The sequence below is a fragment of the Microtus oregoni genome, unplaced genomic scaffold (genome assembly GCF_018167655.1).
Source record: "Microtus oregoni isolate MIOR12 unplaced genomic scaffold, Mior012 000021F_ref0000039, whole genome shotgun sequence".
NCBI lineage: Eukaryota > Metazoa > Chordata > Mammalia > Rodentia > Cricetidae > Microtus > Microtus oregoni.
Genome location: NW_024543080.1, coordinates 9124025 through 9412382, shown reverse-complemented (window position 1 = coordinate 9412382; position 288358 = coordinate 9124025). Strand labels below are relative to the sequence as shown.

Genomic DNA, 288358 nt, shown 5'->3' with positions numbered 1-288358 from the left:
TCACCACAGTACCCACCCCTGTGACCATGAGAAATAACCATTTAACCATTTTAGGGTATAACAAGAAAGGATGAAAACATTAACCCTGACTCTTGGACTTTGGCTTCTGAGTCCTGGCTTCCTGGTAAGTCCTGTCAATCACAATCAGTGATTCTTATTCTCCTCAGATTATTGTCTAACCTATTTGTCATCTATGACCTTACTGAATGTCAGAAAATTTTACCAGCCGACATGGCAGCCCATGTATTGAGCCAGCACTCTGCAGTCTGATATTGCTGTTTTCATAACATTTTAATGTCTCTCCTCAAGAAACAAATTCACTGATGCTCAAAAGATGTTAACCTTTCTTTGAGACAGCCTAATACTATTCCATGACTCTTTTGTTTCTGGAATCAAATACCATGCAACCCTAGACGATTTTAGATGACAAAAAGGCCAGAGACACTCAGAGTTCTCTCGGGGTTCAGATTAAGGCAGAGAGCTGTAAGTAAGGAAGCTCTGATCCACACTGTGATTGTTTTTTTAATGAAACTTGCACTGCCAATTTTATTTTCTTTGACCTTACTTATTCAAGAGTTTTGGGATAGTGACTTTCTCTTTAATTTTCAATCTATTTGTAGATTTCAGTATCCACAGATAATCATATTGATTTACTCTGAGTCTGGGCAGGATTTCCACAATGCATAATACCCAGTGGGTTAGAAACTTCATGTCATCTGCGTGTGTCATCCTAACATCTCCTCTTTCTAGGAACTGCATCCTCACTGTTAACACAAATTAGTAAAGCTTCTTTCATCAGTCAATTGTTTGTTGTAAATAATTTTATTTTTGTTTATTTTCCATATACACAAGGAGCAAATGTTTAAGTCAAGCTACCCTAAGAATGTGAGGCACTATGGGATGTTTGTGAAGCCACTATCAGCGGGACCAGGATTTATCCCCAGTACATGAACTGGCTTTTTGGAGCCCATTCCTGTGGCGGGTACCTTGTTCAATCTAGGTGCGGGGGGGGGGGGAGGCTTTGGTGATGTGACAGACTTTGTTGACTTCCCATGGGAGGCCTTGCCTTGTCTGAGGAGTAGATGGGAGGCTTGTATAGAAGAAGCAGAAGGAGGGGAGAGAGAGGGAACTGTGGTTGATATATGTAAAATGGAAAAAAAACTTCTAAATAAAAAAATAAAAAAGAATGTGAGTCACTGTACATTAGTAAATTATGCACATTTTCATAAAACATTTTTAGAATTAAAGAAAACAAGCAAATCAAAATAAATGGCTTTTTGACCCTAAATAAAATGTTACCAACATGTTAAGAAGGCCAAAAGGAACCCAAAAGATTCTAAAACTATATAATAATTGAAGTTGTGAGAATTCTACAACTTAACCAAAATTCACAGTGAATAATTCTATAGTGAATAGATGTTGCTAGAAAAATGTCTACATTGAGCAATAAATATATGTATATATTAAATATTTATGTTATAATAAATAATATAATTAAATAAAAATATAAATAACTATAATGTGTATAATATGAAGCAAAGAAATAAGGATTCTGATGAAAATAGGGAAGGGGAACAGAGGAAGGGAAACAAAAGCTGAAAAACTTGGCAATTTATTGATTTCACAATAGGAGGAATCCAAATACCACAGAGGTAAATGTCTATTGATTGAAACCTGTATTCTGCTTTGGATGTCCTTATTACATCTCACCAAACATAAAATATGCCCAAGTTCAGATGCTTGGTTTTATTTAAATATCAATAAGTACTTTTTAACAATTTTTTTTTCTTTTATATAGACAAGTGCAATGAGAAAATGGTACATTCAAAGAAAGCCTGGGACAGCTGCTTTTCTCCCTTTCTGGAAACCGTCTGTTCACCAAACCAAGACTGTCTCTCTGTGGGTTCTGCCACACAAAACACAAAGTTATGATATCAAAATACCTAATTTACCAAAACAAGAATATAGGCCAGAACAATTTTATCAATCTATAAATTACTACAAAAAATTATTTCTAGCACCATTTTCATATCATGTAATGATTCTGTTATGATATCAAAATACCTAATTTACCAAAACAAGAATATAGGCCAGAACAATTTTATCAATCTATAAATTACTACAAAAAATTATTTCTAGCACCATTTTCATATCATGTAATGATTCTGCCACAATCAGTCTTTCAAAATCAATTTTTTAAAATCCCTCAAAAAAAACTTCAGAAACAACGCCTGCCTCTTTGCTGACTGATCAAGTCACTACCAGCCCCTGGAAGAAACCAACCAGCATTCCACTTACCAGTAAAACTGCTGCAGAAGTTTCTTCAGGCATCACTAGACCTCAGACATCTTCTGCGCCACTGAGAGTTTATACAACGAACACCAAAGCAGAAACTACCCAGACGATGACATTGGAACATCGTCCAACTACAGCAACAGCCTGTGAGCAGAACTTAAAGCTACATCAACAAGAGCCACAGTATCTGAGGCCATCCCAGCAATTGCCAAAGGTCAAGCGTCTCCAGATACGACTGCCCAACCAGGAAATGCCACTGCTGGACTGGAAGTAACCACACTCCCAAATCACGAATCCGAGTAGGGTCAAACTGAACCCAACTGCTTCTCTCTGCACATTCCCTTCTGCTCCAAGAGACACAACCCTGCCTCTGCCAGCTTCAGCAGCTTCACACAGGCACAGAGCATCACACCTTAGCTGTGAACATCGGCTTCTGAAGTGCTTGTTTGTGAGTTAAAGCCTTATTTTCTTTTCCACACTAAAGTGCTACTACTAAACCTACTAGATTATAGTGTGCCTTCAGTAGGAATTATCTAGAACTACAGGGGACAAACTGCAGTTTCTTCTACCACCTGTAGAAGATCCAATCATAAAGAACAGAATGGACCCCCATTTGCTTGCTATCAGTCCTGTTTTACAAACAATGTCAGGGCAATCAAAATTGAGTAACTGTTTTCCAGAAAACCACATATAAATCTGATAAAAAGCTGTTGAGCTAAATTTCAGAACTAAAATTATAATGTTATTATTTAAGAATGTGGTTAAGATCTTTGATGTGGAATTCCCCTCTATGTGCTGTGAATACCACTGGTGAATAAAGAAACTGCCTTGGCCTGCTGATAGGGCAGAACTTAGCTAAGTGGGGAAAACTAAACTGAATGCTGGGAGAAAGGGGGCAGAGTTGGAGAGAAGCCATGTAGCCCCTCCAGAGACAGATAGAACTTTACCCAGTAAGCCACAGCCACGTGGCAATACACAAATTACTAGAAATGGGTTAAATTGATATGTAAGAGTTAGCCAATACGAAGCTAGAGCTAATGGGTCAAGCAGTGATTTAATTAATACAGTTTCTGTGTGATTATTTCAGGGCTAAGCAGTAGGAAAACAACAAGCCGCCTATTACAACAACTAAATCCATCTAAAAACCTGAGAGAGCTTGAAAAGGAATTCTAGACACAAAAATACAAAGTTTAACACAGCTTCTTGCTATTTGCTGGTGGTGTGCTGCAGCTCCTTTAAGAATGGTTTTCCTGATTCACTGATAGCATAAAAAAAAAAAGCCATGCCATTTTGAAATGCCGGATTTCGGGCCATGTGGCCAGCACGCCCTTGGCTCTTTCAAGAGACCGAGTATTTAAATGGAGTTTGTAAGCAACGTGTTACAACATGCTTAATGGCTCAACATAGGCCTCGCTGCATACCTGGAACTGGGTCGATGTGCACCACTGAGAGGCAGTAAATGGACCTCTTCACCATGTTGGAGCAAGCAGGCAAGGCCGTACTTGACCTAGCTATGCCGCAGCTTAAGTTTTTAAGAACCACTTAGCATTTTAAGAAGTGTTCCTAGATAGTAAAATATTACAGATACACAATAAAGACAAGTTGAGATGGAAAAGACCTCTAAATGGGTCCCAATGTTGGATAAATGTATGTAGGCTTAGGAGAGAGAAGAAAAAGAGTATAGAGAGTTATAAAAAGAAGTGAATGGTTTTAAAAGAAAGGTAAAGTCTTTAAAGAGACAGAATACAATCATAGATTAAAGGAGTAAAGATAATAAAATAAATATTAAAAAATAATAGAGTAAAAACAATCCACATAAAGATGGACAATATACAGAAAGTCTGGATTGTGTGTATTATTGTGTTTTCTTTTAATTTTTTGACTGTGAAGGAGCTAAGTAATCAACATATATATACTTTAAAGGTATCTTGACTTCAAAATTTGAGCCTAAGGATATATTGCTTTGAAAAAGAGGTTCTTCTTTTGTTTCCACAGAAAATGAGAACCTGTGGATTCATTCCAGTCTAATATGGTTTGAGGCACCAAGATCCCCCCCAAAAGGCTGCCATGAACACCCCCAAAAATTACTTTGTACAAACAAAAAAGCAGGAACCAGTTTGGAGAGAGCTACTCCCATATTTCCAAAAATTGTTTATAAATGTTTCTTTACATTTAAAGGGAAATATGCTATAGAAATTTGTATGGGTATGTATCTTGGTTTACTGATACAAATTTAAGGTCAATTTTGTTATAATGTGTATATGTATTTCTGATCTTGCTTAAGGTATTGTGTTTGTCCAGCTCATTTAAAAATGTAATGTATAATTAAGAAATATAGGTTAATAGATAATCATCTATAATAGTCAATCTTGTAGTCATGTTAGTTAGATTTTCTAGATGTACAGAGGTGTATTTCAGATGGATAGGCATTCTTCAAACATTTCAAAGACTTTCAGAATATGGCATTTAAAACATTTAAGAACTTAGGACTTTTCATGACAATGAGACACATCTGTTCCTAGCAGCACCAATTACTTCAAGAGAAGATAGGCATCAAAGAGGATCCTTATGTAGTTTGCTAGCCATTTGGGCAAGAAACTGCTTTTGCCTAGACTGATTGATGAACTGGACATGTAGGATCAGCAGAGAAATGAACTTGCCTAAATGTGAGACAGTTCTTTGGGGTTCCTGCTTCATAAACGAGTCTGACAGGCATTCTACAGGACACAGAAGAAAATGACTGACAAACTGCCAATATAGGCGGAATTATCTTTGAAATTTCCTGCTTCATGGAAAAGTCTGCTGGGTACTATGGGCCTGTAGGCTGAAGATGGATGCCCTAATAGTACAGAAGAACTTTGGTTGACTGTCCAGGTAACAAGATGTCTCTGTCAGTTCTAGAATTTTGGAAGTTGCTTACAATGCACTTCCTGTTTACTTAGGTAATATTATATCTTTCTAAAGCCGGAGTTGAAGAGTAGATAGTAATAATACATTTTTCATTAGTTATGATAAAAGATAAAGTAGATATAAACGTTGTAACTATAATTCTTGCTTGACACCTGTTTTGTTATATGTAATTTTATTAAATATAAAGCCTTCTTTTTTTTTATTTAAACAGAAGAGAGGAGGTGATGTGAGATGCCCCTCTGTATGTTGTGAATACCATTGGTAAATAAAGAAACTGCCTTGGCCTGCTGATAGGTCAGAACTTAGCTAAGTGGGGAAAACTAAACTGAATGCTGGGAGAAAGGGGGCAGAGTCAGAGAGAAGCCATGTAGCCCCATCAGAGACAGATGGAATTTTAGCCGGTAAGCCACAGCCATGTGACAATACACAGATTAATAAAAATGGGTTAAGTTAAAATGTAAGAGTTAGCCAATAAGAAGCTAGAGCTAATGGGCCAAGCAGTGATTTAATTAATACAGTTTCTGTGTGATTATTTTGGGGCTAAGCAACAAGAAACCAAAAAGTGGCCTATTACAACAGATCCTGACAAAGGAACCTCTGGGCATGAAGCACCCTGTCCTGTATTTCTGTAATTATCTATTTGGCTTGAACTTTAAATAGTCATTAAAAATCTAAGTTTTCTTGAGCATATTTTATATTTTTCTTTTATAAACTCGTTGCTAAGTACTCAAAACTTCTGTCAAACCACTAATAAGGCAGAAGTTTTCTGTTAAAACTATTTAAAAGTTTAATTTTTTATTTTTGTTTGGAGTGTGTGTGTATGTGTGCACATGTGGTTTTTGTTTTGTTCTGTTTTGAGAAATAGATGGGATATGAAGTGAATATCTTGGGGTAATTTGAGGAAAGGGAAAAGCATGATAAAAATATTTTAAAAATTAAAATAAAAAATAGCTGATTCAAAGTCAGTTGCCCATTCACTGGTACTGAATTCTCAGAATGATGCTCATATGATACCATGAGATGTGAGTGATTGGTGTCCTCTTCCCTTTAGAGACTGACATTGTTGCCAAGTCAAAAGGAGTCTTTGTCTACTCCCAAGCATCAATGGATATAGTTTGTACTCTATTCAGACAGAGGTCAAGTTCATCTTAAATTGTCATATATGTGAATTTTTTAATACAGATTAGAATATTCTTATCCACATTAATCCCTAACCTTACTTTCACATCATGTTCCTGGTGTAGTATATCATTTAGTTTGCTATCTTATTTTATTATTGCATATCTGTATAAACTCTTTGGATACAGAGATCCTCCATGTTTGGTGCAGACTGGCCTCCATCCATGATCCTACTGCCGCAGTGTTATGAGTACAAACGTGTTACACACTCAGCTCCAAACAGGAAAGCTTATCAGTACCAGAGTATATCATAAGCATATCACAAACCCTTGAACAGGAGATATTTATTAAATACTTGACAAGTAAATTAACAACCCACCCAAAGAAAAGGTTAATGACGAGAAGTAGAGGCAGATTCAACAAACTTGCCACATTGTTTGATTTCCTCTTCATTTACTTGACAAACACTTGTCTCACTTCTTAATTACCTATTATATAAATAACATTTTATCTTACACAGATTAATTTTTTTAGTAGTTACTGAAAAGTTACAAAAGATGTTGGAGACTGTAAAAGACAGTAACCTTTTTCTAAATGTAACTTAAACTCCTTTCATTTGTCATCACTCTGACATGGTTTTTAATGAGCTAGCAAAGGTATATGTTGACTGAGGTCTTCTGTCCTGCCTGGTCCTGAAGTCATTCAGTCCCAAAGAATCACATGGAGGTCTACATCGATTATAAACTGATTGGCCCAGTATCTCAGGCTCTTCTTATTAACTAATTCTTATAACTTATATTAGCCCATAATTCTTGTCCATGTTGGCCACGTGGCTTGGTACCTTTTTCAGCGAGACAGTCACATCTTGCTTCCTCTACATCTGGGTGATGACTGCAGACTGTGCTTCCCTCTTCCCAGCATTCTCGTTGCCCCACCTCTACTTTTTACCCGGTCGCCCCATCTATACTTCCTGCCTGGCTACTGGCCAATCATCATTTTATTAAAAATAATACAAGTGAGAGGATAAAAGAGCATTGTTCCACAACACTTAAGCGACACCATTACTATGATATATACAGTACCACCTGCTCGTTCAGCACAGTCCAGCATGGTGGAACTGCTCACTGCCTCTGAGAGATATGCACAGTGCCTCCACACAGCTGGTCCATACTGCCATTAAGCAAGCTGCAACAGTCTGCTCACAAACCCCATTAAAATTTTCCATATTGAAAAAGAGACAGAGGTCACACTGGCAGCACAGCCCAGAATGCTGGCATTTTAAAACGGCCATGGATTTTTTCCTGTTACTGCTGAATCAGGAAAATCTCTCTTAAAGAGCTTCAGCACGCTGCTAGCAAACAGCAAGAAACTATGTTAAACTCTGTGGGGGTTTTTGTCTAGAATTCCTTTTCAAGACCTCTCAGGTTTTATGTGAATTTAGTTGGCCACATGCATGCCAACTGTTTCAGAGAACCAGCCACCCAGAACGGAAATAATCACACAGAAACTATATTAATTAAATCACTGCTTAGACCATTAGTTCTAGCTTTTTATTTGCTAACTCTTACATATTAATTTAACCCATTTCTATCAATCTGTGTATTGACATGTGGCTGTGGCTTACTGGCTAAAGTTCCAACCAGCATCTGTCTCCAGTGGCTCCATGTTGTCTCTCTGACTCCACCCTTCTTTCTCCCAGCATTCAGTCCAGTCCTCACTGCCTACCTAAGTTCTGCCCTATCAACAGGCCAAGGCAGTTTCTGTAATCATTAATAGTAATCACAGCACACAGAGTGGACTCCCACATCAGGTATATACATATATCAATTCTTAACAAAAAAAAATCCAGTCTTGAACCTATGTTCATCAAATGTTTAACATTTTATTTTCAGCACAATATTTTGGCAGCGCATTGTTCTTCTTCATACTCTGTCTCACTAAAAAGAAGAGCCAGAACATATGACCTTAACATGTGCCTTATCATTGAGTTTATATGAGGGTTTGAAAGTTACTAATGGAGACTTGTGGATGGCTACAGCAAATTATATGTGAGTTTCTTTAAGATGTAAATGATAGATCTAGAGATGGTTGAGTGTTTAAGAGTCCATACTGAACTGGAAGAGGGCCAGAGCTCAGATCCCAGCACCCACATCAGAGGACTCACAACAACTAACATCCTCTTCTGGGTTATATAAGAATGTGTATTCATACATATCCCAAAGCTCATGTGTGTATGTGTGTACATGCATGCACATGTGCGCGCACACACACACACACACTTAAAAACAAAGTAAATCTTTTAAAAAGATTCAAATGTAAGACTTATTAAAAAATATTTTAATGTGTTATTTTAAGTAAAATAATTAAGCTTCCGTTTCAGTAAAGGAAAATATAACTTAAGACTTAAGCTATTAGGGAATAATGCATACCAAAGTTATACTAAGGGGCATAATCACTGTTGTGCCCAGATTACAACCCCCAGAGAGAGACCACCAGAGAGGACCAGACTGAAATAAGCAAAGTTTAATCAGCATAATACAAACATGTTTGGAACTCATCTCCATCCCCGTTACAACAAGGTAGAGAGGAGATGTATCTCCTCGGTGGGGTAAGCTTTTAAAGACATAACTACAAAGAGAATCTTTGAAGATGCTTTGGACGGGTACAAGGACTTTTGCTCCCTCCCATTCTGTTAAGTCGGCTTTTTCCTTGTTTTTAGAGCAAGGCCACTGTTCTTGAGTTAGGCCATCTTTATCAGCCTGTACCAGGTGGCTGGTGTGGCTAAGCTAAGTGACCTTGTGCTTAGAATCTCCTAGGTGGGAGAGGGGAAGGCCACTATCTTCCTGGGAAAACATTCTGCTGGGAAATTTCTTCTTGCTCCTTTGAGAATAAGAAGTGAGGGTCCCACATGGACTAGGATATTTTATCCTTTGGGATTTTTTTTAAACTTTTTGATTTGAACTTTTAGGGTGAAGACTACAGGAGTCCCACAGAAAAGTTTAAAGGTGTCAGTAACATGGTCAGAAGAAAATGAGTTGTGTCAACCCCATCTCCCTTCACTATTAACTCACTAAACTGTGCCTGACAGACATAATGAGCTTGATAAATACATAGATCAATTATTGAATGTAATGGGGTACCATTTACCGAGATAGACCCTTCATGAGTTAGGAACCCATGGTTCCAACTAGAAAACCTATAACTTTAGCAGAAGCACCCTCTAGTGTTCGTGGTTGTGAATTGCAAGATGTATCTGGTTGGTTTGGGTTTGCTTGGTAGGGTTGCTTTAGTTTTTGCCAGCTGCTCAATAAGCAATATGTGAGCTTCTTATTGGAAGGGACCACCATAAGGAAATGAGCAGAGTGGCATGATAGAAAGTGACAAAGCCCAATCCATGGCACTGGAGTGTTCTGGAAAGGCCTTCCAGAAGAATGCCTGCTGTAAGAGTGCAAGGCAAACAGCCAGGAAAACTAGAAGCCAGGGATTTCAGACAGAGGGAAAACCAGGGTCAATGGCTCTGCTGTGTTTGAAGGAACAGGGAAAGATGGACACCAGGGACAGTGTAAGCCTGTACAGTGAACTATAGGACACCAGTGTGCACTCAGTTGGGTTAAATGCAGTGTAAGCTGTACAGTGAACTATAGGACACCAGTGTGCACTCAGTTGGGTTAAATGCAATGTAAGCTGTACAGTGAACTATAGGACACTGGTGTGCACTCAGTTGGGTTAAATGCAATGTAAGCTGTACAGTGAACTATAGGACACTGGTGTGCACTCAGTCGGGTTAAATGAAGGTGGATTATGTCAAGATTTTATAGACCCTAATGAGTTCAAATTTTGCTCAAAATGAGATGAAAGCTATTTGTCATTCTAAGTAATGTGATCCATGTAATTGACAGTTTTATGCTGTAATCAGATTGAGAATGAATTGCAAAGGAAATCTGAGTGGAAGCAGGGCATTAGTTTAATGACTATTACAAGTGTCACGGCACAGATAACGGGATGTATTACCAGGACGCAGGAGAAATAGTCAGGAGATTAATCTGAATGCCATTATAGCAATCTTCATTGGAATTAGCAGTGTCTGAGATTATTCAATCAGTAGTGAATAATGAGGGACAATGTTGTTACCTTCCTGTAGACACAGATGGCATTGTCTGGAGACATTTTTAATGTCACTCCTTGGAGGCAAGCTACTGGCCTCTAGTGGAGACTTAAGGTTGATGCTAAAGATCTCACAACATACAAGGGTATTCCCTGCAATAAAGAAAAGAAGGAAAGGAGAAGAGAGGAAAGAGAGTAAGATAAGAAATAAAAGGGAGAAACAAAAAGAGAGGTAAATAGAGGTGAAGGGAAGGAAGGAGAAGAAAAAAGAGAGGTAATACAAGGAAAAAGGGGGGAGAGAGGAGGAGAGGAAGAAAAGAGGGGAGAAGAAGAGGGGATGGAAAGAGTGAGAGGTAGAGAGGGGATTCAAAAACTCAATAGCTAAATGAAACTTCGGGAAAAATAATCAAAACAAACTTTGGGGTGAGAGATTTGGGATGTATTTTAGAAGTAGTGCTGACAGGACAGGATGACAGCTGTAAGATGAATTGGTAAAGGAGAACTGAGATGTCTAACTTTAGACATCTGAGAGATAGTAAAACCTCCCAAGATAGTGAAACTTTGAAGGGAAATAAAGATGAAGGAAAATGGATTGCAATCAAGAATTGGGTTTGAATATCAGGTTGAAGATGACTGTTAGATGCTCAAGTAGTGATGTCAAGTAGAGCATTATGTGTGAATAGTTTTAACTGATAGGATCTACCTAGGCAAGAATTTAAATTTTATGTACATAGTGGAATTTGTTGAGATCACAGAGGGAGAGATCCTGGAAAAGAGATGATAAGAAATGACAAGGGATGGGGAATGAAAAAGATAACAATGAAATAAAGGGCAAAAGATGAAACAGTGCTGAGCTGGAGGTACACAACACAGAAAAAAAAGGTCAGTTAGAGGAATAAGTGGAAAGGAGAGAGTAGTAACATGATTGCCACGAGAGAAGAGGACTGTACTTCAAGAATGAAACAGCAGTTGATGTTAAAAATGGCTGTCAAAACTGGAGGGTTTTCCAGATGTCCAAGGAGATGTCCCCAGCTTGTTCCTTGGGCAGCAGAGGAGAGGGTGCCTGAACTGGCCTTATCCTATAGCCACAATGATGAATATCTTGCATATCACCATAGAACCTTCATCTGGCGATGGATTAAGATAGAGACAGAGACCCATATTGGAGCACTGGACTGAGCTTCTCATATAGATTAGATCTATGTAAGTCTCTCGTAGTGTCCTCATTGTTGTCTAAGTTCTCTGGGATTGTGGTTTGTAGGCTGGTTTTCTTTTACTTTATGTTTAAAACCCACCTATGAGTGAGTACATGTGATAATTGTCTTTCTGTGTCTGGGTTACCTCACTCAAAATAATGTTTTCTAGCTCCATCCATTTTTCTGCAAAATTCAAGGTGTCATTTTTTTTCTGCTGTGTCTAAATAACATATAATCCAATAAAAAATGGAGTACAGACCTAAACAGAGAATTCTCAACAGAGGAATCAAAAATGGCTGAAAGACACTTAAGGAAATGTTCAACATCATTAGTCATCAGAGAAATGCACATGAAAACAATTCTTACACCTGTAAGAATGGCCAAGATCAAAAACACTGATGACAACTTAAGCTGGAGAGGTTGTGGGGTAAAGGGTACTCTCCTGCATTGCTGATGGGAGTGCAACCTGGTACAGCTGCTTTGGATATCAGTATGGCGATTTCTCAGAAAATTAGGAAACAACCTTCCTCAAAACTCAACAACACCACTTTTGAGTATATATCCAAAGGATGCTCAGTCGTGCCACAAGGACATGTGCTCAACTATGTTTTAAAACTATCTGATGACCTGAAACATACAATTCTACAAATCAACAAACACATGAACAAATTCCAGAATATCTTTCTCTTTATATCTCCTCTTTACAAACCCACATCTGTATTAAATATTTTGATTCCTAAGTTCTCATTCTGAAATGTAAACCCGAGATCCGTAGTAGAGAACTGTATAAGCTCTCAAAGTCCAACTGAAGAGTGGGAGGAATGAGAATATGAGCAAAGAGGTCCAGACCATTATGGGGACACCCACTGAAACAGTCTACCTGAGCTAATGGGAGCACACCAACTCCAGCACGGCAGGGAAGGAACCAGCATAGGACTGAACCAGACCCTCTGAATGTAGGTGACAGTTATACGGCTGGGGCAGATTGCAGGGCCACTGGCAGTGGCACCAGGATTTATCCCTATTGCTTTACTGGCTTTTTGGGAACCCATTCTCTTTGGATGGATACCTTGCCCAGCCTAGATAAAGTAAGGTGGGCCTTGGACCTTCCCCAAAGCAATGTGCCTTACCCTCTCTCTCTGAGGAGTGGATGTGGGGTAGGATGGGAAGGTAGATGGAGGGAAGGGAGGAGGGGAGGGAGTGGAAACTGAGATTGGTATGTAAAATGGAAAAAGATAGTTTGTTTTCTTTTTAAAATAAAAAGAAATACAAACCACTGCTATGGCTTTCATTGCTCTCCACCACTATTTCAAACCACTTTCTACACCTCCACAACTGCAGCTTTGATATAACTAGGAGCTCCACACAGTAACATTCTAGGACCTGACAACCACATCTCTGAAATGAAAGAATCTTCCCAGAGTTAGATAGTTCTGCATCTGTCTTTGAAATCACATAATCTCCTTATGCCACAAAGAACCTCATCCTGACCTTCCCTTTGACTCTGAAACTAGGTATTTTTCTTATTAATTTCACAAAACTGGAAGTCACGTCTGTGACTGTCCACTGTTTCCTCACACTAGTAAAACATCCTTTATCCTTTCCTTCAGTGTCTTTATTTGTCTCCTCCTTGCAAGACATTTCTTTCTGTTTTGAAAATCATTTTTTATTTTGTTTTTATTTTGTTCACAATGGAACATCTGCTACTGAGTTGAAATTTTTACATTAACAGAGTTTAACATTACTATATGCTCTATCAAGTTGAAGGCCACTGCATGAGAAAATGTCATAAAAACATATTCGAAATTCTAATAACAACACATTACCTATAACCAAGGGCTAACTTCCTCTGCCAGGAAATCTGAACACATTTTCTCAATATACACTCTGAACAAAACACCAAGTAGTTATAAACATATACACAGTTTTCTTCCACTAGGTAGAACTTCAGACAAACAATTCAATTACTAGTCTACCCTCCACTCACCTACCTCATAAAAGACTAACTCTACTTCACCACATTTCTAAGCAAATCCGCTATTTGATTCTTGGGTACTACAAATTGGTCAAGAATTCTTTCCTATTTTTACAAATGTAGAAACAGAAACAAATATACATTTATTAAGTTCAATCCATTAATTGATCAATCATATACAAAACTCTGTCTGGAACTAGAGAGACTATAATAGTTGATAAAGACTTGGAGTGATCCCAAAAATTCTAAGGAACTTCTACAACTCATAAACACTTTCAGTAATGTAGCAGGGTACAAGATTAACTTAAAAAAATCAGTAGCTCTCCTTTACACAGATGATAAATGGGCTGAGAAAGAAATCAGAGAAACATCACCTTTCACAATAACCACAAATAGCATAAAACATCTCAGAGTAACTCTAACCAAACAAGTGGTAGACTTGTATAATAAGAACTTGAAATCTTAGAAGAAAGAAATTGAAGAAGACACCAGAAAATGGAAAAATCTCCCATGCTCTTGGGTAGGTAGAATTAACATAGTAAAAATGGCAATCTCACCAAAAGCAATCTACAGATTCAATGCAATGCCCATGAAAATCCCAGCAAAACTCTTCACAGACCTCAACTTCATATTGAAAAGCAAAAAACACAGGATAGCCAAACAATCCTGTACAATAAAAGAGCCTCTGGAAGCATCACCATCCCTCACTTCAAATTCTACTACAGAGTTACAGTACTGAAAACAGCCTGGTATTGGCATAAAAACATACAGGAGGACCAATGGAATTGAATCGAAGACCCGAAAATTAATCCACACACCTACAAACACCTGATTTTTGATAAAGAAGCAAAAAAATATGAAATGGAAAAAGAAAGCATATTTAACAAATGGTGCTGGCATAACTGGATATCAAAATGTAGAAGAATGAAAATAGATCCATATCTATCACCATGCACAAAACTCAAGTCCAAATGGATCAAAGACCTCAACATAAAGCCAGCAACACTGAACCTCATAGATGAGAAAGTAGGAAGTACACTTAAACGCATTGGCACAGGAGACCACTTCCTAAATATAACCCCAGTAGCACAGACACTGAGAGAAACAATTAATAAATGGGACTTCCTGAAACTGAAAAGCTTCTGTAAAGCAAAAGACATGGTCAACAAGACAAACGACAGCCTACAGAATGGGAAAAAAATCTTCACTAACTCCACATCAGACAGAGGTCTGATCTCCAAAATATACAAAGAATTCAAGAAATTGATCATCAAAAGAACAAATAATCCAATAAAAAATGAAGTACAGACCTAAACAGAGAACGCTCAACACAGGAATCTAAAATGGCTGAAAGACACTTAATGAAATGCTCAACATTCTTAGTCATCAGAGAAATGCAAATCAAAACAATTCTAAAATTCCATCTTACACCTGTAAGAATGGCCAAGATCAAAAACACTTATGACAGCTTATGCTGGAGAGAATGTGGGGTAAAGGGAACATTTCTGCATGGCTGTTGGGAGTGCAAACTGGTACAGCTGCTTTAGATATCAGTATAGTGATTTCACAGAAAATTAGGAAACAACCTTCCTCAAGACCCAGTAATACCACTTTTGGGTATATATCCAAAGGATGCTCAATCATGCCACTAGGACATGTGTTCATAGCAGCATTGTTTCTCATAGCCAGAACCTGGAAACAACCTAAATGCCCCTCGACCGAAGAATGGATAAAGAAAATGTGGTACATTTACACAATAGAGTACTACACAGCAGGGGGAAAAGTGACATCTTGAAATTTGCAGGCAAATGGATGGATCTAGAAAACATCATTTTGAGTGAGGTAACCCAGACCCAGAAAGACAATTATCACATGTACTCAGTCATAAGTGGTTTTAAACATAAAGCAAAGAAAACCAGCCTACAAATCACAATCCCAGAGAACCTAGACAACACTGAGGACCCTAAGAGAAACATAATGGATCTATTTTACATGGAAAGTAGAAAAAGACAAGATCTCCTGAGTAAATTGGGAGCATGGGGACCATGGGAGAGGGCTGAAGGGGAGGGGTGAGGCAGGAAGGGGAGCAGAGAAAAATGTATCACTCAATAAAATTAATAAAAAAAAGAATAAATATTCAGAATGGAAATTGAAGCTTCACACTAAAATTGACACTTTTGGTATTAAAAAAGAGTTTTAAGTGTTAATTTATTATTACTGTGTGGGGTCACGCACACGCCATGGCATGTTGTCAGAGGACAACCCTATAGAGTTGGTTCTCCTTCTACGTGTGTGGATTCCAGGGCTTGAGCTCGGGTCATCAGGCTTGCAGAGCTTCACCCTCTGTGCTATTCCAGTGGACCTCTTTTTGTTCGTTGACACAAGGTCTGTGCTGGTTAATTTACTGCCAACTTGACACAAACCAGAGTCACCTGGGAAGAAGGAAGCTCAACTGAGGAACTGCCTCCATCAGATTGGCCCATGGACAGATCTGTAAGATATTTCCTTTTCTCTTCTTTTTTTTTGATATTTTCTTGATTAATGATTGATGTGGGTGATGTACAAACAGAACAAGATAAGCAAGCTATAGAACTCAATCCAGTAGGCAGCATTCCTCCGTGGTTTCTGCCTGGCTGCAGGCTTCTGTCCTAAGCTCTGGTTTGGTTTCTCTTGAAGATGGACTGCAACCCATAATATGAACTAAACCCTTTTCTTTCTGAAGAAAAAGGACTTGGAGTGTTCCTTGAAATCTAATATCTCAAAAGATAAAAAATTAGTATCTATGAAAGTAGAATAACATAAGAAAGTCATATATTTCTGTAGGACCTAAGAAAAGAAAGACATTGACTCCAAATAAGGACAACAAAGAATGCCTTTATGAAGGTGCTAGAATCAAGGAGGATATTTGGTGACAAGCAAAAGGAATGGGGAGGAGGACTCCAAGTAGAGGGGAACATAAACAAATGCAGAAATATAAGATTAATGTGCACTCCAGATATTTGCTGATCTTTTGTGGTACATACATTTTATGGTTCTTGGATATTTGCTGGGTTTCATACAAAAATGTAAAGATGAATTTTCTCCCAATAATTTGGTACCTAGGACATGTGCAATTTGTTTCCTGTTTAATAAATGTCACCCTACTTATAATATATTAACAAATGCTGGTCATAATTTCCAATTATTAATATACTTAACTTGTTCAATCATCATAATCGATAGCAATCATGAGTCTGGCATACTTGTGATGTTGATGAAAGGATTTCCAGTCTACCTTTCCTCTCACTGCTGAACAGCTCCTTTTGGACTGGTCTTTCTCGACCATATCTTGGATAATTCCAGGTTTTCCTGTATGCAGTGAGTATGGTGGAGTTGGAGAGAGAAGATATTTCACGACTGAAAACTGCTATAAAGTTCAGGGATTGCACAAGCCACACCAGAATTCCATCAAGTTTTCTTTAAATCAGAACTTATGTCTTCATTGTTATGCTCTTAGATCTATGAAACCCTTGTCACTGTTTGGTATGCATTATGTTCATTGTCATATATGTATTTCTGTAATAAAGTGGGACACAGACTAAATGGGTTTCAAAGGGCCCATAACCCAAAAAAACATAAAACTAAAATTAATTTAAAAAAAAGAATCATGAAATGCCTAGACCTTTAAGGCTAAACGCTGTCACTTGTAGTTCATAAAACCCTTTAATGAATCCTGATATCTAAGCAATTTCAGACGCAAGAGTATCTGTTTTCACTGATGTACCTTGCTTGGGTACAATTTAGAAATTCTCCCCTTTCATAGTATGTACTTCTTGATACCAAAATTCCATAATTACATTGTTGAAAGTTATCTGCTTTCAGACTTAAATTTTCTGGTCTAAGAAATTCCTCAGCCCTCATAATGTTGCCTGCGTGTTTTAGTCTAATCCCATGACTATCCAGTCTCCTGGCTAGAGCATGTCTCGTTTCAACTTAGGGTTGGAGGTATGTCTGAAATAAGTAATGCACTCACTGTGAGGTCCCTGAATCACCTGCACCCCAGACAGAGGCAGTGATTCAACTGAATTTACTGTTCACTGGGGCCATACTCTAGACAGGAAATAGGACACAGGTTTCCCCACATAACCCCTGAGACAGCAATGACATGAAACTCAATTACTCCTCTGAACAAACAAAAACAGTTAAGGAAAGATCTGCAAATTCACCTAAAATAAAGCCTGGGAGTGGTAGAATACGTAGTGCCAGGGGGTCTATCACATACTATGAAGCTGCTTGAAAATCTAGTGATCCTACCAACAAAATGCAAGCTCAAGCAAGTTGGGGATTTTTATACCCAGATACTAAAATAGTATTCATAAATATAGAGTGAATATGTTGCATGATGTGTTAGAAAAGTAAATTAACTATGGCTGAAGAGTCGCCTCAGTGGTTAAGGGCACTGACTTCTCTTCCAGAAAACCCAGGTTCAATTCCCAACCCATACACGTGGTGCCTCACAATCATCTGTAAATCTAGTTCCAGGGGATCTAATTCCCTCTTCTGTCCTCTGTTGGCACCAGGCATACATATGACACACACACACACATATATGCAAAATACCCATACACAATTTTTAGAAATTTTATATAAACAAATTTACTCAAAAACAAAAAGATAAACTTGGGAAGGAAAGGACATAAGAACAAGAACTTATTTCAAGAGCCAGTTCAGTGGCTTATTCAACTGTGCATTGGTAACAAGTGCACACAGGCATACCACACACATACACACACGAATAATTTGCTTCCCTTCAAATCCTGAAGCATTTATGTTTCATTAGTCCTCTCAGTATTAACTTTTTCCATGCCGTGTCTTGCTCATATTTATTCTCCAAATCCACCTATTGTATTCTATCTCTTTCCTTCTGTGGGCATGTGCACGTGTGTGTGCCTCTGTGTGTGTTCATATGGGGTGTGCACACATGCATGTAGATATGCATGCACATGTGTGCATTCACGTCAAGGTCAGAAGTCAGTGTGGGATGTCATTCTCCATCACACTCCACCTTATTTTTCAAGACAGGATTTCTCACTGAACCTGGAGCTGACCCACTCGCTAGACTGTAGACTAACAAGCTCCAGAGATCTTGCCCAACAGCCTCTGGGGGTACAGACAAAAGAAACTGTGCCCAGCTTTTCTGGGAGGGCTGGTGATTCAAACTCAAGTCCTCATGCTTTCATGCCAGGCACTTTACCAGCTGAACCATCTCCCCACACTCTTCTTACTTTTTAATGAATTTCTTTCCATCCTTCAAAACTCTCTCAAGGGTGACCTCCTCCATAAAGCCTTCCCTGCCCCCTGTCAAAAGCTTTCCTTCACACTTGCACACACTCCTATTGCTATACTTACCACACATGCTGTTACTGTTAGCCACTTATGCATGTTCCTCCATTCCTAACATTATCTGACAGTCATCAGTAAGTGAGTAAAGTTCTTTGTTTGATGAAAACCTTAGGCCAATACCTCATCACCTCAGCCAATTTTCCATCGATAGACCCTCTGTACTGAAGAAAAATTGACACTGGATGTCATGTGTTCTTCAGTATAAAATTACATCAAATGAATTTGTTATTGATTTCATTTCAGATATTAGTGAGTAGATCTGGCCTGGTCTGAAAGCCAAGGCCTGGAAGCCTGCAGGTAGGTGTGAACTGTATGTCTTGTGAAAGAAACCTCAGCAGAGTCCTATCTTTGGCTAATATCACATCAACTTTTTAATTATTTGAAATCATGAAAATTACTCGATAATTCTTAGAGGCAATTTTTCCATATTCATTGAAATTGTAGATGCTTGTACAATTTTTTTAATATTTATAGCAGTAACACCTACAGAAATACTGCTATATATACAAGATATATGTTATGAGGATATTCATTGTAACACGGTTATAATTTTAAAAATTAAGTAATAATAAATTATCTATACATCAAGAAAAATGTTTAATACAATTTAACCTTCAATAAATAAAACTGATCTATGTGCACTGACTGACACATAATGTTAATCAAGGAAACAAATTAGGTTATAAAGAAATACATGTAATAGACTTTATTTCTGTACAACACAGCAAGAGCTCCATATAGTTTGGTGCTTGAGATATTTACTCACTCTTACATGACAAAACCAGTAAATTCGTGAAATGTTTTGCAAAACATCTGGAAGTGAAGACAATTGTCTTTTATGTTGTTGTTGTTGTCTGCACTTTTGAAAATTATACAGGCATGTCTTCCACAATACCCTCTAGTCAAATCACAGACATTGGGTAACACAATGTCTGCAGCTAATAACCCACCTAATGAAGTGTTGGGAAGTGAAACCAAATGATTTCATAGATACTTTTAGCCCTGATTGGTCTCTCGAGTTGCCTGTTTCCTGTAGCTGAGCTTAAATTCCTTCTACAAACACAAATCAGCAAAAGATAAATATTGCACCAGAGTAAAGTGGAGAAGTCATCTGGATTTTGAATATCATTTTGCCTGGTAGCATAAAGGTAACATTACTTGACCAGATTGCAAGTAGAACGATCATTTTTTTAGCATCATCTTCTCTCAGAGGTTTAAAAAAAAAAGAGTAACACAATTTTGTTCTTATAGGTAGCAAATCGAAACATGAAGACTACGATTCTACTGTTTTGTCTTCTAGGATCAACTCAGTCATTACCAGTAAGTGCAATGTGTTTACTTTATGTACTGACCAGGCTCAGCCATGTCTCCTTTACAGACATTTATCACTTCCTGCTTTTCAACAAAACCACTCTGATCTGTGACCCACTTTTTAAGTTTTCTGATTTTATTATACAAAGCAAAAGATGGTAAACTAATAATGTGTTCATGCAAATTTCAATGTTTTCATTTTTTAAATGCATCCATTTTATCACAGAAGAATTTCAATTGTTTGGGTAAAGTAATAGAGTTAACATGACAGACAGAGTGAGTGACTATTTTATTTTCCAAAACAAAATGAAGATTTCTTTGGTGACTAGTTATTTGTTCATGACTAAAAGGGTAAACAACACTTTCTGATTTTTCTATGTGATAAGCAAAACATCTAAATTGGATAAACTCTTAGCTATAAAATTATATGATGTACATTATAAAATATCGAACAGTTTTTACTTAACATGTATCATTACAAAACATGTTGGCATATAATAGATTTTTTAATTGGGGGTGGAGAACTGGTGTTCTATTATTACTTCAGTTGTTCTAAGTTATTTTATAGGTATAGAGATAGGCTATTTGATCACCAAGTAGATTTCTCTTTGATCAGGAAGCTTAAGATATACAGGGAAAATGCAACAGATTTTCTATGAAAGAAGAAAACACTTGAGCTCATTTGGCACTTCCATACTCATCTGTACGACCAACAGACTACTTGGAAACACTCCAGATTGCATACTTGTCCTGGTTGCTAAAATGCAGCGATGAGAACAAAGCTAGGGAGTATGATCCCCTAGAATTCACAATGGCTACACATATCAAATCATTGTTTAGCAAAAAACTTAGATTGTAAAGCTTTCCATGAAAAAAAAATGAATAGAGAGGATGAAACAAAATATGAAAGACCAACGCATTATTAAGAAGTTCTCGGTGCAGACTTAATGTTTGAAACAAGGTCAAAAATATGGTCCAAAAGTTGGCATCACTGGAAGACCACCCATCCTTCCCTCTGAGATGCATCCAGCAACAAAAGCATTCTGGGACCAGACCCGAGAGAAGGGTTTATTGTATTCAGGAACTAGATCACTGCAGTGGTCCCAGTACTGACTCTGATACTCACCAGGTGACTTTGCACAGTGCAAAACTGACATGTCGCATGCAAGGCAAACATGGGAAGGTTCAAAAAACTGCACTTTAATTCAAATGTTTCAAGAAAAATAAAAACAGATGTATCCAGAACTAAGACTCAGAGTATAACACAAGTCCTAGCAGAGGAGAGAAACAGTAAATAAACAGGAGCCAGAGACAAGCACTGGAATCCCACATGCCCAACTTTTTCACTTGTCTTCCAGTCTCTGATTCCAAATCCAGCCAAACAAAAAATATTTGAGGACTTAAAACTGCTCAAAAGACAAGGAGCTTAAATTTACATAGCTCTTTAAGGGACAATCTGTTAGCTTCCTGACATAAAAGGATTCAAAACCTCAAACACATCCCTTCTGCTTTAACAAATATTTATATTCACAGAAGCAGATTAACCCTGCTTTGGGACTTCCTCCAACAAAAACTCCAGATCAGGTGGCATTGTTAAGTCAACAGCAACCAAATCAGGTAAGCACCCAAAAATAGCAACAACTTACAAACCAAGACAGGAAGCATGTTAAGACTGGTAATTTTTTTTTATTATTGTGTTTCTTTAATTTTTTTGACTACAATTTTTTTTATTGAGAAAAGGAAAAAAAAGTTTCCCCCTCCTCCCAGCTTCCCATTTCCCTCCCCCTCCTCCTACCCTTCTCCTCCTCCCTCCACTCCTCTCCCCCTCCCTCTCCAGTCAAAAGAACAGTCAGGGTTCCCCGCCCTGTGGAAAGTCCAAAGTCCTCCCCCCTCCGTCCATGTCTAGGAAGGTGAACATCCAAACTGGCTAGGCTCCCACAAAGCCAGAACATGAAGTAGGATCAAAACCCCGTGCCATTGTCCTTGGCTTCTCATCAGCCCTCATTGTTCGCCATGTTCAGACAGTCCGGTTTTATCCCATGCTTTTTCAGTCATAGTCCAGCTGGCCTTGGTGAGCTCCCAATAGATCAGCCCCACTGTCTCAGTGGGTGGGTGCACCCCTCGTGGTCCTGACTTCCTTGCTCATCTTCTCCCTCCTTCCGCTCCTCATTGGGACCTTGGGAGCTCAGTAAGATTGGTAAATTTTTACAAATCAAGATTTGACAGTCTCAGTCCTCAAAAGAATTGCGCCCCCCCCCCTTTGGAATAAGTAAGAAAAGAAAGCCAGTGTACTTGCTTTGATGTTTAAATGAAGAAAGCAAAGCAGCCTCATTCTTTTTCCTTTTATTCATGTGAATTACATGAGCAAACTTTGTTTTAATCTAGAAATCTAAACTAAATGTAGAAAGCTTTGAAAGTGGGTGGTATTGCCTATTTACAAAACTGTGTCCTTGAGATTCTATGACACTCTGATTTGCTGAAAATGACAGAAGAGGTGTACAGAAAAATAACTACAACTTATCTCTAGGCTCTCTCAATCTCTTTTGCTCCTCTCCCTGTTCCCCACCCCCGCCATATGTGTGGTGTGTGTGTGTGTGTGTGTGTGTGTGTGTGTGTGTGTGAGAGAGAGAGAGAGAGAGAGAGAGAGAGAGAGAGAGCGTGTGTGTGCGTGCACATGTGTGGAGATAAGAGGCTGACCTCAGGAGGCCTTCCTCTGTTATTCTCCTCCTCTATTGACTAGACTGGCAGGCCAGCGCAGCCATGGGATACCTCTTTTCCACCTCCAGCCCTGGAATCACACATGTGGCTGTTTACATGAGCGCTAGGAATCTGAATTCAGGTCCTCGTGTTTGCCCAGCAAGTGCTTTATTCACTGAGACCTCCCCTGTGCCCTCTCAAAATTTTCTTTAGTTTCATCACTACCAATGAACTGATTGTTGCTATAAAGCCTGTTTTCTCGAGACATTTAAATAACCTTGAAAACTGTTTTGGCTCCTATGTTCCCTGCCACTCCAGCTCTCACTCATCCGTGCCTTGCCTTCATGTAGATTATGAAATACGAGTCAAAAGTATTAGAAGTTCAAGCTGTCTCTTTAGTTATTGAACACTGTAGATCATTCAAGTGGAATCAATCTAACTGCTGAAAGAACCTGTATCTTATACTATTAGAGACATTCTTTAGGGAAAAGAATGTAAACCTTTATGTGCGGAATTGAGTGAGTACTAAGACAAAAATATAACTAAATAATAATCATAAATAAATCAGTTGATAAATAGCATAAACTTGGCATACTACTAGGCCATCCAGAACCACACAGGAGACAATGAGGCCTCATGCAGACCATTGGTGAGCAGTGAGAGAGCTGATGGTGACTGTACCTTGGGGAGCAGTATAAACTACCTGAGACTATCTATCTACCATTGATGCTGCAGTACAAAGAGATATTCTCTTGTCTAATGCCCAGTTTCGATGCCCCGCAGATCTTTCCTTCCATAAGTCTAATCCCACTAGCACAGCTGCTCACCTGGGGTTCAGACCTGCAATTGGTAAGTACTCTCTTACATCACCGCACTACCTTTGGTTTAATTAATCTGGCACCTGATACTGAGCATGGAGGAGAGTCAAGAACATATGGAAATGTCTGTCCACAAGTGCATATGCACACACATTCACTGCACATGGGCTGGAAGAGGAGCAGGAGGATATTCAGAGAGTCAGGCGCCACTCAATAAACCTTCGAAAGCTTTTCTCACAAGCCCCTCTGTAGCACTGACCTCATTCTCATTTTTAATCTCCAGATCCTGATACCTCTTCTCTAAGATCCTGCCCCAGCTTCTGCACCAGACCTTCCTTGACAGCCCCTATTATATCCACATCCCACATAAACACTATGATTGCTATTGTGACCCTCTAGGGTGACAACAGGACAGTAACATCTTTGCTCACAGAACATCTTTAAAGAGTCATCTGTTTGGGGAAGAAAAGCATTTCCCTCATGACTTTTCCAGTGTTCATATTGAAATACAGCATTAACCCATGCTCCAGACTCGGTATGTTTTTCTGTATCTCATAACTTTGTCTGGAAATACCTATGAAATAATTCACTTCTTAAGGAAAAATGCAATCAGAAAATGTCCAATAACCATTATTGCATACAGAAGGGGGTAAATTACCTAAATGGTCTCAGAGATGACAAGAAAGAATTCTAATTCCTGGGGAAGCAGAGACAAGCAGCTCAGTTTGTAAAAGCAAAAGGCCAACAATCTGAGTTTGAAGCCCAGGAACCAAATAAATAGGGAAGAAAAAAACAGACACAGCGAAGTTGCCCTCTGACTTCGACAAACACATGCTTAGCATGAACATGTACATACTAATTTTTTCTTTCTTTATAGTTTAGTGTAGGAATTTGATAGGTGGCTCAGTAGTTAAGAGCACTTGCAGAGGACTTGTAGCATGGCAGAAGACCCCACACCGCTCTTGTAGAAGACCAGAGACTTGGTTCCCTGCACTTGTGTACATCAGCTCACAAATTCCTGGAACTCCAGCTCCAGGTGGCCCAATGCCCTCATCTGCCCTACTTAGGCACCTGCACTCATATACATACTTACATACAGGCAAACATACATACACACATGCTGACACACATGCATACACATAAAAAACAAATCTGTGCTAGAAAATTAAACATCTGAATTTTATCTCTGTGATTAATTACACACACAATAAAATAGTATGAACTTATGTAAGAAATTCTTCCTTTAAATCTATATTTTATCTTTAATAGACATATTTTAGGGTCCCAGATGTTCAAACTGAAAGAAATATAATGAAAATCTTCTCTGATGCCCCACAGCTCAACCCTACCACTGGATTGGCACATGGTGCACAGACACTCCCTTTTACCCTGGGTCCGCTGAGCAGACCACAACAGCTGCAACCCCAGGTAAGCGGAGGGAAGGGCTTCCTGAACTCAGGACATTTTCCCTCAGCTGAAGCTATGGGATCAAACAGTCTTCTTCAAGGGTCTTATAAACTGTAAGCAGATGGTTTGCAGGTGTTTGTTCTATGAACACAAAATGGCATGAATTGTTTCGACACCTTCAAATGCTTGCGTACAGTGTTATTTTCACTAACCGCATAGTATGCTGCTATATACATAATTTCTTAATGCAGAAAATAAGAAAATTATTACCACACCCTAGCAAGAAAACATGAAGGTCAAATGCCATGCTAGTATCTACTAGATCACAGGATGGTGACTTAAAAATTAATATATTTGAAAAGAAACAGACTGGTAGTCCCTCTAGGTCCAAGTCTCTTCCCAACCCTAAGATGGCTCCCTTAATTAAGATATGTGCTTCCCTGCTCCCCTATCCAACCTTCCTTTATCCCAATCATCCCGTTGCCCCAAGTTCTCCCCATCCTACCCTTCTCACTTTTCTCTCCCCATCTCCCCTTACCCCCCTCCCCCCCCACCCTTAAGATCCCGATTTATGCCTGGCAATCTTGTCTACTTCCCCTACCCAAGAGGATAGCTAAATGTTTTTCTTTGGGTTCACCTTCTTATTTAGCTTCTTTAGGATATCCAATTATAGACTCACTGACCTTTATTTAAGGCTAGAAACCAATTCATGTTCTGGCTGTGTGGGAGCCTAGCCAGTTTGGACGTTCACCTTCCTAGACCAGGATGGGGGTGGGGAGGACTTTGGACTTTCCACAGGGCAAGGAACCCTGACTGCTCTTCAGACTTGAGAGGGAGGGGGAGAGGAGTGGGGGGAGAGGGAGAGGAGTGGGGGGATGGGGAGAGGAGGGGGGGGGGAGGAGTGGGAGGCTGGGAGGAGGTGGAAATTGTTTTTTTTCTCAATAAAACAAAAAGAAAGTTAAAAAAAAAAGAAAAGAAAAGAAACAGACTCAGCCCAGCATCTTATTCCTCAGAGTCAGAGGCATTAGTGAGCATATTATAAAAGGTTTGTACAGAAGATCGGACATTGCACATTTCCCAACGTGCAGCAATGTTAAATCATTGATTCCTCAGTCTTGCTGGGAATTCCCCAATGTCTCTGGGCCAGGCCTAGCTCCAGTCCCTCTAACCTGCCTCTTCCTATGTAGAGTGGATAATTTTTTGGAAGAACTTTAGAAGCATATATTTTACATAATAATGGGTCCCATTATGACATTCCCATACATGCCTATGAAGTATTTCTATCATAATTACCTCCCATTTCTTTCCATGTCCCTCTTCTCGTCCTCCTCCCAGTGGTTGGCCTTCCTCTTTCTATCTAATCTCCCTTCTTCTTGCACATCCTTTATTGTGTGCAATCGATGAGCTTGATTAGGTTAACGTACAAAAGCACAGGTGAAGTATCACTTAAAGAAACATGAATGACTTACCCATAGCTATGTACTAAAGAAGATGTCTCTCTGCTACCCCAGCAAGTATTAACTCTGAATCCTCAGAGAGGGGTGGGGCCTCGTGGGTCCCTCCCCTGTCCATGACAGAATTTTCACAGTTCCCATCTTATGCAGGGCTTGCACAGGTAGTCACAGCAGCTAAGAGTTCAAGAGTGTGACAGCCCAGCCCTCCCACAGGACAGCACCGCACAACACTCTGTCCCTTCCTCCAGCTCTCCCATTCTGTTTGCCACAACTCTGCTTCCCTCTGAGCCTCTGACACTGTGGTAGAGATGTCCCTCCTAGGGCTAAGCACTCGGTGGTCTTTCTAGTCTCAGCATTTAGATCAGTTTTGAGTCTTTGCCATACCTGTGACCCATCACCTAAATAAATAAATAAATAAGACATAAAGAGGTTTCTCAAAAAATAAATAAATAAATAAATAAAGAGGTTTCTCTGACCAAAGATGATGACAGACAGAAGTACTAATTTACAGGCCGAAACGTAAATGTTTGAAAAGCAATATAAAGTTGGATCACTTTCTCTGACACAAACCTACATTTGTAGCCTTTAACTACCAAAGCCAACCTTGGGAAGAAAGGATGCAGAACCACAAAGCTAGTCAAAACCAGCTCTCTGTGTAAACAGCTGGCGCCGTGTGGGCGAGTTATTTCAGCCAGGTAGGACTCACCTTCCTCAAAATGTAGAAGAGGCATTAAAGTAGAGGCTTCCTCTGACTGTTGCAAAAATTAAAAAAATAAGTGTCTAGAACAGTTTGTGCAACGCAGTAAATACACTCATGTTCGCTGTCATTACTTCAGACAACTTCCAAGCAATAGCTGAGACAAGGTATCTCCTTTGTAATTACACTGCTGAACAATTAGGTTAAATTTCGTTATCATGGTCACTTATGTACCCACCCAGTTCCCCTTTTTATTTATTTATTTTTGTTCCCTCCGCTCCAGTTTTCCATTAAAAGGAGATTTTAATTTGGTTTTCTTCACAACACCCACCCTGACAGTTGTTTGGATTCGTTGTTCCTCTGCTGTCATATTTTGCTGCCGGGAGACAAGGAGCTGACTACTACTATAGAAAGATGTGTGCCTGTCACTGTTGGCCTGACAGGCACTGCTGTGCCAGCTGAATGGGAAAATGGCAAGAGCAGGAGCCGGTCAGACTCAAATCCTTCAGGGTGGTACATACTAAGTCAAAAGTCAATTTTGATGACTTTTTCTGACACTGGATTTCCTGTGGAAATCAAAATAAAAGCTTAAGACTTGAGTTTCTTTTTTGTAAAGTTAGGCTAGCTTGCTTTTTTTTTTTTTTTTTGGAGCAGCAGAAAATACACAGCATGCCAACTCCTCATCCATTTCAGCAAGCAAGCAACTCGTACCCAGTTATCAGTACTTCTCATCTACCTTCCAGACCTCGACTGTGGGTGTGGGCGGCTGAGCAAGTGGGACCCCTAACCCATCCCCTAGTATTCAACTTTAACAGTGATTTTTGTCCCTTTATTTTTTAGATGTTACCCATTATTGTGGCGCAACTTGGAGCTCAGGTAAGACTGTTGTGATTTTCAATTGCCCATGTGCAGAGTATTTCTCTTGTCTCAATTCACCAATCAAGCACCAGGATTCTAACTCACTTTGCACTGTTTGAGCACTGAAAATAGCAAGATATAGCACTTACCTAGCCCTGGCAGGCTGGCAGGTGCACTTCTCTGTCCTTCATGGTACCGTTTCCGTTAACAACGACACAATCTCTTGTAAACATCATCACTGCATCTCTGAAAATAAATGAGATACGGTTACCCCTCTAGCCACACCCTTAGTAAACAAAGCAGCCAGTCACCCCTGAACCACACTGTCAAAAAAGAAATAACTTAGTGGGATTAATATGATGACCCATGATGTGGGGGGTTATTTTTAATAGCAAATCTATTTTAACCATATGTGTTTATCCCACAAGGCTCAACCTCTTTTTTCTTTCTTGTCAGTCCTCAACACTTTCTTCTATTCCTATTAGTTTTTACAAAAGTTACTCTTTAGCTCACTGATAAAATTATCAAGGACCAAAAGCAGTATCAGCATTAACATCAGATGGCAGCTCCATTCCTAAAAGGAGAGGTGAATATTAATACGAAATCCCAATCAACCTTTTGTGTTTAAGCAGGCATCTGTATAGCTTATTAGGATGTCCTTGAGTTTGTGATCCTCCTGCCTCAACCTCTCCAGTGCTGGAATTACAGGAGTGTGTCATTCACTACACCCACTCCTATTGGCTCTTTATGCGCCTGAGACTACATCTCAAGAAAAGAAATTCTGAAGTGCAGCAAAGATTTAGGTACCACATACTCATTAAATAATATTTGTGGTGTATAAAATACAGCTAAAACTTAAATTTAAGACCAAATCAAAACAGAAAAATTCAGTGAACTACAACATAGCCATAAATAAATATTACATAGCTATTTAAATTGCATTTATCACAATTTGGCAATAACACAGATAAGGGTTGTTACAAAATACTAAGAAAAATAACTATATAAATGAGTTTCTATTACATGAAGAATAAATTTGTAAAATAACACCTGGAAAGACCCATCATATGTAAATCATAGGATTATTTTTTCTGTTGCTTTCCGTATTCTCCAGATTCTTTCCAATGTAGATCTATAACCTAATTATATATATGTATGTATGTATGTATGTATGATTTTCAAAGCTAAGTCACATTATTCAATAATAAACATGAGCAGTCTCAAACCACATGCTGACATGAGTTTTGTGATACAGATACCAGATCATCCAATTTCTTTATAATACTGAGAAGTATTTGAAGGTTTTGAGTTATATTATATACATTGCATTGAATATATTGAAAGTTCTCTAATTGCTTCTATTTGTCATTTTGCTTTTAGGGTACTCTCCTAAGCTCAGAAGAACTGGTAAGAAGAAAATCTCTTAAGTCACTACCATTTTAAATTCTTCTCATTTCTCCTAGTGTCCTCTGCCCTTCCAGCTCTTTCGATTACATCCCCTCCCCCACCTTCTCCTACCATGGGCTGTGCATTTTTACAGCTCCTTGGAGTTGATTATTCTTTCTCAGTTAAAGATTTTGTCATCTTTCTCCTACTAGTTTCCATTAATTTAACTTTGCATTAGCTTTCTATATATTGCCATCAGACTCAGTATTAACCCAGAGGGCCACTGCACACGTTTAAACTTTATTTTGATTAACTTAAATTTTATATTGAAGATTATACATTATTCTACAGATGTAGACACAAAGTAATATAAATACTGACTCTTTAGGAAGGATTAAATCTGTTGAACTTTCCATTTTATGAGAGGGTTTTTTTCTATATTCTGATAGTAATGAGTTAATTCCTTCTTATAGACACAAATAACTGAAGAATAAGAATTAAAATTTTTATTATCCTCACTCATAATTTCTATGCAAGTATGCACAGATCGTGTTTATAGACATGTATTTGGACTACTGTGGTATCTAAACATGACAACAGAAATAAGTAATTGAGGTAGCATCATAGTGTAATGAATTAAGTAAAATGCTGCAGACCCCCGAGTAGCTACAGCAGCAGAAACGCTGCAGGTCCTCAAGCAGCGGCAGTGGGCAGCAGGTCTTTGACTTTAGCCTCTCCCTTCGGCCATCCCTATCCCAACCGGCTGTCCTCCCTCTAAACAAAAAAGATTAGTTAACCTGGTTAAAATGAGTTCTTTTCTTCTGTTTCCTTCCCTATAACAGCCATTAGCCTCACAAATCTTCACAGGCCTCCTTATCCACCCCTTGTTTCCCGGAGGCATTCTGCCCTCCAGTCAGACCGGGGCTAAACCAGATGCACAAAATGGAGTCCTTCCTACGAGACAGGCAGGAACAAGCCCTGCTATACAAGGAACCACCCAGGGCCAAGTCACAACTCCTGCGGTCACCGATGATGACGACTATGAAATGAGCACCCCTGCAGGCATGCGCAGGGGCACACACACCACGGAGGGAACCACGACAGACCCACCGAATAGTAAGTTGTCCCTACTTACACCTTGCTCATCACCATGAGGGGCAACAGCAGAATGGCCGGGAGGGGTTCTTTGCACTGACAAACACAGACCTCAGGCAAGGAAAGGAGCCTTCTCGATGCGCGTGGGCATCAAGACACATGAAGCAATAGTTTTACTAGGCTACTAATCCTAGTATTAACCCAAGAAGAAAACAATCAGTTGTTGATATAACTTCCACAACACACATACTCGCACACGCGCGCACACACACACACACACACACGCATGCGCATGGGGCCTATAACCAACTTGGAATGAGCCTTAGGATCACCACAATATTGCAAGGAGCCACTGGTAATAGTCTGAAATTCACCAGGGGTACACCGCCCATCTGCATTCCCGCATCGTGTGTAAGCACGGGATGTTTTTACCTGCCTCTAAAATCAATCACCTTGTTTCTTCTAGGAACTCACAAAGCTGCTTCAGATCTCTTTGACTAGCCCACACCACATTTGGAGGTTTGTGAATCGTCTTCATTAATCACATGATGGAAAATACTAAGACACCGTGAAAGGTTTCGGGAGGCATGAATTCTTAGTTTACCTGAGATTTTCTTTGAAATTTCAGGAGATAAATTGAATGAAGGGAATGTCAAGTTCAAAAACATCATTAAATAGATCAATCTGTCTTTGAAATTCTTGGTATGCTACATCAAACCTGGAAGATATGTATATTAAAATATATTTTGAAAACTGACTTTTTCTCCTTTGGGGCTGGAAGAAAGTTGGATGCCTTCAGAAATTACCTCAGCATGTCTTCATGACTTTAAGCCTAGAACTTCCTTTGGAAGTGGGAAGTATTTCTGCCAAGAGAGAGGATAATTTGTGATGTGGGGATAAATTCTGGCCTACACATAATCACCTCACAACACACTCCGAGAAGAAACAGAAATTTAATTTTCAATAAGCAAGTTATTTGTGATAATTCATGGCAAACAATAGCAACGAACAAGCGTCAGCCCAGGAGTGGCCCTAGAGTCAAAGCTGTGGAACTGAGGCATTTGTTTCTCACATCTTACAGCTCAGAACAGGAAACATCACAAACAAAAGCACTCAATCAGACCAGTGTGATACTCTCTGCCCTGTCCACATAAAAGGCAGAACTTAATCTGCTTAAATTTATAACTCAGACAACTGCTTTCATCCGGGTTGAAATTGAACCAGACCCAGTGTTGTGGGATGTACCGATCACACCTTGCTCTCATCCGGGGTTGAAACTGAACCAGCCCCCAGTGTTGTGGGGTATACCGATCACACCTTGACAATCCTGAGACTGCCAATAAAGTTCTCTTTGAATCAGACAGTAGAGCTAGCTAGTAGGTGAGCAGAATTAGCCGTAGAGGCACAGGAAGCAGTAGGGAGGGGCTTAGAAAGATTCATTGGCTTTCTGGATTGAGGAAGGAGAGAGAGAGGAAGTCACTGGTTGTTTCTCCACCACTACTCAGATCAATAAGGTTTTTACCCGGATATCTGACTCCTGAGTTTTATTTAATAATCAAACAATATAAGTAATCACTTAACCCTAATCACCCCCCATCAAGTTAATAATGCTTCTCGGGATGTGTACCTGGGACCATCAGTATATAATAGACCTAAGTATGCATCATGAAATTCATTCCGTCCCAAGTCCTTCAGTGGTTAAAGACTTATCACCAGTGTATCTACAGATGCTCAAATATGCATATAAATTGACATTTTTGTGTTTCAACTTCAAAAAAATCTTCAGCAAGAAAATGGTTTTAGTCTTGAAATCTCATGTTTGATATAGCAGAAGATACTATGATTCTTTCATCTGCTTCTGCATTGAATGTTAAAAATTTTTGCAGTATACGACTCAGACAGGTAGAATTAAAAATTAAAATAATATTTGACTGTTACTATGAAAATAGAGTTACTTTGCCAATACATCCAAAGGATCACAGAGATCTTCCAGTGATCAAATGTTGAGAACAGCTTTGAGCAAAGTCACATCTGTTTATCTTTGCCCTCTTCGGGTTACATATATTGATCTTCACACATAGAAATTCCCACTGTTTGTTTTACTATTACATGACCACCTAACACAGTAATTCTGATGAAATCAACTTGATTCAGTCCCCACCCAAAAATTAGAAATTGAAATAAACTTAGTTATAAGTGCCGCATAACAAATATACCCCTGAGTGGGATGACTGTCCTGGTAAATGAGGCATCGGTGAAAACCGAAACTGGTGTTACCAATTTACCAACTGATAACCGGTAGCATTTTCTTAGACTAGTCCCTGGCTTCAAATGCTTAGACATTTTTCCCTTTTGTTAATGGCATAAACGCCCACTTTTACCATACACATAAAACATAGTCCCTTAGTGACACCAACTGTGACCTTTCACTTGGGAAAACCCTGAGTGACAAATGAAGCATTCCAAGTCATTTCTGAATGGAACTACCAGAAATAACTATTCACAAACCACATAAATATTCTCCCCTAAGCCTAAACTAATGTATCCCTAATTTAATTTTCCTTAGGCACATTCAAAAAATACCTATGACCACACCAATGCCATCTGACACAAGTTCTAGTAAGACAAAGGAAACTCCGAGGGGATAGAAGTCACAACTAGCTGTGGCTAAACTATCTTAACAGTATGCTGGTGGCACAACCTATAACCCCAGCTACTAAGGAGGATGAGGCAGGAGGATCACAAGCTCAAACGCTGTCACTGCTCTAGAGGAAGTTCAAGGCCAGCCTGGCCAACTTAGTTAAGCCTTCTCACAATAAAAACATAAAAAGGTCCAGGGGGCTAGGAGAGATGTCACAGAAGTCAAAGTGCTTGACATGCATCTACAGTACCAGTTTACTCCCAGAATCCAGTATAAAATGCTGCTGGGCATGGTGGCCTCCTGTAATTCCAGTCTCAGAAAGTGGAGACAGGTATGATGGCTACCAAAACAAACCCGATGGGAAAGCTCTGGGTTTAATTGAGAGCCCCTGCCCAATTAGATAATATGGAAAATCAATTAATAGCAATGATTTCAACAACTTCAAGTTTCCACAAGCAACACACACACACACACACACACACACACACACAAATGGGGAAACTGGCTGGGTACTTAATTCAATGGTGGAAGGTGCTTGTCTAGCACATGAGAGGTCCAGGTTCAATCCTCAGAAATGAATAAAACAAAGATGGCTTACTGTTGCAAAAGCTACAAAATATAGCATCTTGTGAGTCAATTCCTAGCATCATCTCAAGGCCTTGAGGGGCTGAGCACCAAACAAAGGGAAATGGTGTACGCTGAGGGTGTGGGAAATATAAAGCATCTGTAGAACTTGAGTCTTAATTTACTTCTAATTATAATTTAGCCATCAAAGCTTGAATAAGGTAGCAGATATAGAAGTCCAAAAGATAGCTATTAATAAAATACAACTCCAGCCTCCTACAGAATTTAAAATTTTCTAGTAGCCACATGGAAAAGGTAAAAACAAGCAGATGAAATTTCATGCCACTAAAAATCTTTTTATTCAAGATAACCAAAATACAATTTGATAAAATTCAACATAAAGTTTTTGATGGTTCATTTACCTTTTTTGATGCTACTAAGTCTCTGAAATCTAATATATATTCTAATATATGTTCCCATTTAAGCCATATTTCAAGTTCTTAATAGCAACATGCAGATGGGGAGTGCTATATTTAAAAAACTAAAAGATTTTCAACATTTGTGAATTTACAGAAAAGTGGAAGAGAATGTAGACATTTTTCAGTTCCTTTTTTCCTCTTCTTACACAGTTAATCCTATCATCAGCCTCTTAATGTGGTCCCTTTTTTGCAACTGATGATCCAGTACTGATACATTGCTACTAGCTGGATCAGATATTTTACATTAGGGCTCACACCTAGTGTTGTATGTTATATATATTGATTTTTAGGTTGATGTAAAGAATATTTTGCTGGGTTCTAGATGAGATGGAATTGAATTTGCAGATCAGATTGGGGAAAACTGACATCTTGACATGATGAGCTCTACCCACAGACATAAAATATCTTGTTAGTGATTCATGATTTTTAAATTTATCCTATTAAAGTTTAATGGTTTTCACAAATGTGTTTAAGTTGAAGTTTAACCCCTGGTTATTTTTTCCTTAAATTTAGACCTGTGTTCTCCAGGATTGTTATGTTTAAAACACATACAAAACCAACAATGGTTAGTATTTTAAAAATAATTGCCTCACATTTGCAAATGCTATGATTTGCTAGGAATCTCCGCCCTCTGGTGGTGTAGGCAGCAAAACTACAAGCGGTTCATTAAGTAGAGCTAAGAGACCAAGCAATACCTGCAAAGAATTAAGTCTCAAATCCGACAGCCATTCATACAGCAAGTGGAGACGAAAGGTGATTAAGGGTGACGTGTGGGAGAAGCCAGTGCCCCAGCAACAACATGCAGGTTTTCTCTCAGGGACACACTGGCAGACTTGGCCAAAGAGATCAACCTAAGGTGTAGGGAGCCATGTTCAGAAGACTGTGCTTATCCATTACTCCTATTTTTCTCATCATTTTATTAGCATTTTTTTATTCTAAAGATTTTATATTACTCCTGTTGCAATGTGCTATGCCAAATTTATAGCTTACGGTTTTCAACCATATTTTTTAAGGTTTGCTTTCAATTTCTTGAATGTATTCTCAGTTGTTTAGAGTAAAATATAATTTACTTATCTTTACTTCATACAGATTTTTATACGGATCAGTTTCTGTTCTCATTTTTCTTCATGGAATTTTGCCTTCCTATTGATAGAGTGGGTATATGGTGCTCAGTGAGATTGCTGGTCCCAATACCTGATTGTTCTCTGAAACTCAACTTCTACTGTCCTATCTGAGAGTTGGTGACGAATTCTGATAAAGAACCTCCCCACGTGGTACTTGACTCCACCCTATGACAAATAAGAAGTGATTATTTCATAAAAATAAATACTAATCACAGATTGAGTATTAACAGTCCCATCCTAGCCTAAAGGAAACAAATAAGAATTGGAGGGGCTGCTGGGAAGGCTCAGCTGCCAGTCTTGACGGCATGAGTTCAGTCCCTGGGTCATACATGGTGGAAGGAAAACAGACTCCAGAAACTGTTCTATGGTTTCCACATACATGCCATGGTATGTGTGGGCTCACACGTGTATGTACACACAGAGAAAAATAAAATGTAGTAAAAAAAAATTCATATGGAAAAACTTGTTAAGTGTGGTGTGCTTGTGTGTGCACACATGTGTATATAGACTAGATGCCAAAACGTTATATTATTCTTTCTTTATATTATGCTTATATGTGGACTATCCACACACACACACACACACACACACACACACACACACACACACGTGAATACTTACTCCCCAGCTAGTGGTGCTGTTTTGGGAGGTCTAGACATAAGACCCATAGAGGATGCTGGGCCCTGTGTGTGCTGGTCCAGAGAATGCTGGGCCATCTCTGCTGCCAGTCTAATCCTGTTTCCTAAGCTATTCAAGTGTGACCAGCTCCACGTTCCTACTTCAGCAGCCATGAGAAACTGCACCGCTTTGAACCACGATCAAAACAAGCTTCTCCTGTCCGCTGCTTCTGTAGGTAACTGCCACGGCAATGAGAAAGTAACTGATACGATCTGCACTTGTGTGAGTTTCCATCCGGAAACTAAAATGTCATAGCGCTGCTATAAAGCATATGCACTAAATTTTTAAATCTTTCTTGATTATTCTGTTTCTGTATATGCAGGTGAGGTGTATGCTTATCATGTATCCACAAGATAGCCAGAGAAGAGCATCGGGTACCCTGCTCTATCCCTCTCCACACATTCCCTGAAAAGGGCTTTCTCACGGCACAGGGCTACACTAAAGCTGCCTCTGCCTCCCCAGGGCTACATTAAAGGCAGGTGCGTTTTGCCTGGCTGCTGAAATTTCATCTTTCTGCCAACGTCTCCGCAAGCCCTCCTGGAGCCTGCAATGCTTTCTAAGCTGTTGCCGCACAGCAAACGCTGAACCCTAGAGCTACGGGTTAATTATCGTGACTGTTTCATAAAGCAGGAGTAAATAAAAATCAGCTCTTAAAAGTACAAGAAATAGAATTAGTGATCCAAACCCCATGGCTTATCTGCTACTGCTCTGTACTCTTGGATGACTATTTTCTCAAACAACTTTAGTAATTACATTTTAAAACACTTTGTTGATTACCTACACTTATTCGTCAATTTCCTGACATAGCTAAAGAAATTTTATATTTGAAATCTTTACCTGTGTGGACATAAGGTAAATTTGGAGTTTCCTATTACTTTGTTTTGGGTTGTTTCAGTTTGGTTTGGTTTGGTTTGGTTTTTCTCCTTCTCCCAGCCCCGAAACTGGAATTGGTGCAAAGATTTTACTTTTTTCCCTGTATCCTTCTCCAGTGCTCCAACATAAGCACCTATGGTGACAGAAGCAGGGTGCTTGGTAAGAAAAGAAAGTGCTAGTGTTTCAGAATGACGTTCACCCATGTGAAATATCTGACCGACTTACAAGCCCTCCCCTTACAGGACAATTCCAGTTTAATCAGTCCTTGCCCGTGGGATATCAGATGGAAGTAACAAACATGATCTGGGCTTCTAAGGTAAAGGAATTCAGCAAACACGGAAAAGACTTGCGTCCAAAGGGAACTTTACTTCCTCCCACCCATATGAAGTGAAATGTATAGACAAGCACTCTTGTCTTGATGAAGGATGGACCAATGCTTGATGCTTATCTGCGAGTGGGAACGATGAGGATGTGTGACTGCAGCAATGCCCTCAGGACTCCCGGCAGGAGTTTTGTGTGTTCTGGGAGCACTGTGCATGTCTGACCAGCTATGTGAGACTGTTTAATAATTCCGTCTCTTCTCACCCGCTTCCACTTGTGCAGTGTCCACCAAGGAAACCCCCTATACTATAATAAGTACCAGACACGTCTGTATCACCACTCAAATCAGACTTTGTGTCAGCAAGCTTCACCCAGTTAATTACCAACCATTTTGCCAAGTCCACGCCCCGTCTTCCCCACACACTATAACTGCCTTATTTACTCTTCAAAGGAATGTCTCACCAGACCATCTGAAACTGGTTATTCTGTCTGAAAAAAAGAAATGCTCGCGAACCTTCACTATTCTCAGCAAGTGCTACCACAAAACCTGATGAGCATTGCCAACTTACACTCTCATGGGGATCAAATCTCAGTCTTTATAACATTCAATGTCTTTGCCTTTCAACAAATCATGTTTCTTTAGTAAACCAAAGAAAACACTATGGTACACACATGACCCATTCAGAAATGTAATCGCCTCCCTCATACTCCTTCTGCAGTTTCTATTTCTTTTCATTTTCTCCCCCAGTTCTGATCTCTTCCCCACACTATCACGAGCAGTCGAGTGTAAACACTATGTCTACTTCAACTTCCCGACAAAACTGTAAAGAACATTGACATTGGGCTGGAGAGATGGCTCTGTGGTTAAGAGCATTGCCTGCTCTTCCAAAGGTCCTGAGTTCAATTCCCAGCAACCACATGGTGGCTCACAACCATCTGTAATGAGGTCTGGTGCCCCCTTCTGGCCTTCAAGCATACACACAGACAGAATATTGTATGCATAATAAATAAATAAATATTTTAAAAAAAAGAACATTGGCATTGGCTATATGTAGACTACTTAACCTTTCTGACACACATTAGCAATGTAATAATCTTGGCTATTATAATTTATTGCACTGCAAATATACTCTATTTTCTTGCCTATATGAGCAAGAGAATTTGATTTCTTTCCCCTATCCCCATCTTTTTTTGAGATAGAGTTTCATTATGTAGACGTGTTGCGGGAGGTCCTCCCACTCCTCCAGCCTATCACCGCTGAGGTACCAGCCCACTGGGGCGTGGTTTTTCTCCCTTTAAAAAAGCGGCCACTTCCCTCTTCTCTCTCTCTTCACTTCCTGCTCCACCTGCGACTAGACTCCTTTCCTGGTTGCGAAGAGGGCTGTTGCCTGGGACAGTGATCTGTAAGTTTTTTCCCCTTTAAATAAATACCACCCTAATAATCATAACCCCGAATTGGTGACCTCCCGCAACACAGACCTGGCTGGCATCAAACTTGTGGAAATCCCCCTGCCTCTGCCTTGCCAGCGTGAGAGTTATGAGTATGGGTCGCCATGCCTTGGTGATTATCTACTTTTTACTTTCTGCAAACGTAAGGAAATTGCAGGGAGACATCTTACAGGCTGCATATAGAAATATGTACATTGCAGCAAATAGATGGATCTAGAAAACATCATTTTGAGTGAGGTAACCGAGACCCAGAAAGACAACTATCAAATGTACTCACTCATAAGTGGCTTTTAAACATAAAGCAAAGAAAACCAGCCTATAAATCACAATCCCAGAGAACCTAGACAACAGTGAGGACCCTAAGAGAGACATAAATGGATCTAATCTACATGGGAAGTAGAAAAAGACAAGATCTCCTGAGTAAATTGGGCAAAGAAGCTTAATTAAACTTCTTATTTCATAATATGATTTTACATTTTATTTGGAAATAATTTTAGGTTTATATAATCAGAATAGTGAGATGTCTTAGAAAGCAAGGGTGTTTGCCACCAAGTCTGATGACCTGAGTTAAATCCTCAAAACCCACATGGAAGAAAGTAACAATTCCCACAGGTTTTCCAGAGAGAGAGAGAGAGAGAGAGAGAGAGAGAGAGAGAGAGAGAGAGAATTCAAAATTTAAGGTTTATAGAATCATTGGAAAAATAATAGGTTAGGTTGCTACATATTGACCAATCATTTCCCATAATATTAGAAATTTGTATAGCCATAGTATTAAGAACTGAACATTCAGGCTGGAGACATGACTCAGCTTAAGAGCTCTTGCTGCTATTACAGAGAACCAGCACTCAAATCCCAGCACCCACATCAGGTGGCTCACAACTTCCTGTAACTCTAGCTCTAGGGGCTCAAGAGGGTCTGATGTCCTCCTTTTGGCCATTACAGATACCTGCATACATGTGTGCATGCATACATAATACAGATAATAAAATAATAAAATCTTTTAAAAGAAAGAATGAAGCTAACATTAGTAACACATTATTTGCTAAACTACAGGTTCTATTTTACAATATAATAATTTTATTGATTATTGCTGTGGGAAATCCTTCAGCTAATAGCATTTAAGATACCAGCCCACTCTGGGCATGGTCTCGTGTATTATGAATGCAGATGAAAAGCATGTGTGGGTCTCTTAGCTGCTGAATTCAGTTCCAGTCCCCAGCACATGCAGAGGACTGCAGATATCTATTCTTTCTGTGAGTTTATCCCCAGATAAATAAACCTTTGTTTTACTCCATTTGGGGAGTAAAAAGTTTCCATTATTGTGGAACCTTTTGTATGCCAACAGATTACTTGGTAATTTCACATCATGTACCCCAATCACACTTACTTCTTAGTCCTTGCACACACACACACACACACACACACACACACACACAATTTTGTTACCTCTGACCCCTTAAAAAAAAAGGAGGTGTAAAAATTCCAATTAGTGTTGCTCATATACTCACTGGAGCATGGTCAAACTTTAAGTGGCCAGCACCTTAAAGAAAACTGAGTCTTTCCCTACATGCACTTCCTCCAGAAGCCATCAACTGTGGATAGCTACACTTCAGCACCCTTATCACAAATTTTAAGAAATCTCTTTGATAGTTTCCCATCTAAGCTGTTAGCATTACCAGTATTCTACCATTCTTTTATCTTTTTTTTTTTTTTTGGGTTTTCGAGACAGGGTTTCTCTGTAGCTTTTTGGTTCCTGTCCTGGAACTAGCTCTGTAGACCAGGCTGGCCTCGAACTCACAGAGATCCGCCTGCCTCTGCCTCCTGAGTGCTGAGATTAAAGGCGTGCGCCACCACCGCCCGGCTCCATTCTTTTATCTTGATTCTGTCTAGATACCACATTTTATTTGGGTGTCACATTTTTTTAATCCCCTCTGGTTTAAAAACCTTTTTCTTGTCAGTGTTTATTTGTGTCTGTGTGTGTGTATTTAGGTATGATAGTGTCTGTGTGTTTATATGTATGCATAGTGAATGTGTATGTTTACATGTATGATTGTGTCTATGTATATAGATAGATAGATAGATAGATAGATAGATAGATAGATAGATAGATATGCATAGTGGCTGTGTGTTTATATGTATGCATAGTGAGTTTGTGTTTATATGTATGAATAGTTTCTGTGTGTTTATATGTATGTATAGTAAGTGTGTGTTTATATGTATGATAGTGTCTGTGTGTTTATATGTATGCTAGTTTGTGTAGGCCAAATATTAATGTCATGAATCATCATCAACCATGTTCTACCTTATCTTATTTTTACTAATTAAAGTTGCTCTTTGAGGACCTTCTGAAGAGAACTCCATTTGCCCAGTAATCAAGCACAACAATGAACAAATAGGACTTCATAAAACTTAAAAGCTTTGGTACAGCTAAGGAAATAATCACTTGAGTGAAGAGGTGATCTATAGAGGACGAGAGAACCTTTGCCAGTTACACATCTGACAGTAGATTAATATCCAGAATATCTGAAATACACAAAAAACAAAACTCAAGAAAATAAATGAAGGACTAGTGGAGCACTTGCTCTTCCAGAAGATTCAGATACAATTCTCAGCACCCATATGGTAGTTCACAGCCACACAATAGGGGAAAAATTTGTCTGTTATTGTAAACCTAGGCAACTACTCCTGGCCAGTAAACCACGGATCTTAGAGAAGAACATACTACTGACACTCTCCTAAACAGAATAATACCTAACTTCGTTCTAAACATTTACCTTTGTAGCCACCAATAAGTGTAGCTCTCACACCTCATCAAAGATGTTTCTTTATGTAGCAGATGGAAATCATTATAAAATTATTATTAAAAAATTATTTTAAAAGCTGGTCACAATGCAGAGAAATAACTATGAATGTTCAGCCCCAATTTGATAACAAAATCCCTACCCCTAAAGCTCAGGGAACATCAGTGAAGTGGTGTGGGGGAGGCTGTAAGAGTAAGAAGACCATAAAGTTTGCTTCAAGATCATGTCTTCTAGATATGAAAAGGAAGCTACTCCCATGAAATCCCAACAATATAGTTATATGCCTAACAAAACTCACACAACAGCAGCAATATCTGGCATCCCAATGTGCACGGAAGAAATGTCATGGGGCCCCATACCTAGATAAAGAACTGCAGGGAATTCTCAACAGCTGAAAGGAGGAGAATCAGTCTTCCCCAAGAGAGGAGCCCTCTAATTAGTTATCCAATACCATATGGTCATCCCTAAAAGCATATATACACAAGCAACACTAAAGTGACTCAGCAAGTTACATTATGCATTCACATTTATGTATTCATAATTATATATGTATAGGGATCTATATTTTATAATTAGATAGAAACATACATACATAACTAGATGATGAGAATGATAGATAGATAGATAGATAGATAGATAGATAGATAGGTAGACCTGTGTGTCTCCACCCCCACTATATGGATAGAAATGCGTACAATCATCCCTGCTATTTTTGTTGTAGTTTTGTTTTGTTTTGTTCTTTATGTAGGTGCCGGGTCCTCCCTCTTATGTAAGAGGCACTTGACTGACTGAGCCATCATCTCAGCATCAACATCTTTTAATGATCTTTATAACCTGGAAGAATATTGAGTAGGTATTTTGAAGACTACCTCTCAATTTAGGTTTTTCTGATGATTTCACATGGCTAACCTGTGGCTCTAGATTTTGAGGGAAACAGACAGCAGTAACGAGCCTTGATGTTCATTTAGGAGTAAATAGAGCCCGTGTGTCGTATTGCAGGTGCTGCTGAAATGGTGTCCTCTGGATTTCTCTTGCATAGATTTGCTATTTTTCCATTTTTCCTTTGTAATAAATATTTGGATGATACAAGAACACTTGAGCAAGAATGCTCATAGCAGCATTATTCATAATAGCCAGAACCTGAAAACAACCTAGATGCCCCTCAACCAAAGAATGGATAAAGAAAATGTGATACATTTACACAATGGTGTATTACTCAGCAGGAAGAAAAAAAAAACGACATCATGAAATTTGTAGGCAAGTGGATGGAACTAGAAAAAGTCATCCTGAGTGAAGTAACCCAGACCCAGAAAGACAAGTATGGCATGTACTCACTCATAAGTGGATATTAGGTGTAAAGCAAAGAGTAACTAGACTACATTCCACAGCCCCAGAGAAGCTAGGTAACAAGAAGGACCCTAAGAGGAACACATGGATTTTCCTGGGTAAACTGGGGCAAGGGATAGGGTTGATCCAGTTGGAGGCAGGAGATAGTAGGAGAGCAATGAAAGAGATATATTGATAGAAGGGGACCATTTGGAAGTTAGGAAGAAACCTGGTACCAGGGAAACTCCCAGGAATCCATAAGGATGACCCCAGCTAAGACTACTAGCAATAGCAGAGAGGGTGTCTGAACTGGCCCTCCCCTGTAATCAGACTGGTAACTACCTTAATTGTCATCATAGAGCCTTCATTCAGTAACTGATAGAAGCAGATGCAGAAAGCCACAGCCAAGTACTGGGCCAAGCTCTAGGAGTCCAGTTGAAGAAAGGGAGGAGGGATTGTATGAGCAAGAGGGGCCAAGAGCATGACAGGGGAACCCACAGACAGCTGACCAGAACTAGTGGAAGCTTACGACACTGGACCGACAGCTAGGGAGCCTGCATGGGACTTATGTAGGCCCTCTGCATGTGAGTGACGGGTGTGTAGCTTGGTCCATTTGTGGGGCCACTATCAGTGAGATCAGGACCTGTCTCTGGCACAGGAGCTGGCTTTTTGCAACCTATTCACAGCTAGGATGCGGGGGAAGGAGCTTAGCCCTGCCTCAACTTGATATGCCATTCTTTGTTGACTACCACAGAAGGCCTGCCCCTTTCTGAATGGAGGAGTAGTGGATATAAGAAGAGAATGAGAAAAGAGGAGGGAGGGGAAACTGTGGTTGGAACGTAAGATAAATGGAAAAATATAACAAAATATTTAGGTGATGATAATGAGCTATCTCCTGTTTACCCATGAAATTTTGACACCTAGTTTTAGCATTCAGTCATGGACCTTGAAAGCTTTAATATTCTAATTGTGATGTCCTATAGTTCTCATCTACTCAACATGTATTTATTGAAATTCTTCTATAAGGAAAAGCTGTCCTTTTTCCCACAAAAAAATAACCTTGAATTGTCACTAATAGCAATCATTATTAATTCTTCTCATGGTTTAATGACCCAAAAATCCCAACCACCTTACAAGAGATCAAACATATCAACAGATAAGAGTTCTATTTCTTCCATTATGCATTCTCTAATACTGAAAGGCCTTGTCTGAGTCATCAGTAAGCAGTCAACCAACGACAATCAATAAAATTTACATACAAATTGCATGCTTTTAAGATGAGCAAAAATTATTCAGAGCATTAATGCAGAACAATAAACAGGAAATGCATCAAGTGAAAAGACACCTGGGAGCTAAACGAGACTATGAGGATAGACTCTGATATCTAGCACTCTAAATAATGTCAGCCTAAATGTCCTCTCTTGATTCCAGAAAGTTCTTCTCCAGCGTTGTTATCATTTCTAGAAATAGTTGTATTTCCAGGTGACTTCATCTCTATAGCATAGCTTATTCATATCCCATTCTAAGCCCCTCCTTTCACATCTTTCAGCAGCTAAAATATTGTCTTTATCTTTAAATGAGCAAAAGACAGCAATGGACATTTTTATTGTTTTTATTTTTATATATTTTTCTTCACTCCCCTCCCTTCCTCCCCTCTCCCCTTCTACCCTTTCCCATGATCCCCATGCTCCCAATTTACTCAGGAGATCATGTCTTCTTCTACTTCCCATATAGATTAGATCCATGTATGTTACTCTTAGGGTCCTCTTTGTTGTCTAGGTTCTCTGGGGTTGTGAATTGTAGGCTAGTTTTCTTTGCTCTGTATCTAAAAACCACTTATGAGTGAGTACATATTACATTTATCTTTCTGGGTCTTTGTTACCTCACTTAATATGATGTTTTCTAGATCCATTAACTTGCCAGCAAATTTCAAGATGTCATTATTTTTTCCACTGTGTAGTACTCCATTGTGTAAATGCGCCACATTTTCTTTATCCATCCTTCAGTTGAGGGCATTTAGTTTGTTTCCAGGTTCTGGCTATTACAAATAATACTGCTATGAACATAGTTGAGCACATGTCTTATGGTATGATTGAGCATCCTTTGGGTATACACCCAAAAGTGGTATTGCTGGGTCTTGAGGTAGGTTGTTTCCTAATTTTCTGAGAAATCACCATACTGATTTCCAAAGTGGCTTTACCAGTTTTCACTCCCACCAGCAATGGAAGATTATTTCCTTTACCCCATCTCCTCTCCAGCATAAGCTGTCACTGGTGTTTTTGATCTTGGCCATTCTGACAGGTGTAAGATGAAATCTCAGAGTTGTTTGGATTTGCATTTCTCTAATGGCTAAAAATGTTGAGCATTACCTTAAGTGTCTTTCAGCCATTTTAGCTTCCTATGTTAAAAGTTCTCTGTTTAGGTCTATACCCCTTTTTTTATTTGTTCTTTTGATGACAGATTTCTTGAGTTCTTTGTATATTTTGGAGATCAGCCCTTTGTCCAATGTGGGTATGGCAAAGATCTTTTCCCATTCTGTAGGTTGCTGTTTTGTCTTGTTTTACAGAAGCTTCTCAGTTTCAGGGGGTCCCATTTATTAACTATTGCTCTCAGTGTCTGTGCTACTGGGGTTATATTTCAGAAGTGGTCTCCTGTGCCAATGTGTTCAAGTATACTTCCCAATAAATATGGAACTATTTTCATTCTTCTACATGTTGATATCCAGTTAAGCCAGCACCAGTTAAATATGCTTTCCTTTTTCATTTGATATTTTTTACTTCTTTGTCAAAAATCAGGTGTTGGAATGTGTGTGGAATAATATCTGGCTGGGTCTTCAATTCAGTTCCATTAGTCCTCCTGTCAGTTTTTATGCCAATACCAGGCTGTTTTCAGCACTGTAGTTCTGTAGTAGAATTTGAAGAAGGGGATGGTAATGCCTCCAGAAGTTCCTTTATTGTACAGGATTGTTTTGGCTATCCTGGGTTTTTTGTTTTTCTGTATGAAGTTAAGTATTGTTCTTTTGAGGTCTGTAAAGAATTTTTCTGGGATTTGATGGGCATTGCATTAAATCTGCAGATTGCTTTTGGTAAGATTGTCATTTTTACTATGTTAATTCTACCTACACAAGAGCATGGAAGATCTTTCCATTTTCTGGTCTCTTTTTCAATTTTTTTCTTCAAAGATTTAAAGTTCTTGTAATATAGGTCTTCCACTTGTTTGGTTAGAGTTTGCAATCTCCACCAGATCAGGCCTAAGTGAGCAACCTCCGAGGGAGCAGTCCCAAGCCAGTGACCTCCACAGGACCAGGCCAGAGCCAGCAACCTCCGCAGGAGGAGACCTGAGCCAGCAACCTCCTTAGGAGCAGGCCCAAACAAGCAACCTCCATGGGAGAAGGCCCAAACAACTTCCGGGATTGCAGAGCGACCTCTGGGGGCAATAGACATTTTTAAAGAACTAGAAATGAGCAATAGATGTGAGTGGGGACTAAAGTGAAAAAAATAAGTGCGTCCTTGCCTTTACCATGTGTTCACACTGCCAGAGAGCCTTATTAAAAGCTAGATCCTGGTTGAGAGAGAAATGAGAGCTCCTGCATTGTTCATGTCCCCTTGTGATGACAGTGCTGCTGAACCTGGATACTGAGCCTGTATTCTGAACACTCAGACTAATTGTACCCAGAGTGATATGTGGTAGTAAAAATGGCAGTATTGTGTGTAATAAATTCTGTTCTGAGTCAGTATGACCTTTGTGGGAAATAGTTTGGCTGTACAACTTGGAACAGTGCTTCCTAGTCCTAGATGAGCATTAAAGGATCCTAAGGAACTCTGCAAACTACCAATGTTCCACGGTGCCAAACTACCTTCCAAAGATAAATACCTAAAATAGGCAGGTGCTGTGGGACATTTAGACACTTTGTGAAGATGTGTTGCTGTGATTGGTGTAATGAAAAGCTGAACAGTCACTAGTTAGGCAGCAGACTATAGGCAGGACTTCTGGACAGAGAGAGAACTCTAGGAAGAGGAAAGGTAGAGTTACCAGTCAGAGGCAGAGGAAGCAGGATGGGCAGTACAGAGAGGAAACAATGCCACATGGCAGAACCTAGATTAGTATGAATGGGTTAATTTAAGTTATAAGAGCTAGTTGAGAATAAGCCTAAGCTAAGACCAAGCTTTCATTATTAATATTAAGTCTCCATGTCGTTATTTGCAGGCTGGCAGTCCAAGAAAGTTTGATGAGAGTGTACTACTATAGACAAATGCTACCTGCAACCTTAAATAGAACAGCCTAGAATGCATAGATTCTTGACTGTCCATGGCACTGAAAAGAGATGATTGAATGACTGGCCTAAAAAGGACATATGCCACTCTCTGTGGCTCAGGGACTGACATAGAAGGGAAAAAAAATAATTCAAAGGCTGAAAGGTAGGAGAAAGACAGCACAATGCACTGAGCCTACCCAAGAACTGACTGTCAGAAATGGATGGGGGTTGGGGGTCGGGGCTCTGGAAACCATCCCCCTCCCTGTTGAAGGACTGACTAGTGATGGAGACTAGGGTGTGGGGATCAGTATCTTCAAATGTCTACCTTCTAATAAGCTCACTGGTCTTCACTGGATAGTTTCATACCCATGGTCACACAGATACTTAAACTGTTAAACTCAATGGATCACAAACAAAACAGAAGAACATCAATGTGAGAAACAGACCTGTGGGAAGGAGGGAGAACTGGTAAGAGTAAGAGGGGATAGAAGAGGTTGGGGGTAAAAGTAGAAGGATGAGTTACACACTTGCATGAAATTGTCAAAGAACAAATTTGATTAATAAAAAATAAATGTATAAATATCATTCCAGAGTAATTAATCAAAAATTTTCAGGGTGAAATCCACTAATAACTACTTGAAACCAAAATATATGATGAATATTTTGTTGAATAAAGCTTATTGAATAACTAATGAACTATGTAGATATTAAAAATGTAACAAAAAATATGATATAATACTAATCTTAAGTAGTCATAAAACTCTTAGATTTAGTATAATTTTTATTATTGCATCATTAATTCAACAAATTATTTATTGCCGGTATGTACTGGGTACTAGACTAACAGATTCATGATATAATTCAGTAAATAATTGTTAATTACATTCTCTGAGAAACTTACATTCCATATATTATGTATCTAAAAGTAAAAATATATATAATCCAAATTTGAGTCTAAGTTGGTTCTGGGTAATTTTTATTTTCTCCTCTAAACATTTCTGGGGTTCTTTATTTCAACAACAAATAAAAAATAGGCATTTTCCTCTCATATATTACTCACATGGGTATTAAAATTATCACCATAAAAATCAACATTTTATTTAAAGGCATAAAGCAAGCCCTCTTGCCAAGTTCAAATTTTCCTTTCTGACAACTGCTTTGATTCAAAGGTAGACCTTGGCCTCCCCCTGCTGGACAGAAATATCTGCAGCTGAGATCTGAACAGTGAGAAGCCAGGGAGTCTCAGCACAGCAGCCACTCCCCTACAAATTAATTTGTCTCTCCACCAATCAAAAGACGCTTGTCCTGGCATAGTATATGGCAGACAATAGGTGCAGATTGTGCAGAAGAAAAAATGTGATCCTTTTTCTTGAGATGCTCTACATCTCATGAAAAATAAATTTCTTGGCACTATACATCAACAAAAAGAAACAACTCTCTACCAAGAAAGGGCACATGAATGATAAGCACAAAATATATCTTCACGAACAGCAAGGAACACTTTCTACAACTCTCTCATGGAAATACTAAAATAGTTGAACTTCAAGTTTGCATAAAACCACTGCAATCTGTTACAGTAAAAGACCTGACACCAAAGGAGAAACTGATCAAAAAAAGTAGTCACAGATAAAACGTGATCATTTGTCCCAAGAAAAAACAGGTATATTCATACTTTTATCTTAGACATGGCTACAAGATGTCCCTGGACAGAAATCCTAGCAGAGTCTCTAGTTCTTAGCTTGCTCATTCTATTAATGACCAGTGGTGACCTATTCGATTCAAATAAGCTTGTGTTTCGGGAAAGACATCCCTAAGCAGAATGCTCACTGCAATGATGCTATAACCACAATCCATGGAGACAGTTGAGTCCAAACTACACCTCTCTTGCAGTCATGGGAAGACTACACTGGTTTTCATTCAGACTCCCAGGAGCTGCTCTCTGTTGTGAAAACAATGATAAGAAAGTGTTGCCAGGGCACCTGAGCTATAAACAGCACACACTTTCATCACTACATTTGTGCTCGGGGCATATATATTTTAGCAAAAATTAGAGACACTATTAGTGGAACTTACATTCACAAAAATCTTATTGTATTGATAATTCTACTGACTTCAACTTGTGACATAGAAAATAGTTGTCAAAATTAAAATGTGAAGTTACTTACAACTGCCTTTTTCTCAGTCTCATGTTTTCTACCTTTTCTATTCTATAATTTCCAAATCTAACACTAAATTTCTCTTCATTGCTCTTTCCTTGTCCATAGCTCTCCAACTTCCTGCTGACTGCTAGAGAGTCAGCAGGAAAAGTGGATCTCAGACGTACTCAGAGTGGTTCTAGAAGGTCAAAATGTTGCACCTCAACATGAAGTTTCACGGCAAAAGTTTTCTGGAATACCCTGTCTCATCTCTATCCCACGGAACACAGAATTATCTAAACACGTACTCACAAAACAAGACCCAGCTCTTTGCAAGAATTCCTTACTTCCTCATTTTCTCACTCCAACAATCTATAATTTGTCTAGACATGATACCTTACAGTAAGGTCATTCTCCTCTCTCATCATTCAGAGACTGTTCTAGCCTGCCATTATTTACTCCAGCAACATTTGTTGGGCGGCTTTTTTTCCTACTTTCTGCTGCACCTCTGATCTTTCAGCACAGCTTGCAATTTTGCTCCCTGATTCCATCTAACTTGGTTCAGTGAAAACATCTGACTATAACTTGGGCTACGTGCTGCTCAAGCATTATAGATTGAAATATGCTTTTATAACACTTTTCATTCTCTTCTAAACTGTATAAGGGACCTCACATCTTCATGAAATATAATTTAGCTTTGCAATATATGTACAGGTATATTATCCCAGAGTTGAGTTTCAGGAAAGAAAACATGTTATGAAAAGAGTGACTTGGGGTCTAAAAAGGGACAAATTTTTTTTCACTTTTTCCCCCACCTTTCTTTTTTTTATTTATTAAAAATTTCCACCTCCTCCCATTTCCCTCCCACTCCCCCCACTCCCCCCACTCCCCCTTCCCCTTCCTCTCCAGTCCTAAGAGCAGTCAGAGTTCCCTGCCCTGTGGGAAGTCCAAGGTCCTCCCTCCTCCACCCAGGTCTAGGAAGGTGAGCATCCAAACAAACCAGGCTCCCACAAAGCCAGTCCATGCAGTAGAATCAAAACCCAGTGCCATTGTCCTTGGCTTCTCAGTCAGCCCTCACTGACAGCCACATTCAGAGAGTCCGGTTTGATCACATGCTTCATCAGTCCCAGTCCAGCTGGCCTTGGTGAGCTCCCATTAGAACAGTCCCACCATCTCAGTGGGTGGACGCACCCCTTGCGGTCCTGACTTCCTTGCTCATGTTCTCCCTCCTTCTGCTCCTCATTTGGACCTTGGGAGCTCAGTCCTGTTAAGGCTTTGAAGAAAGAAACTGAAGAGGATTCCCCCACCTTTCTTTAGCACCAAACCTTCTCCATCCCATCCTCTCTGATCTGTGGTCCAATCTTTGCCTCAATGTTTATTCAAGATGTTTCGCAAATGGGTTTTACATTCAGTCCTATAAAGATTTGCTCTCTGACAGACCCTGAAAGGGTCTCTAAGAAACATGGCTCTACTCGCTGTAGTAATGGACACGTAATTTCATACTGCTTTGAACTACCGCCTCTGATTATGGGTGAGCATGTGTGTGTGTGCATAATTATCTCATCCACTGTGCTGTATATTTCTGGAAGCAAAATTATGTGTCATGATCTTATACTACACTTTACATAAAACTAGTTCTCAATAAATTCCGGTTGAGCAAATTAACTTTGAAACTTTATGTAGCAGTTTAGTCCTTGGCACATCTATCTACTATAACACCTAACAGCCCAAACCTAAAATATTTTTACATGCATGATTCTCTCAAACACTGGTAGCTCCTTGAGAAAGGGATCATGCTCATTCATGTTTATAATGGCAGCATCTGAGCAGATGTCATGTCAATAGAAATCATCCAAGGAGTGTTACAAATGAATAGGTAAACGCTTTAAATCCACGGGAGAGAGTCTCACCTAACTATGATTGCTATGAATCTACTTACTGGTAATGAATGCAATTAAATTCACCGCAATATGGGAAACCATAGGATAGCAGTTTCAAGAATTTTCCCATCAGAATCACACCATTTTTTTATTCTGACCTCACGCTGGCGTTTAATCTTCTCTGTAGAAAAGTCTTCCACAGTAGAATTCTTTTAAAGAGGTCTAAAAGAAAACAAAGATTTAAGAAAAGATTGAGTTCACTCTGAGAGTAACAGGATTTTATTTTATTAAAGTTATTTATTCTGTGTGCATGTAGTATGGGTATGTGGGTGTCCCCAAGACACAAAGTGGGAGTCAAGGTCGGACGACAGCCTGAGGGGAAGCATCCTCTCCTTCTACCACGTGGGTCCTAGAAATGAAACTCAGGTTGTCGGGCTTGTCCTTCGGCACCTTCACCCGCTGAGGCATCTCACCAGCCAGAGATTTTATTTTTCTTTGAAATAGGAGGAATTATAAATTCAAGGGCTATAAATTGTACAATTGAAAATATTTCTAAATATCTAAAGGCGTTTATTCTAATTCATTTTACCATATAAACATTACCAAAAAAATCAGCACATATTATGTTTTAAATTATATCTAATGTATCTATTTTAAAAATAATTAAGTACTTAAAGAACTTTTTAAAAATCCAATAAGGCATTAAATACAATGTAATAGATTACACATAAAATATGGTACTAAAAACAAAAAGCATAAACAATGAAATACATAAGACAATGCCACCATTGCTTCATATTCTAACTTGATATTCTAATTGATAAAACAAAATTTGGACAAAAGGAAAAAAACAAATATGTTCAAATTATAAATCATTCATAATCCTAACAAAGATTTGGCACAGTTTCTGGGTATTTATTTTCAATCCCTTTGTATTCATCTATAAATCTATGATTTCTACAGAATCAGAATGATATAACAACAGTACATATTTTCCCAATTTTCAAGTTTTATCAATGATTTTAAAAGTCAATGATAAAAGTTCACAAATGTCAGTCAGGATGGTTGGGATATAGGAAGGTTGGATAGGGGAGCATGGAAGCACAATTCTTAGTTAAGGGAGCCACCTTAGGGTTGGCAAGAGACTTGAACCTAGAGTGGCTCTCAGGAGCCCAAGGCGATGTCCCCAGTTAGTTCCTTGGGCAGCTGAGGATAGAGAACCTGAAATGACCCTATCCTATAGCAATACTGACGAATATCTTGCATATCACCATAGAACCTTCATCTGGTGATGGATGGAGATAGAGACAGAGACCCACACTGGAGCACTGGACTGAGCTCCCAAGATCCCAATGAGGAGCGGAAGGAGGGAGAAGATGAGCAAGGAAGTCAGGACCACGAGGGTTGCACCCACCGAGACAGTGGGGCTGATCTATTGGGAGCTCACCAAGGCCATCTGGACTATGACTGAAAAAGCATGGGATAAAACCGGACTCTCTGAACATGGCGGACAATGAGGGCTGATGAGAAGCCAAGGACAATGGCACGGGGTTTTGATCCTACTTCATGTTCTGGCTTTGTGGGAGCCTAGCCAGTTTGGATGCTCACCTTCCTAGACATGGACAGAGGGGGGAGGACCTTGGACTTTCCACAGGGCGGGGAACCCTGACTGCTCTTTGGACTGGAGAGGGAGGGGGAGAGGAGTGGGGGGAGGGGAAAAAGGGTTGGAGGAGGGGGGGGAAATGGGAGGCTGGGAGGAGGCTGAAACTTTTTTTTCTTTTTCTCAATAAAAAAATAAAAATAAAAATAAAAAAAAAGGTAATAGATAAGGAAACTTGCAACATTTGGAAAAAAAAAGTGTTTCTGGATAGGATAAGATTAACTTTTAAGAGGGCTTACTGAGTAAACCCAAGTACACTACCCTTCCTGCATGGGTCTTATCCGATCAATAGAAGTCCTAAATTGAACAGAAGAGTCAGTCATCTGAAACGTCTCTTGCCTGTTATGAGCTGTAGCGCTGGGTTTTCCCCACCTTCAGATTACACTGAAACATCAGCTCTGCTGGGTTCCAAGTTTGCCTGCATAATAATTAGAACTAACTACACCATTGGTTCTCCAGGTCCACAGTAGACCAAATTCGTATCTACATATTTGGAGGCCTCCTTTAGGATGTAAGACAGTTCTTTACAATAAATCTTGCTATATATCTATCTATATATCCTGTTTGCTTGACTATTTGTTTGCCTTGACTGAGAAGGCAAGTTATAGAGACCAACACTGGCAGTGTCTAGACAAGTATCAACCCTTGAAGGAGCTTTTCCAAGTGAGCCAAACCATTTTAAGGATATTTCCCAATGTAAAAATATACAGAAGTTCGAAGTAAAAAAATCTTATGTATTCCAGGCCTAATGTAAATCCCAATCCTATCATGAACTGTGTATGACCCTATTGTAAGCCACATACTGATCTTTGCAATCTAATCAATCTGTGTTCACAGAGAACTATGAGGTTATTGTCAGGACCAGCCAACCTGTCAAACAACACCTGAATAGGTGAGGATTAAGAAGAGACAAGATACATAATAAAATCGAAAGGACTGTTGATGAATATTGCAGCCCTAAATTTATTTCTCATGACCTATATATACAGAAAGCAGGGAGGCAAAAAGATCTTCCTATCTTAAGGACACCATGATTCAAGGACCAGACAAATTAACCTACTTAATTCTCAGGATATCTGGTGACCACGGCCTTTAGTTTACATCCTATTATTCAGCCCTAAGGACCAAAAACAAGTTTGAATTCTCTGATACTATGTCAAGATAAAATGGAATCACTGTGAGCTAACACAGGTTATGATTTGGTGTTTGATATAGGTCTTTCTACAGGGAGATACTAGAGTGACTATGAGTAGATTAGTAGTCTAACCAGAAAAAAAAAAACTGAACATTACAAATTGACAAAACAATAGTCTGATTTAAATTATTTTTAAGATACAGCTATGTCAAGAAGCTCACCTGAGACAAATCAAAAAGGATGGCTAACAATCACAACCCTTATCTGGGAGCTTCAAAATGCCTACAACACCCCCATTTCTCTTAGAGAAGGTGTCATTATCATGTCACACTATCTTTGCCTTCCTGACCACAATGGTCTGGACTAGAGATGACTGTTCAAGCCAGCATTCTATAGGCTGCTCTAACGCAAAAGCTCTGCTCAAGACTGGCTTTTACAGAGTGTGACTAGTTAAAAGCTGAATTAGTCACATTCCCTCTCAGGAAATTCAAATTGAAATCTCAGGTATAAATTGGTGCTCTATGACAAAAGGTCCATGGAAGATGCAACATAAATATCTGCACAGCTAGGGAGTCTATGACTTACCAAAGACCAACTTGGAGAATTAGTGAGTTTTAGTGGGGTTATTTACGCCTTGAACACAGTTACATTACCAAAGCCCGCCTCAGCATGGGTGATAGCTCACAAAGGCAAAAACCTGGAGCATGCTACACAGCCTCTAAATTGTAAAACAGTTTGGAGAGTGTCCTTTCCAACTGACTCTGGTGGTCTAAACCTCTTCCAGGCCACCGGGCTGGTTTCTGCATCTTCTGGGAAGCTTGGCTGGTATGAGAATGACTCTTCAGCAGTCTTTGTTGGTTTTTCTGGGAGGTGGGGCCTGGTAAATCTGGTAAGTTTCAGGGACTTCCTGAAGGAATTTTGTTAGTTTACCTTCTGTCTTAAATCCTTTTCCTGCAGGGTAGGATGTTTCAACCTTAGAGAAACTGCTACACGACAGTTGGCGACTGTTGGTAATAACCATGTCTACCATGTCTTCCTAAGTGTATCAGTCAAGTCGTGAAACTGATGGCAGACAGCACAGCACTACAAGGTCTCCATGAGGCCTGAGACTCTATTTGCTCCTATTTTGCTCTCATCCACTAAAAATCCTGGTTTGTGCTTACTTTTTTCAGCAGTATACATCATGTAATGCCACATAAGGGGAAACACAACTAACCACAGCTATCCTGAACACAAAAATGCACTAATGATTTACAGCAAGTACAAAAGGACAAAATATCCACCCAGATGAGGCAGATGACAAACACTAGTAAAACCTGGCAGGCATAGATAAATATGCAGAACATTTGCCCCCTTAAAAAGAGCAATTGATCCCTAGTTTTGGTCATGGTTATCATTCATAACAGCAGACACTATCCAACTTTGATATTTAAAATGAGATAATGTTGGTAAAATATGCCTATCACATTGTAAGAGTTAATTATTTTGGAGATAGGGACATAGCCCAATAAGTGAAGTGTTTGCCTCCCAAGCATAAAGAATCAAGTTCTATCCCCAGAATTTATATAAAAAGTCAGATACATTGACACATGCATGTAATCCCAGAACAGGGCAGATGGAGATAGTTGATCTCTGGGGCTTCCTAGACAGCTGGTCTAGCCAAACCAGTGAGCCCAGGACCCAATAAGAAAGCTTATCTCAAAACAAAAAAAAATGATGAACAGCTGCTGGAGAATGGCATCTGAAGTAGATGCCTATAGGTGTGTAGGTAGGTAGATAGATAGATATGAATGGGTGGATGAATGGGTGAGTGGGTGGGTGAGTGGATGGACAGATTAAATGTTGGATGGGTGAATGGATGGGTGGACAGATAATTAAATAAAATTTGAAAATACTTTATTTTAATTTTTTAGAATCATTATTTACAGGAATCCATAAGAATTATCTGGAGATGAAACTACTTAGCCAATTTACATTTCTAACTCCTTAGCACATTTTCTCATACTATTAAAATGTTTCTCTATAACTAATTGGTCTCCTAGCTGACTCATGAAACCCCTAAAATTTAAAGTATGCTGACTCTTAAGGTTTGCTGTCTTTTAATGAGTCACTGAATTAAAGGAACCCATTTCTTGGTATTTCTGACCTATATTTTCCCAGGATAATTACGTCCCACAGACACCTTCAGACATTGCCTATCAGACAAAAATGCACAGTGGGAAAAATATGATTTTCTCCAACTTGATCCAGGTCTTTAATCAGAGACTGCCAGTTCTGAGCAGCTCTTCAAAGTTTTCTATCTCTGAGGCTCAACACACTGAACTCAGAAATAAACATGAAGATAATCCCCAGCAAACACACATGGAAAGCACCACAACATACTCAAAGCACAGAAAAGTCTCAAAACGTGTGACACCGTGTTAATAGAACCTAGTTCACCTCTCATTTTCTGCTTAGGAAAAATATGAGTAGGGAAGAGTATATATGAATTTTGAGCCAAACTCAACTGGATTCACATTCTGCTAAGCTTGCTAGATGTATATCTTTAGCATGTACCTTAGCTTCTCTGAGTTTCTGAGACTGTCTCTAAAGACTGAGACAATAGGGCACTGCAAGGCTAGCATGAAAGGAAATGATGGGACAACAGAAAAGTGACTTTCTGTTATTTAGCAGGTGTCCAATAAGAGATTACTTTCTTGTTTCCATTCCATCCTCTTTTGGAATGTAAGGATTAATCACTTAATATACTTAATTAATATACATAGTTAACTTTATATAATATATAACGTATGATTATATACGATACTTGTTTCACTTATATGATTTTATATATACATATAATGCATCTGAAAATGAAGCGAGATGACATTGACTATCTTAGATAAAATACTAAGGTTAGCACTCTCCCTCCTCACACCTCTGTGCTGCCCTACCATCTCAAATAGAGATGTCTGGAATAACTGGGGTAGAAATGTCACACTCTTGTTTTATTTGTCACTTATTTAATAAATATTAATCACTATTATATGAAAAACACTGAAGATAACAACAGCAAATGACTCCTCGGACTCTGACTGTGGCAGACTTACCTTAAACAGAATTTCCTAATGCATGCTCTACAGAACAGCCATTCTGCAGCTTTTTAAGTGCTTTAAGAAAACTAAGTTTAAGGATAAGTTTTCAAAATTTCATTTCTATGAGGATTTTAGAAACAGTCGTGGTCTTGGGGGCATAGAATATACTTGTATTTAATCATGAACCTCTTCTCAGGGGGTCACTTTGGGGTTTGTCTGAACATGCGACAGGCAGAACAGACCTACAGTGTGAAGGCAGAAGTGCTCCCATGATGCACTCCTAAAATCCTCTGGGGAAAACAGGTAGGAAACAAGTGTTCTTCCCCAGTGCCCATGCTGGAGTAGGAAAACAGCTATGATCATCGAGCCCAGCCTGGATTGGAGGTTTGATTCCGCCTCTTTTATCCTCCTTCCTCAATAAGTCATAATAATACTAGACTCTTAGAATGGATAGATAAGGGGGATAAATGTAATAAGAGCGAAGTGCAAGGTGTGGTCTGAAGGAAGAGCCTACTAGACATTCTCCTGGATTTTATTACATCCTGGAAAGCATAGTACCACCAGTCAGGGATAAATACATCCTGCTCGCCTACAAGGCAAATGAGTGTGCTTCTCTGTCTGCATTTCCTCTGTTATTTTGCTTGAAGTTTTGTGCACTCTGCACTTCTGTGTTTCATCCATAAATGCTGAGATGACAGAAGGCAAGCAACAGGGTCTAGATAAGAAATCCTGCCTACCTTCTGGGCGTTCTTACCTCTGTATATCGTATGGGTCAGAGTGGGAACTTTTACAACATCTACCATTGCCTTATAGTGTGTAAAATTCAGAAATGCCTTCCAAACACATCTGGGATTTTGATGTTTAAGAACTTCAAAGAAAAAGGGGGAAATTCTGATGGTGTTTAAGCCTGTATTTAAAAGACCCTGTGATTCAGCATCTGAAAGTCATAATATAGATTCTTGATCATTACTGCAGTCCATGTCTATCAAGAAATAGCTCCAAACAGACACTGAGGAAATTCAGAGAATGATAGGGTCTTACTACAAGGGCCTATATACCACAAAGTTGGACAATGTAAAATAAATGGACATTTTTTAGACAAATACCATATACCAAAATTAAATCAAGACCAGGTGAACAATTTAAATAGACATATAAGTCATGAGGAAATAGAAGCTGTCATAAAAACCTCCCAACGAAAAAGAAAGCCCAGGACCAGATGGTTTTAGTGCAGAATTCTACCAGAACTTCCAAGAAGAGCTAATGCTTATACTTCTTAATGTGTTCCACATAATAGAAACAGAAGAGTCATTGCCAAACTCTTTTTATGAAGCTACAGTTACCATGATACCAAAACCACACAAAGACTCAACCAAGTAAGAGAATCATAGACCAATCTCACTCATGAACATGGATGCAAAAATTCTCAATAAAATTCTAGCAAACCAAATCCAAGAACACATCAAAAAAAAAATCATCCATCATGACCAAGTAGGCTTCATCCCAGAGATGCAGGGCTGGTTCAACATACAAAAATCAATCAATATAATCCACCATATAAATAAACTGAAAGAAAAAACATATGATCATTTCATTAGATGCTAAAAAGCATTTGACAAAATTCAACACCCCTTTATGATAAATGTATTGGAGAGATTAGGGATAGAAAGATCATATCTAAATATAATAAAAGCAATATCAGCAAGCCGACAGCTAACATCAAATTAAATGGAGAGAAACTCAAAGCGATTCCACTAAAATCAGGAACTAGACAAGACTGTCTACTCTCTCCATATCTCTTCAACATAGTTCTTGAAGTTTTAGCAATAGCAATAAGACAACATAAGGAAATCAAGGAGACTCAAATTGGAAAGGAAGAAGTCAAACTTTTGTTATTTGCAGATGATATGATAGTATATATAAGTGACCCCAAAAACTCTACCAAAGAACTCCTACAGCTGATAAACACCTTCAGTGAAGTGGCAGGATACAAGATCAACTCAAAAAATATCAGTAGCCCCCCCTATACTCAAAGGACAAAGAAGCGGAGAGGGAAATCAGAGAAACATCACCTTTCACGATAGCCACAAATAGCATAAAGTATCTTGGGGTAACACTAACCAAGGAAGTGAAAGATCTATTTGACAAGAACTTTAAGGCTTTGAAGAAAGAAACTGAAGAGGATACCAGAAAATGGAAGGATCTCCCATGTTCTTGGATTGGAAGAATCAACATACTAAAAATGGCAATTCTACAAAAGGCAATCTATAGATTCAATGCAATCCCCATCAAAATCCCAACAAAATTCTTCACATACCTTGAGAGAACAATAATCAACTTTATATGGAAAAACAAAAAACCCAGGATAGCCAAAACAATCCTATACAATAAAGGAACTTCCAGAGGCATTACCGTCCCTGACATCAAACTCTATTACAGAGCCACAGTAATGAAAACAGCTTGGTATTTGGCATAAAAACAGAGATATTACCAATGGAATCGAATTGAAGACCCGGATATTAATCTACAAACCTATGAACACCTGATTTTTTACAAAGAATCTAAAATTATAGAATGGAAGAAAGAAGGCATCTTTAACAAATGGTACTGGCATAACTGGATGTCAACCTGTAGAAGAATGAAAATAGATCCATATCTATCACCATGCACAAAACTCAAGTCTAAATGGATTAAAGACCTCAATATAAATCCGACCACACTGAGCCTGATAAAAGAGAAAGTGGGAAGTAGCCTGCAATAGATGGGCACAGGAGATCACTTCCTAGGTATAACCCCAGTAGCACAGACAATAAGAGCAACAATGAATAAATGGGACCTCCTGAAACTGAGAAGCTTCTGTAAAGCAAAGGACACAGTCATTAAGACAAAAAGGCAACCTACTGAATGAGAGAAGATCTTCACCAACCCCACATCAGACAAAGGTCTGATCTCCAAAATATATAAAGAACTTAAGAAACTAGGATTAGAACTCTAATTAACCCAATTAAAAAATGTGGTACTGAACTGAACAGATAATTCTCAACAGAAGAATTTCAAATGGCCAAAAGATACTTAAGGACATGTTCAACTTCCTTAGCTATCAGGGAAATGCAAATCAAAACAACTTTGAGATACCATCTTACACCTGTCATAATGGCTAAACACCAATGATAGCCTATGTTGGAGAGGATGTGGAGTAAGGGGAACACTCATCTATTGCTGATGGGAGTGCAAACTTGTGCAACCACTTTGGAAATCAGTGTAGTGGCTTCTCAGAAAATTGGGAGTCAACCTACCTCAGGATCCAGCAATACCACTCTTGGGAATATACCCAAGAAATGCCCAATCATACTACAAAAGCATTTGTTCAACTATGTTCATAGCAGCATTATTTGTAATAGCCAGAACCTGTAAACAACCTAGATGCCACTCAATGAAAGAATGGATAAAGAAAGTGTGGCACATCTACACATTAGAGTACTACTCAGCAGTAAAAAAAACAATGACATCTTGAATTTTGCATGCAAATGGATGGAAATAGAAAATACTATCCTGAGTTAGATAACCCAGACCCAAAAATATAAATATGGTATGTACTCACTCATTAATGAATTCTAGCCATAAACAAAGGACATTGAGTCTATAGTTCGCAATCCTAGAGAAGCTAAGTAATAAGATGAACCCAAAGAAAAACATATATAGATCCTCCTGGAAATTAGAAGCAGACAAGATCGCCAGGCAAAAGTTGGGAGCATGGGGGTGGGGTGTAGGGAAGGGGAAACTGGGAGAGAGAAGGGAGAAGAGGAAGGTTGGGGAGAGCTTGTGGGAGTGGGATGGTTGAGATGGAGGAAGGACAGATATGGGAGCAGGGAAGTAGATATCTTAATTAAGGGAGCCATTTTAGGGTTGGCAAGAGGCTTGGTTCTAGAGGAGCTCCCAGGTATCCACAGGGATGTCCCCAGTTAGGACCCTGTACAGTGGAGGAGAGGGTGCCTGAACTGGCCTTGTCCTGTAGTCAGACTGAAGACTATCGTGAATATCACCATAGAACCTTCATCCAGCGACAGATGGAGATAGAGGCAGAGACCCACATCAGAGCACTAGACTGAGCTCCCAAGATCAAGTTGAAGAGCAGAAGGAGGGAGAATATGAGCAAGGAAGTCAGGACCACGAGGGGTGCACCCACCCACTGAGATAGTGTGCCTGAGCTAATTGGAGCTCACCAAATCCAGCTGGACTGTGACTGAATGCATGGGATCAAACTGGACTCTCTGAATGTGGCTGACATTTGGGGCAGACTGGGAAGTCAATGATAATGGCACTGGGATTTGTCTCTACTGCATGTACTGGCTTTTTGAGATTTTATTCTATTTTTTGGATGCATACCTTCCTTAGCTTGGATGTAGGGGGAGGGCCTTGGACTTCCCACAGAGAGCATACCCTGCCCTCTCTTAGAACTGGAGGGAAAGAGGGGAAGGGCGAGTGGGGAGTGGGAGGGAAGTGGGAGGAGGGGAGGAAGTGGAAAGTTTGAATGATATTATTTATAAAGTAATAAAAAATTAGAAAAAATAATAAAACTTTTTATTAGTTTTTGAAAGTTTCAAAAAAAAGAAATAGCTCCAAATTAAAAAAAAATAGTTCAACTTTGATAGTTAAACCCAGATTGCCTCCTACAACCTATATGATTTTTTTTTTAGTATTTACCCGATTTCTTTATTAAAATGAAATAACTACTTCATTATGTGAGGAAGGAAAAATTAAAGTAAGAAATAAATTTAACACTCAACAGAGCTTAACATTTATTTGACGAAGATCCAATTGAATCACTATAGGTATTGCAATTCATTATAAATAATGTATTTAGTTTTTAATATTTTATCCTGTCATACAGAAACATCTATAATTATAGAAGTCTTTATTATTTCTTTTATAATACATGCCAAAAGGAACTTTCTCATAACCAATTTATCATAGCAAAAATCTTATTCACTTTTGTAGTAGATGATTTTTAAACCATTTTAAAGTAAGTTTTCCATAAAAAAGATAATAAAAATAATTATATTGGGTATAATTTAACACCTTAGGTTACTTAATTTCCATGGAATGCCGAACTAGCTAATAGTATGATTCCATTCCTTTCACAGTAGTTTGGCATTTCATATGCCCAAGTTACAACTGTGCTTAATCAGTAGATTTTAAAATTATAAGTATTATAATTATACAGTGAGAAAGACTCTAAAATGGATATTAAGGCAAAAATAATGTTTCTTAGTCAACTAAAAGTCACTTCCTTCTATTATTTTTCTTTCTTAGTCTGTCATAATCATTGCTTCCTTTTTAAAACCTAACATAGAAATCATGTTCTTTTAAAAAAAAGATCTTCATAATGCATATTATAGTTTCTATTTTTTACAGTTCAAATGCACTCAGTTGTACAAGCTTTCTTTTCCTTAACATGAGAAGAAAATAAATAACAGTAAATAAACATCACTGAGTGTCTGTGAGGAGCCATTATGGGGCTAACAAGAGACTTGACACTAGGGAAATTCCCAAGAATCCTCAAGGATGACTGAAGCTAAGTCTTTAAGGAATAGTGGAAAGGGTACCTGAATTTGCCTTCTCCTGTAATCAGACTGATGACTACCTTAACTATCAGCATAGAACCCAGCAACTGATGGATGCAGATGCAGATATCCACAGGTAAGCACTTGACTGAGCTCCCAGAGTCTAGTAGAAGAAAGATAGTATGAGCAAATGGGTCAAGACCATGATGGGGGAACTTACAGAAACAGCTGACCTGAGCTAGTGGGAGCTTCCAGACTGACAGCAGGGAAACCTTCATATGACCAAACTAGGTCCTCTGACTGTGGGTGACAGTTGTGTGGCTGGGACAATCTGGGGGCCACTGGCAGTGGGAACAGGATTTATCCTTAGTGCATTAAGTGGCTTTGTCGAGCCTGTTCTCTTTGGAATGATATTTTGCTTAGCCTAGGTATAAAGAGGAAGGTCTTGGTCCCGCCTAAACTGATATGCCAAACTTTGTGAACTTCCCACGGGAAGGAAGCCTTACTCTCTCTGAAGATTGGATGGGGGTTTGGAAGGTGGGTGTAGCTTGAGGAGGTGAGAGACTGGGAACTGACATTGGTATGTAAAATGAAAAAGATTGTTCTAAAAAACAAACAAATAAAACTTCTGTCAGCAGAACCTATTTCTTAGAGACAAGGGAAAAAAGAAAAAGAAAAGGCCTTTCCTCTGGAGAAGTGTAGTCCCAAGTGCTGTGATACCCATCCAAACAGTTCCTTGATTGAAACGGAGTTGCAGAAAAGAACAGTGTGCATTTACTTGGAGGTTCTTTTGAAAAACATGCAGAATGCCAAACAAAATCTGAATGTTGTTTCTTGAGTTTTTTTTTATTCAGTTCAAGAGTTACATTAGCACTTGTTATAAATTATACTGAAAATGCACAATGGGTTTGTTATTTATTATTGGAGTCAATTGAAACTGGAAAACTATAATTGACTTCACCCATTTGCTTTTTTTTTTCATTATAGATTCTAGTAACCAAATTGAGTTGGAAGCTCCTTGAGATTTTGCCATGTGGGTTGGATTAAAACCAAACAATATGGCAGGGGACATTGATAAGGGTATTTGAAATGTTGAGCAGTGATATCTGACTTGGCTAGAAATGCTGAAAATAAAATGGTGCCTTACGACCTCATCATGGGGCTGAAGAGATTGCTCAGAGTTTAAGAACATAGCATTTATTACCTTTGCAGAGGACCTGGGTTTGTTTATCAGCACCTACATGGTCTCTCTCAATCATGATTAAATTATAGGGAATCCAACTTCCTCTGATCTCCACAGGTACTACACATACGTGATGTCGTTATATAATCACAGGCGCGCGCGCGTGTGTGCGCGCACACACACACGTTAAATAAGTAAATAAGTAAATATTATTGCATTCAGCAAGAGGATGACTAGCCAAAATGATGAAGCCTATTATCTGTACTTAGAGTGTAGGTACATAAGACACAACCTATATGATTTTAATTGAACTACTTAATCCTCCTCAACTCACTTTCTCCAGCTACAAAACTTGAACAATAACATTTTTTGTCTCAAGAGTCAGTTGTAAGTAGAAACTCGATGAAATAAGAACCAAGGCTAGAAACATAAGAAAGACAAAAAATAAAATTTAATAACATTCATATATATTTGAATATGAATACTAAATTTTATACTATAGCTAAAAGCTCTAAAATCCAGAATAAAAGCTTGAATTTTTGTTTTATATAAGATTATTTAAAGTTTTTGATTTTCATGGTATTGTCCTTTGACTATAAGTAGCTTAAATGAAACAAAAGGAGTTAGAAGTAGATGTAATACTAATTTGCCTCATGTTTTCCTTTACAGTTAGTACATCCATCCTCAAAAAAGAAAAGCAAAAGTTTATTACAGTTGGCATTATAGTCATACTTTATCCTCCTGATTAAATATATTTTTGCTAGTAATAGTTTACCTCAGTTAATTTGCTTTTCTCTTACCATTATGCCATCAGCTTATTTACAGTCACAAATTCTTCCCTCAACGGAAAAGTCAGTCTGTCCTTCCATAGCTATCCCTGGCAAACCAGTACTTAAATTCTACCTTTTGCAAGAACACTTCTGTGATTAAGCCTATGCTGAATCAGCATCTATCTGCATTGATGGTGTGTTTGAAATATGTCAGGCCCTTCTCTAAGAGTTTACTGTTTGCTCCCATGTGGATCCTTTATTTACACTCCTTTACAGGTAAGAGGAGATAGGAAATAATGAAGAGCCTTGTCTGAGACACACAGCAGAAAAACAATGAGCCCGTTTCCCAACTAAGTCATCAGCTGGATCCCACACCCTTCAAAGCCATTCGTGTCCTGCTTCTTTTACATAGTTTTCCCATGACAGTTCATGTATCCAAGTCTGATACTGTTTCTTCAGTTAGACTGTAACATTTGGAGGAAGAGAGGTTTCCCTTCCCTTCATTAAACCTAAAATGGTGGTCTATAAAGCATGAATATCCTTTTGCAAACGCAGCAGCTATCTGGCCAGCACAAGTCAAGTTGGCTAAATTATTCTCCCATTTCTTATAACAGGAACTCCTGGACAGGGCAAAAATTCAACACCATTTCTACTGTAAAATCAATTATGTCAGCCCACATAGCCAGCATGTGGAAAGCAGAAGTCATTCCACATTAGTTTGTGAGTCAATGCTCATTTTTATTCCAAAAATCCACCTACATGGCCTTGCTATAGGCATCAACAGTGCATAATAATCTAGGAGATACAAAATAACACACCAGGCAAGCAGACATTTTACTTAATAAATTGTGCCTGTTATACATAATTTTTCTCAAATCCCCTTATTTATTTATTTATTTATTATGAGCAATGCCAAATTTGCTCATTGTTTGTGGTTTCTTACTATGTCACTCTGAAATCTACCATGCCAAGAAAACAAAGGAGGGAGATGAAATGAACCTGGGTAGTAAATACATTTGAAGCTTCTACTATGTGAGAAATCAGTGAATGCAAAGCTTTTTCATGGATTTTTTTGCTTAAATTTATTCAAATGTTTGTCAAAAATATAACAGGGACTAGCAAGACTGATCAGCAGGTAACGGTACTTGCTGCCAAGTCTTACAATCTTAAGCTCGATACCCAAACCCAAAAGGTCGAAGAAGAAAACTGATTCCCAGAAATGTTCCTCTCCCCTATATTTGTGTACTATTAGAGCACGTGCACATACACACAAATAAATAAATGTAAAGGTAAAACCTTAAATAAAGGTGGTGGAGATGATCATGGAGTTGGTAGTTACTTTTAGGAGCACAGCTGAACGCTTGCTTGCCAGAGCATAGGTCAACCAAAGCAGCTGCATCTTGAGAAGCTCACCTCAGCATAGTTAGCCAGGACTCACAAACTTGGACAGACATAACAGAACCTCATGGCAGATAGTAGCAGCTGCCCAGCTTTTTCATACAGACTTTCAACACAGTCTTTAGTTGGGTTTCATTTTCTCTGCAGTGACATCTCATTTTTTTATTTTTTTTTTTTTACTTTCTATTAGCTCTTGAGAATTCCATAGAATGAATTTTGATTGTACTCTTTCCCACAGCTCTTCCCAGATTCAGTCTCTGACCAAAAAGGAAAGCCAGCTGGTTGCTTCTCCACCCTCTGAGCTGGCAGGGTTTCACCCCAACATCTGATTCCCAAGTCTTTATTGGCAAATATAATGTTTGGCATTTAGTTAAAAACTACAATTGGGCTAAACTCTTGGAGTCCTGCTGAAGAAAGCAAGGAGAGATTCTATGAGCCAGGGGGATCAAAGTCATGATGGGGAACCCACAGGGACAGCTGACCTGAGCTCCTGGGAGCTCATAGACTCTGGACCAATAGTTAGGGAGCCTGCATGGGACCAACCTAGGCCCTCTGCAAGTGTGTGACAGGGTGTGTAGCTTAGTCTGTTTGTAAGGCTCCTGGCAGTGAGAACAGGAACTGTCACTGGCACTTAGCTGGTATTTATAACCCGTTCCCATGCTGGATTACCTCACCCAGCCTTGATTTAGAGGAAAGAGAAGCTCTGCCCTCCCTCTACTTGATGTGCCATGCTTTGTTCAAGCCTATGGGAGGCCTGCCCCTTTCTGAATGGAGATGGAGGAGAAGTAGATGGGAGTTAGGTAGATAGACATAGGGGGAGAGACCAGGAGGCGAGGAGGGGGGAGAAACTGTGATCTGTAGTTTCAATAAAATAAATTTTTAAAAAATGCTAATTAAGGGAGCTGGAGAGGTGGCTCAGAGGTTAAGAGCGTTGCCTGCTCTTCCAAAGGTCCTGAGTTCAATCCCCAGCAACCACATGGTGGCTCACAACCATCTGTAATGAGGTCTGGTGCCCTCTTCTGGCCTGCAGGCATACACACAGACAGAATATTGTATACATAATAAATAAATAAATATTTAAAAAAATGCTAATTAAGAAAAAAACTACAAAGCACAGCAGAGCTGCCAGCAGAATCAGAAATCCCACCAGGCCCTGGCTTGAGCAGTAGAGGCACTGACTGCCGGCTGAGGGACCCCAGATAGTAGTTAAAATTTCAGTAAATTGGGGTGTATCCATTAACTAAAAGAAAAACAACACATACAATCTAAAAATGATAGCAATTTCTCTGTGGCATTTCAGAAAAATATGAAGAAATAAACATTAAAAGATAGAGATGGCGTAGGCTCTTTCAAAAAACCTAGGTTCAATTCTCAGCATTCACATGGAAGCTTATAATTATTTATAAATCAGTTCCAGGGGACCTGATGCCCTTTTCTGACTTCTACAGGCACATGCATGTATGTGGTATACACACATATACTCGGATACACATACAATTTTATATTAAATATTTTTAAAAGAAAAACATTAAGAAAATACAGGAGAAAATATTAGCATTGATGATGACCAAAGAAATCTAAATGATAATGAAAATGAAATAATGTGTTGTGTCAATTAAAATATAGAGAAAGAGGGAATTAGCTAGAATACAATTCTGACAAGATTATAATATAAAAAAATGATTACTTTTCACTACTTGACAGTAAGACCTTACTGTTAAATACATTGCATACTTACATCATCAAAAATAGATGAATAACGCTGTTACACAAGAAGCTTCAACCCAGCTGGTTAGCATTCATTCTGCTGGGTTACCTCACTCAGGATGGTGCTTTCTAGTTCAATCCATAATGCATGGAAAATTCAAGATGTCATTGTTTTTAACCACTGAGTAGTACTCTAATGTATAAATGTGACACATTTTCTTTATCCATTCTTTGGATGAGAGGCATCTAGGTTGTTTCCAGGTTCTGGCTATTACAAATAATGCTGCTATGAACATAGCTCAAAATATGTCTTTATAATATTGTTTTAGCTGTAGTAGTGCTTCTGTTATAAACTTCAGTGCCCTGTGTTTGTGAATAAATATATAAAACTGCAATATCCTCTTTGTGGGCTTTTCCTAGTCATTCTCTATCTCTTCTGATTAGTTTTGGTTTGGAGTCTATTTTTTCAGATATTAAAATACCTACAATAGCTTTCTTCTTGAGTCTATTTTCTTAGAATACCCTTTTATATCCTCTTACCCCAAGGTGATATCTATCCTTGATGTTACAGCATATTTCTTTCTTTCTTTCTTTCTTTCTTTCTTTCTTTTTTTTTTGTATTTTTGAGACAGGGTTTCTCTGTAGCTTTTTGGTTCCTGTCCTGGAACTAGCTCTTCTAGACCAGGCTGGCCTCGAACTCACAGAGATCCACCTGCCTCTGCCTCCCGAGTGCTGGGATTAAAAGCGTGTGCCACCACCGCCCAGCTACGGCATATTTCTTGGACACAGCAGGAAGGATCCTATTTTCAAATACAGTCTGTTAGTCTGCTTCTTGTTGTTGGGTAATTCAGACCATTGATGTTGAGAGTTATCAATGAGTAGTGTTTGTTGATTCAGGGGTGTGTGTATATATGTGTGTGTGTGTGTGTGTGGTCTGGGTTATATATTCCTGTGTTTTCTTGGGTTTGGTTAACCTCTTCAGATTGAAGTTTTCCTTCAAACACCTTCTAAAAGACTGGATTTGTATAATAGATACACAACTGGGGTTTTATCATAGATTTTTTTAATCCATCTATTGTGGTTGAAATCTTTGCTGGGTATGGTAGTCTGGGCTGGCATCTGTAGTCTCTTTGAGTTTGTAGAACATCTGTCCAATCCCTTCTGGTTTTTAGAGTTTCCACTGAGTTGGCAGGTGTAATTCTAATAGGTCTGCATTTATACATTGCTTGGATATTTTCCCTTGCAGCTTTAAATGTTCTTTCCTTGTTCTGTACATTTAGTGATTTGTGTCATGGTGAATTTCTTTCCTAGTCCAGTTTGGTGTTCTGTGTCTTGCTTGTACCTTAATAGACACCACATTCTTTAAGTTAGGGAAACTTGCTTCTGTGATTTTGTTGAAAGTATTTTCCAGGTCTTTGAGCTGGGATTCCTCTGCCTTCTCTCTTCCTACTATTTGTATATTTAATCTTTTCATACTGCTCCTTGCTGGATATTTTGTTCTCAGATTTTTTTTAAGATTTGAAATTTTCTTTGACTGAGGTGTCCATTTCTTCTATCTTATCTTCAGTGCCTAAGTTTCTCTCTTCAATCTTTTGTATACTGTTGGTGAGACTTATCTCTGAGGTTTTTGTTGATTTCCTAAGTTTCTAATTTCCTGTTTTACCTCAGTTGGGTTTTCTTTAGTAATTCTGTTTCTACTTTCACGACTTGAACTGTTTTAATTACTTCATTACACTGTGACTTTAGACTTCATTAAGGAATTTAGTCTATACTTTTCAAGGTTCTTGAACATATTCACAATAGCTATTTTGAGGTCCTTATCTTATACTTCAGCTATACTGCATTCTTCAGGACCTGCTGTAGTAGAGTTGCTGGGTTCTGGTGGAATTATTTTGTCTTTGATGCTAATGATTGCCTTTGCACTGCTGTCCAGGAATCTGGGTTTGAGATTCTAGGTGTTGGTATCTGGTCTTGTCTTTGTTCCACTTCTTGTTGTTACTGTCTTCTATGTGTTTTGAACCTTCTAGAGAATCTTTTGCTCTTGATTTCGAGCTTTATTGTGTTGTGGTCAGATTAAATACAAGGGTTTTTTTTTTTCAGTTTTTCTGTATTTGTTGAGATTTGCTTTGTATCCCAATATGTGGTCTATTTCAGAGAAAATTCTATGGGATTCAGAGTAGGAGTGTGTGTGTGTGTGTGTGTGTGTGTGTGTGTGTGTGTGTGACAGAGAGAGAGAGAGAGAGAGAGAGAGAGAGAGAGAGAGAGAATGTGTTTGACTGGAATATTCTGTAGATAACTGTTAAGTAAATTTAAAGACTGAGATCAGTTAATTATGATTTTTGTTTACTTCTTGTTCAATTGATTGGTATATTAGACAAAGTGAGGCATTTGAATCACCTACTATTACTTGATTGGGATTCATCTGAGGCTTGTTGTCCAAAAGAATACCTTTTATGAAACTGGGTGCAGTAACACCTATTTATTTTCTAGCCCCATTTGTTCAGAATACTTTTTTAAATTTTTTCACACTAAGATGATGCCTAAGTTTAAAGATGTGTCGACTGTAGGCAAGAAAAATAGGGGCTTTTGTTTCCTCATTCATTCAACTCACTCATGCCTTTTGATTGTGAAGGTGACACCAATAATATTTAAAGTTATTATTGAAAGGTATGCATTGACTGCTAATATTTTATAACTATCTCTATTTGTATTCTTAGTCATACTTTGTATTTCATTTACAGTTTTACTTGTTTTCTTTGCATACTCTTTTGAATATGCATATTCCTTTTCACAGTCCAATGTATTGCTTCTGGTATTCTCCATAGGGATGGTTTGGCGCACATGAATTTATTGTTTCATTTTTATTTGATTTTTTTTTAGTCTTTCTATGTAGCCTTGGCTGACCTGGAACTCACTGAGTAGAACAGGACAGGTTGGCCTGATACTCATAGAGCTCTACCTGTCTCTGCCTCTCAAGTTCTGGAACTGAAGTTATGAACCACTATGCCCAGCTGTTTCACATAAATTCTTTTAGCCTGTTTGTATTATGGAAAGCTTTTCTTTCTTCTTTATCTATGGCAGATAGTTTTGCCTTGTAGAGTAGTCTGTATTGGCATCTGTGGTCTTTTAGGACTTGGGGGACTTTGCTTTAAACTCTTCTAGCTTTTAAAGTTTTTGTTAAGACATGAACTGTTATTCTGATGTTTACCCTCATATGTAATTTATGGCTTTTCTCTTACAGCTTTCGACACCCTTTCTTTTTCTGTATAATTGGTGTTTTAACTATGATATACCATGGAGAGCTTCTTTCCTGGTCCTGTCTGTTTGATGCAGTCATGCCTCTTGTATCTATATGAGTACGTCTTTCCTTAATGGGTGTTTAAATTTTTCAATTCCATCTTCACATCAGTTTACATTTTTTTTCAGTATTTCTATATCTTCATTGAATCTAGTTTGCAAATCCTGAATTGTCTTTTTTACTTTATTTAGCCATGAGGGTTTGTTGGACTTCACTCAGGGGTTTATTTTTATCCTCTTGAACTGTATTTGTTTCATTGTATCTTCTTTAAGTGCCTTGAATTCGTTGATCATGTTTATAATTTTTTCTTTTAAATTCTCTGCCCCGACGTTACCATTTGAGCAGATTTTACAGGACTGGTGGTCTTCTGGGGAGACACATTGTCTAGGACTTTCATATTGTTTGTGATTTTTTTAATAGGAACGTGGCATGCAGATTTAATTAATTGGTTATGTGTTTCATACAAGGTTCTGTCCTGCCTATATTGGGAGGAAATTTGGTTTTGTTTTTGCTGTTGCCAAAACTTAGTTGATCCACAGCAATAAGACAACTCACGATCAAGGGGATACAAATAGGAAGTGAAGAAGTCACAGTATCTTTATTTGCAGGTGATTTTATACATTAAAGGCCCTAAAAATTCTACCAGGAAACTCCTACAGCTGGTAAACTCTTTCAGTAAAGTAGCAGGATACAAAATTAATACACAAAATCAATAGCCTTCTCACATGCAAACAACAGTGAGAAAACATTAGGGAAACAAAACCTTTCACAATAGCATCAAAAAAAAAAAAAACCCTTGGTGTAATTCAAGCCAAACAAGTGAAAGACTCATATAATAAAAACTTGAGGATACTAAAGAAAATAACAAAAGACAGAAAGCTTTCCCATGCTCACAAATCAGTAGGATTAATATTGTAAATATTACTGTCCTACCAAAAGCAATATACAGATTCAAAACAATCCCCATCAAAATTTCAACACAATTCTTCACAGATCTTGAAAGGACAATTCTCAGCTTCATGTGGAAATACAAAGAAACTTAGGATAGCTAAAACAATCCTGAAAAATAAAAGAATTGCTGGAGGAATCACCATCCCCAAATTTAACTTGTACTATAGAGCTATTGGCATAAAAACAGACATGCTCATCAATGAAACAGAATTGAAGACCCAGACATAGTTCATACACCTATGGATATCTGTTTCTTTACAAGAAAGCCAGAAATACATACTGGAAAAAAGCATCTTCAACAAGTGGTCCAACTGGATGACTATATGTAGAAGAATCCAAATAGAACTACTCTTAACAACCTGAACAAAACTCAACTAAAAATGGATCAAGGACCTCAACATCAGGTCATATACACTGAATCTGATACACAAGAATGTGGGGAAGATCCATGAACACATGGACACAGGAAAAAATTCTGAATAGAATGTCAATAGTACCAGCACCAAGAATAATTAATAAATATGACCTCATAATACTTCTGTATGACAAATGATATCCTCATATAGACAGAGCAGCTGAATAAATAATGGAGAAAGGTTTTTACCAACTATATGTCCAATAGAAGGTTAATATCTAACTATATAAAGAATCCAAACTACTGGACATCAAGAAAACAACTAACCCCATTTAAACAATGGAATACAGATCTAAACAGAGAATTCTCAAGAGAGAAAAACACAAATGTTGAGAAGCACTTAAAGAAATTTGCAACATTTTTAGTCATCATGGAACACCAATTCCAAACTACTTGATCTTATATTGGTAAGAATAACCAAGATCCATAAAACAAATGACAGCTCAGGCTGTCATTTACTCAGGATACTGAGTAAATGGAAGACTTATTCATCACTGGTGTGAGTGCACACTTGTATAGCCAATATGGAAATCAGAGTGGCAGTTCCTCAGGAGGCTAGAAATAGATCTACCTCAAAATGCAGCTATACAGCTCTTGGGTACACACTCAAAGGATTCGACATCTTTCCACAGTGACATTTGTCCAGTCGTGGCCACTGGTGCTCTATTCATAATAGGCAGAAACTGGAAACAACTTAGATGTCTGCCAACAAATAAATGGATAAAGAAAATGTGATACATTTGCACAATAGAATATTATTTAGCTTAGCTTTAAAAAATCATGAGACTCACAGTTATGAATGAAACTAGAAAAAAATCATGGTGAGTGAATTAAGCCAGACATATAAAGGCAAATATAGTATATATTCACTCATATATGGATGCTAGTTGTGAAAACCTTCAACACGCATGCTTCAATCAATATAACCACAGAGGTTAGATATAGAGTAAGGAATTAGGGGAGAGGGATGGACCTCCCTAGTAAAAGGAAGTGAAATATATAGTTATAGATGGGTATGGGAAGACTGTGATGTGGGGGGGACCAAATAAAAAGGGTGGGGGAGGGTATACAGGGAGAAACAGCTAAAACTAAGGACTATTTGAAGAGACATATGAAAACCTAATACAGTAGAAGCTTCCTGAAATATATACATATATAAAAGAAATCTAAATGGAATCGCCAAATAACAAGAGAGGAAAGGCCACAACTAGACATCTCTCAGTTCCAGTTCCAGGAATGGGGTACATATAATATAGTTCTTAGTTAAAGGGGCTACATGGAAAGTCCCAAATAGCCCAAGCTATTGTAGTAGCTATTGGTTGCTCTCCACAAACTGATGGTAAGGCCTATCACTGAAGACAACGTTTACATAACTTACTGAACATAGAAGAATCAAGTTGGTAGATATATAGAGCATTCACCCTTCTGACTAGTTTTCACGGTATTTGGAAGGTACCCTCTGTTCTACCAGAGAAGAAAGGTGAGCACCAACACAGCTACAAACCCTTCTATCTAAATGACTTGCAAGAAACACTGGTGCAATAGTGACAAAGATCTTGTAGAAGTAACCAAATGATAGCTCATTTGATTTAAGGCTCACCCCATAAGACAGAACCCATCCCCAATACTGCTCAGGTGGCTAAGAACCTGAGACTAGTTAGGTCAGAGAGCTAGAATGGAAATAAATGCTACTCTTCTGCTAAAGGATTCTGCTGTTCTCATAGGTCAGTGTCTTGCTCAGCTATCATCAGAGAGGCTTTCTCCTACAGTAGATAGGAACAAGTACAGAGGCCTACAGCTAGACAATGTGCAGAGAGTCAAAGACCTCCAAATACTCAATCCTACATGGGATGTCTCCATTATATCCTTGCCCTTAGAGCTCAGGAAATGCTGCAGAAGAGGAAGCAAAAGATTGTAAGAGCCAGTGGGATTGAAGGTACCAAGAAAACAAGACCTTCTAGACACAACAAGATTTATACCCAAATGAAATCACAGAGACTGTGGCAGCATACACAGGGCCTGCATGGGTCTGGACCTGATGGGATCCCAGTACTGAGAGCTGAAGTGGACACAATACCCCATCCATAATCCATAAGATAGCTCCAACTGATAACTACTCATAAAAGAAAAATTATATTTCTCCAATGGAGTCTCACTGGGTATACAAACAACAATTAAAAGCAGGCCCCATGCCCAGCAGTAGATGGACAACACAAAACAAACTTGGTGCTATTTTTTTGAAGGTTTTTGTCTTATAATTTTTCATCTGGGCATTTTCTTTTACTTTTTTGCTTATATATTACGATTTCATTGTGTTTTTATGGGATTTCTATGTTTGTGCATATGTTTGTATGTGTGTGTTCATCTGTGTGTATTTCTTGTACTTCTTTGTTCTCTTTTTCTGTTTGTTTGTTTTCGTCCTTGTTTTGTCCTATTCTGATTTGTTTTTATTTTATCTTATTTTGTTTTTAGATTCCTGTTTGTTTTATAATGAGAGAGAGAAAGAGTACAGATATGCATGGGTGGGGAAGTGAGGAGGATCTGGGAGGAATTGAGTCAGAATAGATTGATAGAAAAACATCTATTTTCAATTAAAAATAAGAATTCAAAATTTTCCTATAACTAAATGAAAGTGGAAACAGAACACACAAAGCCTCAGGGACATATTAAAAGCGATCTTAAAAGGTAAATTTAAAGCTCTAATCACATACATTAAAAAAAATCAGAAACCACACAAATAAATGACTTAGTGATTCAACTCAAGATCTGGAAAACAAGAACAAAGTAAACCCAAATCCAGCATATAAGAAGAAATTTTTAAAATGGCATAAATTAATGAAAACAGAAAGAAAAATATAAAAAGATTCGGTAAACCTAAGAGCATATTTTTTGATTAAAAAACAAAATTGGCAGACTCTTAGCTGAATAAACTAAAAGAAATAAAAAAGCAAACTCAATACAATTAGAAATGAACAAAGAAGCAGAAGAGCAGATACCACAAGAACTCAGAAAGTTAAAAAGAAATATGTTAAAACCCACTCTCCACCTGAAAACATACATGCAAGCAACATTATATGTATTGGGCAGGTTATATTTAGGAATAACAATTAGTGGGGCAGAAAAGAAGCAATAAACTTAAAGGAGAGAAGAGAGAGGAATATGAAATGGCTTAGAGGAAGGAAAGGAAGAGAGAAATATATTAAATCTCAAACATTTAAAAAATCCATTAAACTGGAAAACCTACAATAACTGGATAAATTTCTAGAAACATCTGCCTGACCAAAATTAAACTAAGAAGAGACCAACAACTTAAATAAACACATAACAAATACAAAGATTTTAAAAATAATAAAAAGTCACCCAACCAAAAAAATTCCAAGGATGTTCAATCAAGAACATTTGTTCAACTATGTCCATAGCAGCATTATTTGTAATAGTCAGAATCTGGAAACAACCTAGATGCCCCTCAACCAAAGAATGGATTTTAAAAAGTGGTACATTTACACAATGGAGTACTACTTAGTGGTGGGAAAAAAAATGATACCTTGAAATTTGCATGCAAACAGATGGAACTAGAAAAAATTCCTGAGTGAGGTAACCCAGACCCAGAAAGATGAGCATGATATGTACTTGCTCATAGTGGATAAAGCAAAGGACAACGAGCCTATAGCCCACGACTCCAGGGAAGCTAAGAGAAACATACATAGATCCCCCTGGAGGGGAACTATACAAGATCTCCTGAGAAAATTGGAAGCATGGGGGTAGGGAAAGAAGGGAGAGCAGAAAGGAAGTAGGAGGGAAAAGGGGGAGAAGGAAGAACTTGAGGAAACAGGATAATCGAGATGGGGGAAAGACAGAGACAGAGAGGAAGAAAAGAATAATCTTGATTGAGGGAGCTATTATGGGACTAGCAAGAAACCTGACTCTAGAGAAATTCCCAGGAATCTTCAAGGATGAATCCAGCTAAGACCCTAAGCAATAGTGAAGAGGGTACCTGAACTGGCCTTGCTCTGTATTCAGATTGATATCTATCTTTAATGTCACCAATAGAAACTTCATCCAGCAACTGTTGGAAGCAGAGGAAGAGATCCACAATGGAGCACTGAGCTGAGCTCCCAAAGTCCAATCAAAGAGTGGGGGGGGGGGCTGGAGAGATGGCTCAGTGGTTAAGAGCATTGCCTGCTCTTCCAGAGGTCCTGAGTTCAATTCCCGACAACCACATGGTGGCTCACAACCATCTGTAATGAGATCTGGTGCCCTCTTCTGGCCAGCAGACATACACACAGACAGAATATTGTATGCATAATTAATAAATAAATAAATAAGTGGGATGAGTGAGAATATGAGCAAAGGGGTCAAGACCATGATGAGGATACCCACTGAAAAAGCTTACCTGAGCTAATGGGAGCTCACCAACTCCAGACTGACAGGGAAGGAACCAGCATAAGACCAAACTAGGCCCTCTGAATATAGGTGACACTTGTATGGCTAAGGCAGACTGTGGGACCACTGGCAGTGAGACCAGAATTTATCCCTACTGCTTGTATTGGATTTTTAGAACCCATTCTCTTTAGAGGGATACCTTGCTCAGCCTAAACATAGTGGGGAGGGCCTTGGTTCTGCCTCCAAGCAATGTGCTAGATTTTGTTGACTCCCCATGGGAAGGCTTACCCTCTCTGAGGAGTGGATAGGGTGGGGTGGGGAGGTAGGTGGAGGGAAAAGGAGGAGGGAAGGGAGTGGGAAGTGGGATTGGTATGTAAAATGAGAAAAGATAGCTTTTAAAAAAAAAAGTAACAAAAAAATCCAAGTCCAGATGGAGTCACAGCAAAATTTATCCAGACTTTTAAAGAAAAACTACAACCACTGCTTCTCAAGTTATTCCAATAGATGGGTGGATAGAGAGATGATAGATAGATAGATAGATAGATAGATAGATAGATAGATAGATAAAAAGAAATGGAAGGACCAGTTCCAAATGCTCATGTATTACTTTGATTCCAAAGCCAGGGAAAGACAAAGCCAAAGTAAGAGAGCAAAGGGCCACTGTCCCTGAAGACCATAAATTCAGAACCTTTTGTTAAACACTTACAAACTAAATTCAGGCATATGCCAATATATCATTCAACAGAAACGGATAGGCCTTACCCCAGAGATGCAGGGATGGTTAAGTTAGTAAATGTAACAAGCAATAGAAATTGACCTGATCACATGATCATCCCAGTAAATTCAGAAAAGCCCCTTATAAAATCCAGCAAACTTAATGACAAGACTTCTAAAGAGAACAAGACTGGAGTGAGTAGTCCTAAACATAATAAATGTTATGTGTGACAAACCCAAAGCTAACACCATCCTAAGAGAAAAAAGTTGAAGCAATCCTATTATAATCAGAAATGAGACAGAAATGTACATAATCCCCACTCCTTTCCAGTATAATGTCTGAAGCCTTTGGAGCAAAGAAAAGAGAGAAAGAAATTAAAGGGATACAAATAGGAAAAGAATTATGTATTTATCTCTATTTGCAGATGATAGGATATTATACACATGAGAACACTGCTAGAAATGATCAATATTATTATCAAAGTGGTGGGGCACAAAATCAACACATAAAATCAATAGCCTTTCTATATATCAATACAAACATGCTGAAAAAGAGCATAGAAACGCATTTATTTATAACAGACTAAAAATACCTCAGAATAAGCCTAACCAAGGAGATTAATGACCTTTATAATAAAAACTTTAAACCCCTGAATAAACAAATTGAAGACGACACTAGAAGATAGAAAACCTCCTGTGCTAATGGATTGGTAGAATATAGTGAAAATGACCATATTACCAAAAGCAATTTACAGATCTAATGCAATCTCAATCTAAATTCCCACAAAATTCTTCACAGAAACAGAAAAATAATTCTAAATTCCATATGGAACCACAATATACATTAAATAGCCACAGTAAGCCTGAGCAAAAGTATAATGCTGAGGGGATTATAACACCAATTTTACAGAGCCATAGCAATGAAAAAAGCATGAGAATAGCACAAAAATAAACATGTAGATCAACTGAAGAGAAGACTCAGTCATAAATAAGCATATGTAATTACAACCACTTGATAGTAAACAAAGATGCCAAAAGCACTGGGGAAACTAGATGCCTATAATATAGAAGAATGACTTCAAATCCATACTACCACCCTGCTCAAATGAACCAATATCAATAGGAAATCTTAGACTCTGAAACCACTAGAAGCAAACAAAGTACCGTACAAGATACTGACACAAGAAAGGACTTTGTGAATGGAACTTTATATGCTCAATAATTAATGCCAACAATTTACAAATGGGTCCTCATAAAACTAAAAAGTCTGTACATCAAGGTAAACAATCAAGTGAGAAGAACCCCGAAGTGAGAAAGACTCTTTGGTAATTATACATTCAAAAGAGAATTACTATCTAGAACATACAAAGAAGTTTTTAAAAAGAATCAAGAAAACAAACAATCCAGCCCCTGTTCCCAAAAATGAGTTGTAGATGTGAAAAAACTAATATAAAAGAAGAGAAGGAAGAAAAGGAGAGAGAGAGAGAGGGAAGGAGGGAGGAAAGAAAGAAGGAAAAAGTGGTTAAGAAATATCTTTTAAAGTGTTCAAAGGTCATGCCTTTAATTCTGCCTCATAGAGGCAGGTGGATCTCTATGAGTTCCTGACCAGCCCTGTCTACATAGCAAGATCCTGTCTCAAAAGAAAAAAGTGTTCAGCATCCCTAAAATTCAGGAAAATGAAGGTTAAAAGTACTTTGAGATTCATTTACCTCAGTAGTAATGGCTAAATTGAAAGCAACTGCTGACAGCAACGCTGGCAGGATGTGGGGAAAGAGGAACCCTTAGTCATTGTTGGTGGTATCGAAAACTGGTGCACCCATTATAGAAATCAACCTCGAAACAACCTAAATTCCCCTCTACCGAAGAATGGATAAGGAAAATGTGGTACATTTACACAATGGAGTACTACACAGCAGAAAAATGACGATATCTTGAATTTTGCAGGAAAATGGATAGATCTACAAAACATCATATTGAGTGAGGTAACCAGATCCAGAAAGATAAATATCATATGTATTCACTAAGAAGTGGCTTTTAAGCATAAAGCAAAGAAAACCAGCCTACAATTCACAATCACAGAGAACACAGACAACAATGAGGACCCTAAGAGAGACAAACATAGATCTAATATACATGGGAATTAGAAAAAGACAAGATCTCCTGAGTAAACTGGGAGCATGGGGGCCATGGGAGAGGGTTGAAGAGGAGGGGAAAGGAAGGGAGAAGAGCAGAGAAAAGTGTGTAGCTCAATAAAATCAATAAAAAAGAAAGAAATCAGAGCAGAGAATCCTCAAAAATCTCAAAATAGGGCCAGCTATGCCACACTTCAAAGTATGCTCAAAGATTCAGTACCCTACGACAGAGATGTTTGCCATATTCTTTGATACTCTATTCATAGTAGCTAGGAAATGGAATGAATGAATAATAAGAAGTGACACATTTGCATAATGGGACTCTTTTCAGTTATGAAAAGAGCTAAACTGTAAAATCCCCAGGTAAATGAATGCAAACTACTATACCAGTAAAGTAACTAGACCCAGAAGAACAAATACGCATGTTCTCTCTTCATTCATCTTTCTCTTCATCGATCCAAATCTTTAAGTGTATAGTTTGGAATTACCATAGAAGCTGGGAAAATAGAAAGGGACCATTGGGGACAGTGAGGAGAGGAAGTTCTAGAGACGAGGAGAGCAGGACAGAGGTGCCATGAAGGGAGCAACGGTAAACATCTAGAGGAGGGAACTAACAGGGAAGGAATGAGGGAGGATAATACAAAACAGGGAGGGACAGAGAGGGACAAATAACACTAAAAATGCTTGGAAACGCCACAGAGAAACCTGCTATTTCATAAACTTATGAGAGAGAGAATGAGTTAAATGAGTTAATAGAGTTAAACCATATAATGTGATAATGCTCTCCTCAGAAGCCAAACACACACACACACAAAAAAAAAAAAAAAAAAAGTACCACCACGCAAGGGGTCGCACCCTTGTGTTGTTGGTTGGGGAAAACAAGAGCTCACCAAAACAATATAGGCTATTGCCAACGGTCCTGGCTGCCTTCCAGAACTTGACCGTATGACATGATTACTGAATACCACGTGACAGTTGATCAAGGAAGTTGGAGAAATCAAGCTGGTACTGACTTGGCCTCTTCTCTGAGGCCCTAGTGGTCATCTTGTTGAAAGGTGCTGCTGCTACACAAGCCACCAAGAGAGAAGAGTTATCAACAGTCCTACCCAGCTGGAAATCCCGATGCAGGGGGTCAGAAGAGAGAGACAGCATGACAGAGATCAAGAGACAGAGATACAGAATATTTTAGGGAAAAAAAGGAGAAAAAGAGAAAACAATTATCTTTACTTAATTTTTCATTTACAAAATACATTGGTATTATTTAAATATTTGTAGCATAAAGATAAGTGTTTTCAAGGACAGCTTTTTTCTCATTTATTCTTTGAAAATTTCATACATGTGTATTATGTTTGTAACAGCCCCTTGTTTCTCCTCCAACTCCTCCAACACACCTTACCACATCCTTCTCTCAACTCTCCTAGAACTTCTTTTTCTTTTTGTTTTTTTTTTATATTTTTGTTTGTCCATTTTTTGAGACAGGGTTTCTCTGTAGCTTTGGAGCCTGTCCTGGAGCTCGCTCTGTAGATCAAGCTGGCCTCAATCTCACAGAGATCTGCCTGTCTCTGACTCCCGAGTCTGGGATTAAATGTATGCACCTCTTGCAACTCTCATATATATAAATGTGTGTTTATGTGTGTGTCCATATATTGGTGCGAGGCAATCCACCAATCATGGGTAGCCTACCGGTGGTTACAAAACCAAAGAAAAATGGCTATCCCTCCCCACAGCTGCCAGCACTCTCAATAGCTCCTGAGATAGGAGTAAAGTCCTAATGAGCCACTCCCCATCAATGTGGAAAATCTGACCACTTGATCTTGTGCAACAAACCAAAGCTGCTGAGAATTCCTGAGTACAAGAAAACAATATCTCACAGTACTCCTCCACATTTTTTATATTTTTGGTTGTGAGCCTAGCCTTTAACGGCTGAGCCATCTCTCCAGCTCTCCTCTACATCTTTATATTCTTTCTACCCCTTCTTCCATGATATTCCTTGGGTCTTGACAGAACAGAGATGTTGATATAAATGTCTCATATACAGAGCACTCTCAGTGCTATATAGATTTGCATTGGTATGTGTAACACGAGGGCCTGCTTGTTGGTGTTTCTGTACTGCCCAGTTCCCACAGCCGTTTGTTCCAAAGAAATCACACAGAGAATCTACATTAATTATAAGCTGATTGGTCCATTAGCTCGGGCTTCTTATAACTTACATTAACCCATTATTCTTATCTATGTTAGCCACATGGCTCGGTACCTTTTTTGGCTGGGTAGGTCACATCTTCCTTCTGGGCAGGACTGCAGAAGAATGGGCTTCCTTCTTCTCAGCATTCTCCTGTTCTCATTGCCCCACCTCTACTTCCTGTCTGGTTGTCCCGCCTATACTTCCTGCCTGGCTACTAACCAATCAGCTTTTTTTTTTTTAAACATAATTGACAGAATACAGAATTGTCCCACACCAGGTATGGATCTTGGTTTATTGATATAAATTTAAGGTCAATTTTGTTATAATGTGTATATGTATATTTCTGTTCTTGATTAAGGTATTGTATTTGTGCAGCTCATTTAAAAATGTAATGTATAATTAAGAAATATAGGTTAATAGAAAATCATCTATAACAGTCAAGCCTCTAGTCATGTTAGTTAGATTTCATAAATATACAGAGATATATTTCAGTTAGATAGGTATTCTTCAAATTTTTCAGAGACCTTCAGAATATGACATTTAAATGTTTTAATAACTTTGTGTGACTGTCCAGGCAGTGAGAAATCTCTGTCAATTCTAGAGTTTTGGAAGTTGCTTACAATGCACTTCCTGTTGACTTAGGTACTATTATATCCTTCTGGAGTCTTTGATGGAGTTAAAGAATTGATAGTTATAGTTTTCCTTAGTTATAATAAAAGATTAAGTAGATATAAGTATTGTAACTATAATTCTTGCTTGATACCTGTTTTGTTATATGTAATTTTACTATGTTAAAGTTAAAGCCTTCCTGTTTATTAAAATAGAAAAGGGGAATTCTTCTTTCTATGTGTTGCTTTTATTGGCTAATGAATAAAGAAACTGGCCTGGCCGATAGCAAGGTAGAACTTAGTTGGGCCAGGAAAACTAAACTGAATGCTGAGAGAAGGAAGGCAGAGTTTAAAGAAGCCATGGAGCCACCACCAGAGACAGAGATGTGAAACTCTGCTGGTAGGCTACAACTTCATGGTGATACACAGATTAATGGTGGTCAGTTAAATTAAGATGTAAGAGTTAGCAAATAATAAGCTAGAGCTAATGGGCCAAGCAGTGATTTAATTAATACAGTTTTTGTGTGAGCAGTCAGGAACAAACAAGTGGCTCTTTCCTACAACATCCCAGTTACTTATTCTTAGCACTTTTACCAGTGCAAGTATCTGCATTAATTAAATAAACATTCCTGTCAAAGGTTAAACTATCCCGTATCTATAGGTATACATATTAATATTTCAAAGGCTATCTGACAGCAGAAATTTAGACAATTTAGAAAAATGACTCCCTTCTACGGCCTGTGGCCTCCAAAGCCTGGAGTTCTGACTAGGTTTACAGACCTAGGCAAGAATTGCCTCCTATTAACAAGGTTTCAAATCCAGTCTTAAAGCAGTTGGTGGTCCCACTGCAGTCAGACCACTGTTGCAGCAGGGAGCACATCTTGCCTGGCAGTCAGTATTGTAGCATGTGGGGTCCAGTGTTGGTAAGATCATTAGTGTCTTGTTTTCCATTTGGAAGTGTGAATACCACGTTTTAGCTCCAAGAAAACTAGACAACAGAGAGGAAGATTCCTTGTCAGCTTGAGACTGACCTATGTCCTACAACCAAAACACCTGGTGGTATTCAGCAATGTAACCTTACTATCTATAGACAAATAAGAGTAATGGAAATAGTCTAGGATGTTTGCAGCTCTCTGAGGCCTCCCTTAATAGTAATTCATAGGGAGGTACCCCATGTCAAGCACTGAGGGTTTCACTTAACAACCCATGTCTTCGGGGAGCAATATTGAGTTTCTTATATAACATTATTTGAAGCTATTAGGTCTGCAGTTGGATATGAAGGTGTCATTCTTCCAAAATACCAGCTTCCTCAATGTTCCCTATAATTGGCACAATCTCTACTTTCCTAAAGTGTATACTGAGTCATCCCTTCTTCAGAAACTAGTCTCAGATGGTTATCCCATGTTATAAAATCATACCTTTGGGAAGACTAAGAGGGCAGAAAAAATTTGAAACAGGTGATGCTCTATCTATATACATATCATTCTTATCCATGTTGGTGCTTACCTTTTAAGTGACCCAACGACAACTTGCTAATCTTGTTTGATACTGATGTATCAAGTAACCAACTGAATAAAAAGAGTGAGGCAGAGTTGACTTCAGATCTGTTTGGTTCCAGGAGAATATTCTAAATTTTCTTCCTCTCCCAGAAAAGAATATGCATCAAAGATTTTCTGTAATTCTTGCAGAGGAATCAATTTAAATTTCTTTTTTTTTAAATGGTTATCTCTAGCCAATTATCCTCAGATGAAAATACCTAGAAAATTCCAAGAGGGAGAAAATTCACAAATTTTTCAGCATCTAGTTAACATTTTCATCTTTCCTTTCAAGCTCTAGAAGGTATTTTAGTGTTTCACTCTAGGGTGTATGTGTTGGTCGGGTGGGGGCGGGAAATTACTTTTACCATGAAAAACATGAGGGTCAAAAATCTTGAGAATGCTGGCATTAGGTAACTAGCTTTATCTATAGATAAACACTTGCACAAAACAGATAATGGCTTGTTTTCTACCTATTTTACATATATTTCCCCAAGCTCACCAAAATGATTGTCTTCAAAGCCGGTGTCCATTATCCCCTCACTGTCTTCCCTGCAATCGAGTTCTCTGAATAAATACAGGGGCTGAGTTACAATTTAAAATAACGAGACCCTACAGGCCCAGTGTTCTCACATGCAATAAAAGGGTGTGGACTAATTGCAGGAGCACAGTTTTTTTCCTGCATTTGCTTCACTTTGATTGGTGGATTGGTGCTTTAAATAAAGGTTTCTGATCTTTCTGGAATGAGAGACACAGAGAGAGCCCCAGGCACAGTCCAGAAAAAAAATTAATTTACTTTTCTTAGAACTATTTTGATTGGCATCATCAGGCCTGAGAGCACAGTGAATGTCAGCATCTAAGGTAAAATGTGATTTTCTCATTTCCATATATCTGCTGTAAATTCTCTTTTCCTCTCTCCAGATAACCTTTACAAAGAAAATTTGTCTTCATTTATTAAAAGATGCTGAATAACAGTCTATTTCAACCGCTAGAATGTTCAATAATATCATTCAGCTAAGAAAATAAACTTATTTGTAAAACGTTTTAAAAAAGTTTGTGACTATTAGTGACGTTGTCTAATGTATAAAAGTCTGGAGGATGACCACATGTGCTAATCAGATGTGCATTCATGCCCAAGTAAAGGGCCTTTTGAACTTACAAAATATCATTTTTGTAATAAGATTATTCATTTTAGGAAGAAAAATTACTAATATCAAAGGGGATAAATATACTCAACTTTAACTTGAAAGTTCTAAGTGTTGAAATGGTTCTGTATTATTAGACTGTATTTTAAATGGATTTCAAATTTATCTGAGTTTAAACAAAGAATAAAATTCTGTGAATGGTGGTTGCTAGACCCATTTTATGAATAGCACTTAAAGAATATTCCTGGAGGTTGCTCTTAAATGTTCATTTAGATTGTAGCTTCATAAAGACAAGTACTCAGCTACATATTTTAACTGTTCATCATTTCATCCCAGGAACCACTTGCTTAGCAACACTTTGCTTTGTAGTTTGTTGTTGTTTATTGTTTATTTGCTTTTTTTACCTGATTGTCTTTAGAAGAACAGACACTCACTCTTAGAAATATATATTGACCATTATGAATGCAATTCTACCTGATGTAATTTCCTAACCCAACTGTGTTTTAGATTCCACTTTTCAAAATGAAGGGCCTGATTCTGTTCCTGTCCCTAGTGAAAATGAGCCTGGCAGTGCCGGTAAGTCTGTCCCAGGGGATCTCTCAGGCTCCCGAGTCTGACTGACTAAAGAAATCTTGGGGAGACTGTCTGAGGGTCCAGGCACAAACTCACTTGATATAATACACTGTGTAGCTCCTGGTGAATCCAAAATTGCAGTGGCCAGACATCCACCTTATCCTCTAAAAGCAATAAGGCAAATACAATTTTTCTACTCCAAACAATATTTTAGAATATTTCAGAGACAATTTCTATGTCTCCTTTCACTCTTTGAAAAGTTAGCAGACTAAATTATCATAGTTCTCGTTATGCTATTCTATTATCAAGTTCCTTGCTATCATATGAAATTGAAATGAAAACAGAAAAAAAATCTCTTAGGGGGAAAAGTATATGTCTCTTTATATTAGCAACATTACAAGGTTATAAAATTAAAGCACGTACTTTCATGTAAAGCTAGTAATTAGTTGGCACATTTAGTAATTCCACCATGCAACAGGAATTTCTAAATGAAAGAAAAATTGAGGGGGCTACCAAACTTGGTGTTGTATGATAACTGAGACTGGGGTCGACTTCAGCCATCCATCAACAACCTAAAACATTGGCATTCTTTCAATATATAGTGATTCACATTTGAGTAGTGCAGAGTCACACTGAGGAATGGGGAAAATCACTTGTTTGCCAAGTGTCTACCCATCAGAGCAGATGTTTCTGCTTTTAATGCCCCACAGGAAATGCATCTCTGTCTACTTATCTCCATGTAAATCATGCTCCTCTTCAATTCACGACTTGGAGCAGGTATACGCAAACTACTTTGTCCTGTAGCTAGAGCTCTTTAAAATGTGGGATTAGGACACTTAAAAATGAGGGTGAAGGTGGCTCTGCTATCAGAATATCCCCAAATTCTGAACATCTTCTGGTACCCACGCTGCACACAGGCTCACAGAATCTCTTTCCTTGTCTTCACAAATTCATTTGCTTCTCTACCAAAAGTGTTTACTGCCCATTTTAGTGGCTTCCCTTTAACATACAGCCAAAATGAAGTTTTGGAAAAATTTGCACCATGACTCAGAAAGTAGGGTTGTACTTGTATGTAAAAGTTAAGGACTAAAAAGGTACAGAATGGAAGCCTCTTATTAATGAAGGAAAGGGATCCCAATGTTCCATATATGTGAGATGAATGGGCAGTCAGACAAAAAGGTACTTGAAGTATAAATGAAAGAAGGAAAAATTAAAATCTCAATACTAGGTAAATGAGAATATCCATGAAATCAAAATTCTCAAAATCCCATTTTCTGGAAGGTAAGGTAGCACAGAATTGATCAAGAAAATAGGAAGCAGGCAATATTGTGAATTAGAAGCCAGCCTTGGCTACATAACAAGTTCAGGGCCATCCTGAGCTAAATCCCATAAGCTTGTCTAAAATAAATAAGTAAATAATTTTTTAAAAAACTTTAAACTTAAAAATCTAGTTTCTCTAATTCTACTCTTCCCGTCTCCACCCTCTCTTGGACACTGTTATTGGTGCATATTAATATATGAAAAAATTAAAAATGCTTAGAAAGAGAAGTATTTTATATTTTTAGAAAGCTACTTTTAAATATGCTTTACAATAGCATAGTACTTGGTACTGGAATGTTTTTTTGCAGAAAAAATACCCATTGTATGATCAAAAAGGGTAAAGATATAATTTTATTATTTCTGTTTATATCAATGTGTGTGTGTCTGCATGTGGGTGTGTGCACATGAGTGCAGGTACCTGAAGAGATCAGAGGCATCAAATCTCCTAGAGCTAGCATTACAGATGGTTGTGAGCCATCTGACATGGATGCTGGAAACCAAACCCAGGTCTTCTGGAAAAACAACAGGTGCTCTTAACTGCTGAGCCATATATCCAGACCATGACCTAAAAGTTTAAACACAGATCTATGAATAATCTTTAAATAATATCACAGAGGCCTTTTGAATGGGAGGCAAGAAAAGGTCACATAACTTTTCTCAATGCATAACCTCATACCATATCCCGTAGTCAAAATCACAGACATTCAGCACAAGAAAATTCAGCTTATGTATCTCTTTTGCTTTTACATTTAGTCATATTTAAGACTATAAAGAACTCTTGTATTTTGTTTCCTTATATATTTCTCATTGTAAATCAGTTTCCTTTAAGAGCAACACAGTATTACAATGAACACAAAAAAAATGTGGGAGCAAAATTACTAACTATAACAATTTCTCCAGATGACTTGAAGTCTTCGTTCTGTTTGAAAAACCAAATCATCTGAGTAATAAACCAATACGGTAGCTTCTCTGCTAGAAGCTCCATTCATCAGTGACCTCCTACTACAAACATGCATTTGGAAAAGTTTCTTAGCAAAGATCTCAAGATCATTCCTATCTCTATTTAGGCATTTCCTCAACAACCTGGGGCTCCAAACATGGCACCTCCTGGCATGGCTAGTTTGAGTCTTGAGGTATGTATCATTAGTTATTTTATATATTAGTCATATATATACAATGTCTATACTAGCATGTTTCTGATTGTATATAGATATGATATACTGTTTATCACTCTTCCTAGTCCAGAAATCTTTGGCTGTCATTCTGAGAATTTCTAAAATATTAATGTTATTCATTACAATTTTATCTTATGAATGCCACTTCGGTTTTAAACTCTGAGATACTTTAAGTTTTAGGTCATTTATATGGGAATCAAAGCAACACTAGTAATTAATACTTAATATATGTACATTAACTACTGTAGCGGTTGAAACATATTATTCTGTAGTTGGAAAGAGCTTTCCTTTAGCTCTGCTGCATATATCTTAGACAATAAAGCTCTCATGACACAAGCATACTTGCACAAAGTTTAGCTGTTAAGAAAGTTCCTACTAGTAGCATTAACATTAGTTTAGAAAAACATAGTAAAACAGGAAGGCTTTATAATGAAAAAGCTAACAGAAAGTACCTGTGGGATGGTAAGTATCACAATTTTTCACAGAGTTAATTTTGTCATCCGAGAGCAGTCAGGACATATACGGGCCAGATAGTTATTTTTCAAGGAAAGCTAACTTCATTGAGGTTCTCCCTCATGTTTAAGCTCAAATTCAATGCAAGCAATATTATTCTTTTCCTATTTAAAAGGTGACTCTAGGCCAGGCATGTAGAGTTCACCTGTAATCCCAACAAACAGGAAGACTGAGGCAAGAAGGGTAATCATGAGTTGGAGACCAACTTGGGCTCTACATGGAGACCCATTCTCAAAAAAAAATTAAATTTACTTTCTATAGAAATAATTGCATTATTAGCAGTCTACCTAGATACTACCTCTTACAATGTTTAATATCTATTATATTGAGGTCCTTTTGGGCTGGGGGGGAAGAAGTGAGAGTTTATTTGTATTGCCTGTTTTTCCAAATTCTTTTTCAGGCTGATTTTGTAAAATAAGTAAATTAAAATAATTTAAATCAGAAAAAAAGAGTTGATAAATCAACATTCTCATAAATGTTCTTGTATTGAATGTGCTATTGAATGAGCTATTTTCCTATGTCTCAATTTGACACAACTAGTATTTTCCCATGTAATGAATGGCAAAAGCAAGCTCAATATTTTCACAGACTGACCATGTCAACAGCAAAGCTAGTCTACATTTCTTTCTTTCAGTGATAATTTGTGTCTGCTTTAGATTTATTCAAGTTGACCTACCCCAAAATTTGTTTTGATAATATTAAACATCATAAGAAATCAACTGTTATATGAACATCTAACATATGTTAGAACACTAACCCACCTTTTTTTTATAGACAATGAGACAGTTGGGGAGCTTGCAGGGACTCAATGCACTTTCTCAGGTAACTATTGGAGATGAATGAGATCTTCATGAAACTTTATTTTCAAATATTTATTATGAATATTTATGGATGGAGGCTGTGACAGCAACAGCACAGTAATTGAGAACATTTGTTTATTAATTGGCAATACCTAAACATTAAGGGAAGAAATGAATGATTTAAAAAGACTAAAACAAAAAAAATTGTGATAGCCACACATGGGCCTCACTCCTTCAATCCCAGTGGCTGGAGACTACAGCAGGAAGAATGCTGTGCGTTCTGAGCCAGCCTGGGTTACACGGTCAGTGTGAAAAGACGAACTAGAGTAGCAGAGTTACGTGAAGGCAAAGGAAAGTAAAAACACTATGTCCAGCACTCAGAAGACTGAAGCAGAAAGAGTGCAAGTTCAAGACCAATCTAGTGACTGGTGTACTATAATCCTGTCTCAAAACACCAAAAAAATCAACCATCAGAATGCATGCAGTGAATTTCCTTAAGGAAGACAAAACCATTTCTTACACTAATAATTTTGTTAAATGGCCCCAAACACAAATCCCCAATTGCTAAATCTGAACCAAGAATATGGTATATTGTGACTTGGCCCAGAACATAATTTAATTTTGTTGGAAGGGAAAATTGATTTATCCATTTTATATCAAGCAGTATCGCTTTTCTTTTTGTTCCTATCTCCTAATACTGAAGCATATGTATGTTTTCCTCCTTCCTGTCAGTATTCCAGACTCGGCTTCGGGAAAGCACTTAATACTTTATGGCTGCATGGTCTCCTCCCACCGCATAGCTCTTTTCCATGGATAAGACCAACAGAACATGAAACCCAACAGGTAAGCTAATTGCATCCATGTGTTCAAACTCCAAGCTTCAAGATCTTTTCCTACTTCTCTTCTTGAAATTGATACCTACTAGCAACAGATACAAATTAGTAATAAATAAAAAAACTGTCCCCTAGTACCAAATAAATAAACTCCTATAACTGCTGTTACTCAGGAAATTTTTCAATTTTAAAACAAACTTGCATTTTTAAATAGCCTCTGAAGTAAGAGATCCACAGTAAAGACATCAGTAACAATAAAAAACCTCAGAAATAAAAACATATTCTACACTGGACAATATACATTTTCATCAAAATTTCCTAAATAATTACCTAAAGATCAAATGACAATAAACCATCCTAAATGACAACACCATGAGAGAAACCAATAAATATATCAATCTATCAACTGTAATTTACTAGGTTCCTAATAAGCATATTGTCCAAACCGTGGTTTGGGGATAAAAAATAAGGCTCATGATGGGACATATTTAAGGTGTTAATTGAGATAGTAGTAATGAATGCTATGGGAGCTGATGCATGGGCAATGGCTGAAGACAGAAGCAGAGCCAAGTTAATATGAGACTTCCAAACCAGTTCTAGCAATTAACCTACAACTATTATGTATCCAATCACAAATAATTTCCAAAAAGATCACATGGTAGTGCAACAGTTACTTTTAAAACTACATGGATTTCCATATCAGCATTATCTACAAGGCCACACCGACCACAGAAATTACGTTATCAGTGGTCATCTCTTCACTTGGTTGTTTCCAAAGTACATTTATGATAAAAAAAAAGTTTGAGTATTTTAAAAGAATTTATCCTTTTATTAAGCCACAAAAATATATTAAGTACATACCCATATACACTGAGCACTTATTAGTAGCCATATTAATAAAGGGGGAATAAAGATAAGATATTGTTCTTTGTCAGTTGACTTAGGGAGAAGTTTGTGACAAATTCTATAATCTAGTAAGAAAATGGTGAAATAAAGATATACAGATAGTGGTGGTTACCCAGAGGAGAAAAATGAGTCATTCTACCAGAAAGTTCAGACACATAGATTTCTGCACACCAAGAAACAATGGTCCCATCAAAGCAAGAGGGGTAAGTACACTTAAAACTTTCCCAAGTGCACTGCCTCCACCTCCTGCATAAACTCTGCTTCGAGACTACTCCCTTCCAAACAGCAAACATCCAAGCACTTTGCTGTAGAAATTCTAGGCACCATGGTTCAATGAACCATCTCTTTCTGACATTCTTTTCAAATTTCTCTACAGTATGAATATTCTTTGCCTGTGCATCCCCCACCTCTCCCATCACAGCCATCCCTGCAGCCTCACCAGCCAGGACTGAAACCCTTCCTCCAGCCCACTGCAGCAACTGGTGTCCAGGTCACACCCCAGAAGCCAGGGCCTCAGCCTCCAATGCACCCTGGACAGCTGCCCTTGCAGGAAGGAGAACTGACAGCAGCAGATGATCAGCCGCAGGACGTGCCAGCAGAGAACACACCAACACCTGAGGTAACTCTCTGACAGCAGATCAGGATCCAGAACACAACGAAAGGAAAATTAACTGAAAGGACGTAATTAAATACTCATATCTCTTGGGCCTAAAACACTAAAAGATGAATACTTTGTTAATATTCTTTCATAGACATCTATATCCATTTCTAATTCTTGCTATCAGCAATGGCACAGATTCCAAAAGATCTGCATCTCTAAACTTGTCCTGATAGAACCATCTCTTTGGAATAAGACAGTCCAGAGATGTCCAGGCTCACTACCTTGGGTTTTTCAGTGTTGATAATACTTAGCACAGTAATTGTTCCCTCTGCATAACAAAAAGAATATTGGATTATTATATTTCTGCAGATAAAATGCAGATGTGAAAGATTACCTTGTAATGATGTAAAGAAAAGAACAATGGACAGAAAAAGAAAGGTGTCGTGCAGCTACCAATACTATGTAGCAGGCATTTAATATTCCCTCCTATCACCCTGACTACAACCCTAAAAAGAGAAATATTATGAAACTTTTTAAACCTAAGATGATGCTGGGCTTAAAGCACAACTTTAATCCCAACACTCAAGAGGCAGAGGTAAATGGATCTCTGAGTTTAAGACTAACCTGCTTTACAGAGCAAGTTCCAGGATAGCCAGGGCTCCACAGAAAAACAAACCCTGACTCAGGAAAACAATAAACAAACAAACATAATAAAAACAAATTTTTAGAAGCTACAAAATTCTCCAAGGATTACACTAAAACTAAGCGGCAGAGCCAGACTTCAAACCACTCAAGTATGTGCTGATTCCAACACTCACTACCATTTCCTCTTTAACGTGCAGCAAAGCCATGATAGACATGTTCCCCACAGGTTCACTTGAGACATGTCAGTAAAAGACAGTTGTGAAGGCATAGGTCATCCCAAGACTTAAACAGGGTAAAACAGAGAAACATTTTAGACTGCTGTACTGTAATTACAAACAAGGTAAGTGAGTAATCCATTTGTCTGTTTTGACTGATAAGTTTCACTACTTCTTCATGATACAGGTCCCACTAATGGACTTTGCTGATCCACAGTTTCCAACAGTAAGTACAGATCTCAATGAGATACTGTCATAGAGAAAAAGTATCTCTATATCTTAAAAAGCTTAGATGATTTATTTTCTTATTTAACTATGTATGTGGAATATTTCTGAGTTTCTTTTTTATTAACCATTAAGTACTAATTTTCACATTGATCAATCAAAAAATATGTTCCTGGAGCTCTTAAAAGTTGTTGCAGTGCCGGGCGGTGGTGGCGCACGCCTTTAATCCCAGCACTCAGGAGGCAGAAGCAGGCGGATCTCTGTGAGTTCAAGACCAGCCTGGTCTACAAGAGCTAGTTCCAGGACAGGCTCCAAAACCACAGAGAAACCCTGTCTCGAAAAACCAAAAAAAAAAAAAAAAAAAAAAAAAAAGTTGTTGCAGTGAGTATTTGCCTGTGTTGATCAACTGCTACGATTTCTACCTGTTAAAGGTGTTCCAGATAGCGCGTTCCATATCTCGGGGACCAATGGCACACAATAAACCATCAGCTGTAAGTCTCTGTCTCCTACTTCTACTTCCGTGTTTGAAACTTACTTAAAAGATCTATCTTGGGAAGATTCACTTTTTTATATAACTATTTTGTTCTGCTTAGTTTTACCCAGGAATGTTTTACATGTCTTATGGAGCAAACCAATTGGTAAGTTCATCTTCTGTAAAAGAGCATAAAATAGATATCATCTTCAGGGCTAAAAATCAGAATTCATACCAAACACAAACTATTTCAAATAAATATTCCCTAAATATCTACATTTATTTATTATTTAAATAGTAAGATGGCACACTTCTCTATTTGCATAATTCTAGACAGACACACACACAATGGCATTAAAGAAAAAGTTCATTTTAAATCTGTCAGATTGGCTCTATTTACTTAATAACAACTCAGCTCTCTGCCTCTGGACACAGCACTACTAAGTCTTAGGGGAATACTAGTTTGTTTGTTTGTTTTTACTTTGTCTTGGGTAGATAGGAAAGTCAGAAGGACTTCTAGTTCATAAAATGATGCATTGTTTCTTTTTAAACAGAATGCTCCTGGCAGAATTGGCTTCATGAGTTCAGAAGAAATGCCTGTGAGTACTACCTTCTAACTCTTCTTAAAGCAATGGTCCAGAACAGCTACAGACTTCTGCCTACAAGAGGCAATGACATAAAAGTACCTGTAGGACCACTAGACTCGGGTTGTTCTACTCCAGAACTGAAAGCTTGACTACAAAGCAGTATCAAAACATTTAAAATGGAGCTGGAGAGATGGCTCAGAGGTTAAGAGCTCTGGCTGCTCTTCCAGAGGTCCTGAGTTCAATTCCCAGCAGCCATAAGGTGGCTCACAAACATCTGTAATTTGATTGGGCTCCCTCTTCTTGCCTGCAGACAGAATACTATATACATAATAAATAAATACATTTTTAAGAACAGATTTAAAACATTACAGAGCTGAGAATGGTGGTGATGCATAAAATTCCAGTACTCGGGACGTGGAGGCAGGAGGATCAAGAGATCAAGGTCAGACTTGACTGCACAAGACCCTGTCTCAAAAATATTTGTTTTTCATCACATTTTCTAATCATTTGTACTGAGTGTTGGCCATTTCTGGGCCTAGGGTTTTGTCCCACTCCTTGTATGTGAGCAGAAGAGTCACCTCTCCTCAAAAAGAGGTCAATACAATTAGCTGCAGACACTTCAGAGTCAAAAAAAAAAAGTGTGTGCTTCATACAGACATCCCATGCCTTTAGGACTAGTATCTCCAAAACAAGATCAAAAGTATTTCAGCCCTTAAAAGTAAAAAAACAAAAAGGAAAAAATTCTGAATTTAAGTTTTGATAATTATAAAGCATATTAAGCCAGTGAGAATATATTATTTTAAGTCAATGAGAGCCTACCGTTTTGTTGCTAGTGCATGTTAAAATTTTCAGATTTGAGATCAATAACCTCACATAATTTGACCTTTTCTCTCAGAACTGTCTACTAGTTGCATGTATTAGGATGCAAATGAAACTAAAACCATATCAAGTTAACAAGTCATTGTCAATGAGATGGCCCACTAATTAATACATGGACACATGCTATCACTAAAGAAGACTGCCATCTGACCATTTGTTAGTGCCTTCTGTGTGCCAGATACATACAACATTCTATGGAGCTTAGCGATCTAATGACAGGTACCATGCGGATGATGTCAGATACAAAGGATAAGGGCAAATGACCATGTTATTAAAGGAAAAGATGAAGGAAAGTCAGACGGCCCAGGCCAGGGGGTCACAGAGCCAGCTTTAGATGAGATGATATGAAAGCCAAGGAAAGTGGATGAAAGGAGTATTTTATTTATATACTACCAACACAACCAGTTAAAAATTAAATCTCCAAGATAAATACTAATTACCATCTTATTAGTGAATCTAATTATATTTTGTCTCATCCTCAAAAGAGTTTGTGATTGTTTATGAAAAACACAATAAGATAGTGGAAAAACTAAAGGTGAGATTTAAAATGAGTCAAAACAGTGAAGAAATTGCACAGCTCTGCTCAAATATGAATAGTCCTAGATTTTGGTTCCCATGGTCATGGTAGCAAAAGAAACATGTTAAGTTTAGAATTCGAGAATACATCCACAGAGGAAATGTTTCCTCCAGAGAAATCAATATTTTCTTATAGTTTGTTTTTTTTAATTTAAGGAAAAGAGAAGGAAGGAACAGAATATGAGGAGAAGGAAGGGAAGGGAGAGAGTAGGAAAAAAGGAAAGAGGGGAGAAAGAGGTGGAGGAGGGGAAGAAAAGGGAAGGAGAGGAAGAGAGAGGGAAGGGGAAAGAGAGAGAAGACAGAAGGGAGGAGGGGAGGAAGAGGAGGAGGGAAAAGAGGGGAAAGGAAAGGAAAGGATCTGAGAGGGAGAAGAGAACTGGAGGGAAGGGGCAAAGGAGAAAGAAGAGGAGGGAGGGAGGGAGGGAGGGAGGGAGGGAGGGAGGGAGGGAGGGAGGGAGGGAGAAGGGATCCATGGTGAAGCATAAGAGTCAAACTCACACAAAGAATCCTACTCCTCATACTGGGTCATCTTGCCCAGCCTTAATATATGAGAATGTGCTTAGTCTTACTGAAACTTGATATGCCATGCTTTGTTGACATTCATGGGAGACCTGGCCTTTTCTAAACGAAATGGAGGAGGAGTGGATTGGGGAGAAGGGTGGAGACAGAGTGAAGTATGAGAAGGACTGGCAGGAGAGAAGGGAGGAGAAAGGAGAAACTGTGGCCAGGATATAAAATACATAAATAAATGCTATTAATAAAACTCACACATTGAGCTGTATTTGAGGGATACTGAAAACTACCATGGGCAAGATCCTCCAGAACACTCCTCTTCAACCAAGGTAGTTATGGATCAGCCCTTTTCCTCTCCCCTAGATCCACTGATCCTCCATTTCCTTTGGAAGGAAAGAAGGAAGGAAGGAAGGAAGGAAGGAAGGAAGGAAGGAAGGAAGGAAAAAGGAAAAAAAACCTCCCAGGGATATCCATGGGACAGTCATAACAAGTTACAGGAAGACTGGGCACAAACCCTCTCAACAATAGAAGGAAAAGGCAGACTTTTACTCACTGTTTTCTTAATGATAAGATGGCAGAGTCTCTACCAGCCCTTCCTGGAAGTGGATTCCCCCAACCCAGATAAGAACAGAATCCTCTCCACTATATTACAAAGTGGGTTTCTGTAAGAATGTGTGCTTTCACTAGGCAGTCAGCCACATCCCTGCTCCGCTAGTGTCTGTAGCTTCTCAGGGAACATACCAGGTATAATTACATGGAATTAGTAACACACAATAATTGTGTCATCAATGGATATTTATTTTTTCAGGGAGGAAGAGCAAATCCCATGGCCTATGGAACTCTGTTCCCAGGATTTGGAGGCTTCAGGCAAACCCTTAGGGGACTGAATCCCAATTCACCCAAAGGCGGAGACTTCACTGTGGAAGTAGATTCTCCGGTTTCCGTAACCAAAGGCCCTGAGAAGGGAGAGGGTCCAGAAGGCTCTCCGCTGCAAGAGGCTAATCCAGGCAACCGGGAAAACCCAGCTCTCCTTTCACAAATGGCACCTGGTGCCCATGCAGGACTCCTTGCTTTCCCCAATGACATTCCCAGCATGGCAAGGGGTCCTGGAGGCCAAAGGCAGGAACTCTTTGGGGTCACCCCTGCAGCTGCTGACCCACTGATCACCCCCGAATTAGCAGAAGTTTATGAAACCTATGGAGCTGATGCTACCACACCCCTAGGTGATGGAGAAGCAACCGTGGATATCACCATGTCCCCAGACACTCAGCAGCCACTGATGCCTGGAAACAAAGTGCACAACGCCTGGCGTTTCCAAGAGCCCTGATGATCTTGAGATAGCCGCTACTTTGTGTCTGCACAAGCTTTCCAGCTTTGTCCCCATAGTTACCTTGATGCTAAAACACTTACTACCCTTCCACAGTGAAGGTACCAAGAGCACTAAGCATGTATTAATAAATACAAGTGGCTAGAAATAGAGTAGGTCCCTTCTTGCTTCCATTCTTACTGAAATAAAATATATCAACTGTCTCCTTGACTTAGAAATACTATTAATGATATCCGAGAAAGTCTGACTCTCAGCGCTTGGTGGTCTAGCACTTAGCTGTCTTAGGCATTATGGAATTTCTCTTACTAGTCTGACATCATTATACCCAGGAAATGTGACACTGCTTCTTTCTCTAAGCAAAAGCACTTAGTTTCAGAATTCTAAAGTATTTCATTTAAACCTTATTAAATGGTGATTGGTGGAGAGCCCTGACTGATATTATTGGGTTTCATATATTGGATTTAAAATTCTTATTTGTAGACTATTTGATTTAATCTAGGAAAAGAAAAGGCAATTGGCCTGTTTTAAATAAAGGATTTTTCTCACTGAAAATGTCATACACTGAATTGTATGCTTATTATTTATATGTACTTAAATAGTTAAGAAAAGCATACTCATCCCTTGTTTGCTATTCAATAACTTATTTTAGCTAATTTATTTTATCCAAAGTTCTCTGAAGATCTACATAAGCCCTAGGCACTGTGCAAGGCATCAGGTTTATGGTCCCATCCTTCAGAAATGAGGATTGTCACAACTGACCAATAGTCACAGTAATAACAAAACAGTCAGTCTACGGCAAGCTCAGTTACTATACATACATCATCTCACAATGCTGCAAAAAATAAAAAACGTGCTCAGGCCTACTATACATTGCCAAAGTTCCATGGAAAGACCAAACCCTGGTACCATGGAGAAAATGCTCGTGAGGGCGAGCCAGGCAGCTCAGCAGGTAAAGACACTCACCACCAGGCCTGACGACCTGAGACTGGTCCCCAGGGACTCACATGGTGGAAGAGAAGTGACTCCCAAAAGTTGTCCTCCAACATCTACAAGCGTACCATGGCACATGTGTGTACATGTACACACGCACACACACACACACAAATCCATATTATTTTTCTAATTAGAAAGCATGAGGCTTCTAGTTCAACCTAAGTGGCATTACAGGAGCAAAAAAGAACAAAACATGTTTTCTTAGTAACATAAAGGTTTGCAGAATGAAGCCTCCAAGAGGAAGAAACCCAGAGTCATGTAGACAATAGACAACATGGGAAAGTAGGATGTAGAGAACAACCCATGCTTACTACCAGGGACAGGCGTGGATTCATCAGAGGAGTCTGGCCAAATGAAGAAATTGTGAACCCAGTTTTGATCATCACTGGAAATGAGCTTCCTGATCCCCTCCTCCTACTTCTCCTAAGTTTCCCAGCTCTATAAACATAATCTCTGCCCCATCTCCTGAGTGGTTCAGGCTATAATCAAAGAAGAAAGTGCCTAAAATGTTTCCAAACCTAGAACACTTTGGGAAGGTCAAGGAGCATGTTGCATCCACTTACTGCCACTCCCTCTTCAAGCAGGGCCCTCTTCTCCCAACCTCCCTAGAGTAGATGTGGAAAAATGCACTAGACAAAAATTAAATTTACCTTCTTAGTGACTGCTAAAAGTAAAATAGATGGCGAGAGACTTCTATCGTACCACTGCAGACAGTGGTTCCAAAAGCAGTCTGAACAGACATGTAGTTACATCTGAATTCTATCCTCGACATGATCCCTGAAAATCTGTGAAACATTAGATATGAAACTGTAATCTCTATGTCTGTGCTTGATTCCTGTAATGGTGATGCTACTACCTACATCAGAAGGGTAATGTCAGAAATGAACTAAACACACGGGTAAAGTGCTGAATCACATCTTTTTCCTTTATTCCAATTGGCCCATTTGATAGAAATAATTCAGCAAAACAGCAGCAGTAACAGCAGAAGGATGGAATTGTTCCCATTATCTGATGGATTTATGCTTTTCCATCCACATGGAACACATAGCCCTTCTGCTACTTCTTTGTAATTCATAGCACTTGGGAGACCATCTATACTCTGAACCCAGGTCATGGATTCAAAGTTGGCCTCTGAACCTGGCAGTTCTGGCTCACACTTTTAATCCCAACACTCAGGAGGCAGAGGCAGGCAGATCTCTGTGAGTTCAAGTGTCCTGGTCTACAAGAACTGGTTCCAGGACAGGCTCCAAGCTACAGAGAAACCCTGCCTCAAAAAAACAATTGGCCTCTGTTGAGTGGTTAATACTAGTAATATCTAAACCAATTTTGGTGAGGAAGAGTATGTTGTTGAGCCCGTGAATGTACTTTATCCTTCCACGACATAGTCTTTCCAAACACTGACATAACACAAACAACAAAATATCCATGGAAACAGGCTAAATGTTACCTGAAGGACAGGCCTCTTAATTATCGTGTTTCCCCATTGTGTTTTCTTTCAGCCAGGAATTTACAAGAGAATCAAATGTCTCCAAACTATATCCCAACCTGACAGGTCTACCCAGAGACCTTTCTTCTAGGCTCACCTCAACTCTAATTTTTCTGTGGAAAAATGCTCTGTACATTGTAAAGATTTGTTACTCATATTGGTTTAATAAAGCACTAATGGCCAGTATCCAGGCAGGAAGTATGGAGTTGGGGGAGAACCAGACTAGAAGAATTCTGGGAAGAAGAAAGGCAGAGAGTCAGTCATCAGCCAGACACAGAGAAAGCAAGATGAAAATGCCTTACAGAGAAAAGGTACCAAGCCATGTGGCTAGACATACATAAGAATTGAGGGTTAATTTAAGTTGTAAGAACTAGTTAATAATAGGCCAAACTGTTTATAATTAATATAAGCCTCTGTGTGTTTCTTTGGGACTGAATGGCTACAGGACCAGGCAGGACAGAAACGTCTGTCTACATTTTTCAATTTTACTCTTTCCAAATTCCTGACTGGGAGACAAATCTAAAATTTCCTGGGTCAGTACAATACTGAATCTTAGACCATCTATCTCTCTTTCCACACAAAGTAGACAATCAGACACATCGTTTATATGAGTAAGTTCCCTGTCTGGCACCAAAACACCATACAGAAATCCATCAACACACTCTCCTCTCTATAAACTGCTCATAGATAGAGCAATTATGCACTCAGGCACATAACTGGTTCTGCAGAACTAGGATACATTCACACTAGAAGGGAGTGTCATTGACGATTACATTAGACAAGAAGTGTAAAATAAGGCTGGAGAGATGGCTCAGAGGTGAAGAGCATTGCCTGCTCTTCCAAAGGTCCTGAGTTCAATTCCCAGCAACCACATGGTGGCTCACAACCATCTGTAATGGGGTCTGGTGCCCTCTTCTGGATTACAGGCATACACACAGACAGAACATTGTATACATAATTAATAAATAAATATTTTTTAAAAAAGAAGTATAGGGGCTGGAAAGATGGCTCAGCAGTTAAGAGCATTGCCTGCTCTTCCAAAGGTCATGAGTTCAATTCCCGGCAACCACATGGTGGCTCACAACCATCTGTAACGAGGTCTGCTGCCCTCTTCTGGTCTACAAACACACGCAGACAGAATACTGTATACATAATAAATAAATAAATATTCTTTAAAAAAAAAAAAAAAGAAGTGTAAAATAAGTACTGCCTAAAGCAAACCTGAACATCTGGCTCTTCTGACATGGAACTCCTTGTGTTGACAGATCTGTGGACAGAGGGAAAGCTCTCAAAGTTAAAATAAAAAGCAGGGATGTGCAAATCTGAGCCTATCAATTCTGCAATTTAACTATGTGCTTGAGACCTGTTGCCCTGTTTCTCACTTTTACTGTTGTTGTTTGTGTCCTGCTTTCTAGTTCAATGAGTACATATATATACATATTCCACATAGCCCAAGATGGGGAACTCAAATGGCAAGATCACTTAACTGCTCACAGAAAAACACCTTGTCTCTGTCAGTACCCAGCAACAAAGTAGGCACTACTTTTCACAAAGAAACACCTAAGGTTATAGTCTATTATTTTCCTACTAGGGTTGGCCACACATCCCATATTGCTCTAGATACTTCTAATATATTGAAGTCTTCTGTGTCCTAATATTCATCTGAAAAGAGAACTTCTATTATAGAGACCTTTTTATTCTCTATATTCTATTCCAAATGTTTAGCCTTCAAGAAACATACATGGATATGCTGTCTTCTACACAGAGGACGGGGGCCACAGGGCTTCTTTCTTCCTTTAGGTAAGGAACAACAGCTTACTGACACCCTCCACTATCCCAACATGCCTCAGAGCACTAGATCCTTATAGTGATTGTCCTAGGAACTTCTGCAGGGTTAAGTTCTACCTGAAGTTTACTACTTCATGTTAGTCAAACCCTGTAGCACTAGCTTCAATGTCCTGAGCAGTCACTATGTCTTATCAGATATAAATAACCATTTCAGGACTGGTTTTTGAGGGGTTTTTTTTGGGGGGGTGGGGGGTTGGTTTTTTGGGGGTTGTTTTTTTTTTGTTTTTTTTTTGTTTTTTTTTTTTTTTGGTTTTTCGAGACAGGGTTTCTCTGTGTAAGAGCCCTAGCTGTCCTGGGACTAGCTCTTCTAGACCAGGCTGGCCTAGAACTAACTGAGGTCCGCCTGCCTCTGCCTCCTGAGTGCTGGGATTAAAGATGTGAGCCACCAACGACTGGCTCAGGACTGTATTGCAAGGTAATTTATCTAGCCCTAGGGTAAATCACAAGCTAGTATTGCTCTTGCTTTTTTAGCAGATTTTTTTATTATTTTATAAATAATACCAATCAAAATTTCCACTTCCTCCCCTCCTCCCATTTCCCTCCTGCTCCCCCTCCCACCTCCCCCTCCAGCCCTAAGAGAAGGCAGGGTACCCTGCCCTGTTGGAAGTTCAAGGCCCTCCCCATCTTGCTTTTTAAAAACAAATTGATTCTAACTTTTTAACTGAACAAAAGAGACAGTGTCTACCATATCAAGTTCCACACTGGAAAGAACTAGGAAACTAGTAACACTGCTTGAAGGAGTGCACAATAGTCCACTTTAAAACCCAATGACACTGTGTGCTCTTGCACAACCCAAGCAGGAGACTTCGGTGTGGAGACGCCACTCTGTCAGTAACTCTTTAATATCTCTTTGGTAGCCTCTGCAAGATATGGGTTTTGTTGGGACTGACGGAGCATGGTCCCAGAGGCTTCCTTCCAGCTGATAGTTCATACCATCAGGTTTCACAGGGCTGATGTAGGAAGCACAAAAGGACCCTGCTCCTGAGTCAGTAAAACTATTAATACTATATACCCTGAGGCTGAGGAAGTCATCATGAGAGATCCATTGTACCTGCTGTTAGACAAATGTGGAACAAGATCCTGCCCCACTCACCAGACTTCTACAAGCACCGATTAGTAAACTAAAGTGATTTTCAGATTCTAAACAGCTATATTGTAGTCCCCCAGAAGTCTGAAATCTAGATCTCTCTCTTCATTCACAACACACAACATGGTGTTGCTAGTAAAATACCTCAAGTCCTTTCATTGACATCTTAAGAAAACTTTAGTGGCACACACATGTGAACACACTGCAAGAGCATGCCCCACAGGGTTCTGGTATCACACTACCTGGGGGACTCTAGGTCTAGGAGCTAAGTGAAAAACCATGAATCACACCATGATAACTTGAGATAGGCTCAAGGATTCTAGAATTACTTAATATTTTTCTCTATTTTTGAGATCATAATATAATTACATCATTTCCTCCATTCCTTTTCACTGGCATAAAAGCATTTTTATGTGACATACAAATAGCACTGTTTAACTTATATCAGGTGGCATGGCTTTTCCATTTACACATGCAAAGAAGAGGTATCTTTTAAGTTTTTTAAGTGCTTAGATAAAAGAAAAATACAGCAAGAAAGTAATAATCACAAACAGATAAGCTTGGGCAAAGATTTAATTCCACCTTACCTTTTATGGGTGATGAAATTAATACTTGAAAGATTTTTTAAGTTTTTTTCTTTTAAAGTTCTCTCTTTTAAGTTGCTTTGGAAGGCAGAATTCTAGTCAGTGCTAACCCACACAGGTTCCATACAGCATTCAAGCATATATTTTCTTGTGATACTAATGGAAGTCTCAAAAATTAAATGGAAAGAAGACACAAATTCTGTCTACAATTTCACTGGTTGCTCTAGTGACTTAGAGTTCTTCCATGGATGTAAGGTTAAGAACTACTAACATGATTGTTTAAACACCCACTAGTGTGTGATACAGATGAGATAAGACATTCAAACTGACACAGATTTTCTTAGAAGTCAGAATATTCTTTACATAAAAGTTTGAAAAACACAAGGCTATGAACCTCAAACGTGCTCCTCTTTGGTTCATAACTGCTCAGCACTAAGCCCACATGGTAGTTCACACCTGTAAGCCCACGAGTCAGAAGGATGAGGAGAAAAGACTGTTCTGCACTAACTAAAAGGTTGCAACCTATAGACAGTGCGGCAGCCAATCAAATTATATCAACAGACAGCCAGACGACTGTTCCTTTTGGTAACAAGGGAAACCAAACCAGAAGTTTAGATGGTTACTTTCTTCCATAAACATCAGAGACTGGGAAGATAGCAGAAGCAGCAGCAGCCACAGTCCACAGAAGCCAGACATTAGAAACAACAATTTCTAGTCTGAGAAATGGTCATTATAAAGCTGTTGGCCATAACGCCTTTGCTGATGCCTTCACCTTGCTCCCACCCTCAGCTTTCATCTTTCCCAGGCTCAGCAGCTTTCTACCCAGAGACTCATCTAACGACCAGTTTGATAATGGCATAAAGATACACTGTAGTGAGCGCACTGGAGGAACAACCGTGCACTTTCCCTGGTGGATGGGTATTTACATTCTAATTTATTCACAAGTCAGAAATGTATGGTTGTTAAAAGATATGCTTTGGGAAAACTAACATTAAAAATGTCAACCCTGGTGTTACATGTCTAGCATATGTTGAACAGCATTTCTAGTGGCTTTCTCCAGACATGTAACCTCCAAGAAACATCAAAAATTCAGAAACAGGACAATGTCTACGGATGATGAGATACTGTTTCTCACATGGGGAAAATAGAAGAGAAAGGGGTTGAGGAAAAGAAGAGGAGGAAGAAGAGTGGAGATGACAAAAGGAGAGGGGGACGAGAGGAAAGAAATGGCGGAAGGAACAGAAAGGAAAGAAAGAAGAGGATGGGATGAGGAGAGGAGAGGAGAGGAGAGGAGAGGAGAGGAGAGGAGAGGAGAGGAGAGGAGAGGAAAGGAGAGGAGAGGAGAGGAGAGACCTAGAATGACTGACTATCTTGGCTCTCTACGGCTTGCCTACCTAATGCCTACAGAATGCCATTTATTACTTTCAAGCCAAGTTATTGAAATATAGTTCACCCTTTAAAAGCAGACTTGGAAAGTTTTTTCTCCTTTTCTTCTGTTTTGTATTGTCCATGTCAAGCATGGTTTGTGTGGAGATGCCATGCTATTCTAAGGACTGTTGCCTATATTGCTGTTCTGGGAAATGTGTTTCTTTAATAAGGATTCAAGTGAGCACTGTGTACCATGTACTACCATTCTAGTCACTATGAAGCAGTAATAAACAGAATATGATATGTGTAGTACAATATCAGGTTATGAGAAGTTATATGGAAAAACTAATATAGAAGGAAAGAAGAAGAGGATGTTAGGATAATTGGAGGAAATGCTCTGAGGAAATGATATTTGAATACAATGATTTCAAAACAGAAATTCCTAAAATCAGCAGCAAACATGCTTGAATTTTTAGAGAATGATAAATAAGTTAAATAAAAATTTCCTCACAATTATAGCCAGAAGAACAATTAAATGCCAGAGTGGTATCTCTTTAATGTAAACATTTCCAGCCTGGAATCTGTCCCAACTCCCTCCTGTCACATTCTGGAGGACCTTCTTGGTCAGAGTGTAGTACCAATGAGGAGAAAAAAATCAAGCAACTTAAATTTGACTCCAATCTTATTTCAACATAACTTGAAAATATTCCTCTGGATGCAAACACTAAGCAGGAATATATCATATTAGTTTAAATTCTAATTTTGTCCTTCTTGGCTGGTGTCAAACTTTCTGTGCCACAGCTTCCATATTTAAAGACAAAATAATAATAATATAACCCAGTAGGTATTCAGCTCAGTGGTGGAGTACTTGCCAAGCACACATAAGACCTTAGGTGGAAAAAAACAAAAACCTTAAACTAAATTTTCTGTTTAATATCATTCTGGTATGGTAGCACATGCCTCTAAATCCAAGAACTGGGGAGCTGGAGGCAGGTTAATTAAGAATGCAAGGTCAGTCTTGGATATATGCCAATATGAGTCCAGCTACATGGGACTTTGTCTCCAAAAAACAACAATAATAGTAATAATAAGTAATAATAGAATCTGCATCCAGAATTGAATAATAAGAGTAAGCATTTAAAGGGTTTATAACAGTGGCTTCTACACAAGATGAACCCATCAGGTAACAGGTGTGACTAAGGGTGTTTGTTGTTTTATTTGAGACAGAGTTTTGTTCTGTAGCCCTGGCTGGCCTGCAACTTGCTTTGCAGACCAGGCTGGCCTTGAATTCATAGATATCCACCAGACTCTACCTCCTAAGTGCTGGGATTAAAGGTGTATACCACCACACCTCAGTATTACTGTGCTTTTTTAAAGTTACTTTTATTTATAATGTCTGGTTACCATGTACAAATATTAATTCTTTAGGCAATGCCTGGGTTTAAAATTCTTTCTCATAGGACACAAGCTCTTTGATGTCAAAATCAGCATTTGTGACATTCACTTCAGTCTCCCCAGTTCTAGAACAGCTCAGCAAATTAATTCATTAAGCACACATTTTCCATAGTCATTGTAAGAAAAAAAAGTAGTAAAACCTGCCAATGGACACTGACTTAATTAAGACTGTAATGTAGAACTCACAATTACATCACCACTAGCCTAATAATGTTTTGTAGGACCGTTTAAGTGCATATAATCCCCTACTTCATGTTGCCATAGGAAGAAAATCCAGTTAAGCTGACTCAGTTAGCTTTGCTTAGCTAAGACATCTTTGACACCTACCAAGCCTAGGCTCTCTGCAGACACTAGAGAAAAGGGACACTATGATCAATGTTACCACCAAGATTAGGACATAATGGCCATGGATACACAGAGGACAGAAAGGCTGGCTCTTCCAGGAAAGAAGGAGAAGGTTTCATAGTGAAGAGAATTTGTAGACTGGTCCTTGAAGGATAGGAAGAATTTTTCTAAGTAGGAGGATTAAGAAGGAAGTTATAAGTCCATAAGCCACACAGACAGATATTTAGGAAGATCTGGAGACACCTGAAGAGGGGAGAAGAACACCATGACATACATGTCAGGATATCAGGAGAAACTGCATGGCAGTGTGTTGATAAACTAGGAGGTGACAGAAAACCTGTAGAGCTACCAAAGATGCATGCAGTGTGTTCTGCACCTCCCAGAGGAACATCAGGGAGATTATAGGGTCACACCTGGACTGGAAGAAAGCAATCAGACACATAGTACATGCGATGGGAAGAGCGGAAATATGAATCCAGTTAGGTAGACCTCTCATGTCTGTATCTTTTTCTTGCCTTTTTTAGAAATATTTTCGTGAATTTCACATAAGTACTGTATTTACATGATTTTCACCCTTCCCTCTTCCCCTCTAACTCCTCCCATCTCTCCACTCTACTCGCTCTAAAATTTATGACCTCTTCTTTTATAAATATTATTATTATTACATATACACATATGCCCATACCAAGTGCATTTAGAGTTGCTCCTATGTGTTTAAGGCTGACCCCTTGGGAGTATAATTAGATAAACTATCAGGGGACTTGTTGCTGAAGAAAATGGATTCTTGCTCAGTAGCCATTGCTTCATCTATTTTGCAAGGTAGGACCGTGGAAAATGTCACCCTCCATGTTAGCATGTCAACTAGTGTGGTTATTGTGAAAGTCTTGTTTGGGTCACCATATTACTGAGATTTCATGGATCCATTTTCCCTGTCATGTATAACCTACAATAGGTGTCCTGCTCCTCTGGCTCTTACAATCTTTCTTATCCCTCTTCCATGGTGTTCCCTGGGCCTTAGGTGTGGGGGTTGTGTTGTAAATGTACCAGTTGAGACTGGGTACCCTACAGTCACTGATTCTCTGCATTTAGACTGGTTGTAGATCTTCCTCCATCTGCTGCAACCAAAAGAAGGTCCTTTGATGAGAGATAAGAACTACATTTACCTGTGAGTATAAGGATAAGTATTTAGAATGTAGTTGGGATGTCGGGCAGTGGTGGCGCACGCCTTTAATCCCAGCACTTGGGAGGCAGAGGCAGGCAGATCTCTGTGAGTTCGAGGCCAGCCTGGTCTAGCTCCGGCTAGTTCCAGGACAGGAACCAAAAGCTACGGAGAAACCCTGTCTCAAAAATCAAAAAAAAAAATAGAATGTAGTTGGGTATTTTACTAGTTTAGGGAAGTGACAGCAGCTGGTGCTCCCCTACAGTCTATGACTCTCCAACCCTAGGTGGACTGACTTCAAGCCAGGCTGTGATAAGGAGCCACTGGAAGAGAGGTAAAGCCCAACTTATATTTTTAAAGGATTGCTAGCTTCTGATTTGAGAAGATGCTGAAGAAAGAGAGGTGATAGTAATGCAATTCTATAGGGATGCTGGAGATGGGGATATGTAAAGTGTTCTCGGTCTGTGTCCATCTTTAGGACAGAGCTGACAATTACCTGAAAATGGAAAGAGAAACTAAGGACTACCCCAAGACTTCAGACATACAGAACTAGATGGACCAGGACATGACTCTCTATGACTCAAAGTTTCTATGTCTTGCCAACTTTTGTCATTCTCAAAAGTAGAGTCTTCTACTCATTTACAAACAAGCTCCATAAAAACTAAAAGTATTCACTATCTTTTGAATTATTTCCTGTCTTCAGAAAGCCACACTATAAAGATTAAGGGAAAACGCTTTCTTTAAAAATCTTACTAAAAGTTGCAGCTAAAGAGATGACTCAGCAGTGAAGAGAGCTGGATGCTTCCAGAGGACCCCAATTTGTCTCCAGCACTTACTACAGGTCTACGGGATCCAACACCCTTTTGTGGATTACTCCAGTACCCACTCACTCGTGGCATAGGCTCACACAGACACATACACATAAACAAAAACAAATGAAAAAAGCACACCAAAAGGAAAATGCTCACTTTTCCAAAGTATCATCTTTCTCCAGGTAGTGGTCCTCTGGTCTTTCAATTGTATTTTGTTCCTATGTGTCTTGTAGCAGTGCAGATGTTGCATTGCTGGTGCACTCATAACAGTCTTGAGCAAGGAAGAATTAAGATATGCCCAGAAATGGAAAACCCTCTCACACTTGAAGTTCCCAACTCTAGTGCTGCCCCTTGTGTCTGTGTTTGCATAGGCCTGTGATGAAGTTTTCAGAGCAAGAAAGAAGTGGAGGCTAACAGTTCCCAGAGCAAATCCATTCCCTGTCTATCCTGACCTCTGCATATCTGAAACATACAGAATCCCAGCTTCTACTTATTGCTCATCTGTGAGCAAAGTATAATAAGTATGGTCTACAAAACCTTGAAGTCAAACATACTTAGTGAAGGTGGATTTATGATAGCCATTCTCTGTGAATGGATGGATAAATTTTGATGGGCACTGGTATAATACAAAAATCCATAAACAGGTTTGTAAGTAAACTGTCCTTGTATGTGGAAGGGAGTTTGTAATGTATATGTCCTTTGAATGTAGACAGACTATAGAAATGCAAGCATTTCTGGGGGAAAAAGTGATTAGGTGTTGTCTAGGAAGAGATGACGTAAAAGACTAAAATGAGTTTTGACCTACTCAATCATCTAGTCTTCTCTAACTGTTCATTTAGAGGTTGATTTGTCCTGCCTGGCACACAGCACATCCCAATTCTGAGGGTGCAGTCTTCTGCTGTCAAGAAAAGCAAAGTTTTCACTTTTCCACTTGCCACAACATTGGATTTTTTAAACACTCTTAATTCATATCAGTATTTGGAACTGAGATTTACAAACCCATTCCATGTAAGTTCACAGACCACTGCACTTCTATCTAGAAAATCTTTACATAACACTGGAGCTTGTATCCTGACACCACTCATAAAAAACATATACACTATGTATATCTGAAGCACACACACACACATAGAAATGGTTAAGAGCAAGCAAATCTGCTCCAAATCCCTATTCCAGTATTTAGCCTTGGGTAAGCTGTTTAACTTCATTATGATTGCATTTTCAAAAGTAACATGTTGGTGGTAGATCGCAGCATATATTTGGCAATGTTCTTATGAGTACTAAATAGTCATGTAAGGCACTAAGCAGTGCCTAGCACACAGTACAGAAAGTTCACATTCTCATAGATCCAAAGTTACTTTCACTGTGAAAGAACAGCATTGAGGGACATTTATTCTCACTACTTTCTTTTTTCAATTAAAAGTTTTATATTTCTACTCTCGAAAGAGTTTATTAGACAGTTCGTAGCTAGCAATGGGAGGGAGCCTAACAGAATTAGAAGACAAGTATGAGAATCTCATATTATTTACCCACAATGAGTTAAGATGGTTATTTTTTCTACTTCCATGTTCCCTCATGATTCTTCTAAAGTCAAATAGTGCTGCAATGGTTGTGGGCATTCTGAGGTAGCTGAGCTGGGGGACATAGAGCTTGGGTTTACTAAAACATACTTTTTTAGTCACCTTCAGTACACACAGTTCTGACACTGCTGGCCATCCTTACACAGGAAAGGCTCTAGCAGAAATGCCACTTCTGCTCAACTCTCAATGCCTATTCACTTGACCTATAACCCAAAGATGCATCAAGCTGATATTAGAAACATGGGAGTAAAGAGGAAATGAGGCTGCAGTGGCCGGATCACACGCCATTACAGAGCTGCCTCCTGACGTCAGAAAGGGTTTTTCTGCATTTTATAGTATCTATACTACTTGTCATCTCCCTATTGTTTTTTATCAAAACATACATTCAAAATAAAAGTATATTACTAAAAACATATATTTACTTCTTTTTCTTAAGACATATCTTAAAATTTTACTAATTTAGAACTCACATGCCTTATATCAACTGTTCATTTAAGCATCAGATACAGCTCTAATTTTCTAATAATTTGGGGTTAATGGGAAACACACACGGTACAGATTTTTATGGAAAGTGAATAGACGAACTACAACAAAAGTATGGAAAGGTGATCAAGATATTATTTCCATGAGATGGCATTATAACCACTCATATGAACTGTAAGAAGGAAAGAAATACACGATCCATGGGGGATGCTCGCTGACTCAGTACATCCAATCCCAAGTCCTGTGACCTTACTTAGGGTTACACTGTCTCCTCAGAGAGAGAATATGGCAAACCCACTGATCTTCTTAAATCTGGTCGTGAATATATATACATAAGAGAGTTGATTGCTCAGAGCTCCACAAAGTAACTACTACCTTTGAGGGCGGTCCAAAGAAATAAGCACTTTCTAGCAGTTGGTCCTGACTTCCCTGGGCCACATTCCTCCTTGTAAACCAAATGCTGAATCTAAATAGCACAAGATCTAAAATGCTGTCCAGATCCTTGGTTGTTCTTTAAGAGGTTTCTTTTCATGATGGTGATAGTGATGGTTTATTCTATTTGTTTATTTGCTTGTTTGCTTTGTTTTGCTTACTTATTTGTTTGTTGAAATAGAATCTGTCTAGCCAAGTATGGCTTCAAACTCATGATACTCATGATATTCCTCCAACATCCTCCCCTTTAGTGATGATATAAGAGATATGCACTATCATGCCCAGAAGTTGTTTTTGTTTTGATAAATAAGTAATCACAGTAAGGAGAAATATTACTCAAAAAATATTTAGAAATATGTCAGTGGTTGGTAATAAAGCAATTACTGAAAAACCAATAACAATAATAATTAATAATAAAGTAACATTTATTTACATAAGGTTTTTATTTAAACTAGATGTTAAAAATTTATCTCAAACTATCAGGAGAACTATTAAATATACTATTCTTGTTTTTCAGATGAGAAAACTGAGGTTTAAAAAGATTACATCACTTGATCAAGGCCTTAAAACATGTAAATTATAGAAGCCAGAATTTGAACCTACTACCAAGTAAATTTCCCATCCTAATAACCTGTGAATAATTGTGGGCACCTAAGCCAGAACTTCGCATGAAGATGTTCTGAATGACTTGTGACATAGAGCACTACTCACCACGTGATCTATGAGAGATCTAGGAAGAAATACCCTTCTTCTACCTCTTCTTCTATCTCTTCCACCCCTTCCTCCTCTTCCTCCTCTTCTTCTTCTCCCTATTATGAGAATAGTTTCATACTTAGGGAGATCTGGATTGTTTCAGAGAAAAACAAACATGGTGGATGCACAAACACTATTTGGCATGACGGAATACAATGTGCTTCATTTAGTGATCCTACATGCTCTACCTTTTAAAAACAGGCCACAGACAACTTGTTAGCTATACTGAAGAAAGGATTTACTTGAAAACTATACTTTATTACTCTTAAGTCATCAGTAAATCATTAAAAGTTAACATACATTCACAAAAGTATTTTTGATATATTAACAAGTCAATCACTAAGTACTTATTGCATTATATATATTTTTTTAAGTTAGTCTTTAAAAGAAACCCCATTTTACTCAACAGAAAAGCAGACAGTTGGATAAGTTGTAATAGTAAGTTTAAACTTCAATCTAATAACTTAAAACCTAGTGTGTTTCACCATTTCAAAAGTAAGAAACCAAAAGACTTCTGTTCGCAGTAACTTAAAGCCTAAATCAATGGGGTATGGTGACATGCAACTTTAATGCCAGCACTTAGGAGACAGGTGGATCTTGATGAGTTCGAGGCCAGCCTGGTAAGCATACTGAGTTCCAGGGATATAGTGTGAGACCATGTCCCAAACAAACAAACAAACCTAGAGAATCTGAACAGAAGCAAAGAAAAGAATATGTGTTCTCTTTGGTGTAGGGAGGGGGCTTTCATTTAAATACAAATGCACAAATTCTGGTCCCAGATTTAGAAGCCTCATTTTTGAATGACAATAGAATCCTGAATAAAAAAGAAATGCACATAAAATAAATTTAAGCCACGTTATTAAACGTGTTCACAGATAGTTATGATTATTTAGAGAAAGAGAATTGTAAAACAAGAAGAAATGAATGGAGTAACTGTAGAAAAGTCACGGCCTGGGTCCAACATGTTTTATGAAGTTAAGTCTATCATTGGGTTTTCCTTGGTGGGGGGAGGTTGTTGAAAAAAAAGAGTTTAGGTTATTTTTCATAATGTAATTCAATTCTACTAAAAGGTCATTCTCCCAATAGAAGTATGGATTTCCATGATCAACACGGAGAACTAATATAAAGAAAGCAAATAGTAACAACTGAATGTCAACACCTACTAACCAATGCATCTATAAGACTTCTTGCTGGACAGTGGTGGCGCACACCTTTAATCCCAGCACTCGGGAGGCAGAGGCAGGCGGATCTCTGTGAGTTCGAGGCCAGCCTGGTCTACAAGAGCTAGTTCCAGGACAGGAACCAAATGCTACGGAGAAACCCTGTCTCGAAAAATAAAAAAAAAAAAAAAAAAAAGACTTTTCTCCCCGGGTTCAAAATCCACGCATTTACCTTTTCCCTCCTGAAATGGACCATATCTGCAAGGACTAGAAGGTAGTAAGTTAAATTGGGAAGCAATCAAAACTGGAGTTTGGTACCAACTCCCAATGGCCTATGTGCTAAGACTCCGGGTGGCACAAGCACATCTCAGGGTTGTCAACACATGCATCCCACTCCAGCCCCACTGCCCGTAAGTGACCTACTTCTTGTGAATTCAGATCAATGTAAACACACTGTTATATTTGCTACTCAACTGCTACAAAATCAAACACAGCCTGACACTTGAATCTGATATACGTTTGCAAATCTTGAAAATACGTAGATTAAAAAAAATTCTAATTTACTTAATGACTATTATTCTAACACCGTCTTACTCTTTGCAGCAGTAAATTCCGGAAATAGGGCCTCTGAAAACTGCAGTGCTGTGTGGTCCTAGAAACACACCGCACTTCCCATGCCTTAGAAGAACAGCACATATACAGCCACTGGGTGGACACAAGAGGAAGAAGTAGGAGACAGCTTCTGGCAGCAAATTCAGTCCTTCTCAGTTTTTAAATACCAGCATTAAACTAAGCGAACACACCATGACAGACATGCTCTCTCAGGAAGACATAAAACGACTGGAGCACCTCAGACCAACCAAGAATAAAAAGCTCGCTCTTGTTGGTAAGACACAAAATTGGATTTATTTAGAAGTAAATTCTTTATTATGAAAAGTCAAGTTGCAGAAAAATAAACAAGCAAAGAAACTCTCTAAGTGAATCTAAGAACATCTCTAAGTGAATTTCTCAACTATAGTTTTTCCAAAGTTATATGATCATAAACATCCGAGAGCTACTTGCCATTTGGGCCAGCTCCTCTAAAATCAGAAATCCATAACAATGAAGCTATATCTGGGCTTTAAAAGAACTATACTCTAGGCTTTTATATAATACGCACTGAGTTGGTCACAGATATAACATTCCAGTTTAATTGCATATTAACCATATATCAACTAGATGTATATTATTCAACCTTTTGATGGTGGCCAGTGGTTTATGTCAGTAGCATATAGTTAATAGTCACTTTTGTTTCCAAAATATATTTGTATAAATGAAGTTTCTACACTTCAAAGCCAAATTCACAGAGAAAACGCCTTCTAAATCTTACTGCTGTAAGCTTGTTTTCCTGAGCTGTTATTACAGGTAATAAGAGATTTCATTCCACAGCTCCTATAATAACACAGTATAAGTTTTGCACTCATTTTTTTTCTTTAAATTCTTGTGATGGCAAAACCATTTTTCTCAAATCTGATTGGTTGTGCCTGTCTACAAGAGTGCTTAAATGTGATCCTGCTATCAAGCTTCTTGACAAGGAGGGATCTTTTTATGTCAAGTCTTTTGGATACTGAACATGACACCTTCTTGAAGAATTTTTGTTTTATTATTAAGAAATAAATGTGTCTTGCTTCTTGGCTTTCTCTGGCTTCAGCAGTTTGTAGTCATTTCCACCATAGACTAGTAAGAACATATTTCAAAGACAGGTTAACAAAGTTCAAGTTTACTTTTTATATAGTGCAGCTTCTCAGTGGCATTGGGTGAGTATCAAACATTATCAACATACTATATAGTGCCAAATAATGACCTGATTTATTTGGATGCTTGTTAACTTTCCTACTGTATTCCATGATGTTTCTAAGTTACTTTTGTAAACTAAGCTTTTGATAAAAGTTTAAACTCCTTAGTTTATTTGGTGTTTGTTTCTCTTATAGGTTTTCTTCCTTTAACACTGTACCTTTGTGCATTTTCCCACAAAGAAGTTTTGCCAACAATGCACTAAAAGTATCTCAAAATACGATGCCTATCTCATTTTCTTTCTGATTTAGCTCTCATCCTAATCTAAAAGCACCGAAGATTAAGCTCGATTTTGAGGATCCTCTAATAAGGGTATGGTTGAATAAAATTATTAACATGCCATGGTTGCCCTAGAGGTGACTCTTTGCTATTCATTTAATTTATTTTCTCTGCTTCCAAACTTGAGTTTCTTCTCATGAAAAAAATCCTTATTTTTTTCCAAAAGGCTTATGAAAATTTTGGTGAGAACATGTTGCTGCTTCAGTGCAGAAATCCAGCCTCTCTTCCAAAGCCATGTCACTTGGTGAGTACCCCACTGCCTTTTCTATTATCTAGTATTTCAAACTATAAGGTTATTAAGTGTTCTTGTAAAGACAAAACCTCACTTAAATATGTAAGATGATGTGGAAGACATGGAAATTTGCAGTCACTGTACTTCAAAGTAACCACAGAGAATTTTTTCAAGTCAAAAATAAGGGTCAATTATTACTTAGTTATGTTCTTTTAGAGGTAGAAGGGACATTAAAAGTACCAACCTAATTTGATAGGTTAGAAAAAAAGAAAATAAGTGACATTGTATGCACACAAAAGAAAATGAGGCATCTCCCTGAGTGTACAAAATCTAGAGTCACTGTGACTCTCCAATAAAGATGAAATGGGTAATTAAATGAGATGAACACCCAAAGCTTCCCAAAAGCCACGATCCGCAGCCTCAGAGACATTTAGAAAGGAGCTCCTCTACTTCCTTGAGACTGCAGCCTACACTGAACACACTTGCTTCAGCAGTCGCTTTCTAAGGAAAAGATAAAATGCATGTTTCTGTCTCTTTATGCGTATTTTTTCCTGACAAGCCCTTGAACAAATGTGCATTCATAAAGGTCAAGTCATAACAATAATAACACTGTGAAATTCTACAATTTATTTAATCAGAATGTTAATATTTATATATACATATGTTGTATATATATGTGTGTATATATGTATAAGTGTGTATGTATGTGTGTATATAAATACTGAGGATACAATATCTTAGAAAACTTCCAAGTCCTAATTTTTGAAGTACACATCCGTTGAAACCAAGAGTATGTACAATGAATGTGGTTGGATCTCACCCCATCCTTCTAAACCAACTTGGAAGGGAAACACTCAGAATCATAAATACTATGGTTTTTCAGGTTTTAAACTCTGTTAAGTCTCCCCTCATTCCTCTCCTTGTCCCCTTCTCCCCTTCTCCCCTTCTCCCCTTCTCCCCCTGCGTTCCCCCACACACCCATCTTTTTTTCTTTATCTGACTTTGGTAATTAATATACACTAGTTAACATAAAACTATGGTAGAATCCCTTTATACTTCTGAACTCTCCTTGGTAGACAAGTAAGGAAGCTAGTCCCTAACTGCAGAATGCCCATAAGCTAGTCACTAACTAACTGTAGAGAACCCAAAGCATAATCATTTTGCTGTCCCAAAATAATATTCCGTTTCATATTCTAGGTACCAAATGTAAAAATGGTGATTCTCCTGTTTCTGCTGGGTCTGCTTGGTAACTCTGCTGCCATGCCTGTGAGTGTTTCCTTTTATGCTGGACATTTTCTTTGTGATCTGTTGTTGCACCGCTCTGGGCAGCTGGCAGCTTATTTCAGCTAAGGCTCTGCATTTCTCCCTCAGTTCCAGATGCCAATACCCCGAATGCCTGGATTTAGCAGTAAAAGTGAAGAGGTATGTATTACACTCTGTGCTTGGGGAGACATGTGCCAGAGCCCTAAGGAGATTATTGGTACTTGGTTTAGAATATAACATTTCTTATGAAGAGGTAAAAGGAGGGAAAACTCAAAGTCTTGCATTCAAATCAAAGCAAAATTATTCTCCCCTATAAGTCTACTTATGAGCTTCAGTGTCCATTTAGGTTAAATTTTAGCTGTTAGCTTTGGAGTTCTTTTTGTTCACTTGTAAAGAGCCATTTGTACCGGGGAGTGTTACAAAGTAAATACCTGCAACACAATTCAAACTAGCTGTCATCAGTCAAACGCCATGCACAGAAGGAACAGGAATTTTTGCATGTTTGCTTTCTTGGGTTTTTATTTTATTTTGTTTTTGAGACAGAGTCTCTCTATTATAAAGCCTTGGCTGCCAGAGAACTCACTATGTAGACCAGGAGGGCCTCTAACTCACGTAGATCCACCCACCTCTGAAAGGGCTGGCATTAGAGGTGTGTGCCACCACACCCAACCCAACAGGTATCTTGTTCTCAAATCCTGAATTCCAAATAAACAGAATGCTCAAAATCTTCAAAGTAACTTATGTTTATTTTCTGCTATTCTATGTTGATCTTCAAAGTAAATTTTGGGGTTTTTATCTGTTACACTATATATTGATTCAACATGAAGTTTGACTTCAAATTCAGAAATTCAGGGGCTAGGGATGGCTCTGCTGGTAAAGAGCTTGTGGAGCAAGCATGAAAACCTTAGTTTGATCCCTAGGAACCCCATAAAAAGCTGAGTTTGGTGACACTCACTTGTGATCCCAGCACTGGGAAAGGGAAACAGGAGGATTCCTGGAGCTCACTGGCTGGCCAGTCTACCCAAACCAGAAAGTCCCAGATAGCAATGAAGCTCTGTCTCTAAACAAAACACTGATAGCTCCTAAGGAACATTAGATGAGATGCTGGCTTCCATATGCACACAGATGTACACATATACAAAATTGTACATAAGGCATAGGAGAGATGGCTCAGTGGTTAAGAGCACTGATGTCGTTCCAGAGAATAGGGACTGGATTTCCATCACCCGCATTAATTGTCTGTAACCTATAACAGGGTCAGGGAATCACCCCCTCTTCTGGTTTCTGTGGGCACCAGATTCCTATGATGCACAGACATATATGCAGGCAAACAACCTTATATATTAAATATTGAAATTTTTGAAAGAGCTATGCACAAGCAAAAAAATTATATACTCTAGAATTTTTAATAAATATAAGTTTTAAACTCATAGAATTCGCAAAAGAGATTGATTATTGCACCTTCAGATTCTAAACTTCTATCTTAAGCTTTGTGAACTAATTGAATAAAAGTTTTTCATTTTGTGCTATATTAATGGATTCCTTTAATTTCAGATGATGCGATACAGTCAATTCAACTTTATGAATGGCCCACATGTAAGTTTTCTTTATATTATTTCTGAGACTTTCATGTTTATATCCAGAATCTGTGTTGCTTATCTTAGCTTGAGTGCTGACTACCATCCATGTGTCTTAGTTACAAGATAACCATTACAACAAATCATTTCACTTGTTCCCTAGTGACAAATATCGTCCTTATTCATTTTATTGTGTTTTTTTATAAATGAGCATCATCTTTATGTTTCTTAGAACACTTGGTTCTGACTCATGTTTACAGGAGCTATTTTCACAAGTCATGACAACAAAAGCAGTATAGTAAATACTATTAGAAGAAAGAATTCTATTTGTGTTCTCTAAAACAATACTAAAACTGTGAATTCTTTTATTTTGTTGGAGTAAACATGGGTTATTCTTGTGGTGGTGGTGGTGGTGGTGGTGGTGGTGGTGGTGTATACTAATTTGTTTGTTTGTTTTGTTTTTTGAGACAGGGTTTCTCTTTGTAGCCCCAACTGTCCTGGAGTTCAGAGATCCACCTGCCTCTGCCTCCTGAATGCTAAGATTAAAGGCGTGTACCACCATCACCTGACTTGTGTGCTAAATTTCAGAACAAACTAAACCATGAGGTCAGCTGATCTCTGACAAAACTGTGTGACTGCCCAAAATCACAAATCACTTTGTACTTTTGTGGCATTATTACAGACTTCATTAACTTTGTCTAAATCCTTTCCATTCAGTAGTCATCTTGTAAAGTCTCTACCTAAAGTAATCATAATCAAAGTTCTCCTAAACCTCTGGTTCTTACTGTTTCAGTGTCTATGAGTTGACATTTTCGCTAATGTAAAAACCTGATCTGTTTCAAGGGTTTTGTGTATTTGGTGTTTGGTTGGTTCGAGAGTGTTATTTGAGTTTTGTTTTTATTTTCCTTTCTCTCTCTATCTGGCTTTATATATAGCAAGTCACATGGGTTTTGAATTTGACATAATTTCCCATAAAAATCTGTGAACTAAGAAAAACAAAAATTCTCAAGCTTGAAGTAGTGGTACATCCAAAAAACTCTCTACACTCCGGATTTCAGAGTCAGAAAGATTGCTCTTTCTGTATGTATGAGTGTACACAATATGTGTGCATGTGTATGAAGGTCAGAGAACAACTTAGGGCATCAGTTTCCGCCCTCCACCTTTCTGGAGACAGTGTCTCTCTTTGTTGTTTGTACTGCATATACCAGACTAGAAGCCCATGAGCTTCCAGGGATTCTATTGTCTCCATCTCCCATCTTACCATAAGAACACTAGGGTTACAGATCATGCTATTGCATCCAACTTTGCATGCATGGTTTCGAGTGATCCAAACTCAGGTTCCCACGTTCGTGTGCTAAGCACTTTGCCCACAAAACTATCCTCCAGCTCATCGAGCTCTTAAACTGAAATTTCTTAAATCTCATTTTGATTAGTTTGACGGGCTTTCTAGAAAACTGAAGAGTCCTTCAGTAACACAAAATATAATGAAGTTTTCACTAAAGCCCTTAGAATCAAATTCCATTGGAAGCGTTTAGGCTTCTTGACTTGGTTTTGGAAGCTTACATTTAGAAGGTGAGAAGAATCTGGACCTCAGCCCTCATTTGATGGCACTGCTTTTGCTTCTCTTTCAGATGATGCCTATGGGCCCATATGGGAATGGTATGCCAATCCCTCCACACATGCCCCCGCCGTACCCTCCATACCACATGCCCATGTGGCCTCAGCCACCCAATGGATGGAATCAACCCCCAATGCCCAATTTCCCAAGCAATACTGATCAAACCCAGGAGACTGCCAAGCCCAACCAGACCAATCCACAAGAGCCACAACCACAAAGGCAGCCTCCAAAGGAGCCACCAAATGAAGCAGCACGGGCCAAAGAGGAAGCCCAGGTGAGACTCGACTAGAAAACTTCCACATCAGAGGCTTACAATGCCTTTAAAAAGATTTAGAGGGCCATACCTTTCCAGCATCCATGCTCCCTCCAAAATTCACTACAACTATTACTGTGTAATTTTGACATTTATCAGAAGTTTCCTGGCAGGTCGATTCCAATCTTATTTAGTTCAAAATAACATAAATATTGTTGCCATAAATATCCTTCTAAAACACAGAATCAAGCTGTGAGTTGTGGAACATGCCTACGATTCTAGAAATATGAAGGTGAGGTGGAATCATGACTAGAAGGCCACCTTGGCTATGTGGTGAAAAAAATCTTTAAAAATAAAAAAATAAATAAAATGTAATACAGAGTCAGAAAAAAAATACCAAGCTCTACCCCAGCCTCCATTAGTCACACAATGTTGAGGAAGTCTCCTAGCCTTTCTAGACATGTTTCCCCATGAATAAATCAAGTGGCTTCTAAAGCATTTCCAGACCTATGCTTTGATGATATGTAATATTCTTCTGTGCTTTCTGTCTGCCAGATGAGTCAAGTGTAGCCATAATATAAGGCAAGAAGATATACACATGGTTTCTCCAGAGATCCTGCTATTATCAAACTTCAGAAATCATGGCTTTGGTTCTTTATTATCACGAACAGTTTTATATATATAAGGAATGCAGAAGTGAAAAAACAGACTCCTAGGTTCAGTCACACCTCTGCCATTCAGGGCCACTAACTTCCCTGAACCTCAGTGCAGCTTCTCAATGACAGTAACAACAGTGCATGGTCATGTGAGGCCTAAAGGAGTTCCATAATCTACTGTTGCTGGAATATGATGTTTAATCATACTGATCACTACCATCATCTACACCCAAAATATGTAGCGGGAGGAGGGATCGAGTGAGGTAGGAGAAAAAGAGACAGTGGGAAAGAAAGAGACAACTAATGCAAACAAAAATATAAGCGCTCTCTGGGTTTCAAATAATTATTATCATTTCTTTCATTTCTCATTTTCGATCTCACTACCAAGTAACTCTAACTTGTCTTTCTTTCTAGCCATTCCCACCATTTGGCAATGGGCTTTACCCCTATCAACAACCACCATGGCCAATTCCACAGGTAAGAATTTTCTATGTATTGCAAATTAAATATAATGTTAGCATGTGACACATAAGACTAATACAAATTCATATACTATAGTATACCAGTAATAAAATCAAGTTAGTAATTATTCAGAAAAATTATTTTAAAAATTAAGTAAAAATTTTTTATCAGACCAGTTGGCAACATGAGCAGGGCCTAATCACTACTACTAATAACACAAATTTTTTAAAATAAATTTTTTTTATTTATTTCACACCCTGGCCACAGTTTCCCCTCCCTCCTCTCCTCCCCCTGTGTCCTCCCATCTATTCCTCTATTTTTATTCAGAAAACGCAGTCTTCCCATGGATCTAATAACATAAGTTAACAAATTAATTTTTAACGGTTGTGCTATAATCCTGTCACATAAGAAATAATAATGTCTTCAATGAAATCATAATTTAATATCATAGCAAACCTGACACAAGAGTTTAAAACTAAGAAACAAGCCATGACTACATTATAATCTCTCCATCACATCTTTTCCCTAACAACAGATATGTTTTTATAAAGAATTTTACAAAGTAATTCTCAAAGAGTTCTTAAAGTTTAAAATTAATCATTTAATTGTGTGTTTGTGTAGGCGTGCACATGTGGGGGGATGTATATGTCTGCGTATTATGTTGCTTGCCAGCCTGTCTAACCAAAGACATGAACTCCAAATTCTGTAAGACTCACTACCTCTAAAATAAGGTAGAGAGTGGTTGAGGAAGACAGTTAGATTTGGCTCTGCCCTCCACCCCTAGAATTATAGATGCACACCACCACACCCATCTTTTTTCGGGGGGGAGGGGAGCTGAGAATCTGAACTTGGATCCTCAGGTTTGCATGGAAAGCATTTTACCAATTGAGCCATCTCTTCAGGCCCTTATAATGGCACTTCTACACATACATATTCTTGTCTCTTATTTCTTCTCCTCACCCACTTTCTCTTCTTGGCTCCTCTGTCAACGATCCCCTTCCTTCCCTTCCTCGCTCCCGAGTTCCTGTTTTTGCTTTCATAACAGGCACTTTTCCTTACTCTCTCTTCCTCCCTCCCTCTCACTTCCCGTAAGATCTCTTCATCCCCTCTCATGGTCCTCTACTTTACTGAGCTGCACAAACACACATAAGCATACTATACACAAACAACCCAGAGTCCACAATTACCAGAAAATGTGGAATTTTTCTTTTTAAATATGCCTTACTTTGTTTAACATAATGATCTCTAGTTACATACATTTCCTGAAAATGTCATTATTTCACTTTTCTTTATGACTGATTGAAATTCCTGTGTAAATGTGCATTTTCTTTACCCATTCATCTGTTAATGGCTATTTAGACAGGTTCCCTTGTTAGTCATTGTGAATAATGCAGCCTACAAACACAGATGTTCAAGCATCACTGTGGTATGGCATCACTGACCTAAGAGACCTTGACGTGGAAGTCCAGAAATGGTACAGCTGGGTCAAACAGACAGTTCTATTTTTAGTTCTTCTAAAAATAGTCTTTAGTGACTTCCACAGCAACATCCACAGTGACTGAGTCATGACATCACCACTGCACTTCCCAGGATTCCTCTTTCCACGTGTCCACGACAGCATTTCTTAGCATTTGTTTGTTGGAATGATGACCATTCAGACTGTGTTGAGAAAGAATCTAAAATTAGTTTTAATTTGCAATTCTCTGATAGTTAAAAGTGTTCAATACTTTCTCAAATGTTTATTGACCATTGTATTTCTTCTTTTGAAAACTGCCTCTCCACTTCACTTGGCCTTTCACTATTTCTTTTAGGGTTCAGTTTTAGCAGTTTTCTCTATAGTCTAGCACAGTTAGCAACAATCCCTTCCCGTACTGTAAACTGTTTCTTCACCCTGGTGATTGTATCCTTTGTAGAAACTCGTTAATGTTCTCTAACCCTCTTATTTTTCAATTCCTGGGATTCTTTATTGTGCTAATGAAGTCTATGAGAAAGTCCTTACATATGCCTACATCTTCAAGTGTTTTATCTGTGTTTTCCTTTATTAGCTTCAAAGATACAGGTCTTATATTTAAGCTCTTGACTCATTTTGAGTTGGTTTTGGTGTAAGGTGAGAGATATGGATTTAGTTTAAATCTTTTATAGGTGAATATTCAGCTTTACTGACACCATTTGTTTAAAATGCTGACTTGCCCAATGTGTGTTTTTGACACCTTTGTGGAAAATTAAGTATTTGTAGCTGTGTGGGTTTATTTCTGGGTTTGTTTTTTTCTATTCCACTGGCATACATGTCTGTTTTTGTTCAAATGCCATACTAGCTTTGTTACTATAGCTCTGTACTATACAAAGACGCATCCAGTATCATGATTATCACCAGAATTTCTCTTTTTGTTTAGAATTCTTATAGTTATTTCAGTCCTTTGTTCTTTCATGAAATTTTAGAAGTTTTTCTATTTTTGCAAAAGATATAATTTTGATGTTAATTGAACTGGATATATAGATCATTTTTAATAATATGAGCATTTTTATAAATTTGAGTTTGATAATTCACATACATGGGAAGCCTTTACTTTTCATGTGTGAGCCTTCAAAATTAGTTAAGAAAATTAACTCTAAATGTAAACAAAGCATGGAAAATATCACTATTTAATCTCATATTGTTATGTGTTCTAATATGGATAACTGGAGTCTACTATCACTCAAATGTTAATCTCTCTCTCTTTCTAAGATAGTGAGGTACGGTGATTGATGGCTAAGACATGTGGGTATTTTTAGTAAGATAACCTAGGATCTTGTTGAAGTCTGACAAAAATAGTACTCTCTAATGGATCGTAAGTATCAATAGGTAGATAGTGAGTCTAAAGTCTCATGAGCACAACACTCACAGTATTAAACACCATTAGTAATGAACCAGTTTAACACAACTCCAGTCTTACAAAGGCTGAGGAGAGAGCTCAAGGGGTAAAATGTAAAGTGCTTGCTGTGTACGCATGAAGATTTGAGTTCAGATCCCCAGAACCCTCACTGGAAAAAAGTGGTATGCATAACCCCAGTCATGGGAAGAGGAGAAAGGAGAATCCCAGGGCTTGCTGACTCAGCTACTCCATCCAACCAGCAAGCTCCAGGTTCAATGAGAGATCCTATCTCAAAAAATAAAGTGAAGGAGGAAAGACAAAGATATCTAACATTAACCTCTAGCCTCCACATACATGTACACATGCACACGTGAAAACAAACACATGTACATACACACATACATATCTCTAGTCAAGCTTAGTAGAGCACATCTGTAATCCCAGTACTCAAAAGGCTGAGGCAGGAAGACTGCCATGAACTCAAGGTCAACCCAGCTACATAGTGCATGTATATAAAGCAATGTATGTGCTATAAAGCAAGACCCTGTCTTAAAAATTTAAAAAAAAAGGAAAAGAAGAAAGGAAAGCAAAATGATTTCTTCCTATGTTCATTGTGCTTTTCATCTTTCAGAGGGGACCACCACCAGCATTTGGACGTCCAAAATTCAGCAATGAAGAAGGAGTAAGTAGGAATGACGCTATTACCTCAGTTAGGATTTACAGTATATCAGCTGTTATCATTTATTCTGATGTTACAAGAACTTAAAAATCTATCATAAAAAAATTCTCTAACTCAAATTCCTAAAAAAAATTTAAGTGGAATAAAAATCAAGGCAATAATCTAAATAAGCTTGATACATCATTGGGCATAGCAATGCATGCCTATTGTCTCAGCACAGGAGACAGATACACAGCCTTGCTTCTAAACCCAGCACCATGTCCATGGGGCAGTACTTCCTCTACATGTATTGAAAGTTTGCTTATATATTGGCTGTGAAAACTATTGGCCTCTTTGCAAAGTTGATAGCAAACTCTAGACAGTAGCATACACAGAAAGAAATTAAGATCATCTTAAAATATTCCCTTCACCGGAAACTGCATTATCACCTAAATATCTCATTGTACAAATACTGAAATCCAGAGAAAATAAATTACTATTCAATTTTTCCTCTTCAGTTACAGGATAAACTGGACTAAACCTAAGTCTTATATCTTTTTTAGTATACTCCAAGAAAGTAATCAAATATACCCAACCAATTCTTAGTATGTCATCAAATAAACTACTTTAGAGGTTGTTAGTCTACCCCTGGACTTCCCTTACTCTTTTCCCCTATATATGTGATATGCATCCAGTAAAAGCAGAAACCAATACCTTTTTTGGAGGAGAACGGAATAAGGTGTTATTAAAATAATGACAATGAAATTATTATTTCAATGATAGCACAGAATGCTTTTTTAACTCACTATAAAATACCCAGATGGGAGTGATGCAGTTCATTGTATACATCTTCACCTAGAAACTAGAACTTCAGAGTTTCATATACAACATTAGCAAGTGAAACAGAGTAATACAAGCATTAACACAGGCACTAAATCTGTATTCTATCTTTTGGGTACACTGTTCAACTTCCTGTGTGTTACTAGAAATATTTTCTCACCTATATATTTCATCATCCCATCCCAAAAATAGAATAAAACTATTTTCCTCTCTATCCTATTTGTTTTCAAAGAAAAACTAGGGCTGGGAATATAGTTCAGTAGTAGAATACTTAATTAGCATGCCTAAGGTCTTTGATTTAATCACCAGTACAGGAGGGAAACTAAAGAACCTAAATGATACACAAATGACTTTAAAAAAAAATTATACAGGCTATTCACTTAATTGAAAATTATTAAGCATTCCCCACTGTTATAGAAACTAGAATATCAAAAACAGTATTTTTACTCAAAAACTTTACATAGCAAAATCAAATGGGAGGACTCCAGAAAAATAAACAACTAAAATTCACTGTAAAGATGATTACAGCAGAAGGCTGTATTGCTGCAGACATCCAGCAGCAAATCCTAAGCCTGGCTCTGCTAAGGGAAGTCAGGGCACAACTGTGGCACTCCAGCTGAGTCTTAAAGGATAAGTCAAGTATGTTGGGGAGGATAAGTGCATAGGAGAGAAGAGGTTAGATAAGAAGAAGTCATGTGCAAGGCCTCAGAGAAATAACAGTAGATAGGGGCTGGAGAGATGGCTCAGTGGTTAAGAGCACTGCCTGCTCTTCCAAAGGTCCTGAGTTCAATTCCCGGCAACCACATGGTGGCTCACAACCATCTGTAATGAGGTCTGGTGCCCTCTTCTGGCCTGCAGGGATACACACAGATAGAATATTGTATACATACATAATAAATAAATAAATATATATTTTAAAAAAAAGAAATAACAGTAGATATAATTTGCAACCACATCAAGTTTAAGGAAGAGAAAATAAGGTTAAATGTCATGGTCATAGCTCAGATGATTGTAAAAATTTTAACATTTTTATTATAATCGCAGCATTTATTAGATGCAAAATTCCAGATATGAAGACATATATAATATATACATATATTATCTTTTGACTTTCATGAAAAGTTGTTTAGTTTCTACTATTCTATTATTATCTTCATATTACAAATGGACAAAGAGAACTTAGTCAATCATCACATCACAGAAAGTGATAAAAAGAGACTATGATCCACATCTGTCTGTCAATAAGACATACTGCGTTCCTTGTTATGCTAAAGGATTTAGAGTTTATCCTTTAAGATAAAGGCAACTTTAAACAAATATTTAAAAAGGAAAATGTTGTAATTCTCCAAAACTCATCCCTAGTTTCTCCTACTCCAGAGGGGTGAATATGATGCACACAGTAGCGAGTAAGAAAGCTACAATATTTGAGGAGTAATGGGCACAAAGGGAGACAGGACAAGGATGAAAGTTTAGATACAATGTTTGGACTTGGTAATCATTGTCTGGGGAAATAAAAGAAAAAGAAGAATCTGGGAGAACTGGGTTGGGCATAGAAAACATTCCTTAGATGTGCAATATTGGAGAATGGCCTCAGTGGGGAGATGAACTAGTTATGAGTGTGTTCATTTGGAAGAGTCTGAAGCCTTAAAAACCTGTGGGACAGGCTTTTCCTTTGTGAGGTAAAAGCATGTATCCATATTCAAAGTTCTGGCATGTAACCGATTCCTCGACAACATAGATGTGTAAAACAAGAACATGGACATGAGGATGAGAAGGATGGAATCAAAAAGAAAAACTGCCAATCATTATGTCCCACCTGGAATCCTAGTACTCTGAAGGCCAAAACAGGGGGATGATCACAAGTTTAGGGCTAGATTGATCTACATAGCAAGTTACAGGCCAGCCAGGGTTATATGATAAACCTCTGCCTCAAAACAAATAACTAGATACAATTTTAAGAATTATAAATGTTAACCTGGACATGGTAGCTCATGTGTGTAACAGCATTCAGGAGGTTCAATTTCTAAAACTCAAGGCCTGAGTGAAGAGTAAGACAGTGAGATCCTACGTCAAAAATGGGTTTTAATCCTAAGGTTCAGGATCTGGGCCTAATGGCTAGAGAGAATATTCAGCACCCAGAGAATAGAATGGAAGCTTCAAACTTCTAGAAAGAAAGTGTAGGTTGTAGTGTTACGAGAAGCCAGCATAGGAGGCTTCCCTGTTGCACTAAGCAATTAAAATCAACACTACAGGAGGAAACAAAAAATAATTCTCCTTCTTCTTTCTTACAGAACCCTTACTATGCATATTATGGGTATCACGGCTTTGGGGGTCGTCCTTATTATTCAGAAGAGATGTTTGAAGATTATGAAAAACCCAAAGAAAAAGATCCTCCTAAACCAGAGGACCCACCCCCAGACGATCCACCCCCAGAGGCCTCTACTAACTCAACTACGCCAGAGGCTAACTCCACTCAGTCAATTCCTGGAGAGACTCAAGGCGGAAATGAAACTAGCCCAACTGGGAACAGGGGACCTGGCCCAAATGCTGGGAACAACCCTACAGTTCAAAATGGCGTCTTCCCTCTCCCTAAAGTAAATGTTTCAGGCCAAGGAGCATCAAGAAACCAGATTCCGTGGAGACCAAATCAGCCAAACATTTATAAGAATTATCCCTATCCGAATGTGCGAAATTATCCTTCAGGAAGACAATGGCAAACCACTGGTCCCATGGAGCCCAAAAAGAACGGACCTGGGTATCAAAACCCACCAGTACAAAGGGGTCCTCAGTGGAATTCCTTTGCTTGGGAAGGTAAACAAACTACTCCTCCAGGAAATCCAATTTACCGCAAACCTTCCCCTCCTTCTTCAAGAGTCAATTATCCCAACTCTGCAGGAAATCCAGTAAATTTTGGAAGAAAATCTCCCAGGCCAAACAAACCCTTCGTGGGAACCAATCCGGCCCCAAATAAACCCTTTATGGGAACCAATCCGGCCTTAAATAAACCCTTCGTTGGAACCAATCCAGCCTCAAATAAACCCTTTCTGGGAACCAATCCGGCCCCAAATAAATCCTTCATGGGAACCAATCACGCCTTAAATAAACCCTTCATGGGAACTAATGCAGCTTCAAATAAACCCTTCATGGGAACCAATCAAGTCTTAAATAAACCCTTTATGGGAAACAATCCAGCCCCAAATAAACCCTTTCTGGGAACCAATCAGGCCTCAAATAAACCCTTTCTGGGACCCAATCAGGCCCCAAATAAACCCTTCATGGAAACCAATCCGGCCCTAAATAAACCATCTATAGGAACCAATGCTGCCTCAAATAAACCTTTTGTGAGAACAAACATGGCCTCAAATAAACCGTTTGTGAGAAACAATGCTGCCTCAAATAAACACCCTGTGGGAACCAATGTGGCCTCAGTGGGTCCTAAACAGGTTACTGATAGTCACAATGTGAAAACCCAAAATCCAAAAGAAAAGTCACTAGGTCAAAAAGAAAGAACAGTCAGCCCTACAAAAGATACAGCTAACCCCTGGAGAAGCTCTCAACAATATGGAATTAACAAACCAAATTATAATTTGCCTCGCCCTGAAGGTAGCAGGGTCAGCCCAAATTTTAATTCTTTTGATCAACAAGAAAACTCCTACTTCCCAAGAGAAGATTCCAGAAGAGCGTCAAGTCCCAAAAGACAAATCCAAAACCAGAATCTTCCCAAAGGAATAGCTTTAGAGCCAAGAAGAACCCCATTTGAATCAGAAACTAAGAAACCGGAATTAAAGCAGAGTACACACCAACAGCCTGCATATCCTAAGAAAACCCCTTCTAAAAGAGAACATTTTCCTGTTGAGAGAAAAATCTGGAATCGGCAAGAAATCATTCCACCCTTAAAGGAAGATCGTGGGAGGCAGGAAGAAATTTTACCTTATCCTTCCTATGGCTCTAGAAGAAATATATTTTACCATGACTATAACAATCCTTATTATCCTAATGAAAACTCACCATACATTAGAAGTAATACATGGAATGAGAGGATTACCTCTCCCAGTACCCTGGGGCAACCAGAAAATCCACAGTACCCCATGAATTCTCTAGACCAGAAGGAGACAGAGCAGTATAATGAAGAGGATCCAATAGACCCAAATGAAGATGAACTTTTTCCAGGACAAAGTAAATGGGGTGATGATGAGCTCTTCAAGGGAAGACCAACAGTTGGGCAGTACGAAGGCAATAAATATGCCTCAACCCTACCAAAGGAATACCTTCCCTACTCCCTAGGGAATCCAACCAAGGAACTTTTTCCTTACAATGAATTCTATCCTTGGAGCCCACAAGAAAATTTCCCTATATATAATCCAGGTCCTACTATAGCACCACCTGTGGACCCCAGAAATTATTATATTGATAATGCCATAGGACAAGAAGAAAGCACGCTCTTTCCATCATGGACTTCCTGGGACCACGGGAATCAAGCACAGAAGCAGAAAGAAAATGAGCCGTATTTCAACGGAAATGGCTGGGGTCAGTCAACGAATCTACTACACAAATCTCATATACCAAGCCAAGAGAGGAACCATCCTTATTCCACAAACTCCCCTGCTGGACTTCCAAAGGATCCAGCATGGCTTGAAGGTGAGAATTTGAACTATGATTTACAAATTAGTAGCTTAAGTCCACCAGAGAGAGAACAGTTAGCTTTCCCAGATTTCGTTCCTCAAAGTTACCCATCAGGTCAAAATGAAGCACACTTATTTCATCAAAGTGAGAGAGGTTCCTGCTGTATTGGTGGATCCACGGGACACAAAGACAATGTGCTGGCTCTACAAGATTACACTTCATCCTATGGTCTTGCACCAAGGGAGAACAAAGAATCCAGTCCTGTGCATACAGAAAGTAGTTATACCAAGTATGCAAGATCTTATGTCTCCCCAACAAGCATCCTACCTAGTCAAAAAAACATCTCAGAGAATAAACTAACTGCAGAGAGTCCAAACCCAAGTCCTTTCGGAGATGGCGCACCTGCTCTGAGAGGGAACACACCATATGCTGGAAAGAACCAACTGGAAACAGGAAGTAAGGCCTTTCCTGAAGCCAGCTCTCCTCAGCCAAAAGACACACCCTGTCTTAAAAGTGACCTTGGAGGAGATCGGAGAGACGTTCTGAAACAATTTTTTGAAGGCAGCCAGCTCAGTGAAAGAACTGCTGAACTTACCCCTGAACAGCTCGTTATCGGTATCCCTGACAAAGGCTCTGGCCCAGACAGCAAACAAAGTGAAGTCCAAGGGAATGAGGGCGAGATGCAGCAGCAAAGACCACCTACCATCCTTAAGTTACCGTGCTTTAGCTCCAAATTAGCAAAGCTTCGCTCTTCAAGCACTGAACCTCCAACCAACAATGGAAAACAAAGTGGTGCTCTCTCGACACCTACTGAAAATCCTACCACATCAGTCGGGTTACCTACAAGAGAACAATTTAAAAGTATAAATGTAGATCCAGTGAATGCAGATGAACACACTATATTTGAAGCTTTTCAAGGAACCAGTCAAGAGGACCAAGGACAAGGCTGCTTACTGCTTCAGGCTTAGGGATCACTTCCACCGAGCATTCTTGGGGCATGAAAACAACTAGCAATCCTATGTCAATGATTCTGTAACTTTGTTCCCTAAGACTTGATTTTCTGGCCTTCATGATGATCCCTGATCTTTTACCCTCCCCACAGTAGAAATAGGGCCCAGGTAGAATTAGTGAGAGCGGGCCTTTGGGGCTGGCTGGATCCAGCACTGCAACAAATTAGTGCACACTGAAGAAAAAGCATGAAGGCCATGACCATTCCTTCCTTGGAACTTGGAAGCTATTTGTCTGATTGTCTGAGTTAATTTCCTCTTTCTAGATAATGTATCATCCATCTTCTCTCAAATTCCTTACAATGTTGTCTGGTTCTGCACATCTAGCAGACTGTAGAGTCTTCCATTTCATATAGAGGCCTGCAACCAGTGTAGTCCTGATGCACTGTATACTTTCCCCTTCGTGTTGTTTTTGTCCACTCTCTCTCCTAGTTAATATTACCTTTGGCATTTTTTTCTACTGTTCTTTAACTCATCTGCCTCCTCTTTTCTCCTTCAATCTTCTCTTTCTCCTTCCTTCTCAATAGAGCTTTCACTGTTTCCTCACCATTCTGCCTTCATCACTTCTCACATTCTGAGGTAGCTATCGTTGACCATCGTCAGTCTGTCTGTCCTATCTCCTAGTGTGTAACTTTGATCTTTTACCAATGAATCTTTCCTCTCTGACTCTTTTTCTCCTTAAGTTCCTCGTTTTTCCTGCTGTGTATGCCATCTGCATGCTTTCAGACTATGCATCACCTTCACTCTCTTTGGACCTACTCTGTAAGTTCTACTCTCTAGTCTCTTTCTCAGTCAAACCATCACTGTAGATAACATGCCTGAAGGAGCTACTTTCATTGTTAATTTTCTCCTGGTCTCTCAATGTAGACAGCCTGGTTAAAAGAGCCTATTCTAGGAGAACAGAAGATGGGCTAGTTACCAGATCATAGGGCTTAGGAAAGTGGAAAACGAAGAGAAGAAATTGTTACTTGGGGACTGAGTATCCAGGAAAAAAGAGACTAAGGCTTGCTATACCCTATCACCAATTCACAGCCTCAGGGAACTGAAGAGGCCCACCTGGGGAAAGACCAGCTTATGCAGATAAAATATGCAACTCTTAGCTTTCTTTACTAGTTCAGTATAAATTATTGCACCACTACATATTATGACTATCATGCTTATGCTTCACGTTCCTATAGATTATTCACAGACACAACTTCCAGGTATCATAACGAAATAGTGTAAATTATTTTGTAAAGTAGATGTTTCTATATTGTCTTGCTTAGAATATATTTGAGTTATATTGATATTATTTTTACTGTTATTAAGGCATTTTGGCCTGTTATCTGGATATTGCCTGTTTTGAGTCTGGGGGTAAAAAAATCTCTAAATTACCTACAAAGTTATTTTCTATTCCCAAGGTGTTTCTTAAAGGACTTTTCTTGTGACAGATTTTGTATGCCCTCAGAAATTTGATGAAATTCTCCTGAGAAAGGGAATCAATCAGCCCTTAAATCTAGTAAAATGTCTTACCAATAGGAGATTTCCAATAAACATTTACTGGTTGGCTGGCTTCTGAATGCCTTTAATCATTCCCACTGCCACCGGCTCTTCCTGCGGGAGATGCGTGAGGACTCTTAATAAAGCACATGTCTTCTAGCCTTGTGCCCAGCAGTACTCACGTGGGACAGCTGCAGACTGTGCCACCCTCTGACGGCTTAACTTCCTCCCTAACCCACCAGCCTTATACTTTAACCATAGATTAAAAACCAAAAGCTTATTATTTTCCTCCAAACTTTGATGTGAATACCAAATGTATTTCAACATAATGAATGGGTGGTACAGTTGTTTTGGTAAATATTGTCATGCCAAGAGTAATGAGCTCAGGGGACAGCAGTAGAAGTATTTACCAAAACAGAACTGATAGAAAAGTTTTAATAAGGAACAGACACTGTGGAGAGAAACACAGTGGGCAAGGTCTCATAGGCAGAGTCCCACCTGTGAAAGGGAGCAATGAGAATTGAGAGAAGTCACCTGAGCTCCCCCTAAGCCATTCCTGTCAGGTCACCTCTGAACAGAGTAAAGATGCAGCTCACTGTGATCTTGGGGTAGTTAATTTAATATAATATCATTTGCCGCCTTGGGGTAAGGTGCCAGGGACCACTAGGAATGGGGCTGATATAAGGTGCTATAAGTCACTGGGCCTCGTTCTAAGCAATGATAACCTGAGTGCTACAGAGTGAGTAAATTTGCTCTTTGGGGGCTTTACTTTTGGCCTTTTTGTGGGTTTTTTATTTAATTTTTTATTGATTTGTGGTAGTGATAGTGACTTTTAATTTTTTCCCTTTGGTTTTGGTCTTTTTGTCTCTATAAATATGTTGACACATCTGTATCTGTGAGATATTGCTACTGTCATCTGTAATGTAAGTGTAAAGAGCATAGAGTGACCAAAAGCAAATCTGTTCAGCTTGAGAATAAAATAAAAAAGGATAAAAATTTCCCTGTAGATGAGCACAGGGAGGCTTGCTTCTACAAGCCTGCCTAGTAGGCATGTGTTCCTTGCATTAAATGTATTGTTCATTCTGTGTCCTGCTTAAGTTTTCCATAAAACTTCTGAGGTCTTTTATAGCACATACTAAAGGTTCTAATAACACACCCTTACCTCTAGCATCTCCACCTGCTACTGTTGCCCACTTCTATACTGGATGCCAAATCTAACAGTCATCTCTGCTGATTCTAGCATAGTTGGGTATGCCCTTAGAAGATAAATAATACAGAAGAAAACCACACCTGAAGGTCACAGAAAGAAGAGATAGCCCAGAGGCTCCTACACACCTTCTGTCACAGACGCTCTAGAGGCACAGTCTAGCTCCCTGGAGAAATTTGGGCTCTTTACTCTAAAGAAAATGAAGAGAATGATGAGGTGCAGGGTCCAGCTGACCTTCTGAGAATTCGGCTTGGCAGGCATTATCATGAAGACTCTTTCTCCAGGTTTCTGGAGCATCTAAGGATGGAGATAACATATTTCAATTTGGCCACGCCAACCAGAGTCACAAATTTAATATATCTTTTTTGGCTTGGTTTGGTTTGGTTTGGTTTGGCTTTTCAAGACAGGATTTCTCTGTGTAACCACCCGAGCTGTCCTGGAACTCACTCTGTAGATTAGGACATTAGGCTGGGCTTGGATTTGTAGATTATCAGCATGCCTCTGCCTATCGGGTGCCACTACACACAGCCATTTAATACATCTTTAAGGAGAATTTTAAGTTACTTTTATTGCTTATTTAGGCATTTCTATTTGTTCCTTCTGTCTCATTTAAGCCAGTATCAGTTACCACCTTCAAAATATTATTAATCTTTTATTCATGAAGCCAAAAGTCATTTCTACGAGCCAAAAAAAAATGGAACCAAAAAATGTTGGACTTAAAAATGACAAATGTGTTTCTACTTTGTAAAACCTTAAAGGTTTCTCTGTGACTCAGGTCAATAACTAATTGCACCCCCTCAAAGGAATCTGTACTTGATAGAAAATAATCACCATTTCACCAGAGGGTACGGTATTTGGTTTTAGCCACCTGTACCTCCTTGCCTCTCTGCCTCACCCTATTTCACTAACAACCTTTTGCTCTCTCTCTTTGAACGTAGAGTTCATTCAATTTAGAAACCCAAACCAGCTGGTATCAAGCAAAATATATGCTAGCAGAAAAGAAGCCCTCAAAATAAGTAAGGCACAAGCTGAGCTATAATCTGACACAGAGAGAAATGTTAAATAAATAATGTTGTGCCCAATAATGCCCACTCCCACACCTCCCTGATCAAGACCCTCTGTGCCCACTCCCCAACATCTGGTAGCATGTACAAAGACAGAGGGGCAGGATTCTTACATTTCCCTAATGTTCCTTGCTCTTTCTCTGGCTTACATAATTCTAGAATATTCTAACTCTAGAATCCTATTGGATGAACATACTATCCCAACCCATGCCTCCATCTTCCCTTACGGCTGACAGTACATCTCATCTCTTACCTTTATCGATACTGTAATAGATGTATGCAAACTTTTTTCCTGTTGGTTTTGCCCATTGGAAAATCCCTAGAAAGTAAAATTAATTGTTATTCTTTTATGTATCCCTCAGAGCAACTGGCAATTATATTAGGCAAAGTAAATGTTCCAAACACATCACTTTCTCTTTAAATACTTGTGTGAGTAAATAGAAATGCATAACTTCCAAAACAAAATAATTAAGCTTTCAGCTAATAATAATCAGTGTTTTCTAAAACATAATGGTGTATAGTAAATATATATTATTTATGAGATACTGGAAAAAATGCAAAGTCAAAGGAAACAAGAAAATCACATTTTGGCCTATTTACATCAAAACTTTTGTCATGTATGGATGTATAATGGGTGTTCTAAAAGTCATTATTTTATAAAATATCCTCTATTTTTCTCTTCATATTGTATAATCAATTTCTACAAAATTAAAATATTTAAAATCTCATTCTTTTGTCTCTGAAGTATTCTGAAGTTTATTATTTAGTTCTTTCATTGCCATGAATAAACACCTGACAAACACAACTTATGGGGGCCAACAAGACTGCTCAGTGGATAAAAGCTACTTGCAGCTAAGCCTGAAGACTTCCGAATGAATCCCAGGGACCACATGTTGGAAGGAGACTCTCGCAAGTTGTCCTCTGACCTCCAAACATGTACCATGGCATACATATCTACAGAGGTAGGCATACACACAAGCACACACATATCAATAAGAAAAATTATAATTTAACTTATAAGTAGAATGAGTCAAGCAGAAGACAGAATATACTTGAAGATAAAGTAAGCAATCTATAGAAAATATAAAAAGAACGTGAAATTTTGTGAAGCAAAGGGAAGGAATATGCAGGAAATGTAGGACATCATTTTAAGAGCAAGTCTTGAATTATAGGAATAGATCACAGAGAAAAATTATAAGTCATTGACATACATCAGATTTCTAACAAGAACATAGAAGAAAATTTCCCCAAACTAAAAAAATGGCACATTTATACAGATATAAGAAGAATATAAACCCCAACTAGACAAGACCAGAAAAGAAATACCCTATGGCATAGCACAGTTAAAACATTAAACATACTGTACAAATAAAAAATACTGAAAGCTATAAGAGGGGAAAAAACATGAATAACATATAAAGAAAAACCCATCAGAATTACAGGATGTTGCTAAATCCTAACAGCTCCCTCAAGAGGAGGGGTAAGAAGGCGCTGAAGTCAACTGCATAGACTCTGGGAGTTAGGCACGTGGCAGTGGGGTAGCAGACTCATTATTCAGCAATGGAGAGAGCCTTGTATACCCTCCTCCCAGCATCCAGGCTGCCTTTGGATCTGTTGACATTGCCTGGTCGCCCCTCATTGGCTGGCGATCAGCACCTCTGACAGCGCCTGTTGCTAAGCCCTCAGGCAGCATTGCATGAAAAATTCATCAGAATAACAGCTGATTTCTCAATGAAAACTCTGGAAGTCAGAGGAGCCTGGAGCAATGCATCCCAAGTGCCAAAAGACCATGACTACTGTACCCAGCAAAGCTATCTGCCATAGCTGAAGAAGAAAGAAAACTTGAGCTGAAGCAAAGGATAAGGAGAGCCAAGACTCTAGTGAGGAAACAAATGAAGTTATTATTTAATAAAATACAAAGCTCAACTAAGAACACAAACTGACAAAAACAAAAGACTGTGATTGTCTTAGTTAGAGTTACTATTGTTATGATAAAATCCTATGGCCAAAGCAACTTGGGGAGGAAATGGTTTATTTGACTTATACTTCCACAACACTGTTCATCATCAGAGGAACTCAAACAAGGAAGGAACCTGAAGGCGGGAGCTGATAGAGGGGAGCTGCTTACAGGCTTGCTTCCCATGGCTGGTCAGCCTGCTTTGTTATAGAACCCAGGACCACCAGCCAAGGGAAAGCACTATCCACAACAGGCCGGGCCCTACCTCATCAATCACTAATTAAGAAAATGTCCTACAGGCTTACCTACAGTCCAATTTTATGGAGGCATTTTCTTATTTAAGGGAAATTCTTCTCCAGTGGCTCTAGTCTGTGTCAATTGACTTAAAACTAACCAGCACAGCAATCTGCACATCCCTTTCAATAATAACTCTAAACATTAATAAGCTCAACTCGCCAGTTAAAAGACACCCTGTAGCTTAATAAAACAAAGTCTACCTCTCTATTGTCTACAAGAAATTCATCTCAACTTGAATAATTGCTACCACCTTAAAGTGAAAGAATGGAAAAAAATATTCCAAGAAAATGGGATCAGGAAGCAAGCTAGCATTGCCATCCTAATATATGACAAAACAGACTTAAAATTAAAATTTATGAGAAATAAAGAAAGGTAATTCATTCTAATTCAGTGATCAGTTAATAAAGAATATATAACAAAACTAAACATATATGCACCAAACTTTTACTCGTCCAACTCATTGAAAGCATACTAATATAATTAAAGGTACAGTTTAACACAAAATCAATACTGGTAAGTGACTTCAACACCTCATTTTCTCCACTAGATAGGTCATCTGAACAAAAAGTAAACAGGATGGGGGCTGGAGAGATGGCTCAATGGTTAAGAGCACTGGCTGCTCTTCCAGAGGTCCTGAGTTCAATTCCCAGCAACCCACCTGGTGGCTCACAATCATCAGTAATGAGATCTGGCGCCCTCCTCTGGCGTGTGGGCACACATGGAGGCAGAATGTTGTATACATAATAAATAAATAAATCTAAAAAAAAGTAAACAGGACAACTTCAAAATTAAATGACATCCTACATCAAATAGACCTAACAAATGCCTACAAGATATTCTACCCAAACATCAAAAAAATTCAGCAGAACATGGAGGTTTCTCTAAAATAGATTACAGGCTGGGACATAAAACATATCTTAACAAATACAAAATAAATTAATGCACACCTTTAATCCCAGCACTCAGGAGGCAGAGGCAGGTGGGATCTCTGTGAGTCCAAGGATAGCCTGGTCTAAAAAACTAATTCCAGGACAGACACCAAAGCTACAAAGAAACCTTGTCTCGAAAAAAAAAAATCTTTTTTATATATATTTTATCTGACCATTATGCCACAAAGCTTAAAATTGAAAGCAAAGTGTAAAAGCTCATGGAGATTATATAAGTCGTTATGAATGATGATTTATGAATTATGAATGATAAACATATCAAAGACTAAATCAAGAAAGAAATCAAAATATTCCTGGAACTATGATGGTGGTGCCACATGCCTTTAATCTGAGCACTCAGGGGCAGAGGCAAGTAGATCTCTGTGAATTTGAGGCCAGTCTGGTCTAGAGTTTCAGGACAGCCAGGGCTACTGAAAGAAATTCTGTCTCAAAAAAAAAATTTCCCTGGAACTAAATAAAAATGAAATCACAATACAGCAGAACCCACTAAATGCAGTTCTAAGAGGGAAGTTTAACCCAAAATACCTGCATTAAAGAAATCAGAAATAGCAATTATGATTCAATTAGAATTTATTAAAACAAGAAAAACAAATCCAACCCCAGTATGGCAAAAAAAATAATAAGTGAAAGTAGAAATTAATGAAAAAGAAACAAAGAAAACAATACAAAAAGTCAAGGAATCTAAGAACTCATTCTTTGAGAAAATAAGATCAATAGACTCTTGATTCAACTAACAAATATGAAGAGAGGACCCAAATTAAAAAGGAGACCCAGAAGTAAAAACAAACACCAAAGAAATGCAGACTACTAAATGGAATATATTTTAGAACTTGTACTCCACGAAGTTGCAAAAGTCTAAAAGAAATGAATAAATTATTTTTTTATTTTTTTAGACAGGGTTTCTCTGTAGCTTTGGACCTGGCCTGGAACTAGCTAGCTCTTGTAGACCAGGCTGACCTCAAACTCACAGAGATCCACCTGCCTCTACGTTCTTAGTGCTGGGATTAAAGGCATGTGCCACCACTGCCTGGCCAAGAAATAGATAAATTTCTTTTTTTTAAGATTTTGAAGTCAGGGATGGTAATGCCTCCAGACAATCCTTTATTGTATAGGATTGTTTTGGCTATCCTGGGTTTTTTGTTTTTCCATAAAAGTTGATTATTGTCCTCTCAAGATCTGTGAAGAATTTTGATGGGACAATGAGGGCTGATGAGAAGCCAAGGACAATGGCACGGGGTTTTGAACCTACGTAATGTGCTGGCTTTGTGGGAGCCTAGCCAGTTTGGATGTTCACCTTCCTAGATATGGACGGAGGGGGGAGGACCTAGGACTTACCACAGGGCAGGGAACCCTGACTGCTCTTTGGACTGGAGAGGGATGGGGAGAGGAGTGGGGGGAGGGGGAGAAGGGTGGGAGGAGGGGGAGAAGGGTGGGAGGAGGGGGAGGGAAATGGGAGGCTGGGAGGAGGTGGAAACTTGTTTTTGTTTTTTTTTTGTTTGTTTGTTTTTTCTCCTTTTCTCAATAAAAAATGGAAAAAAAATTTAAAAAAAAGTAAAAAAAAAAGATTTTATTTTTTTATTATGTATAGTGTTCTGCCTGCATGTATGCCTGAAGGCCAGAAGAGGGCACCAGATCTCATTGCAGATGGTTGTGAGCCACCATGTAGTTTCTGGGAATTGAACTCAGGACTACCTTGGCCACCACTGGAAGACAACTTCTGGGTGCTGACTCTCAGGAAACACTTCCTAGAAGATTTTACTTCAGTGATACTGGTCTCTACTTAATGACATCTGACTCTTCAGCCCCAGCTAACTACTATCTAATGTGAGATGTTTTTCTATATGCTGAGAATATGTGTTGTTTTTATTGGTTGATGAATAAAGCTACTTCGGCCAATGAACATGCAAACTATAACTAGGTAGGAAGTTCAAACAAAGAAACAAGAGAAAGAAGGCAGAGTCAAAGAGATGCCATGCAGCCACAGGGGAAGCAAGATTTGAGGTAACATGTCACTAGCCTCATGGTAAAATATAAACTAGTAGAAATTAGTTCATTTATAGTTAGAGTTAGCCAGTAAGAAATCTAAGCCATTGGCCAAACACCTGTAACTGATATTTAGCCTCTGCATGATTCTTTAATAAGTGGCTGAAAGAACCCAGTGGGTGGACAGAAACTGATCCAGTGGGACTGCGGAATGAAGAAAGCCTTCCGCTTACAAGTATCCATTGTTCTAGAAAAGCAAAAGTTTTACTGATCTCTTTTTAATCACAGATCAAGCTGACCAGACACCACAGATTGGCCTGGTAGAGTATTTACTTCCCTCTGAAACTTCACAAATCATGCCTCCATCTTCTGCACTGATATCAACAGAACAGCTCACTGAACTCTGAACACTCAATATAGTACCTTTCTACCCAAAGTCCTGAAGTCTTTCCACAATCCTCCCTCAAAGCAACATGGTCAGGTCTGTCATGGCAATACCCATTTCTAGTACTAGTTTGTCTTAGTTAGGGTTATTATTGCTGTAGTGAAACACCATGACCAAAAGCAACTTGGGGAGGAAAGGGTTTATTTCACTCACAGTTTCATATAACAGTTCTTCATCAAAAGCAGTGAAGACAGGAATTCAAGAAAGCAAATTGGTCTGGCAATTCTGGAAATCAGTATGGAGAATCCTTAAAAAGGAAATAATGAGAGAGAGGGGGAAGGGAGGGAATGAAGGAGTGAGAGCGGGAAAGAAAGAAGGAAAAAAGAGAAAAAATAAATCTACCATATGACCCAGCTATACCACTCTTTGATAAACACCCAAAGGGCTTGTCATTCTACTCCACAGATACTTGCTCAGCCATGTTCACTGACAGCCTGTTCATAATAGCCAAAAAATAAAAACAACCTGAATGTCCTCCAATAGACGAATAATAAAAATGTGCTACACATGCATAATGGAATATTATTCAGTTGTAAAAAAGTGATATCATGAAATCTGCAAGTGAATAGATGAATTTATTTTTAATCATTTTTATGTGTGTACAATTTGTGTGAATATATGGTATGTGTATGTTGAGGACCTACAGAGACCAGAGACATTGGATCTTCCCTGGAGCTGGAGTTGCAGGCAGCTGTGAGCTACATGACATATAAGAGTAGTAATATTCTCCTAACAACTTAGCCATCTCTCTAACCCCACAAAGTGGTCTCTTAACCAATCCAAAAAAAAACAAGCAATGGCACAGGATAAACATTCTTGTTCCAATGGTGAGGAATGGAGGCACAGCAAGGGAAGATTGAACCAAAGCAAGAACAAATCCAAGAACCACAAACTCCAAATCCTACAGCTACATGTCTAACATGTGGGACTTTTGGGGGCATCATCCAGGCTTCAACAGTGTTCAGCAATCCACTCCTACCCCCCACAGTACATATAGTATCTTTCAAGCAGATTCCACTCTGTGCATTCGACTTTCCTTAGTGGACACCCCAAGATCCTGGCTTCCTCAGCATCCTGAGGTCACCATTCCTCCTTAAGTGTCACATTCACAGCTTCTAAGTATGACTCGAGGAAAAGGCTTCCAAGGCTCTTCTTGCAGGGAATCCCATCATGTCACATATCAGCCTTTCAAAAACATGGTGCGAGCCTCCAGGACTCTGCAGTTCTTGCATTCTGTCCTTCCTGCAGATCCAGAAACATAGAAACAATGCTGCCATGTTCTGAGGCCACCTCAAGATGTAGTCTGGCCTTCTCTTATAGTTGTAGTGGCCTCTGTGTACCTAGGAAGCTGAACCTAGGGAGTTGTTTTTAAGAAGAGAGTCCTTCCCCAATATTCTTGGTTTAAGCTGTTTCCTTTCAAATGAGTTTACATTTCACAACGTGGAGCCTTTGCTGTGTTCAGCCATGCTATCAAGATACCTTTTCTATTGTCCCTGCACATTGTCTACAACTTTATAAACTTTCTCACATTCCTTTCCTTGCCAAAATACACATGTTTCATATCTTTCTGCTCTATTAGATATTCTTGCTCACTGTGAATCTGGATAAGAACACTAATCAGTAAGTAAAACCACAGTCTGAATGCTATGCTGCCTTGAAATTTTCTCTACCAACGAACATAGTCTATTATTTTTTAATTCAGCCTCACTCAAACTTCCAGGGCACTGGCAAAATTCATTCACATTCTGCTCTAGAAAGTAGCATGAAGAGCCTCTATGGCCAGTTCTCAACAGAGGCTTTCCCTTCAGGAATTTCATGAGAGGCATACACTGTCCACATTTCTCTTGGAAGTCTGTGTAGTAATAGGGGCGGCAGGGCTGCGTTCTCAGCACCCCGGCCGCCTGCCCGGCTAGCTTATGCCCAAAATAATTACACAGACACTGTATTCTTTTAATCACTGCTTGGCCCTTTAGCCCTAGCCCTTACTGGCTAATCCTGTTATCCCGATCAACCCATCTCTAATAATCTGTGAGAACCGGTCTTACCGGGAAGATTCTAGCCTAGTCCATCCTGGGTCGGAGCTTCATGCCGGGAGCGGGGCATGGCGTCTCTCTCAGGCGTCTGCTCCTGAGAGGAAAGCTGTCGAGACTGCTCTCACTTCCTCTTCCTCCCAGCATTTTGTTCTGTTTACTCCTCCCACCTATCCTCTAACCAATAAAATGGGCCAGGGCAGTGCCTTTATTAGCCAATGACCTTCCTCCATCAAGTCTGATCTTCTCAACTGCCCCCAAAATAATCTATTAAGTTCAGTTGACAGCAGTCAAGACTTCTCTAGCCTAGAGCTTCAAATTCTTCCACATTCCTCTTGCATATCAGTTCCAAAGGCCTCTGACCCATAGGGTCAGGCTCATCACAGCCACACCCTCACTACTCAGTACCAATTTCTCTGTATTTGTTGCTGTTTGATGTTCTAAAGGAGCAGTTTATTTGGTTCAGAGATTGAAGGCACAGTCCATCATGTCAGGGAAGACATGTGTCAAGAGCATAAGTCACTGCATCTGTATTCAGAAAGCAGAGAGCCATGAGTGCTGGGGCTCAGCTTGCTTTCTTCTCTTTATTCAGTCTAGGATGGACCCAGCCATGGGATGCAGCTGCCCATACCAGAAACCTGCCTAGAGATTTGTCTCCTAGGTGATTCTAGCTTCTGTCAAGATGACAGTATTAAGAGTCACAGCAACTTAAGGAAGGAAGCTGGTTCATGGTTTTGGGGGCACAGTCCATAATGGGGTGTTGGAGCAGTCATAGTGTTGCTACCACAGCTACCCCACGTGACACATAAGCATACACATATATGTGGATATACCCTTGTTTCCATTGACACATACTAAATAAATAAATGTAACTGGCAAAAACGTTAGGTGAGCTACTTGTAAAATGAAGATAGTCTTCACAATCCTATGAAAACTAAAGGAGACATGCATATTTAAAAACTCATAGTCACTGTACTTTGTAATCCAACCACTAGGTGGAGGTAGAGGCTCATAATCCTAATGCTATGACTGAGCTGGCCCCCACAGCAGCAGAAGTTGGGAATTTTTAAGTGCTGTAATTCCCTCAGCTTCCATACCCCAAAACTACTAAATCAGCATCTTTTGGGGAGAAACTTAGTAATCTACTTTCCGGAGTCTCAGCTTATTCTCGTCCACTCTGAAGTTAAGAACCACAGTGCATAGCTGTGTTATTCATTTGTTTGTTGCCTTGGCAAACAAAAAGAAAATTTGAGCAAAAAGAAAATATGAGCAAAAAGAAAATTTACACATAATAACAACTGTAATTTACCAATTATCGCCCACTACTGTGACAGCTATACGAAATGACATCTAGGCACACATACATATACCGGATATAAAAATCTATAGGATAGTTATTTGTAATTCCATTTTTAAAACAAATGATGTTAAATTGAGTTACCTTGCCTGATGTTAATTCAGCCACTTAAGAGTTTGTGTTTCAACTTGGGCCATTAAAGTTACGTACTAGACGAATATACACAGCTGCTATGGGGCTGTCCCCAGTCAGAAGTATCTACACGCTGGCCTCTGAATCCGCAGTTACTTTCCATAGTGCCCTTAGATAAATGCATCAATTGGATATAGCTTTCTGACATATGATTTCTTTGTACGTGACCAGTTATTACTTTGAAATAGCCCTACCATTTATGTGAGAGCTTTCTACTTAGACAAAACTGGATTAAGTTTTTTGGTTTTTTGTTTTGCTTTGTTTTTGTTTTTTGAAGGGGCATATTTTGTTTTCTTCTTTTTGCAGTTCTGGACATCAAACTCAAGACCTTAAGCATGATAAGCAAGTTCTCTAGCACTGCGTACACCTCCTGCTTCCATAGGAGGCTACATGCTGTGGAATTTACTTCATTTTAAGTGTGAATTGGCAAAGATTTCTCAGATATTTACTCACATAATCTTAGTGATGAACGCACCATTACAACAAAGTTACAATATTTGCCAATAATAAATTATGTTAATTTACATAAAAGAAGGTTAAACACAAGCAAAATTTTTTAATAAATTATTTCACACAGGAATATGCTTATTAATCTATTTAATTGTTCAAACTGTGCTAGAGAATACATATTTAGGAATACAAATTTCATTAGATTCAGCTGCAATACAGAGGATTCCTCTAAGAATTTCAGACAATAATCTGATTGTCAAAAACATTATCAAAAAAATTTAGTGCCAAGTCTATTGTTATATCAAAATTTTTCATTTGTGCATCAAATTATATCACTTTCAGCAAACTTGTTTTGCAAATATTAGTTTAAAATTTGCCCTTCCGCCTTCTAGTGAAGACATGCAACTGCCCTCTGTTTATGTTTGTGTCTTCTCTACACAGTGAGACATTAAAAGAAAGAAGACTTAGAATGTGCACAAGCTCCAGCTCTCCACAGCAAAGTAAGAAAGAAAAATAATTCAATTTAATCATGCCTATTAATTTTTATTCTTGAAATTTTACTTTCTTCCCTTGTTTATGTTTTTGAAAACTAGAAAATGAACTCTTGAAAATACCCCCTCAGGCAGGCATGAGAATTTAATACACAGAATTGAGAAAAATTACAAAATAATGATGCAGTGTTAATATTTAACTATTTAAAGGGAATGTTAGTTTTTCAAAAAAAATCCTGGTTTCAAATTCATTAGCAGTGAGTATTCCTTCTCTAAATGGAGAGCCCCTAAAGATAGAGTTGCATACTGAGCAATGACTCAAACTAGTCAGAGTAGCAAGAATCAGGGGTCAAGGCTGATGTCACCATTTTGGTCTCACCACGATACATAAGTGGGACCATATTTACGTAACACTTGTTTCTGTCATACATGTAGCAGGTCTCTGGAACAGCACTGTCTTCATTGCAGATAGTGCTTTGGCTGGCAGTAACGACCTGATTGTCCAGCTCCACTTCCACAGGATCGCATTTCTTACAGCTAAAAAAGAGTATGTATTAGAAATCCTCCAGTAACTGCCATCTCAATACACAAGTCACTAAAAATGTTTATCCAATGTCTGCTAGTTCCTTCAGCTTAACCTACAATAACCATCTGCACAACAAAGAATACTTTATAAAACTCTGTAATCTTTCATGTACAAAAAGTACTTGAAAATAAGAGATATAATAAATGATATGATGATACGATCATCTTACCTATAGTATCCAGCAGCTTCCAATGTGTTAGATATACCTAGCTATATGCTTCTTTCAGTGAACTCAGTTCTAGTGACAAGAGGAATATATGTAGATACTCATATACATACACATGTATTTAGGGGAACCATGTCTCACTATATACTCATAGCTTATTATGGTCAGGAACCGCCAGTATTCCTATTCCTGCACCATCCTCTTGAGGGAATTTTTGGCTTGATTTTTAAGACAGGGTTTCTCTATGTAGTCCTGGATCTCCTGTAACTCACTCTGTAGACCAGGCTGCCCTTGAACTCAGAGATCTACCTGTCTCTACCTCCGGAGTGCTAGGATTAAAGGCGTGTGCCACCACACCCAGTGAGGGACTTTTTTCCTATCATCTGATATATATATACATATATATATATATATATATATATATATATATAACTAGTTATTTAAATGTGGAGACAAAATGGTTCCTTCTATATAAATGACATAATTTCTTCTTTGAAATAAAGTTATCATTACTATTTTTCTATGACCAAGTTTTTATGAAATTTTGGTACTTAAATTAACATAGGATCAGTATATTCAAAAGATCAGACATTTGTCAATGTTTATATCCTGCTGTAGGAATTCCTACCACCAGTAGTCTTTAAGTTACCTGCCCACTTGGGCGAGGCCCATTATACTATTTGTGCCAACGTAAAGCACAAGTCTGGCCTCTTTTCCTGGCTGTGGGACTCAGTTGCTGTTCTCTGTTCCAGCAGAGGATTGTGATTTATGAGTCTACCCCTAAATATATAACCCTTTATTATTCTCAATTCTGAGTTAGTGTGGGATTTCTTTTAAGCATCCTTCTTCAATATTCCAATGTATTTTCAGAAATATCATTATTAATAAGGTTAATTAAGAGTAATTAATTTCAAAATACGTAAGTATGAAGGAAAATCTTACAGGTCTGACAAATGGTACACAAATTTCGTTCTCAGTGGAGAGGTGGGATCCGAGATATTCTCCCTGCTGTTCAGAGGGACACTAAAAAAGAGAGAGAAAACAATAAAACAGTAAATACAAATACTGTTGCTTCTGGTACTGAAGTCCTGAAGGACCAGTATTTACTATCTAAGGAGGACAGTGCTCACCATGACTTCACTCAATTGTAACTGTTACTCAGAATTCATAATCACCTATTATCTGTATCAGTTTCTTGTCTATAGTCTAGTTCTTTTCCTAGGCTATATATGGCTACCTGTATGGCCTATAGAAGGTGTTCATTGCTTGCAGAATGAACAGAAAAAGCTATAAAATTATAAATTATTTTTATTCATTTATTCTATGTGTACAGGTGTTTTGTTTGCACATATGTCTGTGTGCACCATGTTCATGTAATACCTCTAGGAGCCTGTTATATTTTATGATTTGTTGGGGGGGAGAGTTTTTTGTTTGGTTTTTGTTTGAGGATGGGTTTTATTGTGTTTTCATTTCTTTCTTTAGTTTTGGAGGGTTGTTTGGTGTAGTTTTTATTATTTGGGTACTGAGATGGTACTTCATATAGCTCAGGTTTGCTTCAAACTCACTTTGTAGCAAAGGATGGCATTGAACTTCTAATTCTTTTGTCTCTATCTCCCAAATGCTGAGACTACTCAGTGTGTCACCACTCCCAGTTCAGCATAGACTACTTTATATAATTTATACTGCATTCCCAGTACTAACCCTTGAAATTGGATATTCCCTAAATAAAGATTTTTTGAATAAATAAATTTATATATGATTTGATTTGATAAGGGCTCTTTTGATATTAGAAAGGTTTTTTAACACTTGTTTATATATTATACGTATGTGTTGATGGCCAGTGTGCTCATGCCACAACACACGTGTGGAAGTAACTTATAGGAGTTAGTGCTTTCCTTCCACCATGCAGGGTCCTGAAGATCAAGTCCAAGTTGTCAGCCTTGGCAGCAAACATCTTTATGCAGTGAATCATCTCATTAACTCAAGAAAAGGTTTTAAATGAAGGGCAATAAACATTTATAAGGGTTTACTGTGAGCTAAACACTGTTCTTGCATAAATTTATGTTATATAGTCTAAGCCCTAAATACAAATATATCTATACATGGGTTTTTTTTTCACAGCTTAGAAATAAGGTTCAAGTTAGGTACATAACTTCCATAAAGCCACACCATTACACTAAGCAATAGACTTGGTAATGGTGATGTAATGAAACAGCAATATCCTTTCCAGGCGGGTGGGGGGGAGGAAACGTCAATATACATCAAGCAAAGTGTCATGAAGTAAGTAAATTATTTAATTTCAGTAAACTATACAAGTAAAAGATGAATTAGAAAACCATGGATGCCTACCTAAACAGTTGTCCCCTTAAGATTCAAACATAAGTGGTTCTTCAATATGGTTTATGTGCAGTGTCATGGACAGTCCTTTAATTGTATGTCTCTATATCTATATCTGTCTATATCTATCTATATCTATATCGGATTTCTCCAATGATTTCTGTGGGCAAGATCTGAGCAAAAACTTCTGCCCTCAACCTCTATAAAATTTCTTCAGCTTGTTAACAAAATTAGACTTCATTTAAATTGTGACTCAATATCATTAAAGGCTCTATACATCAAAAGCAGGTTTAAGACACTACATTTAGGGGCTGGAGAAATGGCTCAGTGGTTAAGAGCACCAGCTGCTCTTCCAGAGGTCCTGAGTTCAATTCCCAGCAACCACATGGTGGCTCACAACCATCTGTAATGAGATCTGGCACCCTCTGGCGTGTGGACATACATGGAGGCAGAATGTTGTATGCATAATAAATAAATAATTTAAAAAAAAGACACTACATTTAAATGTACTAGACAATCCCTAGCTGTTTCTGAAAAATTCCCATGGGAATCAAGGGCTAAATTAAGACACACAGACTGAGGAAGGGTTAACCAAGTTGAAAATGGTGACAGAAATTAACTCTTGAACAGAGGACCCAGTAGATTTAAAAACAGAATATAAAAAATGTAAAAACAGGTAGAAAACACTGTCAACGTGAGGAAATAAAGACATACCACAGAATTTCTGAGTGGGGTTTTTTGTTCGTTTGTTTTTAACATAAGGGAAACAGAGTGAACAATCTTGAGAATTATGCTAAGCTCTGTATGCAGTTAAAAGCACAATTGTAACAATACTGGAGAAAGCACCAAATGCATTTTATCAGGGCAGTGACACAATGTTAATTCACATAGTGAAGTAAATAATAGTATTGCTTAAATATGTGACAGAAACTATACAATCTTTAAAAATAATAGATATTCTCAAATTTTAAACAACAATCTATCAGGCTCATCTTTTCTTCTATTTAAAGATGAGAAATTTTTTATTTGGAGTAGACAAATAATTTGATTATTTTTGAGAGTACACAGTTACAAACTGATGCAGTCAGACTTTTGAAACCATTTTTTTTAAATATACTTTCCCCATTGATAGCTAAGATTGATTGCTATGTTCTGTTCCTATAAGAGGTATTTGACTGGACAAAACTATTAAGGTGGGAGTATTTAGCAAGTAAAATTTGTCACTGATTGGATCAAATAGAAATCTTATTTCTCAAGTATTATCAGCATTCTTGCTATTGATTAAGAGCTACCAAGTATAAAGTCTGGGCTAAACGTGAAATGAAATGAATAGTTCTGAGTCCAATTTATGGGTGAAAAGTCAATTCACCAGTTTTAATTTGTCTGTCTTTGTGAAGACAATGTAAAATACTCAAAAATCAATAGTTATGGAACAATAGTTATGGAAATTAGTGTTTCCCATTATCTGAAGTTGCAGTTCAAGCTTACTAAGAGTAACTGAAAGTTCTGATTCAAACTGAAATCACTGCATATAACTGGCATGTTGATGGCTAACTAGAAGCCTCTGGTTTCCTCTGCTTCTGCCCTCAACTTCTGTAAAATTTCCTCAAGCTTGTTAACAAAATTCAGCTTCAGTTAAGACATGATTTGATCTCATCAAAGGTGCCACACAACAAAAGTGGATTAAAGACACTTCATTTAAACAAGGCAACCCCCTTTCAGGTTCCCTCCCTGGTACAGAAAGCTGTTTCAGAAAACCATGATTGCCTTTTAAAAGAAAAGAAAGTGTAATAACACAGTACCTGACTATAAAACAAAGAAAAGAAACGTGAATGTCACCTACACAATTCGGATATTTCTCTCCACGATGTCCTCATTAGGATCCTCGCTGGACTGGATAATCCTGGAAGTAACTCGGGCACACATGCATTTGTTGTCAGCAAGAAGGACCTTTTCCTTGTCACCTTGGGTTTGAAAGGTAAAATACATCATGAAAAAGGAAAATAAAAGTTTATATTGCCCTGGGTGTTGTGGTATAGGCCCACAATCCCAGTGCTTAAAAATTCAGGAAGAAAGATGGGAAATTCAAAGTCTGCCTGGGTTACCTAGTGAATTTCAAGACAGTCTGCATTACATAAGGAGATATTGTCTCTCAAAAAAATGTTCATGTGCTTTAAGATGAATTAATTTGCTTTTCTTGCCTAAATATATGACAGTCTCATGTAGCCCAGGATGGACAGAAACTCACTTTGCAGCTGTGGCTGGTTTTGAAATCTCCATCCCCTGCTTCCACCTCCTGAGTGATGAGGTTACAGGTGTTCGACCACATCTGGATCAAAAACTTTAATTTTTATTGTTCATCAGTCCTGATCTTTCTATTTGTTTTCTTTTCTAATCTAAAAGAACAAAGGAAATCTATATATAATCTAAAAGGAATTTTCTTTTTCTTCGTTGTAAAAATTAATGAGAAGCTAGGCTGAAAAATCTGATTTCTATTTATTGCTTCTAATTTTTAATGGTGTCACCTAGTAAAAATCAGTGATAAACACAAAGATGAAACATAAAAAAGAAATCTACACTATTTCTCAACTAAAGCAAATACTTGAAAGTAAACAATATGAAGCATTTATAAATCCAACTGGAAACACTGATTCATCCTAGAACTCTCATTTCTTCTTGTAAAAAAAAATTTCCCTTAAATTGTACTAAACAAGCATCTATCTTCTCAAGTCTATGTTATTTTGTAAGATTTAATATTCTTCACCAAAAAATTCCTAAACTATCTATACTGTTTTTCATAATAGTTACAGTACAGAGATTCAACCAAAAAGAGTAACAAGAGATATATTAATATTTCTTAGAACTCTTTTAAAGAAGAGCATGAATATCAGTGTAAAACACTGTCTGCAAAGTTTTGCTGCAAAAGCAATTTAGAAAATATCGCTAGGTATGAGTTCAATTAATATACAATATCATTATACAGAAAATTAACAAACATAGGAATGTGTTAAAGCTTTAACTTTGAGAGTGAATATTTGTTGTCAGATCTGTGCTTCAAAGAGATCTGGTAAATGCTGCAAAGAAAAAATTCTAATTAGCTGATGTTGAATCAATAACAGATCATTTAAGAGCCAATAATAGTATTATTTTAATAGTTCTAGTTAAATAATAATGACTCTCAGTATTCTTTTTCTTATAACTTCAGGTAAGCAATATTTAAAATTCCCCCCACTGAGTTTCAGCTAAAAAAAACTCATGAAAAGGCTGAGGAGATGGCTCAGTGGTTGAGAGCACTGACTGCTCTTCCAGAGGACGTGGGTTCAATTCCTACACAATCGCAGCTCACAGTTGTTTGTAATTCCTGTTCCAGGGGATCTGACAACCTCATACAGACATACATGCAGGAAAAACACCAATGCACATGAAATAAAAATAAATTTTAAAAACTCATGAGAATTTAGTACAGTCAAACTATAAGGGTTAAAGGGTCAGGACAGATATCATTTTACTTGGAGACCTAAAGCTCCTAAAGCAGAGAGAAGTTAATTGAGATTCAATCTTATTGATAATAACTGTTTCAAACATGTTCAGATCATTGTTATTGCATTTGTAATTATTTGAAAAACAATGCATTAGTATGCTACTATTCATAAATTCTTAATAAACCACCAAAAACAAGTAAGCATGGTGCTAGAGAAGAAATGTCAGGGGGCAATTTCAGATAGTGATACAGCACTTATTAATTCTCTAAAAGGGCAAAATAATTCAGGTGGTGTTCTCTTCCTTACGTCTGTGTCCATTACTCTTAAATTCTTCTCTTAATGAAATATACATGAGCATGTAATGTCTGATCAAAGATATACATTAATAAGAGTCAAGAAAATCACTTCATTAGTAAGTATTAAATAGAAAATAGCCACACTCTATAAGGCATATTTATTTTCTTTCCAGAAACATAAGAGACCATCTCTGCTATTCATATTTTTTTAAATCAGGAAGCTTAATACACTTACCAGAAAATGTGTAAAATCTTTTTATTTATCAAGACCTAGACTATAACATTTTCTCCCTAACATTAAGTATTTTTCCTAACAAATTATTCTATTTAAAAGCATCTGAGACACGATAGATGTGCACTAAAGTATTTGCTAAGTTTTATTGAGTTCAGACAGACAGAATTACATAACACTGTGCTGTGGCTATGACTTCAATGAGCTCACTAAAAGGTGGCTTCCCTGTGCAGACAAAAGATCCCAGTTAGAAAGGGGGGTTAAAAGGTCAAATTGCACAATCATACCTATCAGTTGCTACTGTGAGCTCAGGTCAGTTATTTCACCTCGGTGACAAGTGTTTCAACTTGTTGGAAATAATAGAAGTAGACAGAAAAGGGTATTGTGAGAATTAAGTGGAATACTATAGGTAATGCTGTTAGCATAATACCAAAATACCATAACAGACAGTTCAATAAGGTGTAACTGGCCGGGTATAATGGCACAAACCTGCAATCCCAGCACTGGGGAGGCAGAGGCAGAGGAATTTGAACTTTGAGATCATCCTGGTCTACATAGTGAGATCCTATCTCAACAAAATAGAAGATAGAGAACGGCTATTTTCTATATAGCTACATCTATTTTATGCAGACATGCTTACAGATATATAAACATGTTTGAAAACACAAGTGTTTATATATACATGTTTTGTTGGTAGTATTTTATATTTTAAATATTATTTTTGAAATGTATTGTGTTATTAAAAATATAAAGTGATTATGGTTAACTAGATTTCTGTATTGAAATAAGGATATACTTCTCTATTCAGAATATGTCCCTTTATTCAGTTTTCTAGAAGAAAAAAAACCAAAGTATCAGCAGTTCATACATCATGAATAACACTAAACATTTTTAAATGGTTATGGTGTAAGGAGGTTGTTGAAAATGATTCCATTTCTCTGAGGAGATAAAATCAAAATACATTTCTATATCATAATTACCAGTTATTATTTCACTTCTCTAGAATGGTAATCACAGAGACTCAAGGAGAGAACTATTGATTTTTTAAGTTAAACATGGAAATTTACATGTGTCTACCTATATGTACCCCAAAATATTTATTTTCTCATGGTATAGGCTGAAGTAGCCAAACAGAAGGGGGGAAAAGAACAAAGAATACAACGAGCATTGTCTGTGTATGTATCACCGCCCAGTAAGGTCAGAAGGCAACTGTCCAAATAACCAGTCAAAGCATAAACTTAAATCTTTAGACCTAAGACCCAGTCTACTCTCTATTTTCCCTTTTACCTGGCTTTATTACCTACCGGTTACAAGGGCGGCCTTGACAAAAATGGCCAGGACTCCCCAAAGCAGCAAGTGGGTCGTCTTCATCTTGTCTTCACTTTTGAAACACTGAAGCCAGAAAGTCAGGGCCAAGGTGTGTGTCTATAAGGAGCTTGCAAATGATGCTGCTTCTGCTTTCTTAAAATAACACCCCAGGCATCAGGCAAGCTGCAAACACAATCACAACTGTGGTTCAGGTTTGAGCTGTATTCTACCCTGGAAAGAAGCATGTGGTTCAGATTTAGGTATATGCTTCTAATCTAAAACTTTGCTGCAAAGCCAGAGTTTGATGAATCATTTGTGTTTTGCATTTATGCTACAGCAATGTATAAACCCCAAGCCTAATAAGAAGTGGAGTCAGAACTCTATTGAGAATGTTTAACTATGAGTTCTCAACTTTATCATCTGCATATACTTATTAGCCTTCAAATCAAATATTTGGCATTTTTCATGACTGTAACAAGAAGTGCAGGGAAAGAGAAGAAAAGGAATGAAGGAACCAAAGGCCTTCCAGGTTTCTAATTGTATATTGTTTCAGTTTCTCTGCTAGTCTTGAATTAACCAAATTACCACACTTAAACATCCATGCGTTTACTCGTAACACTTTCAGTTTATTTTATACGTTCAGACACAGAAGTAGAATTTGAAACTGATAGGTCCTGAACCAATGTTCATTTTACTCTGCTAGGACTGAGGAAGACTTTTTGCTTTCCCCCTAGTAATTCCTTCTTGATCCCTGCACTACGACATTACCATGTTGTCTCAACAAAAAACTGAATCATTGGAATATTTGTCTCAAATTTTTTCATTTAATTATTGTCAAATTTAAAAACAAAAAAAAAGAAACCTGAGTTTCTACTCCTACCTCCAACATCCTAGAATTTCTTGTCTTGGGAACAGGATGGCTACATTTGTATTCAATATCAACAAATGTGTATTATTTTGGCTCTTATCTATAATCCTCTAAAAGTATCCTAAAACTTTGAGTGGTAATAAACACTACTTCAGGTTCATAAGCAGGCAGCCTAAATGACGGAGTGACAGAGGTATGAACTCTAGCACATAATTACATCCTTCAGAGAATCGCAGTGAGGGCTGGGGAGACGGTTTAACAGGTAACAGCACTGGCTGCTCTTCCAGAAGACCTGGCAAGGCAGCTTTCATCTGTCTATAACTCCAGTTCCGGACAGTCCAGCACCATCTTGTGGCCTCCACAGTTAACAGATATGTATGTAATTCACAGACATACAAACAGGCAAAATCCTGTACACACAAAATAAATTTTAAATTTTAAAAAGAATCTTTAGTAAAAGTCTAGCAAAAGCAAAGTATCGGGCACTATTACAAATAATGCCACTGTACTATCAGTGTGTATTCTCACCAGGCAGTGGTGTTGCACACACCTTTAATCCCAGCACTCTAGAGGCAGAGGCAAGCAGATCTCTGTGAGTTCAAGGTCAGCCTGGTCTACTGAGTGAGTTCAAGAACAGACAGAGATAACAGAGAAACCCTGTCTTGAAAAAAAAAGTTTATGTTCATTTTAATACTACTCTGAATAAGACTTAAAAATTACTGAGGTGTAAGAAAAACTGGTTCTCCTGGTTCTGAGTGTGCTGGTGCATGCCTGTAAACAAGAGTTCAGGCCTATGCAGCAAAACTCTGACTCCAGAAAAAAAGGAAAAGGCGAGAAGAGAGGGACACGGGGAGGGAGGGCACGACTGGAACCACAGCAACAGTTTTATCTATCAGAAAGCAAACAGATCTAAATGGATATTTGGGGTAGTTACAGAAATCAAAACAAATATCAACTATTTTAAGTTTATTACCCCAACTCTAGTTTCTAGACGACTGACTCATTCTATAACACAGAGAGAATGTGAGCAGCCATGACTGAATGGTGGATGGAGCTGACCAGTCAGTCACCTAGAATCCCAGCACTTGAGAAGCAGAAGCAAAAAGAGAAATAGCAAATCTAAGGTCAGTCTGAGCTACATGAGACCCTGACTCCCTTTACCCTCAAAAGTTAAGTGAGTATTTTAAGTCACTGTTTCCTTGAAAATATACTCATTTCAACTGCCTTCCTCAAGCAACTTGGAGACAACCCTGGGGACAGCAATGTTTTCTCAAAATCCTCTTTTGTATAAAAGCAAAGCATATATTTGTGATTACTAACATAAAGGAAAGCTCTGGGCTTGGTGTTTCTGTCTCTAAATCTTATCTTTTTTTTTGTCAGCTTTTTTTTTTTCCTGAGACAGGGTTTCTCTGTAGCTTTGGAGCCTGTCCTGGAACTCACTCTAAAGACCAAGTTGGCCTCGAATTCACAGAGATCTCTGCCTCCCAAGTGCTGGGATTAAAGGCGTGCACCACCACCACCCGGCTTTTGTCATCTTAATTGTGTAGTTTAGTGTCTACATGTAAACTACATATCTAACTGTGAATAGGGCACTGTGCTGTGCTTTTGTCAGAGGATGGGAGTAGCCTAAGCTGGCAATAAAGGGTCTGAAACCAGTGTTTGCCTGTGCATTCTAGGGAGCATCCCTAAAATCACTTGAAATATTAGTTAAAATAGGATTTCCTGTTTACACTGAGACAATTTCTGGAGATATGGCCCAAGAATATGTGTTTTCAAAGGGGGCACCCCATTTGACTCTGACATACTTTAAAGTTTGAAAACTAGTGGCTAGGAAGCCTATGGGCAGAGTGGGCACCAGCATTAAGTATTTATGAAGGAGTGCGAGTTAAAAAAAAAGATTAAAATTTTAAAGCAAATAGTATCACACTGAAAACAAGTTAGCTGAGACGCTGTTTGTTTTGGGAAGAGGGGTTATCATATCTTCCTGTGTTATCCTAGCTGGCCTGGGACTCACTATGGAGCCAGGTTGGCTTCAAACTCTGGGTAATCCTCCTATCAAAGCTTCCTGGTGCTGGAGTTACAGGCCTATGCCGTCACAGTTGGCTTCTCATGCTTAATACTTTAAAGTGGGGATTTAGATGTGAGATTTGGCCATGGCCCTAAGTATCAGACAAACATCACAATCTTTTTTAATCATTCTTTTGCAGATGATTTCTCTCAATTTCACAATATATGAAAACATGACACATGTGCCATCAGATTTAAATTATTAAGAAACAAGTTTAATGGGGTGATACAGGAGAATTTTCCATGATATACCCCAAAGTCTTATCTACAACCAACAACAACCTGTTAATAAGTACATTTGTGTGTAGCAATTCATCTCAAGTTATGTTATATATACATATGACTACAAAGACTGAAACTTTGTGTTTTCTTGTTGTTGTTGTTGTTTCAGACAGGGTCTCACAATGCACCCCAGACTGAACTAATACTTAACTGTATGGTTCCATCTGAGCTTGAACACCAGCCTCAGTCTCAGAAGTGCTGGGATAACAGACATGAGCCACCAAAGCCAGCTTCAGACGAAAATGTCCCTTTTAATCCACAAAGGAACAGTGAGTTCTCAGCAATATATCCAATCCCTCCTTTAACCTCTTTCTTCAGTACCATTGCCCTGTGAAAGCCTCTTCATATAAAGGGATCTTTGATGGCACCCTGGCATTCTGCCATTTAAACACTTTAAGAAGTGATATTTTAATAGCCTTCCTGGCTGTAAGTCTAAGTCGGAACAGAAATCTCTTGATTTTCTTTTTAATGGATTATGTTCTACATTTAATGTAATGCTGCATATTTCCCATTTGTCCGGAACTACAAGTGGAAAAAAACAAGTTTTAATAATAAGTAAAATTTCCCAATCAGTCACAACAAACAGTAAAGGCAAAGCACACATTAAATCTTGAGCTAAATGTCAGCCTGTAAATTTCAAGTAACCTAATAATCTTTTAGATGTTAAATGTTCTGGTGTTAGAGAAATGGCTCAATAGTTAAGAGTACTGGCTGTTCTTGCAGAGGACCTAAATTTAGTTCCCAGCATCCACATGGCAGCTAACAACCATCTGCAACTTTAGTTCCAGGGAATTTGACCCGTTTCCTGGTTTCCTTGGGTATCTAGCACATATGGTACATAAACATTCAAGCAGACAAACACCTAGATACATAAAAAAAAATACCTTTTAAAAACTAACTTCTTAGTATTTCCAAAATGCTACAAAAGGTACAATATAATGTGAACCCTAAATATGTTTGATAGTACCTTTGGTTATTTTCATAAAGGATAAATGAAGTAAAAGAGAATAATAACCCTTCAAATTCTCTTATTACCGTCTTTCACTTTCTTAGCATTCTTAGAAACAGACTCTAAAACAAGCTAATTTTAAAAAGGAAAAATTAACAATTTTAAAAGAAGACTACCAGGCATACTTGAGACACTGTATAATACATGCAGTCAGTTATAGAGGAACTTCATAGCTGTGTTTATAACCAAGAACCCCTAACACCAGAAGTCCACAATTAACTGACACTCTCATGAGGACAATACATGAGGAGAAAACTGACACGGGAGATTTCTCTCCCCTCAAACACAGCTCATTGTGTGGGGCCATCAGAAACATAGCATTTACCATGTCTCCACATAAACACTTTCTCTAGCTTTTATAACATTGACACAGAAGACAAAGCAGAAATAACTGTTGGATCAACTCAGAGAAGTAAACTAAGGGAAGATTCTATTAGCACTGGTGGGAAAATCTTCAAAGTAGAGAGAGGTGCAGAAAGTAAGACAAAGCATTCGTAAGTGAAAACTCTAATGTCCCTATAAAACACATGTGACAAGTATTCATTAGCAGTACAACATTAAACAAACTAAAACTTCCCAAATGTCCCTGGTATCATGCACCTGGTTACTAGTGGAGGATAAAGGAAATTTCAGCTGGTCATGGTATCTCATTCCTGCATCTCAGCACTCAAGTGGCTGATATAGAACTGCCATGAGTTCAAGGCCAGCCTAGGGCTACAAAGTGAGATGCTGTCTAAAAAGGGAAGGTGGTTTATCCTATTTCAAAACTGAGCTAAAACCTTTGTTCTTATTGACATAGGACAGAAGAAAGCCAAAATTAAGGGACTATTCTACTGTAACTAATATCATAATCTTTTGGTTTTGACTCTTTAAAACTTTCCTAAAGGTATAAATATTATCTCAAAATCTTTAAGATTATACAAACACACAAACAAACACACACACATACACACACACACATACTTTCTGTCAGGATATTAGTAGTCATACAGAGTACTAACTAATTTTAGAAATAAACTTCATCTAGCTTCCTGTACATATTTTCAGGTTTGAGTTTGAAGCAGGTAACTAGAAATTAAGTTTGTGTACTCCGAATGTACTTAATAGATTGTGGTCCTCTCCTCTTTAGGAGATTTGTTGTATATGACATTTAAAACAATTAAGTTTTCTACAGTGAACCATGAGCATTCCTAGCAGTGACTTTTGAGGTCTCCAAGATGATGGGGCTCTGCAATGATGATTCTGCCTGGATTGTGGTGACAAACACAATCTAGCTTCGGGCTAGAAACTGCTCAGGACAATTTCAAAGCTGTTAGCTAAGATAGTCCAGCCTCATAGACTGACTACTCTAGGCCAAGACTTCAGAGAAGCCCTGCACTTTTCCATCACACAGAGACTGGACAACAAATGATACAGCTAGCTCTCCTAGGATTTGACCATTATCCCAATTTTTTCAGGGTACCCCCAATGATACTATTACCCCCAGTCAGAAGGAACTAATTTTAAGAACATGATGCCCACATTCCAAGAGGTAGGGTATGAATGGTTTTTGTGATTCAGTGTGTTATGTATGTTTATCACTGTTTAAGGGGTTAGGTGCAAGTTGTTACTGATCATGGTCAAGGAGGAAATTAAGCAAAGGAGGTTAGATTCAGGGATCTCTTTCTGTAAATAAGAAAGGGAGAAATAGGAATAATAAGATAAAAGGGTAGATATTGAATCTACTTTTAGACTAAAAAGCAATTACTAGTCTCAAATATTTTATATTCAGATGGACTTTTGTATACTGATACAAAATTAAGGTTATTTTTGCTGTAAGGTATTATACCTATGCAACTTATTTAAAATTGTAATGTAAAGTTCAAGTCCTTGGACACCACTATTACAAACTATTTAGGATAATTAAGATAACAATCAAACTTGTAGTAACGGTTTAGATGTAGACAGAAATAAACTTTATGTAGCCTCATGTGTTTTAGATAGTCTTCAGAGATCTACAGAATATGGCATTTAAGATGTTTTAATAATATAAGGCTTTTCATGACAGTGAGACACATCTGCTTCTGGCAACTCTAATATACATCAAAAAGGATGATGTGCATTGAAGAACCTCCATATGGAGTTTGTTTCAAATGTGGGCCAAGTTAGCCACTGGACAAGAAACTGCCCTTGCCTCAACTTCTGACAGTGTTCTGTCCAAATTGGACAAGCAAAACACAAATGAGTACAACTATTGAACTTTGCCAAGATAAAATAGGCCAGTCCTTCAAAGTTCCTGCTACACAGAAAAGTCTGTAAGATAGTCTAGGTCTGTAGGTCAAAAATGGATGCCCCAACATTGCAGAGGAACCTTGGGTGACTGTCCAGGCAGCCATATGTTTTTGTCATTTCTATAGTTTTAAGAGTTGCTTTCTCTGTATTTCCTGTTTACTCAGGTAATATTTCATCCTTCTCAGGTCTCTGATGGTGGTTAAAGATTAGATAGTTATACCATTTTCTTTTATACCAAATTCAGAAAAGAAACTTACAAAAGAGATATAAAGTGTATAAGGTTGGAAGACATAAAAGCTTAAGTTGTTTATCCAAGAAAACTTTTTAAGGTCTAAAAAGATACTTTTAGATTGGTAATACAAGTTATGATAGGAAGTGGTTCAGGTATAAAACTCTGAACTCACCAAGATAGGATAGATATTAGAGTATTTTCTCCAAATTTGCCAATTACTACTGGACATTATGAATGCAATTTTTAACTGATAATTTTTTTTGTCTGTTTCTGTTTTTTATTTTTTGAGACAGGGTTTCTCTGTAGCTTTTGGTTCCTGTCCTGGAACTAGCTCTTGTAGACCAGGTTGGCCACAAACGCACAGAGGTCCGCTGCCTCTGCCTCCCGCGTGCTGGGATTAAAGGCATGCGCCACCACTGTCTTGCTCTGCTAATTGTTCTTCTTGCTAATACTTCTACTATGTTAGAGGTAAAACCTTTCCTTTTTATTTAGACAATATCTGATCATTTTTTCTTATTGTATAAGTTTTCTGTGTTAGAGTTATAATGGGGAAACGTTATGATATATTTGATCGCAATATGAAACTCCAAGACTGTTAATAAAATTAACCTTGGATTGCGGGGGCAGAGGCAGTGACTAATTGGCAATAATTAGACATAGAGAGTACAGAAGACCTGGGAAGATGGACGTACAGGAAGGAGCAGGGAGAGACTTAGAGATTCATGGGCTTTTTTTTGATTTGGAATGTGTAGTCAGAGGCTGCTCATTTGTTCCTGGCCACCCAGACCCGAAACAATCACACAGAAACTATGTTATTTGCAACACTGTCTGGCCAATAGCTTAAGTGCATTCCTAGCTAGCTCTTACATCTTAAGTTAACCCATTTCTATTCATCTGTGTATTGCCACGTGGTTGTGGCCTACTGGTAAGGTCCTGTCCTATGTCCAGCATCTATCTCCTGTGACAGCTACATGGCTTCTCTATGACTTTGCCTACTCTCTCCTCCTATATCTGCTTGGAATTCCCACCTTACTCTATTCTGTGCTGCAATAGGCCCAAAGCAGCTTCTTTATTAACCAATGGTATTCACAGCATACAGAGGGGAATCCCACATCACCTGCCCTTTTCTGTTTAAATAAAAAGGAAGGTTTTAACTTTAACATAGCAAGATTACATACAACAAAACAGTTATCAATCAGGAATTATAGTTACAATATTTATTTTTATCTTTTATCATAACTAAGAAAAACTATATCTATTCTTCAACTCCATCAAAGACTCCAGAAAGATATATTACCTAAGTTAAAAGGAAGTGCATTGTAAGCAACTTCCAAAACTCTAGAATTGACAGAGACATCTTGCTGCCTAGACAGTCACCCAGAGTTCTTCTGTATCATTCAGCTACCCATCTTCAGCCTACAGGGCCATCGTTTCTGGCAGACTTTTCCATAAAACAGGAAATTTCAAAGACATTTCCGAGTATAGCAATGGTATGGGAAAAAGCTCTCTTACCAGGTCTCTGGCAAAAAAAAAAAAAAAAAAAAAAAAAGTCAGCTGGTTGCTTCTCAGCTTCTCTGACCTAGCACTTTTTAACTCCAATATCTAATTCCTGAGTCTTTATTGGTAAATAGAACAATTTAGATTAAAACAAGTAACTCTACCAATCATTTTACTTATTATTATTATTGTGTATATATAATGTGTGCATGAGTGAGGCCTTCTGTGCCACAGTGCATATGTGGAGGTCGGAAGACAACATTTGGGAGTCAGTTCTGTCCTTCCACTGTGGGTTCTGGCATCAACTCAGAGGTCAGGCTTGGGTCATAAGCTCTTCTACACACTAAACCAGATCACTAGTCCAAGAGAAACATTTTTTTTCCTATTTTAAATTGTGCAAATTTTTCTAGGCACAATGGCACATGCCCAGAGTTCCAGCACTCTGGCAGATGGAAGCAGGATGATCCAGAGTTTGAGGTCATTTTTAGCTACATGTAACTTAGGTCACATGGCATCATACCTCAAAATGAAAAGAAAAAAAAACAGAAAGAAAAATATGATCTATTTTAAATTTTTGTTTGTTGTATCTTTGTTGAGACAGTGTCTCATGTAGCCCAGGCTGGCCTCATGCATGGTATGGAGATGAGGCTTGCTCTGAATTCCTGGTTTTCTTACCTCCAGCTCTGATGTCCTGGGATCACAGATATAGGCCACACACTCAGTTCTAATTTGGATTTTAGAATCTCCATCACCACCTTAAAAATAAAAGTGGAATCTGGACCTAACTTCCAGCTTAGTTGACCTTTCAAAGTACCAAAATCCTAGACACTCATTTTTCCACATCTGTATGGAGAAAAAGTGGCGTTTTTATCCCTAAGTATTTCAGCTTTTGCACGCAGAAATTGCAATGCTGGTGCTTAGTCAATCACCATATTCGTCAAATTTGTATATAGATATCAAAAAGCAAAATCTTACATCTAAAAAGAACTCAAAACAAGAGGTATAAATTTTATTATGAAATGCTTCTAAAAATTAAAAATTAAGGCAACAAAAACTGAAGCAGTTTTGTCCAAAAGCTTTCCCCACAGACCCTAGGGCAGGCCTGTGGTTAGGTGTTTATGAGGGGACTCGCACCTGGGCCGTGGTCTGTTTCTAAATAAACCTGCACCTGCAGTGGCTTTTCACAGAACTGCCGTCAGGATCTGCCTGTCAGTTGGCTGGCATCATCCCGCACTTACCCTCACCCACCGGTCCTGATCTACAAGTGGCCTACTTCCAAACTTCATCTGAGAAAGAAAGTGTAGAGTTCATGGCCATGTATCTGGAGACACGTAATAAGGAGGGTCCCAAGAGAACCCCTCAAACAACAATGCCTGGCTTTAGGCCATCAACCCCAGCAGTCTGGTTTAGCTGTGCTTTAAGGAAACAAACATATGATCTATTTGAGGAGGAGGCTGCTGCTAGGCAAATATGGCTTATTTCCTTTCCTATAATATACAATTTTTTATTTCTTGTTTTAGAATCTTCTTTTACCCTGTCATTTCCTTACCAGAAATTTAACTGTTTCCCACACAATCCTTCTCAAAAATTCTAAATTATTTTAATTCTAGCAAATCACTACTTAATTCAAGCCACCCTTTACTCTTAAAATAAATTGCAATACACTCCACTGTGTCCCCACAGTACCTTTTATAAAGGTTAGCACACTACTTTACCTTCTTAAGTAACTTTCTTCACATGTATACAATTTCTCCCATATACTAAATGGATGCTCCCTTGAAGCAAAGTGGGGTTCATAAAAAGTAGTATCAAATGGCACATATTAGAAGAATATGGCTGGGTGGTGGTGGCACACATCTTTAAACCCAGCACTTGGGAGGCAGAGGTAGGCAGATCTCTGAGTTCGAGGCCAGCCTAATCTACACAGTTCCAGGACGGCCAGGGCTACACAGAGAAACCCTGTCTTGGAAAAAAAAAAGAAAGAAATATAAAGAGAAACCAAACAGGAACCATAGGGCTAGGGATATGGCTCAGTGAGCTCTACCACTACCAACACACACAACACACACATACACAACACACATACACATGAATACATACATCACACACATGCAGACATATTCACACACATATACCATACACAAATATACACACATATACCATACACACACATACACAAATGCACATACACCACACACATGCATACATATGCACATGAATGCATGCATACACACACATATCACACACATACACAGATGTCATGTATACATATACATAAGGAAACAAACATGTCATATATTTGGGGAGGGGCTGCTGCTATAGGCACCATACACATACGCACACCACATACTCACATAAACACAGACATGCATACATACACCACACACACATACACACATGAACCCACACAAGCACACATACACACACATGCACACATACACCACACACACACACATACACACACATGCACACATACACCACACACATACACACACATGCACACATACACCACACACACATACACACACATGTACCTATACACCACACACACATACACACATGAGCCCACACAAGCACACATACACACACATGCACACATACACCACACACACACACAAATGCACACATACACCACACACACATACACACACATGCACACATGCACCACACACATACACACACATGCACACATACACCACACACACATACACACACACATGTACCTATACACCACACACACATACACACATGAGCCCACACAAGCACACACATACACATACAGCAGGGTTTTTTTGATAAAAGAGCCAGACTCAATTCTGGAGACTGAAGCAAGAGGACTATCAAGAGTCTGAAGATTGTCAGGCTACACATTAAACCCCAAGCCATTTTCAACTACAGTGTGAGCAGTGGTTCTCAACCTGTGGGCTACAACCCCCACAAGAGGTTGCATATCAGATATTTACATTACAATTCATAACATTAGCATAATATTTTATGGTTGGGGTTCACCACAACATAAGGACTGTATTAGTGGATCTCAGCATTTAGGAAGGGTGAGAACCAGTGTACCAGAGAAAGGAAAAAAGAGAATAGGAAAGCAAATACATGTTTTCCATGTTCTAATTCTTTTGTCAGGTGTTTGCATTTGTGTCAATACCATACTAAATACATTTTTCTTAAGAACAAGAAGAAAGAATAATATATATGAGGAATAACAAATGGATGCAGGCCCGTGCTTGACTCAGTCAGTAAAAGCATTTGTCCCATAAGCATGAGGACCTGAATTTGATGTACAGAACCCAAACTTCAGGTGTGCTGGCCAGTGCTTCTCATCTCAATGCTGAGAACATGGGACCAGCAGGATCTGTGGGTCTCACTGGCCAGTCTGGCCTAGCTGGTGCACTCTGGACCAATGAGACCCTATCATCTCATAGGAAGTGAACCACTCCCCTGAGGATGACACACAAGGTTGTCCCTCCAACCTTCACAAACACACACACATACTATCGCAACACACAAACAGATTCCCCCCATGAACATACATATGCACATAACACACAGAGATGCAACAGTAAAGATATGCTGAGAAAAATCTCAATTTTCCTACAAACCCAAAGCAACAGATCCATAGTCAGATATTGTCTGGGTTCAATAAGATTTTGGAAAGCGATTTAAAATTTCTTTTCCCGGGCTATGGCTGAAGTGAAATAGTAGAGCACTTACCTAACATGCATAAGGTCCGGGGTTGGATCTATAAGCACTGAAAAACAACGAAAAAATCTCCTTAGGTTTCATTTGTATGGTTGTGGCATGCATGTCATCAAAGCTAATGATAGTTAATAAGTACAGAGACCTAGAACGTGGCTGAGATGTAACAGCACTACTCTTTTAGCATTTTACTAAATGCTAAAATTTACATTACTGAAGAGCAGCTTTTTTTCTACAGATCAACATCAATGCTAAATATGTTGTGTCCTTAAGAGCGTGTGAATAAGCTGTATTACACAGCAGAGAGGCATTTAAGTTGCAGCTGGAGTTAGGGTTGCTAATCAGTTGGCTTGCAGATGTCCTGAATTGTCCCACTGGATCCAAGATAACCAACCACAGAATTCTTATTGCTGAGAAGCCACAGGAGAGCAAGGGAGAACTGCTAGGATCCTGAATCACTGACTTTGAGATTAAAGGAAGGAGCCATCGCAAGATAATATGGCAGCAATATCTAGAGCTAAGAAAGGCATGGAAACAGACTCTCTCCGAGAGACTCCAGTAAGAACACAGCTTTCCAACACCTTGACTATGATCCAAAGAGACCACATCTGACCTCTAACCTACTGAAAGAAACAATAATTAATGTTTGGTCTTGATCTTTGGGAGTCCAGATGGTCTGCAGTTCCTTCCTCAAGCACAAACCGTGACTGAGATGTGGCCACATGACTTTGGAAAATTATTTTTAAAAATAAAAAGATGGTCTGTTTGCTGCAGGCTTTAAAGCCTAGGTGGATGTCTTCTGAGGCAACTCAACACCACAAGGGCAGGGAAGTACCAAGCAGAAACTCAGGTAACAGAATCAAAGAGAATGTTCAAGCTCTGCTTGCAATGTTATCTCTAATAGCTAGCTATACAATATACAAACAGCATTGGGGGAAAATCAAAGTTATTTGTTTCTGAAATGAACCCAGAGTCCTGTGTTTCTGTCTACAATTGTGTTCCTTTCCAGGTCCTTGTGTTGTCCACAACCCTTCTAGCTGTAGCACTGAGGCACTAAGTTTGTGGTTATTTATTATAGCACCAATAAGAGATCAACACTTCCATCTTTGAGGTCCATAACTTCCTTGTATAATTGAAGTAACCACATATTTTCATTTAAAATTTCTCTTTAAGGCAAACTAAAACATGGTTGCTAGCAGAAAGACCGAGCTACTTTCTCGGTCTTTAAAGTAAATGGTTTTTGGTCATTCTTTCAATTGTTAAATATTCATTGGCATTACTCCAAATGGCTGGGCTACACAGAAATGAAGTATGGCCTGCGATCAGAGGCAAATACAGCCTCGCAGGTAATTAGGATATTTTCATGATGGTGAAGCTGCACAGCTTTATAAGGTGGAGGGAAGCCCGGATTATAGAAGGCCTCCCGGAAGAAGTAATATTCAGGCTAAGATTGAAAAGTAAGTAGCAATCAGGCATAAGTGGGATGATGAATGCAGTCTAGGTAAAGACTGTAATGTCACTGACAAACTGGGAGCTCAAAGAAACCATGCCCATTCAAGGAGATAAACTACAGTATGTCAATAGGGGTTCAAAGACTCTATGCTTCACTTTTTTCAATATAAAGATCCTTGAATATCTAAGACAGTTCATAGAAGACTACAAGACTCTATATGGGTGTAAATTTGGATTTTATGTAGATGATTGTAAAATATATTTGGTTACCTAGTTCAAGTCATTATCAACATGAAGTACATTTGCAGAAACAGTATCAGAATATTATCAGGGACTTGCTCATACTTGAAAATAAACACTTAGGTAATGCACTCATTGTTATTTTAAATGTGTACTGGGATACTAAGTACACGAGTTAGCAGTCATGGTACTAAATGCTTTAAAATAACAATTAGGAGTGATAAAAGTATTGAAAGAAAATCAGCAAACAGACCATTTTTTTATTTTTAAAAATAAATTGTTTTTTTTTCTTTATTCTGTGTGAGTGTGTAAGACGAAAACCTCCAGGAGGTTTCTGTTCTCTCCTTCCATGTGAACACCGAGACTTGAACCCAGGGTGACAACAGGTATCTGCCTGCCTCAATAGCCTCAAATAGACAATCTGTCAGGGTGGGGACATAGCACACACCCTGGGTTTCACCAGTACTGCAAACATAACAAGGCCCCAAAACAAAAACAAAATAGCAACACAATGATGCTCACATTTATTCATATATTGTCTTTATATTGGGCATAGCAGATATGTCTGTGAGTATTGTCAGTCTCTAATCCTGAGGTTTCCAGTTTTCCTAGTACAAACTACCCTGGGAGATTTTCACGAATGATAAAATAATGTAGACTAGGAAATAAGGCAATAAATCAGAAAGTCACAGGAAAATAAGAGGCAGATAAAGGAAGGTCATGTATTTTAGGCTAAGGACTAAGGGACTTAAGGGGGCTGTTTGTTGCAAAGCACTATGGGAAGAGGGGTGTAGCGATAGAGCACAAGGTGATGAGTGGCATGGACACAATCCTGAGTTCAGTCCGCATGAGACGCAGAATGGTGGCCCAAACCTGTAGTTTTTCCTAGTTATCTTCAGCTATCTCAAGAGTGTGAGGCCATCTTAGGCTACATAGGACCCTAGATCAAAAAAAAAAATCAGTCATTCATGTAACCAAACCAAACACTTTTTCAGATATAAGCTTATAAACTCTCAGTGCTTGTCACACACTGCCAGGGGAGTTTCACATGTCTCACTTCCAACTCACTTCTAGGCTTCTGTGACTTAAAATAGATACGGGCCTTATTTGCAAAAGGTTTCTATCGATATTAGTCTCAAAATAAGTGGTTTCTAACAAAAACCAGTGGAAACTATACTTCATCTCTTCCATTTTCTTTCTTACACCTAAAAATAATCTTTCTTTCTTTTTGTACCAAAAATAGTGAACTGTGTGGTACTGATTTGTCTCAATAAGTTAGCAGCCATTAACTCCACCATATATTTCCTACTATCCTCATATCAAATTATTAATATTAATATTACTACCTCCTTGAAAGTGAAAAAAGGAATAAGCTACTTTGGACAATTTCAATCATCTGAAACTAGCCAATAGTTCTGGGATATAAATAAATATTCATTTAACTATTATTCTAAGTTCATCAAAACTTTATTTAATATTTCATTATTCAAATACAAGTTACTACAAAAATTAAACACCTATATTGCTGGGCATAACAGTAAATATTTTTAATCCCTACACCCAGGAGGCAGAGGCAGAAGGATCACAAATCCAAGGTCAGTCTAGGTTACACATGAGATAACCTCAAAAAAACAAGGACGTGTTGTCAGGCACGGGCAGTCTCAGCCCTCAGGAGGTAGAGTCACAAGAGTCAGCAGTACAAAGCCAGTCCAGGATACACAGCAAGTTCAAGACCAGCCAGGGCTGCTCGAAACTCTGTCTCCAAACACAACAGTGAATATACAAAGAAAAAAGAGGTGATGGAGACATGACTCATTGTTTTAGAGCGACTGTTGCTCTAACAAAGGACCCAGGTTCGATTTCGAGCACAGGCATGGTAGCTCACAAACATCCATAATTCCAGTTCCATAGTATCCAACACCTACTTCTGGCCTTTACAGGGTACCGGGCAAATATATAAAGCAACCTAGTACACACCTGAAAGAAGAAGAAAAAAAAAGGAAAACAAAATATGACAGAACTTGAAACATACAATCACCTAATAGTGTGAAACAGGATGTCTTTAAGAATCAAAATCCTCCTGCTTCAGCCTCCTGTGTACTAGGATCATAGCACACGCAGTAAAAATACATTTTCTTGAAAAAAAATCCCTCAATTAAGTGGTAAGTAATTCTAACATCAGACTTGGAAAATTAATACTGGAACTACTAGAATAGAAGAAATGACTTATAAGCTATTGTTCATTGAAAGGATCTCAGATAATTAGACTAGAACATTAATACTGAAACTATTCTAGACAGGTGGTGGTAGCAAATACCTTTAGACCCAGCACTCAGAGGCAGAAACAGGCTGATGTTTGAATTCCAGGACAGCCTGGTCTACAGAGCAAAAAAGACAGAAAAAGAAAAATACTGAAACTATTTTAAATAGATAGGAAATATAGTGTTTAGAATAAATGATATTAATCTAGTCATTCCCATTTAAGATATTTGAAATAGTTTTTAACTTATCTATAATATGTTCATTTTGATCAAAGTATGACTAAGTTTAAGTTTTCACATGCTTTGAAAGAAAAAATGAACAGAACACAAAACAATCACACAATAAATGGAAATTTTAATACAGTATAATTATAGCCCCAGTTTAAATGTCTTCAAAATCAAAAATTCTTGAAATGATCTCTCAGGCCTTTTTAATCTGTCACGGTGTTGAATATATTTTAGTGGCCTGCCTGAGTGCCTTGCCCTTGGTGGCGAACTCTAAGAGGTCACATCTTTTCTATCTGATGACATCTTCCTTGACTGTTCAGTTTGCCTTTGGATCCGCAGCAGTATAAACTGTGTGCCACAGACCATTAGCCACGAACATAGCATAAACCACAAGCAGTTAATATTGCTATCTACTAAAGCTTACATTCAAGGGCACCACTCTGTTTTCCCCACTTCTCCTCAATAATTTATATTCACTTTGCCTTTTAAAAAAAGAAGAAAAGATCCTAGCTCTCAGAAGGCAGAAAGAAGCAGCTCTAAATTCAAGGTCAGCCAGGTCTACAAATCAAGTTCCAGTACAGCCAATGTTAAGTAGGAAAACCCTTTCTGGGTGGGTGGAGGAGATGGAGGAAGAAGAAGGGGAGGAAAGGAAACCTTAAGATTCAAATATGAGGTTTATGTCAGAACATCGGTTTCCAGCCACATCCTATTGGTTACATTGTATTAGCAAAAACTGTGTAAAGTCCTTTAAAGATTTCAGAAATCTTGGACACGTGTACTTTAAGATACCACTTGTCTGAAAAATGTAGTAATGTTCTCTTTTTATAAAGTAACATTTTGTTACGGAATTTAAAACCATCATTTTGTGATACTGTACGACCCGTATGATGCTCAAGTGGATGACACACAATATGGATGTCAACTAGCTCACAAGAAATCAACTGCAATACACACGTGCATTTTCTTAACATAAAAGGGAGCAGATAAGCATGAAGTCCTAGCATAAGTAGGCAGGTAGACGTTTATGGGACTGATTTCTTTTTTAAATTTAATTTTCTTAAAAATGAAAATAAACTATCTTTTTTTTCATTATACATACCCAATTCAAGTTCCCACTTCTTCCCCTCCTCCCATTCCCTCCACTTACTCCCCAACCCCACCCCCTCCCCATACACTCCACAGAGAAGGTAAGGCACATTGCTTTGGGGAAAGTCCAAGGCCCTCCCTACTATATCTGGGCTGAGCAAGGTATCCATCCAAAGAGTACAAGCGGTAGGGGTAAATCCTGGTGCCAATTCCAGCGGCCCCTCAGTCTGCCCCAGCCATGCAACTGTCACCCACATTCAGAGGGACTAGTTTGAACCTATGCTTGTTCCTTCCCAGTCCGACTGGAGTTGGTGAGCTCCCATTAGCTCAGGTAAACTGTTTCAGTGGGTGTCCCCATGATGGTCTTGACCTCTTTGCTCCTCCCACTCTTCAACTGGATTTATGCAGCTCAGTCCAGTGCTCTGATGCAGGTCTCTGGACGGCCCTGGTTTCTATAGCAGACTCCCTAGTAGAAGTCTCTATTTCCACATGTGTAAAACTGATGTTGAAACTGATGGTTGCTGAATCCACTCTAGTAGAGTTTAGAGATGGTACATTTGTATCCATCATTCATTAAGCTTTATATAGCCCCTAAGATACGTAGTGAAATAAACTTTCTATATATATATATTCATTGAGCAAATACTGAACATTCCTCTATCAAATTTGGGGAAAACTAGAGGGCTTTTTTGTAAGTAACTTAAGCTCTGATTTTATTCACAACACAAATCCCTTAAATTTGGGCAGAAATACTAAACCTTTTTTTTTTTTTTTTTCGAGACAGGGTTTCTCTGTGGCTTTGAAGCCTGTCCTGGAACTAGCTCTGTAGACCAGGCTGGTCTCGAACTCACAGAGATCCGCCTGCCTCTGCCTCCCGAGTGCTGGGATTAAAGGCGTGCGCCACCACCGCCCGGCTACTAAACCCTTTTTAAGAGGTTTTGTTGTTGTTGGCAAGGAAGCTGGAGTGTAAAAAGACAGAGACTTGAAGATGACTTAGTCGGTAAAGGCGCTCTCTGCTAATGAAGCTTGATGGATTGTAATCCCCAAGACCCACATGGTGGAAGCAGACTACTACAGGGCCATACTCTTGTTTTAAAGACAGGTAAACCCCACGCTGGTTTCCAGCATTGAACGTCTGCTTGGTGCACAGCTGCGCCCCCCCCCCCCCCCCCCCCCCCCGACCGCAAGCTCTCCAAGCTCGGGGAAATCATTTATTGTGGCCACTACCATTCTCTCGGAGCCTAACCAACACGCTGTCCAGCATGTTTGGCGCTAAGTCAACGCTGAAGAACACACACTGAAGAGCTGTTCAACACTGTAATTCGATACTAGACCTAAGGGGCCAATCCTTTACCAAACCCGCCCCTGAGAGCTTCAATGGGTCTTTTGCAGAACGTCTAGAAATACGAAGCTTTTCCAGCACCAGGAAAACCACGGCGTCTTTTCCCCTTCCCAGGAGCATCCTTCCCGAAATCCTCCGCTCTCCTTCCCAGAAAGAGAGACAGACAGACAGAGACAGAGACACAGAGAGAGAAACCAAGCAGGTGTAAGCCCGCGCCTGGATAACCCGGCGAGGCCCTGCTTCAAAAGTCCAGACAGAAGGAAAACAAGCCACCAGCCTAACTTCCATTCTGAGGAGCGGAGAGAGCAGACCGCGAGCTGGAGAACTCTAGCGCAGCCCACTGGGCGCCGGGCCGACCAGTGCTGACGGAGACACTCGGCGCCCTCTGCCGGCCAAGAGCTGCCTCGCGGCGCGGGCGAGCTTCCGGCGCCACGCCCGGGCTCGCGAGAGACCGCCCGGAAGTCGCCGCCCGAGGCTCAGCAGAACAGAATGCCCTCGCCCGATAGCGTTTCCACCCGGAACTATTTTAATTCGCCGGAACCGACCGGGTTTAAGAAGGCACGGTGAGACTAGACTTCCGGGGCGGTGAGCGGAAGTTCGGCCGCTGGAGCTGTGCGGAGAGCATCCTGGGAGCGGAAGAGAGAGGACCTGTCTGCCGGGGATCCCGTGTTCCGCGACACGTGTGACGGAGTGTGCGGGTGTTGGACGCCTCTGCCCGCTGGAATTGTTGTTTCCGCGCGGAGGTCAGAAGTGGCGGAAATCGCGGCGTCTCCGGGAAACACGAGACGGCGTGAGGGCCATGGTGAGGAAATCCCGGCAGCGTGGAGCGGTCCAGTGGGCAGCTGTGCGGGCCAAGGCAGGTCGCAGCGCCGCGGACGAGAATGAGGACGATTTGGGGTCGCCGCCCTCTCCGGGGGACTCCAGCTACTACCAAGATCAGGTAGATGAGTTCCATGAAGCCCGATCTCAGGCGGCCTTGGCTAAGGGCTGGAACGAATTGGACAGCGGGGAGGAGGATGTCGATGAGGAGGAAGAGGTGCTAGCCTTAGATGTGGACGAAGAGGACGAGGAAGATGAAGAGAGTTCGGAGGATGAGGAGGATGGCGAGGACGTTGATGATGACGAGGATGGTGGGAGCTCTGTGCAGAGTGAGGCTGAGGCTTCTGTGGATCCTAGCTTGTCCTGGGGTCAGAGGAAAAAGCTTTATTATGATACAGACTATGGCTCCAAATCCCGAGGCCGTCAGAGTCAGCAAGAAGTAGAAGAGGAGGAAAGAGAGGAAGAGGAGGAGGCGCAGGTAATTCAGCGGCGCCTGGCCCAAGCCCTGCAAGAGGATGATTTTGGAGTCGCTTGGGTGGAGGCCTTTGCAAAACCGGTGCCCCAGGTGGAAGAAGCTGAGACTCGGGTCGTGAAGGATTTGGCTAAAGTCTCTGTAAAAGAGAAGCTGAAAATGTTGAGAAAAGAATCACCAGAGCTCTTAGAGCTGATAGAAGACCTCAAAGTCAAGTTGACGGAAGTGAAAGATGAGCTGGAGCCACTGTTAAAGTTGGCGGAAAAGGGAGTCATTCCCCCTGGGAAAGGAAGCCAGTACCTGAGGACCAAGTATAACCTCTACTTGAACTACTGCGCCAACATCAGTTTTTATTTGATCTTAAAAGCCAGGAGAAACCCTGCACATGGACATCCTGTTATAGATAGGCTTGTCACCTATAGAAATCTCATCAACCAGCTCTCGGTGGTGGATCAGAGACTGTCTTCCGAAATCCGTCACCTACTCACTGCCAAGGATGGTGCTATAAAGAAAGAACTGAATCCAAAAGCAAAATTACCCAAAACGAAGCCAAAGTCTGTCTCACAGACTCCTGCTGCTGTTGCCGACCTGTCTGATGATGCTGATTTTGATGAAGCTGCACTAAGACACTCTAAGGAAATGGAAGACAGGCAAAAGTTGAAAAGAAAGAAAGAAGAAATTAGTGCTGAAGAACAGGTTCTCGAAGATCAGAATGCGAAGAGAGCTATCACCTACCAGATTGCTAAAAATAGGGGACTTACGCCTAGGAGAAAGAAGATTGATAGGAACCCCAGAGTCAAGCATAGGGAGAAGTTCAGAAGAGCCAAGATTCGTAGGCGAGGCCAGGTTCGTGAGGTTCGTAGAGAAGAGCAGCGGTATACTGGTGAACTCTCTGGCATTCGTGCTGGAGTTAAAAAGAGCATTAAGCTTAAGTAAAGTTATCTCTGGCCTAGTTTTTGGCAGCAATTTTAGATCAATAAAAGTATTTTGAACTAAAGTGATTGTGTTAATATGTAATGCCTAGTTTTTATTATGTTTAAAATTGGTCAGCAGGGAAATTGGAGTGGGGGGGGTATTGTTTTGGGCTTGTTGGTTGATCTTTGTGCTGGGTGCCGCGGATTTGAAGCTGGAGCCTGTGCATAACTAGCCAGGCACTCTTACCAGAGAGCTGTCTTAAGCCTGGGCTACTACTTTATTTGCCCATGAAAGTTCTACAAAGAATTGTGGAAATTATAATTGAAAAGAAAATACGGCATTGAAAAGTGTTCCAATATTTTAGCAAATATTAGCCAAGAAGAATTTCCGAGCTAGTTGTGAAGTGTTAATGGCATTTAAAGCACTTTTATGTAGGTCTTCATATGGAAAGAATGAATCTTTGACAGAGTTTTTTTAAAAAGGACCAGGCAGATTTCAATTACAATTCTTGGGGCAGTATATTTACATTTATGGGTTTGGTGTTAAAATGGGTTCCATACATCTGTGGTAGAAACTACTTTGGTTAAATGTGACCAAAAGAAGTGGGGGAAAGATGCCTTAATTACACCAGTTGAATTTTTTAATAATCCTTGTTGTGGTCAATAAGGTGAGAATGCCATATTCCCTCTGCTGGTGATTCACTGTGGTTACTCTTTGGGCCTATTCTCAGTTTGCTGACATTTCTTAAGATTGTGATTTAAAACTATTGATCATCCTTAAAGTAACAAAGGTAGGTACAGTCATTTTACTCTCACAGATGAAGAAGCTGCAGTTTTGGGTTGAAGAGGTTATTTAGTGTTCTAGAGCCCGTGTTCTGCAAGTATTCAGACTTGAGTTTGAATCCCCAACAACAAAAACAAACGTGGCTGTTTGGTCTTGTAATTCCAGTTTTGGAAGTGGACACATCCCTAAAACTAACTGGCCAGCAGCCAGGCCAAAAACAAGCTTCCAGCCCAGTGAGGGGCCAATCAAGGCATTAAGGCAGGAAGGGAAAGAGGAAGAAGACACCAAGGTACCCAGCTCTGGCCTACCCACAGCTGCAATTATGCGAGATTAACTTGCTATAACGTGCTAAGGACACCTGCTTAGAATCTGAACAAACCAACTTTAATATTTATTATCTTAACCTGACAGCTATTTCCCCATTGGAGCACACATGCCAAATTATTTTTTTTCTTAGAAATAAAAGATAGCTCGGAAATAACATACTAAAATAATGTTCTGACCACTTTATTAGTACTTATTTCCTTATTCTTCAACAGCTAGGTAGCAAATGTTACCTGTATAAGTGCATGCTGTTTTAGGTCTGTAGAATGTAGGGGACAACTTAAGAGAGTTGGTTCTCTTCCTTCAGAGTTGCAAGAATTGAACCATGGTGTGGGGACAAGTGCCTTTACCTCGTGATCCTTCACTGGCCCTCTAGTCACATCTTGAAGATGAGGAAATTTGAGGCAAAGGGAATTAACTTTGAAAATCACACAGCTCTTAGGCATCACAGGCAGGATTTTAATCCATTTTGCTGGCTTCAGAGCTGAACTCCATTCTTCCTTTTCAGATAAGTAGAAAAAAATTTGAAGTTTCCTGGGTGACTTGAGTTCCATTTTCTCCACCTGTTAGGATAACAGTGTTTAAGAGTAGACTGATTAAGCCACTTGAATTCCAAACCACACTTACTTAGTAGCTGTGACTCTAGACAAAGTACTTCTCAGGCTTGTTTTGTTATTTGTGTAGAACCCGGGTAGTGGGGCTTGAGGATGTGTTCATTTAGTATACTGCTCGCCTAGATTGCAGGGAGGCCTTGGATGCAGTCCTGCACACTTCCTCAAGTGGACAAGGCAGGGCACACCCATAATCCCAGCTCTTGGGATGGAAGTGTCAAAATCAGAAATTTTTAAAGGAATTTTCAGGTTCATAGCCAGCCTTTCTCAAAAAAACACTGTTGGCTAAGAGTATTACCTACTTTAGAGGGCTGTTATGAGGATTAAGTGAAGTAATACATGAAATATTTAGAACATCTGTTACATCACCTAATAAGTGTTGAGTTATCACTAGCGAGCTAATATCCCTGTCAAAATAGTTCAAGGATAGCTAGGCTGTGTGTTTCAAGATTATACTTAGACATATGATCGAACACAATTATGAGTGTGGCCTCGGGTTAGATGAGTTAATAGTCTCCATTCTAACACTGAGCATGTGGCTGGTCTATTTCACCTTTTCCTCACATTGAACAGTAGATTATTAAAGCCATTTAAGTAGCCATGTGACAGGTCATGCTTAGGTTCTGTTTTAAGGGTTTTTAGTCCAAGAGTTGGAGCTTAAGATGGTCTCATGCAGCCCAGGCCGGGGTTGACCTGGTTATGTAGACGGCAGTGTACCAACACCCCAATAAACTTTCTTAAACTAAAATGTGAAGAATACCACTGGTAAATTTATAACGTGTACTCAGCCAGCTCCTGTGAGCCCCAGGCAGCTCTGGTTTTAACAGGCACTCATTCCAGAGATTCTGGTTCAGATGGGCTATGGGACACTGCAAAATGCTAGGCTGAGCATACCACGATAAGTTTCTCCCAGCTGTAACAGGTATATGGAGTAACCAAAAGAATGAGGCAAGAAACTACTACAAAACTGGATAGTCCTAGAGAATGTGTTCCAAACAGTGGAGTTTTTTTCCTCTAAAACCATAGGATAGAAGTGATCGCAATTTATAAGTGAATTACATGGACCAGAAGCCCTATAGTTTGGTAAGAAAAACCTTAGTGGGGGGATGGGGAGGAGGCACTGAAATATAGCTCAGTGGTGGAGGGCTTAGAACTGCAGTCAGTCCAAGAACTACAAGACAGCCACCATAAAACCTGTGGGCCAGGCATGGTGGCACTTGGGAGGAAGATTGCCATGAGTTCAAGTTGTTCAAGACTAGAACTGGCCATGAAACCAGACTCTCTTAGAAACGTTCGAGCTGGGCATAGTGATACAAACCTTTAGTCCCAGCACTCTGGATGCAGAGGCAAGCAGATCTCTGAGTTCAAGTCCAGCTTGGTCTACAGAGAGAGTTTCAGGATAGCCAGGGCTACGTGCAGAAACCCAGACTTCAAAAACAGAAAAGAAAAATTAGAAATACAATAGAGCTGGGCAATGATGGTGCACACCTTTAATTCCAGCACTTGGAAAACAGAGTAAGGCAGATCTCTGTGAGTTCAAGACCAGCCTGGGCAACAGAGTGAGTCCAAGAGCTACCAAGGCTACACAGAGAAACCCTGTCTCAAAAATAAATAAATAAATAAATAAATAAAATACTATGGAATGTTCCTTTTAACCTTAGAAGTTGCTTCATTTGTCCTGGGTTAATAAGGAACTAAGATAATTTTTTTAATTATTTTATTGGTGGTTTAGCCTGTATGTTTATCTGTGTGAGGGTGCTGGATCCTGGAGTTACAGACAGTTGTAAGCTGCTATATGGGTGCTGGGAATTGAACCCAGGTCCTCTAGAAGAGCAGTCAGTTCTCTTAACCACTGAGCCATCTCTCCAGCCCTGGAACTAAGATAATTTTACAGTTTGGTAGATGAGGTGATGAATAATAAATGTATTAATATTAGTACCTAGAATTATTTATATTAAGTGACCACTTGTAGACAGTTTTATTTCTTTTTTTTAATTTATTTATTATGCATACAATAGTCTGTCTGTGTGTATGTCTACAGGCCAGAAGAGGCACCAGACCTCATTACAGATGGTTGTAAGCCACCATGTGGTTGCCGGGAATTGAACTCAGGACCTTTGGAAGAGCAGGCAATGCTCTTAACCACTGAGCCATCTCTCCAGCCCCGACAGTTTTATTTCTATTGTACTTAGTATACCTTAAAAATAGGAATAAAAGTCAAATTATTTTTTAAATCCCAAGACTTTTGGTATACTTTTAGGAGTCTGAGAACTACTTAAATCTTTTTGTGCATTACAAAATAGAAAAATTAATAAAGATGTCAATTTTGGGAGCAAACATAAATAAAAGTGATTAACCACTTAAAAAAGATTTTGTTGGGCCTCCCTCGAGAAGGCAGGATAAACCATTCTAGGTTGAGATGTGAGAAAAGCTGTGTATCCATTGGTGCAAAATGCTGGTAGAAAATTGGGAGTAGGGATAGCAACCTGAGGAATGCCAAGTATGCTAGGGAAAAGCAAGAATGTGAAGCAAGAGCCATCCTGGAACTAGCTCTTGTAGACCAGAATGGTCTCGAACTCACAGAGATCCGCCTGCCTCTACCTCCCGAGTGCTGGGATTAAAGGCGTGCGCCACCACTGCCCGGCTCCTACCTAGCTCTTATATCTTAACCCATGTCTATTAATCTATGTATCACCACAAGGCTGTGGTTTACCAGGGAAGGTTCTGTTCTGGAGTCTATGTGGCGTCTCCCTGACTCCACCTACTCTCAATATCTCTGAGAGGATTTCACGCCTGGCTTTCTGCCCTGCCATGGACCAAAACAGCTTCTTTATTAATCAATGGTAATAAAGCATACGCACAGTATAAGCATACAGAGGGGAGTCCCACATATTTGGAGTCTGAGGAAGGAAGGTTACCAGAACTTTGAGGCCAGCTTGGGCTAAATAGTGTGTTTCAGGCCAGCCAGGGTTACATAGTGAGGGCACTACTCAGAAAGTTTTTTCTTGTTGCTTTTTGTTTTGTTTTTCCAGACAGAGTTTCTCTGTAGTTTTGGAGCCTGTCCTGGACTCACTCTGTAGACCAGGCTGGCCTCAAACTCACAGAGATCTGCCTATCTCTGCCTCCCAATTGCTGGGATTAAAGACATGCGCCACCATCACCTGGCTCAAAAAGTTTTTAAAAACATTAAAAGGTAACATACCTTTTAAAAACTTTTAGACTGGCAAATACAAAAACATAGGAACATACACACCCATGTTTCTACCACCCAAAGGACACTGCCATTAACACTTAAGAAAATGTACAACAAATGACAGAAAACACAATTATTTAATATTTTTAGCTAATGTTTAAGAAGAATAAAGTTAGTGGGAGCCAACAAAATCTAGTAGTTCAGAAGTAAAGAACTAGATGTAGTTTTATTTTCAGATAGGGCCTCGCGTAGCCCTGACCAGTTTCAAACCCTCTAAGCAGCCCAGCTGGTCTTGAGCTAAACTTCCTTTCTCTCCCTCCTGAATGCTGGGATTCCAGGCATATGCTACCACACTCCAGAAAGAACTGAGTTCTCCAGAGCTCTCAGATTTGAGACATACTGACACAAATTTCCGCATTAAAATAAGTTTAACACACAGTAGTAAACTGACTATATTGTTTTCAGATAAGACACTTTCAAATTACCACATTACGTCAAACCGATGAGTCAAGAAAATGATTGTTTTAGAATCACAAGTGCACACCTTTAATTCCTCAGAAGCAGAGGCAGGTGGAGCTCTGAGAGTTCAGGGCCAACTTGGTCTACATAGCAAGTTCCAGGACATCCAGGACTACGTAGTAAAGGGATCTTGTCTCAAAAAAAATAAATAAATAAAATAACAATAATAATATGCAATACAGGGAGATGTAAAATCATAATTTATAATTAACCCGAAAATGTTACTAACTTGAAGACTTGAATTTTCTCTTAAATAAAATATCTCCTCTTTGATTTTTAACATAAAAATAGAATAATTTATATATTATACTAAAAAGGATTATCATCTCTTCTCAAGTGCTGAGTTGTCTCACAGCAGAAAGAAGCTTATACTAAAAATACATGATCATCCATGGCATTAATCTCTACAAGGCTTTATACACTGTATTATAAATATCTATCCTTGAAATCACCAGAGCTTTCGAAACTCAAACATGGATGACTAAAACTTCAAACCAAATCGAAAGGCTCCTTCTGCTTTCTTTCACATGAAAACAGAGCTGGAGTCTTAATTAAGAAAAACCTTGTCGTTTTTTCTTAAAAGTCCAGGGAGATGTTCTGTTCACTTTCCAGAAGGAACAGGTTCAAGCTTGTTTTTATCATCTTGGCCTCTGTAATTGTGTCAATCAGCTGAATCAGCCCCATTACATAGCTCACTAACGCTAATGCATAGCTGTGATTCTATTATTGATCAAAAACCTAAAAGCATATGAAAATTGGGAACTTGGAGTACCATCGACCTTTTTTTTCAGACACAAAGTTCATAAGTCGTCCTATACAGTTTAGCAGACTCATATTTCAGCTGATTTCGTGCATTCATTATGCTGTCATTTAATTAGTGGTAGCAAAACATAAATAGAGTAGCTATTAAAAGCCGAGAAGCACAGACACCAATTCGCTGAAGGACTCCTCGGCATGTGCTGTTTCTGTAGCTATGACATCTTGGCTTACCAAGGAGAAAGCTGGAGTTTAGACTAGACAGAATTTCTTCTCTTGCTTTATGGAGGGGGTAACGAACAACACACAAGAGACTGTCACCTGCCATTCCCTCACCCAGGAGATGTAGTTCATCTTAATGATTTGTGAAGCCGGGCAGTGGTGGCACACACCTTTAATCCCAGCACTTGGGAGGCAGAGGCAGGCGGATCTCTGTGAGTTAGAGACCAGCCTGGTCTACAAGAGTTAGTTCCAGGACAGGCTCCAAAACCACAGAGAAACCCTGTCTCGAAAAACCAAAAAATAAATAAATAAATAACGATTTGTGAAAAGTATGCTCTTCTTCTACCTCATGCTTAAATCCCAGGTATATGCTATCATAGCTAGGCTCCCACTCGACGGAAACATGCCGGGCACCTTTAGGACTGGATCTGACAAGAATATGATTCGTAGGAGTTTCTACATGAAAAATCAAGAGGACCAGTTAAAGTACAGACCTTGGGTTTTCTTTAACAGAATTTTGAAATTCCTAAGAGACAAAATGTCTTTTTTGTTTTAAATCAAGATTCCCACCCTCATCGAAAGATTCAAATGAGCTAGGTTATACTATTTCATGCCAACATTCAAAAGGGCCTGGATCAGGAGGATTATGAGTTTGTGACCAATCCTGTGCTCACTCCCAACCCCACCCGAGCCTTATTTTTTTTTTTGGTGTTTTTTTTTTTTGTTTTTGTTTTTTTCGAGACAGGGTTTCTCTGTGGCTTTGGAGCCTGTCCTGGAACTAGCTCTGTAGACCAGGCTGGTCTCGAACTCACAGAGATCCGCCTGCCTCTGCCTCCCGAGTGCTGGGATTAAAGGCGTGCGCCACCACCGCCCGGCCCGAGCCTTATTTTTAATTAAAAAAAAAAAAACCAAAACACTCAACAAGGGGCTGAAGGAATATAATCTTCAGTTAGATGCTTGCTGTGCCAGGCAGTGATGGTGCATGCCTTTAATCCCTCGGGAGGTAGAGACAACCAAATCCCTGTGAGTTCTAGACCAGCCTGGTCTACAGAGCAACTTTCGGAACAACAAGGGTTACACAGAGAAACCTTATCTGGAAAAAAAAAACAAAACAAAAACAAACAAGCAAGCAAGAAAGTGCTTGCTGCTATTGCCTAGGACAGACAGATGCCTGTACTGAGGTTGGGAAGATCACAACCGCCTGTGGCTCCAGCTCCAGGGACTCTAACATTGCCTTCTGGCTCTTGGGTACACTGAGTCTACACAAACACAGATACAGTATGAAAATAAATTAAGTAAATAAATAATGCACCTTGAAAAAGAACACTCCCAGGATGACCAAAGATGAGAATTCCTCCCAACTCAGCTTGCTTTGGATTTTTAAAAATTATTTATTTATTTATTTGTTATGTACACAGCGTTCCGCCTGCATGTATGCCTGTAAGACAGGAAAGGGACCAGATCTCATTACAGATGTTTGTGAGACCACCGTGTGGTCAACTGGGAATTGAACCCAGGACCTCTGAAAGAGCAGCAAGTGCTCTTAACCTCTGAGCCATCTCTCCATGCATGATTATTTTTTCTTTTAAGTTACATTTTGTTGCTGCTGGTGGTGGTGCAGGCCTTTAATCCCAGGACTCAGGAATCAGAGGCAGACGGATCTTTGTGAGTTAGAGGCCAGCCTTGTTTAGGAAGTTAGTTTTAGAATAGCCAAGGTTACCAAGAGACACTCTGTCTAGAAAAAACAAAAAGTTACCTGGTGTTAGCTAGGCTAGAACTACATCTGTAAACTGAGCACTCCGGAGGTAAGCAGATCTCTGTGAGTTCAAAACAAAAAACCAAACCAAAACAAACAAACAAACAAACAAACAAAACAAAAAAGGAGGGGGAATAAAAGTAACACACTGTTTTGTCAAAATAAGGACACACAGCTAGCAATTATTCGATCTTGTGTTCAACCATGTTGTAAAGGATTTATTTACTCTTCTTATTTAACCTTTACAACATCTCTATAAATAATTTTATAGAACAGGTCAAATAACTTAGGCAGAAACGTAAAGCTTCTAGTTAATTTTCTAAGGGTGTTTAGAGTTAGCTTTCTGTAATGTAAACACTTCCTTTTTAAATGTTTATTTAAAAAAAAAAACTTGAAATCTGGCATTAGAAGTCCCATGAGACTTCTAGTGGTAACTCAAGAGCCATTTGGAGAATAACAAACATTTTCTCTCTGAAAGTTTAACTTCCTTTGCGTGGGGGGGGGGGGGGGCGGGGAGACAAAATGTACAAATCGTCAAGACAGTGATTTCTAATTGAGCCCATACAAATTCTAAGCCGGCATTTTGCGAGTCAAAAGTTAATCAGCAAGCAACCCACAATAAATAAGAGTGACAGCTCGTCACGCCTGTAAATGCCACCCTTTGGAGTTGAGGCAGGCAGTTCAAAGGGAACCTAGCCTGCGCTTCCAGTGAGCCCTCCCATCCCCTCAAACAAAACACGAGGAATTTTCTTTTGCGAGGTAAAGTTTACTTTGGGCACTTACTGATGCAAGTATCTGAAATAAAATAACAGTACCCAATTTACTAACAAAACACAAACACTAAGAAAGGGGAAACTGTAATAGACAAGTATGCTATAAATTTTGAATTAGCTGGTTTAACCCACCCATGCGCTCCTGGAGTTCTGAGAAACCGGGGATCAAAGTAAAAGCAAATCCACTGTTTCTAAATCGCCCTCATGAAAAAGAAAACCGGTGGGAAGAATGTCGTCTCCTAGTTTATAGTATATGAAGTTCCTGAATCAAACTCATGAATCAACGGTTGAAGTTCTAGTGTTTGAACAGCAAACTATAGTTCAACACCGGGAGTTGGGGCTGTAACTAATAATGAGCGCTGGCCTTTCAGCCCAGATCTCTGTGCCTCTCACTACCCATCAAGTTGGCGGTCGCACACAGAAAACGCCGCCCGGCTCGAGCGCCGCACACGACCTGCAGGGTCGAACCGGGCGGCGGAGGACCAGGCCCCGCACACCGTCGGCTCCGGGAACCGGGAGGGCTCCGTGCGCCGGAGCGGAGCCAGAGGGGCGGGGCGGGGCGGTGGCGGAGGACGCTGCCCCCTAGGGGCGCCGAGTCGCGGCGGGGGGCGGCGAGAGGGGCGGAGGCCGGAGGCGGTGCTGGGCAGGCCGAGCCGTCGGGCGGGGCAGTCCTCGGCTGGCTGGGCCCCGGTGGGGCGGGCAGAACTCCGAGCCCGAGCGGCGGCGGCGAACGGCGGCGGCGGCGCGGGCACGACGGAGCGCGGGATCCTCGCCGTGAGCTTCGGGCTCGGGCCTGGCGAGGCGGCGTCACCGCGAAGCCAGCGGCGAGATGGCTGAGTCCCCGCCGCCCGGCGCGGCCGCTCAAAGTTGCGGCGAGGACCCGGAGAGGGGCGGGGAGCGGCGATCGGAAGAGCCCGAGGAAACGCGCGGTGCTGCCGCCCGCGGCACGGACCGGGAGGACGAGGCGGGGCCCTCAGAGCCGGACTCGCCGGTGGCCGCCCCCTTCTTCCTGCTGTACCCGGGCGATGGAGGCGCGGGCTTCGCGGCGCGGCCCCCGCCGCAGCGCGCCTGGAGGACCCCGCCGTCGCCCGGCTCCCCGCTGCCCTTCCTGCTTCTGAGCTACCCGAGCGGCGGCAGCGGCGGCAAGCACCGTGAGTGTTGGGGACGGGGACGCGGCGGCGACAGGCTCAGCAGAGCCCCGCCTCTCGCCGGGCTCCGAAGCCGCGCGGGCTGGGGCTGGTGGGGGTCCGCGCGCGGGGACGGGGGCTGTGGCTGTGCCCCTCGGTGGCGCTGTCCCCTCGGTGGGATCCACCTCTCGTCTCGCCCAGGCCTCGCTCCCCCTCGGCCTCCACGTGCTGGGACCGAGGCGTCCCCTGGCGCCGGCCGGCGGCGCCGCGCACTGGCGCCCTTCCCGGAGGAACCGCGGAGCTGGCGTCCGGGTTCGGCTGACGCGCCCCCGCCGGTTCCCAGCCGCCTTGGCCAAGTAGGTGTGGCTGCCGCGCCAGCGCCCTGCGGCCTCAGCCGGGCGGGCGAGGGAATTTCTAGGAGCCGTCCCCAAACCCATAAGTGAGAGTCGTAACCACCCCCTACCCCACCGCTCAAGTGAGAAGCAAAATGGTTTCGGGGTGCGCGAGAGGAAGGGAAGAGAAAGTGTGGCTTGGAAAGGGCACCTCCCAGTGTTGTGTCTTTTGTCAGGAAGATGCTTCCACGCCTTAAAGCCGTGGCCACACTCTAGCCCCCTAAATGCAGTGACTAAACCCCCCACCCCCCCGCCGCCGCCGCCAACAAATGTTTGTTGCTGCTGGCCATGAGCCGGCCTATAAGAATAGGTAATGTGAGGACTGAAGTGTCGGGATGGTTTAAAGAGACAAGACCTTTTTCGATAAGAAAATGTCCCTGATAACTCAAAAGATGCTACTGTAAATGCTAAACACCTTGCTATAGGTAGGAGTTCTGAAAAGGGAGAGAAAGTTGCCTGGGGTAAGTGAAGCTGCCTCTCCCTCCGTATTTTTAAAGCTCTTCGGTGAGTTTTTTGATTTGACAGCTCTCTGCAACCAAAAAACTGACTTGGCCTTTTCTATCTCCCCGTCCAACCCTGTGGAAAAGATAAACATTTGTTGAATGTCTCCTATGCACATGTACCGTGATTATCATGGCTTTCAAGGCTCTGTGAGTGTACAGTGCCCCCTTTTCAAATGAGGAAGCTGAAGATCAGACTAAATTACATTATTTGTCCTCAGTAAACCTAAGAGAAACAAACATGACCCAGATTCCTTCTCTTCCATGACGATGCTCTTTAACCAAACATCAGATATCCAAAACTGAGATTGTAGTGTACGTCAGGAAGTTAGCAGGATGGAGCTACTGGATTCAGCAAGTGCAGGTCTCCTGTTGCCTCTCTGCTTGCCTAAAAAGTGGTCCTAGATTGACCTGGCTGAGTCTTAACAAATACTGCATTTTGTTTGAGGTGTGTACTCTAATCTCCAGATAGGAAGAATTCAGGTAGTAGTTGAGTCCTTTTGTATGGCGGAGGAGGTAAATTAAGAATTTTCTCCACGCTGAATACTTTTCATTTTCAAGGAATAGGCTTGCTTTGTGCAGCTGTTCTGTTCCTTTTCTGCGTGTTCTGCTTGTTACAACGGCATCACTGTAGAATGAAGGAGGCACTCTGAGGAGTTCTCCGTGCAGCAACTCTACATGATTTGACATAGATTTTGTTTTCACCTGTTGGCTATTTCCAATTGTAGGGATTATTTTAATTCCTCTTGATTTTGTTTGACTCTTTCTGCTCAGTAAAGATTGACTTTATTTTCAAGTATTTACTTTTAAGTATTATTAGAACTGAGGAGCTAAGTGTGACCATGATAGGAATCAAAGTTTCTGGGGTTGAATCTTGCACATGCCAAGCAAGCACTCTGCCACCAAGGTCATGTGTGTGATGTTACACTGTGGTCATGGTTCTAGCATGTGGACTGATGTCTTAGCACATAAACGTCTTAGAATTAACTTTTTTTTTTCTGAAACAGTTCAGGTATAAAAGCTCAGAAGAATACTGAGAAAGCGTGACTCCCCCTCCTGTGCTTGACTAGTTATTGACTGTTCATTCTAGAAAAGCATCCTGGACTGTGTCTCACTATGTAGCTCTGGCTGTCCCGAAACTCTTTTTGTAGACCAGGCTGGCCTCAATCTCACAGAGATCCACTGGCTTCTGATTCCCAAGAGCTGGGATTAAAAGTGTGCACCACTATGCCGTGCTACATACTCCTGAAAAGATTTGTTTTTAATTACACATATGTATGCATGTGTAAGGAAATGCCAGTGCCCACAGGCATTGGATACCCACTGGTGTTACAGACAGCTGTGAGCTGCCAGGTGTGGGTGCTGGGAACCGAACTCGGGTCCTCTGGGACTTCAGTACACTCTTAACCACTTGGCTGTCTCTCTAAACTGTTGAAGAATACTTTATCCAAATTTCAAATTAAAGTACTTCTTTTGAGTTTTGTTTTCACATGATTTTATTGGTACTTTAGAAACTGTGCAAATGTCAGAAGGGTAAAGGCCTCTGTCTTACCACCAGGACAGCACATGGTCTCAAACTCAGCCCCAAATGACTGTACTGTAGCCATGTTTTGCTTAGAACCCTTTCTTTCCCACACTCTTTTTTCTTTGAGAGATATGGTTTTGATAGACAGCCCAGACTAGCCTTGAGCTTGAAGTTCTCTTCTGTCCTTAGCCTCTAAGATGCTGGGATTTGTGTGTGCCACCATACCCTTAGAACCCAATTTTCACTTCCTGATTTGTGTCCCAAACATATATAAAATGCACTAGCCTTAACATTGTGTTAAGATACTGTTGTTATTTTAGAAACTGTGCTGTTTTTACATGCCTGTTTTCTTGAGGCGGACTCTCATTTAGCCAGGAATAGCCTCAGCTTTGTTGCGTGATCAAGAGCAGTGTTGATCTCCTGATCCACTTGCCTCTAACTTCCCAATGGGGTCCCATCACCTTTGTCCTGTGCTGATTTCTTATGTTAACCTGAATTCAGAAAGCTGTGTTGTTTTTTTTTTAAATATTTAATTATTTATTAAGCATACAATGTACTGCTGGCATGGAAGGCACCAGGTCTCATTACATATGGTTGTGAGCTACTATGTGGTTGCTGGGAATTGAACTCAGGACCTCTGGAAGAGCAGCCAGTGCTCTTACCCTCTGAGCCACCTCTCCAGCCCGAAAGCTGTGTTGTTAAATAACAGTGTGAACACAAAGAAGTATCCAAACAGAAGAGATAACCCTACCCTAAGGTTTTTAGGGTTTATACATTTGGCATAAAATTGTATTGGCTATAGCGTTCATAAAATCAACATGAGTCAAAAGGTGGCTTCTGATAAGTTACAGTGGATTTTTGTTCCTTTCTGAATAATTTCTTGCTTGTTTGTTTTTTGATACTCAATTTTTCCCCCTTGAGAGAAGATCTCACTGTGGAGCGCTGGATAGCCTGGAACTTACTTTGCAGACCAAACTGGCTATGAACTCACAGAGATCTACCTGCCTCTGACTCCTGAGTGCCAGGATTCAAGGCATGTGCCGCCACGACTGGTTATGCTCTCGTTCCTAAATTTTATCTTCTCTACCATACTTTTGAAAATTAACCGTATAATAACTACAAATAGCACATAGATCCGCTGCCATTGCTTAGATGTTTTATAGGACAAGTGTTGGACATGCCAAGTGCCTTTCTGTTTTGTGGGCCCCAGGACCACCACCCCATCACATTCAATGTCAGATGACACCACACTTTTGAACTGGATTAACTTCCATGACTTTTTCGTAATTTGAGTGCATCTACGATCATATTTCATGGTCTCTTTTCCCTCTTGATATATGTGACCTGTGACTTCTGATCAGCTGTCTTGCAGTTGACTTTTAATGCCTTCCTTTTTCTGTTACACCATACAGGTCTTGTTGTGAGTAAACAACACACAACACAGAGCTGTAAACTCACTTAAAACATGAGACGGAGAAGGAGGGGGCACGAAGAGCTTTAATTATCAGCTTCACACAGTCTAGAATCACCTGGGAAAAGCCGCTCAGTGGTGGATTATGTAGATGAGGTTGTCACGTGGACATGGATGTGAGGTGTTATCTTTGTTATATTATAGAAGCAAAAAAGACCTTCGCATTGTGGGGAACACCATTATTGGGCAGGGGATCTTGGACTGTGTAAGTATAGAGGGTGCTAAGTATAAGTAGCTCTTGTCTGTGGATGTGACTAATTGCTTCAAATACCTGCTTTGACTTTCCCACAATGATAGGCTTGCCACCTTGCATTGTCAGCCAAGTCAGCCCTTTCTTCCTGGAAGTTGCTTTTGTCGCAGTGTTTCTCCTGAAGCAACAGGAAACAGACATGGTCCAGTGTGCGTAGTTGTGAGTGGGCACACACGGAGAGGTCAGAAGACAGCTTTGGGGTATTGGTTCTTTCCTTCTGTTGTGGGTTGCAGGAATCGAACTCAGGGCATGGCTTGTATAGGAAGTGTTTTTTTTTACCTGATGGGCCATCTTGCTGGCCTAGTTGTTTTAAACTTGGTTACACAGTTCTTCAGCAAGAGCTTTGTAGATGGCAAGATTGTGTATCAAAAGGCTGACCTCCCTGCCCCCCAAACACACAGCCTCTATCTGTAGTAATTCTCCTCTTTTCTGTAGACCAAGGTGCCTCAAACTCCACTCTACCCGCCTCTACCTCCCAAGGTCTGAGATTAAAGGCATGCGCCGCCGCAGCCGCCAGAAGTTCTTCTCTTTGTCCAACTCCCAGAGCTATAGCAGATACTTATGTTTAAGGTTGTGCAAGAAAAAGAGCCCACAGCTCTTGTCATTTTTTTCCCATTACAGCAGGTTACAAACTACGTCTCGTTGTTCATAAAGAAGACACTGTCCATCCTGTCTTTTGTGTGCCTGTTTGAGACTGAGAAGAGCTAGAAGAGGAATAAGGGTGTGGGGAGAGGGGGATAAGAATCTCAAAAAATCCAGTATCACTGTGACTGCCCATTTCAAAGACTATCCAGCAGTGAGGACCACGGGTGACTCCTGATAGTTCTGATGATGAGACATGGAGATGAACTTGATTTTCGGGTGTGCACTTACAAATCCATAATGTGTGCAAGGAACTTATAGATTTACAAATATGTGTGTGGGTGTCCTGCCTGCATGTATGTCTGTACCATGTGCGCGTGTAGAAAAGGACATCAGATCTCTGGAACTGGAGTTACAGATGGTTGTGAGCTGCCATGTCAGTACTGAGAATTGAGCCTGGATCAAAATTGTTAGCAGCATGCAACAGTCCTGAGTTTAATCACCAATGTAGGAAGAAAGAAGCAAAACAAATTATATGGAAGGAAGTATTTTCAGAATTACAAAGCAGGGGCACTTAGAGGGCACTAATAGGATTGTGACCTGTCCATGTCCTTTTCTCTGTGTCTATAGGATGTGCCACAGCTGGCTTCAAACTCAGATCCTCGTACCTCATCCTTCTCAGTACTGGGGTTACAGGTGTGCACTGCTATACCCTGTTTACTGCAGCTGTTTTCTTTATAACTGTGGAAAGATCCATAGTCCTAAAACTTCCCAGGGCTCCTGGCCAGAATGGCATTCCTCTTGGTAAAGCCTATTTAGCAACCCCCTAGCTCGAATCCTTTCCTTTTCTTTTTCTTTTTTCTGAGACAGGGTTTCTCTGTAGCTTTGGAGCCTGTCCTGGAATTAGCTCTCGTAGACCAGGCTAGCCTTGAACTCACAGAAATCCGCCTACCTCTGCCTCCCAAGTGCTGGGATTAAAGGAGTGCGCCACTACCGCCTGACATGGCTCTAATCTTGTTTGGTATCAAGTGGACTGGATGCTCAGCTGATATTGGAAGGACTGGGAATGGGGCAGAGGGGAGAGAGTTTGAAAGAATAGTGTAAGGTCTGTTCAAGGGCATGAGAAGAGATCGGCAGGACAAGAGGCCAGGGAAAGCAGAAGTCATCTAGAATGTAAATCTTCTAACTTTAGAATCTGTTAGGGACTCTCCACGGTTGTTTCTCTACTTCTGCTGTGTAGGCCCGATACGGGCTTCAACACTGCTGTCCCTTTCACAATGTTAATACTTGGGAGAATTCTGACCCATCACTCCTCCTTCCTCACAACGTGAAGATCATCACAGTGTACGCTTTGCTCACATCTGCTTTTTTCCTGAGTTGCTCTCAGAAACATCTTTACAAATTTGTCCTGAAGAGAATCATGTTTTGTTTCGAGCATTCTCAGAAGCAGAAACACTGTAGTGATGGTGGCTGGCGCTACTTACCGCTTGCTCTGTGCCGTGCCAGCACGTTATTTAATTTTAAAGTAGCTAACATTGTTTCCTGTTTGGTAGAGAGAAATGGACAAAGACAGAGGCAGGTGGATCTCTGAATTCAAGGCCAACCTGATCTATACATAGGGAGTTACAGGCCAGCCAGGGCTGCACAGTGAGACCCTGTCTCAAGAGAGAGGGGGAACCAGAAGGGACAAACAGATGAGTTAGTTGGGAAAGGTTTCTTGGTTTCTCTCTGGTGACATAGGACTCCCTGAGGACTTTCTGCTTCTAGAGGCAACGTGGCTCTACCAAGAACCTCTCCTTTCCTTTTTTTTTCATCTAGAATCACGGCCTAGATTGGGTTTGTCTTTTCAGGCAACAGCCCTCTAGAGTTTGTTCTTTACTAAAACCATCTCTGCTATCAGTGAAATCCATAAGTCATAAATTTGATAGAATAGTTTATGTACGTACTGACGGTCCACGTGTGTGGCCAGGACTTTGGAACTTCTTGGACACCTGTGGCGCTGCTATTGTAGTCCTTGTTTTTTCTTCAGTCTTTCCAAGTTAACACACTGTTCTTGCCCTGTGTGTGTTAAGTGCCTGAATCTTGTATACACTGGAAAAGGTACTTTGGGAAGCTGGGGTGGGAGGATGTTAAGAGGAGGCCAGCATGGACTATATATCAAGACCCTGTCAAAAAGGAAGGGAAGAAAAGAAAAATAACCTGGAATCTTGTTTCTTAAGACGTACGTTTTGTTTGTGTAGAACTGAAAAATTTTCAAGGTTGAAGTGTTTTTTGTTTTTTTTTTTTAAAGTGGGAAAATACCATTTTATGTGCAGAGAGTGCTTTGACATTGCATCCCTCCACCAGTAAGCGTCCACTGGCACTGATGTTTGGTAGGTACTGTGTTGAGTAACATCTACACGTTTCTTCTCGTGGGGCTGTACTCTCTGCAATGCTGGTCATTTGGTTTATTTTATGGCTGAGCAAATGGAGGGGAAGGGAGGGGAGGAGAGATTTCCCAGAGACATTTAATAGTAAGCTGTTGAAGTCTGCATGTGTAAGCCGTTGCTTCCTGCCCTGAGCCATGAAGTCAGCGCTGCATCCCAAGGTGGAAGTTATTTCTGGTCTTATGCTGGTTAATTTTATTAAGTGAAGATGAGACGTTGCAGTCCTCCACTGGTATTTGCTTCTGGCAAAATAATAACTCAGCTTCCTGGGTATAATCATTTTATAATCGCTTATTGTCATCTTTGGTTAGTATCTACAAATTGATAATGCGCCTACCGAGAATAGAAACCTCAGATTGAAGAATTCTGACAACTCCAGGTAAACCTGGTGGATTTTGGTCATGGGGAAAAAAGATATTGGAGGAAGGAGTAGACTGTGTGAAATATCCATGCTCTTGGCCCTTCTACCAGTTTTTTTTTTAAAGATTTATTTATTTATTATGTATACAACATTCTGCCTCCATATATGCCCACACGCCAGAGGAGGGCGCCAGATCTCATTACAGATGGTTGTGAGCCACCATGTGGTTGCTGGGAATTGAACTCAGGACCTCTGGAAGAGCAGTCAGTGCCCTTAACCACTGAGCCATCTCTCCAGCCCCCCTTCTACCAGTTTTAACACGGTGGAAACTAGTTCGAGTTTTCCTGGTTCTGGATGTGGTCTGCTACTTGTAATAATCACATCAAGACAACAGTCAGTAGTGAAATGGGAAGATATTTTTCTTGAGTTGTGAAACCATAAACCCAGAAAGAAGCATTAGGAAACAGAATTTTGTGAGCATCTGCAAATTGATTTAGACAGTCATTTTTGTCCAGGGAGTGTTTCGAGACAGGGTTTCTCTGTGTAGCTTTGGAGCCTGTCCTGGAACTCACTCTGTAGACCAGGCTGACCTTGAACTCATAGAGTTCCCCCCTTTGCCCCCCCCTCATCCCCACCCCTGCTTTCCAAGTGCTGAGATTAAAGGCATGTGCCACCACCGCCCAACCAAATTGACAATTTTAAAAGAGCCATTATGTGCAGATTAAGAACTGTAGTAAGGAGGCCACTAGTTAGTTCCCAGCTGCTTAGCCCCCAAATAATCACACAGAAATTGTGTGACTGTTTTTTTTTTGTCTATGTGGTTATCTTTTTTTAAATTTTATTGATTTTTACTGAGCTCTACATTTTTCTCTGATCCCCTCCCTGCCTCTCCCCTCCCATTAAACCCTCTCCCAAGGTCCAATGCTCCCAATTTACTCAGGAGATCTTGTCTTTTTCTACTTCCCATGTAGATTAGATCTATGTATATCTCTCTTAGGGTCCTCATAGTTGTCTAGGTTCTCTGGGATTGTGATTTGTAGGCTGGTTCTTTGCTTTATATTTAAAAACCACTTATGAGTGAGTACATGTGATTCTTTCTGGGTCTGGGTTACCTCACTCAAAATGATGTTTTCTAGCTCCATCCATTTGCCTACAAAAATCAAGATGTCATTATTTTTTTCTGCTGTGTAGTGCTCCATTGTGCAAATGTACCACAATTTCCTTATCCATTCTTCTGTCAAGGGGCATTTAGGTTGTTTCCAGGTTGACAAACAATGCTGCTATGAACATAGTTGAGCACACGTCCTTGTGGCACGATTGAGCATCTTTTGGATATATACCCAAAAGTGGTATTACTGGGTCTTGAGGAAGGTTGTTTCCTAATTTTCTGAGAAATCGCCACACTGACATCCAAAGGGGCTGTACCAGCTTGCATTCCCACCAGCAATGAAGAAGTCTTCCCTTTACCCTACAACCTCTCTAGATTAAGTTTTCATCAGTGTTTTTGATCTTGGCCATTCTTACAGGTATAAGATGGAATCTCAGAGTTTAGAAACTGTATTCTTTAAATCACTGCTTGGCCCATTAGCCCTAGCTTCTTATTGGCTAACTCTTACATCTTAATTTAACCCATCTCCATTACTCTGTGCATCACCACGAGGTCATGGCCTACCAGCAAAGTTTCAGCATGTCTGTCTCTGGTGACAGCGCCATGGCTTCTGCCTAACTCCACCTCCCTTTTCCAAACATTCAGTTTAGTTTTCCCCCACCTAGCTCTGCTATAAGCCAAAAGCAGTTCCTTTATTAACTGATATTCACAGCATACAGAGGGGAATCCCACATCACTCCCCCTTTTCTGTTAAATGAAAAGGAAAGTTTTAACATAGTAAAATTACATATAACAAAGCATATTATCAAGCAAGAATTACAGTTACAATATTTATATCTACTTTATCTTTTATAATAACTAAAGAAAACTATAACTACCCATTCTTCCACACCATCAAAGACTCCAGAAGGATATAAGATTACCTAAGTAAACAGGAAGTGCATTGTAAGCAACTTCCAAAACTCTAGAATTGACATAGAGACATCTCGCTGCCTGGACAGTTACCCAAAGTTCTTTGTACCATTTGGGGCATCCATCTTCAGCCTACAGGCCCATGGTATCCAGCAGACTTTTCCATGAAGCAGGAAATTTCAAAGACAATTCTACCTATATTGGTAGTTTGTCAGTCATTTTCTTCTGTGTCCTGCAGAAGGTCTAGCAGACTCTTTGATGAAGCAGGAACCACAAAGGATCATCTTACCTTTAGGCAAGTTCAGCAGTCATTTCCCTGCGGGTCCTGCATGTCCAGTTCATCAAGCAGTCCAGGCAAGAGCAGTTTCTTGCTCAAATGGCTAACCAACTCCATAAGGAGCCTCTTCAATGCCCATCTTCCTCTTGAAGTAGACTGGTACTGCCAGGAGCAGATGTGTCTCGTTGTCAGGAAATGTCCTAAGTTCTTAAAACATTTTAAATGCCATATTCTGAAGGTCTTTGAAAGATTTGAAGTATACCTATCTAACTAAAATATTTCTCTATATATCTAGAAAACCTAACTAACATGACTACAAGCTTGATTATTAAAGACGACTCTCTATTAACCTATTTTTTAAATTATTCATTACATTTTTAAATGAGCTGCACAAACACAATACCTTAATAAGAGGAAAAATATACATATAAAAAATTGACCTTAAATTTGTACCAGCAAACCAAGATCCATAGCAATGCAATCTCTAGAGCAAGGAACTAAAGAAAAACAGGAGGCAGCTAAGTGCAGGAGGAATGAGAAGTGGAGTTCAGTTGGGAGAGGGCGCAACTCGCATGCAAAAAGCCCTGTGTTCGATCCCTGGCAGCCCATACACTAGCCATGCTATTGTACACCTGGAATCTCAGAACTCGGCAGGTAGAAGCCAGAGGATAAGAAGTTCAGGACCATTCTCAGCTACATAGTGAGTTCAAGGCCACCTTGAAATACCTGAGACCCTGTCTCTAGAACATAGAGAGAGGGGGAGCCTGGGCATGTAGTTCAAGTGGTGAAGTGTTTGCCATGCAAGCATGAGAACCCAGTTTTAATCCCCAGATTCCAGGTAAAAAAGCTGGGTGTGGTAGCACCTGCTGTAAGCACTGCTGAGAGAGACAGGAGGATCCCTGGGTCTTTTGTCTAGCCAGTCTAGCCTGTTTGCTGATCTTCAGGACAAAAGAGAGACCCTGTTTCAGACAAGATTAATGGCCCCTTTAGAACAGCACCCAAGGTTGACCTTGGGCCTCCACGCTTCTGTTGTTGTTGTCGGAGCTGAAGCAGTGTAGTACTTACAAGGACAAAGACCTATCAATCCTTGGGCCTATGAAAAATAGCCAGACCTGCAGAGAGACTGAGACAGGTGAATCCTGGGATTTGCTGACCACAGACAGCCTAGCTTAACTGCTAAGCTCCGGGCCAGTGAGAGACCCTGTTCGGATGAGTGTACATAACACACACATACACACACACACACACACACACACACACACACGTACATATACACACACACAGTAAATATGCAATGTTGAGTGAAAGACTTAGAAGTTATTTATTATCATGAAACTATTAGAACCAAACTAAATATATTGTTTAGTCTTTCATATGTTTGTGATCTTTTTTTGTTTGTTTTGTTTTGTTTTGTTTTGAGACAGAGTTTCTCTGTGTAACAGCCCTTGCTCTCCTGGAAGTAGCTCTGTAGACCAGTCTGGCTTTGAACTCACAGAGATCTTTTTGCCTCTGCCTCCCAAGTGCTGGGATTAAAGGTGTGCATCACCACTGCCCAGCATTGTGATCCTGTTTTTAAAGTAAAGAAATATTTTTTTTAAATATTTATTTATTTATTTTGTACGGAGTTAGCCAGAAGAGGGCACCAGACCTCAATACAGATGGTTGTGGACCACCATGTGGTTGCTGGGAATTGAACTCAGGACCTTTGGAACAGCAGGCAATGCTCTTAACCGCTGAGCCATCTCTCCAGCCCCAGAAATATTTTTTCTTTAAAAATAAATAAATAAGGTCTCATATAGCTCAGATTGGTCTCTAATTCACTATGTAAATTTTGGTCTTCCTACTGGGAATTGTATGTCTGTGCTATCACACGTAAGATAATATTACATAAAATCCAGAATATGGGCCACCTGATGCCGCCGAGGTCGCACGCGTGAGGCCGGTCCGCAGCAGCCGACATGCGCTACGTCGCCTCTTACTTGCTTGCCGCCCTTGGGGGCAACTCCTCTCCTAGCGCCAAAGACATTAAGAAGATACTAGACAGCGTGGGCATCGAGGCGGACGATGACCGGCTCAACAAGGTCATCAGTGAGCTGAATGGAAAAAACATTGAGGATGTCATTGCCCAGGGTGTTGGGAAACTTGCCAGTGTGCCTGCTGGTGGAGCTGTGGCTGTTTCTGCTGCCCCTGGCTCTGCAGCTCCTGCTGCTGGTTCTGCCCCAGCTGCAGCAGAGGAGAAGAAAGAAGAGAAGAAGGAGGAGTCCGAAGAGTCGGATGATGACATGGGATTTGGCTTGTTTGATTAAATCTGTGCTCCCCTGCAAATAAAACCTTTTTATGTATCTTGAAAAAAAAATCCAGAATATGGTGTCTATATGGAAGGAAAACAAGGACTAGAGATATGGCTCAGCTGTTAAGAGCTCTGTTCTTGCAAAGGACCTGGGTTTGGTTCCCAGCACCTACATGGCAGCTTACAACCATCTCTAACTCCAGTTCCTAACATCTGATGCTCCTTTTTGGCCTCCTTGGAAACCAGAAACTAATGTGGTGCACATAACATGAATGCATGCAAGTAAAACACTTGCCCATTGCTGGGCGGTGGTGGCCCACGTCTTTAATCCCAGCACTCAGGAGTCAGAGGCAGATGGATCTCTGTGAGTTCGAGGCCAGCCTGGTCTACAACAGCTAATTCCAGGACAGGCTCCAAAGCCACAGAGAAACCCTGTCTTGAAAAACCAAAAACAAAACAAAGACACTTGAGCGAAAATGAACATTTGAAAAGCAAAGGTTGAGTACTGCTCCTGTTGTAGTTGGTTTTGAAAAGCAAAGGCAGTTCGGAGGAGCGAGCGTGCATACATACATCCTTGTAAATTGTTGGTCCATTTCTCCAGCTGAGCCATGGTTTCATAGATGATGGTTAATGCTTTGCAGAATTAAAATTGTACAGTGACGCGATTCTTTAAAAGCCTGCAGGGCTCATTTTAGAAGACGATTTCCCTTCATTATCTTCTCCCTGGATCTGGATGGATCATATTTTTTTTTCTTTTTTTGTTTTTTTTTTTTTAGACAGGGTTTTCTCTGTGTAGCCCTGGCTGTCCTGGAAGTCACTTTGTAGACCAGGTTGACCTCGAACCCACAGAGATCGATTTGTCTCTGCCTCCCGAGTGCTGGGGTTAAAGGCATGCACCACCACTCCTGGCAGCATTACATGTTCTTAACCTAGAGGTCTACCTGAGCAAAGAGTACACATTGAGGTGGTTTCTAGCTGTCACAGTGTCTCCCCAGGGTGACAGCAGAGGGAACCAAGTGAAGCATCCATCATAGTGTCCGGGGGCGGGGTTAGCCCTCGCCACCTCAGAACAGGAAAAATGTGAGGGTTTCGGTTCTCCCTCTCTCAGAAGCTTTCCACTTATGACCTGTTTCTGAGCTAAGTATGGAAGCCTAGGGAGAGGGAGGCCAGTAGAGCTGGTTTGTGAGACTTCAGAGTATGAACTGAAAAGGCTGATTTTTAAAAGGTTCTCTTCAGATCAGGGACTGAACACTCATGTGTAGGATCTTTGGAAGGACCCTGCCTGAGTGCTGAAGTTGCAGAATGTTAAAGAAAACAGCTTGGGGGCTTCACCTAGGTGACCCGAGCATTGTGGAGGAGCAGACGGCAGATCAGCCACCTGGCCTTTGCGCGATCCTGGGCCAGTTCCTTGTGTGTATGAGGACACACGAGTGTCGGCTCTGCAGCGTGCTTAGGACAACGCCATGTGGCATTTTGTAAGCACCTAACAGAAAACAGATATTCCGTGAATGAAGTCATTACCTTGATGAGAGTTTTTCCATGCTGCACAACAGGGGCCTTGGACCTAACAAGTCAGTCTTTGTCTCGTAGCCACATCTGAGTGCGGGCCGCAGTCTACTAGGAATGTAACTTCCACCCAAGATGTGTGTCTTGTTTGCTTTGAATCACTCAGTGTAGAAAATCCAAGCTGTATAAGCAGGTAGAGCACAATCCATAGTGGTTTGGGTTCCACGCCTTCGCCCTTCTCACAGCCACCTCGAAAATACATACAGTTATTGACAAATAGGTTCAAATGAGGAAAACAGTCCAATGTAGCCCATAGTTAGTGTATACAGGAGAAAGGGGTAATGCTTTTCGTGATGCTGGGGACAGAACTTAGTGCATGCCAGGGCAGTAACTCTACCAATACTAAACCGTTCAGAAGTCCAGATTGCATGTCTTACCGATGGCTTAATGTTTTCCTTTTATGTGACGACAGTGATGTATTTATGTATTAGTAAAGACCATGTATAAAACAGCACTTTGAAATACTTCGAAGTGTTTTTGTTAACTTCTATAAGTTGTGCTGTTTTAGAATAATTTCATTGCTTATGTACAATGGGTGATTGTGATGATGACTCAGTGGCCTTTATCTGATGGGCAGGTGTAACTCACGCTGAAGGTAAGGGTGCTCTTACCAGATGCTGTTGTTTTTTAAATCACTCCAATCCTGCCACAGACTGACAGATAGGGTAAACTAATGGGTTTTTCTCTCCTAGCCAAAGCTGTAGTCGCAGTGGGTTCTCTCTCTGTGTCCTCTGGCTGAGTAGAATGGGATTGGGAGGGGTCAGAGGGATCTTAGCCAAGCTTCTTGCTCAATAACCAAACATTCCTGCTGTGCTGTCTTCATCAGCCTGGATCCCTTTCATGGTTAGTAAGGTTACCTGGTTGGTGAAAAGATCGTAGTTTGTGACCAGTCTGAACTAGTTCAGTATTTGTCCATTAGCATGATTCCTGTTTGGGGGTTCACTTTCTGCAGCTCCACTGTAGTCTGAAAACATTAAGGTTAAAATTCCAGAACTCTGCAGTTTCATTACTTTTAAATTACACTCCATTCTAAAGAACGTTATGAGATCTTACTTCTTTCTGCTCCTAGCTCAAAGCGTGGATCTCTTTGTCTGATGTATTCACCCTGGAGGTGCTCCCCTCCTGTTATCAGGTCAGCTGCCCTGTGTTAAGTTCTCATTGTGCTGTCATCTGACACTATGTCACAATGCCTCCATAATCCACCACAGCAGGCCATGCTACCATCTCCTCTCATTGCAAGAAGAGACGGGAGTTCAGGAAATAAGGTGTGTGTATGTGTGTACGCACACACACTTGAGCATGTGGAGGCCCCAGGAAATGTTGTTCCACGGGACAGCTCCACTTGGTTTTTGAGACAATCTCTCATTGGCCTGGAGTTCAGCCATTAGGCTAGGCTGGCTGCCCAGCAAGCCCCAGGAACGCACCTGTCTCTGTCTGCCTCGAGCTGCGCCCCCAGGCCCAACTGCTTTACTTGGTCCCTGGGGACTGAGTTCCGGTCTTCAACCTCCCTTGACAAGCCCCTTCCTGACTGAATCATCTCTACAGCACAGCAAGATTTTTTAGGGGCTGGAAACGTAGTTGAGTTGGTCGAATGCTTTCCTAGCATTGCACAATGTTCTGGAATTGATCTTCAGAACAGTATAAACCACATGTAGCAGCAAAACCTGTCATTTTAGCACTTGGGAGGTATGAGCAAGGAGATCAACTGTTTCATCCTCAGCTATATAGGGAGTTCAAGGCCAGCCTGTACCACACAATTCCTGTCTCAAGGAAAAAGGAAAGGTTATTTTCAACAGGCTACATTCATTTAACCTTTACTGTGATATTTTAATAATTCTATTTTATAATTAGATATTGATTTCTTTGGTTTTGTTTGTTTGTTTGTTTTTCAAGACTAGGTTTCTCTGTATAGCCCTGGCTGTTCTGGAATTCCCTCTGTAGATGATGCTGGCCCTGAACTTGGGTATCCACTTGTCAATGCCTCCTGAGTACTATAATTAAAGGCATGTATACCCAGCAGTTATTAATCTCTTCTTACTCTACCTAATTTATAAATTGAGCAGTCATATGTATGTACAGTATAAGAAAACAACTATCATTGGTTTCAGACACCTGGAAAACATGGAATGCACCCTGCAGATAGTGGGAGAGTCTATATTGGACCCTAGACAAACAAGAGCATCCAAAGTTATTATGTATTTGTTGTCCTGTGTTTTCAACTATGTCATTGACCTGGAGCCTTTTCTTCCCCCACTTTCCTTCTCACCCATCACTTTTTTGAGACAGAATCTCATGTGGCCTAGTCTGGGCTGGTGTTAAACTTGCTATATGGCTAAATATAAATTTGTTATATGAGCGCTAGAATTACAAGCATGTGCCATTCCCCATGCCTGGCTGGATTGGGTTTCTTTTTGAGATAAGGTCTCTCTCTATATAGCCCTGGCTGTCTGGGTTAGACTTCTTTTCTTTTTAAAATAATTTTTCTTTATTTTATGTGCATTGGCGTTTTGCATGCGTGTATGAGGGTATCAGTTACAGACACTTGTGAGCTGCTTGTGGGCGCTAGGAATTGAACCTGGGTCCTCCGGAAGAGCACTCAGTGCTCTCAACCACTGAGCCACCTCTCCAGCCCTGGGTTAGATTTCTCGAAGAGATATTTTTCTCCTTTAAACTGAAACCCTTAAATGGGGGGGAGGGGAAAGGTGTCTTTGGTCACTAAAATATTTTAAAAGTGTTGTTCTTGCCTCTTAGGTAGCTCAGAAAGCTACTTCCTGACTTTGTGTGGTCAGGGCATGATTAGTAACACAATTGAATTGTACACATATTGACTGATTTCAGAATTTAATTATGTGTCCAGTACATTCCAGGAAAGGGAGATTTTTAAACTATAACACTGTTTTAATCTCTCTTTAGAAACACACTTCATATTTATAGCAGACACTTAGTTAATATAGCAAAAGGAAAAGGAGCTGCCATTGATCAGGAAGGATTTTATTTTTTTTTAGCTTTAAGATTGTGTGTGTGTGTGTGTGTGTGTGTGTGTTTTACTGTCTTAAAAAGTAAGTCTTTTGTATTTTATAAAACCAAATTATAAATGCCTAAGAATAAGATACCTTAGAAAACCTGTTTTAGCTATTCATAAAATGTTATCTTTTGCCGGGTGGTGGAGGCTCCTGTCTTTAACCCCAGCACTCAGGAGGCTGAGGCAGACAGATCTATGTAAGTTCAGGGCCAGCCTGGTCTACAGAGTGAGTTCCAGGTCAGCCAGGGCTACACAGAGAAACCCTGTTTTGAGGGGAGGGGAAGAAAAAAGTCACCTTTTTTGTAGTAAAGAATTTCAATAACAATGTACAAGGGGAGAAGTGAATCAAGTGCTTAGTAAATTATTCTGATTGCTTCTTATCACAGAGCATTATCTAATATTGCCCTGCTTTCCTGCCCTTCTGCTCAAGAGAGTCGAGAATTGATGAGGATCTGTGCATTGTGTTAGGTCTGATCATAGTTTGACTAGCACAGTCTGGAAGTGGGCTGTGCAGGATGAGAGAAGCAGCCTAATTGCTCTTCCTGCATCAGCAGCATCTATAAAGCATCCTGGGAATTGCTTGCCCAGCGCTCTCTCGGAGCAGCTGGTCACATGAGCCTGAATTTTCAGTTCAGTTCATTAGTCAGCCATTTTGGTCAACACCCTGCTTACTGCACACAGCCAATCCTGTTAGAACTCAGCATCCCGGCTCGTCTGAGCAGGTCCTGTAGTGATTTCTGCTGGTCAAATTTTTTTCAGATAGATTTAAAATATAGGTTGATTTTTTTTGTATTCTTTCTTTTGTATTTTTTTCTGCACAAAGAAGGAGGAATTTTTTATTTATTCATGCTAAGACCAATTTTTGAAAACCAGCTTTATAAGACAGCATTGGGTGTGTAGGATTTTAGCCTATAGATAGCCCGGCTGGAATAAAGGGAGAGGAAGATAAAGGAGAGGACGCTGGGAGAAGACGGGCACCATCTAATTTTGCTGTTAGGAATTGCCAGTAAAAAAAAGATAGTATAGAATTGTTTACTTTGAGCAGTTTGCTCTACAAGGAATTTTTTTTTCTCTTCCTTTTTTTTTTTTCCCAACGTCTCCTATTCCAATTTCTAAAAGCTTTGTTTTAAGAGCTTGGGATTCGGTTTTTTTTTTTTTTTTTTTTGATTCTGAGGTCTTATTTATTTGTGTGGTGTGTGTGTGTGTGTGTGTGTGTGTGTGTGTATTGTGGTCCCAGCTGAGTCATCATGTCGGCCCTGACGCCTCCGACTGACATGCCAACCCCCACCACTGACAAGATCACACAGGCTGCCATGGAGACCATCTACCTTTGCAAATTCCGAGTGTCAATGGATGGAGAATGGCTCTGCCTGCGAGAGCTGGATGACATCTCCCTTACACCTGACCCAGAGCCTACCCATGAAGGTACGGTCAGACCCCAGCTGTTAGCACCTCATTGTCTCGGGCCGGGAGGGTCAGAGGAGGGGAGAAGCCCCTCTTGTCTTTTCTTATTATCTAGGGCTCAGCTTCCCTGCACCCCCGCCCCGCCCCTGTCTCTGCTTACTGGGGAAAGGATTTTTTCCCTCCCCCCCCCCGAGGTCTCCTTTCTGCACATGCTTGTGTTGTGTTATAGTTCTTTGTCTGAAAGCCCTTCAAAGGGAACAGTTGAGGTGATTTAAACATCGGTTGCTAACAGATAGGGAAAGAGCTATCAATTGTGTTCCTTCTTTAAAATACTATCGAGATTAGTGATTTCTAACAGTAAATTAAGAAAGCACAATTGTAGTTACAGGCTATAACAAATTCAGTGGAAAAGCCAGAGGAGTGTTCTGTCAACTGGATATTGTGAAACAGGCGATGGCACCCGGAAAACATGCGAGAAAGTTGCTCTTTTAAATAGTATTAAGTGGGGAAGCAGTTTTCAATTCAGTGCTTAGGGATGCGGCCTCTTAACAAAAGCCTCTCTTGACAAGGCTAAGCATTATTAGTAAGGCCGTTCCTGTGGGGTTTTGTACATGTATATACACGTGTGTATATACATATGTGCATGTATATGTATACACACACAGACTTATTTACCTATCTTTACAGTTGCAACTAATCTTGTAGGGTGTATTTTAGCTTATACGCCTTAATTTCCCTGATACCAAGCTGCTGCAAAAATAATGGCTTCTTAGCTATGTTATTCTTCAAAAAACAAAAATGAAAACATTAGCATGGACAAGAAATCCTTTATGAACGCCGGCCTGGTACTTAGGTATATCTGCAGAACAGGTGCACTGCACATAGCAAGTTGGAGTTAGGAAAAGTGATTCCATGCCTTTGACCTTGGGTTGCAATTTTATCCTGATTCAGATTACTCTACTGTGTGTGGTGAGGATTTCTTCTTTCCAGTCAGATTGAGCCTTGAGAAAGTTTTAGAGTTAAGATCGCAAAACAAAAGCTGTCACTTTGTATGTTTCTTCCTAACAATGTTTTAGTAGTTTTAAAGATGTTTGGCATCTGTTAAGTTGATTCTGTCAGTTGAACAGCTTCCTTTAGTTATGTTTCAGACTGTGCTCAAGGGTTGCAGGCCATCAGCTAAAACTCTGTACAATGCTGGTACTGTTTACACACCCTCCAATGTTTTACCAGTCTTTACTAAAGAAAAGTACCAAGAAGTCTTTTAGCTAGTGCTCTTGACGTATTTGGTTTGAGAGTCCCCATTCATTTTGAAAGTCATACTATGAAATATTACCCTAATTATAAAACCTAGTTTCTCCGTTTCCTAAAGATACTTTTGAGTATATATTTGCCTCTGTGGTGAACACAACTCTGCTGTTCAGTTTGTTCAAATATTTGTAATAATGCTGTTTGAATTCTTCGTTGAGAAGTGTGTCGCTGCTGACAGCAGCTTTAGTAGTAAGGACAAAGAGTGAGAGGGGCAGACAGACTCTCAGGGCACACCCTTTGATCTAGGAAGACAGGCCCCTAGTCACTTAGAAAGGATGTGAAACTTAATAAGATTCTAACAGTATATTGGGGGCATTTTGCCTTAAATTAGGTGAAAGAAACAATTATTTCACATGATTTTTTTTTAAGTATAAAGCCAAGAAAACATTTGAATTGTAATGTTCTAGAAAACCAGGAGGTACTCCGTGGGTAGTTTGTTTCTTTGCTCTACTGACTGTGTCTAAACAGCGATTTAGACCCAAGAACTGTCTGCTTTCCTTCTAAAACCCTTGACGACTATTCAATTTAACTGTGTGGTCAGTGGCTGTATGAGTAACTGAAAAACTGGAACTCCTAATGCCTAGTCTGTCTCCTGGTTGATTTATACAGAAAAGATCTGACCACTCAAATCCCAGAGCCCCCTCGATTTCACAAAAGAAAACGGACAAAATCATTCCCTCTGGAGATGACGTGGACTCCAAGTCTTGTTTTCTGAAACAGTTCCTGTCCCTCACTCTGAGGGCACCGTGTAGGAAGGCCCTTCTGCCCACTGCAGTGCCTGGAGAATCAGCACTTTGATTCCTTCGCTCCATGCTTGTTGGCATTCGAAATGTCTTTCTTGTGTGTCCTCTCCCCAAAACTAAAAGCTAATCTGGTCAGCGTAAAGTATTGAGTCTGCTGGAAAGGAGAGGGAGGGGTCAGGGAAGCTTCCCGGCACAGGCCTGAGCTAGACCTTGATCAGCACCTCGGCTGTGGGGCAGGGCTCTTCCGTCTGTCCTGAGCTATCCCTGTGAAGGAAAAGCAGGTGGTCAGAAACCTCAGCACTGTGTGGCATCGCAGGGCATGAGGTTGGAAAGATAACTCTCTGACATGGGGCACCTGGGCTTGATAACTGAGGGGCTTTATACCTAGGGATACTATGAATGTAGTTTCTTAATACGGAGTGAGCACACTTGCAGCAACATTGTGGGTTGATTAGGACGATAAATGCTCTCTAGGGACCTAGTCGTGACTAATAAAATGATCCAGGTGAGAGATAACAAATCCAGTCTAAAGTAGTGAACAGTGAACACAGAGGGAAGGAGCAGCCACCTGAGAAGGGGAAGTTTCTTGGTGAAAAGCAGCCAGTCCAGGGCTGGAGATGAGAATGGCACAAGATCTCGGTGGCTGCCAAGCTTTTATCTTCAGGTCTCCCGAGTCCCTTTTCACCAGTAAAGATTGCAAAAGAAGACAAGGCTTGCTCTCTGTGCTAATAGACCATGGCCAACAAAGGAGGCATTATCATGTCATCGTTTAACCTTCCAGCCAACCCCACAGAAACTCGGCTCAAGTTGACTCTACTAATCATTATCCTGTCATATAAACAATATACAGATCCTTAAAGAGCTGAATTTAGTGATTTAGGATATGACTTGTTTTTCTTTTGTCTTGTCAGCACCAGAGGAACAGTCTCACCTGTGTGAAACTGAGTTTCTGTGGCTGTTGTGTTGTCTTGCTTTTGAGACAGGCTCTCCTACATCCCAGACTGGCCTTGAACCCCTGATCCGATCCTCCTGCCTCCACTTCTCAAGAGCTTTGATTGCAGATGTGTGCTGATTTAGAAACACAGCTGCCACTGAACTGAACTAGTGTTTGATTATTTTTTTTAAGTTTCTGGAAGCATAGTGGAAGTTTGAATAAAGGACTTGTAAAACTAGCATACCCTACGTGGCGTGGGTCTGGGAGCTGGCTGGGGCAGTGAGGGGAGAAAGAAGGACAGACACAAGTGCAGAAGAGCTGGGCTCACGTCATGCGGCACCGACTACTGCAGCAATTGGGAACCTCAGTGTGTGTGTTGTGCTCAGTATTGAGGGAGGAGTTAGCTAGTCTCCAGGGTGTCCACGGGTGAGCAGTCTCAGGCAGTAAACATCCAGGAGGGAGCTGCACTCGCTGGTTCCTGCACACACTGATCAATCATTTGTAAACACTTGCACGGACCAGACCAAGGCCTTTCCAATCCTGAGCTGGGCCCGTGTCAAACAACACACATGGACTGAGGGCTTCCTCAGCCCACTCCATGAAGCATTGTGGGTATTCAGAGGCTGTGCCCTTGGTTTTCCCAAGAATGGAAGCAAAATGCTTTACACGTGTTTCTGGTCTGTTTCTGAGATGAAGTGATGTGCTTTGTGGGGTTTTGTTGTCCTTTGCATCTGGATTTCTTAGAGCCGCATTCTTGAAACAAGTTTGTGTACTTCCTCCAGAATCAGGAGAATAAGAAACAAGACTATCTTCAGAGACTCTCGTAAACGTCAGGGATGGGGACAGGGTAGGTATCGCCGTCATAGTACCAAGTGTTAGCAGCAACTTGTCTATGGTTGTGGCCCCACTTAAAATCAGGTTACCCCATTGGTTACCTAGCTGGCAGTGTATGTTTATAAATCTCTTGGTATCTTAAAGAGAATCTTTAAAGAATGAAGTCCTGAGCCTTTGTGTTTTATCTGTTATGGGATTAAATTGATTTTAAAAGTCTCAAATAGTATTCTATTTCAAGAGAGAAAATAATACCTTTAGTTTTATTACCTTTACTTCGTAAATTGATGATTTTTGGATAGATTTGTGTAAATGAAATCTCTAAATCGTTCTTACACTAAATCTCCAGCTTCCTAAGCTCATGTCCCCTTTCCCCTTTTCTTCCATATTCCTACACTTCCTTATCTGTTGGGGATATTTGTAGGGTTTGTTGGCTAACAAGTTTTTTTTTTTCTTCAGTGTAGAGCTGGAGAGGGCTCAGAAGGCGAGGTGCTTGCCATGCAAGCTTAAGGACCTGGGTTCCTATGCCCAGACGTGTGGCTGCACAGACATGAAATCCCAGCCCTGGAGACAAACAGGAGAGAAGGTTCCATGGGGGTCTCTGGCCAGCCAGGCTTGCCTGACCAATGAAATGAGCTCCAGGTTCAGTGTGAGGCCAAAAGCTATTGAGAATGACACTAGATGTCAATATCTGGCCCATGCGCATGTGCCTGCATTTATGTGCGTATATATACATGCATATACCGCATGCATAATGGCTACGCTTACACAGAGGTTTAGGGGCCAGGTGGGGCAGTACACATCAGAAATGGTACCTGCTTGAGAGTTTGACGCAAGATGATAAAACCTAAATTAATCCTTGCTGCATTCCAGTTTCCTGGCTCAAAAATAGAAAATGGTAGGAAAGTAAACCTGTTACCAGGAACTGTCCAGTTCTCCATTAACCCAATCCAGCATTAAGAAGAGATGCATGGGGCTGGAGAGATGGCTCAAAGGTTAAGAGCATTGACTGATCAGAGGTCCTGAGTTCAATTCCCAGCAACCACATGGTGGTTAACAGCCATCTATAATGAGATCTGGTGCCCTCTTCTGGTGTGTGGGCACACATGGAAGCAGAATGTTGTATACATAATAAATAAGTATTTTTTTTTTAAAGAAGAGATGCATGGATGGTCTGTTAGCCGTATTAAACAAACAGAAAGCAACTCTAAGTTTGCATAACTCTACGTTAGAAGTTTATTTTTTTGTTTTTTTGAGATATGGTTTCTCTGTGTAGTCCTAGTCCCTGCTGTCCTTGAACCTCACTCTGTAGACAGACTGACCTTGAATTCACAGAGGTCCACCTGCCTCTGCCTTCCTTCAGAGTGCTGGGATTAAAAGGTGTGCACCACCACTGCCCAGCTTTTTTTTTCTTAAGGCATGATCTTACTTTGTAGCCTGGGCTAACCTGATACTCACTGTTTAGCCTAGGCTAGCCCCAACCTCTTGACCTCCTGATCACTGGGATTGCACGGTGATTGACTTACTGGTATGAAAGGATTATTTATTCACTTATTTAGTTATTTCTTTAGTCAGGGTCTCACTCTGTAGCCCTGGCTGGCTTAGGACATGCTGAGAAATGAGGCTCTGCTCCGTTAACTTAGGTTTGCTACAGTGCGTGATAACAGAACATGCCAAGGCTGACAGAGCAGAACCAGGGCTCCCTCCAGCAGCTGCCTTGGACTTGCTGGCCAGATGTGCAGCATCTGTACTAACAAGAAGAGAGAGGTTCGTAGGAAATACCACTGGGCAGCAGGCATAAGACTTCAGATTAGGAGTGTGTTTTTCTCTGTTGGTTTATTAGTTTTGTGCATCCCTCGAGGCAGAGTTTTGCCCTTGGGGCTGAACATCGCCTGCTTGCCAAGACCTCATAATCAGAGTGAAGGTTACAGTGAACCTGTGAAGCAAGTGTGAGCTGCTGGTTTGTCAAAGGGCAGTTCTGGTTTCTTAGAAACCGCAATGTGGATTCAAACCCAGACAGCACTTACCACTGGCGAGATTTCCCAAAGGATAGTACAGGGGTAGGTTTGGAATATGGTGTTTGTATATTCCCACTGGGTTGATCGTCTCAAGGTGAGAGCGTAGGGTTTGCCATCTAGAGACTGGTAGATGCTGATGCCAAGATCTCCCTGTTGACATGAAGTATTTCTACCCATTCATGTGTACAAGCATAGCCAGGGATTCACATATGTTTGAATAAAAAAAAAAAAGAGTACATATCCCAGTGTGTATTTTACAGGAGAAGCACAAGGAGGTCAGAAGAAGGCACCAGACCCTCCAGAACTGGAGTTATGGGTGGTTGTGAGCGTATGGGTGCTGGAAACCAAAGCTTGGTCCTCTGCAAGAACAGTCGGTGCTTAGAACCCCTAAGCCATCCCTTCAGACCCGTTAATCTTATGAGAAAAGATTACTAAAATATCTTTCCTCTGCTTGTTTCTGATGTTTGAAAACTATTTAGCTCATGTCCACTTTACCTACCATGTTAGAATGTGGTTTCATATAAAGTTGTTACTGCTTGTGGATAATGGCATTCAGTACTGATGGAAGTATGGGAAGAAGACGCGGGCTCTGCCAGGAGCATGGATTGCAAAACCATGTTTGTTTGTTTGTTTGTGTTTTTGTTTTTTCGAGATAGGGTTTCTCTGTGTGGCTTTGGAACCTGCCCTGGAACTCACTCTGTAGACCAGGCTAGCCTCAAACTCACAGAGATCTACCTGCCTCTGCCTCCTAAGTGCTAGAATTGAAGGCGTGTACTACCATCGCCCAGCGTAAAAGCCTTTTTAATGAATTATTTGTTGATATTTTTGTGTGTATGCATGAGCACACACATTCATGATGCCGGGTATGGTGTGCATGACACAGCTCACATGTGGAAGTCAGAGGACAACTGTGGAGTCACTTTTCTCCTACTTTTTGTGGGTTCTGGTATTCACCTCAACAGATCTCCAGGCTTGCTAAGCAAATGCCTTTACCCACTGAGAAGTCTTGCCAGCCCAGGGACGGCCCTTTTGGAAATTACTTTATCAATTTAAATTAAAGGTCTTGAGAAAATAGTTCCAGCAACCATATCAGACATTTACCTTAAGAAAATAACAATACAGGCACAGAATATTTTTTTTAGAGTTTATTTATGTGGCTGGGCAGTGGTGGTGTGGTGCACACCATTAATCCCAGCACTCGGGAGACAGAAGCAAGCAGATCTCTGTGAGTTCGAGGCCAGTCTACAAGAGCTAGTTCCAGGACAGGCTCCAAAACTACAGCAATCCCTGTCTCAAAAAAAAAAAATTATGTATTTATGTGTATGTATGTGAACCTGAGTGACATCCTGCACTATGTGTGTCCAGGAACCCATGGAGGGCAAAAGAGACTGTCAGATCTCTGGGAACTTGAGTGTCAGGCAGCTGTAAGAGGCCATGCGATTGCTGGTAACCAGACATGGGCCCTCTGCACGAGCAGTAAGTACTCATAACTGATTAGCCATCTTTCCAGCCTACAGATAAAGAATTTTCATCATGTGTATGTTAAAATATTCTGGCTTGTGGTAGCAGAACGTCAAAAGGCACTTAATATAGCCTAAGAGAAAAACAGTGCAAATGTGTGAAACATCTACATAACAAGCACTAAATACTGATGTGGAAGAATAGTTAGTAGGCTAATGCTCAGAATATAATTTCCACCACACTTTTTCATAATTCATCATAATTATTCTATTATAGTATATAGCCTAGTGTATTATTGTAATTCTCCTTTTGCTATGCTTGGTTTCTAAGTTAAGCTTTATTGTAGTTGTATTTGTATACAAACACAAAACTGCAGAGTATTTAGAGGGGAAAACATAATAGAGTGTGTTGGTTGCAGATTTAAGTATGGAAAAGAGGGACCATTGTATGTAAAGCATTCTCCCTCCCAAAGGTCAGAATGCAAACTCTTTGTAAGGCTTTAAGGAACATTCTGGAGAGTAGACCCATTCTAGGCCTAAGTTAGATTCATTTCCTGTGTTTCCATTTCCAGAGGTGGCTCCCTAAAGCAACAGAGCTTTATTCTGTCACAGTTATGGGTACCAGATGTCAGAAACCTTTGTTTTAAGCTAAGATTAAAGCTGCTCTTTCCAAGAGATTTGGGAGAGTCTGTCCTTGCTGCTTCCGGTACTTGATGGCCGGCAGCATCCCATGGCTTATGGGTTCATCACTTGAATCTGCCTTCACGTTCGCTTGCTTCTGTTCCCTTGTCGTGTCTTCTATTACAAGGACATATATGATTGCATTTCCAAGGTATTCACAGAGTCTGTCATTCAGTTGCATCTGTAGAAACTACTTCCAAATCAAATACCATTTATAAGTTCCAGGGACTGGGACATGAATATCTTTTGGGGCCTTTTGTTTTAACTCATCACAAAGTATCCGTGAGCATTAAAATCTTAAAATAATACAAAGTATGGTTTTTCTGATAAAATGCTTAAATTTATAATCACTGGATAAATATGAAAAATTACACCTTTGGAAACTAAAATACAGACTTCTAACTATTCATAAATCAAGTCACAATAAAAAGTACCTCGAGCTGAATGAACATGGAGGCTCAACATTTCAGAACTTACAGGAAGCAGTAAACAACACTTAAGGAGAAATTTATAGATTTAAACTCTTGTATTTGCAAAGAATAAAGTTCTAAATATTTTTTACTTAAGCATTCCCAGAAGATAGCAAGAAAATTGGGTGTAATGGCACACCTGTGACTCCAGGAATATGATTTTGCAGGAGCGTATGTATGTGCTGTAGCCACTGTGTGCTCTAGACAGCTAGGTGTCACAGCCACTGTGTACTCTAGCCATGCATGTGCCATAGCCAGTGTGTGTCATAGACAACTATGTGCCATCACCACAACTTTCAATACAAAATACACATAAACATGCAAAAGAAAATATATAAAAATTATCTCTAGATAGTGAAATTGCAAGTGATTTCTATATTATTCCTACTTCTTTACACCTTCAACGTAGTCAGCAAAGGGTGTCATCCAGAAATCACTTTTTTAAAAGGCCTTTTTATTTTTTATATATACATATATGGGGGCTTATGGTTGGAGATACAGACAGCTGTGAACCGCCTTTTATGGGGCCTGGGAACAGAACCCAGTTCCTCTGCCAGAGCAGTACCTGCTCTGAACTCCAAGCCTCTTTCTAACCGGGGAAATGACTCCCCACACACAACACTTAGGAAGATTTGCACCCGTTCATCCGTTAGTCTCATTTGTACCCCAGTACTTCCTGTGAGGGGAGTTTCATGTGAACGTGAGCAGACTGTAGCCCAAAGCAGAAGCATCACTTTGGATTCCTTTTCCAATATATCGTTTAATTCTTATTTTATGTGTGTGGGTATTTTGTTTGTGCACCCTATAGGTGCAGTGCCAATGGAGGCCAGAAGAGGACATCAGACCCCTTAGGCCTAGAATTATGGATAGTTATGAGCCGCTACGTGAGTGCTGGGAATAAACCTGGGTCCTCTGGAAGAGGACTCAGTGTTCTTAACCACCAAGTCATCTCTCCACCCTTGAATTTGCAGTATTTATTTTTCACATTTCTGTTAAAAGTCACAGTGTTATGCTTGCGGACTGCCATGCCCATGAGCATGTCTGTGTCATCTGCATGCCAACTGCACAGTGACCCCGGTGTCTAGACCTAGATGTATCAGCACAACGTTCCCTTTATTCCCGTAGCATCCTGAGTAGCTCAGGACAGGCTCGAAGTTGCTGTGTAGCCCCCAGCTCTTCATCCCAAATGCCTGGGTTACAGAAGGAGGCCTCTGTCTGGGGCTTACTGCTTTCCTGAGTGTTCGGAACATAAATACTGGGGGCTGGAAGATGGCTCAGTGGATGAGGTGCTTGTGCCGTGAGCCTGAGGACCTGAGATCATGTTTTCAGTGCTCATGTTCAGTCTGGGTGCAGTGACGCAGTGATAGGCTCCTAACCCCAGGGCTGGCAGAGCCAAGACAGGAAGATGGACGCCTGCAGTTCTCTGGGCTCTATAAGAGTCAGTGTCTCAAAAAAGAAGGTAGAAAGCAACAGAGGACATCATCGTGCATCCTACACACACACACACACACAAGCACACACTCATGCTCGCATGTAAGCCCACACGTATGTGCACACACATGTACGCGGACACACACACTCCTTTTGCAATCAGCCCTTGGGGAGACTTAGCACATTTCTTGCCAGTGGCCGTTAGTGATAGATTTATATTGTCAGGTTCTCAGAGTCATGATTATGTGTGCACAAGGCAGTCTTTGTGAACGGCGTACAAGGCCAGGGGCAAAGTACTCTGGACAAGGTTCATGTTTTCCAGTTGCTCTGCTGGGAGAGCGGTGTGTCAGGCCACCCTCCTGGGTAAGTTTTCCCCTCCTAGCCTCTGGGTTCTGTAAATTCCTAAGTTTAGTAAGAAATATTAGTAGATTTTAATTGTGTTACAGTCCTCTAGTCACCGGCCAGGATCGCTGTAGGAGCGCTATAACAAACAGCGCTGCTGTGGGGGATGACCCCTATTGGCCCTCTCAGAACGCCTTCCTACTCATCCCCAGGTACTCCCGCACAGTTCTCTGCGGCTGTGGTTCTTTGCAGAGCCTTCCAGTTGTACTCTCCGGTAGACAGAGCTGCTGTGTTAATCTTTAATTGTTTAGTTTTTAACCCTTAAAAAAATAGACTGCTTGGGTTGTTTGTTTTTGTTTAACTGATTGTTTTGTTTTGTGCCAGTATCTGGCCATGTGCCCCCAGGCTGGTCTTGCCTCCACCTACCGAGTGCCAGAGATTATAGGTGTGTTTGTGTCCCCCAACACCTGCTTCCCTTCTGTCTTTAAAGTATATGTATTTCTTTTGTGTGCATGTATGTGTGTGTCTATGTGAGCATATGTAATGTGTCTGGGCATGAACAGAAGACAAAAGAGGACATCAGCTTCCTTGGAGAAGGAATTAGAGACATTTGAGGGGGTGGAGCATCAGGCTTGTTACATGGATGTTGGGATCTGAACTCTGGTCTTCAATGCTCTTAACCACGGGGGGGGGGGGTATCTCACTCACCCCACCCCCACTCCCCACCCTTCGTGCCTTTGTAATGAATGAAGAGCTCACACAAACTCTTCTTGGATTGTCAGCTTCTGCATCACAGAAGTCATTCTCTCTAACCTCTGAAATATAAATCATTTTCAGATTTTTTTCTAGCCGCGATAGCACTTACATGAAATTCAGTTCTATCCAAATTGCCAGAGTCCCAAGCCTGGGGATCAAGTTCTGGCTGGGGAAGGGGCAAATGCTGTGCGTGCCCACCGTGCCCTCTGCTTTTCAGTTGCATTTCTTTCTTCCTCTCTTTCTTTTTCATAGGGTAGGGCTGTTTTGTGGTACTGAGAAATCAAACCAAGGCTCCCATGCACGCATCAGCTGGCACTCGGCCACTGAGCTGCGTCTCGAGCAGAGAGCTTTTCTACTGTGGCTTCTTTTGCCCCTGCCAGTTGCTATGGGTATCAGAAAGTGTTGGGAATCTCTCTGTTGCCCGGGGTTAACTTTGAGTCTCGTGTCCTCCTGTCTCAGCATTTTGAGTAGCTTTCACGGGAGTAATGCTTTATATTTTTTGTTTTTTGTTTGTGTGTGTTTGTGTGGAGTGTGTGTGTGTGTGTGTGTGTGAAGTGTATGTATGTACACAATATACACGTGTGTCTGTGTGTGTAGAAGATATATGTACACAGTATGTGTAGGCTTGTCTTGTCTGTGTCGAGCATGTATGTACACAGTATGTGTAGGCGTGTCTTGTCTGTGTCGAGCATGTATGTACACAGTATGTGTAGGCGTGTCTTGTCTGTGTAGAGCATGTATGTACACAGTATGTGTAGGCGTGTCTTGTCTGTGTAGAGCATGTATATACATAGTAGGTGTAGGTCTGTGCATACACATAAAGAGGCACAGGTTGACCTCAGGTGTCGTCCACTATCATCTCCCCACTTTACTGTTGAGAGACAAGAGAACCTGGTGCTCACTGATGGGCCCACAACTGGAGTTACAGACATGGATGACCATGGGTTTTGGGGTTTACACTGAGATCCTCACACTTGCACCCTAGGTATTTTGCCCAATGACCATCTCAACCCCCAGTTTTTGTTGGTTACTGTTCTAGAGAAGAAATAGGATTTTTTGAGCAAGAACCATTTATGTAGATAAATGGAACTGTCCCTAAGCCATTGTTTGCTTTTCACTATACTTCAGTATCCCAGAAATACAAGTTTCTGTGTCATTATATTCAAAAGAATGGAATTTTTAAAAATGAAATGTTTAGTGTTGTTATACATGTATAGTTTCATTGAAACATTATTTTTCTAGTTAAAGTCACAATACACAAAAAATATAAAATAAAAAGTAATACATTTTACTTAAAGTTCTGTCTGGATGCTCTTTCTGAACATGCTTTTTTTGTGTTCACATCCATAGTCAGTGTTCTACATCTGTGACTATAGCCTGCATTACCTGTGTGATTTCCTGCAGTGTCTTAGCCCTGGGATTCCAGCTGCTCAGAAGGCTGAAGCAGGAGGATCAAAGGTTCAAGGCCTGTGTAGAGTGCAAAATGACTCTGAAGCCGACCTTGGCAATGTAATGAGTTCCTGTCTCAGAATCTAAAAGTACAGGATTTTAAGTGGGCTGCAGCCAGACGTAAAGCTCTTGCCCAGCACGTGCAGGCTGGGCTTTGTCCCCAGAGTGGCTAATGGCAGTGACGGTCAACCCGAACCCCTCTTTTAGTATCTCTAACCAGAGTTCCTTTGGCCATTGCTGTGCAGCAGACAATCGAGTTCTCAGTTTTCTAATGGAGTTTGGGTGTCTGTTGCTACACCTTGGATATTTTGCCAGTTTTCATTTTAGAAGTAAAATACCTGAGACATCCAGTAATGCTTGAGTCTTTAAAAATACATTGTCAGGGTGCTCTAAACATTTAAATCTTTATTTTGAACCGAACAACACTGAGCAGGTTGAGGCAGGAGGATCACAAGTTACAGGCCCTGAAGCTAGAGAGAGAGAGAGAGAGAGAGAGAGAGAGACAGAGAGAAACAGTCTTAAATAGCCCATACTAACCTCAAACTCACTGTGTAATGGGGCATATCTTTACCTCATACACATATTAATAAATAACTGATTTTGAAGTATTTTAAGTAAGCTAAGTGTTTGGAAGAGTAGTGACCACGTGTTTGCTCAGTCACATGGCACCACACAGGCCATGAGAACACTAGGTTTCCTTCTGGGTCAGATGGGAATTGAAACTCTTTAGACAGAGCTGTTTCAGAAGCTCCTGACCATGCTTCAACACTTTGATAAGATCTGGTGCAGTTCTGAATCTGTAGCAAATTCTTGTTTTGTTTTCTTTTTTTGAGACCTATGTAGTTGGGAACTTGATCTGTAACCGGGCTGATCTCGAACTCGGAGATTTGCCAGCCTTTGCCTCCAGTGCCAGGATTAGAGTGTGTCACCACACCTGGTCTATAGCAGATTCTTAAAGCGCACCTATCTATGGTGTTAGGTAGTGGTCATTTCAGATTGCTTTCTGTTGCTGCAAAAATACAACTACAGATGGGGGGGTGGTTGTGGTGTACAGCTTTAATCCTAGTGCCTGGGAGGCAGAGGCAAGTGGATCTCTGTGAGTTCAAGGCCAGGGCTGCACAGAGAAACCCTGTCTTGAAAAAGAAAGAGAGAGAGAGAGAGAGACAGAGAGATGGAGAGAGAGATAGAGAGAAAGAAAGAAAGCTGGGCAGTGGTGGCGCACGCCTTTAATCCCAGCACTTGGGAGGCAGAGGCAGGAAGATCTCTGTGAGTTTGAGACCAGCCTGGTCTACATAGTGAGACCCTGTCCCCAAAACAAAGCAAAACAAAAATATTTTATAAGACATAGAGTTTGAATTATAAAAGAATAGCATGTCTCTTCTTGGGGAGGGGTGCGTGCTAGTCACACCCCAACTCACATCTGTTCTGCAGTAAATTCCCGAGATGCCTAGGGAAGAGAAGTGACGGGTGAAGCAGCTTTTGAGCTCGGAGAGAGACGACGCGTCTTGGTGGGTTGTGTTACTCAGATACTTTTGAAAAAGAAAACAGACCTGAGCATGATACTGTATTTCTGAAATTCCACCCCATAATTCCAGCAGTCAGAAAAATGAGGCAGAAAGATTGCTCTGAGCTCTTCCAGGCCAGCCTGGGATGGACCCTAGAGTGAGGCCCTATAGAGATGGTAGGGGGAGGCGGCAGAAACTGCTCTACACAGGACACACAGGAGACGTCACAGAGACCCCTGGTGGACACTACACTTTGCAGACTCTCCGCAGAAGTCTTGGAGGAGCTTTGTTTTACTAAGCAGCGAATTTGTTTTATTAGGTGACCAGTAAAATTTTAGTGAATAAAAGGTAAGACGGGATGTCCATCCTGTTTGCTGGAAAGAGACCATGGTGAATCTGTAGCCCAGTAATGTGAATGGGTGGCCGAAAGCGCATTTGCATGAGCCGTGAGCTTCCGTGAGCTTCCGTGAGCCTCCGTTGTGTACAGTGGTAGCACGTAATGTAGTCGAGGGCTTAGAAGAGCACACTCAGCCACATCTCCACAGAAGATGTTTAAATACCAGCGTACCATGAAGTCATAGGAGTGGCGTTGGAAGTCTACTTTTCCTGTGGGAGACACTTTCTAAGGGATATTTGCATACACGAAGCCACCGTTTTGAAAAGTCTCAAATTTTGATTGTGAAGGTGACTCAGGGATGAAGAGCACTCTGCTCTTCCAGAGAAGCTGAGTTTGGTTCCCAGCAACCACATCTGGCCAGTTGAGCTTACAGCTACCTGTAACTCCAGCTCCAGGGACTCTGGGACCCTTTTCAGGCTTCTGTGGGTATCAGCACATGTGCAACAGACACACATAAAAAAATCTTTAGAAAGAAGAAAGAAAACAAACTCCTGGAAACCTGAAATATGTTTCATAACTGTTCTTAACTCATTTGGTAAAAGTGCAGGCTTTGCATTTGCTTCAGGTTGTTTTAGATTTCACTATTTAATCTGAACATCCATTCATGCCATGCAGAAACATTAATATTTGTGGTTGTGGGGTGCTTTCCATACTTCCCAGTTCTGCACAATGAAGGCCACATGACTTTAGTGACATTTAGGTGGTTTGTTTTATGTGTGCACAGAATGACAACTTTTGTCTTTGTTCTGTGGAAAGAGTTAGAAATCATGCTTAGATTTTTTTATTATTATTTTAAGAAAAGTCGATCATTTTCATCATGATAGTTATTTGCCCTGAGTCTGAAGAAGAATGTCCACATGCTCTCATCTTTGCTGAAGTGTTCCACGTAAGTGCCGACCCGTGTGGCTGCGGCACATGCTCAGATTTCAGAGTCTGATTGAGCTCTCAACAGAAGAACATCTGTGTTGCTTGTGTGAAGTAAGCGCACTTGTTTCTGTCCACTGGGAACCTTGAGGTAACTGACCATAGCTTGGAGCATTCAGTGGTGCGATAATACCTCCGCCTCCATGCTCGCAATCCCAGCCCCTTTCCCTGCTAATCTCTGTTAAATGACAGAATCCCAGGCCGCCTCCCTCTCAGTTACCCCTTGGGGAATCTTATTTTTAAAAGCACTTTCCTTTCTTGCCTGCATGACATTTTATCTTTCTTTTCCTTTCTTTTTGCCGTTTGCAAAGACTCTTGGGAGGATTTGACTGATTTGGTGGAACAAGTGCGTGATGATACAGAAGGTGCGTGCCTCACCAGCGTCTCTCAGCTTTCTTTTGCCGTTGCCTTTCTGTTTGCTCCTTTTCTTTTTGTTTATCTTCTAACCACCTTTTAATTGTCCTCCATAAGAAGGAGTGTCCGATTTGGGTTTTATGTACCATGGCGATAACTGAGAAGTCCCTGTGCTTCTTTCAAGTAGTACAGCGCTCTGTGTATTTACAGTTTTCCTTAGGGTTTTTGTCAAAACATTTAACAGGGGCATTAAATTACATCAAACTTTCCTGTGACTTGTTTTTAAATTTGCTTTTATATTTGTGAATTTCACAGCAGTCAAAAGTAACAGCAATTTCTGAAAAGTATTAAAAGTCCAGCCCACTTTTCAGAGTATTGGATATCTGGTATCTTTGTTTTGGTGGTCTGCGTCGAGATGATACAAATCATACATCACTGCTTCTTGAATCGCTCATTTTTTTTTCTCAATGTCAGCTTTATTGAGATGTAATTCTCACACTGGGTAAAGACTACCATTTTACAGTGTACAGAGTGATCATTAATGCATTCACAAAGCTGCGTGTTTCCATCACCACCATCCTGCTCTATAATGTCATCTCCCGAAACAGGAACCCATGTCCCCGTTATCAACCGTTCCCTATTTCTCCTACCTGCCTGTCCATGCCAATGCCCAGTCTCCTTCTCGTCGTTAAGATCACCTGTTCTGGACATCCATAGAAACACTGTCATGAAGTCCATGTCTTTTTGTTGGTGACTTCTCTCACTCAGCATATTTTCAGGGCTTGTCCCTAGTATGTGCAGAAAACATGCTGCTGTGTGGACACACCATATTTTGTCCAACCATCATGTTGGTAGATATTTGACGTGTTTGTAGTTAATTGTAAGGAATGTTTATGTGAAAACACACAATGGATTCATAATGTTTCATACTGAGAAAATATCTTGAAGTGGAATTCTAGATAAAACGGTATTTCAATAATTTTACTTTTTATTTTATATGTATTGGTGTTTTACCTAGAAATGTCTTTACACCACAGGTGTACACACGAGATCCCGAAGAGGGCATCATGAGACAGCTGTAAGCCACCATGTGGGTACTAGGACTCTAACCCAGGGCCTCTGGAAGAACAGTCAGGGCTCTTAACCAACGAGCATGTCTCCAGCCTAGACTCTAACATTTTTGAGAAATGTCAGACTTGTCTAAAGCATCTGCACCATTTTACATACAATCTGCAGCACATAAGGTTGTAGCTTCGTTAGATCCTTAACTAATACTTTCTAGTTTCCTTTTTTAAAAAAACTTATTATGTGTGTGTTTCTATGTGGGAGTGTTTTGTCTGCATGTATATATGTGTACCATGTATGCACCGTGTGTGTGTGTCTGTGTGTCTGTATCTCTCTGTGTGTGTCTGTGTGTGTGCATGTCTGTGTGTCTGGGTACACTCACAAGTGCAGAGGTGTCAGATTCCCTGGAGATGGAGTTGCAGGTGGTTGTGGGGTGTTTGCTGTGGGTGCTGGGAATCAAACTTGGGCCTTCTGCACATTTAACCGCTGAGACATTTCTCCAGCTCCTTTCTTTTTCAGGATGTATTTAGACTCATCTGGGTCTTTTGCATTCCTGTAGGTATTTTAGGATAAGCTTGCCAATTCCTGTAAATAAGACAGCTGGGATTTTGATAGGGATTGCTTTGAATCTGTATTAACTCAAAGAGTATTGCTATCTTAGCATAATTAAGTCTTGAAATCCATTGACATTAGATTTCTGTTTATTTTGATGCTTTAAATTTTCATTTCCAGCCAGGCAGTGATGGCACATGCCTTTAATCCCAGCACTCGGAAAGTACAGATAGGTGGATGTCTGTGAGTTTGAGGCCAGCCTGGTCTGCGGAGCAAGTTCCAGGACTGGCTCCAAAGCTGCAGAGAGAAACCCTGTTTCAACAAAAAAAGAAAAAAAATCCACTTCCACATTTTGTTTTCAGTGCACAAAGCTTGCACATCTTTTGTCAATTTATTTGTAAGTATTTTCTTTTTGATACCATGCAAGTGAAGTCATTTTTGAGCTTTTTGCTACTGATTTGGTCCTTTCTCATCTACAAGTTGATTTTTGAAACTGTAGTAATGCTGAAAGCTATATGCAGTATGCTTTTCTATGTATACTTTTCAGGGAAAACATTCAGTTTGTTATTAGGTAGGATTCGAGATTAGCTAATAAGCGATAACAATTATAATAATATTGTGTAGTAGGTTGATTGGACATGACCGCAGATACTTTATGGTGCAGAAGTGTCTTTTTCCCTGGTAGAGCTGAGAATGCTCATTTTCTCAGTGAACAGAAACACTGTACAACAGACTGTCTCTTTGGCATATCTAAATTTCCAGCATCACTACTCTTGCATTTTCAAGCCGTTATTAAATAATGGCCATTAATGAATAATAGACACACTGTGATACTGTGACTGAGGCGGCTTCTGAGTGACTGACAGGCACATAGACAGCTTCTGAGTGACTGACAGGCACATAGACAGCTTCTGAGTGACTGACAGGCACATAGACAGCTTCTATGGCACAGAGGTGACTGGACAGAAAGGTGATTCATTTTCCACTGTGGACAAGAAAGGAATACATTTCCATTACACTGCATAGAAAGGCATGCAATTTAAAACTTACTAGTTATTTCTGGAATTTTCCATTTAATATTTTTAGATCATGGTGACTTGTAGAAAGCAATATGCCAGAGAAGAGACTGCTATCCAATTAAGTCTTGTATTGATCTTGTATCCTGTAGCCTTGCCAAATACACTGATTAGCTAATACTTTCTTTTTGCTTATGGAATCTTTAAGTCTATAATAACATAATCTCCAAAACTATGATTTTACCCTTCTCATCTAGATGCCTTCTGTTTTGCCTAATTGCCCTGACTAAGTTTTTAGAACTGGTGAGAATGACCGTGTGTATCCTGTTGCTGACCTCTAGCAAAGTCTTTTACCTTTAGATATTATTGTAGTAGATAGTTTTTCCTAGTTGCATTTTACCAGGTTAAAGAAATTCCCTTCTCAGTTGGTCAGTGGTGGCCCACGCCTTTAATCTCAGCACCTGGGAGGCAGAAGCAGGTGGATTTCAGTCAGTCTACAAAGCAAGTTCCAGGACGGTCAGAGCTGTTACACACAGAAACCACATCTCAAAAAAACCAAATACACACAAAAAGGAAATTCTTTTCTTTTCCTAGTTTGTTACATATAAGTGTTTTTAGATATGTCAGCCTACATTTTGTCTACATCTATTTCTATTGAAATCACAGCCTTTATTAACTTGGCGTATTGCCTTGCTTGACTTATGTATGCTGAATCCGTGCAAACCTTCCATTCTGGCCTCGGTCCTGCTTGGTTGTGTTATGATCTTCTGTGTATGTTGCCAGTGTTTTGTTGAGGCTTTTTATATCTGCATTAGTGAGGAATATTACAGTGCAGGTCTCTCTTTTCTCTTTCTGTCATAAGGAAATATTTTCTGGAACATTTTGCAAACGATTGCTATTAATTCTAAATGATTAACTTCAACAGTGAGGTCATTCGCTTCTGGTTTTCTATCTGGGATTTAGGTTTTGCTTTATTACCAATTCAGTATCTTTTCTTGTTACTTATTTGCTCATGTTCTCTGTTTCTTGTCAGTTTTAATTGATGTGTGTATTTCGAGGAAATCACCCATGTTTTTCATTTACAGTTTCACTAGTTGCTAGGCAGTGGTGGTGCACACCTTTAATCCCAATACTCAGGAGGCAGAAGCAGGTGAATTTGTGTGAGTTCAAGGCCAACCTGGTTTACAGAGCAAATTCTAGGACAGCCAAGGACACAGAGAAACCCTGTCTCAAAAAACAATTAAAAAAAAAATTCCGCTTATTTCTGTAAGGTCAGTGAGCCCAGTGTCTTGTCTTTCCTTTCTTTGGTTTTAGTCATTCAACTTTTGTGGGTAAATGTTTGCTAATGTTTTCTTCCTATTGTTGCTGTAGGGAAAGAAGGGATTGTTGGGATTACAGTATGAGAAGGGATAGAACACATCAGGGCGGGGAAGGATGACAGCTAGGGTGGGAGGCAGTGGTCACATTACACGTGGAGTCATGAAGCCTATTGTTGAGTCAGGACATTGCCAGGTAGCCCCGGCTGACCTCAGATCACGATCCTCTTGCTTCAGTCTCCTGGCTACTAGGATTACAGGCATGGGTCAGTATTTCTGGTTTCAATATTGCTGATCTTTATCAAAGATTCAGCTTTGAGTTTTGTTGATGTTTCTTAAGTTTTGGGTTTTGTTCTCCCACACACACACTGTTTAGTTATTTCTTTTCCTTTTAATTTCATTCTTTCTGCTCCTGGTGAGATACATCATATATTATTAAATTATATGTTATATTTTACTACGTTATTTGCCTTTGTGGAATCGTGAAGTTTTGACATACTGGAGACAAGAATCTTCTAAGTAAGTGTTTCACTTCATGGTAAATTACAGACAAGATTCACTAGCCCCACTGCGCCTGAGCGCTAACCCCCATGGCTTTCCTGTGTTCTGATACTGATGCTCCAGGACCACGGAGTTCATGGTACTTGGTGTCAGAGGAATTTGGGGAGGGGGGAGCATGTCCGTTTCTCTACATCCCGTGGAGAACCCGTGTGCCAGTGTGTCGTGAGGATGGTTGATATGAATGCGTGTTGTTTTCACAGCAAAACTAGACCTGTTCTCTCTCTCTCTCTCATTGTTACTTAACTTCAGGGGAATTTGAGCCTCAAAATGAAAAAATTCCAAGCATAAAGTCAAATGTTAGTTCACACCAGTAAATAGTTGGTACCGAAGATTAAGAGTGGATATAAACCTAACAGAGCCATATTTCAGCAAAGCCCATTTTGGATTATACTGTTAACAAGAAAAGGTAGCGATAAAGATGAGTTTATCATGAGATATTCTTGACCAGCTGCCTTAACTGAGTTCCTCAGAAAAGTGTGCAGAAGTCAGTTTCCTCCACTTCTGCCGAGTAGAAATGTGTGTGATGTCTGACATGGCTTATGGAGAGTGTGCAGATAGGACTGTACACAATCAGGCTAGTGATGAAGACTACCGAATTCTCAGAAATAAGTGTCTTCGCGTTAGTTAGGTGCTGTTTTATGATGAAGGTCTTTTTTAGGGTTTCCAGATATCTCTTTTACTATCCAGAAAAACACACAAACCGAGCGGGTGGGAGGCAGAGGCAGGCGAATCTCTGTGAGTTCAAGACTAGCCTGGTCTACATAGCTAGTTCCAGGACAGCCAGGGCTACATAGTGAGGCTCTGTGTGTGTATGGGGGCGGGAGGTGATAATGCTTTTAATTTTTCTCAGTACTAGAAATTAAACCTAGGTTTCCACAGATGCTAGGCAAGCTCTCTAGCCCTGAGCTACATCCTGGGTCCTTTTTTATTTTTAAAATTATTTGTTTTTATTTTGATACAAGGTCTTGATGACAAGTTACCCAAGCTGGCCTCGAACCCATTCTGTATCCCAGGCGGACCTTAAATTTAGCCTCCTGAGAATCTGGCCTTACAGGCCACATGCCAGTTCACCAAGAGAAAACTTTGATCTTCCAAATACTAAGGAAATCTTGAGGAATAACTGCTGCAAAAAAAATAATTAGTTCAGCTTTAGTAGAAATTAGGTTTACCTAAACATACTACATAGTGGATTCCTGTCAGGTGTTTTGTCCTGCTGGGTTGAACTCGCAAATCTTCTCTTCTGAGAGTTCATAGACTTACACATGACCTTGAGTCTGACGGAGTAGGAGTGACTAGCTCCCAAACTGGTGGTCCACAGGACTGAAGCAATGCTACTGACGGCAGGCCGGCAGAGATCTGGTTCGTCTCCTGCCGTCGTCTCTAAAATACTATCCCCACACCACCAGTGATCACAAGATGTTAGAAACACTGGATGATGCATCCTGCTGCTAAGAAAATTAATATTTTTTGGTATAGTCTTCTGCTTTGAGAGGGAAAAAGTTTTTTGTTTTTTTTGTGACAGGGTTTCTCTGTAGGTTTGGAACCTGTTCTGGATCTCACTCTGTAAGCCAGGCTGGCCTTGAACTCACAGAGATCTACCTCTCTGTCTCCCAAGTCCTGGGATTAAAGGTACGCACCACCATCTCCCAGCGAGATGATAATTTTTTGTATATTTCACTGTCCCTGTTTGACTCTCTCCCCCCCCCTCCCCCAGTGCTGAGGGACACTAACCCAGGTCCTCATATATCTAAGCAAGTACTCTGTTTTTTAAATTTGTATTAGACATAAATTATACATAATGGTTTCATTGTGACATTTTCATGAATATACACAATATATTTTGATCATCTATACACATACACCTAATGACAACATTAGTTCCCTTCTCTGAGTTTATTTGAGCCTTGGAGGGGGTAATATAGATATCTCATTGCTGAATCTAAAACCACTCACAAACAGCACTGTGATCAGTTATGAGTTTTTGCTGTTAACTACTGGCCTCTGCAAAAAGAAACTCCTCTGATCAAAGCCGGCCCCACGAACCTGTGGACATAAATACATGTGTAAGGCAGTTGGATGAACACACCATGTCTGCTCGGCAGAACAGCAGCAACAGTCTCCTAGTAGGCCTGTGACCAGGTTTACAATTCCAGATGGGAATTCCTGCTTACAGAATAGGCTGCAAATCCAATCAGCAAGTGGTTGGTTACTTTTGTAACATATCACACTATTGAGCAAGTCAGCGCTTCTTGCCTGGTAGTTGGTATTGTTGTGTTTCTCTATGTCCAACAACCATGACATGTAGCATCTTTGTTAAGAAGGATCTTGTTATCTCAATCTGGTAGGCATCCAAGGACAGTGGCATTTGTTGGTATTACTAGGGGGGAGGCTTGACATTTTTGAACATGTATACAATGAAACATGATAATTCCCCACTCCAACTTTCTCTATATCCCCTCCAAAACATTCCACCCTCAACTTTTTAGGTTTTTGAGTCAGAATTTTTCTGTGTAGCCTTGGCTATCCTAGAACTCTGTAGACTAGGCTGGCCTTGAACTCAGAAATCTGCCTGCCTCTGCCTTCTGAGTGCTGGGATTAAAAGCAAGTACCACTGTGCCCAGCTCAACTTTTTTTTTTTCAGACAAGGTCTCACTATGTGGTCTTGACTAGTCTAGAATTTACTATGTAGACAAGAATGGCCTTAGACTCAAAGAGATTTGCCTGCCTGTACCGAAGATTAAAGGTGTGTGCCACACAACGCCTAGCCTGTTTCTATCATTCTGTTAGTATTTGTATTATAGTACAAGAACAGTTAATGCTGCCCATATAAGTGGAGTGTGGGACTATGCATTGGAACATGGGAATCCTACTGGTGGCCACATCTTCAGAAAGAATGTTTTTCATCCATCCCCAAAGCAATTATCAACTGCCAATAGTACCTGAGTAAGGGCTCGGCAGCTCACCTAGCCCATCTATATCTTAATTTCTGCTAGCTTTATGTGGTTTCGGTCTTGCGCAGGTATCGGCTGCTGTGAACTTGGGAGTCTAATAGCCATGTCAGTTCAGAAGACAGCACCCACATCACTCCTCTCTATCCCCTGTGCTCACACTGTTTCCACTTCCTCCTCACGGACGTTCCGAGCCTTGGTGGTGGTGCGTGGTGGTATCCATTTATTTATGTTTTTATTAGTTTATCAAGTATCAGATTTCCTTACGACTTTTTAAAAACTACATTGTCGGTTTTGGTTTAATGTCTCCCTCTCCTTCCTGTCCCTCAACTCCTTGTACTCTCCCCACTTCAGCTTTTCTACCTCCACTACTCCCCCACTCTCATATCACAGCGTTCTTCTGCCCTCCTCAACTTAAATCATTTCCCCTTTGACTTAACAATCCCCTTTCTAGTTTCCCGATACATTCTCATTCCCACATAAATGCACATGCATAGAAACTAATAGCTAAGATCTACATCCAAGAGAATATGTGTCTGTCTAATGAGCCTGAGTTCTTTCCTTCGTATAGCATTTCTAGTTCCGTTCCTCTTCCTGCACATTTAATAACCTCATTTTTCTTCATTTCTGAATAGTTACATTGTGTATATGTGCTACATTTTCATTACCCTTCCTGAGTTGGTGGACATCTAGACTGGTTCCACTTCCTTGCCATTGTGAATAGAGCAGCAGTGAACATAGACACGCAGGTGCCTGCCCCTGACAAGTTAGTGTAGAATGGACAAAGAGAGCTACGTCTGAGGCTGGAGAGAAGATGGCTGAGCTGCACAGAGCACTGACTTCTCCTCCCAGCACCCACATGGCAACTCACAGCCTTCTGTAACCCCAGTCCTAGGGGATTCCATGCCCTCTTCTGGCCTCCGTGGGCACCAGACATACATGTATATGTAGACATATGCATGCAGAACATCCCTGTACATCAAAAGGAGATGTCTGATGGTAGCCTTAAATGTGTTAATGTGCAAGAAGTAAGTAATGGTAACATAGACCAATTTGACTTTGATGTAAAGTGTTTCTCTAAAATGTTGCCTAAACTAGATGAAAAGGTGTTCATTCTTTTTTTTTTTTTTTTTTTTTTTTTTGGTTTTTCGAGACAGGGTTTCTCTGTGGTTTTGGAGCCTGTCCTGGAACTAGCTCTTGTAGTCCAGGCTGGTCTCGAACTAGGTGTTCATTCTTTATCGTGACTGCTCAGAATGCTGAGGCTCAAGACTGGCCTGGGCTGTGTAATGAGACATTTCCTCTAAAAGTTAGTTAACTGAATAATTACCACAGTACCTATGAGAACACTACAACAAATAAGAATTTTTATAGTTGGGGCTGTAAGTCTATTAGTCTGTAAAGTTAATGTAAATTAGTTTAGGATTTGCTCATTTTTGCTTTATTGATTTAAGTATGAAGGCAGATATAAAGGAAAGCATTGTATGACAAAATAGCCTGTTTTTATCTTGTTGTTTATTTGAATTATGAAAGTGTAGTTTTAGCAGGACTTTGGACTTTCTGTGCAGAAGTAAAATGTTTCATAAAGCACTGGGCAGCTTTTAGTTTATTTACACAGATTTGTTATTTGCTGATGCATGGGAGGGTTTACACATACACAGTGTATTCCTATGTGATTTCTGTGTATATGCATGCATATAGATTTCATAGTAAATACAAGTCCAAATCCTTCCTCTGTGGATTGTGGAGCCTCAGCCCCAGCACTGTTCTGTCCCTGTTCTTTCATCTAAACGGAAGAGGAAGCAGAGCTGGTGCCTTTCACAGCACTCACTGCTCTCAGAGGACCTAGATTCTGGTCCCAGGATATGCATGGTGGCTCACAGGAACTACAGTTCCAGGTGATCTGACTGTTCTCCTGGCCTCCACAGGCATTGCATGGACATGGTGTAGTAATACGCAGGCAAAGCACTCAGTCACATAAAAATAAGTAGATCTTTAAAGGAAGGGAAATACTTCAGCAGTAATAATGATAATCGTGTTAGGACTGGAGGATCAAAGCATCTGTTCCCATCAGTTCGTTTGTAAGTAGATTGTGGTGGGGGAGGAACACAGGCATTGTGGTTGGAGTTGAGCAAAGGCATTCTGGACTCTGGTTCTGTCATTGGTCACTGTGCTATGGACCAGCTGCATAGCTCATTACAAGAAACAGTTAAGACCACAATTGGATATATTTGGCGATACATGGATATGATCCCAGCACTATGGAGGCTCAGGCTGAGGCTGAGGATTGTTATTGGTTCTAGTGAAACCTTGTTTCAGGAGAAAAAAAAAGATAATTCTAAGAAGCACACAGTAGTACCTGGACCTTCTGTATTCTGTAAATACAATAAGGTCCTGGTGCTGCTTTCCTCAACTAGGTTATTTCTGGTGCTTAGAGCCAGACACTGGGTACTGAGTATTCAAAACTTGGAAGTTAATTTCTTGTACCATATTGTACCAATAGTTCATTAAGTTTATGAAGTAATTTAATAAGTAATGTCTTAGAGTTAATATCGCTGTGATGAACACCATTGGCCAAACCAGCTTGGGGAGGAAAGGGTTTATTTGCCTATAAAACCTGAATCACTGTTCATTGAGGGAAGCCAAACCTGAAGGCAGAAGCTCATGCAGAGGCATGTTGGTTACTGGCTTGCTCCTCGTGGGTTTCTCAGCCTGCTTTCTTACAGCTAGCCCAGGAGTGGCACAACTTCCAATGGGCTGGGCACTTCTCAATCAGTCACTAAGAAAATGCCCTACTGGACTACCTACAGCCTGATCTTTGGGGGGCATTTTCTCAATAGGTGTTCCCTGAGTTGACTCCAGCTTGTGTCAAGTAGACATAAATCTAGCAAGTGAGGTGGGCATGGTGGCTCACACCTTTCATCCCAGTAGCGATTGTTATTGATATCAAGAAAGTAAATGTACACTTGGAGTAGCTTGTACAGCACTTTCCCCGACCTCGGACATGCGCTGTCAGAGGAGTAGTGAGAATGGCGGCCCAGCCGGGTGTCAGGGTAGCAAAGTAGTATGCTTGGAGGTGCCCAGGTAGGTAGGTACCAGAGGAGTATTTAAGACTTAAGCATTGATAAAGTTTTTCAGTTTTGCTTTTAAACTGATTAAACAAGGAAACTAACACCTTTTTCTACAGCAAATTCATGGCCAGGAAGAATAGAATGGAAAATAACTATTTGGTGCCACTTCCTTGGTTCAGGACAAATCGCCAGCAGTCTTGCTCATCATTGCTTTTATGCCGTCGATGTAGACATCACTATGGTGAAATGGTACTGTTTCATGGTGTGCTTTCCCACTAAGTAAGCTCATTCCCTTCCCACAGATCCTAATTATCTCATGGCTAACGAACGCATGAACCTGATGAACATGGCAAAGCTGAGTATCAAGGGCCTGATTGAATCCGCTCTGAACCTGGGGCGAACCCTGGACTCGGACTATGCCCCCCTCCAACAGTTCTTCGTGGTGATGGAGCACTGCTTGAAGCACGGCTTGAAAGGTGAGTGTGGCCTCGGAATGCAGATGAGCAGCCAGTCCTTAGCAGTGCCTGCCTGAAAAGAAAGCCTTTTCCATGGCGACAAGAAATAGAAATCTTGGGTGAATAGTATTGATAATGGCCTTGGCATGGTGGCTCACACCTTTACTTCCCAGCACTTAGGAGACAGAGGCAGGGAGATTTCTGTGTGTTCAGGACTAGCCCATCTATAGAGAAGGTTTCTTGCCAGCTAGGGCTCCATAGTAAGAGACCCTGTCTTTAAAAATAAAATAGAATGCAACCTACATTGCATTTTAGTTGACTTAAAGGACTTACAGTAATAAAAGTACAACTGTCTTTGGATGTTAGAGTTGAAAGAGCCTTCGCGGCTAAGCAAATAAAGATGGCCGCTCCATCAACTAACAGGAGGAGAGACCTGCGTAGCACTGATGAGTTACCAGCCCAGATCAAAAGTTGGGCAGAACGGGTGCTGTAGTCAGGTTCTGCTCTTCTCCCTTAAGCAGTTTTGGGGTTGGCCCCAGTCTAAGTCACCTTAGTTTCCTTCCTTCCTTCCTTTTCACTATTCGGTTTTTCACTGGGCTGTTTTCATCACTAATACTATATGGTTTTAACTACTGAACCATTAAATATTATTATAGGCTAGATCACTAACTCTTTTTAACTTAATTTAATTTTCATGTATATGGGTGTTCTGTCTGCATTTATGCCTGTACACCATGTTTGTGCCTGGTGCTCACAGAGACCAGAAGATGACATCAGATCCCCTGGAACTGTAGTAACAGACAGTTGTGAGCTGTCGTGTGGGTGCTGGGAGTTTTATCTGGATTTTCTACAAGAATAGTCAATACCTTTTATGGCTGATGCATTTTTCCAGCCCCATTACAAATTCTTTAAAAAAAAAAAAGGAAGAACTGAGTCTTGGAAGTACAGAATTTTTTTATTTTTGTAAATTTTTATCTATTACGAAACCATGATTTTTACATGTGTTTCTATGTATGTGGTGTACATATATCTGGGGCACACATCTATGGGAATGAGTGTGTGTGTGAAGGCCAGGGGTTGATGGCAAGTATCTTTCCTATTCTCAATTTTTATTTACCAGCTGAGGGTCTTAGGCAGTCTGGGGCTCACAGACTTGGCTAGTGTAACTAGTCAGCTTGCCCCAGGATTCTCTGTCTCAGTCCTTCTTGTGCTGGGATTATAGGTCAGCCACCTGGCTTTTACATGGGCCTTAGGGATCCAAACTCTGGCCACGCTTGTGTGGAAAACACTTGCTTCACTGAGCCATCTCTCAACTTGCATGAAACGTTTGACACTAATAGCCTAGGATTGGATACCCAGAAAGAATGCTGGAGAGAGAGAATGAGGGAATGTGAACGAGAATGCCGCCACAGATATGAAAGCACCTTTATGAGGGGTATTTATGTTGTAAAGAATATTAAAATAGGGAGCTGGAGAGATGGCTCAGAGGTTAAGAGCATTGCCTGCTCTTCCAAAGGTCCTGAGTTCAATTCCCAGCAACCACATGGTGGCTCACAACCATCTGGAATGAGATCTGGTGCCCTCTTCTGGCCTGCAGTCATACACACAGACAGAATATTGTATACAAAATAAATAAATATTTAAAAAAAAAGAATATTAAAATACTGTTTTGCTTTGTTTCCTTAGCCAAGAAAACTTTTCTTGGACAAAACAAATCCTTCTGGGGGCCTCTAGAGCTAGTAGAAAAGCTCGTTCCAGAAGCTGCAGAGATAACAGCAAGTGTTAAAGATCTCCCAGGACTTAAGTAAGTCTCGGGTTAAGTTTTCTTTCTCTCTTTGAAGAATGGGGTTAAGAATAATGTGTGCATTTTTATAACAACCCAAGTTTGTAATGTTGTTACCACTAGACACTGTTAGTGTCTCTTGAAGGGTACTTCCTGAAGAGAGGTTGTCTTCATATATTAATACCAGACATCTCTGTTTGATTACAAAAATGAACATGAGAATCAGCAGGACTTAAGAAATTTGACCTATGCCTGGCTGGATTTCGGGAAAACAACTGTGATCTATGGATTTTAGAGCCAAGATTAAGTGAGCCTCAGAAACATGAGACCTGCCTTCAAACTTGGGGGGAAAAAGTAGATTGGCTTCCCATGGAAAACTGGCTTAATGTTAACCGAATGCAAGCACACTTTGCCTGTGTCCATCTGAGTATCCGGTTTCTTACATAGCCCGCTCCAAACTTAGGGCTCATTACACACTAAACTGATGGGAACTTTCCAGCTGTGCCAGTGTTCTGGTCTTCAGACTACAGCACATTTACTTATTAATGCAAGTGCAAGATTATTTGTTCCTAACACCCAAGACTCACAATCCCACCCACAATTACAAGTGCAAGAACAGGTGGGGGCCTCAAGCAGGGCCTTAGTCTACTACTGTAAGGGCATTGGAAGGAGCATGAGTCCTGTCCCACACCAGACCCGCCTTGCTGCCTTTCCTGCTCTTCTCAGTCACTTGGTTTCTGTGCTCTTGTAGGACACCAGTTGGCAGAGGAAGAGCCTGGCTTCGTTTGGCTTTAATGCAGAAGAAGCTTTCTGAGTATATGAAGGCCTTGATCAATAAGAAGGAACTTCTCAGGTATGAACACAAGACAAACTTTCTTCTTGACATGTTCTGCCAATATCATTCAAACTCAAGTCATAGAAACTTGCTGATTGCGTAGGTCAGAAACACTTATACGTAACAGTTTGATCAGTTCTCTGTGCTGCACCTCCCATACTCATTCCTAGTCCTGGAAGGGTATTTTATGCAATGTATGCCCTCTGTAGCTGTGGCTATCTATATGTGGTCCTTTGTAGGGCAGTTCAGAACTTTGCACCACCAGAAAACAAGGAAAGCTTATGGCCCACATCCTGTGCATAGACCCAATAGGACAACGGGTTGATAATCATTTCATACGTACCATTCACATAGACCATGTGTTGCCTAGGTTACGTAGCAAATCTTCATCACAAAAACAGATACAACCATAATATTAAAAATAAAAGGCAACCAATAGAGTGAAGGAGATTTTTATAATAATTATTATGTAAATATATGCATATTCAACAAAGAATATATATAAAGAATTTGGCTGGCAGGCATAGTGGCACACGCCTTTAACTCCAACACTTGGGAGGCAGACGCAGGAGGATCTTTGTGAGTTCAGGATCATCCTGGTGTAGAAGGTAAACTCCAGAACACTCTGTCTCAATAATAATAATAATAATAATTCTACTAAAGTAAAAACAAATACAAACATATGAACATGGACAGAAAATTTAAGATTTAAAAAGGAAAAATTAACTGGGCTGTGGTGATGCATGCTTTTAATTCCAGCATTTGGGAGGCAGAAGTAGATGGATCGCTGTGAGCTCAAGGCCAGCCTGATCTACAGAGTGAGTTCCAGGACAGCCAGGGCTACACAGAGAAACCCTATTTACAAAACAAAACGAAACAAACAAATGACTAGTAAACATAGAAAAAGATGTGTGACTTCACCGGCCATCATAAAAGTATATATTAAAACAAGATACAGGGGTCAGCAAAATGACTTAGTGGGTAAAATCACTTGCCCATAAGCCTGGTACCCAGAGTTTAAGCCCCAGACCCACATGGCAGAAGGACAGGACCAATTCCTGCAAATTGTTTTCTGACTTTCATACACATTCTGTGGCACACACACACCCATACACAAACAAGTAAATAAATGCAATAAAACAAGGTGATACTGGTGTTTACCCAAAATAACAAAATGAAAGGGCAGATGGTACCAACTATTGGTCAGGTATGATGGCACACACCTGTAATCCAACACCAGGACATATGAAGAATTGCTCCAAGTTCTAGGCCAAGTTCAGACTCCAAGTTCAGCCTTGCATTGTGAGACTTTGTCTCAATATATATACATTATATATATCATACACATGTATATATGTTATGTGTGTAATGTTAGAAGGGATATGAAGTAACTTTCTGCTAATGCTGAACGGGGTCTGAAATATTAACACTTGTCCAGTAGAGCACAGAATAACTATTAACTCTTGTAAACTGGACAAAGAGGGTTTTGCTATATATAACTTCATTTCATTTAACTCAACAGTTAAACTCCTGAGTATGTCTAACAAAACTGTATCTGTGGTGCTCAGTAGAGTGGCACATGGCTTTCATTCCAGCACTAGGGTGCAGAGGCAGGTGGATTTCCATGAGTGTGATGGCAGCATCGTCCACATAGGAAGTCCTAGGCCAATCAAGGCCACATGATGGGACTCCGTCTTAAAACAGAAAACAAAAGGCCATCTATGTGTATTCCAAAAAAAAAAAAATACACACAATAGTGTTCTGAGAAGCACCGTAACTTCCATGCACTGGACAGCCCAGATGTCCACCATCGATAATAAACCAGGTGTGTGAGCAAACACCTGTGAGTCCAGCCAGTACTCAGAAGGCTCACGAAGAGCTCAAGGTCAATCTGGGCTACATAGTAAAGTTCAGGCCATCCTGTCCTAGATGCCAAAAACTAAAAGTAGAATGGGTATTCCTGTCATACAGTGCAGTCCAGCAATGAAAACAGACTACAACTTGTAGAATATTGCACAAAGAATTCCAGATACAAAAAGAAAGTCAGGTCTGTATAACTCACTACAAAAGTTCACAACTGGTAGTATCAGTCTCTGATGGTAGAAAGCAGGATACCTTGGGGATGGGAGGACAATGATGGAGAAAGAAGGTCTCCAAGAGTCTCTCTCTGATTCAGTTAACAATTGCACACATAACTGTGGCTCCTGGGAAAATTCATACACTCACACATGTATGATTTACAGAAGGGTAGCCTTCTGTACCTATATTAAACTTCAAGTCAGAAAGTCATCTTGCTGGTAGTTTTGAAATGTGTGATGTTGGCATGCAGCCATGCTCAGCTCCCAAGCTCGTGAGTGGAAGATGTTGAAATTGAGGCCCTGAGACTCTGCTGTTAAAGAGCACTGGTGGCCCCAGGTCTGCAGAGTCTCCTTCACGGGCTGTCAGGGTGCAGAACCGCACGTGATTCATTACTGAGAGAATCGGCAAACTTGCCAACATTGTGCTGCAATGGTGTTGGTTTTGTTTTGTTTTGTTTTTGGATAAAAAAATGTGCTAAAAAGTTGCTAAAAAAATCAACATTTTTATCATTTGCTAATATACTTTGTAGAGTCAAAGGAAAAACAAAAATCTAAATTTGGTGTCCTGCATTGATGGTTGCCAGAGATCAAGGGTGACTGACCTTGGGTGAGGACTCCCGAGTGACTTATCGGAAGCCAATAGAGTACAGTGTTTTTGAAAAGCTTGATGTCAAAGTGGTGAAAGTTGTATGGCATGTCTCTGGGTCTTTCTGTTGTTTGGCTTTAGCTTTGCGAGTTGGAGGTTAAGGACAAAAACTCAAACATGCTACACACCACACACATGGTTTGTCTTTTAGCTGCACATCCAACCGCTTGGAGCAAGGTCGCATTTGGTGTTTTTAGAGGGTTGCCTATGTAACCCAGACAGGACTTGGATTCAGAATCCTCCTGAATTCTGGGGGTATAGCCATGCATCACCAAGGATGGCTTCAAAAAGCTGTGCGTGCGTGCATGTGCTGAGACAAGGTCTCACAGCTAGCTCAGTCTGACCTAGAATTTACCATGTTGTCTGGCCTTGCAAGTGTATTCTTCCTGCTTGTGTCTCCCAAGTCCTAAGATTATAATTGTAAGATGCCATGCCTAAACCTGAAAACCTAGACAGGGTTTTACCGTGTAACCCTGTTGGCCTGGAACTTGCTCTGTAGACCAGGCTAACCTCTAAAACTGTTTCAGTAGACTTATTTTGGAGCAGTTATAGATTGATAGCAATAGAGTATGAGGTACAGAGAAGGAATTCCTGTATCCTCTGCTCTAGGTGTGCACATGCAGGCGCGCGTGCACACACGGGCACATCTTGTTCTTTTGAGGTTTGTAGTTTGTATTAGGGCTCACGCTTGTGCTGTACATCCTGTGAATTCTGAAAGTGTCATGCTGTAATGTTCTTGGGGTCTACTTATTTATGCCTCTCTCATTCAACTTTAATTACTAATCATTTTCCACCTCCTTGGTTTTGCCTTTTCCAAAATATCAGCTAGTTAGAATCATAAATATATATAACCTTTTCACTTAGTAATATACTCTCAGGGTGCTCCATGACTTTTCATGGCTCAGGAACTCATTTTTAGTGCTAAACAATAATACATTCCTTATGTTTGTTTATCCATCTTAGTTGATTCCACTTTTCAAAGGAAGCTGCTCACAGCACCCCTTGCAGGTCTCTGTGTGGACGTAGGCTTCCAGCTTCTTTGAATGAATGCTAAGAAACATAGTTGTTAGATCATACATCACTGTTTGGGTAGTGTAGGTATATTTAACCATCTGTGGATCTTGAAGACTCTCTACCCATTTATAATTTTCTATATACTTGGGGTTTTTTCTTTCTTTCTTTTTTTAAGTTTGGTTTTTTGTTTCTGGGCTCTGAAGTAGTAAAAGCTCAGGCAGCCTGTTCCAGAGAGGGGCTGGCTAAAGTAAGGGAGATTGATAAATAATCAAGTAATACAGTGAGATACTGTAAAATCAATGTAAGGCTGGGCAGCAGTGGGAAGCAGAGGCAAGTGGATCTCAGTGAGTTCAAGGTCAGCCTGGTCTACAGCCAGGACTTAAATTATATAGAGAAACCCTGTCTCAAAAAAAGGAAAGAAGCCGGGCGGTGGTGGCGCACGCCTTTAATCCCAGCACTCGGGAGGCAGAGGCAGGCGGATCTCCGTGAGTTCGAGGCCAGCCTGGTCTACAAGAGCTAGTGCCAGGACAGGCTTTAAAGCTACAGAGAAACCCTGTCTCGAAAAACTAAAAAAAAAAAAAAAAAAAAAAAAAAAGGAAAGAAAAAAAAGAAAAAGAAAATGTAAACAAAATTATAGGAAATTATTTTCTGAAATAATTTTTAAGCCAGAAATATTTTTTTAAGAAATTTTTTAAGCCAGAAACTATTTTCAAGTTAATTATAATGATATAATTGCTCTTTTGTTAATTATGACATAATTTCATATATCATATGGCAAACATATTATAAATGCATGTTGCATGAGGAGGGCCCGCTTGTTCATCCTGGCCGCCCGGCTAGCTTAGCTCCAAAATAACCACACAGAAATTGTATTAATTAAATCACTGCTTGGCCCATTTGCTCTAGCCTCTATTGGCTAGCTCTCACATCTAGATTTAACCCATTTCTATTAATCTGTGTATTGCCACGTGGCAGTGGCTTACCGGGAAAGATTCAGCATGTCTGACTGGCGGCTCCATGGCCATTCTCTGACCCTGCTTCCTTCCTCCCAGAATTCAGTTCTGTCTTCTCTGTCTACCTAAGTTCTGCCCTATCAGGCCAAAGCAATTTTCTTTATTCATTAACCAATACAAGCAACACACAGAGGGGACTCCCACATCAAATGCATATGTATTTCATAAGTTATCAAGCGTCTTAAATAATTGGTAGATGTAATTAAAAGGTTTTGTTTGGCTGGAATCTCCAGCTCACTCCTGCTTGATCTGGAAAGTCCCATTCTCTCTCTCTCCAAACCCCACCCACTCAGAGAATCGCCAACAAAGAAAAGGTGCCAGAAAGTCTAGTTCTGTGCTCTTGGCCACTGCAGCAGCTCCTCCCCTGAAGTTGCCAGTAGTTCAAGACCCCTCCTAAAGCGGCCAACTTTTGACCATACTTGGGTACAAACCAAGCTTGTGGAGGACACGTCATTGCGCCATCACTTGTGGGGTATAAAAGTCCCTGCTTTAGTTCCAGTGTGTGACTTCTCTGGCCTTGATATCTGGGGTTGAGGGACACACCCAGGAATTGCTTTGCTCAAATAAACCGGTTCTTTTACTTTTTCCGTCCGGCTTGATCTGGCTTACTGCAGCAGCAGAGAAACCTGTTATCAGGAAACCTATTAGGTTTCACATGTGTTTCTTTTACTTTTGATTTTTAGTAATAACTATTTTTACCTAAGTTAGATGGGAAATGATTCTTTAAAACTCTGAGATCAGGGACTGGAAAGATGGCTCAGTGGTTAAGAGTACAAACTGCTCTTCCAGAGGACACAGGTTCAATTCCCAGCACCCACATAGCAGCTCACAACTACTGTCTGTAACTTAGGATCTGATACCTTTACATTGATGCACATAAAATAAAAATTAAAAAAAAAAACAAAACTCTAAGATCATCTTCGGGATATTTACAGTACATGTTATTAGGTAGGCAGCTGTGTTGCTGGGGTGGGGCTTGGTAGTAGAGGACTTGCATAGCATTCAGAAAGGTTGGGGTTCAGTCTCTAGCAGAGCCTCGTTTTCTAGGCATGTACGTGTGTGCATATGTATACACACATATGAATATATATGCTGAGGTCTTACTGTGCTCCATAGGTTTCTGGAGCGCGAGGTCTTACTGTGCTCCCTGGTTTCTGTTGCAGTGAGTTCTACGAAGCCAATGCCCTCATGATGGAAGAGGAAGGAGCTATTATTGCTGGTCTCCTGGTGGGTCTGAATGTCATCGATGCCAATTTCTGCATGAAAGGAGAGGACCTGGACTCTCAGGTATGGGAAATTCTCCTTAACCAATGTCGTCACTCTGTGTCCTGTCCTCTCACACATTGTGAGCTTCAGAAACAGGGTTTCCTTTCATTTTGTTGTTCCTATAGAGTTAATATTTAATATGACTTTGAAGTAAGAAACCGCTCTGCACACTTAGAGGTCAGAAAAGGAAGAAGCTCTATTAGTTTGTGACTGATTCTGACTAGGCACAAAAGGGAGCCAGCCTCAGATAGAAAATTTTACCAATTTACATATATGGGCCCCAGGCGTATGCAATTTACACATATTGTTTCGGCCCCAGGTTACACTTAGAACAATTTTAACAAGCTAGGAAACTGTAAGTCTGACTGACCACTTGGACAGATGGGACATTTGCACAGCAGGACAATGCCTGATTGGTTAAGTGCTGATCTTTTCGTGTAGTTGTTACCCAGGTTTCTCCTACCCGCCTGTCAGAATTATGCTTCACCTAGTGAGAGCACTGGGACTTAATGGCAGACCAGGGTTTAATGGTGGTTGTGGCCCCCTGATATTCCTGGAGGCATGTTCTTTGTTCTGGGTTGGGCCTAAGGGACTTTAAGTCAGGATTGTCTCCTTTTGTTGTGGAAATGGAGCCTTCACTGCAGGTCAATCCTGGCAAACACACATTAGCAGAAACTTTCTCAGCAACTGCAAACTTTAAGTTATGGAACAAAATGTTCTTTCTCTCAGTTTCTAAAAAGCCTGCTCAGTACATTACTGTCCTTCAGTCATATTGGAGGCAGCGCCCCTTAGAGAAATTCACGTTCTATAACTTAGTATTTCTCAAGCAAGTTTATTAGTAAATCCTTCATAGCATCAGTTGCCCTGCTTCAAATTCCCCCTTTGTCTCAGTGTGAATAGGAAAAATTAGGTTTTTGTCTTTTTCAAATTCTGGCCTCGGCTGTACTTCCTGAATATATATTAAAAGCCAGGGCAGCGAGGGAGTGCAGTGAAGGCTCTGGGGTTCAACTGCTTAGTTTCAGAGTCTTATTTTCTAGCTGAATATATCTTTTAGTTGTTTTTGGTGCTTTCCATTTCTTGAATTGTACAGATAAAAAAGAGTAGTTAATGGGGTTTTTATGAGCACTAATGGAGTTTATGTAAATACAGTTCACCTTGATCAGGGCCATGCTTGAGTTAATTGCCCAATAATAAAGATGTTTCACTGAGACTATTTCTCATCCCTTATAATGTGGTGAGTTTGTTCCATTTTACTAGGGAATAAGATGGTAATAAAGTGGCAGATTTGAGAAGATGAAGATGTTCCTCAGTGAAAGTTGAAACAGACACCAAAATGTTAGCAGTGGTCGGTAGGGGCGGTGCGAAGGCTGTGGGTGTTTAAATTGCTTTTCTTTTTTCTGATCCTGTGAAACATAAACAAGGGAATAGGTGTTGTTTCTGCACTATAACTATAATGGTTTTATTAATTTTTACATTATAATGTAATTACATCATTTCTCTCTTCTCTTTCCTTCCTCCAGATCCTCTAATAACTCCCTCGTCAATCTCTTCCAGATTCACAGCCCCCCTTTTTAATTGTTGTTCCCTGCAATATATGTTTATGTGTATACATATATATCCCTAGCTACACCCTGCTCAGTCTGTATACTATTTCTTGTGTTGGTGTTTTCAGGGCTGACCCTTTGGTATTGTATGCTCTTCCCTGGAGGAGACCTCCCTCCCACTGTTGGCATTCCTTGGTGGCCTGTAGTTCTTTGTGTGTGCTTGGGGCCTGACTGTCCCCTGTCTGCTTTTGTATCTTTTGTTGATGTCCTTGTTCACCTCGGGTTTAGGCTATCATGCTGGTGACACTTTATGGGTGTAGCTTCTGACTATACAATTTCAAACTTTAAAACTAAATAGGAGACCACAAAGGGGCTGACAAAGATGAGCAGGTCAAAAGGTCACATGTGGTACGAAAATGCAGAGTAAGCTACAGGGGTGAAGGGACAAGGAAGAAGGGACGAGGCACTAAAGAGTACATAATGAAACCCAATTCTTTGCAAGCTTGTAGAAATTAAGTTTAAAAAGAAAACTTTTATAAATAACTTTTAAAAAGCTTTTTCTAGAAGAAAATAAAGCCAGTAGCAGAATGCCTGAAAAAGAGAAAGAAAATTTAAACCTTACTCTTTGTGCTAAGTATTCGTTGACTGTCATGAATTGTTTTTTCTTTTTCTTCCTTTTTCTTTCTTTTTTTTTTAAATATTTATTTATTTATTATGTATACAATGTTCTGTCTGTGTATATGCCTGCAGGCCAGAAGAGGGCACCAGACCTCATTTCAGATGGTTGTGAGCCACCATGTGGTTGCTGGGAATTGAACTCAGGACCTTTGGAAGAGCAGGCAATGCTCTTAACCGCTGAGCCATCTCTCCAGCCCTCTTCCTTTTTCTTTTGTTGTTATTTTTGGTGATGATGGTGGTGGTGGTGTGTGTGTGTTGCTGGGCATGGAAGTGAGTTGTGCCTGTTAGGGGCACAGTCGGCTGTACTGAGCCACACCCTTGCCCCTGTGACTCACGTTGGCTCCTCTAATTTCTCACTTTACATTACCTTCCTAGTAAAATGTTAAAAGCTCCTCATGGACTTCTGGTGATGGTGACAGTTATGTTACTTCTAAATGCCTAGAAAGCGACATTGTTTTATGTTGGGAATAGTATCGAATTTTCTGTTAACTTCTGAAAATTCTCTCTGTAGGTTGGAGTTATAGATTTTTCGATGTATCTCAAAGATGGAAACAGCAGTAAAGGTAGTGAGGGGTATGTATGAAGAAATTGAGTTTCTTTTTCCTCAGAATGTAGTGTTTTGGTTTTTTGTTTGTTTGTTTTGTTTTGTATTTGAGACAGGGTTTCTCTGTAGCTTTGGAGCCTGTCCTGGAACTAGTTCTTATAGACCAGGCTGACCTCGAACTCACAGATATCCACCTGCCTCTGCCTCCCAAGTGCTGGGATTAAAGGTGTGCACCACCACTGCCTGACTAGATAAAGCATATTTTTCCTTGTCTAGTTTATAACAATATTGTGTTAGTAGATTTAGTAGACAAACTTTTGGTTATATAGCTTTAATAAAGTCTTGACAAAAATATCTGATTATTGGGCCTATGATTAAAAGGATTTTTAGGTGAATGACTTTCCTGCCAGGTATTTCGGGGGCAGACATAATAAAGATATATAAAGTCAACCCAATTCTCCATATCGTTTGTTTTTTTTTTTCCTGATAGCCTCGTACTATATCCCAGAGTGGCCTAGCGCTCCCTCCCCACGTAGGTCAAGCTGGCCTTGAACTCGGGCTTCCCTGCTGCCTCTGCTTCTCAGCATAGGAGCCAAGTGTAAAATCACCCCGTCCAGCCTGTTCTCCGTTGTTTGAAGTAGAGCTTGAAAATTTGGACAAGCTCAGCATTGCTGCACCCTATCTTTGCCCCACCCTGGAAGGCTGAGCCTCGATGACCAGAAACTCAGAGAAACAAGCCAGTCATGATGGCACATGCCTTTAATCCTAGCACTCAATATCTGTGCACTCCAGGACAACCAGAGCTGAGTAGAGAGACCCTGTATTAGAAAGAAATGGACTGGGGCTGGTGAGCTGGTTCAGCAGAAAGAGCATTGGCTGCTCTTCCAGAGGATCTGGGCTCCATTCCCAGCACCCACATAGTAGCTCACAACCATGGGTAACTTTAGGGGGCACAGGGGTACTGCACACATACTGTGCAGTCATGCACAAAGGAAAACAAGCAATCACAGAAAATAATTCTTAAAATATCTTGACCCTTAAGAAAGCCGTATTAATAAAGGTTGTTTCTCCCACTTTTGAACCACTGACTCTTTCTCGTTAACATGTCCACATAGTGACGTGTCAAGTGTGAACCCTGGTTCGGGGTGTCTGTGGCCAGCAGTCTCTGGCTTTAGGAGAGCTGGGTGAAAGCTGTATCAGGTATTTCTGCCACTTCTCTTACTTCTGTTTCCATTGTTTTTCCCTCCAGGGATGGTCAGATTACTGCAATTCTAGACCAGAAGAACTACGTGGAAGAACTCAACAGACATCTGAAGTAAAGACTGAATAGAATTCTTTTATTGGGGGCTTGTAGAGAGAAAAAGGAATCATAAACAGTGAGCAGTGACGGCCAGTTCAGTCACTGTGCAGCAGATACACAGAAAATTCCATTTGCCAGTCACAGAACTAAGTACTGGATAAGTTAGGAAACTTTTAGCAGAAGGCAATAAAAGGTTATCATGAGATTGTAACTTAGAGGTTAAGTAAATATATTCAATAAGAATCATAAAACATGCCGGGCGGTGGTGGCACACGCCTTTAATCCCAGCACTTGGGAGGCAGAGACAGGCGGATCTCTGTGAGTTCGAGACCAGCCTGGTCTACAAGAGCTAGTTCCAGGACAGGCTCCAAAACCACAGAGAAACCCTGTCTCGAAAAACCAAAAAAAAAAATAAATAAATAAAAAAAAAAAGAATCATAAAACGTGACACATATATTTTGGCCTTGGACAAAGCCACCTGCTGCAGTACTGACCTTGGGTAAAGCATCTCTCTCGTTCCCTTGCACTTCTCGCTTACACACTAAATTGATATATTAACTTTCCCCCTCCTTGCTCACTACCACTAATTTATCAAGTACTCACTAGATACTTCACACTCTCCAGAATTACTTTAATATTCTTGGGTTAAAATTATTAATTTTAGAAGAACAATTAACATCGTAGCCATTAATTATTATCTTGTTTGTAGTTTATAAGGTCTGTTGTAAAAGTCTCTCCCCCCACTCTGCCCTCTCTCTCTGAGACAAAGTTTCATCTTGTAGCATGGCTGGCCTGGAAATTGCTATATAGACCAGGCTGGTACCTGGCTTTGAACTTATGGAGATCACCTTCCCCGGCTTCAAGGGCTGGGATTAAAGGTGTGTGCCACATGCCTAGCATAAAAGGCATTATAACTGACTTATAAAGTTTCTATAGGCACAGAGGCAGAGTACCCTTTGCAGGTCTCAGGTCTCATTATAGAAAAAGTTTAAAATATACTGGGGACTTGAGAGATTGCTCAGCAGTTATGACCTCTGACTGTCCTTTAGGAGGATCCAGGTTCACTTCCCAGCACCCGCATGAGGACTCAACTGTCTGTAACTCCAGTGCTTCTGTGGGCACAGGCACACACATGGTACACAACATACATACAGCAAGACATCCATACACATGAAATAAAAATTAAAAAAGAACTCAGAAGGGATCTCAGGGGCAATTTATTGGAATTCAAGAGAAAGTCCCAAGCAGGCAAGTTACAGATCTTAACAGCTGCTAAACTGAAGAAGGGGGGAAGTTACATGTTAACAGTATACAAGTAAAAAGATACATCCTGAAGACTAAGTTTCTAGGAAGAAAAGTTGCTGGGTCCTAAGACAGCTCTTACCATTTTGTTGAAGGGTGCAATATTGCACTTCTTACAGAGTTTGTGAGTGTGGTTGCAGAAGCAGGATTCTGCCCTGTAGGGCCAGCCAAGGAAGAAATGTTCACTTCAGTTGCGTTATTTAGCCTCGGGGTCTCCTAAGAGTTGCTCTGGGCAGCCCTGCTGTGAGGATGTGTCTAAGGTGGAAGGGTGATATCTGTCAGTTACGTTCTTCAGTCCTTAGCTCAGGGCTGGTGGGAACAGCCAACAGCAGCTGTTTCTGTGGGTTTATCCTTTGACTTCTGACTTTGGGCCAGTTAAAGCCAAAGCCCATGCCATTGATGTATCTTTAACCCTGCAGTTTGTTTCAACTTTTAGATCTGTATGAACTGCATGGAAGGCCAGTCACGGTGGTTTATTCTTAATCTAGCTGCAAAGGCTAGCACTGAGAATGAGTTATGAGCTTGGGATTTTCCACAGTAGTGCTTGATATTGGCCTCCTTTATATATATATTTGTATATTTATTTTTGGTTCTCACCAAGATGTTATGACTGTTAATTTGTCTCAGAGGAAGCTGGCATATTGATATTCATATTTCAAATGGCACCTAAGGAAATGATAGTGAGAAAGGACCCTTTATTTCCTTCCTTCATGCCTAGAATCCTTTATCAGTATCAATATAAATTTTGAGTAATCTTGATTCCAGCTAGGAAATTCAAGAACAATTAAGTATATTTTCTCTGCGGGAAAAGTAAGAAGTAAGTGTGACCATAACGGTCAGCGACCACGTCAGCCAAGCAAAGATGTGCTTGTATTTGATACCCAAACATAGTCTCAATTCTTCCTTGCCCTTGCTGTACCTCAGTTCTCTGTCTGTAGTCAGAGATACCTAACAAAAGCTGTTGAAGGAAGGAAGCGGTCGAGTGCGGTGAAACCATCACAAGAGTAGCTGGTGTACATATGGGCTGTTTTGTCTCCTGTAGGTAGCGCCAAGAATGTACCAGGTACTCGCTCTTTGATTTCACTCACTGAGCACAACCTCTGTGCCAAGGACTGGCTCATGTGTGCTGTCTCCGAGCATACCAGTCTGGCAGAAATCGTGTGCATTATTAAAGAAGGGATTGGGATGTAGATATGATCAGAACGTGTTGTATGCATGTATGAAAAATCACAAACTCATTCTGTGCAATTAATGATCTAGTTGAGCTTGTAAAGAGTTGTTATAGACTGATAACTATGATGGGGTTAAGAAGACAAGTGCAAGCTGTTGTCCTGTTTTTCAAGAGACTGTTATGTTTTTTCTTGTCTTAATAGTGCTACTGTAAACAACCTTCAGGCAAAAGTAGATGCTTTAGAAAAATCCAACACTAAATTGACAGAGGAGGTAAGTGTTTGGGAATCAATCATTTGATCTATAAATTTAATAATATAAATTAGTGAAATCGATCATTCCTGTTGCCTTGGACATGATTTGACTTTTCAGGTAGGAACCGCTGTAGGAAACAACTTACTGCCCTGGCTGCGTTGTCATTCATTTTCCCAGTGGGATTAGATAGAATACAGCCTGATACTCAGGATTCAGTAAGCATTCTGGCCACTGTTGAAGTACAACTAGACAAAGACAACCCCTCCCCCATCTCTTTTAAACAGATTTTTGTGGAACACTGATGTGTGTTCCAAGCTGGCAAGCTCCTGAGCCCCACATCCTGTCTGTTCTTGAGTATGCCTGACCAAGCAGCTTTGGCCGGTGATCCCTGCCTCTTGTTATGCTTCTTATTGTCATGTGCTCCTGACTAAGATGATCACTTGACCTCTAAAAAAGCCCAGGTTCCCCACTGGCAAATGGGGGTGCTTTTACTTCCTCTTTCAACTCCACAATGACTCTGAAGATTAGGCAAGAATATAAATGAGAATGCTCTTAGAAAAGCCCTTGGAATAGGAAGGGGAAATTAACCTCAAGGCTGGCATCTGATTAGTAGGCTAAATCTGTAGCTTAGCCTTTGTTGAATAGAAGTAGACGTTTTCATCAAGATCTCATGTGAACTAGCCAGAATGCAAGCTCATTCGCTGTTTTTAATCATCCTATTAGGCACAGCGAGATAAACTTGGTTTAAAGAAATTCAGTGCATTAAACATGAGTATGCTAATTAGTTTTTCTTTAGAAATAGAGATAGACAAAGAGACAGAAAGACAGACAGACACACAGACAGATAGAATATAGTTTCTGTCTTTTTTTGAAGCACAGTCTTATTTAGCTCCCTCTGACTTTAAATTTAAACCCTCCTGCCTTAGCCTCCTAAATGCTGAATTACCTATAACAGGTCTTTTGGAGAGTTCCCAATGTGATTCCCATGACAGGAAGTGAATACTTGATTAACCCTTTGTTTAGACAGCATTTCACGATCTTCTGTTCATTTGTTTTTGAGACAGGACCTCATCCTGTGAACATTTTAGAAGCATTTTCACTAAATATGTTTAGAATGTAGCCATGGAAATGCTCTTGAATTAAACAGTCTCAGCCCCGGGGCGTAGTAAAAAGGCAGCAGAATGGGGAAGGTGACTGAGTGGCTAATGTGCTCACTGTGCAAGCAGGAGGACCTGAGTGAGTTTGGATGCTTAGCACCCTAGAAAAACTGGGTGTGTCCACACATGTTTGCAGTCCTGCCCTGGGGGATGGTCACAGGCAGATCCTGGGCCTCACTAGCCAGCCATTGTAGGCCAAAACTTGAGTGTCAGGTTCAGTGAGAGGCCTTGTCTCAGACAGTAAGGGAAAGAACGCTGAAGGAAGACTCCCCAGGCAGACCTGAAACCTGCGTGTACACACTCATACCTGCGCCCATGCACACATCCAAATAAAAGTATTCACGGTAGAGAAGCAATATCAGGTGATTTTCATTTTTATTTTACGTACTTGAAAGATACTTCCCCTATGTTCCTCATTAGAACTTTTCTTTTTCTGAGACTGGATCTCACTTTGTAGTTGAAGCTAAAGAGAATCTACTAGCCCCAGCCTCCAAAGTGTTGGGATTACAGCATGTACCACATATCTGACGGATAAGTACAATTTTAAAGGGTGATAGACAGCTTACTTTAGCTATAGATTTCCTAAGAATGTTCAAGTCTGAAATTTATGCCTTAGCAGATAATAAAATATTCTAATAAAAGAATAAAAAGATTTTTTGTTGTCTTCTCATTGAGCTCCTTTCTGTCTACTGGTGGCAGATTATGGATTCGCAAGAGAAGAAGAGAGAATTCACAGAACTAGCTCTTAGCTTCTGTTTTTACAGAGGTATATTTGGCTATCGTGTGAGACATTCTGAGATCTAAATGCAGACCAATCAGAATTTATCACATTTGTGTCTTTCTTGACCTCCAATAAAAGTGCTTTTTGCATAAAAAAAAAAAAAAGATTTTTTGTTTTTTAATTTTGGTCAACAGCTTGCCGTTGCCAACAACAGAATTATTACCTTACAAGAAGAAATGGAACGAGTTAAAGAAGAAAGCTCCTATCTATTGGAATCCAGTCGGAAGGTAAGTCCTAAGTGGGTTCTAAGACCTTCGTGAGGGGACTCTGTGCATTGTGCAGTCCACAGGGAGGTGGCCAGTTCTGGGCACTGACGTATATCAAACATACTCTTTACCTGGACTCTGTAACGGAGAACAGGGTACAGTTCTCGAAAGCTTGCGCCCTCCACTCTGCCACAGCGCATCATTGTTTACATTTGTTTAGAGACTTGGAAAGTCTAATTCAGGCTCTTATCTGTATGAGCTAATAACTTGTTCTGTGTTTAGTGGTCACAATGTTTATAATGGAGCTGGAGAGATGGCTCAGTGGTTAAGAAAGTTATTGCTGTTCCGGAGGACCTGGGTTCAATTCTCAGCTCCTACACAGCAGCTCACAGCTATCTGTAGCTCCTGTTCTAGATGATCCAATTCCCTCTTCTGCCCTCTGGGATCACCAGGCATACAGGTGTGCACAGACATACATACAGGCAAAATATTCATATCTTAAAATAATTTATGTGATAAATACACCATTATTTTTACACTGTGCTACTCCTTTAAAAGTGAGTAGCCTAGTTATGTGTTGCCACTGAGTAAATTAGCATGAAAATGAATTTTCTACATATCAATATTTTCAAGGACCAAGCTTTTGCTTTGTTTTGTTTGGGGGAAGGTTGTTTTTTGGCCCTGACTGTCCTGGAACTCATTCTGTGAACCAGGCTGGCCTCGAACTCAGAGAGTCACCTGCTTCTGCCTCCCAAGTGCTGGGATTAAAGGTGTGCACCACTGACTGCCCACCCAAGAACCAAGCTTTAGGTAGTGTAGTATTGCAAGATATTTGATTACAGTGTGGAAAATACATCACTCTGATTGGTTTAATAAAGAGCTGACTGGCCAAGTGCTAGGCAGAACTTACAGACAGAGAGGATGCTGGGAAGAAGTGCAGAGTTGCCAACCAGGTACAGAGGAAGCAGGAAGACCGCATGGGCAGTACAGAGTAAAGGTAATACAGCCATCAGACAGAAAATAAATTAATAGGAATGGGTTAACTTAAATTTTAAGAGCTAGTTAGAAGCAAGCCCAAGTAAGCTAAGGTCAGACGTTCATAATTAATAAGAAGTCTCCATGTGGCTATTTGAGAGCTGTCTGGTGGGACAGAAAACTGCCTACAGTATAGATTTGCAAACTTATTTTATATTTTTCAGTTCTGTCTTCTTAATTTTCTTGCTGTTATCCTTTGAGACAGAGTTTTACTGAGTGACCCAGATTGACCGCAGACTCTTGCCTCTGCCTCCCAAGTGCTGGGCTTAGAAGTAAGCATACCTGTGTCCAGCCTTAGGGAGTATAACATGATGCTTTCAGCCCTGATAATGCTTGGTGTCGTTACTGTTCTAATTTATGACAGAATTACATTAGGGGAACATTCTAATTGATAGATCTATCAACTGTGTGAAGATTGTTTTTTTGTTTATGACTTCATGGCATCCTTCCTGGCTACTGCTATTGTTTCTAGAGGTATAATGGGATAAAAACAGTTTCCTATGTAGAGTATTAGTATTTGACTTTGAGGCATGTATATCATTAAAACATTAAACATTAAAACAACTGTAAATGCTCAGAAGAATTTCATTAGTGGCTTCCTTCCTTTTAGCAAAGATATTTGGACAGTGACATGTGAAACTCTCTGGGAAAATAATGTAGTACCACCCACACCTCTGAACCAACTCATATTTTGCAGTGAATCAGGATATTGGGTTTCTGCATTTTGTTTTTGTTTTTGAGCCATGGTCCCATGGAACCCAAGCTGGCCTAGAACTTGGTATATAACTAAGGATGGCTTTGAACTCCTAATCCTCCTGCTTCCACCTCCCAGTGCCAGGGTTAAAGATGTGAGCTGTCCCCAATTTTAGGAGGTGCTAGGGGTTGAATGCAAGGCTCGTGCAGGCTGAGCAGCCACTCTGCCATCTGCACTTTCAGCCCCTTTGTTTGTTTGCTTGGGTAGGTGGGTGAGTGGTTTTTGTTGTGTGTGTGGTCTTTGTTTTTTAGACAGTGTCTTAGTCTGTCCTCCAGGCTGGCCTCAGACTCCCAGCAGTCTTCTTGCCAGGCTCCACGTACTCAGACTACGGGCACCACATACAGCTATGGCAGTGTTTTCCAGGACTGAGGGGGCGAATCTCCACCACCAGTTTTGGTAACTCACTTTTAGGGTTTTTAATAAAGAGACAGCAGATTTCCAATCCAACCTCAGACACAATAAACCTTATACGCAATGTGCATTTCTTTATTGTGTTTGCAAATTTGATGTCAAGTCTTGTAGTCCTTAAATATGTGCTCTTCTGTACCTTTTCAAGGGTCCTAAACAAGACAGAAGTGCAGAAGGGCAAGCACTGAGTGAAGCAAGGAAGCATTTAAAGGAGGAGACGCAGTTACGATTGGTAAATCCCTTAACTTCCAACAGCGAGAAGCTGCAGAGGGCCCATCAAAGTTGCAGCACTCAATAATGCGCCCGTCTTTACAAACCCTATGAAACTGTTTCTTGCCCTGCCCACTCTGCAGTATCTCTAAAAATGTGGAAAGTTGGAAAATGAGAGATGCTTTAATGTGTGCTTAATAAGTTACTTCAAGTTAAGAGGACATGGCAGAGTTGAGAAATGGCTCAGCGGTTAAGAGCACTGGCTGCTCTTCCAGGTTCTGAGTTCAATTCCCAGCACCCACATGGTGGCTCACAAACATCTATAGTGGGATCTGATGCCCTCATCTGGCAAAAAGTTGTTCATGCAGACAGAGGACTCATGAATAAAATGAATAAATCTTTAAAAGCAAGAGTACATGGCAGAAATTCAGGTTCTCTGCAAATAGAACCTTCTTAATGCACTTCAATAACTACCATTTACTGTCTGTATGTTTGTAAATTAGGGATTAAAATGTTTTTCATTAAAAGTATCCTAGAAATAACATCAGCATGTTGCAGCATGATTCATTTTTATCGTAACTATTTAAAGAGGGAACGCATGATACAGAACTTGAAAGTTGTCATTTAAGAGATATGAAACTAGGTAAGACGGTCCAAGGTGTGCCCTGGGCACAGCCTGAATGTGGAAGAAAACTCCAGTCTGTATCTTTGTTCTGCTAAAGAATGCTGCCATGACTATAGTAGAAACCAAAGAGTCTCATAGTAGTGATGAAATTTCACTCGGCCTTACTGGCCATCCGGATGGCCAGAAACTAAACAGTTACTCCAGTGTCTCAGCTCTATCGAGAACATCCCAGCAAATGTTCTTCTTAATCCTAATCGTTGTTATTATTATTTTGTTTTATTCTGAGACTGGGTTTCTCTGTGTAGCCTTGGCTGTCCTGGAACTCACTTTGTAGACTAGACTGGCTGCTAGCCCATATATTCACCCGCCTCTGCTTCCCAATTGCTGGATTAAACGTGTGTGGATTAAACTGCCACCCAGCTCCTAATAGTTATTATTAGTGTCTTATTAATTATTATTAGTCATTAATGTCTCTTAAATACCTTCTGCCAAAATGCTCAGCACTAAAGGTGTCCGTCCACCTTTCCTTGTGAAACCTTATGGCATTTATATAATGGAGGCAAGAGTGTAAGCAGTTCATCTGCTTTGCGGCAGGACGTGGAGAAGGAACTGGAGCTGCAGATCAGCATGAGGCAGGAGATGGAACTGGCGATGAAGATGCTGGAGAAGGATGTCTGTGAGAAGCAGGATGCCCTGGTGTCTCTGCGGCAGCAACTGGATGATCTCCGGGCTCTCAAGCATGAGCTTGCCTTCAAGCTGCAGGTAGGGGAAGATGAGGAGTAGACTCCCTGGCGCTCTCTCGTGTTCTCTCTTGTATTTTCTCTCTCTCTCTCTCTCTCTCTCTCTCTCTCTCTCTCTCTCTCTCTCTCTCTCCCTGAAGCACCCATGCTGGCTAGTTTTAGGTCAATTTGACACAAGCTAGTGTCTTTCTGGAAGAGGGAACCTCAATTGAGAAAATGCCCTCACCAGATTGGCCCGTGGGCAAACCTGTGGTACATTTTCTTGATTGATGATTGATGTGGCAGGACCCAGATCACTGTAGGTGGTGCCACCCTTGTAAGAAAGCAGGCTAAGGAAGCCAGGAGGAACAAGCCAATAAGCAACCTTCCTTCATGGCCTCTGCTTCAGTTCCTGCCCTGACTTCTCTTGATGATGGACTGAGATCTGCAAAGTGAAATAAACCCTTTCCTCCCCAACTTGCTCTTGACCATGGTATTTATCACAGTATTAGAAATAGACAGCATTAAAATATGGGTTTCTGCTGGGCAGTAGTGGCGCGCATCTTTAATCCCAGCACTTGGGAGGCAGAGGCAGGTGGATCTCTGTGAGTTTGAGGCCAACCTGGGCTACAGAGCTAGTTTCAGGACAGGCTAAACAGAGAAATCATGTCTCGAAAAACCAAAAAAAAAAAAAAAAAAAAAAAAAAAAAAAAAAACAACAACAAAAAGAAAAACCTGTGGGTTTCTCTTTCTCTGAAGATTTATTTTTCTTTTTTGTCTCTGTGATCTGTGTAATTATGTTCTCAGAGTATCAGAGGTGTTAGATCCCCTAGAACAGGAACTGTCAGGGTTTATGAGCTGCTAATCTAGGTGCTGGGTGGGATACAAATTCAGGTCCTCTGCGGGCACAGTATGTGCTCTTGTTCACTGAGCCATATCTGTAGCTCAAAATAGGGGCATCTTTTCTTTTCTTTGTCTTTAAATACTCATTTTTATTTTCTGTATATGGTTGTTCTGCCTGCATATATGTCTGCATGCACCATGTGGATGCCTGCCTGCTGCTCACAGAGATCAGACGAAGTTGTCAGATCCCACTGGAACTGGAGTTACAGGTGGTTGCCAGCCACCATGTGGCTGATGGGAATTGAACCCTGGTCCTCTACAAGAGCAGCAAGTACCCTTAACTCTCGAGACAACTTTCCAGCCCGAAATTTTTTTTGAAGATTTATTATGTACACAGTATCTGTCTGCATGTATTTTTACAGGCCAGAAGAAGGCACCCGATCTCATTCTAGATGGTTGTGAGCCACAATGTGGTTGCTGGGAATTGAACTCAGGACCTGTGAAAGAACAGTCAGTGTTCTTAACCTCTGAGCCATCTCTCCAGCCCAAATAGGGGTTTCTTAATGAGATTTTTGTGCACATATTTATTATTGAACTTGGTTCATATTCATCCTCAAGTCCCTTCCTTGTCTCACTCCCTCTTTTTACTGTTCCTTTCCTTTATATATTAAGCCAATAATGTGTATTTAAATCTAGGTTCCACACGAGAGGACATGTGATATCTGTCTTTTTCTGTCCTCTTGTCCTTCGTTCCGCCATGGGCTCTCCCTCTCCCCTCCTAGTTCTCCTTCTACTGTTATATTGTATTTTCCCTTCAGATCATATTTAGGTATATTTTTAATTTATTTAATATCAATATTCATGAGTGTATGGGCAACACAAATTAGATTTGGTGTATGTTTTTCTTTTGGGGGGGAGGCAGAAAGGTGGAACAGTGGAACCTGGGAAGAAAGGGAAATGACTGATTGGGGTGCACTGTGTGAAATTCCCAATAATCAATGAAAATATTATGTTGGAAGAAAGTTACAAAGATTAGAATAATAATAATATAAATATTTGTATCCTATAATTTCTGCTCCACAGCTTAGCATATCAGCTGAATTGTAAATTGCATTAGATCTTTAATGGACAGATAAATCAATGAGCCTTCTGATATTGTAATAAACTTCATTTAATAATATATAATATTTATTTTAGCAAAAATGCTCCTTGGCTTTCTTTTTCTACTTGGAAATTAGCAATACACAATTGTAGAGCGGTTCCGTTTATTTCGTCTTCACCATTATGATTAAACAGACGTGTACTGTAAATCTTTATAATTCTTTCTTTCCAGAGTTCAGACCTAGGAGTCAAGCAGAAGAGTGAATTAAACAGCCGCTTAGAAGAGAAAACTAACCAGATGGCCGCTACCATCAGACAGCTGGAGCAGAGGTAAGACTGCCGACAGGATGCTTAGACAACAGAAAATAGAAGAAGTTTATGCAACATAATAAGATATTCTGGTTAAATTTTCTCTGTGTGTGTTCCATGACGTTCCGAAATATTGTTAAGAGTGGTCTGTCTAACAAACAGGCTAACATGGATTGAATCTCACATCCCCGCAGCTCTCGATAGAGAACTTACAGGGGCCTATAGCTGGGCATCCAGTACCAAGTGGTCAGTTCTAAAGTCACGCTCATACGAGCAACACAAAATGGACTCAGCAGGTTGTAGGGGTGTGTGTGTGTGTGTGTGTGTGTGTGTGTGTGTGTGTGTGTGTGTGTGAAGTAAAAAAAAAAGAGGCCATGTATTTGAGAGGGAGTAAAAGGGACACAGGAAAGGCTGGAGGGAGGAAGGCAACAAATTATGTAATTATATTTTACGTTTTAAGGTTTTTTTCTAGTGGTCTGTAGATAGCGAGTTCCAGGCCAGATTGGGTTGAAGTGTGTGACCCTTTCTAAGTGAGCAGTGTTTGTAATTGTGTAGTTTGTTTGTCACTGAGGTCTTTAGATGTCTTCACGTTAAGTAAGGTAGGGATTCTGAAAGGCAGATATCCTCCAAGTATTGACCGTGGCTTGCTCTCCCATCTTGAACTCCTTCCTCTAATCTCTCTCATCTCCCCTCTCTCCTGAGTGGTTGTGTGGCTTTCGCTAACGCCTCCGCTGTGCCTCTCTCACCTCCACCTGTCAGTTGGGAGTTTCCCTCTTCTACTCAGTCCTACCCACAAGTACTTCTTCCTGTGACATCCTCTTTCTCCTTTTGTCTGAAGTCAACCCCTCCCCCGTACAACAGAGAAATGTCTGAGACTTCAAAGTTCAATGCAGTGTAGCACCCAAGATCATCTGCCATTTCTACCGCTAATCCCTGCTCATCACCCTTGTTATGCTTGAGCAAACCTGAATCATGTAGGCCATGCTTTCTGCTTTCTCATCCCTGTTGTTCTGATAGTTCTACTAATTATGCATGGTCCCTTCCACTCTCTTCTTCAAATCCATTTTTCACATGAAGGTTTAAATGCCACATTCTGATATTGGCTTCCTCTAATACCTCTTTCCAGCTAGGATTGGCACTTTGTATCCACCGATCCCATCCTGCCTGGCATCTCTCACTGTGCACCCCACCTGTAGTCTCCTGTCTTCTCAGAGTGTGAGCTCTTTGCAGTTAGTTAACTAATTGTTCCAGTTCTGTCTTAGGATCTGTCACAGTTCTTGAATGCACATGGCATAAGCTGATGGATGAATGGATGGATGGGTGGATGGATGGATGGATGGATGGGATGGGTGACTTCCTTCAGGTGAGTCTTGGCCAGGGAGGAGAGTCCTGAACAGCGGAGCATGTTAGTGTTAACACTGAAGCTAATTGCAGACTTACAAATGAGGCCAAAACTTTTTGCACTGTTGGTCCTGCTATGAATGATAGATGAAAATGAATCCATTTCTATAGCAGATTATCCAAGTGCTTGCTCATGAGTACTGATATTTTATGATTTAATAAACTGATGATCATGTTCATAAGTTGTACTTTTGTAATGTAGGAAACTATTTCTCAGTGATGTTGACTTGGCAGTTAAGACCAAGAGAACTAAAATAATGATGACTCATCTGACTGATTTTCTTGCTGTCTTTGTTTCCTGTTTATCCATTTTCTCATTACCCTTCCAACTCATTTTTTATTTTTATTTTAAGTGAAAAAGATTTGGTGAAACAGGCAAAGACCTTAAATAGTGCCGCAAATAAACTGATCCCAAAACATCACTAGACACTTCATAGATGGTCACCTCTCAAGTCTGATGTTACAAAATAACTATAAGAGGAAGAAGTCAGAAATTCCTACATTTAAGCTCTGATTCTATATTTAAAAAAGTCACCAAAAGTTGACCTTGAATTTGTTGGACTTAAAAAAAAAATAGTTCGATATATAGGTTGGGTTTTGTTGTTGTTGTTGCTGCTGTTATTTTCTCCCCCAGAGTTAGAAATTTTGGTATGGGTTCCTCATTAAATACCAAATAAACTTTGAGAAATATTTCTGAGTTGAACAATAAATCAAAAGACCATCTTCAGGAAGCCTGGGGAACAGAAGCATTGTACATGTGTCCTTGATAGTGATCAGACTCTGTAGGTGGCCCATGTCCACATCAGTGAGCCTGTTCTCTGCCGTGTAATGCAGGCAGGTGTCACCTGGGGACCTTGGGCCTAAAGTAGCTCTGTCTCTTAGACCGTGACTCCTCTTCTCTTGCCTTGTGTAGGTTTAATCCCCAGCCCAAGAAAAGTACTTAGTATTTCATTACACTTCTATTCTCAGTAACCAAGACTGCTTGCAGTTTCTTTTTCCCTTAGTGATTTTGGACAAAAACAGCATCCTTGCATTTCTTTAAAGTACTTAGAAGCAAAGTAGTAATTAGGTAGCTCTTACCGTCCTAGTGCGGAAGCTGGGAACCCCTCTTGACACGCGTCACCTCTACCTCTGCCCTTCTCTGCCATCCTCCGTACTACTTAGGTAGCTCAGAGAGAACACTTTAATACAAATACGATTTTCAAATCTACCCTGCTTTTTTCCTCCTCGGATAAAGAGGCCACAGTGTAGTCATGACTTCCGACCTGCTGTCCTTGCCTGGAACACTGGCCCAAGAGCTTCTATCACTTTTTTTTTTGTGATAAATATTTGCGAAAGGTTCTAGTTACTAAAAACAAATAATTTCACATGAGAAATCAATAATGCACTAGCATTGGTTAGTATCAAAACAAAGATTCTCAGTAGATAGCCACAGCAATACTAGCAGGGCTTTTTTCCTAAGTGACTGCAGAGCTAACCCTTTCTAGGCTCTACATTGTAAATAATCCTATAAATACTTTGATTTAGAAAAAACTATTTTTGATTTGGGGAGGCAGGCTTTTATATACATGAGCCTTTACTCCATCCAGCGGGTTTGGCACAGTGCCTGGGGTTTTGTTCCATGTTTTCTGTCCCTCCTTCTGGCATGCTATGTAGCATTGCCCCTGCTAAGAGAGAGGCAAAGATAATTCCTTTGATTCAATATTTTTACTTTCTTGGCAAAACATAATTAAGAGTGTAACCGAGTGTGTGTGCTTTTATAGGTCCTCAAAGGGCCTGTGTTAGAGCCAACTTAATGGAGGATCCTTAAACTCATTTTAATTCTTATAACTTTGCACCTATATAAATAAACCTCCTCTTGCGTTCTGCTGCTCATCAGCCTTTTATGGTGATGAGTTGCTTTTACCATACCCATTGAAAAGGAATAATCAAACCAACAAAAGTTAGACTGCATATAGCATGCCTATAAATTCTATTACAGAAAGCCTCAAATATTCCACTGTATAAAAATGATCCTTTATAGGTGCAAGGCTATAAGACATTTAGAAGAAAGCATCCATAAGAAGCTCCCAGAGAATATGGTCAGGAGTCTTGGGAACCCCAATGCTGAGTGTTTTACTGCTTGGTCACCCCGTGATAGAAGTGGAAAGGGCAGACACAGCCAGACTTTCAGAGAGGCTTGTCCTTATGGAATCATGAGAAGCTTGGGTAAGGGTTGCTAGAGATTGCCCTCCAGCTTCCTGTGGTCAGGGAAGGGTCAGGAAATCACTATAACCCCACATGAGAAGGCAGCTCCGCCTGCACCTTCAGCTGTATGTGGAAGGCAGAAGGATAACGTTCCAGCCTGTTAGGAAAGAAAGACAGTGGCTTCGACATAATTGACTGTGTACTTGAGGGTGGCTCTGGACATGGATTTCCAAAACGTGATGTCTTCTTGTTGATCACCTAATGGCTGTAAACTGTAGTACTAGAATAAAAAAAATAGAAAACCAGCTTCCCCTCTGCCTGGTTCACCTTCATCTTGCTTTTCTTTAGAATTTGTTTCTTCTCCATCTTTTTCCCCATCGTAATTTCTTCCTGTGTCCTACATTTTTTTCCCTCTGTCTCCCCATACTTTCTCCCCCTTGGGTTGTTTTATTTTATGTTTGTGAACTTGGTCTTCCTCCCCACCATGGCTTTTGTTTTTATCACAAGTTCATATGGCTCACATTCAGATTGCGCCAGGCTGAGCGAGGCCGCCAATCTGCTGAGTTGGACAACCGGCTCTTCAAACAGGACTTCGGAGACAAGATCAACAGTCTGCAGCTGGAAGTGGAGGCACTCACCAGGCAGCGGTGAACAGGGGCAGCTTGGCCAGCAGGGTGGTGGTGGGTACTGCACAGGAGGGTGGTGGTGGGTACTGCACAGGAGGGTGGTGGGTACTGCACAGGAGGGTGGTGGTGGGTACTGCACAGGAGGGTGGTGGTGGGTACTGCACAGGAGGGAGGCTCCTCAGCAAAGAGGAAGTCAGGTCTTGAGCCTTCTAGGGTTGATCTCTCCAGTATTTTTCACAAACAGTGGGAACTCAGAAAGCGTCACATGGCTGAACAGTTCCAAAATCCACTCAACATTTATTTATCAAATAGTTTCGAACTGACTGCTGGACATGGCGCAGGCTGAAATCTCAGCCGAGACAGGAGCCCAGAGCCAAGTTGGGCTGCACATAGTGACACTCTCGTCTTCAAGAACTAAAATAAAAAGAGAATTTGAGACCAAGTTCCCAAATATATAGTAATTGATAGCTAATCTGATTTTAGTGACAACAGTTAACATCTTCTGAATTCCTACAGTGTCTTGTATATGTTTCACAACACTTCTTACTGCCCCTACTTTGAGATAAAGTGACAGCTTAGAGGGGTTAGTGTGTCCCAGTTCACACTAGTAAGCTAGTAAGTGCCTACAGTGCCCCTTTAAAAACCTGTTTCTCTGACTAAACCCTAAGTACTCTCTCATGCCACCTGTCACCTTGGATGCACTTTGGTGCTGAAGCCACTGACTGCAAACGAGGGAGTCTGGTGGTTGAAAAACTCAAAGCGACCAGGGGTGCTTTGGGGATGGGGTGTGTGGGGACTAAGTAGAGAACTATAGAGACCAGCCAAACAGCTCTCACTCGGTTGTAGTATAAGTACATTGTCATCCAGATAACCGCAGCTCTTCATTAGGAATTAGTGTGAAATAATTGACCTGCTAAAACTGGCCACTCCTAACTTGCATTCTGAATTGCCAGAAAAAAAAGAGTAAACATGGAAGCATTACTAGCTTTACTGTGTTCTGCTGTTTTACAGCTTGGTTGTCCATATATTTCTGGTAACTTTATCAGGCATTAAAACTTAATTGCTGAACTTTAAGGGAAAGTCTGGTATTCTTTAGAATATATGAATATAGAAATCAGAATTTTCATCCTTTCTTCTCTCACCTGACCAGGACTCAGTTGGAGTTAGAACTGAAGCAAGAAAAGGAGAAGAGGTCACAAAACAGGAGCACCCCAGGAAAGGGGGCCCAGAAGCCGGAGCCCCACCCAGTGAGTGTGTTCTTTATTCAGGTGCTCATTCCACCTACATCTTACGACCTAGCCTCATGGGTCCAGCGGGTCTTTCACTGCCCACACGCTTAGTTCCTCAGGTCCTGTGGGACATAGCATGTGGACATGCTTAGTTCCTGTGGGCCACAGTGTGCAAACATGTTTTGTTCCTGTGGACCACAGAGTGCAGACATGCTTAGTTCCTGTGGGCTACAGTGTGCAGACAGCAAAGTGAGCTTCTCAGAATGGAGGAAACTGTGATCCTGAGCTGACCTCTAAGATGATCTTGGACTTGCTCTGCTGGAAAAGAAAATGACTCTTTTCCTTTGAATTGTTTAGTAAAAACTATTCTGGTATCATTGTAAATGATAGAGGTTGACAGAGGTTTCTGTCCAGCCTGGTCCTGCAACTGTTCATCCCAAAGAAACACACAAAGACCCACGTTAAGTATAAACTGTTTGGCCTATCAGTTCAGGCTTCTTATTAATTAATTCTTACATCTTACATTAACCCATAATTCTTGTCTGTGTTAGCCACGTGGCTTGGTACCTTTTATCAGTGAGGTATTCTCATCTTATGTTCTCTGCATCTGGGTGACAACTGGAGACTGAGCCTTTCCTCTTCCCAGGATTCTCCTGTTCTGGTTTCCCCGCCTATACTTCCTGCCTGGCTACTGGCCAATCAGCATTTTATTAAAGTAATACAAGTGACAGACAGGTCTTTACAGGGTACAAGACCATTGTCCCACAGCATAAATGGAGTCATAATTAATACTGTTTAATATGGTATAATAGCCCCTCCTAACCCCAAGTTTTCCTTCAACAGAATTTCCTCAGCTCTGGGTTTGCTTCTTGGGGCCCTCTGTGTCATGTGGACTTCAGTGGGAATATACACAAGGAGCATCTTTTATAAGGAGAAGAAAGTAGAATTACAGAATAATATCATGTAGAATGGTTAAAGAACAGAATGGAGCTTTCTGTGTAACAGTCTTGAAAGCTGCTAGCACCTGCAGGGGTGAGGAGCCACAAGATCATCTCTGGGAGCAGAAACAGGGCCAGCCTCTGGAAATGATACAACTTACAAAGCATGAGACATTTCTGTTCTATTCAGAGGAGCAAGCACCTTTGTGTGTTAGCACATACAGCATAGGGCATGCGGTATAATTTCTAGAGAATTAACTGCTAGTTTGCTGCAGAGCCCACAGGAATGGTAAATAGAACTGTGTTACCTGGTACACACTGCTATTTGAAATGTGCAGAGAAGCACCATGCAGTGTGTTCTTTACTACTTTGAGTGCAGGTAAATCTGAAAGCCTGAGGAGGTCTACCTATCTTGCTTTACTTTCCCAAGAAGACTGTAAGTTTTTGCCTTGAATTGATTGCTGTGAAGAGAGCTTCTTGGAAGGTAAATGTTGCATTGACCTCTCTTGCCTGATGCTTTGGTGGTCTAAGAACTTAGTCTGCCTTTGGAAGCCGATGGACTGCAGTTCAGAGCGCATATACATATTTATAGATATAGATATATGCCACTGCCTGCTCTGATAGATAGATAGATACATAGATAGATAGATAGATAGATAGATAGATAGATAGATAGATAGATAGACAGAGATAGAGATATAGAGATACATCTCACAGAAGTTGATCTAGAAACTACCCAGGTGGCCTTGCCAGCCTGGGTTCATTGCCCTTCAGAGCAGAAAACTCACCTGTGTACAGGTTGGAGTCATTGGCAGTGGGGCAGCTACATGAGTGTCCAGAGGGTCACACATCCAGTGGCTAGACTGTGCTGAGTTTGGTCTGTTTTTCAAAGAAAAGTCAGGAAAAAAGATACTTTTCACAAGTACCAGCTTACCTTGAACCCATTAAAGAGGCTATTTCTTTTAGATTGTATTTGAATTCCAGGAAACAAAATACTCCTAAAGTAACTACTTCTAAATTCTATCAGAATGTTTTAATAACTTTTGGAGTAGAGTATGAGGAAGCTGGTTTGAAAGTTAAGTCCTTTCTCTAAGTAAGTACAGAAGGAAGGAAGGGGAGAGACGGTGGGGGGCGGGGGAGGAGAGAGGAGAGTGAGCTACTCTTTGTACCCAAGCTGAGACAATACAGAAGAAGCCTAGGGTACCATCACCATTTAGGGTCCTGAATAATGCTGTTTTCTTTTGGCAGGATGGGAAGCGCAGACTTCAAGAGGAAAATGTTAAACAGAAAAGGCTGGAAGAAAGCCACAGGTGTTTATAATGCATATTAAGCTATAAAGTCATTCTGCGTTGGTGGGAAAGGGGGCTCCTGATATAAGGGTACTGACACAGAGCTGTGAAGCAGAAAGACAGCTAAAGGGAAAGCTAGTAGATAATAAACCAGATAACTCATTAGCCAAGTCACCTAACCAGCCTGTCCCCTACTGTTCCTCAACTTATGTTATCATTTTAAAAGATTATTTCTCAACTGAGTATAGTTCCTCACACCAGTAGTCCCAGCCCTTGGAGGGTAAATCAGGATGTGAATTCAGCGGTATTTGTTTCCACTCACCTGCCAAGCTTGAGATAAACATTCTCATTCTCTTCTCATTCTCTTAAATGTCGGTGCTTTGTTTGTTTGTTTTTTATTTGTTTGTCTGAAACAGGGTGTCCCTTTGTAGCCACAGCTGTTTGGGAGCTCACTCTGTAGACCAGGCTGGCCTCAACTCAATCCACCAGCCTCTGCCTCCCGAGTGCTGGGATTAAAGGTGTGCACCACCACTCCCAGCTCCTGTCTGTTATTTTTAATTGCTTTATCTCTGGGACACTGTGGCAAATTCTAGGACCTATTTCAGCCAGAACGGCAACCACAGAACACAGGACATTCGGAGGCTTGTTCAGCATAGGTGTTTGTCTGTCCTCTGCTTCTCAGCTGAGGAGAACAGGAACCGTTGTAGCTGCATTTTACTGAATAGGAGTGGGCTCTTCGCTGTGCTGCTGGAGGAAGAGTTCAGCCTTTGTGGTACAGGTTTTCATACATGGCCTCAGGACAGTCTGATTCACGTGATGAGTTTCCTAAAGCTTCCAATGTAAGAGTATTTGAGGAATGAAGACGAATATATGGCATATGATAATGGGTAGATTCTCATAATGTCAGATATAATAAAACTTTAAAAAATACATGGTTGGGCTGGAGAGATGGCTCAGCGGTTAAGAGCACTGCCTGCTCTTCCAAAGGTCCTGAGTTCAATTCCCAGCAACCACATGGTGGCTCACAACCATGTGACAAGCAGACAGAATACTGTATAAATAATAAATAAATATTTAAAAAAATACATGGTTAATGAGCCATTGGAATTTTTTTAAATATTTATTTATTTATTTATTATGTATACAATGTTGTCTGTATGCCTGCAGGCCAGAAGAGGGCACCAGACCTCATTACAGATGATTGTGAGCCACCATGTGGTTGTTGGGAATTGAACTCAAGACCTTTGGAAGAGCAGGCAATGCTTTTAACCACTGAGCTATCTCTCCAGCCCTGAGCCATTGGAATTTTACATGATATATATCAAATGCTATTTTCTAGGTAGTAAAAAGGAAAGATAAAATAAACTCCATATATTGTTTGTAAATCAGATCTGTGATGTATGTCAGGGTTCAGATAGTCTCGTAAAAGATTTAGCCAAATTGTCCAGAATTCTGGATGTCAAAATTAATAATGACATTTTCCCCAGCAGTATAAAGGGAGGGCAGCATCGCCTATTTAATGAGTATTGTCCTGAGCATTTCTTCAGATTCTGTAGTGGAAATACAGTAAATCATATTTGACATTTGTTACCCCTTTATTTCCCCACTATAGGCTGCTGACTCACTCTGCAGACGAATGGGTAAGACTCTCCTGTTTTGTTTTGTTTTGTTTTTGGTTCCTGTCTTAGAACTAACTCTTGTAGACCAAGCTGGCCTTGAACTCACAGAGATCCGCCTGCCTCTGCCTCCCGAATGCTGGGATTAAAGGCATGCGCCACCACTGCCCGGCAAGACTCCTGTTTTAAAACGTCTTGCACACCATTACAAAGTCCATGTGCCATGGCTAGCCAGGAAACAAGATAACATGGGAGGAGGACAGGTGGACACAGTCCTTGGTGTAGCATTTTCTTAATATTTTTTTTAATTTATTTATTTACAGTTGCTTTTTCGAGACAAAGTTTCTCTGTGTAGCCTTGGCTGTCCTGGAACTAGCTCTGTAGACCAGGGTGGCCTCAAACTCAACAGAGACCTGCCTGCCTCTGCCTCCTGAGTGCTGGGATCAAAGGCATCACCACTGCCTGGCTAGCTCCTTAATACTCTAATGTGTTGGAAAAGATGCACTTGATGTGTTGGGAAACAGAACTGCAAAGTGTAACCAGTTTGTCGATGGGAATCATGTGACTGGGAGTCAGTGGGGTAGCTCGGAGCTTTGGACATTTGGCCAACAGCAATTCTTATTCCCTACATGATGTCACCTCTGAGGAACAGCACCTAATCTTCAAACCCAGCGCCCATCTTCCCTCCCATGTTTCCCTTCAGAACAGGGCAGGCCTCCGCCTCCCAGGAGGAATTCTCAACCAAACTTAGAATATCAAGTTGCACATCCTCTTACATTAAGGCTGGACAAGGCAGCCCAGTAGGAGGAAAAGGGTCCCGAAAGCAGGCAAAGACTCCGACAACCCCCACCCTGCTCCCACTGCTAGGAGTCCCACAAGAAGACCAAACTACACAACTATAACATAAATGCCGAGGTCATAGGTCAGATCTGTATATGTTCCGTGATTATTGGTCCAGTCTCTGTGAGTCCCTATGAGCCCTGGTTAATTGATTTTGTGAGCTTTCTTGTTGTGTTCTTGACCCCTCTGACTCCTACAATCCTCTTCCCCCTTTTCAGCTGGATTCCCCAAGTTCTGCCTAATGTTTGGCTGTGGGTCTCTGCATCTGCCCCCATAGTTGCTGGATGAAGGCTCTCTGATGACTATAATGCTGGGCTCCTGTGTACAAGCATAGCAGCATCTCATTAGGAATCATTTGATTGGCTTTGTTTGGTTCTATCCTAGATCCCTGGGCTGTCCATCCTCTGGGTCCTGGGCATTCCAGACTGTGTCAGGGGTGGCCTCCTGCTCATGGCATGGTCTCAGACAGACCAGTCATTGGTGACCACTCCCACACTTTCTGTGGCACCTCTACTCCAGCACATCTTGCAGGCAGGACAAATTGTAGGTTGAAGGTTTTGTGGTTGGATTGGAATCCCAACCCCTCCACTGGAAGTCTTGCCTGGTTACAGGAGATGGTGGTTTAGGCGACTATAAAACAGCTTGAAAATACAATACGGCAACCCCATGAGATAGACATGTACTGCTACTATGCCTGGGGCACCTAATCAAGATTTAAAATGAAGCCAAGATTTAAAATGAAGCCAATGATTTCATGCTTGGTAGAGGAATGGAAGAGTAATGAGGCCGTGGATGCTTGGGTTTTCCTGCTAGAAACAGAATTCCGAGCTAAGATGATAGAACACTTGAGAGTATGTAATTTGTGTTTTCCCCAGCAGTGTGTAGTCTGGCTTTAGGAGCTAAGAACAGTACGACAGTCTCATGTTCTTGTGCTCAGGAGTTAACTGGTTTACTGTGTCTTAGGGTCAGCCCGAGCTCTCTGAAAAGCCCCAGGTGTGCCAGCTGTGCCAGCACGACGTCAGCCTGAGGAAGGTGAGCGCTTCTCACAGACACATGCGCTGTTCAGCTCCTTGCCAAGAGCAAGCTGCACTTCGCTGTGCAGAACACAGCATGCCTCTCATGGTGCCAGGGGGGAGCCAGAACTTACTATTTAACAGAAATACAAATAAGAACATACATAATTTGAAACAAATAAGGAAGTACTAATTTATAAAGTACACTATTTGGTGAGCACCCAGCCTTGTTTTTACTTTTTATTTATTTTAACTGGGTGAGAGAGGGGTGGGGAGGGAGGGACGTTACTCATGGTCCCCATGCAGAGGTCAGAGGACAACTTTGAAGGGTCTTCAACCTTCTCCAACCATGGGTTCTAGGTTCTCAGTCTTTCATATTAAGCCCTTTTACCTGCAGAGCCATCTCACTGGAACCTTGTGTGGGTCGTGAGGCCCGGTCTCCTGTGTAGTCCAGATGGCCTGGTGCTGGCTGTGATCACCAACCATACTCCCTGGCCTATGTAACCAACCTCAAGAGCTGAAGTTGCGGTGTATACCTGCAACTAAGTCTGTTTCATTTTGTTTTCTGTTGATGGAACCCAGTCCCCGGTACCCCAGGCAAGAGCTCTACACTGAGCCACATCCAGCTCCATGGCTGGAGACTCCCACGCCCTAGTCTTTGGTTCATGTTCCTCTCAGGCTGCTGCGTGCTCAGAAGAGCAGAGCGCTCTCCCCACCAGGCCCCTTTCCATGTGCTTTTGCCAGTTTGCCATCAGAGAATAGGTAAAGTCTAGATCGGAAAGGCCCAACATCCTCAGTTGGCTCGGGACTGGCTAAATCCCTTAGCATCAATATGGTGCTCAGAGAAGCTCAAGAGGTGTTATGTTCAAAGGATATTACATGTAAGTGCTTGAAGAATTATAAGAAATGTGCCCAAATTCTGGATTACATCATGCTGAATCTTAACAAAATTACAGTGTGGTATAGCCATAGATTAGCAGAACCATTGCTATATGGTTGGAAATTCATAAATATTACATACAAAACAGAAGAAACTGCTAACTTAATTCAATCTTTCACCTCCAATGTCCCGCTAACAAATTTACAATAAAAATGACAAGCTTATGCCAACAAGACTGAGGCAGGAGGGTTCCAAGTTCAAGCTTAAATCCTTGTCTTAAAAAAAAAAAAACAGCCAGGTATGATAGTGTACACCTTTCATCCCAGCACTCCTAGAGGCAGGTCAGTCTCTTGTTAGTTCAAGGCCAGCAAAGGCTACATGGGGAGACCCTGCCTCAAAAACAAAAGGAACCCCCACCTTATTCCATGCACTCTTCAGATGAAGGTGTCTCTGGAGCCTTCTCTGAAGGAAGTGCTGTGTGACCCTGTTGCGGCCGCCCTGGTGGCACTGCTGTGGCAACACATGGCTTGGCTACCAAAGGTTCAGAATGTGTATGGAGACTAGCATCCCTAGAAACAAGATGCAGGTAGCAGGATAGGGGCATCCAAGAGAAGCATTAAGCTTACCAGTGCTCTGGGAACTTTGAGGTGATGTTGAGCACACTTTAGCTTCTCCAAACCATTTCAGGGTGCTTAGATACTGGCTAGAACTTAGAATTAGCCTACCCAACAGTGACTGTGGGGATCAAAAGTGTGAAGTGTGCTCCACAGACTGAATATACTCTGTCTCTCTTGATTCTGTGGTATCCATGCTAAATGATTAGGTCTAATAGCTGACTTCATGTTCCTTAGGAACATGTCTGGTCAGGGCCATTTAGCACACAGCGGCCACACTGTACTTTATTATGCACTGAGCAATGACGCATTTGACCCTTTCTATCCCACCCCCAATCTTGCAGAGCATGTGTACGAACTGCAGAGGAACCTTCTGTAACGCCTGCATGGCAGAGGAACTGCCTCTTCCTTCTAGCATCAAGCCGGAACGAGTGTGTAATCCCTGTCACAAACAGCTGATGAAGCAGTATTCCACCAGCCCATCCTAAGACTGGAGACCAAGACCCAGGCCAGAGTGTTGATGCTGGGCCTCTCCCTCCACATGTTAGATGCAGGATGTCCTGGAACCAGTCCTCAGAACCAACCTTAGTTGGTAGCAAAGATAGAAGTAAACCAGGTCATGGGGCAAGGCCGCAATTGGAGGTGCTCGAACCTTTGCTCATCTTCTCTAATGAGTGTATAAATAAAAATTGCTGAGCCTTTCTCAACACCTAAACAAGCCCACTTTGGAGGGTTTAGAGGCATAGTCTTTGGGCTTTTTTTTATATCTATGAGGTGATAAAACTGGGCTGTAGCTGAGTGGAAAAGCACTGCCTAGCAAGTATGAGACCCTGACTGCAGCATCACTGCCAAAAAAATGGAAGGAAACATTACATTTCCATTCTCAGGGGGTAACAAGATGTTGCCAGGCGGTGGTGATGAACATCTTCAATCCCAGCACTCGAGAAGTAGAGGCAGGCAAATCTCAGTGTTCTAGGCCAGCCTGGTATCAGTTCAGGACAGCTAGGACTGTTACACAGAGAAACCCTATCTTGAGAGAAATAAAAACAAAAAAACAATTGTTGCCCAGGTGGCTGGACAGTTTTCTCTCACCTCCCACTACCTACCTCTTTAACCTGCCAAACTGTGAACCCAATCTCAGGGAAAGAAATTAAGAGTAATATAAATTCTGAATGTATTGGTAATAATATTTTAATGCATTATAATTTCAGGACCAGATTTTTTTTGTGGGGGTGGGGGAGACACCTATGAGGGTTTTGTGTGAACAAGAATATCTTTTTTTCCGTAATGGCCCCAGAAGAATCTGCTCTCTTAGGATCCCTACCACAGCAAGTCATCTCTGTTACCCAGTCCCTCCCTCTTGCAAGTAGATTAAAGTAAAGCTAAGCCAGGTACTCATAATTTGTCAATGGCTGAGGACAGGAACTCAACATTTAACTGTTCACTTGATAAGAAGTCCTTAACTACAGATCAGAACCCATAGGCAGGGTTCTTGGAAAGATAATATTCAAACATCTCTTCATAATAAACCCTCTGTAGAAGAGTGGGGGCGGGGCACACTGAAAAAAGACTGAAAAAAATGGTTTCATTGCCGATTATGTTGTATGTTTGGATTGTTTGATTCCAGTCAAGACTCAGAAGACCTGATTCTATGCATGCGCGGAATTCCGGGCTAAACGATGGGTACTGACAAATCTGTCTCCTAGAAAGGGGAGAGCCCGGGAAAGTCGCTATTTCAGAGGATAGGTCGCCTGCAGGTGACACTGAAGTTTAAGACTATTAGGAGGAAATAAAATTAGCAATTCTAACCTATTGTGTTGGCTGCCTCTTTTTTTTTTTTTTTTTTTTTTTTGGCTGCCTCTTTTTAAATGTCTTTATGTGAATGAGTGTTCTCCTCTATGTGTGTGTGTCCAGGTCAGTTCCCCTAGAACCAGAGACAGCTGGGAAATTCCCTGTGAATGCTGAAAACTGAAAGAGCAGCCAGTGCTCTTAACCACTGAGCCATGTCTCTAGCCCCCGCCTTTTTTTGTTTGTTTTACAAAATACTTTTTTTGGGGGGTGGGTGGCTTGAGACAGGGTTTCTCTGTGTAGCCCTAACTAGGAACTAGCTTTGTAAACCAGGCTGGCCTCGAATTCTGCCTCCTGAGTGCTAGAATTAAAGGCATGTGCTACCACCGCCTGGCATGCAATTTTTTTTGGGGGGGGGGGATTTTTTTTTGTTCATATTGTTTTTGGTGGCAAGAGTCAGCAGTTTTCGGGACTATATATGAGGGGCAGAAGGACTGATTAGCTTTGAATTAAGGAGCCAGCTGCTTAGCATGGAAAATAAGAATAAATACAAAGATTTGAGGCTGTTATTTTGTACCACCATCCCAAAAGCAAAAACAAGGAGCCAAGTCACGAATACTCAAATGTAAGCATCCCTAGGGAATCTTCCTTAAAAATTGCTTCCTAACATTTAATAGCATCAACCAAGTAAAAGTGAAATAAACTGGATGCAAGAACTCACACAGTAAAAACTACAGAATGTTCCACATGAAATTAACTGACACTGTGTTCATAGACTAGAAAACATCACCATGCAAACACTGCAGGAGGCAGGCCCTGAATCCACACTAAAAGCCTAGGCAAAGGGATCACAAATTTAGGGCCTGACCTACATGGGAAGATCCTTTGGGGGCGGGGGAGGAAAGGATATCCCCATACCATCCAAATTTTCTGCAGAAATGGAGGGGGGAGGGTCTTTCCTAAGATTTTATTCATACAATTTCAAGGAACTTCCTAGTCAACTCTATAAAGTGTGAATTTAGAGGCCACATAATGTCAACACTTCAAACTACAGTAACCATGTCAAAATGATACTGGCATAAAACACAGGCAACCTAGAAATAAACCTGTTAAGTATCAATCTCTGACAAGGGTGCCAAGACCACTCGCTACAACAAAGTATTGAGAAAACTGGACACCCATGTGCACAGAAATAAAGTTGGACTCTTGTAGCACACAAAAGACAAGGTTGACCAGCACAAAGTGTAAGAGCTAAACTTCTGAAAAGGCTTCATGACATTGGATTTAGTGATGACATTCTAGATACAACATAAAAGCATAGGCAACAAAAGAAAAACCTGCAGAAATAAAAGTATGTCTAGTTGGGTTTGTGTAGGACTATAGTCCCACCAATTCAGCAGGTGAAGGCACTGCAGATCCAAAAGCTGAAAATTTCTGCAACTTATCCAGTATGCTGGCCAGTTTTCTGTCAGTTTGACACATCTGCTCCCGGCAGCACCAATTACCTCAAAGAGGCACCAAAGAAACTTCATATGGAGTTTGCTTTCTTTATGGCAAAAGCTAGCCATGTAGGCAAAGAAAATACCCTTGCCTCAACTGTTACCAGTCACAGTCCAAACTGGACCAGCAGGATACAAGAAATGGGCAACTGCCAAACTTTGCTCAGACAGGTAGAACGGTTCTTCAGAACTCCCTGCTTCACAGGAACATCGGTCAGGTATGCTAAGCCTGTAGACCAAACATGGATGCTGCAACATTACAGAGGAACTTTGGGTGACTGTCCAGGCAGCTTGAGATTAGGTCATTATGTAACATTTCACCCCTTCTGGGTCTTTGATGGAGTTGAAGACTAGATAGTTATAGCTTTTCTCCGTTATAATAAAAGATGTTAGGTGCAAAACTTTGGACTTCATAGTAAGTTTTTTCTCTAACTTTGTCAAATACAAATAGACTAAATATTGTAACTATAATTCTTACTTGACAACTTTTTGCCATTTATGATCTTACTATGTAAGAGTTAAAACCTTTTTAATCATGATAAAAAGGAGAAAATACTGTGGAATAATCATCTTGTACACTGTAAACATTTGTCACTTGTATTGGTTTAATAAAATGCCGATTGGCCAGTAGCCAGGCAGAAAGTACAGGTGGGGCAACCAAACTAAGGATGTTGGAAGGAAAAGGGTGGGGTCAGGAGTCACCAGTCAGATACAGAAGGAATAGGAGATGAACGTGCCATGCTAAAAAAGGTACCACGTGGCAGAGCATAAATACGGAATATGGATTGATTTAAAATGTAAGAGCTATTCAGTAATAAGCCTAAACTATCAGCCAAATATTTACAAGTAATAATGAATAGTTATTTGTACTATCAGCCAAATATTTACAAGTAATAATGAATAGTTATTTGTAAACTGACAGGCAGGAGAAATGTCCGACTACAGTGGGAACAGGAGATTCAAGGGCAGTGCAGTACCAGTGATAAAACTTCAGAGAGGATTTGGAAACCTCAAACTAGGAATTGAGAGAGAGAGAGAGAGAGAGAGAGAGAGAGAGAGAGAATGAATGAATGAGCAATATCTGTTGGTGGCAGCTGTCACCCCAAAAACAAGGTAAAGAAAATATACAGGACTTTGATTGTTTTACACAGGTATACATAAAGTTAAGTTTATTAATGACTATTTTTGAAGCCAGCCATTTTGTCCAATATTTAAATAACAAGCTATTTAGTATTAAAGCAGAAGATACTGCCATAATGTGACAGAAATACAGCTCTATTCATAAACCCTTCACACAATTATATATTAAATGGTAGTTTTATTTAAGCAAGGCACCCCTACTTGTTCTAAAATATGGGGTGGCTACCCCACTGGAAAAGCAAATGAGAGTCGGATTGTTTTATTTCCAACTAGACCTGGTTTAAAACAAGTGAAGCTATGAATGTTCTTACAGTCTGGACTGCTTTGATGTCACTTTATGATTTCAAACCTAACAAACAGCCTTATGATTTGTCCAAAACCAAAACAAAAAAAGATAAAGAAGGAAAGAAAGAAAAAAGGTAACGGAAAGGGAGACTCAGTGAAATTTTAAATTAGCCTAAACTTCTGATACAGACAGGTGCCAACGTTAAAAGCCTTTATAGGTCAAGGCTTAGGGAGGCTGAGTGAGTCTAGTGTTTCTAAAGACAAAACTGCCAAGTGACCACTTACGCTCAATAACCTGTAGTTTGTATTTTTTTTTTTAAAATTTCTACCCCTAGGCAATCAAATACAGACAAAATTAAACACTACTTGACCAAATCACACGGCCTTATTAAAGTTCTGAAACCTTCCCTTGCTTTGGTGAGTGTCTGGTATAAATACTCCACTATTTTATTTCATGAGAAATTTTATATCAGAGCTCTCAGTCATAGGCAAAAACAAGCAGGAATAAGGTTCTAAAGAGCAGCATTGAATGGAAACATCTTACAACTGCAGTATATCCTCTATGACAGAAACTAAGTTACAGAAACCAGACTTTTCCAATCAGACCCAGGACTGTTTAAATGGAATTTTAAATTTGTAGCTATTTCATAATCCTAAACTGAATCTTTCTCGATCTAAGCACTCCACCGTGAATTTTCCTTCAGAGCACTGCCGTCAGATCCCAGATCCTTTCTCTAGCAGTCACAGTCAATCAACTGGATCTTTGTATCCCATGTTCAAGAGAGGTGTGCAAAGGATATGCTTCCTGCTTCATCCTGAAGATAAAAATAAATAAAAAAATAATTATTCATTCACAATAAAAGATGTTTACATGTTTTCCTACATTACTTAAAGTGACAAATTCAGCTTCACCCCACTAGTGCAAATTATCCAACAAATCAATTAATATAGATAAGGAAAATTAGACATTAGTGTATGCACAGAGCCTAGAATGCAGAAGTGAACATAGAAATATATTTTGTGGAGAACCGAGCTAAAATATGTGTTTAAGAGTTACAATGTATTGACGCTTTATGTCCAAAAATATATTACCTGTGTTTTTAAAAGACAGTAAGTTCCTTAAAGAATCCATCACCACATTCAGAAAACAACTAAAGTGCAATATATTGAATACATGTAAACATTTAGGGAAAAGGGGCACTTAGAATTCATAACTCAAGCCCTTTCTAAAAAGCCAAAACAAACAACAGAAAGATCAAACAGAGCCAAATTCACTCTGAATCAATGATAGAATGTCAGGTAGAGCACTCACCCCTCATCAGAGAAAAACTATTACAGGGACCCAAAACAGGCAACGTGCAAAGAATGAGTGTGGGTGGCCAGCCCCACCGACACATGCACTACACAAGCCCACCCCTAGGGCTCAGGGAGAACCTCATAAGGAGGAGGGTGGTGGAAAGGATGAGAGCCAGACACTCAGCATGCCTGCAGGAGCAACATCTTCTAGACTTGAGAGAGAAGGCTGCACAGTGAAATCTCAAGAGTATGGCTGCCTGTAAGACCTAAATAATGTCACCATCAGTTGACATGTCAACATGGATGGAGGAAATTTCACAAGGCTGCACCTTAGATCAAGAACTATAGGCAATCAGCTGAGCGGTGATGGTGCATGCCTTTAATCCCATCATTCAGGAGGTAGACACAGGCAGATCTCTGAGGTCAAGGCCAGCCTGGTCTACAGAGGGCAGCCAGGACTGTAATATACAGAAACCTTGTCTGAAACGCCCCCCTCCAAAAAAAGCTATAGGCAATTCCGTAGGGATGAGACCTGAAATAGGGTATCCAATCCTGAGTGCTCACCTCAAAATAAACACACAGACAACACTAAATGGACCCAGTAGTGTGTGCGTATAAAATAATCAATGCAGTAGTCATTAATTTGAGAGGACGGAGGGGGGCATGGGAGGAACTGGACGGGAGAAGGGTAGAAAAGACATAAATACAACATTCAAGTATGAAATTCTAAAAAGAAATGTGTGTGTGTGTGACAAATGAGGAACTGTACTTAAGCTTTAAAGGGATAAGAAGATAACGTAAAATACATTTCTGTGTTGATTACAGCTATTAAAACTGTAGAATTAGTTTAAGCATACAGCATTATGTGAGGCATTATGCAAAAAGAATCTATACAAAGATGATGCTTAAAGCCACCACACAATTAAATTTAAAAATTTTTTATATTGATGCTTCACAATTATTAATTAGCTCTTTAGTGAAGAGAATTGTTTCTGCCATATTATCCATTAGTGAGTCTATTTTTAATTAATGTAAGTTTTTTCACAGTTGTAGCTTAATTACCTCATCATCTGGGGTTCTGTTGAACTCTTATTTTCCTTTAGGACATGAATTTAGGAACAGCTCAATATACCTATGTTCTGAATATATAAAAAAAAGTTAGTTTTAGCAAAGACTAAAAGACTTTTTATCCTACTTCAGAGAGCAACACAAATCCTTTACCCTTGCCCTAATTAGACACACACGAAGCTGAGTGTGGTGACATACACCTCTATCCCTGACTACTTGGAAGCTGGAGTGGAGGATCACTGGAGTCCCTTGAGTTTGAGATCATAGGTTCAGGAGGTTAGTCTGGATAACAGTGAGCTCCCCATCTCAAAATGACAATAATAACTGGGTGTGCTGGCCTCTATCTTTCACCCTGGGACATAGGAACCTGAGGAAAGACAACCGTGAGTCTGACACTGGTCTAGTCTACAAAGAAAGACTCTGTCCCAAGCTAAATATACACAAACACAAAATTAAAAAAACAAAAACAGACATCAAGGAAAACTAAATCTAAACAGAAGTAAGTAAAACAATCAGTTTGGTAGTACTAAAGGAATACAATTTGCCAAGGAAAACTTGTAGGCACTTGACAGGAAAACAATGGATCATACTCACGAACATGGGACCGGTCCTTGAGCATAGCTGCTACGGCGTCCTCATGGGTCTTAAAGTGCACGTCAGCTTCTCCAGTGGCCTTCCCACTAGAGCTGTACTCCATAGTGATCCTCACAGGCTTCAAGGGAGCAAAGAACTGAGCAGGGCCAACAAAAACAACAACAATAATTACGAATTATACTTTTTTTCCAGCGAGATGGCTCAGCAAGTAAAGGCCCTTAGCTACCAAGCCCTATACCTGAGGTTCAATTCCAGGACCCACATGGTGGAAAGAGAAATCTGACTCCGGCTAGGTGACTTTTTACTTCCATATACAAACCATGGTTCTCCTCACCAAAAAAAAAAAAAAAAAAAATCACACAATAGTTTTTAAAAGCTGTTGCTAAGTGCCAACAAGCCAAAATTTCCAGTCAACCGTGAGAACACAATCATTACTCCATAGAATCTGCTGCTAAGCTAGGTTCAGTAGGTTAGTTGTATGAAGTGTACTTCAACTTGAGAGAGAAGTATCAGGGCACCGCCCACTGAGGCTGAGGAAAATGCAATAGGTGCAGCCTGAGTCTAAGCACCTAAACTAAAAGTAAATGGATTGAATCAACTTCCTCAAAAAACCACCTCTCCTATTCCGATGATTAACCCTACACCTTAGTTGTCTCTAAAATCCTGATTTTTCCACCTTGAATTATAATTGCTTTTTTGAAGTGATAGGGTCAAGGATGGCCAACCTGGCCCCAAACTCCTGGGACCACATCCTGTGTCAGTCCCACACTTCAGCTACAGAGGATGGGACAAGCCTCTGCTGGGGTGGGATAGAGGCCTCGCCAGAAACACTGCTTTCCCCCAGCCTGCTCCAAATTAACACAAGTTCAACTTCAGATGCACAACCCTCTGAGGCTTACTGGCACACACATTTATAATGTCTTGGGCATTCGCTTGGAAAGGCAAGCCCCGCATGTGGACAAAATGGAGTGAAGGTGCAGACCCAAAGTCGACGACGGCCTCTGGAGGTTTCTCTGACGTCTCCTTAGGCAGTTCTGTAGAAGAAAAAAAATACAAGGACACAAAGCTTCCAGAGCTGTTAGCAGATAATTAGATATGACCTTTAAGTCAAAATCCTCTATTCATCTTGACCCAGAGTACATGAACTTTAAAGCCAAAAACTTGAAATTTCTGCTACTTTACATCACTTAGGAACTCAAACCACTCCCAAATGAAGAATTTATCACATGTGATAATAAAATAAAGGGGCATTAATTAAACTGTAAAGTGGGCACTAAGAACAAAAAGACAGCAAACACAGTGACAAGACAATCCCAGGGCACTGGATCTATCTGTAGGCACTTCCAAATTTCAAAAGACCCCAAATGTTGCTATGGAGTCACAGATGAAAGAAAGATTTAAATCCAGAGGCCAAAAAAGTCCTTAGTCAACATCCCACTCTATCCAAATCATTCCCCCCATGCCGGGTGGTGGTGGCGCACACCTTTGATCCCAGCACTCAGGAGGCAGAGGCAGGTGGATCTTTGTGAGTTCGAGGCCAGCCTGGTCTACAAGAGCTAGTTCCAGGACAGGTTCCAAAGCTACGGAGAGACCCTGTCTTGAAAAATCCAATCAATCAAACAATCAATCAACAAAAGAAACAAATCATTTTCCACTTTAGCGTAAATGCTGGCATTTTGCCTTGGTCTGTTACATTTGCACTGCACCAGCTTCTGAGCACCTACGAAATGACAGTGTAGACAGGTGGCGCCTGCGCAAAAGCCTGGTGGTCCAGAGCCACAGTGCCACAGAGCCATGTGATGCACAAATAAACAGACACACACACACACACACACACACACACACACAATAAATAAACATAATAATAAAACCTAATAAAGGACTGAAGCTTCTCTAGCAGAGGACCTGAGTTCAGTTCCCAGACCGTATCAGGCAACTCTCAACTGCGTTTAACTCCAGCTCTAGAAATGCCCTTTGGCCTCCACTGGTACTATCACATGGACATGGACACACATACACTAATTAAAAATAGTAATGTTTAAAACTAACAGTAGGGGGCTGGAGAGATGGCTCAGAGGTTAAGAGCCCCGGCTGCTCTTCCAGAGGTCCTGATGAGTTCAATTCCCAGCAACCACATGGTGGCTCACAACCATCTGTACTGAGATCTAGCACCCTCCTCTGGCATGCAGGCATACATCGAGGCAGAATGTTGTATACATAATAAATAAATCTTTAAAAAAAAAATAAAAAACTAAAACTAACAGTAGCTGTCAGCCACGTTCAGTCAGTAATGGCACCCACCGCCAGCCTGACAACCTAGTTCTATTCCTGGGCTCCCTAGCGGAGAGACCCGACTCTGGAAGTTGTCCTCTGACCCCACACGTGTGCATGCCCACCTGGATTCATATAGACGTACATGCAAAATACATGCAATTTTTATTTAAAAATATAATTTGTGCATGTAGACTAAGTACATTCTACGCTCATATTCAATCTTTAACTCAACACCCCTATTCTGAATCTCATAATTTCATATAAGCTGACCATGAAAACAGCTCAACGAAACCTAAACATACATACAAGGCAATCCTCAGAAGAGGCAGGACCTTACCTATCTCTTTATCACTTTCAAAAGCTGTCACAGGCTGAATATCTTCATTTACTTCATGTTCCTCAAATACTACTTCTGGCTCAGTTATATATTTAGCAGAAGGAGATGACGATACCACTTTCTTTCCCTTATGAGCTCCAACATGTGTTCGAACTTCATTTCTTCTGCTTGGGAATATCTCTATGTATCTATATACAACAAAGCAAAATGAAAAGGCACAAATTAACTTTACAATAAACTTAAAAAAATAATAATTCAGTATGTGTGGCTAGAGAGATGGCTCAGCAGTTAAGAGCTCTTGCTGCCCTTCCAGAGGATCCTTGTTCAGGTCCCAGCCCCCACACAGGGCAGCTCACAACCATTTGCAACCCCAGCACAAGGGACTCTGACATCCCCTTCTGGCATCTTGGGGCACTTTCACACACAATATACCAATTTTTTAAAAAATTAAAATAACCAGGTTATATATATCCCAACATCTTATGAAACATGGATATCCAAAGACAACAGCAAGAATAAAAAGCCCACCTACACATTAATTCATGACATGTGTTTTTGACAGAGTAGGTCAACATGATAATTTTAGTAATATTGTTGCCAAAATATCAGGCTCATTTCTGTATGTTTATGCATATGGCACTTTTTAATTAGGTAGTTTTAAATATATGTTTTTTGAAAGAGATTACTATTATTATTATTATTATTTGGTTTCTCAAAAATAGGTTTTCTATGTATAACAGCCTTGGTCGTCCTGGAACTCAACTCTGTAGAACAGGCTGGCCTCAAACTCAAGACCTGCCTCTGCCTCCCAAGTGCTGGGATTAAAGGCGTGCACCACCATTGTCCAGCACTTGGGAGGTAGAGGCAGGTGGATCTCTGTGAGTTTAAGGCCAGCCTGGTCTACAGAGAAAGTTCTAGGACACAGAGAAACCCTGTCTCAAAAAACCAAAAGAGAGAGAGTAAGAGTACTGAGAGATACTGTTCAGCTTTTAAGAGATAAGACACAGGGGGAGATGTTTTCTGCACTGACTATGGAAAGTTCTCAGGCCACTAGAAAACTATTACATAAATCTGACCATACATAACTTCAGTCATCTTCAAGCTTCCTTTTCCAAAATGTATTTTTTAATTTTATTATTATTGTGCAAATTACTGCAGAATATTTGATCACACTGAATCCCAAAATTGCATTATTTATTAGAAAAACCAGTTTCTAGTTGTGGTGTGGCCTAGCACACACCTTTAATCCAAGAGCTTTCTGCTTGAATATTGTAAACAGGATTAAATAGAATCAATTATAGGTCAAGAGGCAGAGAAGCAACTAGTCAACAGGAAGATTATTAAGAAAAAAAAAACAGAGAGTAAGAGGGAGTCAGGAGGAAGGATGGAGGCACACACAGGAAGTAGAAGGGAGGAACATTCAATTTGGGCAGAAGAGAGAGGCAGAGAAAGGTCACCTGGGTGCTTGCTTCCTCTGTCGTTTTCACCCCAGCATGCAGTTCCCAAATCTTTATTGGTAAAAATCGAAAGATTAAGATTTTGTTAAAAACAGTACACGTGCAAGTATGAGTGTTTGTGTGGAAGTCAAAGAACAGCGTTGTGGAGTCTGTTTTCTCTTTCAGCCCTGACGTGGGTCTGGGAGTTAAGCTCAGTCCTTGGGCTAGAGAGTAGGCACTTTAACCTGCTAAGCCACCCTCCCAGCCCACGATGTATTATTTGTTTATTCACACACTAACCACTCTTGGCCATTCAGGATAAAGGTCTTGAGGGGCTGGACTCCAAAACCCCACCACACTGGACTTTTAAGCATCTAAAACTTGAAACTAAATAAGCACATTCTTTTGTAAAGTCAGCATACCCTAAAAATTTCTTATAATAATGAAAAGCAGACAATTTTTTTTTTTTTTTTTGTTGGAGCCAGGTGGTAGTGGCACACACCCAGCACTTGAGAGGCAGAGGCAGATGGATCTCTACAAGAGCTAGTTCCAGGACAGGCTCCAAAGCTACAGAAGAACCCCTGTCTCAATAAATAAATAATTTTTTTTGTCCTTTTTCTTTCCACAGCTAACAATCTCAAGGGCTTACAGGTCGATTTTGCATAGTTAATTCTATATAAAACACTAAAAGCTATAAAGAAATTCTCCAGAACTTCACCAAGCAGCTAATGAGAAATTCAAGAATTATCCTAATACCATCAGACACAGTGGTACACATCTTTAATCCCAGTATTAGGGGTGGAAACAGGAAGATCAAAGTTTCAGGCCAGCATAGGATACAAATCAAGCTGGGGAGCCAGCGAGATAGCTCAGTGGGCAATGGTGCTGCGACCAAGCCTGACGATGTGATTTTGATCTCAAAAACACATGCGATAGAATGATGTCCAAATTGTCCTGTGACTCCAAAGACAAGCTTTGGCACACGTGTGTACTCATATGTACACAAGCACATAAATAGAGAAGTTTTAAGTGAATGCAAATTTAAGGCCAGCCTGGGTTCCAGGGTAGATAGATGAGCACTGTTCACTGATAAAGCACCTCACTTAGCATACACAAAGCCCTAGGTTCCGTCCTTAAGCCCCGGGAAGGACAGCTAAGAAGACCAAATGAACACCACTTCTTTGAATAACAGCAGCGGGGACACACACATTAATAATATTCAGGAGGCAGAGGTTCAATATGGCAAGTCTGAGCCAGTCTGGTCCATTTTGTAAATTTCAGGCTAGTCTAGGCTACAAGAAAGACCATGTGCCAATAGGTAAGAACACTTGCTCTTTCCGAGGAGCCAGGTTCAATCCCCATCATCCATATGGTGGCGCACACCATCACTAACCCCAGTTCCACCAGATCCAACAAGAGGCATGCATGTGGTACACATATATGCACACACACAAACCAGTCACAGATAAACAAAAATAAATCAATCGCTTAAAAAAAAAAAAAGTCCTTGTACCCTCCAGAAGAACCCAAGAACTCTGATCAGTTCAAGAGGATCCTGAAATACACAGCTTTGAAAAGCTTCTTCTCCTTTTTTTTTTTTTGGGGGGGGGGGGGTTTCGAGACAGGGTTTCTCTGTGGTTTTGGAGCCTGTCCTGGAACTAGCTCTTGTAGACCAGGCTGGTCTCGAACTCACAGAGATCCGCCTGCCTCTGCCTCCCGAGTGCTGGGATTAAAGGCGTGCGCCACCACCGCCCGGCTGCTTCTTCTCCTTTTAATTTTAAAAGGAGCTAAGTAAAAGGCAACAAAACAGCCTGGAGTTGGCTCAGCAGTTAAGAGCACTTATTCTTGCAGAGAACCCTGGCTCAATTCCCAGCACCCAAATGGTGGCTCACAACCATCCTAACTCCAGTTCCATGGGATCTGACACCCTCTTCTGACATTCCTGGGTAATAGGCATGCATGCAGTGCCCAGATAATCCATGTGACCAAAACGTAAGTAAATCTAAAAAATTTTTCTAAAGAACATTGCAAAACAGTGATTTAAAAAAGTGTACAATTTTTTTAATCTCCAAAAATGAAGATAAGCACAGATCTCTCCTACCTCATTTTTATTATATTCTAATATGATCAGAACATAAAACACTAAATAAGACAACTGACTTCAAGAAGCTGATCACTGTATTTTTAAAAGGGGAGGGATGGATGGGCTAAGGAGAAGGCTCAGATGCTTGCTACATATGCATGAGGCTGAGTTCAGATCCCCAGTATCAATGTAAAAGCTGGGTGTGGTAACCTATCTTTGACCTCAGAGCTGGAGGGGAAGAGGGCAGAGTCAGATGGATCTCAGGGACTCGCTGGCCATCAATCTGGCTAATCAAGCCCCAGGTTCAGTGGAGCCGAATACGTAAGGTGGAAAGAAATTGAAGAAGATACAATATTAACTTCTGGCCTCCAACATCGTCGTGTGCATGCACACACAGTGATATACCACAAACACATAAAATGGAGAGGAACTGCTGGCGGTGGTGGCTCACGCCTTTAATCCTTTAATGCCAGCACTAGGAAGGCAGAGGCAGGCCACTCTATGAGTTTGAGGCTAGCCTGACCTTCAGAGTGAGTTCTAGGATAACCAGGGCTACACAGAGAAGCTGTCTTGAAAAAAAAAAAAAACAAGAAAAAAAAAGGATAAAACAAAATAAAGGAGAGGGACTGTAAAAAAAATGTGGACGTGCTCTAGTTTCCTAAAATTGGTGGTATTTGTGCTATACATGGACTATCTGAAGGGCTTAGATCCTGGCTCACAAGTCAACTATAAAGATATTCTTGTTACAAATGGGAAAATGTGATTGACTGTGGGAGCTATGAGCAATATTTTAATAGGTGCTAATATTGTTAAATGTTACAATATTGTGATTATGAAAGAAAACCTCATTAAAAGCACCTACTAAACAAAAACAACAAAGAAAGTTTTTGCTTGGCAGTGGTGGCAGCTGGGAGACAGAAGTAGATAGATCTCTGAATTTGAGGCCAGCCTGTTCTACAAAGCTAGTTCTAGAACAGTCAACACTATACAAAGAAATCCTGGGTTGAAATACAAAAACAAATGGAACACAGAACACGGCTACACTCGGACTTTAGGTCTACCTGCCACTTAGACCTCACTCAACATTACCGAAATGAGTCTGAGTGATGAGCACTTAGTGGTTCGCTGTGGCATACCTACTTTTCTAGGTCTGGACAACTTGACACCAATGCACTCATCAAAATGACCTGGCCAACGGCTGCTCCACTCACCTGCTCCCAATCTCTTCCCTATGCTTTAGAAGCGCTTGGCTGGCCATTTCTGGTTCTTCAAACTGTACATAAGCTTCCCCTGTTTTTCTTCTTCCTCTATAGTCCATCACAAAAGTAATGTCTACTATGTTCAGTCCTAGAATACAAAAGAATTTACAAATCAGTGCTGCCAACAGCACTTTCTTCATTAGAGTTAACAAGTTTATTCATGCACTAATAAAATTTAGGTACTATTTGCCAACTTCAAAGCTGTACAAGCACAAGGACAAACAGTTATTATGTAACCCAAACCTCAGAACTTATCAGGCAAAGGCAGGAAGATACAAAAGCAAGGTCAGACTTGGCTTCATAGTATGTTTGAAGCCAGGAGAATGTTACAAATAAACACACATGTCTGTGTGTCTGTCTCTCTCTCTCAAAGTTTTTCCTCAGTCCTCCACCCCCACCCCTTGGGCCACTGGTTATACTTTAGGACACAAGCAAAGTTACTGACATGCACATTTTGCAGTTAGAAGTTAGATGATGCTTTTCTTCCTCCTCCTCCTGTGGTGTTGGGATTATAGGTGTGCACTGCCATACCCAGTTTAGGTGGCACTGGGATCTAATTTCAGGGCTTTGCGAATGCTAGGCAAGCATTCTACTAACTGAGCTACATCTCCAGCCCAGATGCTTTTAAGTCATGTAAATTATTATTGTCTTGGACAAATATGACCACTATTTTAAGAAAATAGTTTCTTCATAGTTAAACAAATGTCATGGAACAACTCTGAAAGTTGACATGACCCAAAGATCTGCCTGAAAGGCTGGAACAACTCAGAGGTACAAAAGGAAGAACAGCACTGGGAAAGAGAGCATCAGTCCAAACACGCTATAACTGCCAAGTACCTGCAAAGAAGTCGACAATGTCTTTCTCGTTGCAGCTATAAGGAAGTCCTCTCAAGCGAACCACACCGTCATTTACCACAGGAGAAGACTTGACCTGAAGGTTCTTCATTAAGGCATCCACATCTTCATTGTTTATCTCATACACTACAGAAAAAAAGCACAAAAATGGATTCGAAACTTATATAACAAAGGAAACTCAACTTTAAAAAAAAATCAATTACACTGCTACTTAAATTCAAACATTAATAGTTTTAATCCTTAAGAATTTCTGTCAAGAATGTATTAAGTAACATTTATTGAATATTTACTGTGTTCCAGTTATAACCTTAAAAACTGAGATTGAGCTAGGGAGACAGCTCAGTAGTTCCAAGTACACTAGAAACCATAAAATGGAAGGAGAGAATCATCTTAGAATTGTTCTGTGGACCCTACCACACAAATAATCAGAAAAACTATCTTTAACAACTAAACAAAGCAGAGGGGAAGAGACAGCTCAGCAGCTAAGGGCATGTAATTTTCTTCAAGAAGACCCAGTCTGGTTCCCAGCAACCGTATCAGGTAGTAGTTCACAACAGTCTGCTAACTCCAGCTGCAAGGAATCTGACACCTGCCACCCTCAGGGCACCAGCATTCACTTGAACATTCCACAGACAGACAGACAGACAGACGCGCGTGCGCACTTCACTTTCACAAGCTGTAAAATTAACATTTTATTTGAAAAATGCTATATAATGAAACCTAATTCTTAGTAAGCTAATAAAGTCTGTACGATGTATAACATTTAAGCATGCACCACTGTTAAAAGATCACATGACAACCGCCTTGAAAAGTGTAAAGTCGGAACCAGAGCCTACACACCTTCCACATAGCGCTGCCCCATGTACATCCGGTGCTTTTCTAAGGCCTTCTGCACATCCTGCTCGGACTCCATCTCAACTAAGGCATCACCCCTCCGTTTCCCATCTCTATTTAAGAGGAAATGGACTCCATTTTCATTGTTGCGGATTCTGCAGTCTAAAAATAGAAATCAAAGTTTTGTCTCAACTTTACATATCACTACAATGCAATTTTCCAACAATGCAGGAACCAAAACTGCCCACCAAATCTTTTCATCTTTTTCATGGACGATATATTTTTATCATATTTCCCCTCCTCCAACCACTCTCCCAGATTCTTTACTTAAACCATTCAAATGCTAATGAAGGTGGTGGTAGAGTCTAAAAATGTTCCAAGTAAAAAAGATCTGTGGTGCACGCCTTTAATCCCAGCACTTGGGAGACAGAGGCAGGCGGATCTCTTGAGTTTGAAGCCAGCCTGGTCTACACAGGGAGACCCTGGGAGAGGCAGGGGCAAAAAAAAAAAAAAAAGCAAACCAAGCACGGAAGCTCATCACTCACTGCCCAGCTATTAAATGACAACTTGTTTAATCCTAATCGCCTTCCTTTGAAAACATATCCATAAAGTACTTGCTACAAAAATAATCACTACAATAATCGAACCTTGCCCCCTTTCCTGACACCAAAAGACAACTTTATACTGCCCATTTCTTATCATGGAAACCCAAGACATAGGCAGTCAGGGGCTTACAGAACATCAGACCCACACGACGCCATCAAGTTTACAGTGGCTGATACATTTAGTTTAAGAGGAAAATATAAAATCACAGTCAGAGGGATAATAAAAACTAACCACACACTAGGAAATCCCCCAAATGTATAAATAGGAGGACTCAGTGCAACAGATCTAAATGTATGACAAGAGCAGCTTCTACAGATTCCCATGGACATAGTCAAACACATAGGAAAACAAGTGTTAACTGATCTCACACTCTGTCATTTTAACATGACTTTAAGTATGTACTACATATAGCACCCACAGTGTTATGGTATGAAGAGGTAACCCGTCCTCACCCTGAGAGAGAGCTGCCTTCGGAGCATCTAGACTTGGATTTTTGTAGGACTACCTTCCACTCACACCAAGCTACTTCCTTAAAACACATGTGAGACACACCTGAGAAAAAGTTCAGAACATCCTCCACAGTGCAGGACCAAGGCAGCCCCTGAGCTCGAATGAGGTAGACATCATCCACCTCCTGGCCTAACTTGGACGGGCTCAGTTCGTACTCAGGGAGCGGTGGGAGGTCTTCCAGGTAGGTAGTTTTGGACTCCTTTCAAGAAAAAAGAATTGTAAAAACATTTCTTGGACAACCTGCTTAGAGAATGCTTACATCTACAAACAGATGCACACGAGGTTACTTCAGGTAGAAAGCACACTTCTCAACCTCTGCTTCTGTTTCAGTTTGAGAGTGTCTCTCCATGTGGCCCAGGCCGCCCCAACCTCACCATAATCCTCCTGCCTCAGCCTCCAGAGTGCTGGCTATAGTCTTGCTATATACCAGTGCGGCTTTGTTTGGGGTTTATATTTGATAGCCTAAGACAACATACAAGTATGTTCTGGAAGTAGTACATGCACTGAAGCCACCACTGCCTTCCCAACACTGGCAGTAAGAGTGCGTCCATTAAAATCGGTACAACAGCTCCTTCAATTGACTATACTTAAGGGCCTCATACACACAAATCACATCAGGCCATCTCAAAGCACTGACTATCTAGAACAAGGTTAGATACTGAACAAGATGCCTTAAGTGTTATAATTAAAATACAAAGTACTCTAAATTTAAAAAAATACAGAAAAAAAAAGAATAAACACACAAGATGGCCTTACAAGAGTTATAAAAGACTTTCCGACTTGAAAAAATGGCTATCTCATTTGTCTAAACTGGACAGAAGTAAAAGTCTGACTTTGGCTGGCAAAGAGAACTCAGGGCCACACAGTAGCCGATGATGGCCTTGCGTGTTGGACTCCATGAAGGATACTTAACTCTGTAGGCAAAGGAAGTTAATAAAGAGGCATTGAGATGTGGATAAAAGATGAACGTGAGAACAAGAGGATGCTTGAAAGAACATCAAAGTCCATGAAGCAATAGCCTGAGACACTCACTGCTACTTTCCCGAATTTTCCCAGAATTCCATAAACATCAGGCTTTTGCAGAGAAGGGCAGCAGAAAGTATTGGGCCGGGATTCAAATCAATTAGCTCAGCTACTGGCAGACATGAGCCATGCAGATTAACCTCCCAAATATCATAAATTCAAGCAGACGCAAAACTGAATTAAGATAAACATGGCCCGTGGCATCAGGGGGTAGGGAGACCAAAAGCGTGCGGGCACTTCCCCGATGCCACCTAAGACGCGAAAGCGAAAAGCTTCACATACAGAGAACAAAATAGTTGCAATATGAATTTTTTGAACGTCTTTCTTAAGAGAAGGGAAACGATAAAGAATGAGAGCGCAGGTTCACATCTGTGGCCCTTAAACCCTCACCCACGGTCGTCCCCGCCCAATACTCGTTGCCCCCCCCCCAACTTCCCAAGGTCTCCCCTGAGCTCCCCGCATCCACGGACAACCGCGGCCCGAAAGGCCCTTCTGTCAAGACAAGTGGACTTGCAGAGGTGACCTTCAGTCAGGTGGACAGCCGCCGGCTCCCGGCGAACGCGGGAGAGGGGCGCGCGGGGTCCGTCCCCAGGTTAGCCCACGTTCCCGTGCGCGCGGGGCTGCGCGTCGGTGGCCGGCCGAGGAGGCCCGAGCCGCCCGGCCTACCGCTCCCACAGCACGGCCGGCCCCGACCCTCCGCGGGCTCCGGCCTCTCAGCTTCCCCTCCGGCGGGCAGAAGGCTAAGGAGAGGACGCGGGATGGGGGGCGTCGGGCAGCCCCCCCAAAACCTACCATGGGCCCGGCGGGAAACAAGGCCTCAACATTCACCCCAGCCACACTTACACTGCCCAACCGCCCAACCGTCGGAGGGAACAAAACAAGGAGAAAAGCCGGGGCCGGGAGAGCGTCCCTTGTTCCCGTGCCCAATAGGAGGACGGAGCGGGAGGGAGGCGGGGGTGCGGCGCGTGCCGCGGATCCCCGGGCGCGCACACGAGGCGCACGCGGACGGCGCGGACGGGCACGGGCGCGCGGCCGCCACCTACCTGGCTGTAACTCCGCGCCGGGCCCGCGGCGGCCGCCAGCGACGGCGGGAGCAGCGGGGTGCGCAGGGCCGAGTAGGAAGCGGCGGCGGCCGCGGCGGCGGAGGGTCGGGCGGGCACGGGACCCGCCAGTCTCCCGGCGGCCGCGGGCCCGAGCTGCAGGCCGCGTGTCTGCGAGGCGGCGGCCGCGGCGGCCCCGAGCAGCAGCAGCAGGCGGCGGCGGCCCGAGACGCCCGACGGGAAGGTGCCGGCGGCCGAGTAGAAGGGCAGGCAGGCGGCGCCGGTGCGCTGGCAGCTGCTGCAGTTGCAGCCGCAGCCCCGGAGCAACGCCCCTAGCACCCAGCGCGTCCCGGCCATCGGATCCGGAGGCGGTGCGGGGCCCGGTGGTGGCCGCTGTGGCGTGAGCCGAGGGAAAGCGGAATCCAGGGCGGGGGAGGGGGCACCGCGCACATGCGCCGCGCGCACCGGGGGCTGAGACCGAGGCTGGGAGGTGAGCGAGCGGCTCCGCCTGGGCTCCGCCCTGGAGGCGGGGCTGCCTGGGCGGTAGGGGTGCGGACGGGGTGACCTGAGAGCTTCGGTCCAGGTCAGGGTAGAGCTGAGAGGTTTCTGGAAGGAATGTGATTATCTAAAACGTGTTGGGACGATGCTGAGGGGCCGTTGATACCCTCAACCTTGAGATAGGTACAGAAGGCCAACTCTGGTGGGAACTGAAGAACTGGTTTTAAATTGTGTGTGGATAATTTATGTTGTATATAATCTCTATTTATAATATATATATAGTATGAAGCCTTAAGACAGCAAAATCACAAGTGTATTATGAAGCCTTCCTTAGTAAGACAGCATAATCGCAAGTGGACATGCAAAGCTCACATAAATAAATGATGAGTGGTTTTGCAGTTTTCCTCCTGTGGCCAGGACCTGTCAAAGGCAAAAGAGATAAAGACGAATGAGGGTTCTTAGATTAAAAATAAAAAAAAATGAGGAGGGTGGTAGTGTGGGAGAAATCTCTGGGGGGGGGGGGATGTAGCTTGGTGGCAGGATAATAACCTAGATGGTCCCTACCTTATCGTAGGGGTGTGGATACAAAAAAAAAAAAAAAAAAAAAAAAAACTTCACTCTGTAGACCAGGCTGGCCTCGAACTCAGAGAGCTCCACCAGCCTCTACCTCTTGAGTGCTGGGATTAAAGGAGTGCACCACCACTGCCCAGCCGAAAAAAAGAAAAAACTTTCTATCATGAAAAATTTCAACACATTTTCAAAATTCAACTTTTTTAATTTCTAGAAATAAATCACCTGGGTTTTTCATTTTGCCCCACTGCTAGCTAGCTCTAAAACATTTTCCCATAAGGTAAAATGTGTAATGGTCAACTTACGGTATTCATCTCAAACCAATACAGACTTTTTATTTAAATGTGTTGTGTGCCTATGAACACCAGACAAGGGCATTGGATCCCCTGGCACTGGAGTGAGAGATGCTTGGTTGGAAACCATCTAGTGGGTGCTGGGGATTGAACCTGGATCCCAGGAAAGAGCAGACAATGACCTTGAACACCAAGCCACTTCTCCAGTCCCATAAAGTAACATGATGACATTAGATTCTTAGATATTCAAGATTATTTTATTTCAGCTTTACCTTGTTTACCCTGGGCTACTTGTAAATAAGGAAAGCTACGTGTTTCCTAGATAAAAACCTTTCTCTGCCCAAGAAGAAAGAATAGAAAACCTGACTGGTTTGTGCTCTTTATACCTGAACTGTCAAAGAGAAGAGGTGTTTTCTCATTTCATCTGTGAGACAGAAATCCTAGCTCAGTGGTTCTTAACCTTCCTAAGACTGTGACCCTTTAATACAGTTCCTCATGTTGTGGTGACTCCCAACCCTAAAATTATTTTTATTGCTACTTTATAACTGTAATTTTGCTAGTTATGAATTGTGATGGATAAATATCTGTGTTTTCCGATGTGTTTGGGAAAGGGTCATTTGACAGTCTCGGGGCCATGACCCACAGGTTGAGAGGGTTTGTCTGCCTTTTCTCTCTTTCCTTTCCAGTTCTCAGGGTGCGACCAGAGATGCCTCCCAAGCCCTAGGTCAGAAATCGTCCTCTGAGTTATATATTCCCAGCCAGATCCTATTAAATGTTTCCTTTTTAGTGCATCTATGTGTTCACTGTGTATGGAGAGGGTTGCAGGTGCCATGGTGTCTGTGTGGTGGTCAGAAGATAGCAAGGAGTCAGTCCCCTCCTTCCGTATGGGTCATCGGGATGGAACTCTGATAGTCGGGCTTGGCAGCAAGGGCTTTTATCCACTGAGTCATCTCTCTGGCCCCCTAAATTTTTCTTTCAAGAAAGAAGATGGATTATCCCTTCATTGCAGATTATCATCCTAAAGTGCGATCTACTTCTATTCCTCTTCCCTTTTTGTATATGTGTGTGTGCTTGTGGAGGCCAGAGGGCAGCCTCAGCTGTCATTCTGTCACTCTCGACCTTATATTTTAGCCAGGGTCTCTCACTGGCCGGGAGCCCCCGGCTTCCACTGACTTGACTGTGTCTCCCTGCCTCCTGGTATAGTATACACCCTGGGGTCATGGGTGTATACTAATGTGCCCGGCTGCACACTGGTGTTAGGGATCCGGACCCTCTGCCCTGGCTGTCCTGGAAGTTTCTTTGTAGACCAGACTAGCCTTGAACTCACAGAGATCCATCTGCTTCTGCCTCCTGAGTGCTGGGATTAAAGTCATGTATCACTACTACCTAAGATTTCTCTCTCTTTTTTAAATAGGTACAGCAGTCATCCAAAATGCATTAATCAAAATTACCAAAACCCAAAATACATAGAAGGATAACTTGTAGATTTTTTTCTGTATGTTTGTTTTTGAGACAATGTCTTACTGTGTAGCCCTGGCTGTCCTGGAACTCACTATGTAGACCAGCCTACCCTTGAACTCAGAGATCTCGTGCCTCTACCTCCTGGGTGCTGGGGTTAAAGGTCTGTACTAACGCCCAGCTTTTAATCAGGAATAAAACCAAGGATTCAAATAAAAAACTCCTTTTTACTTACAGGAAGTTGGGAGGATTCTAAAGGAGAAAAGAAGCCAGAGACTTGTTCAGTTGTCTAACAAACACACTGTTCGTTTTCTGTTCCACGTGCAGTGCTATGTGTGCCTTGTGCATCCAGAGATGTCACCGGCTTACAGGTGAACTTACAAGTGATGTTTGCCTGGGTGTATGTCTGGATTTACAGAGGCAATGGTAGTTTTGTAAATTAAAACTAAGAACGTTTTGGAACATTGTAGCACTGCCGGGCATGGTGGCACAAAATCCCAGCACTCAGGAGGCCGAAGCAGGAGATCTCTGTGAGCTGGAGGCCAGCCAGGACTACTTAGCAAATTGTGAGTCAACCAGGGCTGCCACAGAACAACACTGTTTCAAAACAAAGAAACGTTTGTTTAAAACTCCACTATTAGTGGTCCTCGTGTGTGTGTGTGTGTGTGTGTGTGTGTAGCTACAGCAAGCACTCAATCCCTGAAGCATCTCTCCAGCCCATGATACTCTTTT

At 40.3% G+C, this 288358-nt stretch overlaps 8 protein-coding genes and 1 non-coding gene across 18 annotated transcripts; 7 read left to right on the top strand and 2 right to left on the bottom strand.

The window, feature by feature from the left end:
- Positions 1-20247: 20247 nt before the first annotated feature.
- On the top strand, positions 20248-36445 carry Amtn (amelotin). The gene is made up of 8 exons (XM_041671113.1): positions 20248-20301; positions 21826-21909; positions 23773-23838; positions 25146-25235; positions 28206-28241; positions 29604-29630; positions 30452-30725; positions 36297-36445. The coding sequence occupies exons 1-8, from the start codon at positions 20248-20250 to the stop codon at positions 36443-36445; spliced, it is 780 nt and encodes a 259-aa protein (XP_041527047.1).
- Positions 36446-84785: 48340 nt separating this feature from the next.
- Positions 84786-97244, top strand: Ambn (ameloblastin). 2 transcript variants are annotated; one of them, XM_041671643.1, is made up of 11 exons: positions 84786-84800; positions 85592-85660; positions 88045-88110; positions 89440-89487; positions 90198-90308; positions 91626-91823; positions 92853-92891; positions 93322-93381; positions 93484-93528; positions 93917-93961; positions 96726-97244. In XM_041671643.1, the coding sequence occupies exons 1-11, from the start codon at positions 84786-84788 to the stop codon at positions 97242-97244; spliced, it is 1215 nt and encodes a 404-aa protein (XP_041527577.1). The 2 variants fall into 2 exon arrangements, with proteins under 2 accessions (XP_041527577.1, XP_041527576.1); XM_041671642.1 differs by having other exon boundaries at positions 91581-91823.
- A 17847-nt stretch (positions 97245-115091) lies between these two features.
- Enam (enamelin) lies at positions 115092-130903 on the top strand. 2 transcript variants are annotated; one of them, XM_041671575.1, is made up of 9 exons: positions 115092-115145; positions 116331-116399; positions 116505-116555; positions 117951-117992; positions 119605-119865; positions 120257-120265; positions 120915-120977; positions 124446-124496; positions 127604-130903. In XM_041671575.1, the coding sequence occupies exons 1-9, from the start codon at positions 115092-115094 to the stop codon at positions 130901-130903; spliced, it is 3900 nt and encodes a 1299-aa protein (XP_041527509.1). The 2 variants fall into 2 exon arrangements, with proteins under 2 accessions (XP_041527509.1, XP_041527510.1); XM_041671576.1 differs by lacking the exons at positions 115092-115145; positions 116331-116399; positions 116505-116555 and having other exon boundaries at positions 127604-128243; positions 128706-130903.
- Positions 130904-144420: 13517 nt separating this feature from the next.
- Jchain (joining chain of multimeric IgA and IgM) lies at positions 144421-153395 on the bottom strand. Its single transcript, XM_041671496.1, has 4 exons — positions 153185-153395; positions 149714-149834; positions 146476-146556; positions 144421-145318 (listed from the first exon to the last, which is right to left on the bottom strand). The coding sequence occupies exons 1-4, from the start codon at positions 153249-153251 to the stop codon at positions 145105-145107; spliced, it is 483 nt and encodes a 160-aa protein (XP_041527430.1). The 5' UTR covers positions 153252-153395; the 3' UTR covers positions 144421-145104.
- Positions 153396-172336: 18941 nt separating this feature from the next.
- Positions 172337-174019, top strand: Utp3 (UTP3 small subunit processome component). Its single transcript, XM_041671417.1, has one exon. It carries the CDS (start codon positions 172531-172533, stop codon positions 173956-173958), a length of 1428 nt encoding a protein of 475 aa, XP_041527351.1. The 5' UTR covers positions 172337-172530; the 3' UTR covers positions 173959-174019.
- A 9545-nt stretch (positions 174020-183564) lies between these two features.
- Positions 183565-266688, top strand: Rufy3 (RUN and FYVE domain containing 3). Of its 7 annotated transcripts, XM_041671075.1 has the most exons (19): positions 201288-202108; positions 217648-217701; positions 228519-228692; positions 230358-230475; positions 231206-231307; positions 237204-237327; positions 240040-240101; positions 241322-241387; positions 244048-244117; positions 246172-246264; positions 248589-248672; positions 249870-250037; positions 252171-252268; positions 256363-256482; positions 257612-257708; positions 259877-259938; positions 261530-261557; positions 263337-263405; positions 265225-266688. In XM_041671075.1, exons 1-19 carry the CDS (start codon positions 201931-201933, stop codon positions 265366-265368), a joined length of 1911 nt encoding a protein of 636 aa, XP_041527009.1. In that variant the 5' UTR covers positions 201288-201930; the 3' UTR covers positions 265369-266688. The 7 variants fall into 7 exon arrangements, with proteins under 7 accessions (XP_041527008.1, XP_041527012.1, XP_041527009.1 ...); XM_041671074.1 differs by lacking the exons at positions 201288-202108; positions 217648-217701 and adding an exon at positions 183565-184025; XM_041671076.1 differs by lacking the exon at positions 217648-217701 and having other exon boundaries at positions 201290-202108.
- Positions 195723-196147, top strand: LOC121460637 (60S acidic ribosomal protein P2). Its single transcript, XM_041671081.1, has one exon. It carries the CDS (start codon positions 195764-195766, stop codon positions 196109-196111), a length of 348 nt encoding a protein of 115 aa, XP_041527015.1. The 5' UTR covers positions 195723-195763; the 3' UTR covers positions 196112-196147.
- On the top strand, positions 245918-246050 carry LOC121460990. Its single transcript, XR_005976133.1, has one exon. It is a non-coding gene; the product is annotated as a small nucleolar RNA SNORA75 (small nucleolar RNA).
- Positions 266689-268733: 2045 nt separating the features above from the next.
- Grsf1 (G-rich RNA sequence binding factor 1) lies at positions 268734-285257 on the bottom strand. 2 transcript variants are annotated; one of them, XM_041671438.1, is made up of 10 exons: positions 284811-285257; positions 282787-282943; positions 281635-281790; positions 280777-280920; positions 279892-280027; positions 275162-275349; positions 273460-273584; positions 272551-272686; positions 271951-272027; positions 268734-270407 (listed from the first exon to the last, which is right to left on the bottom strand). In XM_041671438.1, exons 1-9 carry the CDS (start codon positions 285162-285164, stop codon positions 271978-271980), a joined length of 1446 nt encoding a protein of 481 aa, XP_041527372.1. In that variant the 5' UTR covers positions 285165-285257; the 3' UTR covers positions 268734-270407; positions 271951-271977. The 2 variants fall into 2 exon arrangements, with proteins under 2 accessions (XP_041527372.1, XP_041527373.1); XM_041671439.1 differs by lacking the exon at positions 284811-285257 and adding an exon at positions 284560-284683.
- Between the last annotated feature and the right edge of the window lie 3101 nt (positions 285258-288358).

What these genes read in the sequence shown, in the direction of transcription:
- Amtn (XM_041671113.1), top strand. Translation starts at nt 20,248, where the DNA reads ATGAAGACTACGATTCTACTGTTTTGTCTTCTAGGATCAACTCAGTCA. An exon ending in TGGCGCAACTTGGAGCTCAG is followed by an intron (nt 28,242 to 29,603) that starts GTAAGACTGTTG and finishes TTTTGCTTTTAG; the next exon opens with GGTACTCTCCTAAGCTCAGA. An exon ending in CACGACAGACCCACCGAATA is followed by an intron (nt 30,726 to 36,296) that starts GTAAGTTGTCCC and finishes TTCCTACTTCAG; the next exon opens with CAGCCATGAGAAACTGCACC.
- Ambn (XM_041671642.1), top strand. An exon ending in GACTCAATGCACTTTCTCAG is followed by an intron (nt 89,488 to 90,197) that starts GTAACTATTGGA and finishes CCTTCCTGTCAG; the next exon opens with TATTCCAGACTCGGCTTCGG. An exon ending in CACACAATAAACCATCAGCT is followed by an intron (nt 93,382 to 93,483) that starts GTAAGTCTCTGT and finishes TGTTCTGCTTAG; the next exon opens with TTTTACCCAGGAATGTTTTA.
- Enam (XM_041671575.1), top strand. Translation starts at nt 115,092, where the DNA reads ATGTTGCTGCTTCAGTGCAGAAATCCAGCCTCTCTTCCAAAGCCATGT. An exon ending in TTCCAAAGCCATGTCACTTG is followed by an intron (nt 115,146 to 116,330) that starts GTGAGTACCCCA and finishes TTCATATTCTAG; the next exon opens with GTACCAAATGTAAAAATGGT. An exon ending in ACTTTATGAATGGCCCACAT is followed by an intron (nt 117,993 to 119,604) that starts GTAAGTTTTCTT and finishes CTTCTCTTTCAG; the next exon opens with ATGATGCCTATGGGCCCATA.
- Jchain (XM_041671496.1), bottom strand. Translation starts at nt 153,251, where the DNA reads ATGAAGACGACCCACTTGCTGCTTTGGGGAGTCCTGGCCATTTTTGTC. An exon ending in GAGAGAAATATCCGAATTGT is followed by an intron (nt 146,557 to 149,713) that starts GTAGGTGACATT and finishes TCTCTTTTTTAG; the next exon opens with TGTCCCTCTGAACAGCAGGG. An exon ending in GTGTACCATTTGTCAGACCT is followed by an intron (nt 145,319 to 146,475) that starts GTAAGATTTTCC and finishes ACTCTTTTTTAG; the next exon opens with CTGTAAGAAATGCGATCCTG.
- Utp3 (XM_041671417.1), top strand. Translation starts at nt 172,531, where the DNA reads ATGGTGAGGAAATCCCGGCAGCGTGGAGCGGTCCAGTGGGCAGCTGTG.
- Rufy3 (XM_041671074.1), top strand. Translation starts at nt 183,704, where the DNA reads ATGGCTGAGTCCCCGCCGCCCGGCGCGGCCGCTCAAAGTTGCGGCGAG. An exon ending in AAAGATCTCCCAGGACTTAA is followed by an intron (nt 230,476 to 231,205) that starts GTAAGTCTCGGG and finishes GTGCTCTTGTAG; the next exon opens with GACACCAGTTGGCAGAGGAA. An exon ending in GAACTCAACAGACATCTGAA is followed by an intron (nt 241,388 to 244,047) that starts GTAAAGACTGAA and finishes TTGTCTTAATAG; the next exon opens with TGCTACTGTAAACAACCTTC.
- LOC121460637 (XM_041671081.1), top strand. Translation starts at nt 195,764, where the DNA reads ATGCGCTACGTCGCCTCTTACTTGCTTGCCGCCCTTGGGGGCAACTCC.
- Grsf1 (XM_041671438.1), bottom strand. Translation starts at nt 285,164, where the DNA reads ATGGCCGGGACGCGCTGGGTGCTAGGGGCGTTGCTCCGGGGCTGCGGC. An exon ending in TGAAAGTGATAAAGAGATAG is followed by an intron (nt 273,585 to 275,161) that starts GTAAGGTCCTGC and finishes TTTCTTCTACAG; the next exon opens with AACTGCCTAAGGAGACGTCA. An exon ending in CAAGGACCGGTCCCATGTTC is followed by an intron (nt 272,028 to 272,550) that starts GTGAGTATGATC and finishes TTATATATTCAG; the next exon opens with AACATAGGTATATTGAGCTG.